The following is a 288,358-nucleotide window of genomic DNA, read 5'->3' on the forward strand; positions in this document are numbered from 1 at the left end:
TTTGAAGACTCTGCTGGCAGGGTTTCCCAAGGGCATCCACCTAGCCCTTCCCCAGGGGTGGAAGACATAGAATGCACTGACGCACAACCACTTATGTTTCCTGATGAGGACATGGGAATACAACCTCAGCACATCTCTGATGATGATGAAACACAGGTGCCAACTGCTGCGTCTTTCTGCAGTGTGCAGACCGAAAAGGAGGTCAGGGAGGAAGATTGGGTGGAAGACGATGCAGGGGACGATGAGGTCCTAGACCCCACATGGAATGAAGGTCGTGCCACTGACTTTCAGAGTTCGGCGGAAGAGGCAGTGGTGAGACCGAGCCAACAGCGTAGCAAAAGCGGGAGCAGGGTGCAAAAGCAGAGCAGCCGTTGCCAAAACAGTTCGCCTGCTACTTGCCACCATCACCAGGGACCGAGCACACCAAAGGCAGCTTCAAGGAGTTCCCTGGCATGGCACTTCTTCACACAATGTGCTGACGACAAGACCCGAGTGGTTTGCACTCTGTGCCATCAGAGCCTGAAGCGAGGCCTTAACGTTCTGAACCTTAGCACAACCTGCATGACCAGGCATCTACATGCGAGACACGGGCTGCAGTGGAGTAAGCACCTTCAAAACCAAGAAAGGGCTCAGGCCCCTCCTGCTCCCTATTCTGCTGCTGTCTCGGCCTCTTCCTCCGCCTCTGGAGGAACGTTGGCACCTGCCACCCAGCAAACAGAGGATGTGCCACCAACAACACCACCTTCGTCACCAAGCATCTCCACCATGTCACACGGAAGCGTTCAGCTCTCCATCTCACAAACCTATGAGAGAAAGCATAAATTCCCACCTAGCCACCCTCGATCCCTTGCCCTGAATGCCAGCATTTCTAAACTGCTGGCCTTTGAAATGCTGTCATTCAGGCTGGTGGAGACGGACAGTTTCAAACAGCTCATGTCGCTTGCTGTCCCACAGTACGTCGTTCCCAGCCGCCACTACTTCTCCAGGAGAGCCGTGCCCTCCCTGCACAACCAAGTATCGGATAAAATCAAGTGTGCACTGTGCAACGCCATCTGTGGCAAGGTCCACCTAACCACAGATACGTGGACCAGTAAGCACGGCCAGGGACGCTATATCTCCCTAACTGCACACTGGGTAAATGTAGTGGCGGCTGGGCCCCAGGCGGAGAGCTGTTTGGCGCACGTCCTTCTGCCGCCAAGGATCGCAGGGCATCATTCTTTGCCTCCTGTTGCCTCCTCTTCCTACTCGGCTTCCTCCTCCTCTTCTACCACCTTCTCATCCGGTCAGCGACAGACCTTCACCACCAACTTCAGCACAGCCAGGGGTAAATGTCAGCAGGCCATTCTGAAACTGATGTGTTTGGGGGACAGGCCCCACACCGCACAGGAGTTGTTGCGGGGTATAGAACAACAGACCGATGAGTGGTGTGCGATAATGGGCAAAATCTCGTTGCAGCTCTGGGACTAGCCGGTTTGACGCACATCCCTTGCCTGGCGCATGTGCTGAATTTGGTGGTGCAGAAATTCATTCACAACTACGCCGACATGTCTGAGCTGCTGCATAAAGTGTGGGAAGTCTGTGCGCGCTTCCGGCGTTCTCATCCTGCCGCCGCTCGGTTGTCTGCTCTACAGCGTAACTTCGGCCTTCCCGCTCACCGCCTCATATGCGACGTGCCCACCAGGTGGAACTCCACCTTGCACATGCTGGACAGACTGTGCGAGCAGCAGCAGGCCATAGTGGTGTTTCAGCTGCAGCACGCACGGGTGAGTCGCACTGCGGAACAGCACCACTTCACCACCAATGACTGGGCCTCCATGCGAGACCTGTGTGCCCTGTTGCGCTGTTTCGAGTACTCCACCAACATGGCCAGTGGCAATGACGCCGTTATCAGCGTTACAATACCACTTCTATGTCTCCTTGAGAAAACACTTAGGGCGATGATGGAAGAGGATGTGGCCCAGGACGAGGAGGAGGAAGAAGGGTCATCTCTAACACTTTCAGGCCAGTCTTTTGAAGTGGCTCATAAAGAGGATTTTTGCAACAGCAGAGGCCAGGTACAAACTTGGCCAGCCAGGGCCCACTACTGGAGGACGAGGAGGAGGAGGATGAGGAGGAGGATGGGGATGAAGCATGTTCACAGCGGGGTGGTATCCAACGCAGCTCGGGCCCATAACTGGTGCGTGGCTGGGGGGATACGGAGGACGCAGACGATACGCCTCCCACAGAGGACAGCTTGTCCTTACCTCTGGGCAGCCTGGCACACATCAGCGACTACATGCTGCAGTGCCTGCAGCAGAGTTGCCCACATTTTAACGTGTGCTGACTACTGGGTGGCCACCCTGCTGGATCCCCGTTACAAAGACAATGTGCCGTCCTTAATTCTCTCACTGGAGCATGATCGGAAGATGCGCGACTACAGGCGCACGCTGGTAGACGCGCTCCTGAGAGCATTCCCGACTGACGCCGGGGGACAAGTGGAAGCACAAGGCGAAGGCAGGGGAGGAGGAAGAGGTCGCCAACGCAGCTGTGTCAGCACCTCAGAAGGCAGGGTTAGCTTGGCGGACATGTGGAAAAGCTTTGTCACCTCGCCGCAACAACCGGCCCCAACTGCTGATATTGAACGTGTTAGCAGGAGGCAGCATTTGAACAACATGGTGGAACAGCACCTGTGCACACGACTACACGTACTGACTGATGGTTCTGCCCCATTCAACTTCTGGGTCTCCAAATTGTCCACATGGCCAGAGCTTGCCCTGTATGCCTTGGAGGTGCTGGCCTGCCCTGCAGCCAGTGTACTCTCTGAACGTGTATTTAGCACGGCAGGAGGCGTCATTACGGCGTCATTACAGACAGACGCAGCCGCCTGTCCACAGCCAACGTGGAGAAGCTCACGTTCATTAAAATGAACTAGGCTTGGATCCCACAAGACTTGTCTGTACCTTGTGCAGAATAGACATTTATACCACCATCAAACATACATTCTTGTACTCAAGTCAAGTGCAATGATTCTTTGTTTTATTTATTTTTTATTTGTCCCAATATTTTGGGGGCTACCTACCCCAATAAAAAAAAAACATTGTTGGCAACCTGTTCCTTCTCCATTGCTGCCTCCACCTACAACACCACATTCACCGCCTCCTCAACCTCCGACTCCATATCCACCTCCTTCTCTGAGTTGCAGGTTAATAATTAAAAAAATTTTGTTATTTTATTTCATTTTAAGTTATTTCCCTATCCACATTTGTTTGCAGAGCAGTTGCCATGCTCTTAAGCACATTTTATTGCCTTTTACATCCCTCTAGCCTTTTCAAGGACTATTTTAGAGCCATTTTAATTCAGAAAAGTGCCAATTTTAGTGGCCTAAATTGAAAAAATTCTTATTTTTTGGCATATACAAACCCCTGCTGTGCCTGGGTGACAGGGGCCTAAATCTCTCAAAATCCTCTGTTGTATTGCTGGGTGACATGAACCCCCTTTTGCCGTGAATGAACCCCTGCTCTGCATTGCTGACAGGGGCCTGAATCTCTCAAAATCCTCTGTTGTATTGCTGGGTGACATGAACCCCCTTTTGCCGTGAATGCACCCCTGCTGTGCCTGGGTGACTGGGGCCTAAATCTCTCAAAATCCTCTGTTGTATTACTGGGTGACATGAACCCCCTTTTGCCGTGAATGAACCCCTGCTCTGCATTGCTGACAGGGGCCTAAATCTCTCAAAATCCTCTGTTGTATTGCTGGGTGACATGAACCCCCTTTTTCCGTGAATGAACCCCTGCTCTGCATTGCTGACAGGGAACTAAATTTAGTTAAAACATCTGTTACTGATCGGAAGATGCGCGACGACAGAGTGGGCACAGTGGAAGCACAAGGTGAAGGCAGAGGAGGAGGAAGAGGTCGCCAACGCAGCGGGGGCACCACCAGCACCTGAGAAGGAAGGGTTAGCATGGCCCAAATGTGGAAAAGCTTTGTCACATTGGGTCTCCAAATTGTGCACATGGCCAGAGCTTGCCCTGTATGCCTTGGAGGTGCTGCCCTGCAGCCAGTGTATAGTGTGAACGTGTGTTTAGTACGGCAGAGAGCATTATCACAGGCCGCAGCCAAAGTGGACAAGCTTACGTTTATTAAAATTAACCAGGCATGGATCCCACAGGACTTGTCCGTACCTTGTGCAGAATAGACATTTATACCAGCCTCAACCATCCATTCTTGTACTCAAGAGCACTTATTCTTAGTTTTATTTTGTTATATGTCCCAATATTTTGGGGGATACCCCAATTTAAAAATAAAAAATAACACAAATCAGTGTTGGCTACCTATTCCTCCTTCACCGCCGATTCCACCTATACCGCCACGTCAACCTATATCGCCACATCCACCCATCCACCTCCTTCTCAACCTCCTACTCCTAGATCCAGATTGTTATTTTTAATTTTTCTGTATTTTATGTTATTTTAAGTCATTTCCCTATCCACATTTGTTTGCAGAACAGTTGGCATGCTCTTAAGCACATTTTGATGCCATTTGCAGCCCTTTAGCCCTTTCCAGGACTATTTTAGAGGCATTTTAGTGCCCAAAAGTTCGGGTCCCCATTGACTTCAATGGGGTTCAAGTTCGGGTCCCGAACCCGAACTTTATTTTTCAAGTTCGGACGTACCTGCCGAACCCGAACATCCAGGTGTACGCTCAACTCTAGTTAACCACCTTGTTGGGCGTGGTCACTAGGTGCTTCATCTTACCTGTGGCTAGAGGCCAGGAGTCAGTGGTACTCCAGCCATGGTGTGTGCTGGAGTTATGCTCCTGGTCTTCATATTTCATTTCCCAGATTGAGGGCCTCCTAGTGTGACATCGAGGTCTCCAGTGATGTCTTCCCTCCCTTACATGTGTTGTATCTTTGGTGTTGGGTTATGATTTGGTGTGTTGTAATTGAACCACAAGCCTGTATGCAGTGCCGCCTGGAGCTGCCATGCACCTTGCGGCATGGGGGTCCTAGCGGAGTCTGGTGTGCTGGATACCTGTGTGAGTTGCTGGAATGGTTTCCTGTTTGGTGTTAGGGCTCCAATACGTATTCACGGGTTCCAGTCGTTGTGGCAGCGGCAGGTAGGTGTGTTGTCTTGTTTTCTTACCTGCCGATTCTCTTGCTGCATATGGTCTTTTCCTTTCCCTGCTTCTAGGCCTTTTGAGACTCCTGTTCTTCCGTGTCCTGGAAGAACAGGGCGCCTCTCCTCAGCTCCTTTGTGAGGAATTCTCAGGGCGACTCAGGGCCTCAGGTACCATGGGTATGAGCCGTCCTACCATCCAGGTCCACTCATACGGCGAGGAGTTAGGGCTAGGTATAGGGATAAATTAGGAGGTGACCTGCTCCCTTATCCTTGTGTTCAAGCCTAGTTGCTTTCCTTATCCCCCAGTCACCGTATGGTGGGGGGTTTCCCCCACTCCCCACCGTGACACCTTCAGGCTCACAACACTGTATAAGAAGAGCCAGAGGCCACACCCAGCTCCACCAAGCACACTTCTTAACCCCAAACACACCAGGATGGGATGGGACACACAACTTAAAGGGGAAGTGTCAAAACATGCAAAACAACATGTTGCCACCAGCAACAAGCATGCACGTCAAAAGTGTCATGGTCCACTACACCAGACCATGACACAGCCGTGACACTCGCTCCCCTCAAAGCCCACCCCAAAAAATAACGGGGAATAATAAAAGAAAAGTGCAGATTCTGTGTCAGCACATCCCTCAAGACTAGGTCCCTGGCAGCCAGCCAACAAGCAGTAAGGAGAAACCATACTGAACATCGCGTCAATCTCAGACACAGTTAACACTCTGGGCGGCTATCATCAAGCATTCCCAACCAGCACACAGCCAGTACACCAAAGGAATGCTGCCAGCAACCAGCCCAAGAGCAAGGAACAACTGAGAATGGAACGAGGGGACACACCAACACAAGCAACGGTTCAACAACAATGGCAACACCTGTTACCCAGAACCGCGCCGTTAACAGTAACTCCCCTTTCACCCTCCCTCCGGAGGATAAGCATGTGCACCAGAAAATGGCAGGCGACACATGCTGAGCCCTCTTTCGAAGGCGCCAAGCGGAGAAGCTCAGTTGGACATACTGTCACGGTGGGGAGTGGGAGAAACCCCCACTGTATAATTTGAGCTGTTACTAAGCCAGAAAACAGGGATAGGGAGCAGGTCACCTCCTACAGCCGCCCTAATCCTGATCTCCTGACCGTATGAGCGCCCCCTAAAGGTGGGAGGGCTCATATTCGAACCTGGATCCTACTGACCCTAACGGTCCCTTGCATAGAGGTCAGGGATAGAAGACAACTGGTTCCTCAAGGAAACAGACAAACTGGAGTCTCCAGCGGCCTAGTAACAGAAGGGAAAAAATAGAATCAGCAGCAACTGAATGGCAGGTAAGCACCTGGAGAAACAACAGCACACCAGAACATCAATGCAAGGTGGCTCCAGGCAAGGCTGCAAATATCTTTTAGGTTCACCCCTCCGGGAAACCAATGGGACCCCATTTCGGAGGTAACAACAGACAGGGGAAAGTATCAATCATCCATGCAGATCACAACACCAAACCGACCTGACATGGAACACCAGACATGACATAAACAACTAAACCCCAACATAAACCACACCAAACAACATAACAGGTGAGGAGGGGAAGGAAGACAAAGGGAGACAAACGAAGTCCAACTAGGATGCCCTCAAACATCCAGAAAGGAGCAGAGCTCCTACACATATACAGGCAAACAACCAACTGACCTTCAGGCTCACAACACTGTATAAGAAGAGCCAGAGGCCACACCCAGCTCCACCAAGCACACATCTTAACCCAGAACACACCAGGATGGGAAGGGACACCCAACTTAAAGGGGAAGTGTCAAAACATGCAAAACAACATGTTGCCACCAGCAACAAGCATGCACGGCAAAAGTGTCATGGTCCACTACACTAGACCATGACACAGCCGTGAAAATAGCATTATAAATCATGATAATGCCATGCACTCCTGCAAGTCCAGAATGGAGCGTGATTCCTGCAATGGACTCGCTCATGTGTAACAGCCCTAACTCTTAAACAATCCACTACAAAATACCAAGAGAAAAATCATCTTCTTGTGCCTCACAAGTCCATTCACTCTATATTTAGGAGAAATATGTTTTTCAGTATGCTTTAGGATAGCCACTCTTTATCTATCTATCTATCTTTCTTGCTCTCAATATCAGTCCATTTCTGGGCTGGCACTCTCACAGTCCTCACTGATCAGTAGATGGTGAGCCATTAATGCCCTCAGTTGAGCTCAATTTATACATTTAGACAATGCATAAACATTTAATAAGCTTATGAACCTCTTCATTTCTTTTAATATTTTCTGTCTCCTTACTGTAAGATAAATCAGCAGTAGTCAGAGATCTTACAGTAATGCTTCAAAGCTAGCACAGGTGTAATACAAACAGTATAATGTGTGCATAACTCAAGTTATTTATTCCACAGGTATGGACACACATGATTAATGATAAAGGGATAGACATCAACTATAGATGGTTAATGTGAGAGAACATATATGGGCTCCTTGATTTATAATTGCTATTTACATACAACATATGGTGTGTCTGCCTCTGGCCTTGTCTCGCTGAAACTAGTTGTAATGTCACAGTAGCTTACCTGACATAAGCACCATTGTGATGTCACAGTACTGTAGGTAACCTTCAGTAAACACAAATATGACATCATGCCTGCTTACTGTACTAAAACACCTTTTTCCTGTGTGGAACCCACCTGTGAGGTCACAGCAGAGTATCTGTTTGAAACACACTTGTTGAGTCACTACTAGGGATGAGCGAACCCGAACTTTACAGGTTCGGGTTTGGTGTTCCGATGGTGCAGGAATTCCGTTAAGGATTCCGTTATAACAGAATTAATGGACAGAATTCAAAATGGAAGCCTTTAAGAGGCATTTCATTTAGCATTCCATCATAATAGAAGTCTATGGGCAGCATAGGACGGAAAACAAAGTCCTGCATAACGGAAAACCGACAGATCCGTTATGCTTGGCCACAAAGTTCTATTATGACGAATCAAAACAAAAACTTTTATTTTTTTCCATTACAGAATTCCTACATTGCCCGAGCACCGAACCTGAACCTGTAAAGTTTGGGTTCATTCATCCCTAGTCACTACAGTACACCTGAGGGAAAAATCATTGTGAAGTGACAGCAGCATAACTACTATCACAGTAGCTTACACAGGGGCAGACAGCAGCAAAAAAGTGTCTTGTGCAAGAACAGAATATGGTCTCCTTGATATCCAGCTGCTAATTTGATAACAGCTAGTGCAGCAAGACCCTGGAGAGCCGAGGCAAAGGATGGAAGTGCTAGTGGCCCTGATGAGATGTTGAGTCACGGTGCACTCCCACAGGGCCTTGTTCCCAGGGGATCAGTGAGGTAGAAAGGTGATTTAAAGATTCAGGCCGCTAGTAAAATATTAGAACATCCAGCAGTAGTTGGTACAAAGTGCAATTTCTGTCCCCAGATGATGAGGTACTGTATGGAGGCTGGAAAAGTGATGGTTTAATGTGCTGTCTTGCTGATGTCTCTCTCCGTTGAACTTCTGGCTAACAGCTATTAACCTGCACTTGTGGATAAAGGTGTCCACTGTGTAATGCAGGCTGTGATGTTATTTAGGTGATGGGTGTCTGAACTGTAGTCCCTCACCTGCAGCAGGGTCTGTAAACCCGTGGCTTGCTGCTTACTCTGCTGTCTATATCACGCTGTAGATTTTTAGGTTTACTGGTGTTATACAGTATCTCTGGAGTAGTTGTCTCACAGGAGAATTGGTTCTTTTGGCCCCCCTTTGAGTAGGAGCAATTGGACATGCCCGTTTCCTCCTCACGGTCCTGCCAAAAACTCCCTCTCCTGGCAGGAAGCAGGACCAGCCCACTTTTAAAAGGAGAAGAGAAGCAGGGTGGTTAATATAGTGTGACTTCTGATTATTTAAATTGGCTTAAAATGTCTGTTAGGCCGGGTTCACACGAACGTGTGTGACCCGTGCCTGTGAAGCGGCCCGCAAATAGCGGGCCGCAATGCTTGTTCGCCGGCCGTAGGTCAGCCGCATCGGATCGCGGACCCATTCACTTTAATGGGTCCGCGATCCGGCCGTTCCGCGAAAAGATAGGACTTGTTTTATCTTTTAGCGGAACGGAACAACGGGACGTAACCCCAGGAGGCACTCCGTAGTGCTTCCGAGGGGTCCCGTCCCGTGCGGCCGTTCCGCGATTCCGGATTAGCGGACCCATTGAAGTGAATGGGTCCGCATCCGTGATGCGGAATTCACACGGAACTGTGGCCGTGTATTGCGGCCCGCGATTTGCGGGCCGCAATTCGGCCAGGGGTCACGCACGTTCGTGTGAACTTAGCCTTAAATGAAGGAGTAACAATAGGATGGGTAATGTAAAATGAAGGACCTCAGTGATATCAGCAATAGCAAGAATGTGGGTGGCTGTAATTTAAGCAGTAGCAGAGTTGGGACGAGCCATCTGGCCAGTAGTAGCATACCAGTGTTTTTCCTCACTTCCGATAGGCAATGGATTATTATTGAGCAGAAAGTAGATGATATTGTAGACTGAATGGCAGCAAAGCAGTATAATGTTTGTTACCTCTGAGTCACTGTGCCTTTGAGCCAGGGTTCAGTGCATTTCTCCTGTTTACAGTGGCATAACTACCGGGGAAGCAGGGGCCCTGGCTGACAAGGGGCCCGGCAGCGTTTCATGTCAGTCAAGTTTTAATACAGTTTTTCAGGCCAGGCCCTTACAGTGCGGCGCCAGCGACATTGGGGGCCCTCCCCCCCTGCCAGACAGTGTGCATGAATCAAGCCGGTACAATCCAGTACTGTTATAATTAGGCCTACCCACCAAGTTACAGTACTGAGGAGGTAATGGCAGGCGGGAGAAACAGCGCGGCAGGAAAAAGAAGCAGCAAGGCCCTTGTCAGCGCATCCCAGGCTCTTTCAGCACAGCCCGTGACCTGTGTCTGCCCCCTTGACCCCTGTATGCGCCACCATGGCCCTTTCTGAGCCCCCCTGGTCTTTGTCTGCGCCCCTGGGCCCTGGCCCTTATCTGTACCCTGTCCCTGGCCCTAGTATGCGCCCCTGGCCCTTATCTGCGATACCTATAGCCGTCCATGGCCAGCAGTTCTGCCAGGTACTCACTGAGACATACTGTGTGGGGCTCAGGATTTCAGTCCCAATCAAGCTTCTATTCTAGTGTGAGGGACATTGGAGAGAAAGGCTAGAAAGAAGAATAATTGTGTAGAATAGTGAAAGGCAAAGAAAACTTTCAGTCAGAGAGTGACAAATGAGGAGCTTAGGCTGGGTGTGCTAGACAGCGCCTTCTTGCAGCAGTTCCTGCCTTATAACACAGCTACAGCCACTGCAGAACCTCAAAAACATTTCTTTTTTTTTTCCCATTTGAACAGAAATACTGCTCTCTCCAGTGTTGGGGAATGAGGCTAGTTTCACACTAGCGGCAGGGGACCCTGGCAGTCTGTTTTGGCGGGTGAACAGCCTATCGGATCCGTCCTGCCACTAGTTCATGTGTGCCCCTGGACTGCCGCTCCGTCCCCATTGACTATAATGGGGGCGTGGGGCGGAGTTCCGGCGGCGGCACGGCAGCGCATGGTGAGAGGCAGCCGGACTAAAAGTAACTTCATGCAGTACTTTAAGTCCGGCTGCCTCTCGCCGCACACTTCCTTGCCGCCGCCGGAACTCCGCCCCACCCCCATTATAGTCAATAGGGATGGAGTGAACTAGCGGCAGGACGGATCCGACAGGCTGTTCACCCGCCGGAACAGCCTGCCAGGGTCCCCTGCCGCTAATGTGAAAGTACCCTAAACTCAATTAAATTATGTAACACATGTTTTATAATCCAGAGGATAGAGTTTTAAATCTCAGTGAAAACATCTGATGTAATAGCCCACCATGATATATCACAGTCTGATAAAAGTTGCATGGAGGGTGAGGACTCCGATGATTGTGTGTCAGACAGGACCTGAGGGCCGGATCAGGATTCTGAGGAGGAGAAGGAGGAGAAGGAGGTAACATCAGAAGAGGGGGGTGGTGGCAGCAGCAACAATAAAGAGCAGAGGGGACATACCTCCAAAAGAACTGCCAGGGGCATATCTGCTTCGGGATCCGGTGATACCGCTGACACCGTGGGTGTATTAGGCCCAAAATGTGCCAGAGCTAAGCCAAGTTTGGCTGCCTCTAGCTTTGTACAAGTATCTCCTGTGGTACCTTGGAACCGAACCCGAGTTCTGTATCAAGGTTTTTTACTGTAAAAGTTAATTCCCAAAGTTATTACATGAAGTCTCGCAAGACTTCGCAAAGTAATAACTTCGGCTCATCAGAGCCAATACATTCTAATACTGTATGGAGCTCCTGCTCCGTACAGTATTAAAATGAGATTTTATGCGAATCGACTTTGAATGAAGCATCTGAAGTTGATTTGCTCATCCCTAATGATGATGATGACACTGGTCACAACATTCTACCGTCTCCTGGCACGCTGGCCAGAATGGCAACCTGTATGCTTGCTTGCTTACACACTGAAAGGCGTATCATTGACATCAAGCAGTCTGATGATTACTGGATAGCCATGCTTTTAGACCCTTGTATCAAAGCAAAATGGGGTAATATTTTACTCCCTCCGAAAGGGAGGCCAAATTACATTATTACTAGGAAACTGCTACCAGTGTGTCTGAAAGGGAGGTCCCTCTCTGCCCCCTGCAAAGTCATTCACCACCAGCAAGCAGAACTAGCAGCAGCAGTAACAGCAGCAGCTAGTTCAGTCTCCTCAACATGATGGAGCAGTTATTTCATGTGCTGTGCCAGGCTGAGGCAAATCAGCAAGCGGAAACCTCGTGGCTGAACACCCAGGTTCAGGCCTACCTAGACTCTGGTGCATACCCTGTTCCTTTACCCCATGGACTTTTGGGCGGGTAGACTAGAAAAGTGGCCTAAACTGGCCCAGTGTGCTCTTTCTTGTCCAGCCTCCAGTGTCATCTCAGAGATGGTTTTAAGCTCTGCTGGTGCCATGATGACACTTAAACGGACTAAGTTGTCCTCCGCCAGTGTCCAAAACATCACTTTTGTCAAAATCAAAAAATCCTGCATTTGGGAGTATTTTCACACTCCTCTTGCTGAGTTGAATGAATAGATCGATGTTGACGGTGCCCCATCTTGCCACTGTTGCTGTCTGCCTGCATGCTTACCATCATTTTCTGTATGGCTGCTGCAGCAGCCATCATGCCACTGGCACCATCCTGCCATTATTGTTGTCTGCCTGCTGCCAACATGTACCAATGCTGAAGCAGCTACCTCTCGCTGCTAATCCCCTACTGCCACCACTATTAAACTATGCATATTCCGCTACAACTACTACCCATAGACAGCCAATCTACTGCCTTTTATGTTCCATGCTATGTTGCTGCTCCCATATAAAAATTAAAACTAAAAGGGAGAATTTTTCCATGGTCATTCAGAACGAACTAATTTTTCTTCTGACAATTAACACTTGCGCACATCATATGGGCAGGCATTCTAACCCTGTCAGGTCCCCCAACAAGCCACCGTTTTTTTATTTGTTATACCATAATCTGTGTTTAAACACCATTTGCGGCAGATAAGGGACAATTTTTGGAAGCTTTGGAATAGGAAAAAGCATATCACATGCAATAGTGCTGTGTGTTTTTAAATACGCTTTTTGTAAATGCAATCAAACGTGCATTTACCCATAGCTAAGTATGTCAGTGTCACGCTGACATGATTTACTATTGCTGTCATTGCATTCAAAAGCTTAGGTACAGAGGAGGGGGAGAAAAAAAAGCAAAAATTCATTAAAAATTAATGAAAAGAGATACTGGTAACATATTTTTCTAAAAATTCCTAAAGAGTCCTAAGAGACTAGAGGATGTTATTTACTGTGGGGATTCGCTCTGGTAGTTAGGATTAGCGGATGCAGCACAGAGGCAAAGTACAAGTTCTTGGTTCAAAACATCAATGTTTATTCACACGTGAAAGCAAAACAAAAACACAAGTTTCTTGGTGATCGTTCTCACACATGAAAAGTTCATATACAAAACAGTCACCTTTTCTCCTGGGTGTTACTTCACACCATGTTGGAAGTTCTGCCTTGTCAAGTTCATATGCAGGTGTTAGGCGGCCTGTTCGCCCTCACAGGGGTCTGAGCCCTCCAGCCGGACTCAAGCCGCAGATCCCAACACAGCCCTCAGATCACAGCACACAGACCTCCTGAGCTCCACTGTCAGACGGAGGTAATCCTCTCCACCTGGCAGTGGTGGTTGTTTTTTATACCTGGCAAAACCCGGCCTGGAATATGGGGAGTGGTCACCCACCCACAGGGGAGCACCCAGGAATTTTGTCTAGGGGGGGTCCGAAAGGCAAAAAAATGTGGCATGTGTAGTGCGCTGTGCTAATTCAATTTTTTAAAGCCCCCTTTATATTTAAAAATGCAGGGAAGGGGTGTAGTGTGTTGCGCTGATTCTTTTACTTGGCGATTCTAAAAGCCCTGTAGGAAAATAACAATGCGGCCACATTTTTGGCCCCGCCCATTATTAAAATCCCCTCCTACATATAATAGGCCACTCCCAACAAACACTGTACAGCTGACATTCTATAGTTGCGGCCTGTCTCTACACATCATACGGAGAGAGGGGGAGGTCTGTCCTGGCTGCACTGCCTGCTTCACATTATACAATAGACAGCCGGCTACAGCCAGGAAGCTCCTCCGCTCTCCTCCCTCCCCAGATCCTGCTCAAGGCCTGTGGTTCCCCCCACCATCTGCCACCCGCTCGTGGCCTGCTGCCCCCCTTGACCGTCCTCACCCAGCTCTGAATCCTCCTTCTGCAAATGGCAGGGGGAGGAGCCGGAGCATCTCCTCTCCTACATAGCGCCACATACCTCTTACATCCAGTGATGTCACCTTTGTTGTAGACGCTCTCTTTCCTCATCTTCTCCATTCAGACCAGACGGCCATGATGATTTTTCAGCCATCTCCCATCTCTGTAGAGATTAACAAACAGACATTAGTTTCCCACATTTCCATCATCTTCACATCTTCTGAACACCCTTTCCTGCCATCCCCAATACTGTGCCCGCTGTGCCCCCAATACTATACTGCAGAAACAGTCCCCCTGGAAATACTACTACCACACAGATAGTGCCCCCTTCAACAATTATTGGCACACAGTGCGCTAAAAAAATAACTGCGCCTAGACACTAATAGTATAAAGATAATGTCCCCCAAAAATTATTGTGCTAAGCTGATACTGTGTCAGGGTGCCCCCCAAAGTAACAGGGCTCCCCAAAATAGAAATAATTCTCTGCCAGAGCACACTTAGTAGTAATAATGCCCCTATAGTGCCCATACTAGTAATCATGTTCCTCATAGCCCCCCAGTATTAGCAAAGCTCCGCATAATACCTCCTAGTAATAATAATTCTCCCTACAATATGACAGTACATGAAATACCCCCGCTTAGTGCCCGCTGTTGAGCTAATGTCCCCATAATGTATGCCAGTATAAAATACCCCTATATAGTGCCCCAGTAAATGCCCTCATAGTGCTCCTCTCCCCCTTCCCCATAGTGTCCCCCATAATATGCCAGTAAAAAATGCCCCTTCTAAGTGCCACCATATGCCCCAATAGTGCTCCTCTCCCCCATAGTGCCGCTCTCCCCTATAGTGCCTACCATAATGTGCCAGTAAAAAAATGCCCCCTTAGTGCCACCAGATGCCATAATGCCCCCATGTGCCAATAAGAAAAAAAGGCCCCTTTAGAACCCCCACTTCTCCATAGTGCCCCCAAATAATGCCCCTATAGTGCCACCAGATGCCCCATAGTGCCGTTCTCCCCTATAGTGCCCCCCATAATGTGTCAAAAAAAAGCCCCTTTAGAGCCCCCATAGTGCTCCTCTCCCCCATGGTGCCCCCCAAATAATGCCCCTATAGTGCCACCAGGTGCCCCCTAGTGCCGTTCTCCCCTATAGTGCCCCCCATAATGTGTAAAAAAAAAAAAAAAAGCCCCTTTAGAGCCCCCATAGTGCTCCTCTCCCCCATGGTGCCCCCCCCATGGTGCCCCCCCATAATGTGCCAGTAAGAAGTGCCACCCAAAAAAAAAGTACCACCAGATGCCCCATAGTGCCGTTCTCCCCTTTAGTGCCCCCATAGTGCCAGCTCCCCCCCTCCAAAAAAACAAAACAAAAAAAAATAAAAAAATAAAAGACACTGATACTTACCTCCATCAGCAGCGATGCGATGCAGGCTCTTCCGGCCTGTGTCCTGCTGTGTGCTGCCCGGCTCAGGCGGCGTGATGATGACGTCATCGCGCCGCCTGAGCCGGCCTCTGATAGGCTGCAGGCATTAGTGCCTGCGGCCTATCAGAAGAACAGGGGAGGGACACGCCTCTCCCTCCCCTGCCGCAGCACAGCACAGGCATCTGTATCGCTGTCCTAAGGACGGCGATACAGATGGATTAGATATGGAGTTGAGCACTTCCACAATGGAAGCGCTCATCTCCTAGTACTCCTAGTACTCCTACTGCCCCCCCGGCCCTCCCCACCACCGCCGCCGCCGCAATTATATCCAGGGCCGCGCCGCCTGTGGTGATCGGTGGTGCGGCCCTGAAGGATTAAAAAAATAATAATTTGGCTGGTTGTTCTAGGGGGGGTCCAGACCCGCTGGACCCCCCCTGTAGGAGCGCCACTGCCCACCCAGCACTTTGACTACTCCCAGTAAGAGCCATCCCGGATCAGCTATTATAGCCATACTAAGTATCAAGGTGTCAAACAGCAACTGCTGTTGACACATAAAAACCGGCTCTTATTCCACCGAGGCCAGGAACCTCGTGACACGTAACTATCATCCACGATGATTCCTTGTACCTTCTTACCCTTTGTTCAACCCTGAGGGTTTTAAAACTTATCTGTTTGGGGGACAAACCCCACACCGCGCAGGAGCTCTGGACGGGCCTTGAACAACAGACCAATGAGTGGTTTGTGCCAGTCAGCCTCAAGCCCGGCCTGGTGGTGAGCGATAATGGGCGAAATCTCGGAGCAGCTCTGGGACTAGCCGGTTTGACGCACATCCCTTGCCTGGCGCATGTGCTGAATTTGGTGGTGCAGAGATTCCTTAAAAATTATCCCGACATGTCAGAGCTGCTGCATAAAGTGCGGGTCGTCTGTGCGTGCTTTCGGCGTTCTCACCATGCTGCTGCTTGCCTGTCAGCGCTGCAGCATAACTTCGGCCTTCCCGCTCATCCACCTTGCACATGCTGGCCAGACTGTGCGAGCAGCAGCAGGCGATAGTGGAGTTTCAGCTGCAGCATGCACGGGTGAGTTGCTCGGCGGAACAGCACCACTTCACCACCAATGACTGGGCCTCCATGCGAGACCTGTGTTACTTGTTGCTCTGTTTCGAGTACTCCACCAACATGGCCAGTGCCGATAACGCCGTTCTCAGCGTTACTATCCCACTTCTATGCCTCCTTGAAAAAACACTCCTGGCGATGATGGAAGAGGATGTGGCACAGGAGGAGGAGGAGGAAGAGGGATCATTTCGTAGGGATTCCGGCCAGTCATTCCCAATTGGCTCCGAGGGTGGGTTCCTGCACCCACAAACCCAAGGTACACAATTGTCCAGCCAGGGCACAGTTCTGGAGGATGAGGAGGAGGAGATGGAGGAGAAGGAACCATGTTCACAGCAGGGTGGAACCCAGACCAGCTCATGGCCATCACTGGTGCGTGGAAGGGGGGATACAGAGGACACAGACGATACACCCCCCACAGAGGACAGCTTTTCATTGCCTCTGGGCAGCCTGGCACACATGAACGATTACATGCTGCAATGTCTCCGCAACGACCGCCGAGTTGCCCACATTCTAACTTGTGCTGATCACTGGGTGGCCACGCTGCTGGATCCCCGTTACAAGGACAACGTACCATCCTTAATTCCGTCACTGGAGCGTGATCGTAAAACGCACGAGTACAAGCGCCCGCTGGTAGACGCGCTGCTGGTGGCATTCCCACCTGACAGCGGGGGCACAGTGGAAGCACAAGGCAAAGGCAGAGGACATGGAAGAGGTCGCCAACGCAGCTGGGGCACTGCCAGCACCTCAGAAGGCAGGGTTAGCATGGCCGAAATGTGGAAAAGCTTTGTCAGCACACCACAACAACCAGCACCACCAGCAGATATGGAACGTCTTAGCAGGAGGCAACATTTCACCAGCATGGTGGAGCAGTATGTGTGCACACGCCTACACGTACTGAATGACGGGTCTGCCCCCTTCAACTTCTGGGTTTCCAAATTGGGCACGTGGCCTGAGCTTGCCCTTTACGCCTTGGAGGTGCTGGCCTGCCCTGCAGCCAGTGTATTATCTGAACGTGTGTTTAGCACGACAGGGGGCGTCATCACAGACAAGCGCAGCCGCCTGTCCACAGCCAATGTGGACAAGCTCACATTCATTAAAATGAACCAGGCATGGATCCCTCAGGACTTGTCCGTACCTTGTCCAGAATAGACATGTATACCGGCACTAACCAGCCATTGTTATACTGCAGCGCAATTGCTCATGTTTGTATTTTGGATATTTCACACTCTTTTGGAGTATACCTTAATTTTACAAAATTAAATTAAAACCAAAAACCTGTGTTGGCTATCTCGTCCTCCTCCACCGCTGCTTCCACCTACTCCGCTAAGTCCACCGCCTCCTCAAACTCCTACTCCATATGGAACTCCACCTCATAAATCAATTTTTTATTTTTTTTTGTACATGTTTTATTTTATATCATTTCACTTATTTGTCATTTACATTTTCTGGTGAAATTCACCAATTTTTGGGTGTATAGTACCACTGCTATACCTAGTAAGCCGGTAAAAAAAAAAATTATCATTAACATTTTCGGGTGAAATTCACCAATATTTGGGTGTATAGTACCACTGCTATACCTATTAGACCAGTAAAATAAATGTAAAAAATTATCTGTTACATTTTTGGGTGAAATTAACCAATTTTTGGGTGTATAGTACCACTGCTATACCTAGTAGGCCGGTTAAAAAAAAAAAAAAATTGTCATTTACATTTTTGGGTGAAATTAACCAATTTTTGGGTGTATAGTACCACTGCTATACCTAGTAGGCCGGTTAAAAAAAAAAAAATAATTGTCATTAGCATTTTCGGGTGAAATTCACCAATTTTTGGGTGTATAGTACCACTGCTATACCTAGTAGGCCGGTTAAAAAAAAAAATAAATTGTCATTAACATTTTCTGGTGAAATTAACCAATTTTTGGGTGTATAGTACCACTGTTATACCTTGTAGGCCGGTTAAAAAATAAAAATAAATTGTCATTTAGATTTTCGGGTGAAATTAAACAATTTTTGGGTGTGATGTACCACTGCTATACCTAGTAGGCCGGTTAAAAAAAAATAAAAAATTGTCATTTACATTTTCGGGTGAAATTAATTTTTTTTTTGTGTGTATAGTACCACTGCTATACCTAGTAGGCCGGTTAACAAAAAAAAAAAAAAATTGGCAGTTACATTTTCTGGTGAAATTCAGCAATTTTTTGGTGTGATGTACAACTGCTATACCGGTAAAAAAAAAAAAAAAAAAACTTTTGTCAGTTACATTTTATGGTCAAATTCACCAATTCTTGGGTGTAATATACCCCTCCTCTACCTAGTTGACAGCTTAATAAATTTCAAAAAAAATAATTTTACATTTTCGGGTGACAATAAACAATTGTTTTCTGTCATAGACCCCTGCTCTACCAAGTAGACAGGTTAATTAATTTCTGTAATTTTTCTGTTACATTCTTGGGTTGACATTATACTATTTTAGACGTGAATAAACCCCTGCTCTGCATAGGTGACAGGGAATAAAATTTATGAAATGCTTCTTTAATTGATGCGCCACCTCCTTTGATTCAATGCTTAAACTTAAACAAGTTGTACCACATTTAAGCTTCAATACTTTGTACCACATTTCCGCTATACTCTTTTGGCCAACATTTGCGCCTCAATAGCTTTTCCCACAATTCTGCTCGATCCCAATTTTTTTAAATAAATTTATCTCCCTTAAATTTGGTCTCTTTTTCTCACGCTCCCTCTCCGGCTTGGAACCCTGATTCCCCGCCACCCGTGATCACCATGGTAGGCGCATAAAAGAACATCGAAAGTTGATAGAGCAGATATCAAATTGGATCGTGAACATCACGGGGACGTGCGACAAGGGTCAGCCCCTGCAACTTCTGGGTCTCCAAATTGGGCACAAGGCCTGAGCTTGCCCTTTACCCCTTGGAGGTGCTGGTCTGCCCTGCAACTGGTGTATTGTCTAAACGTGTGTTTACCTCGACTGGAGGGGGTTATCACAGGTTATATTTCCCAATGTTTTGGGGTGTACCCTAATTTAAAGAAATAAAAATACATTTTAAACCAAAAAGCAGCGTAGGCTACCTTCTCCTCCTTCACCACCACTTCCACCTACACTGCCACATCCACCGCCTCCTCAACCTCCTACTCCATATGGACCTGGTCCTCCTAGATCAAGATTATTATTATTTTTTTTACGTATTTTATGTTATTTTAAGTCATTTCCCTATCCACATTTGTTTGCAGAGCACTTGCCAGGGCCGTTTGAAGGAATTTGGGGGCCCCAAGCAAAATAGACATGGAGGCCCCCCCCCCTCCACGCCCTCCCCACCTTACGCACGCAAAGCCTACAGGAACCACAGTATAGCCATACAGTTTAAGTTCACCCACACTTTATATAAATAAAAAAGGAGGTTTACAGTGCAAATACTGCTGTTGCATTTAATGTGCATGAAATTTGAACATTTTCAACAAATGTCCTACTTACTCTCCCCCTCCCTTTTTTTTTTTTTTTTTACTCCCTACCCTACCTTAGATAAGTTCCTAAGTTAATTCAGTCCTCCGGCTCCTTCCCTGGACCCTGTAGCGTGGCCGAGCTCCTCGCTCTCCACAGATCCCCCCTAAACAGTGCCATCCACAGATCCCCCCTAAACAGTGCCATCCACAGATCTCCCCCCTAAACAGTGCCATCCACAGATCCCCCCTAAACAGTGCCATCCACAGATCCCCCCTAAACAGTGCCATCCACAGATCCCTCCCTAAACAGTGCCATTCACAGATCCCCCCTCCCTAAACAGTGCTGTAACGGATCACCTTCTGTTAATGGACGCTTCCTAGCTTGCGCCGAGGACCACAAGCACCGCACTGGACACCACAACCACCGCAGACTCCACAACCGCCGTAGCTTAACTGGAGCCGCGCCGTCTTCCTTCCACCCTGAATGAACCTCCAGCATTCAGGACCGTGTGGGACAGATCTCTCCTCCAGGAGAGGGTATCAGGGACAAGAAGAAAGAGATTAAAGCTCCAGGGAATATGCAGAGCATAGCAGTCCCCAGCGTGACACAGCAATTCCCTCCAATAACGAGGGACGAGGCTCAGTTTTGAAGGGTTAGAAAAACATGAACACTTTATTGAGGGCTACCCGCCCGTATTTATGCAGGTCCCCATCTGGTGTACACGCCCCTAGGGGACCAGAAGGAGGACTGTGACACAGGACAGATACGTAGCACTCAGGGTATACAGACACAACACATCCCCACAATGCATCATGGTTTCCTCCTCTCTGCCCTGGAGACACCCGAAGAGCAATTCAATTGTCTCCCAGGACAAAGGGAAATCACCAATACACATGTGGGAACAACAGGACAGGAATTACCACCCAAACACACAATGTCACACCCTCCCAGCCAACACAGACATTTAACCTATTCCCAGATAGCTCAAGTCTGAGGGCATATCATTAGGGGAATGCCGCTCAGAGTACACAAATACAATAAAATTAGCTATCTGGGTGCCATTTTTTAATCCATACGGATGGGTCTGTCACAAATTCCAACCGCGTTCGGTCCTATTAACAGTCCAGACATGCGGCATAGTTCTGTTGCACAGTTCTTGAAGGGTAATATGTCCCGGGGCCATAGTCGTAGGGCAGGAGGCTAGCCATAAGTTTTCTACAATGCCCAGTGGCAAATGGCAGTTTGTCACACATCTCCCCTTTGGGGGGAAGACTAACCAGGCACCTGACCTTCTGTCGGTCAGTGCCTCCGTTAGTCGATCCACCAACCCACAGTAACCAAATGCCTGAGAAGCCCACCCACAACAAACAGGTACAAGGGTGACCCACCCACAAGAAACAGTTACTGCACCTGGGTATTTTGCTGTGAGGACTTGAGGGAGGGCAGAGGCCGACTGCACTCTACCCAGCTGCCAGCTCTTCTACTAGGGTGCTGAGACCATAGTCCGGCTCAGTAGCCAGAGGAACATGGGAGTCAGTAGGGGTTAACATCGCCTCTGTTAACCCTGAGGCCACGTTAGGAGTTAACTGGGGAGGGGAATTTGTACTTACCCCCTCCTCCTGTTGTCCTGGTGAGGGTAGTGGGGGATCTGGACAGGCTGTCCAGCATCCCGGTAGGTCAGGCGCAGAGACCACGGTCCCATCTGCGCCGTCTGGGCGATTGGTGTCTCCCCTTGTTAGGGTAAGCTGCCGCTGGGGAGAGAGGGTGCTGTGCTCCTCTCCCTGAAACACAGGCTGCCACTGGGGAGGAAGGACGACACCTTCAGCTCCCTGGGGTACACACTGCCGCTGGGGAGGAAGGAGGGCACCTTCAGCTCCCTGTAACACCCACTGCCGCTGGGGAGGAAGGACGACACCTTAAGCTCCCTGGGGTACACACTGCCGCTGGGGAGGAAGGAGGGCACCTTCAGCTCCCTGTAACACCCACTGCCGCTGGGGAGGAAGGACGACACCTTCAGCTCCCTGGGGTTCACGCTGCCGGTGGGGGGAAGGACGTCACCTTCGGTCCCCTGGGGTACACACTGCCGCTGGGGAGGAAGGACAACACCTTCAGCTCCCTGGGGTTCACGCTGCTGCTGGGGGGAAGGACGACACCTTCGGCCCCCTGGGGTACACACTGCCGCTGGGGGGGAAGGAGGGCACCTTCAGCTCACTGTAACACCCACTGCCGCTGGGGAGAAAGGACGACACCTTCAGCCCCCTGGGGTACACACTGCCGCTGGGGAGGAAGGACGACACCTTCAGCTCTCTGGGGTTCACACTGCCGCTGGGGGGAAAGGACGACACCTTCGGCCCCCTGGGGTACACACTGCCGCTGGGGAGGAGGGACGACACCTTCAGCTCTCTTGGGTTCACACTGCCGCTGGGGGGGAAGGACAACACCTTCGGCCCCCTGGGGTACACACTACCGCTGGGGGGGAAGGACAACACCTTCGGCCCCCTGTAACTCACGCTTTTGCTGGGGCGCAGGGACGGAATACTTCGCTATCTCTGCCCGATATTCTGCTTCCTTCTGCAGATACTCCGCCAGTTCTCTCCTCACTTCCGGTACAAGTTCCTCTGTTAGGTGGGGCCCGTAGATAGCCAACCGCCTCTTCAGTATAGCGTCAAACCGTACGTGACTATACCAATATTCCAGTTTTGCTTGGTGTTCCCAGGATGCTGCTTCTTGCACTAGGGAAGCCATCCCACTGCCTGCCACCAATGTAACGGATCACCTTCCATTAATGGACGCTTCCTAGCTTACACCGAGGACCACAAGCACCGCACTGGACACCACAACCACCGCAGACTCCACAACCGCCGTAGCTTAACTGGAGCCGCACCGTCTTCCTTCCACCCTGAATGAACCTCCAGCATTCAGGACCGTGTGGGACAGATCTCTCCTCCAGGAGAGGGTATCAGGGACAAGAAGAAAGAGATTAAAGCTCCAGGGAATATGCAGAGCATAACAGTCCCCAGCGTGACACAGCAATTCCCTCCAATAACGAGACGCGGCTTCGTTTTGAAGGGTTAGAAAAACATGAACACTTTATTGAGGGCTACCCGCCCGCATTTATGCAGGTCCCCATCTGGTGTACACGCCCCCAGGGGACCAGAAAGAGGACTGTGACACAGGACAGATACGTAGCACTCAGGGTATACAGACACAACACATCCCCACAATGCATCATGGTTTCCTCCTCTCTGCCCTGGAGACACCCGAAGAGCAATTCAATTATCTCCCAGGACAAAGGGAAATCCCCAATACACATGTGGGAACAACAGGACAGGAATTACCACCCAAACACACAATGTCACACCCTCCCAGCCAACACAGACATTTAACCTATTCCCAGATAGCTCAAGTCTGAGGGATATCATTAGGGGAATGCCGCTCAGAGTACACAAATACAATAAAATTAGCTATCTGGGTGCCATTTTTTAATTCATACGGATGGGTCTGTCACAAATTCCAACCGCGTTCGGTCCTATTAACAGTCCAGACATGCGGCATAGTTCTGTTGCACAGTTCTTGAAGGGTAATATGTCCCGGGGCCATAGTCGTAGGGCAGGAGGCTAGCCATAAGTTTTCTACAATGCCCAGTGGCAAATGGCAGTTTGTCACAAGTGCCATCCACAGATCTCCCTCCCCTAAACAGTACCATCCACAGATCTCCCCCCTAAACAGTGCCATCCACAGATCCCCCTCTAAACAGTGCCATCCACAGATCCCCCCTAAACAGTGCCATCCACAGTTCCCCCCTAAACAGTGCCATCCACAGATCCCCCATAAACAGTGCCATCCACAGATCCCCCCCTAAACAGTGCCATCCACAGACCCCCCCCTAAACAGTGCCATCCACAGATCCCCCCTAAACAGTGCCATCCACAGATCCCCCCTAAACAGTGCCATCCACAGATCTCCCCCCTAAACAGTGCCATCCACAGATCCCCCTAAACAGTGCCATCCACAGATCCCCCTAAACAGTGCCATCCACAGATCCCCCCTAAACAGTGCCATCCACAGATCCCCCCTAAACAGTGCCATCCACAGATCCCCCCTCCCCTAAACAGTGCCATGATGGCACTGTTTAGGGGAGGGGGGATCTGTGGATGGCACTGTTTAGGGGGGATCTGTGGATGGCACTGTTATGGCACTGTTTAGGGGAGGGGGGATCTGTGGATGGCACTGTTTAGGGGGGATCTGTGGATGGCACTGTTTAGGGGGGAGATCTGTGGATGGCACTGTTTAGGGGAGGGGGGATCTGTGGATGGCACTGTTTAGGGGGATCTGTGGATGGCACTGTTTAGGGGGGATCTGTGGATGGCACTGTTTAGGGGGGATCTGTGGATGGCACTGTTTAAGGGGAGATCTGTGGATGGCACTGTTTAGGGGGGAGATCTGTGGATGGCACTGTTTAGGGGAGGGGGGATCTGTGGATGGCACTGTAGGGGGATCTGTGGATGGCACTGTTTAGGGGGGATCTGTGGGTGGCACTGTTTAGGGGGGAGATCTGTGGATGGCACTGTTTAGGGGAGGGGGGATCTGTGGATGGCACTGTAGGGGTATCTGTGGATGGCACTGTTTAGGGGGGATCTGTGGATGGCACTGTTTAGGGGGGAGATCTGTGGATGGCACTGTTTAGGGGAGGGGGGATCTGTGTATGGCACTGTTTAGGGGGGATCTGTGGATGGCACTGTTTAGGGGGGAGATCTGTGGATGGCACTGTTTAGGGGAGGGGGGATCTGTGGATGGCACTGTAGGGGGATCTGTGGATGGCACTGTTTAGGGGGGATCTGTGGGTGGCACTGTTTAGGGGGGAGATCTGTGGATGGCACTGTTTAGGGGAGGGGGGATCTGTGGATGGCACTGTAGGTGGATCTGTGGATGGCACTGTTTAGGGGGGATCTGTGGATGGCACTGTTTAGGGGGGAGATCTGTGGATGGCACTGTTTAAGGGAGGGGGGATCTGTGGATGGCACTGTTTAGGGGAGGGGGGATCTGTGGATGGCACTGTAGGTTGATCTGTGGATGGCACTGCCATCCACAGATCCCCCTACAGTGCCATCCACAGATCCCCCTCCCCGACGCTCACAGCAGTATATTTATAAACTAATCAGTAACTACTTTAACTTTAATCATTGCTCATTGCTGAGCTCTTTACTTGGATTATTTGGATATCTTACTTTGTCTTAGCTCCGGTAATAGTAGGCAGTGCAGGGGGCGGCGCTCACTCACTGACGTCACGCGCCTGCGCCGCCTAGTGGGAGGAGCAGGCGTGTGACGTCAGTGAGTGAGCGCTGCCCCCCCCGGCACTGCCTACTATTACCGGAGCTAAGACAAAGTAAGATATCCAAATAATCCAAGTAAAGAGCTCAGCAATGAGCAATGATTAAAGTTAAAGTAGTTACTGATTAGTTTATAAATATACTGCTGTAAGCGGCGTGGCCCTGTATATTCTAACCCCCAGGCAAGCGTCTCTGTCACCATAGGAACGCCTGGGGGTTAGAATATACCATCGGATTTGAGTTTTTACGATCTCACTGAGCTCGTAAAACTCAGATCCGATGGTATATTCTAACCCCCAGGCAAGCGTTCCCGTCACCATGGGAACGCCTGGGGGTTAGAATATACCATTGGATCTTCTGAGTTACTCAGTGGCCTGGCTGGAAGTTGGCCCCGGGCCAGCTCGGGGCCCCAAGCAATTGCTTGTTTTGCCTGTCTGTTAGCGACGGGCCTGGCACTTGCCATGCTCTTAACCACATTTTGACGACATTTTTTAGCCCTCTAGCCCTTTCCATGACATTTTTACAGCCATTTTAGTGCTGAAAAGTTCGGGTCCCCATTGACTTCAATGGGGTTCGGGTTCAATTTCGGGTTCCGAACTCAAACTTTTTTCCGAAGTTCGGCCGAACCCGTCGAACCCGAACATCTAGGTGTCCGCTCAACTCTATATACAACAGTTTATCATCTCAGCTCCCTCAGTCCTTTGTAATCTCTTGTTACGTGATTATTTTAGGGCAGTATATTTGATTCATTAGTGTTTTATAAATGGTATGTTTCACTGGCAAATTAAAGGGAATGTGTCATCAGAAAATGAACCATTGTTTAATAAAATTTTTATGATAGCGTATTTTTAAAGAATTTTTTGTGATGTTTTTGTCATTTTCTATTTCATGATCTATATTTAAAAGGGTTTTCCAAGATTTTATAACTGTAGAGCTATCCTCTGGATAGGTCATCAGTATCTGATCGGTGGGGGTCCGATACCCCCATGATCAGCTGTTTGAGAAGGCACTGGCGTTTTTATGAGTGCTGCCGCTTTCTCTGTGTTTACCAAGCACAGTGCCGTACATTGTATAGCGGCTGTGCTTGGTATCAGGTTCAACCCATTCCCTTGAATGGGGCTGAGCTACGCCTAGGCCACGTGAATGATGAATGTGTCGTTTGTGGCGTAGGAAAAGCTGTGAGAAAGCGACAGAGCTCACAGGAGCGCCGGTGCATTCTTGGAACTTCTTGGTCTGTACAGATTACTTTTCAGAAGTTATTGTATCATCATCAGAGGCAAGATTACAATGACAAATTATCACCTACAGTATATATAGATAGCACAGTATCCACAATTCACAAAAGCTCATTTATTTGTTCTTTAAAAAGACTGCACAAGTCATAGAGCATACCTGAGAAAACTCTACCATAGAAGTTGAGTCCACTCCAGGCTATTGTGTCTATGGCCCATGGTGAGTGCTGTAAAGCATATCTCTAAATGATGTTAACCACAGCTCAGATAGTTCAGGAAATAAAATAAAAAATCTACAATCATAAAAAAATATATTAAAAAAGGATATGCGCCACTATCTGGATTTAACTGGCAGATAAACATGAACACATTCCCTTTTAGAAGACAATAACTTCTAAATGAATTAAAAATAGGAGATAAAACTGCTTTAGTTTCTTAGTAGTATATTGTATACTAATGCTGCATATACCTATATATGGCTCCTGCAGAGACTTTTATTGAATATACTACTAATATACTACTAAAGAACAATGCAGTTTCAGATCTCTTATTTTAATTAAGAAGAAAGGTCCAGTTTTATTCTTCTCAACTTGTCCAGGAATGAAGACAGACCATCAATGTATCATTAGTCAGTGATGTATAAATATGGTTTTATTCCTTTGTTTTCTCAGCTATGAATCACCAGTTGGAAGTTCCTTCTACTGGGAAGTTGATGGGGATCTTGGCTATTGGTGTCGGAACAGTGTTGGTCATCATACCAGAAAACTGGCCAGAGTATCTTGGTAGTGTGCAAATTCATCAAGAAGATGTCTTTGATGACACCAAGAGCAAGAGTAGCCATTTAACTTGGACAGCAAATTCTTGTTTTTTCTTCTACAGGATTGAACTTAAAGGTTAATGTGTATATATGTTAACAAATAAAAAGATGACATAACTTTTACTTTTTTACCTATGAATTTGAAATATACTATAAATACACATCTCTCTGCAAATAGCACAAAGAAGGAGGTGACCACACTCTACATACCATGAAAATTGTAAGAAAACAGCAGCACTCACTTGTCTCCAAGTCTTCATAATTTATTCACCAACACAATGCGACGTTTCGACCAGTATGGTCTTTCTCAAGCAACAGACAGTGTGAACATAGCCAGATACATACACCCTCCCAGAGAGTTACATGACCTAATTACATATGCTGATTACAAATCCAACATGTTAAGTACATACCGCCCACTTGTGCAATGCTATCTTCCAGATCCAAAAACACAAATCACCTAAAATATAGTGCAGGGCCGGTGCAAGGATTTTTGCCGCCCTAGGCAAGATAAAAATTGCCGCCCCCCCCCTTATCAGAAATCACATATGTTCCAGCCCTTTCTCAGCTTTTAAATTAAAAGAACTGCTATGCTTTCCTTACGGTTAATCCAGCTTCTTGTAGCTGTCTCTTTTTGCGGAACGGAATTGCGGACCCATACATTTCTATGGGGCCGCACGACGTGCGGCCCCGGATCCGCAATTCCGATCCTGAAAAAAATAGAACATGTCCTGTTCTTGTCCACAATAGTGGACAAGAATAGGCATAATCTCTTAGTGCCGGCAATGTGCGGTCTGCAAAATGCGGAACGCACATTGCCGCTGTCCGTGTTTTGTGGATCCGCAAAACACACACGGATGTGTGAATGGACCTTAAATGTGAGGTCAATTAGTTTCCAATGTAGTATTAATAACTAAACAATTACATAATAAACATATTGCATTGTCTACTTACCACCAGGACAATACGATGATCTGGTCTCTGGCTGCAGTCTGGCTCTGGGGACTTCCTTGTCGCTCTCTTCCCCCCCTCCCTCCCTTGTCACTCTCATTTCCTCCCCCCTCCCTTGTCACTCTCATTTCCTCCCCCTCCCTTGTCACTCTCATTTCCATTCCCCCCCCCTTGTCACTCTCATTTCCATCCCCCCCTTGTCACTCTCATTTCCATCCCCCCCTTGTCACTCTCATTTCCATCCCACCCTTGTCACTCTCATTTCCATCCCCCCCCTGTCACTCTCATTTCCATCCCCCCCTGTCACTCTCATTTCCATACCCCCTTGTCACTCTCATTTCCTCCCCCCCTTGTCACTCTCATTCCCCCCCCCTTGTCACTCTCATTTCCTCCCCCCCTTGTCACTCTGATTTCCATTCCCCCCTTGTTACTCTCATTTCCCCCCCTTGTCACTCTCATTTCCCTCCCCCCCTTGTCACTCTCATTTCCATCCCCCCCTTGTCACTCTTATTTCCTCCCCCCCCTTGTCACTCTCATTTCCTCCCCCCCTTGTCACTCTCATTTCCTCCCCCCCTTGTCACTCTCATTTCCATTCCCCCCCCCTTGTCACTCTCATTTCCATCCCCCCCTTAACACTCTCATTTCCATTCCCCCCCCTTGACACTCATTTCCTCCCCCCCTTGTCACTCTCATTTCCATTCCCCCCCCTTGTCACTCTCATTTCCGTTCCCCCCCCCTTGTCACTCTCATTTCCATTCCCCCCGTCACCTCTAGTGTAGCGTGGCCGAGCTCTGTTCGGTCCGCGGTACAGGAGCATTTGTTTCCTGTACCCGGCCGGACTGAAAGGAAGTGCACACTAAGTGAGCACTTCCTGTCAGTCCGGCCGGGTACAGGAAACAAAAGCTCCTGTACCGCGGACAGAACAGAGCTCGGCCACGCTACATTAACAGCACTGAGCAGACACAGCAGGCGCAGGCAGGATGCGCAGCACTGAGCCGGCGGCCGGAGATTCTTTAGAGGAGCGGCAAGCGCTCAGCCGCTCAGGAGGCGCAGCATGAGGGGCGCCGCCGGCCGAACTTATAACCAACTTTTTTATTTTTATTTTTACAACACACCGCAACGAGCGCCCCTTGCTAAATGGCGCCCCAGGCGACTGCCAAAGTCGCCTTACTGGTGGCGCCGGCCCTGATACAGTGCCTTCCATTATATAGCATTGAAATCTCTAACCAGTGCTTACTGTATATATCCCGGTGGAAACCTGATGGGCATATCTCTAGCGGGATCGTCCAGACTTTTTCTGTGTATACAAAAAACACACTTTTCCCGGCGTCCCCCTGCATGTAATGTGCAGGCGCGCTGGCCGTCCCTCCGCATGTAATGCGCAGGCGCGCCGGACCCATGTGGAGATTTAGTGTGGCGTTCCTCTGATCCCATTGCGCCTGCGTCACTAGCGCCATGGGAACCACATAAACAATCAATCCAGGCATTGCAAATTCAGTCGCTCCTGCACATGCCCAGTACCTCTGTCTGTGCTGTCGCTATGAATTTTAAAACGGCATCCACCTCAAATCAGCGAGAATTAATAGCAATATATAATCCATTGTGTAGTAATTGAATATCCATTTAACACTTGTGCATATCGTTATTAGAACTATCCGGCAAATATATACAGTACAGACCAAAAGTTTGGACACACCTTCTCATTCAAAGAGTTTTCTTTATTTTCATGACTATGAAAATTGTAGATTCACACTGAAGGCATCAAAACTATGAATTAACACATGTGGAATTATATACATAACAAACAAGTGTGAAACAACTGAAAATATGTCATATTCTAGGTTCTTCAAAGTAGCCACCTTTTGCTTTGATTACTGCTTTGCACACTCTTGGCATTCTCTTGATGAGCTTCAAGAGGTAGTCCTCTGAAATGGTTTTCCCATCACAGGTGTGCCCTGTCAGGTTTAATAAGTGGGATTTCTTGCCTTATAAATGGGTTTGGGACCATCAGTTGCGTTGAGGAGAAGTCAGGTGGATACACAGCTGATAGTCCTACTGAATAGACTGTTAGAATTTGTATTATGGCAAGTTAAGCTAAGTAAAGAAAAACGAGTGGCCATCATTACTTTAAGAAATAAAGGTCAGTCAGTCAGCCGAAAAATTGGGAAAACTTTGAAAGTAAGGGCTATTTGACCATGAAGGAGAGGGATGGGGTGCTGCGCCAGATGACCTGGCCTCCACAGTCACCGGACCTGAACCCAATCGAGATGGTTTGGGGTGAGCTGAACCGCAGAGTGAAGGCAAAAGGGCCAACAAGTGCTAAGCATCTCTGGGAACTCCTTCCAGACTGTTGGAAGACCATTTCAGGGGACTACCTTTTGAAGCTCATCAAGAGAATGCCAAGAGTGTGCAAAGCAGTAATCAAAGCAAAAGGTGGCTACTTTGAAGAACCTAGAATATGACATATTTTCAGTTCTTTCACACTTGTTTGTTATGTATATAATTCCACATGTGTTAATTCATAGTTTTGATGCCTTCATAGTCATGAAAATAAAGAAAACTCTTTGAATGAGAAGGTGTGTCCAAACTTTTGGTCTGTACTATATACTGTATATATATATCACCAGTATCCAGGTACCCAGTCTGAGGGGTTCCCATTATGGGCAAAACATTTTTTTAATTATACATATATCAGTAGTATGGTCTCCGTTATTCACCCAAAAATATAATATAATACCCCAATTATAAGGTGTATACCCCCTATAGTCCATATGTCATAAGTCTCCTCCATTCCTGGGCTCACTTCAAAGTTTTAATTTTTAGAGGTGAGTCGTACCCCTCCCATACCATGTGAGGATTGCCTCCCTCCCTTTAATCAACACACTAATATCCTATAGTGGGGCACGTCTCCCCATCCATGGGAAAAATACCCCCCTACATCATCCCACATTCAATCAGTGGGGGGCGTCTCCCCCTCCTTGTGAGAGAGACGCTCCTCCCACTTACATCTCTCAAATTTGACTTCCCCTATGGGGTCGAAGGGCAACCCGTTCCCGGGCTCTCCCCCTATCCTCAGCAGGGCCGTCCCATTCATACCAGCCCTGTAATCAACCCATGAACACCATCGACTATATAAGATTTATAGGAAGGCCACTATTTATAGGGCAAAAGTATATGATGATGTCACCAGAGGCCACACTAAGGGGAACAAAAGTTCCAAATTAATCTGTGCCACAAATGGGCTCCAACTGACTCTGGTCCCCCCGGATACTTAGATATCTAGCAAGGAATCAGACAGAAGTATTATGTATATAGTAGACTTTACACTTATTCTCTAAAGTAGCTACCACTCTGGATGAATAGTCCGAAAAAGGATCCCTTTCTCAGATCATGCCCCCAGGTTCCCTCACCTATAGAAGATAACACATATTAGTTTATCAAGCACAACCATTATACGGTTAGGTAAATAGCTTAGATAAAAACATATCCAATACTGGGACTAAGTATAAAAATCTTATACAATGAAGAAGTGGATAAGATTTTTATACTTAGTCCCAGTATTGGATATGTTTTTACTTAAGCTATGTACCAAACTGTATAATGGTTGTGCTTGATGAACTAATATGTGTTATCTTCTATAGGTAATTGCACCAATGATGGAACCTGGGGGCATGATCTGAGAAAGGGATCATTTTTCGGACTATTCATCCAGAGTGTTAGCTACTTCAGAGAATAAGTGTAAAGTCTACTATATACATGATACCTCTTGTCTGATTCCTTGCTAGATATCTAAGTATCCGGGGGGACCAGAGTCAGTTGGGGCCCATTTGTGGCACAGATTAATTTGGAATTTTTGTTCCCCTTAGTGTGGCCTCTGGTGACTTCATCATATACCGTATATACTCGAGTATAAGACGAGTTTTTTGGCACATATTTTTGTGCTCAAAAAGCCCCCTCGTCTTATACTCGAGTCTAGGTCTGTCTTAGCTCCGGTAATAGCAGGCAGTGCGGGGGGCGGCGCTCACTCACTGACGTCACGCGCCTGCGCCGCCTAGTGGGAGCAGGCGCGTGACGTCAGTGAGTGAGCGCCGCCCCCCGCACTGCATGCTATTACCAGAGCTAAGACAAAGTAAGATATCCAAATAATCCGAGTAAAGAGCTCAGCAATGAGCAATGATTAAAGTTAAAGTAGTTACTGATTCGTTTATAAATATACTGCTGTGAGCGTCGGGGAGGGGGATCTGTGGATGGCACTGTAGGGGGATCTGTGGATGGCAGTGCCATCCACAGATCCCCCTACAGTGCCATCCACAGATCCCCCCTCCCCTAAACAGTGCCATCATGGCACTGTTTAGGGGAGGGGGGATCTGTGGATGGCACTGTTTAGGGGGGATCTGTGGATGGCACTGTTTAGGGGGGATCTGTGGATGGCACTGTTTAGGGGGGAGATCTGTGGATGGCTCCCTGTATTTAATGCAGAGTGTGTGTGTATATAATGCACACACTCTGCATTAAATACAGGGAGTCAGAGTCAGACTCCCATCAATCTGAGTCACCCTCTTGCAGATGTGTGTATATAATGTAGAGTGTGTGCATTATATACACATACTCTCTGCATTATAGCTGCATTTCCCACCCTAGTCTTATACTCGAGTCAATAATTTTTCCCATTTTTTGGGGGTAAAATTAGGGGCCTCGGCTTATATTCGGGTCGGCTTATACTCGAGTATATACAGTACTTTAGCCCTATAAATAGTGTCCTTTCTGTTAATCATATATAGTCATGGGTTGATTACAGGGCTGGTATGAATGGGATGGCCCTGCTGAGGATAGGGTGAGAGCCTGTGAACGGGCTGCCCTTCTACCCCATAGGGGAAGTCCAATTTGAGAGATGTAAGTGGGAGGAGCGTCTCTCTCACAAGGAGGGGGAGACGCCCCCCACTGATTGAATGCGGGATGATGTAGGGGGGTATTTTTCCCATGGATGGGGAGACGTGCCGCCCTATAGGATATTAGTGTGTTGATTAAAGGGAGGGAGATGACCCTCACATGGTGAGCCCAGGAATGGATGAGACTTATGACTTATGGACTATAGGGGGTATACATCTTATAATTGGGGTATTATATTATATTTTTGGGTGAATAACGGAGACCATGCTACTCATATATGTATAATAAAAATAGTTATTTTGGCCACAATAAGCACCTCTCAGACTGGGTACCTGGATACCGATGATATATATATATATATTTGCTGGATAGTTCTAATAACGATATGCACAAGTGTTAAATGGATATTCAAATTACTACACAATGGATTATATATTATTATGAATTCTCGCTAATTTGAGGTGCATGCCGCTTTAAAATTCATAGCAACAGCACAGGTACTGGGCATGCGCAGGAGCGACTGAATTTGCAAAGCCTGGATTGATTGTTTATGTGGTTCCCATGGTGCCAGTGACGCAGGCGCAATGGGATCAGAGGAACGCCACACTAAATCTCCACATGGGTCTGGCGCGCCTGCGCATTACATGCTGAAGGACGCCCGGCGCGCCTGCACATTACACACAGGGGGACGTCGGGAAAAGCGTGTTTTTTGCATACACAGAAGAAGTCCGGATGATCCCGCTAGAGATATGCCCATCAGGTTTCCACCGGGATATATACAGTAAGCACTGGTTAGAGATTTCAGTGCTATATAATGGAAGGCACTGTATATTAGGTGATTTGTGTTTTTGGATCTGGATGATAGGATTGTACAAGTGGGCGGTATGTACTTAACATATTGGATTTGTAATCAGCATATGTAATTAGGTCATGTGACTCTGGGAGGGTGTATGTATCTGGCTATGTTCACACTGTCTGTTGCTTGAGAAAGACCATACTGGTCGAAATGTCGCATTGTGTTGGTGATTAAATTATGAAGACTTGAAGACAAGTGAAAGCTGCTGTTTTCTTACAAATTACATGCGATACAGGGGGAACTTCAGACTGGCGTACAACACTGCTGGCACCACCACTATAAAGAATTTTTTTTATTTTCTATTTTGCTGTGCTGCTACAAACCAATGTATTTTTTATTACACTCTACATACAGTACTAACTTATTTTTTACAATAGTCTGACAAACACTGGCATAAAGTAGGGGTAAAATAATCATACCTCCTAACTTTTAAAATGGCCAAGGAAGGGCATTATCAGCGTAGCAAATTTTTTCCCCTCTAACTCCACCCAATGCCTATCAATACACGCCTAATCCCACCCATGACTCTTGGTGTCCCACACAGTAGTTATGTTCTCTTAAAGCCCCCACAACGTAGCTATGTCCCCCTAATGTCCCCACACAATATTTATGCTACTTTAATGCATACCTTCCAACTTTTGAAAAGAAGGAAGCGGGACACTATGTGCGGTGTGCAAAGCGTGCCGTGGCAAATTTTTTCTGCACTAGGCCACTCCTCCAACTCTGCCCAAAATATAACTAAACACCTAATCCCACCCAGTCCCCTAAATGCCCCCACATAGTATTAATTCCCCTTTTATGCTACTTCATAGTAATTATGCCAGCATTGTGCCCCTTCACAGATTATGCCCAGATATATGCCCCCTCACAGTAGTTATGACAGATATGTGACCCCTCACAGTAGCGATGCCTTGATATGTGCCCCCTCAAAGTAGTGATGCTCAGATATGTGCCACCTCACAGTTATATGCCCAATTATGTGCCCTGATATATGTCCCCTCACAGTAATATGCCCAGTTGTGCCCCCTCACAGTAATATGCCCAGGATTGTTCCCCCTCGCAGTAATATGCCCAGGATTGTGCCCCTTCACATTAATATGGCCAGTTGTGCCCCCTCACAGCAATACGCCCAGCTGTGCCCCCTTACAGTAATATGCCCAGGATTGTTCCCCCTCACAGTAAAATGCCCAGGATTGTGCCTTCACAGAAAGTTAAAAAAAAAAGTTTCATACTCACCTCATTCCCCAGCAGCAGCTGGCTGCTATGGTCTGTGTAGGAGGAGAAGGAGCAGAGGCTGACTGCTGGCAGTGTGGAGTGCCAGCAGGGTGGAGGAATGATGGAGCAGGGAGCTGACTGCTCTCTGCTTCATCATTACAGGCAACTGTCTCTGCTGAAGCAGGGACAGCTGCCTGAGAGTAGGACATACCTCTCCCGTACTGGGACAGCCACTGAAAGTAGTTACGACCCCTTAGTGCCCCCACACAGTAGCTATGCCCCCCTTATTGGCTTCATACAGTAGATATACCCCCTCAGTGCCCTCATTCACAGTAGTTATGTCACCTTAGTGTCCATACACACAGGAGATATATCCCCTCGCACAGGAAAAATGTCCCTTAGTACCCCCACACGCATAGAAATGCCCTTGTACAGCAGCTAAACTTGTATTGTTATTAAAATAAAAAATAATACTTACTTAGCCTTATTCCCCCATTGAACAGAGAATGGTGGGATGCAGCAGCAGGTGGGATGAAGTGATATCATTGCACTTGCTGGGCTGAGTACAAAAGCACACAGGCTGGGACATGGACTTGATCATCATCTCCAGCCTGTGCTCGCTCTTAGGCTAGGACTACACGCAACATGTGTCGTGCGACATTAGTGTCACACCAATGTCGTGTGACATTTATTGTAATGACAGTCTATGGTGTCGCACTGCGACATGCTGCAACTGTGATAGTCGCAAAAAATTCATTAGATTTCTGTGTGACTGTCGTGTCACAGTCTCAATATGTCACATTTCCCAGTGTGACACTATAGACTACCATTATAATAAATGTCCTGCGACACATGTTGCAGTGTAGTTGTTCCCTTTTTGTCGTGCGACACATGTCGACATTTAGCCCTAGCCTACTGCAGCCCAGCAGGCGCAATGAGATCACCGCATGGCATCTACTGGGGATAGCACTGGCTGGGAGAGTGAAGTTCACCATTGCATTCAATTGACTCTGCTCCCTCAGGACATAACTCAACCATCCTGGTATCGCAGGACAGAAACTGAAATCTGGGATTATCCCACCAGATCAATGGTTAGGAGGAATAAAAATAATATCTGAACATCATTTACATAATTGTGAGTGACTTGTCCTTTGACAGCAGAGCCGGGATGAGGTATTTCGGCGTCCTAGGTGTAGCAGGCAAATTGTACCCCGCCCCCATCCAAATCAATTAAAAGTGACCCTACTTCCTAATGAAGATATTAAAACACATTTGAAAAAAAGCAGTCAAAGACAGATCCAGTGACTTACAGTAAATGTCTCCACGGATTTCAGTATTCCTTTTATTCTCCATTCGGCCCAGACCATCATGGACAGACGTCTTTGGTCAGGGGTGTAGCTCCCTCTAACACATAAGAAGACACAAGTGTTACTATATGGTAAATATAGTAGATTTCAGAACTCACACGGCAAATTTATACAGACCCCAGATCAGCCCCCAAATGTATGCAAGTCAATATAATTCTGCTGCTACTTCCAATACTGTGCCCGCTATGCTCCCCCATGCCCACAAACACTATACTGTCAGTGCCATACAGATAGTCCCCCGTAGTAATAGTGCTCCCAGACTGCACTCATTAGTAGGAGTGCCCACTATAGTGATAATACTAAGAGTGCCCCCATTAGTAGAAATGCCCTCCATAATGTGCCCAATCATAATAATGCCCCTACAGTATCTCAAGTAGTAATAATATAACCATACAGGGAGTGCAGAATTATTAGGCAAGTTGTATTTTTGAGGATTAATTTTATTATTGAACAACAACCATGTTCTCAATGAACCCAAAAAACTCATTAATATCAAAGCTGAATATTTTTGGAAGTAGTTTTTAGTTTGTTTTTAGTTTTAGCTATTTTAGGGGGATATCTGTGTGTGCAGGTGACTATTACTGTGCATAATTATTAGGCAACTTAACAAAAAACAAATATATACCCATTTCAATTATTTATTTTTACCAGTGAAACCAATATAACATCTCAACATTCACAAATATACATTTCTGACATTCAAAAACAAAACAAAAACAAATCAGTGACCAATATAGCCACCTTTCTTTGCAAGGACACTCAAAAGCCTGCCATCCATGGATTCTGTCAGTGTTTTGATCTGTTCACCATCAACATTGCGTGCAGCAGCAACCACAGCCTCCCAGACACTGTTCAGAGAGGTGTACTGTTTTCCCTCCTTGTAAATCTCACATTTGATGATGGACCACAGGTTCTCAATGGGGTTCAGATCAGGTGAACAAGGAGGCCATGTCATTAGATTTTCTTCTTTTATACCCTTTCTTGCCAGCCACGCTGTGGAGTACTTGGACGCGTGTGATGGAGCATTGTCCTGCATGAAAATCATGTTTTTCTTGAAGGATGCAGACTTCTTCCTGTACCACTGCTTGAAGAAGGTGTCTTCCAGAAACTGGCAGTAGGACTGGGAGTTGAGCTTGACTCCATCCTCAACCCGAAAAGGCCCCACAAGCTCATCTTTGATGATACCAGCCCAAACCAGTACTCCACCTCCACCTTGCTGGCGTCTGAGTCGGACTAGAGCTCTCTGCCCTTTACCAATCCAGCCACGGGCCCATCCATCTGGCCCATCAAGACTCACTCTCATTTCATCAGTCCATAAAACCTTAGAAAAATCAGTCTTGAGATATTTCTTGGCCCAGTCTTGACGTTTCAGCTTGTGTGTCTTGTTCAGTGGTGGTTGTCTTTCAGCCTTTCTTACCTTGGCCATGTCTCTGAGTATTGCACACCTTGTGCTTTTGGGCACTCCAGTGATGTTGCAGCTCTGAAATATGGCCAAACTGGTGGCAAGTGGCATCTTGGCAGCTGCACGCTTGACTTTTCTCAGTTCATGGGCAGTTATTTTGCGCCTTGGTTTTTCCACACGCTTCTTGCGACCCTGTTGATCATTTTGAATGAAACGCTTGATTGTTCGATGATCACGCTTCAGAAGCTTTGCAATTTTAAGAGTGCTGCATCCCTCTGCAAGATATCTCACTATTTTTGACTTCTCTGAGCCTGTCAAGTCCTTCTTTTGACCCATTTTGCCAAAGGAAAGGAAGTTGCCTAATAATTATGCACACCTAATATAGGGTGTTGATGTCATTAGACCACACCCCTTCTCATTACAGAGATGCACATCACCTAATATGCTTAATTGGTAGTAGGCTTTCGAGCCTATACAGCTTGGAGTAAGACAACATGCATAAAGAGGATGATGTGGTCAAAATACTAATTTGCCTAATAATTCTGCACGCAGTGTAGTGTCCCCAGTATATATAAAGCCCTTCCTGCTCCTCATCATCTATAACCCCCCCCCCCCCCCCCCCCCATAGTTCCAGTATAAAATGCTTCTCCACCCCCCATAGTGCCAGTATACAGTCAGGTCCATAAATATTGGGAAGTCGACTGAATTGTAAAATTTTTGGCTCTATACACCACCACAATGGATTTGAAATTAAACTAACAAGATGTGCTTTAACTGCAGACTGTCAGCTTTAATTTGAGGGTATTTACATCCAAATCAGGTGAACAGTGTAGGAATTACAACAGTTTGCATATGTGCCTCCCACTTGTTAGGGACCAAAAGTAATGGGACACTTGGCTTCTCAGCTGTTCCATGGCCAGGTGTGCGGCACCTGAGGGGTTAATTGTGCGGATCACAGCCCCCTGTAAGAGATCAGGTGCTGCCAGGCTGCAGGGGGCCGTTATGTCCACAGTTCTCAGTATATTCTAACTTGAAGCATCCCCATCACTATGGGAATGCCTCTGTGTTAGAATATACTGTTGGATCTGAGTTTTCACGATCTAACTCAAATCCAATGGTATATTCTAACATAGAGGCGTTCCCATGGTGATGGGGACGCTTCAAGTTAAAATATACCATCGGATTGGAGAAAACTCAGATCCGATGGTATATTAATATTACCCGAACACCAAACCCGAACCCAAACTTTTACTGAAATGTTCTGGTTCGGTCAACCCTATTCATGATCCTAAGCATACCACCTCATCATTGAAGCATGGTGGTGGTAGTGTCATGGCGTGGGCATGTATGGCTGCCAATGGAACTGGTTCTCTTGTATTTATTGATGATGTGACTGCTGACAAAAGCAGCAGGATGAATTCTGAAGTGTTTCGGGCAATATTATCTGCTCATATTCAGCCAAATGCTTCAGAACTCATTGGACGACGCTTCCCAGTGCAGATGGACAATGACCCAAAGCATACTGCAAAAGCAACCAAAGAGTTTTTTAAGGGAAAGAAGTGGAATGTTATGCAATGGCCAAGTCAATCACCTGACCTGAATCCGATTGAGCATGTATTTCACTTGCTGAAGACAAAACTGAAGGGAAAATGCCCCAAGAACAAGCAGGAACTGAAGACAGTTGCAGTAGATGCCGGGAAAAGCATCACTAGGGATGAAACCCAACGTCTGGTGATGTCTATGCGTTCCAGACTTCAGGCTGTAATTGACTGCAAAGGATTTGCAACCAAGTATGGAGCGAACCAAATTGTGCATTCAATGGGGGGAGCCATGATGTCATGGCACCTAACATTGATGATTGACAGGTTTATAAATATATATTACTTACCTGCTCTAGGAATGGGTTAACCCAGATGCTGTGGGTGCTCGTGTAGAATTGGAGGAATTTGATTGGAGATCTCGTCAACAGTCATTCAGAACCTATAAAAGAACAGAAATAACGTTATTGGCGCATTCACGTAAGTATCACCGCAAGATTCAGATCTGCTCTCTTCATCGCCATGGAGAATATTTAACCACCTCAGCCCCCAGTGCTTAAACACCCTGAAAGACCAGGCCACTTTTTACACTTCTGACCTACACTACTTTCACCATTTATTGCTCGGTCATGCAACTTACCACCCAAATGAATTTTACCTCCTTTTCTTCTCACTAATAGAGCTTTCATTTGGTGGTATTTTATTGCTGCTGACATTTTTACTTTTTTTGTTATTAATCGAAATTTAACGATTTTTTTGCAAAAAAAATGACATTTTTCACTTTCAGTTGTAAAATTTTGCAAAAAAAATGACATCCATATATAAATTTTGCTCTAAATTTATTGTTCTACATGTCTTTGATAAAAAAAAAATGTTTGGGTAAAAAAAAAATGGTTTGGGTAAAAGTTATAGCGTTTACAAACTATGGTACAAAAATGTGAATTTCCGCTTTTTGAAGCAGCTCTGACTTTCTGAGCACCTGTCATGTTTCCTGAGGTTCTACAATGCCCAGACAGTACAAACACCCCACAAATGACCCCATTTCGGAAAGTACACACCCTAAGGTATTCGCTGATGGGCATAGTGAGTTCATAGAACTTTTTATTTTTTGTCACAAGTTAGTGGAAAATTATGATTTTTTTTTTTTTTTTCTTTTCTTACAAAGTCTCATATTCCACTAACTTGTGACAAAAAATAAAAACTTCTATGAACTCACTATGCCCATCACGAAATACCTTGGGGTCTCTTCTTTCCAAAATGGGGTCACTTGTGGGGTGGTTATACTGCCCTGGCATTCTAGGGGCCCAAATGTGTGGTAAGGAGTTTGAAATCAAATTCTCTAAAAAATGACCTGTGAAATCCGAAAGGTGCTCTTTGGAATATGGGCCCCTTTGCCCACCTAGGCTGCAAAAAAGTGTCACACATCTGGTATCTCCGTACTCAGGAGAAGTTGGGGAATGTGTTTTGGGGTGTCATTTTACATATACCAATGCTGGGTGAGATAAATATCTTGGTCAAATGCCAACTTTGTATAAAAAAATGGGAAAAGTTGTCTTTTGCCAAGATATTTCTCTCACCCAGCATGGGTATATGTAAAATGACACCCCAAAACACACTCCCCAACTTCTCCTGAGTACGGAGATACCAGATGTGTGACAATTTTTTGCAGCCTAGGTGGGCAAAGGGGCCCATATTCCAAAGAGCACCTTTCGGATTTCACAGGTCATTTTTTACAGAATTTGATTTCAAACTCCTTACCACACATTTGGGCCCCTAGAATGCCAGGGCAGTATAACTACCCCACAAGTGACCCCATTTTGGAAAGAAGACACCCCAAGGTATTCCGTGAGGGGCATGGCAAGTTCCTAGAATTTTTTATTTTTTGTCACAAGTTAGTGGAAAATGATGATTTTTTTTTTATTTTTTCATACAAAGTCTCATATTCCACTAACTTGTGACAAAAAAATAAAAACTTCCATGAACTCACTATGCCCATCAGCGAATACCTTGGGGTCTCTTCTTTCCAAAATGGGGTCACTTGTGGGGTAGTTATACTGCCCTGGCATTCTAGGGGCCCAAATGTGTGGTAAGGAGTTTGAAATCAAATTCTCTAAAAAATGACCTGTGAAATCCGAAAGGTGCTCTTTGGAATATGGGCCCCTTTGCCCACCTAGGCTGCAAAAAAGTGTCACACATCTGGTATCTCCGTACTCAGGAGAAGTTGAGGAATGTGTTTTGGGGTGTCTTTTTACATATACCCATGCTGGGTGAGATAAATATCTTGGTCAAATGCCAACTTTGTATAAAAAAATGGGAAAAGTTGTCTTTTGCCAAGATATTTCTCTCACCCAGCATGGGTATATGTAAAATGACACCCCAAAACACATTCCCCAACTTCTCCTGAGTACAGAGATACCAGATGTGTGACACTTTTTTGCAGCCTAGGTGGGCAAAGGGGCCCATATTCCAAAGAGCACCTTTCGGATTTCACAGGTCATTTTTTACAGAATTTGATTTCAAACTCCTTACCACACATTTGGGCCCCTAGAATGCCAGGGCAGTATAACTACCCCACAAGTGACCCCATTTTGGAAAGAAGAGACCCCAAGGTATTCGCTGATGGGCATAGTGAGTTTATGGAAGTTTTTATTTTTTGTCACAAGTTAGTGGAATATGAGACTTTGTATGAAAAAAAAAAATCAGCATTTTCCACTAACTTGTGACAAAAAATAAAAAATTCTAGGAACTCGCCATGCCCCTCACGGAATACCTTGGGGTGTCTTCTTTCCAAAATGGGGTCACTTGTGGGGTAGTTATACTGCCCTGGCATTTTCCAGGGGCCCTAATGTGTGGTAAGTAGGTAAATGACCTGTGAAATCCTAAAGGTGCTCTTTGGAATATGGGCCCCTTTGCCCACCTAGGCTGCAAAAAAGTGTCACACATGTGGTATCGCCGTATTCAGGAGAAGTTGGGGAATGTGTTTTGGGGTGTCATTTTACATATACCCTTGCTGGGTGAGAGAAATATCTTGACAAAAGACAACTTTTCCCATTTTTTTATACAAAGTTGGCATTTGACCAAGATATTTCTCTCACCCAGCATGGGTATATGTAAAATGACACCCCAAAACACATTCCCCAACTTCTCCTGAGTACGGCGATACCAGATGTGTGACACTTTTTTGCAGCCTAGATGCGCAAAGGTGCCCAAATTCCTTTTAGGAGGGCATTTTTAGACATTTGGATACCAGACTTCTTCTCACGCTTTGGGGCCCCTAGAATGCCAGGGCAGTATAAATACCCGAAATGTGACCCCATTTTGGAAAGAAGACACCCCAAGGTATTCAATGAGGGGCATGGCGAGTTCATAGAAATTTTTTTTTTTTGGCACAAGTTAGCGGAAATTGATATTTTTAATTTTTTTCTCACAAAGTCTCCCGTTCCGCTAACTTGGGACAAAAATTTCAATCTTTCATGGACTCAATATGCCCCTCACGGAATACCTGGGGGTGTCTTCTTTCCGAAATGGGGTCACATGTGGGGTATTTATACTGCCCTGGCATTCTAGGGGCCCTAAAGCGTGAGAAGAAGTCTGGAATATAAATGTCTAAAAAATTTTACGCATTTGGATTCCGTGAGGGGCATGGTGAGTTCATGTGAGATTTTATTTTTTGACACAAGTTAGTGGAATATGAGACTTTGTAAGAAAAAAAAAAAATAATTCCGCTAACTTGGGCCAAAAAAATGTCTGAATGGAGCCTTACAGAGGGGTGATCAATGACAGGGGGGGTGATCAATGACAGGGGGGTGATCAATGACAGGGGGGTGATCAGGGAGTCTATATGGGGTGATAACCACAGTCATTGATCATGCCCCTGTAAGGCTTCATTCAGACGTCCGGATGCGTTTTGCGGATCCGATCCATCTATCAGTGCATCCGTAAAAATCATGCGGACATCTGAATGGAGCTCTACAGGGGGGTAATCAATGACAGGGGGGTGATCAGGGAGTCTATATGGGGTGATCACCACAGTCATTGATCATGCCCCTGTAAGGCTTCATTCAGACGTCCGGATGCGTTTTGCGGATCCGATCCATCTATCAGTGGATCCGTAAAAATCATGCGGACGTCTGAATGGAGCTTTACAGGGGGGTAATCAATGACAGGGGGGTGATCAGGGAGTCTATATGGGGTGATCACCACAGTCATTGATCACGCCCCTGTAAGGCTTCATTCAGACGTCCGGATGCGTTTTGCGGATCCGATCCATCTATCAGTGCATCCGTAAAAATCATGCGGACATCTGAATGGAGCTTTACAGGGGGTTGATCAATGACAGGGGTGTAATCAATGACAGGGGGGTGATCAGGGAGTCTATATGGGGTGATAACCACAGTCATTGATCATGCCCCTGTAAGGCTTCATTCAGACGTCCGTATGCGTTTTGCGGATCCGATCCATCTATCAGTGCATCCGTAAAAATCATGCGGACATCTGAATGGAGCTTTACAGGGGGGTGATCAATGACAGGGGTGTAATCAATAACAGGGGGGTGATCAGGGAGTCTATATGGGGTGATAACCACAGTCATTGATCATGCCCCTGTAAGGCTTCATTCAGACGTCCGTATGCGTTTTGCGGATCCGATCCATCTATCAGTGCATCCGTAAAAATCATGCGGACGTCTGAATGGAGCTTTACAGGGGGTTGATCAATGACAGGGGTGTAATCAATGACAGGGGGGTGATCAGGGAGTCTATATGGGGTGATCACCACAGTCATTGATCACGCCCCTGTAAGGCTTCATTCAGACGTCCGGATGCGTTTTGCGGATCCGATCCATCTATCAGTGCATCCGTAAAAATCATGCGGACATCTGAATGGAGCTTTACAGGGAAGTGATCAGGGAGTCTATATGGGGTGATCACCACAGTCATTGATCATGCCCCTGTAAGGCTTCATTCAGACGTCCGGATGCGTTTTGCGGATCCGATCCATCTATCAGTGCATCCGTAAAAATCATGCGGACATCTGAATGGAGCTCTACAGGGGGGTAATCAATGACAGGGGGGTGATCAGGGAGTCTATATGGGGTGATCACCACAGTCATTGATCATGCCCCTGTAAGGCTTCATTCAGACGTCCGTATGCGTTTTGCGGATCCGATCCATCTATCAGTGCATCCGTAAAAATCATGCGGACATCTGAATGGAGCTTTACAGGGGGGTGATCAATGACAGGGGTGTAATCAATAACAGGGGGGTGATCAGGGAGTCTATATGGGGTGATAACCACAGTCATTGATCATGCCCCTGTAAGGCTTCATTCAGACGTCCGTATGCGTTTTGCGGATCCGATCCATCTATCAGTGCATCCGTAAAAATCATGCGGACGTCTGAATGGAGCTTTACAGGGGGTTGATCAATGACAGGGGTGTAATCAATGACAGGGGGGTGATCAGGGAGTCTATATGGGGTGATCACCACAGTCATTGATCACGCCCCTGTAAGGCTTCATTCAGACGTCCGGATGCGTTTTGCGGATCCGATCCATCTATCAGTGCATCCGTAAAAATCATGCGGACATCTGAATGGAGCTTTACAGGGAAGTGATCAGGGAGTCTATATGGGGTGATCACCACAGTCATTGATCATGCCCCTGTAAGGCTTCATTCAGACGTCCGGATGCGTTTTGCGGATCCGATCCATCTATCAGTGGATCCGTAAAAATCATGCGGACGTCTGAATGGAGCTTTACAGGGGGGTGATCAATGACAGGGGGGTAATCAATGACAGGGGGGTGATCAGGGAGTCTATATGGGGTGATCACCACAGTCATTGATCACGCCCCTGTAAGGCTTCATTCAGACGTCCGGATGCGTTTTGCGGATCCGATCCATCTATCAGTGGATCCGTAAAAATCATGCGGACGTCTGAATGGAGCTTTACAGGGGGGTGATCAATGACAGGGGGGTGATCAATGACAGGGGGGTAATCAATGACAGGGGGGTGATCAGGGAGTCTATATGGGGTGATCAGGGGCTAATAAGGGGTTAATAAGTGACGGGGGGTGTAGTGTAGTGTAGTGGTGCTTGGTGCTACTTTACTGAGCTACCTGTGTCCTCTGGTGGTCGATCTAAACAAAGGGGACCACCAGAGGACCAGGTAGCAGGTATATTAGACGCTGTTATCAAAACAGAGTCTAATATACCTGTTAGGGGTTAAAAAAAACACATCTCCAGCCTGCCAGCGAACGATCGCCGCTGGCAGGCTGGAGATCAACTCTCTTACCTTCCGTTCCTGTGAGCGCGCGCGCCTGTGTGCGCGCGTTCACAGGAAATCTCGCGTCTCGCGAGAGGACGCGCCGGCGCGTCCAGGAGGAATAAATCAACCACCTCCAGGACGCGTCTGTGCGTACAGCGGTCCGGAGGTGGTTAAAACAACTTATCCTCAAAGCGGAGAATCATGGGGGAGAAGCCTGGCTTAGAAAATGCATCCGAGTTGACCCGGACCAGTAAGAAGAACATCTTACATACAATCGATGCTGCCTCCGTTACTGGCGCGCGCATGCGCAGTAACTCTGGGACAGTCTCTCCGGTCCGGAAGCGGCAGAGAAAAGATAAGAGGGCATATTCTCCGACTCAATATGCGCCTTCTTCAAGCAACAAGAAAATTCATCCTGCATCAACTTCTAATCGTGGGAGCAGAAATTACCAACGTTGCAATGTACAGCCAACGGTCGTCCATTAGCCATCTCCTGCACCAACTGCCGATCATCCTCCTGCACGATCTTCTTCTGGTGAGCCAACCTTAGTGAAAAATTTAAGTGACTGCAATCTGCAGGGCACTACTAAACAAGACATGTTTTCATTTAACAGCGATTCTTCTCAATTGAAGATTCAACTGTTTAATGAATTTCTACAATATTTATCTAAACATGAGGAAACACCTGCTAATGTTTCGTTGGATTCTTCTAACGTCAGTCAAGTTATTTCACATAATATTTTGACTGACGCTATTCCAAATATTCAGTTACCTTCTCATATGTTTAATTTATCTAATATTAACTCAGAGCCGACAGTTATTCCTGATCTTGAAAATAGCTCAGGAATAAAAGAAACATCTGTTAAGGAAGTTCTTGCTTTCCCCATTAGGGTTTCATTTACCCTTAAGTGTAAAGGAAAAAATATGGAGAAAAGAATATATTGAAATTTTTTCCTTATTGCCTTCTTCAAGCGAAAACTTAAAAAATGACACATTAAAGGACAAAAAATCTGATCTGGATGAAAAAAGAAAGCCATATCAAAAGTCTTTTTTAAACTGGCTGCAGGCCTTTGGCATATATGCAGCAGTTTTAGGGGAAAAATATCCTACCCTTTGTACCGGTCTGTTTTACCATGTTGACTCTATATTAGAAGCGTACAAGAATTTTGGCGGAATAGGCTGGTGTTCATATGACGAATCATTTCGTCAAAAACTTGCAGTTTATCCAAATCTTAGGCTACTTTCACACCTGCGTTCGGGTGTCCGCTCGTGAGCTCCGTTTGAAGGGGCTCACAAGCGGCCCCGAACGCAGCCGTCCAGCCCTAATGCATTCTCAGTGGAGGCGGATCCGCTGAGAATGCATCAGTCTGCCAGCGTTCAGCCTCCGCTCCGCTCAGCGAGCGGACACCTGAACGCTGCTTGCAGCGTTCGGGTGTCCGCCTGGCCGTGCGGAGGCGACCGGATCCGTCCAGACTTACAATGTAAGTCAATGGGGACGGGTCCGTTTGAAGATGACACTATATGGCTCAATCTTCAAATGGATCCGCCCCCATTGACTTTCAATGTAAAGTCTGGACGGATCCGTTCAGGCTACTTTCACACTTAGAAATTTTTCTAAGTTATAATGCAGACGGATCCGTTCTGAACGGATGCAAACGTCTGCATTATAGGAGCGGATCCGTCTGATGAAACATCAGACGGACCCGCTCCGAACGCTAGTGTGAAAGTAGCCTTAATTGGGGCAGCAAAGACAATATGTAAATGGCAACACAGATGCAAATACCGACATGAATGTTCTTTCTGTGCCGGATCACATTCAGCTAGTAAATGTTTTAAGAAACAGGGAATTCACTTCCCAAGTTCCAGTAAAGAATTTCAATCATTTAAGGAAGGTGTCTAAATTTTTGATTGATAGTTTTTCCAATGGTTTTTTCATACCTGAGTTTGTTGGTCCCGGTTGGATTATCGTTGAAAATGCTTTATCTGTAAAACAAAACATTGATATTAAGGAAAACAATTTATCTGAAATATCTGCAGGTAGAATAGCTGGTCCCTTTAATTCCCCTCCTTTTTTGAATTTCCGTACATCTCCTCTAGCACTAGTACCTAAAAAAGAACCAAATTCTTTTCGTCTGATTCACAATTTATCATACCCTAAATGCAGCTCTTTAAATGACGAGATAGATAAAAATAAAGCGAGTGTGAAATATTCGTCTTTTGACCAAGCCTTGTCATTTCTTCAAAAAGCGGATCGACATGCTCTTCTTGCCAAAGCTGACATTAAATCAGCATTCAGATTATTACCTATAAACCCCATAGGTTATAATTCCTTAGGTTTTTAATTCCTTGACAGATTCATTTATGATATGGCCCTTCCCATGGGATTCACTTTATCATGCTTTTATTTTTAAGGCATTTTTGACTTTTTCGCACTGGATAGTAGATATTCATTCAGGTAGCAGATTTATTTTGCACTACCTGGATGACTTTTTATGTATAGGTCGTAAAGATTCTGATGATTGTTTGAATCTTTTGAATAAATTCATTGGTATAGCTAATTATTTCAGCATTCCTTTAGCCTTAGATAAGACTGTTTATCCAACTACTAGTCTGAAGTTTCTGGGCATTTTTATAAACACAGTTACGATGGAATTTAGCATACCAATGGAAAAAATTCAACAAACAATTCAGCAGTTAAATTTCATATACAAAAAGGAAAAAATTACTCTTAAGCAACTCCAGTCACTTCTTGGTTCCTTGAATTTCATTTCCCATGTGATTCCCATGGGAAGGGTTTTTTCTAAAAGATTATATGCTGCCACATCAGGTAAGTCTGCGCCTAGCTCTCACATTCGTATCACAAAACAATTAAAGAATGATATTGCTGTTTGGTTGCAATTTTTGAGCGATTTTAATGGTCATACCATTTGGCAGGAAGATTTTGTCGGTTCAGACACCACATTGTCACTATATACTGATGCTTCTGGTGCCATCTAGTATGGAGCTTACTTCAACAACTTTTGGTCAGCAGAACGATGGCCCTTATTCTGGATTAATAATACCAAGTATTCAAAAAATTTAGTCTTTCTGGAACTATTCCCTGTTCTGGTTTCTTTGACGATCTGGTCTAATGAATTTCAGAATAAGAGAATACTTTTAAGATCAGACAACATGGGAGTAGTTTTTGCGATAAATTGTTTATCTTCCAAATCTCCATTGGTTTCTTCTTTACTGCGCAAGTTAGTATTACTATGCCTTAAATTTAATATTTGGATAAAAGCTAAATTTATCTCAGGGAAAGTTAATTATTTTGCTGATTATTTGTCCCGACAGCGCTTCAAGGAGTTCTTCTCGATGGCACCTCGAGTCTCCCGAACGGGAATTCCATGTCCTACTCAACTATGGGAAATAACGGACGACTAATTAATGAACTTATTTCAAGTTCAATAGCTAAGAATACATGGGCAGCTTATTCTGCCGCATGGCTTGAATGGAAGCTATACTGTGTATCTCAAAAAATTTCCCCATTTGAGTTCAATTCTGAGCATTTCATTGATTTTACTTTAAATCTTTGGAAGAAAGGTTTACAGGCCGAATCTATATCCAAAAAATTATCAGGCATTTCTTTTTTCTTTAAACTGAGAGGTTACAAATCCATTTTGGACAATTTTAGTCTTAAACAAATTATTAAAGGAATTAAAAGAAAGTCAGTTCCCAACGAAAAAACAAGACCTTTATCTGTTGATTTATTACAAAATGTTGTAGGTCAGTTAGTGTCGGTATGTTCTTCCGAGTATGAAGTACATTTATTTTCAACAGCATTCACAGTAGCTTTCTTCGCTGCTTTAAGGATAAGTGAGATTGCTTCTGACAATAAACACTCAAATCCTCCAATTTTGAAGTCTGACATAATAATAGGGAGTGGTTATTTGAATTTACATATTAAAAAATCCAAGACAGATCAACTTAGTAAGGGAACTTGGCTTTGCATGAATAGTTTTCCAGTAAAGTCAATTTGCCCTGTCAATAATATGATTAAATGGTTACAGTTAAGAAAACCTGATTCATGTGCTTTATTTAACCATCTTGATGGCTCCCATCTGTCTAAATACCAATTTCCACACATTCATTCAGAATAGGTGCAGCAACTTATGCTGCTCAAATAGGTTTAGACAGCTCTATTATCAAACGTATAGGTAGATGGAGGTCCAATTGTTATAACCATTACATTCGGCCTAACCTTCTTATTCATTAATTTCAGGATCAGCAAAAGTTGTATGGATTATTGGGGACGAATTGATTGATTTTGGCAAAGAGAAGATCTGCCTATAGACAATCTACGTTAAACTTAGTTTTTCCAAAGACTATTCCATAATCAGGCCTTAAAATTTCCAATATTTATGACAAAGTCAATTCCATGTTTTCAAAAATGTCTAAACTGGATTTAATTATCTTACACATTGGTACTTATGATTTGGGTAGAATTAAAACACACTTGTTAATTTATGAATTAAAAGAGTTGTTAAGTAAAATATGCCACTTACTAGATAATTCTGTCCTTGTATTCTCGGATATCATCCCCAAGTTTTCTTTGTCCAAATCCGAATTATCCTTTTTAGAAACAATCAGGAAAAGGATTAATAAAAAAAATGGAAATTTACTTGAAGGAGATAGGACATAGTTCTTAAAGACATGTTGAACTTGAGGGATTTGTTAGAGGACTTTACCATGCCAAACATGACCAGTTTTCTGATATAGGATGCGATATATTCATTTCTGATCTTCAGAACATGATAGATAACGGTTTTAAATAAAAGGCTTGTGATGGTTATTGGGCCACTTCGCTTGCGATTTGGCGATGTGGGGGTTAAGTCACTCTCCTGAGTGGACTTTGTGGTTTATTGTTATTGGTATAAATTATTTCTATAATTATATTTGTTATTAAAAGTTTGATGAATTAATCAGTAGATAATTCAATTGCTGGTTAAGTAATAAGCATTGCGGCCTTTAAATACCCAACCAATAAATAAAGTTATTTGGTTAATTCTACAATGTGTAATGATTTTATTTATCTATCGGGTTGATTAATGGGGCATATGACATCATGGAGCGAACCAAATTGTGTATTCAATGTGGGGAGCCATGATGTCATGGCACCTAACATTGATGCTTGACAGGTTTATAAATATATATTACAAACGAAAAATACAAATGTGATAGCACTCTACATCCAGCAATTTGCCTCCATGCTGGATGAGGCATTGGTGTACATTTTGGCCAAAACGTAGTAAGCCACTCACCACGTCAAGGTCGCCTCTATTTGAGTGGTCCCTAACTCTAGTTCCTACCTGTTCATGGGCCATGACAGCCACACAAAATCCAGGGAATGCAGGTCAGCGTGTACGCCAAGCACACTCTGCTTTTAACCCCGTCCGGTGCCATTACAGCTTTCATCGGATCCAGGGATGCAAGTACCAACATGCACGCTGAGCCCACCATATACTTCTCCTGGAGCCAAATGGCTACTGGTAGGTTCTATATAAGCAGACTCAGTTTTATACTGACTTTAAAACCAGCCTCCAGGACAGATTGACTGGTCAGGTGTGCAATGACTCCAAGGAGATCGCCACGCCTCCAATATATACTGCAAAGAAAAAAGGTGGGGAATTGGGTCAGCACAACCTGTATGTGGTGCACATCACTATGGCGAAATACATATACAAACGAAAAATACAAATGTGATAGCACTCTACATCCAGCAATTTGCCTCCATGCTGGATGAGGCATTGGTGTACATTTTGGCCAAAACGTAGTAAGCCACTCACCACGTCAAGGTCGCCTCTATTTGAGTGGTCCCTAACTCTAGTTCCTACCTGTTACTTACCTGCTCTAAGAATGGGTTAACCCAGATGCTGTGGGTGCTCGTGTAGAATTGGGGGAATTTGATTGGAGATCTCGTCAACAGTCATTCAGAACCTATAAAAGAACAGAAATAACGTTATTGGCGCATTCACGTAAGTATCACCGCAAGATCCCTCCCTCCCTTCCCTATATATTTTATTTAGTCACTTTGCTTATTGACGAGGGGTAAAGTCACTCTCCTGAGTGGACTTTGTGGTTTATTGTTATTGGTATAAATGATTTCTATAATTATATTTGTTATTAAAAGTTTGATGAATTAATCAGTAGATAATTCAATTGCTGGTTAAGTAATAAGCATCGCAGCCTTTAAATACCCAACCAATAAATATAGTATTTTGGTTAATTCTACAATGTGTAATGATTTTATTTATCTATCGGGTTGATTAATGGGGCATATGACATCATTAAAAAGTAAAAGTTTGATTTATGATTATTATTCTGTCCCATTACTTTTGGTTCCTTAACAAGTGGGAGGCACATATGCAAACTGATGAAATTCCTACACCGTTCACCTGATTTGGATGTAAATACCCTCTAATTAAAGCTGACAGTCTGCAGTTAAAGCACATCTTGTTTGTTTCATTTCAAATCCATTGTGGTGGTGTATAGAGCCAAAAATGTTAGAATTGTGTCAATGTCCCAATATTTATGGACTTGACTGTATATATAATGCTCCCATTGTCATGCCAGTAGATAATGACCCCGCTGTAAAGGCGGTAGATAATACCCTCCTCGTAGTATCAGTATATACTGTTAGGCCCATATATATTTGGACACCTTGAAACAAATTTTGTTGTTATTAGCTGTTTACTAAAACATATTCAAGATATAGTTATATAATGGACATGGACATAAAGTTCAGACTTTTAGCTTTCATTTGAGGGTATCCACATTAAAATTGGATGAAGGGTTTGGGGGTTTCAACTCCTTTACATGTGGCACCCTGTTTTTAAACGGACCAAAAGTAATCGGACAATTGATGTTGCTGTTTCATGGGCAAGTGTGGGCAATTCCTTCATTATTTCATTCTCAATTAAGCACATAAAAGGCCTGGAGTTGATTTGCCTGCATTTTGAAGATTTTGCTGAGCAGTAAACATGCGGTCAAAGGAGCTTTCCATGCAGGTGAAACAAGCTATACTTCATCTGCGAAAACAGAAAAAACTCATCCGAGAAATTGCTACACTATTAGGAGTGGCAAAATGCACTGGTGACCTCAACAATGCAAAAAGACCTGGATGTCCACGAAAGACAACAGTGGTGGATGATTGCAGAATAATTACCATGGTGAAGAGAAACCCCTTCACAACAGCCAACCAAGTGAACAACACTCTCCAGGATATAGGCATATCAATATCCATATCTACCATAGAGAGAAGACTGCATGAAAGTAAAAACAGAGGGTTCACTGCACAGTGCAAGCCACTCATAAGCCTCAAGAATAAGAAGGCTAGACTGGACTTTGCTAAAAAGAAAATCTTAAAAAATCAGCACACTTCTGGAAGAACATTCTTTGGACAGATGAAACCAAGATCAACCTCTACCAGAATGATGGAAAGAAAAAAGTATGGTGAAGGCATGGTACAGCTCATGATCCAAAGCATACCACGTCATCTGTAAAACACGGTTGAGGCAGTGTGATGGCTTGGGCATGCATGGCTGCCAGTGGCACTGGGTCCCTAGTGTTTATTGATGATGTGACAAAGGACAGAAGCAGCCGGATGAATTCTGGGGTTTTCAGAGACATACTGTGTGCTCAAATCCAGCCAAATTCAGCCAAACTGATTGGTCGGCGTTTCATAATCCAGATGGTCAATGACCCAAAACATAAAGCCAAAGCAACCCAGGAGTTTATTAAAGCAAAGAAGTGGAATATTCTTGAATGGCCAAGTCTGTCACCTGATCTGAACCCAATAGAGCATGCATTTCACTTGTTAAACTTCAGACAGAAAGGCCCACAAACAAACAGCAACTGAAAACTGCTGCAGTAAAGGCCTGGCTGAGGAAACACAGAGTCTGGTGATGTCCATGAGTTCAAGACTTCAGGCAGTCATTGCCAACATTAGAAATTAACATTTTATTTACAATTATTTAATTGGTCCTATTACTTTTGAGCCCCTAAAATGAAGGGATTGAGTTTAAAAAATGCTTTAGTTCCTCACATTTTTATGCAATCATTTTGTTCAACCCACTAAATTAGAGCTGAAAGTCTGAACTTCAACTGCATCTGAATAGTTTTGTTCAAAATCCATTGTGGTAATGTACAGAACAAAAATTAGAAAAATGTTGTCTCTGTCCAAATATATATGGACCTAACTGTAATGTTCCTCCTTTAATGCCAATATATAATGCTCCCCAGGCCCCCTGTAGTGCCAGTATATATAGTTCCATGAAATAGTATTCATGACCCTTGAACTTTTCCATGTTTTTTCATGTTACACCCACAAACTTACAGGGGTTCTGTACCTTTTTATTACTGATGATCTATCCCAGTGATGGCGAACCTATGGCACGGGTGCCAGAGGAGGCACTCAGTACCCTCTCTGTGGGCACCCGAACCCTAGAAGAAGTCCAAGGTGTAACACTATGCCTTAGACTTTCTGCCATTCATCAGCGCAGGGCATGCTATGAATGGCACAGACAGCTCACTGAATGTAGGCTATTATAGCTAAGTGTTAAAGTACATGAAAGATATGTTATATTAGTATTCAGGGTAAATGGCCATGTTGGCACTTCGCGATAAATAAGTGAGTTTTGGGTTGCAGTTTGGGCACTCGGTCTCTAAAAGCTTCACCATCACTGATCTATCCTCTGGATAGATCATCAACATTTGATAGGCAGGGTCTGATACCTGGGACCCCCACTGATCAGCTGTTTGAGAAGGCAGCAGTGCTGGCAGTAGTGCAGCGGCCTTCTTGCTGTTTCCCACAGACCAGTGACGTCACAATTACTATTACTGGTCTGGGCGTGGCTCAGCGCCATTGAAGAGAATGGATATTTATTTGATAACTTAACCTGCTTTACACTTCTGTACAACTTTATCCTTGGCCTTTCTGGTGTGTTCCTTGGCTTTCATAATGCTTGTTGATCATTAACGTTCACTAACAAACCTCTGAGAACTTCACAGGACAGCTGTAGTTACACTGGGAATAAATTACAAACAGATGGACTCTATTTACTAATTAGGTGACTTCTGAAGGCAATTGGTCACAATGGATTTGATTTAGGGGTATCAGAGTACAAGGGGCTGAATATAAATGCATACCACACTTTACAGATTTTTATTTGTTTAACATTTTGAAAAGAATGTATCATTTTCTTTTCACTTCACACATACTTGCTACTTTGTGTTGGTCTATCACATAAAGTCCCAATAAAATAAGTGTAAACCACTTACTTTTAACTTATAAATGACAGACCGCTGAAATCAACTCACCTGTCTCTACTTTATTCTGCCTTTAGCATAAGCAGAATAAAGTTGATGACAGGTTCCCTTTAAGTTTGTGGGTGTAACGTGAAAAAATATGGAAAAGTTCAAGGGGTATGATTACCTTTTCAAGGCACTGTATATAATGCCCCCTGTAGTGCCAGTAGATAATTCCCCCCTGTAGTTTCACTCCTAGTACCAGTATTTAATGCCTTAATGCCCCTTCTGTAGTGCCACTTAAATATAATGGTGCCCTGAGTAAATAACGACCCCCCCCCCCCCCCGCAGTGTTAGTTAAATACAGGTACATATAATGCTTCCATCCACCACCTCCTTAGTGCTCCCAGTAACACAGTAACAGTGACTTTTAGTATTTAAAAACACACACACACACACACTTATCTTACTCCTGTTCCCCCTCCACCATCTGCAATGCAGGCCACAGCCTGTCCCAATAAACTCACCGCTTCTGCGCCGGGTCTCCTGCACTGAAGTAATCACGCGAGACCCAGCGCAGGAGGTCACAGTGATCTTGCATCGTTACACTCAAATACGGCCATGATTGATCCCCCATTAACGGTAGCGAGGTGGCGCCCAAGACAGGTGCCTACCCTCACCTTCCTGTCGTCCTGGTCCTGCTTGGCAGGATCCCTAAAATATCCCAGACGCTTTTTATGTAATTCCATGTATTTAATACCATGCTAAAGTCCACTTTCATACAGTCAGTTGTTTGCAGTTTATTGAAAAAGTATTCATACCTCTTGGACTTTTCCAAAATTTTTTACTTTGTTCCCCCAAATTGAAATGTAGTTTATTGGGATTTTATGTGATAGACCAACACAAAGTAGCAAGTATGTGTGAAGTGAAAAGAAAATGATACCTGGTTTTCCCCAAAAAATTATGAATAAAAATCCTGCAAAACTGCAAATGATTTAAATAGATCTCCTGTAATAATCCTATTATAATCAAAATGGTCTCCTGTAATAATGTTATTAAAACCTTTCTTTTATATAAATACTGTAGTAAGGAATTTAACTATGTGTCTTAGTTTTATTTAGGACCTTTGTGTTATATGAACAAATCAAAAGTCTACATGATCTAGGTCAGTGATGGCAAACCTATTACAGACCGAGCGCCCAAACTGCAACCCAAAACCCACTTATTTATCGCAAAGTGCCAACACTGCAATTTAACCTGATTACCAATTTAGTATATCTTCCATGTACTTTATCATTTAGCTATAATAGCCTGCCTACCACTGATTTAGGTTCTACAGTGTGAATGATCTCAATGAGGGAGGAAAAAGAGAGGTGGAAGGTGGAAAAGAGAAGACAAAGACAAGACATACTGTATATCAAAATAACAGATCCTGAAAAAACAGATGCCAGTTAGTAAGCCTAAGGGTCCATTCACACGTCTGTAGAATGGGTCCGGATCCGTTCCGCAATGTTGCGTAACGGATCCGGATCCATTCATTTTCAATGGGGCCGGAAGAGATGCGGACAGCACACAGTGTGCTGTCTGCATCCGCATTTCCGGTGCGCGGTCCTGATCTTCCGGTCCGTGGCTCCCGAAAAAAATAGAACATGTCCTATTCTTGTCCGCAATAGCTGACAAGAATAGGCATTTCTATAGAGGATCCACAATACACAATGGACGTGTAAATAGACCCTAAAGGCACCAATACACATTAGTGTATTCAGGGCCGGCCTTAGGTGTTCAGGCGCCCTGTGCGAGCTAACCTTGTGGCGCCCCCCCCCTCCTTACACCTGGTCGCATAAATAAATACAGATAACACAGACAGTGATGGCTCTCTGATTTCTGAAAATGTAGCAGTGTTACCTGCAGTCCTATGTAAAACCACAGATAACACTAGTGCTGATAATGTGGAAGTGTTACCTTCGTCCTTAGTGTGCCTTCCTGTGTCTATCGCATGGACTCCCTGCTGGCGGCGCTGCCTCCTCTTCCTTCTTCCTCCGCACAGAACGTCCTGATGCAGCTGTGTCAAGACATAGGAACACTGTGGGCATGGTGATGGTGACACACAGGAAGAGACACACACACACACACACACATACATACAATAAATATGATCACATCACAGTTCCTGCTTGTCTGCTTTGGTAAAGCTGGGCATAGCTGGGCTATGCCAGGCTTTAGTAGAGTGGGCACAGGACAGTGCACACAGGGCACGATATGTATGCAAGCACAGCTGAGCGAGTGCAGGGCAAGGGCACCAATCATATCCCCCCCTCCTAAAGGTAACTGATGTGCTGGGGGAGAGGAATATGATTGGTGGCTATGTGCACACTCAACATCAGCAGCAAGGAGTTAAAGTCCAACCCTTAATGGCCCCCAAAATCCCTGGGGGGAGGGGGGTTGATGTAGTAGCAGGAAAGCACACTGTCCCCTGTCCTCTATGAGCCTCCCCCATTGCACACTTCTCCCACTCCATGGGCCAGTGGGCTGGCAGCAGCACATCCCCCCCCCCCAGTCACCATGGCACATTTCTCCCCTCCAGATGGGCACTGCAGCATCAACACATCTCTGTTTCCCTTCCCCCATGGCACATTTCTCCCCTCCAGATGGGCACTGCAGCATCAGCACATCTCTGTTCCCCCCCCCCCCATGGCACATCTCTGCCAGCCCCCATGGCACATCTCTGCCAGCCCCCATGGCACATGTCTGCCTGCCCCCATGGCACATCTCTGCCTGCCCCCCTGGCACATCTCTGCCTGCCCTCCTGGCACATCTCTGCCTGCCCCCCTGGCACATCTCTGCCTGCCCCCATGGCACATCTCTGCCAGCCCCCATGGCACATCTCTGCCAGCCCCCATGGCACATCTCTGCCAGCCCCCCTGGCACATCTCTGCCTGCCCCCCTGGCACATCTCTGCCTGCCCCCCTGGCACATCTCTCCAAATACCTACTTGTTCTTTTGCTGTGTAGACTGTAGTGCTGCCTCGTGGGCCTTCCTTGCTGTGGCTGCTGGCTGGAGCTCGGGCGCGCTCAGTCTTCTCTCTGGGGGCGGAGCTCAGTGTTAACGTCAAAAGGGAAGACGTGCCTGTGCGGCAGCTATGCTCCAGCAGCCACTGGTCTGCTCTCTTAAAGAGACAGGCAGGCCAGCCAGGCAGCAGAGCGGAGCTCAGAGCTGCTGCGGGCCCCGCCCCCTCCTCACTTCTTCAATTGTCCGGACCGTGCGCTTTGAGCGCTGTGTTAGTCGGCCGCCCGCAGTCGCAGATTAATCGTGAGTAGAGAGAGACTCCTTTAGACTTAGTTCACGGTGGGCTGTCGGCCGCCCGGCGCCCCTGTTGCTATGGCGCCCTGTGCGGCCGCACAGCCCGCACACCCCAAAGGCCGGCCCTGAGTGTATTGTCAGTCAAACCCACCGAGAACAGCAGGTTTGTATGGAGTTTTGTATGGAGATCACCCTGCTATCACCCAACAGTTCGTGTTGGGCGAGAGAATGATGGGGCAAAGTGAATGCTTTTGCCAGATCTTTTTGTTCTCCCACAAGATAAGACACCGCCAAATGTGTCTGGCAGTGGCTTTATTCTCTCTCCCCATTGAATACACTTAAATGTTTGGCAGAACCAAATGTAATCACTGAGCTCAAACAGATTTAATTTTTATTCAAATTTTATTTTATATTAGAATATAGACACACCAAGCTCACTTAAAACATTTATCATTGAATACATGGGGCTTAAAACATAACCTTTATTATGTAATAATAAAACTGGTCAAAATAGGACCACCATTAGATATATTCAAAATAAAAATTAGGGCCCACAACAATTACATATTAGACAATAAAAACAACACAATAGTATCAAAGTAAATCAAGGCCAATAAAAAAGAATGCAAATGAGAAGGGGGTAGTATCCCAGACTGTTGAGGCTGAAGTGAGGTGAACTCTCCCTAGTTTTCCCTAATTACCCCTAAATAAAAATGCGGATGTCCATGGCTACATATATGAAAAAAATCACAGAAAATAGATAATAATGCACTAACACAATAGATGTAAGCATTACATACGGACTAAGCCCTCACTCTGATATGATAATATCTGATAATATCTGATATCTACACATCTGTGCCCGCCTACCTGCGCCAATTTTGTCTAAGTCAGGCAGGTCCTACTCGAAACCTACCTGTGCCGTTGGGCATCTATGTTTAGGAGAGCAGACCCTGCACATATAGTGTGCTGCTCTTAGTTACCTCTGTGTGCATCAAGCAACTGATGAGCGGAGGAGCACTGGACTGGAACCTACTCCTAATGTACCCTAAAAACCCTTTGCCTCCATTTCCCGGTGGACTGGCAGATGCACAGACAGAGGAGGAGTGCAGCTGTTGGGAGCATGGAAAGGTCAGTATTCTCTCCTCCTCGGCAGCCCTGCCTCCCTTGTCCAGAAGCACTGCTGCCACCAATAAGTGCTGACTTCCACATATTTTCGACAGCACATTATTGGAAAATGGAATACATGATTTTTCTAAAACACTAGATAAGGGTACTTTCACACTAGTGGCAGGATGGATCCGACAGGCTGTTCACCCTGTTGGATCTGTCCTGCCGCTATTTCGCAGTGCCGCCGTGAGAGGCCGCCGGACTAAAAAGTTGGACATGCAGTACTTTTAGTCCGGCGGCCTTTCAACGTGCACTGCCGTGCTGCGCCGGAGCTTTGCCCCCGTCCCCATTATAGACAATGGGGACGGAGCGGTGGTCCGGCGGCACGGCGAAATAGCGGCAGGACGGATCCGACAGAGTGAACAGCCTGTCAGATCGATCCTGCCGCTAGTGTGAAAGTAAGATAAGAGGTCTATCCTGTCAATCAAAGAGGAGGGGAGTGTACTGAGCACAGGTTCGTAGCAGTAGCCGTGCTCCTAGCATTACAACCAGCCCCTCAGGGCTCAAAATGACCAATTTGCATAACAATAAAAGTAAAGACATCTTAGCAAAAAAAAAGGTATCAATTTAATTAGCATGAGCAACCCAATATGCCTGGTTTATTATGGTTGACCATGCTGACCTATATTCTTTAACAACTTAAGCCATGCAAGAAAATATGTCTTCTCATAGACTTCTTCTTCCCAAACAAGTCACTCTTTTTATCGAAAAACGACATTCTGCACAATCTAATTGTCCTCCTGTAATCAAGTAATATGAATTTCAATTTCAAGGAGGCAAACACATTTTCTTAGGCATCATGCAATGTATACTTGGCTGCATTATGTTAGCTTTAGACTACCTAAGAGGATTGCTTTACCATAAATCTGGGTGTTAGCATAATCTAGACGCACAAAAACATTTGGTTCCAAAGAGATTTGTAAGGATTAATGTAAATAAGGGACTGGAGGATTTATTCAATCTATTTTCTAAAACCTTAGCTCAATTACAATTATTTTAGATTATTTAGGGATTAGTTAGCATGTCCAGGTGACTGATAGGTCAATGTTGTCCCTGTGAAGAATAGGTGGTTATTGAGCTGCAAATGCCATAACTGGCATAGAGGTGCGACTCCTGGCATCGCCACCTATCAGCTGTTTGAAGGGGCTGAAGCACTCGTACAAGCATTGCAACCCTCTTCAATGTTTACCTGTATGTATTTTCTCTTGTAGTGTTGGTACAGTGTAATTACACCTGTTCATCCCATTCACCTGAATGGGATAGGAGGCTGTAATTACACTGCACTGCCACTACAATCTAGATCATGTGCAAGATCACACTGAAGAGGATGCAGCGCTCGCAAGAGCCCTGTGACCCCTAAAACAGCTGATTGGCAGGGATACGTATAGGAAAGCAAAGAGGACCAGCCACGAAGAAGTCACCAAACGCCTGTTTGCCTCTGTCAGGATTAGGAGATGTGGAATGGAATAAATGGCATAAGTCGAGTGTAGTTCAGAAAAGTACTGACATTTGGAGTATAAATACAGATCAGAATATAAAATTTGTATAAGTATACATATAAATATATATATATATATATATATATATATATATGTAACTTACTTTACCGGGGAGGTAGTCTATGGGATAAGCTCAAGCGGGGGTGTACATAGTAATCATGGGGCCCCATAGCAAAACTCAGAATTGCCCCCCCAAAAGGTTAAAATGGCAGAACTGGAGATAGTTCCCACCTGTCGGTTTAAGCAATGTATCAGCTATATAGCTGACACCAAAAGGTGATCACTGTGCTACACATCTACATAGCAGAGCAGGAAACGGTAAAAAAAAAAACGGTGTAAAGTAGAATTGGCTTAGTCAGATTCCTTCTTTCATTTTCCAAAGGAGCTCTCCAAAATAAAAGGTGGAATCTGATCGGTTGCTATGGGCAACTAAGCCAGTTCTACTTTACACCAGTTATAATATATATATAGAGAGAGAGAGAGAGAAAGAGAGAGAGATCTCATTCTTTCTCTCTCTATATATGAATCTATAAAAATATATAGAGAGGGTTCAGTCTCTGTCACTTATTGCCCTATTAGAAATACGCTATCCGTAATAGGGCAATGAGGGGCAAAATACTGAATTCCGGGAATTTCAATCATGTGTCTGTGAGTAGTAGGTTAGGAAGTATATGGAGACTGCTGTGTAGTCAGTAAGCAGTGAATATATACAGTATATATATATACATACATACACGGTATATAAACACACACCAGCACTCCTACTAACCCTGTCCCTGCTACACATATATGACACACCTAGCCTCAGCCAGCAGACACAGCAGTCACCTATGATTATTGTAGTGAGCTCGGTGTCTGCCGGGTCTGTACCGGCTCAGTTTGGTCCCTGGAAGAGTTAATCCCTACCTCTGCAGGTCACTGGTCAGGAGGAGGTCAGAGCAGGGAAGCTCTGCTGAAGTTGCCGGCCCCTCTCTGTAATGGAGCTCTGCTGCTGTATTGATGCTGGACGGAGTGAGGACTGGAGAACAGGTCAGGTCATGGCCCCGAAAATTCAGCTGGTCAATAAGCAGAGCAGGGAACACAGCATCTCCCTGCTTATTGACCAGCTCGGTATCTTGGGCAGATGGCAGCAGCTGCAGGGGCCAGGAGGAAGGGAGCAGTGGATTTAGGTTGTAAAGGGGGTGAGGCCATTTAGCCTGGCCAGGCCCTTCACATTCACGGGCCCCATAGCAAATGCCTAGTTTGCCTATATGGGCGGTATGCCAGTGAGCTCAAGACACCCATAGGCTCCACTCCCTCGCCTGGATCGCTTGTAGAATCTTAGGAAGAACTGCAGTCACCACGGATGGTACTTCTGGAAAATTCCCTTTATTGGTATCAAGGCTCAATGCGTTTCAAGGGTGTTACCACATACCCCCTTCTTCAGGAGCAATCAATATACATACAGAATATACAATAATAAAGTCATAGATGTATAAGGTGTGTTTTAATTGTGGGTCTTATATATACATGGGATATGTGTTCCCACTTAAATTGCACATGAGGAGGTGCAGGAATTACGTCACTTCCGGTTTTGGGTCATATGCATTAGGATATAAAAAAAATTCCTATTATACAGGCAGTGCGCCTGTCCCCTTTTTCGGCAGGGATGACAGGGTGGACCCCCACTGACATTTCCTGACTATAGGTCATCAATATCATGAAACTAAACAACCCCCTATAGCAGGCTAACAGTCGGCCAACAAAAGACAAGATTTGATGAACAATTTTCTTACATGGAAAGTTATCTAAAAGAAATAATAAGAACGGTTATTCTGAGGTTTAGGAGGAAGCAGGCATTACCCAAGGAGGGTTGAAGAAAAAGCAATAGGGATAGAATAAGGGATGTGTATCTGTGACTATCTGATTGGCAGTCTGACACCTCACACCTCTACTGATCAGCTAATCAAGAGTAGCTCCAGCACTGCAAGTAGGCACTAGAACTACACCGCTCCATCCATTGTGTAGTGGACAGAGCTGGTTACTGCAGCACTGTTCCCATTTACTTTAGCGGGAGTAGCACCGCAGTAATCACCTCTGTCCACTACACAATGGATGGAGCTGTGTAGTTCCTGTGCATACTTCTGGTGTCAGAGCTACTCCTGAACAGCTAATTAGTGGGTGTGCAGAGTGTCAGACTATCAATCAGATATTGATAGCCAGGACCTATTAGAAATGGAATGTTCAAGAGAAATGGGAGGCCCCCAAGCTAAATTTCGAGTGTCATAGCAAAGGGTCTGAATACTTAGAATCATGCAAAATGTTAGTTTTTCCTTTTTAATAGATTTTCCAAAATTTCTAAAATTCTGTATTTACTATATTATTATGGAATGTTGAGTGCAGATTAATGGGAGTCACACAGATCAGACTGGCAAGAACTGGACAGGCAAACAGAACAGCAGAAGCTGATACAGACACTCTGGCGTAGGACAGACTTGGCATATAGCTGGGCTTATTGGCCCAAAACACACGCAGTTGCACATGACCAGACAGAGGCATTAACCTCACAGCAAGCAAGAGGCTATTAACCCCGGCCATACTGAACAGGGAAGACATACAAACACAATGGAAACGATCACACTCACAAGAAACCAGCTCCAGGGCACATGGAGTAGTGTCTCCAGCGAATAGCCATACTATGACATAGCCTAAGGCCCCATATCACTCCGACAAGAAGCCAACGCTGGTATGCTTAGAACAATAGCACCTGGGAACACCATAGTAACAGAATTTAGATATATGAGGAAAAATATTTTTATTATTTTTTTGTATTTTGGCACAAGGCCGTAACATAACAAAAGAAGCAAAAAAGAAGTTAACAGGTCAGAAGATTTTCCAAATACACTGTGTGGATCCTAGTGATATGTCACCTCTTGGTGCACAGTTGTTTCCCCCATCATATTTTGTTGGTTTTCAACTGTAAAATTTGGGGGAGGAGGGATAATCCTATAGGGTTGTATTTCAGGGGCTGGCCTAAGCCCCTTAGTTCCAGTGAAGGGAAATCTTATTGCTTTATCATAACAAGACATTTTGGACAATTGTACGCTTCCAACTTTTTTGAAACATTTGAGGAATGTCCTTTTCTGTAGTATGACTATTCCCCAGTACACAAAGCAAGGTCCATAAAGGCATGATTGAGTGAGTTTGGTGTGAAAGAACATGACCAGCCTGCACAGAGACCTGCCATCACCCTATTTAACATCTTAGGTGTGAACTAGAATGGAGCTTGTGAGCCAGGCGTTCTCATCCAGCACCAGAGTCTGACTTTACAAATGCTTGATGGGTAAAAATTTTCACAGACATACTCCAAAATCTTGTACAAAGCCTTCCCAGAAGTATGGAAGCTGTTTTAGCTGCAAATGGAGGACCAGCTCCATACTAATTCCTATGGATTTAGAATGCTGATAATACTAATCTGTATAAAGTAATTAACATGGAAGAGTAGAGTATACTACTACAGATGGATCTGGATAGATTGGAGGCTTGGGCAGATAAGTTGCAGATGAGGTTTAACACTGATAAATGTAAGGTTATGTACATGGGAAGGAAAAATACATGTCACCAGTACATACTAAATGGAAAAACATTGTATACAGCTAACATGGAAAGGGACTTATGAATTTTAGTGGATGGTAAATTGTAGAAACCAAATTCAGGCAAGGCCAATAAGATCATGGGGTGCAACACAAAATACCACTTTACAATCTTTACACCACCTATGGAGTATGGTGTACAATTCTGGGCTCAAATGTACAAGAAAGACATACTAGAGCTGGAGAGGGTTCAGAGGTAGAGATGTCGCAAACGCGAATTTCCGCAAATGTTCGCAAACGGGCGAACCGCCATAGACTTCAATAGGCAGGCGAATTTTAAAACCCACAGGGACACTTTCTGGCCACAATAGTGATGGAAAAGTTGTTTCAAGGGGACTAACACCTGGACTGTGGCATGCCGAAGGGGGATCCAGGGCAAAACTCCCATGGAAAATTACGTAGTTGACGCAGAGTCGGGTTTTAATCCATAAAGGGCATAAATCGCCTAACATTCCTAAATTGTTTGGAATAACGTGCTTTAAAACATCCAGTGTGTGTATACGATCAGGTATGATGTTGTATCGATCAGGTAGTGTAAGGGTTACGCCCGCTTCACAGTGACAGACCAAACTATGACAGACCAAACTCCCCGTTTAACGCACCGCAAACAGTCCATTTGTACAACCGCAAACTCCCCATTTGCACAAGGTTGGATACCAAGCTAGCCATGTCCCGTTCCTTGTCCTCACTGACGTCATTGAAGGTCTCTTCCTCCACCCAGCCACGTACAACACCAAGGGTCCTCGAAAGGTGACAACAAGCCCCCTGGGACGCCTGCTGTGGTTGGTCTTCCACCTCCTCAAAGCCACCTTCCTCCTCTGACTCCTCTTCTTCAGACTCCTCTCTCTGCGTTGCCACAGGTCCAGCAATCGATGACGACAAGGCTGCTTATAGTGGTGATGGTGACCACAACTCTTCCTCTTCATGCTCATCTACGGCCTGATCCAGCACTCTTCGCAGGGCACGCTCCAGAAAAAATGCATACGGGATGAGGTCGATGATGTTGCCTTGGGTTTGACTGACCAGGTTTGTCACCTCCGCAAAAGGACGCATGAGCCTACAGCCATTGTGCATGAGCATTCAGTAACGCGGCCAAAAAATACCCAGCTTCGCAGAGGCTGTCCTCTTTTTTTTTTTATAAAAAAAATCTGTTCTTACCAGTTTTATCTCTTTTTAGTCCCCTATCAGGGGCCGGTGTGGTGTATGGAATAGATTTTAGGAACCGGTCCTCTTACTTCCAATTTGGGGCACTGCGCGTGCGCCGTGCATTGTACTGTTCTACCCGATATGAGTGGTATGTTAAGTAGTACTATTCCTATCAGTTTAATCCCTGTTACGTCCCCTATTAGGGGCCGGTGTATGGAATAGATTTTAGGAATCGGGAGATAGAAAAAGATGCTTGGTCGGTCCTCTTACTTCCAATTTGGGGCACTGCGCTTGCGCCGTGCAATGTACTGTGCTACCAGATATGAGTGGTATGTTAAGTAGTACTATTCCTATCAGTTTAATCCCTGTTACGTCCCCTATTAGGGGACGTGTATGGAATAGATTTTAGGAACCGGGAGATGGAAAAAGATGCTTGGTTGGTCCTTGTTACTTCCAATTTGGGGCACTGCGCGTGCGCCGTGCAATGTACTGTGGAATCCCAATATGAGTGGTATGTTAAGTAGCACTATTCCTATCAGTTTAATCCCTGTTACGTCCCCTATCAGGGGACGTGTATGGAATAGATTTTAGGAACCGGGAGATGGAAAAAGATGCTTGGTCGGTCCTCTTGCTTCCAATTTGGGGCACTGCGCGTGCGCCGTGCAATTTACTGTGCTACCAGATATGAGTGGTATGTTAAGTAGTACTATTCCTATCAGTTTAATCCTTGTTACGTGCCCTATCAAGGGCCGGTGTATGGAATAGATTTTAGGAACCGGGAGATGGAAAAAGATGTGTATGGAATAGAGTTTAGACAACCGCAAAGAGTTGTCAATAGTTGACACACTCATGACATAAATTTTATTCCTCTATGCGTCAATCTTGGTGTAGTGATGACTGTGCTCGTGCGCACGTTTGGGAGATTGCAGTCGATGGCGGTTTTTCAAAGCCTATGGTCGTGCTGAGGTAGTTCAGTGACAGTTAAGTGACCCAGAAAACAATGATTCTGCAGTGTGGGCCCATTGTTGGCCTAGTAGGCTTTAATGATCACCTTAGATGATCACAAAGAAAATTTATGTTTTTTCTATGCAAAATTATCCAGCCGATCGCTTTTGGTCTGTTCACAATGAAGCAACGACCTTATCATCTGGGGTATGCCAACATTGCCATTGCCAACACACTCATGGAGGTGATAGCTTCATTGTGATACGCAAGCCCCTTCACCACAACAAGGTAACGATCACAAAGGGGAATTTACACATGTATGTGCCTTTTTTTAAATTTGTTTTTGCAGCCACAGTGCAGCACCAGAGGCCAGAAAAATTAGGCATGTACACATGCCTGAAAAATTAGGTATTGTTGCAGCCGCTGCTGTAGCAGCGGCCGAAAAAATTGATGTTTTCCAGGCAGAAAGTGCCCTAAAACATTGCGGCTTGAACCCTAGTTGGTGGCGGAGAAGTCACGCAAGTCATCCGGCATGCAGAGATTAAATACAGCAGCGTGTGGACCATTTTATAGCCCAAGGCATCTCATCAGGCCTTTTTTAGTCAAATGCATCCCCCACTGTCAGTCCCTTCGGGATCCATGCCTCATTCATCTTAATAAAGGTGAGGTAATCTAGACTTTTTTGACCTAGCCGACTTCTCTTCTCAGTGACAATACCTCCTGCTGCGCTGAAGGTCCTTTCTGACAGGACACTTGAAGCGGGGCAGGCCAGAAGTTCTATCGCAAATTGGGATAGCTCAGGCCACAGGTCATGCCTGCACACCCAGTAGTCAAGCGGTTCATCGCTCCTCAGAGTGTCGATATCTGCAGTTAAGGCGAGGTAGTTCTCTGAGGATGGAGCCCGAAGGGCTGTGGCGATGCATAGGACTTAAAAAGCTCTGCATGTCCTCCATCAACAACACGTCTGTAAAGCGTACTGTCCTTGCCGGCGTGGTCGTGGTAGGAGGAGGATTACTTTCACCTCTTCCCCTGTTAGATTCCTGTTGTGCTGTGAAATCACCCTTATACGCTGTGTAAAGCATACTTTTTAACTTGTTTTGGAACTGCTGCATCCTTTCCGACTTCCGGTAATTCGGTAACATTTTTAGGCACTTTCTGCTTATACCGGGGGTCTAGTAGTGTGGACACCCAGTACAGGTCGTTCTCCTTCAGCCTTTTTATACGAGGGTCCCTCAACAGACATGACAGCATGAAAGACCCCATTTGCACAAGGTTGGATGCCGAGCTACTCATTTCCCATTCCTCGTCCTCACTGATCTCATTGAAGGTCTGTTTTTCCCCCCAGCCACGTACAACACCACGGGTACCAGATAGGTGACAACAAGCACCCTGGGATGCCTGCTGTGGTTGGTCTTCCTCCTCCTCACAGCCACATTCCTCCTCTGACTCCTCTTCCTCAGACTCCTCTTCCAGCATTGCCGCAGGTCCAGCAAGCGATGCTGATAAGGCTGTTTCTGGTGGTGATGGTGACCACAACTCTTCCTCTTCACGCTCATCTACGGCCTGATCCAGCACTCTTCGCAGGGCACGCTCCAGGAAGAAAACAAATGGGGTGATGTCGCTGATGGTGACTAGGTTTGTCACCTCCTCAAAAGGACGCATGAGCCTACAGGCATTGCGCATGAGCGTCCAGTAACGTGGCAAAAAATTCCCAGCTCTGCAGAGGCTTTCCTAGCACCCCGGTCATACAAATACTCGTTGACGGCTTTTCTTGTTGGAGCAGGCGGTCGAACATTAGGAGTGTTGAATTCCAACGTGTCGGGCTGTCGCAAATCAAGCGCCTCACTGGCATGTTGTTTCGCCGCTGAATATCTGAAAAGTGCGCCATGGCCGTGTAGGAACGCCTGAAATGGCCACACACCTTCCTGGCCTGCTTGAGGACGTCCTGTAAGCCTGGGTACTTAGACACAAAGCGTTGTACGATCAGATTACACACATGTGCCATGCACTGCACATGTGTCAACTTGCCCAAATTCAATGCCGCCAACAAATTGCTTCCGTTGTCACACACCACTTTGCCGATCTCCAGTTGGTGCGGAGTCAGCCACTGATCCACCTGTGCGTTCAGGGCGGACAGGAGTGCTGGTCCGGTGTGACTCTCTGCTTTCAGGCAAGTCAACCCCAAGACGGCGTGACACTGTCGTATCCGTGATGTGGAATAGCCCCTGGGGAGCTGGGGGGTGCAGTTGATGTGGAGCAAGACGCAGCAGCAGAAGAGGACTCAGCCGAGGAGGTTAGCAAAGAGGATGGAGTAGGAGGAGTAGAGGAGGTGGCAGCAGGCCTGCCTGCAAGTCATGGCAGTGTCACCAACTCCTCTGCAGAGCCACGCATTCCATGCTTGGCTGCCTTCAGCAGGTTTACCCAATGCGCAGTGTACGTGATATACCTGCCCTGACCGTGCTTTGCAGACCAGGTATCAGTGGTCAGATGGACCCTTGCCCCAACACTGTGTGCCAGACATGCCATTACTTCCTTTTGCACAATCGAGTACAGGTTGGGGATTGCCTTTTGTGCAAAGAAATTTCGGCCGGGTACCTTCCACTGCGGTGTCCCAATAGCTACAAATTTTTTGAAGGCCTCAGACTCCACCAGCTTGTATAGTAAAAGCTGGCGGGCTAAGAGTTTCGACAAGCCAGCTGTCAGACGCCGGGCAAGGGGGTGACTCTGTGACATTGGCTTCTTACGCTCAAACATTTCCTTGACAGACACCTGACTGTGGGCAGATGAGCAGGAAATGCTGAAGGTGAGAGGCAGAGTGGCGGATGTTTGAGAGGGGGCAAGGAGGACAGCAGTGGTTGATGTGGCTGAAGATGCTGGACCAGGAGGAGGATGGTGGCTTTGAGTTTGTGTGCTGCTTGTACTCATCATGTGTTGTTCCCATAGGCATTTGTGATTTGAGATCATGTGCCTTCGCAAAGCAGTTGTACCTAGGTGGGTGTTGGACTTCCCACGACTCAGTTTCTTTTGGCACAGGTTGCAAATGGCATCGCTGTTATCAGAGGCAGACACACAAAAAAAATGCCACACTGCTGAGCTTTGCAATGACGGCATTCTGGTGGGGGCAACAGCATGCGTTGATTGGCGTGCTGTCTGGCTGACCCCGGGTGCCGATACATGCTGTCTGACTGTGCCACTAGCTCCTTGCGACGACCTCCCCCTGCTTCCAACTCGTCTTCTCCTCCTCTCTGTCTCCCTATCAGAACTTTCCCCCTGTTCTTCTTCTCTTCGAGCGGGCACCCACGTGACATCCACGGACACATCGTCATCATCAACCGCTTCACTTGTATCTGACAACTCAGCAAAGGAAGCAGCAGCGGGTACAACATCATCATCATCACACCGTACGTCCATGTGTGTAACGCTGCCTGAAATATCCCTGTTATCTACATCCTCTGGCAATAATGGTTGCACATCACTCATTTCTTCCAACTGATGTGTAAATAACTCCTCTGACAGATCAAGTGAAGCAGCTGTGGTGCTAGTGTTGGTGGTGGCGGCAGGCGGGCGAGTGGTAGCTTGAGAGGTGCCCGAAGCTGAGCTGGAGGAGGATGGTGCGTCAAGGTTCCGAGCGGAAGCTGTAGAAGATTGGGTGTCCTGTGTAAGCCAGTCAACTATGTCGTCAGAACATTTCGAGTTCAGGGTACGTGGCCTCTGAACACTGGGCATTATTCTAGGGCCAAAGGAAATACAGCACCACGACCACGACGTCCCCTGCAGGGTGGCCTGCCTCTGGCTGTCATTTTTTTTTCGATTAGTTGTACTATGCGTGCAAGCTACTGTGACACCAGATATGAGTGGTGCAACTGGGCACTGGCAGTAGTGGGCACAGTACACGCTGTAAGCCTGACACATACGCTTGCAAGCAACTGCAATTATATTACAGTGAAAAAATTGTATGTTTTTTTTTAATGCAAGCTACTGTGACACCAGATATGAGTGGTGCAACTGGGCACTGGCAGTAGTTGGCACAGTACACGCTGTAGGCCTGACACACACGCTTGCAGGCAATTAACTGCAATTATATTACAGTAGAAATTTTTATTTATTTTTTAAATGCAAGCTACTGTGACACCAGATATGAGTGGTGACACTGGCAGTAGTGGGCACAGTACACGCTGTGGGTCTGAAACACACGCTGACAGGCAACTGCAATTAGATTACAGAGAAGAAAAAAAAAGCAGACTGATGAACTAGCCCTAAAAAGGGCTTTTTGGGGTGCTGTCAGGACGCTGTCCTTACTGCAGATCAGATGAGTTTTTGAGGACTGTAGTGGACACTGAATACACTAGCCTAGCTATCGATTTCCCTATTAAATCAGCAGCAGCTGCACTGTCCCTCCTCTCACTAACACTGCAGCTTCCGAATGAATCTAAGATGGATGCTGTCCTTGCTTTTTGATAGGAGGTGGGAGGGTCTGGGAGGGAGGGTATGCTGCTGATTGGCTGGAATGTGTCTGCTGACTGTGAGGTACAGGGTCAAAGTTTGCTCAATGATGACGTATAGGGGGCGGACTGAACATCGCATATGTTCGCCCGCCGAGGCGAACGCAAACAAGCGATGTTCGCCGGGAACTGTTCGCCAGCGAATAGTTCGGGACATCTCTATTCAGAGGAGGGCAACTAAAGTAATTACTGGAATGGGGCAACTACAGTACCCTGAAAGATTATCAAAATTAGGGTTATTCACTTTAGAAAAAAGACAACTGAGGGGAGATCTAATAACTATGTATAAATATATCAGGGGTCAGTACAGAGATCTATCCCATCAGCTATTTATCCCCAGGACTGTGACTGTGACGAGGGGACACCCTCTGCGTCTGGAGGAAAGGAGGTTTGTACATAAACATAGAAGAGGATTCTTTACAGTAAGAGCAGTGAGACTATGGAACTCTCTGCCTGAGGAGGTGGTGATGGTGAACTTGCAGTACCCAAGACCTGGTAGTATCCGCAAATGTTTGTAATGTATTGTAATGTAATATATTATTTTTTCCAGCAGTGGAGGTAATGGTTGGCAGGATCATGGATAACCACCCTGTTCCTCCCTTCTTAGTAGGAGTGGGCAAGTCCTACTTCCTGCCAGAAGGGGGAGTGTCAGTCTAGCTAGAGAGAGGAGAGGGAGAGTTCCTGTTCGGATAGTGGGGGAGTGAGGAAGAACATGCCGGAGCTCCCACTCCCAGGAGCCGTATCTTATTCCCCTGTGAGGGAAAATCAGGGACCAGATATTGTTCTCCTGTGAGAACAACGTAATACTGCCTCAAGAAAATGCTTGAGAGACAAGGCAGCAGAGTGATTAGCGAAATACAGCTTTACAGACACTGCTACAAGGTGAGGTGCAACAGCTCAAACACCACTACCTAAGTATACCATAGCTCGTTCAGACTAACATCAAGTCTGCATAACAGTGGACACCTATATCCACATGTGTAGCGTGCAGCGAGCCCATCCCCAGAAGCTCTACTAGTTCCAGGGTTAGGATGCTGAGCAGTGGTAGGCAAGATATTTCATCAGACAGGCAGATAATAGGTAACTGTGGTCTTATTAGATAAGGAGATTTATAAACAGCAAAAATCTGGAAATGTTAAGTGATATTACTACCTATCTATTGCTGCAACATGACCACAATCCCCAGTTCAAGAGGGAATTCATTAAACTGAGAAAATGTTCCACAAAAAAAAACTTTATTTTTGTGGAACAGTCTATCACCCTCATTTTTTATTCCCTCTCCAAACTACACAAAGGGAGTTTTCTCCCCCCTATGAGGCCATTTGTCTTTGCAAAGTCATTACATTGGTTGTCCAGCTACTAAACCTGCCTGGCTGCAGTGTAAAGATAGTTGTAAATGTGGGCATTCAAGGTGTATTTGTTGTAGCCATATGCAGGTCACACAAAATATCCAATCTATGGCCAAAAACTGCATTTTCAAAATAGCACAATATTTAAATTGCAACATGACGTATGCGCTATACCTGATAACACACACTTTATGTCAATTACAATATGGGAGCTGTACAATCAGGAAACATATCAGATTACACTGCGTTACAAAAATAGAACCGTCTCAGCAGCAACTCTACATTTTGCCACCGTTCATGATGGGGATATTCCATCGCTTCTTGTTCAGAGCCTTGAAAGGGTTAATGCCCCAGTAAAAGGAAGGGGGGGGGGGGGACCACAGAAGGAAACTATTGACTAGAGAATCCTTCTGAATGTTCCAGGTACTTGACATGATTCCATTTTACATAATTTGGTGGGTGATATGTGGGTCATATGTTTTTGTGTCTAATTTTTGTATTGTATTTTTGAAGGATAGTTGTTAATTTATGATATTTATTGCATATTTCTGCTTATTCAGTATTATTTAGTCAATTCTTTTCTATGTTACTGGTTTATGCACTTTCATTGGCTGTTTAGCATTATATACAGGTGAAACTCGAAAAATTAGAATATTGTGCAAAAGTTTATTTATTTCAGTAATGCAACTTAAAAGGAATTGCATTATTGCAACTTAAAATTAGAATATTGTGAAAAGGTTCAATATTCTAGGCTCAGTGTCAGACTCTAGTCAGCTAATTAATCCATACCCCCTGAGCAAAGGGCACCTGAGATTGTGACTTTGGGGTTTAATAAGCTGTAAGCCATAATCATCCAAATTATAACAAATAAAGGCTTGAAATATCTCGCTTTGCATGTAATGAGTCTATCTCATATGTTAGTTTCACCTTTTACTGTAAGTTGCATTACTGAAATAAATGAACTTTGCACGATATTCTAATTTTTCGAGTTTCACCTGTATGTACAATGCAGCATTATGTTAGGAGCAAGGATTTGAATTCAATCATCCGAAACGTGCAGACTCTGCTGGTTTTTCCTGTACAGGTTTTATCCCTTTTGCTAAATAGAATTCCCAAGTATTAAGGAAGCTGGATTCTTCAGCGTTTTCTTTGCCAAGTTCTGCTCTGTATATTACTGTTGACATCATCATGTTTCCATTAAGGCCCCAGAGGAACAGATGACGTACAGTCTGTGTTACACAGCATGTGTATGGAAATAATTTCTTTATATGGAATCTGAGGGAACATGACTATTTTATTTCTGTTGCATTCAGAAGGAATGGAGGGGGTGTGCTTGAGCAGGGACTGGCTTAACAATCACTCAGTGCCTGATGTGTCCCTCTTTCCATTCAATAAACGTTAGGAGATATACAATTTGCCAAAGACAAATATGAATATTTTCTCATTTCCATGATTTCTTTTATTGCATTTATTCAACACATCAAGCAATGCAGCAAGTATTTCCTCGTACCATGACAATAACATTTACCAAAGAATGTTGTGCAAAGCTATGCCAATAAAAGTGAAGAACATAGTTAAAAGCTATGGACATCCTTGGGGACAACTTTTATATTATTTCATTTTACTAATCATTTGGTCTTCATAAAAAAAATTATACAGCTAATAGTCCTTTAAATTGTGACTTCACCATAATCTGGCTTTGCGCTGCATACTAATTAATTAAAATGAAAAGAAAGAAGCGAAAGAGTTACAATAATTGCCCCTTAAAATCAATCTTTATTACATGATTACACTATTCAAGTTTGGTTCCGTATGTGTTACGTTTTGCCTGATTTTGTGTTGCCCAGCCCCCTTGTTGCATCTTGTCTCCACATTAATAGGGGGACTTTGTATTTTAATGTAATCCTGTAATTAAGATTGAGTTTAAGGCTGAATTATTGTAGCTCTGCCGCTTCTTTCTTTTCGCAGTCCCATCCGGATCAAAAGTCATGATGTTCTGGTGCCATTCACATTACCTCTGCAGCCAATGACTAGCCTCATGGTCATGTGTGCAAAAACAGCATGTAACCACAGAGGCTCAGCAGTCACGTACCATTCTTGTACACATGACCGCTGAGGCCAGACATTGGCTGCAGTGTTCATGTGAAGTCCCATTTCGGAGCATCATGACTTTCCATCTTGCTGGGACCACAAATGGCAGGGATGCGAGCTATAGCACGGAACTTTTTTTATTTTTTATTTACACCTCCCATTTCCAAACTTTTCATTTAGGCCCTACAACCCCTTTATAGGTGTTGGCTTTCTAGTGATATTTCTAAAATGCCATAAACTTCTGTCCTGGCAGAGAAAACTTTAAGGGGGAAATGTATCAAAGGCTGGTGCTATACACTGGTCTTTATTATGGCATCTGCCACCAGAAGATATGCTTAATTTATGATGAGGGATGCACCTCATCATAAGTTAGGTGCATCCATTGACAGTCTGTGCACCTAAACTAAAATCTACACCAGCCCATAGCTGGCGTAGATTTTTATAATCATTTACGCCATAAAACAGGCAGAAATTATAAATGTAGTAGATGCCTCCACCCACTCTCTCACCATGCCTAAAAGGGTAGCGTAGAAACACCGAGATTTAGGGGGTTTGCAACTTTTCTATGACCAAAAACCAGTGTAGGGGGAAAATACATTTCCCTCCAAAATCTCCTCATTCAGTTCTTCAGTTCCAGCGTTCCTGCTGCCCATGGATACAGTTTGAAAACACTGGATGGTGGTAGTTTCTGTATCTATAGCTCTGAAGATGGTGGCAGCCACGTGAGTTACCCTCATAATGACTTCCCTGGCTGTTCTCTCTTCTGTCTAAGCACTGCGCATGTGCTTAAAACATTCAGCAACTGCACAGAAGGGGGGGTAGCTGGGTGGGTAAATGAGATTAGAGTTTTCTGTGCCAAAACACAAAAGTTTATGGTGTTTTAGAAATGTCACGACAAAGTGGCCAACTCAATTAATGCTTTAAATCCTCAGCCAACAAGCTAGTCAAAATATTGCTTACTCAATGACGTCTCTGCCCTGTATGTGATCAGCCTATGGCCTATTTTATGAAGCAAAGTTATTTTAGACAGATTTTGCGGGATTTATACTGTACATTGGTGACTTTTTTAGCATAGGTTATCAATATCTCATCAGTGGGGTCTGACTCTTGGCAACCTCTCCAGTCAACTGTTAGAAGGCTCCATGGTGCTCAGGTGATGTCATGCCCATCAGTCACATTCAAGTAAATAGAACTGGGCTGCAATACCAAGCACAGCCACTATACAGTGTATGGAACTCTTTTCAGCCCTGTAGGGGAACGGCACAGATGTCCTAACCCCACCATTCAGATATTGATGACTGATAAGCCATTAATATGTAAGTCCTGGAAACCACTTTAACAAAACTATCCCTGATTTACTTGACTGAAACATTATACTGTATACCATATTAATAACAGTAAGCCAAGGTAATGTCTGTAAAAAAAAAAGGGGAATTTATATTTCCAAGAAAGCAACATGTTGGCATATCTGACAAATTCAACTACAGAATAAACTGTGTTAGGCTTCTTTCACACTAGCAGAATAGTTTCAGCAGGAAAAGTCTGCCTGAGCTCTCTGGATCCCACACTGCCAGATGTTATTACTGCCTGGCCGAACCCCGATATATTTCATGGACCCCATTAGGTCACCTGCACACTGTGCGGAATAGAAATGCCTCTGCTGAAGAATTGCAACATAGTATAGTACCAGCAAAGTGTATGAGATTACAAAAAACTCATGCTCACTTTGTGGATTGTTTCCATACAGAAATTGGCCTACAGTGCAGATTTCCCAATCCACAGCATTGTCAATTATGTTTGCGGTTTTAGCTTCAGATTTCAGACATGTTGCAGAAACACACATAAATCCGCATGAAAATCACCCCCATCACGTGCAGATGGCCTTACAGTCAATGGGGCTGGCTGGCATTGAGGTAACACCCGGCAATGCTGTTGCAGAGAGCTCCAGCCAGCAGGGTGTTCTCTAATGGAACTATGCCACAAGTGTGAACCTAGCATTTTACAAGAGTGAGGATCTTCTGAAATACAGTTTTGATACATATTACAGTCTCTACCTCTGAGGCATCTGCTGTTACGTTCTTGAATTTGTACATAGATTAATCATGTTCCAAGTAACGTCAGGCACTCAAAATATCAAGCATATTATATAATACTGACAGAAAATGTAAATTTCAGAAATAATCAGCTGTGTTTTTTGGAATTTACAAAAAATAAATATTCTGAGGACACTGCCTGCTCTTTTCATTTGTATTTTTTTTCATGTGTTTAAGGTAGCAGAATAGATGGCATCTTAGATATAGTGTAAGCAGGAAAATCAACAGAAAGGTCTTGTGATATATACACATATACTGTATGTAAGAGTTTTCTATTAATTCACAAATTTCATCAGAAAACACATATGTGCAGAAGAAACAGAACAAAATTGTAATTATCCAATCTCCTATGTAAGGAACAGAATAGGGATATGAAAATAAAAGACCATGGCAGTAGGTAAGTAACACAAGCCACAAGCTTTCAAAGATACTTGTCTACTTGTCTTCGTGTAAACAAAAACCTTTTGTTTGTGGGACAGAATTATTGAATTACAAATGTCATAGTAGAACCAGCATATATACCAGAATGGCAGATAATATGGCTGCTATGGGCCCTTTAAAAGAGTGAGCCCTGCCTCTTGGTCAGTTCCCCCTAGATACTTGGTGGAGTAAACCTGTAAAGCCTTCCCTTTCCAAATAAACGACATTTTTTGCAAACAAAGGAGTAAGAAATAGAGGTCATTGAAAGAGTATGCCAGGGAACATACACATCAGAACCTTTAGTTGTAGATGGCGAAACCCAGCACTATAATGATCTCTTTAGAGAGTGGAGAACCTCTCTCCACTATATGCCACTGCCAGGCCGGCATATGTTTTATATCCTGAGCTCACAAATTATAAACTGAAGTCTGTCTCCATGTCCATAAGTTACAGTCCATTAAGGCACTTGAGAAAAGTCAATAGAGAAAGTCTTGACATTGTGCACTGATAGACACTCTTCATAAAGATCAATGGGTTTTATATTGTAGACAACTATAAAAATAAGACCACCTTCTTCTGAAGACCATGTGAAAATAACATCTTGATTGTGCATTCATTCCTAATGATGTAGGTGACATGGTTCCTTAGTTTTCATAGCCTTCAGTGGATTATTGTCCTCCTGGTGGAACTGAACTGGTTTAGCAGTAGATGTAAGATGTTTACTGATATTTCTATTGTTACCATAGATTATTTTACACACTCAAACTATTAACACTAATGTAGAGCAGCGCTCAACGCATATAAAATATTTTCACACAGTTAAATATCATTCTCTATAGATCTCTAGCAGCAAATAGAAATATACAGGAACAAGGAAGGTGGATAGTGCTTGGAAAGGATCTCAGCATCTTGGTATGGATTCTTCTTTAGCCTGGTGGCATGCATTAAATATTATGTTTCAAATATCTTTACCCATATGTGTTTGGTGAAGTTTCTTGTAATATTGAAAAGTTTGTGATAAGCATTGCACATATTTAAGCTGTTCAAATTGTCTTTGGCCCCCCCATCACTTCAACTGATGCGACATTTTTCTTTTTTGCTCAGCTTTCTCCTCCTCTGCTCAAGACCTCTTTCTATGAGTTCATCTTCCTCTACAGCCCTGCAATAAATTATCACAAAAACCAAATGTCACACTGGTTGAAATATGAGAATGATGAGATTATATTTAAAGGCACAGATACATACTTTATCTCTTTGATATGTAGATCTCTCACCAGACCATCTCGTTGGTCTACAAGAGATACAAGCTCATCAAGTAAGAGCTTTTCCCTCCGCTTCTGAGCTTCACTTTTTATGCTCTCTGTATAAAAGATATTAAAAGAATGTACACCATCAGCTTCGTACAACAATGTAAGTAATACAGTACAGTAATGTATCAATGACTTGTTCAGATATGAACCCTTTCCATTTAAGATCTGGTAGAACATTCAATGATATAATGGAAAGCCCAAAAATGACTATTCAACCACACATACTATCATGTCTATCAGCTTATTATGCAAAACTCACTATATATGATTTTAGGATTTCAGATTCACAAAAAAAACAATGTTTCTCGCTTCGTGTGCGGTATAACTGTCAGCTGGGCGCCTTAAAGAAAACAAACATTTAAAGGGGTTTTTGATAGCTGTTGGTGACCTATCCCCATCGTTCAGCTATTTCAGGGCAGCCGCCGATGCTGTAAACTATATGGTGGACTATTTCTAGTCCAGAGTACTGCAGCATCAATTCACTTAAACGAGAGCAGAGTTGCACTAAGTCAGCACAGCCACCAACCGGTGGAGGGAACCTAGGTGCTTCTGGCTCAGCCTACTGTATAGTTTCCGATCTGAATCATCTAATCAGTGGGGGTGCAGGGTGTCGGAGGATAGGCCATCAATATCTAAGTACAGGGAAAACCTGTTAAAGGATTTATCACCTAGGTTTGTACTAATAAAACCAGATACTGTCACTTTTATTTTCTGATTTTATATTCTATTCCCTGTACACAATTATAGACAGTAATTGTAGAGTTATGTTTTACACTACTCACAAGGAAAGGTTATTTACTATTCTGAAATGCCTAAATTAGCGTAGCATGGGCGAGGAAGCAGTCTTAAAGAGAACCTGTCACCTGGACTTCACCTATCTAAATAATCATTCCAAAATCTTTAGTATGTCTCCCCAATCACAAATATCTTAGTTACATTTAAATCTGCCGCCTGTATAACTATTAAATCATCTTTTATTTATTTCCCGCCACATATGTAAATACGCCCAAAAGAGTCATATCTTACTACTAGCAGCCGCAAGGAGTCATATCTTTCTGGAGTCAAGTTCCTCTACTCCGCCTCAGAAACGCCCACAGTTCAGAAATCTCGGGCATGCGCAGTAATTACAAACCTGAAAACGAGGCTGCGTTTGTTTTGGAACGCAACGCCATTTACGTTGAACCCAGCATAAAAGTTGATCACAGTGAGGTAGGAACTCTCGCGCCGGATTTACTATGGCTGAGGAACAGGAATGTTGGGAACTTTCTAGGACGTTGTGGCGTGAGGGGGAGGATACAGAAAAGGAACGATATGATTGGTTACAGAAAAATTCAGGAGAGGGCATGCGCGAGACTTAGGAAGAAAGAACAAGAACTAATGCAGGTTATTTGCATAAGGGGGCGGGGAATAGGCACTGACGTGGCTGTGAAAACGAAAGTATTATTATAATGAGGATAAAGGCGGGAAAGCGTTCAGGGGGCGAAATATTGGGAACTAGGGGGGCTGTTACAATTATGGACTCATCAATTGAAAGAGTAAGAGAAGAAAAGTTTTAAGGTAACTTTACTTTTATATGTATAAACAGGGTGACAGGTTCCCTTTAAATTTAGAAGCAGTGCTGGATGTGCCGAAGTTATGGAGAGGACGGCTCCTCTTCATAACTTTAGCGGATCCTCCGCCAGGTATGGGCCTTTATTAAGACCGGCTTCTGAAAAGCCGGTCTTAATAAATGTTCCCCAATAGTTATTTTCTGACAATATTACTTTATAAAAGTGCCCATACACATTAAATAGCTGGCGGCCAGACACTTGTTCGGTGGACAGTTATCTCTTCTGACTCTCCCATGCACATACACAATCAGTTTGGCTGAGGATGTCTGTGCTTTCATTGGGAAGAGAAGAAAAATGGCAAGGGACCTGTGATGGCAGCTTATCTCCCTGTAGAAGAAAAGGGTAGGGCGCTGAAAGTCAATGCTCTGAATCCTTCTCTCCTCCAACATCACCTGTTTGGGGAGAGTCAGTAATGCCCTTTAGGAAATGCTTACTGTTGGACTTGTGGGGTACATTTACTATAGTGTCTGTGCCTGTTTTCAGGTGTAAAAAAGCTGTTTCAGACAGTCTTATTTCTGAATTTGCACCTGTTTAAGAAGCATTTGCACCTGTTTTGAGTTTTAAGACTAATTCAGATGGTTTAAAACTTTTAAAACTTTTTTTATGAACTATTTATGTAGGTGTGCCTGAATTTGTAGCATAAACAGTCTTAGGCCAAGTACACACACCAGTTATTTGGTCAGTTATTTCCATCAGTTTACTGCAAGTCAAAACCAGGAGAGGGTCAAAAACATGTGCAAATCGTTCCAGTATACCTTATCCTTGAGTAGGCTTCACTACTGGTTTTGGCTCATAATAAGGGCTTGTTCACGCGGCCGTTGTGTACATAGGACGGGTCAGCAATACACGGGCACCGGCCCATGTGCACTCCGCATCACGGATGCGGACCCATTCACTTAAATGGGACTGCAATCACGGAGATGCAGAACGGAAGCACGGATCATAACCCCACGGAAGCACTACGAAGTGCTTCCGTGGTGTTTCTGGCCGTGCCTCCGCACAGCAAAAAAATTAAAAATAGAACATGTTCTATGTTCTATTTTTTTGCGGTGCGGACAGATCACGGACCCATTCAAGATGAATGGGTCTGGATCTGTCCCAGCCGCCGCACAGACGTTGCCCATGCATTGCACGGAACGGCCGCACAACAGCCGTGTGAACAAGCCCTAACTGATAAAAATAACTGATTAAATAACTGGTGTGAAAATATTTCTACCCCACACCTGACCAGACTTATTTTCCCCTTCTGATTTCAGGGGGAACTTGCACAATTTTGAAAGAGATAGGGATGCGACTTTTTCCCATTCATTTGTGCAATTTTTTAATGCGCAAACCAGTGAGACAAGTATTAGTGAATATGAATCTGTCTTATAAAAACACAACCACTAGAGGTCAGACTTAAACCAAATACAATTAAGCAGATTTATTAAAGTATCTTAAATTAGAGAAAAATTAAAGACAGGCATTACAAATATGCTAGTCTTTTTTTACTGCAAAAAAAGGCGCGCTTAATAAATGTGGCCCTGTGTTCCTCAACTCCAGCCCTCAGGGACCACTTGCCGGTCATGATTTGAGAATATCTTAACTGGGTGGGAGTCCTTGGTCAGGTTTTTTGGGGGTACTATCTCTCCTTACAGTAGGGTTGCACCGGGTATGGAATTATTAATACCCAATCGATACTTTTTTACCGGTATCAATTCGATACCGGGATTTTCCTTTTACCGATACTAGGCGGCGCTACTGCGCAGCCTAGTATCACAGAACATGGCACGCACTGCTCTCAGCTCGCTCCATGTTCTCCTCAGCAGGACAGGGAAGAAGGAAGCCGTCTCTCCCTCCCCCCTGTGCTGCTGCTGCCACCAATGAGAGGATGGAGGGGAAGAGGAGGGGAGGGACTGGGGCAACTGCGCCACCAATGAAAATAACTAACGTTTAATACAGATACAGCAGGTGGGTGCTGGCGGCAAAATCACATAGCCGGCACCCGACCTCTATGACAGGGTGCTGCGATCAGTACCCTCTCATAGAGGTCAGGTGCTGGCTATGTGATTCTGCCGCCGGGACCCGCCTCCTCTATCTGTATTAAACGTTAGTTATTTTCATTGGTGGTATAGTGTGCCCCCCCTTAATTAAAAACATTGGTGGCAGTGACCACAGGGTCCCCTCCGCCCTCTTTATTGGGGGTGCATTGGTAGTTGTGATTAGAGCCCCAGCAGTGTAATCATGGGGCTCAGATCAGTTACCATGGCAGCCAGGACGCTACTGAAGCCCTGGCTGCCATGGTAATCTCCCTGCTGCTATGTGCACTATGCACAGAGCAGTAAGATCCTATTCACCCTAATAGATCTCTATTAGGGTGAATAGAACAAGGGATTAAAAGATCCCAGGTTCTAGCCCCTAAGGAGGGAAATAGTTATTAAATAAAATATTTAAAAAAACACCAAAATATTAAGTATAAATCACCCCTTTCTCAATTTTACATATGAAATATATAAACAACAAATAAATAAATAAACATATTACACATCGCCAAGTCCGAAAAGTCCAAACTATTAAAATATTTTAAAAAATCTCCAATGCGGTGAACTCCATAACAAAAACAAAAGAATAAAAACTGGGCGATTCGCCATTTTTTTGTCACTTTGTCCCCCCAAAAAATAGGATAGGACTGTTTAAATATGAGCCGGACGTTCCATAAAATGCGGAATGCACGTGGCTTTTTTGGTGTTTTATTTTTGTTGCGTGGTATTGATTGGTATCCAGTATCGCAATACTTTAATCAGCATGAGGAGACTTATAGGCCATACATGCTCCTATGGAAGTCTGGGAAGAGAGTATGCAAATGAGCTATAAACAAGCTCTGCCTCTAATGCCATCAGATGTAAGGCAGCTATCCTATAAGTCAATGTTCAACCATTTAAATAGGTTTTGAGACATGACTTGGATAATTAATAAGCTAGCACATAATCGGCAGACAGGGTGATTGCCCCTCATCAGTGCAGAGCAGAGAGTACTGGCTTAACTGGGTGAGAGGCCTGTCAGGATTTAGGGGGCACTATCTCTCCTTATAGAGAGTGCCTTAATCGGCGTAAGGAGACTTATAGGCCATACATGCTCCTCTGGAATTTTGGGAAGAGGGTATGCAAATGAACTTTTGGAAAATCTGCCTCTGATGCTACCAAATGTAAGGTAGCCATCCTATAAGTCAATCTTTGACCTTTTAAACAGGCCTTGAGACATGACTTGGATAATAAGTAAGTACTAGCTTAACTGGGTGAGAGGCCTAGGTTTGGATGAAGTGCTGGCTTACTTATTATCCAAGTGTTAAAGCTGTTGTCCAGTTTCATGATATTGATGACCTATCCTCAGAACTCCCGGCACCTCCACTGATCAGCTGTTTAAAGGGGCCGCATTGCTCATGCGAGTACCGTGTCCTCTTCAATGTTTACATTGTAGAGGGCAGCTACAGCTGTTTTCACTCATGTGGACTGCAGCTGTCACTTAAAAGAGTTTTCCAAGACTTTTATACTGATGGCTATCCTCTGGATAAGCCAATCAGCTGCTTGAGAAGGCAGCAGTGCTCGCAGTAGCGCCGCGGCCTTTTCAGCTCACCTAGCACAGCACTATACATTATACAGCGGCTGTGCTTAGTATTGCAGTTCAGCCCCATTCACTTCAATCGGGCTGAACTGTGCCTAGGCCATGTGATGAATGACGGTGACATCACATGGCCTTGGGTAAGCTGCGAGAGGGTCCTGGGTGTCAGCCCCTCACTGATCACATACTGATGACCTATCCAGAGGATGGGTCATCAGTGTAAAATTCTCAGAAAACTACTTTAATAGTTAAAATTAATCTTGTAACACTACAGATTCTAGGAGAAGCCTTAGCATAAAAGCTCAGGGAAGAGCAGCAAGGTACTAACTAGGATTAGTAAAAAGATAAGGATTCCATAATTCTTTCTTCAACACTGAGTACCGTAATTCCAAATTATTTCCTGTACTTGTTCTGGAAGGACATATGCAATTTACTAAAATAATTTTCTTCCATTTGTTTTAAGTCAGACTGTTCAGCTAATCAAGCAAGTATTGTTTTATCTATATTAGTGACTTATATAGCGCTAATATATTCTGCAGCGCTTTACAGACATTATAAGTGCTTGCTGTCTCCAGTGGGGCTCACAATCTAAGTTCCCTATCATTATGTCTTTTGAGTGTGGGAGGAAATCGGAGAACCCGGAGGAAACCCACGCAACACGGAGAGAACATGTAAATTATGTTGTGTCATATCTGTGATTTGTGTATTTGCTATGAAGTAAAAAGGGGGATGATTCCATAATTTTGTCAGGCAAAAAAAAGTCTATGGTGTACCAATATGCCTTAGACTTTTCCTGCCATTCATCAGCGGAGGGTGCTCTATGAACAGCACAGCCAGTGCACTGAATGCAGGCAGGCTATTATAGCTAAATTAAGTACATGGAATATATACTATATTGGACTGTAGTATTCAGGTTAAATTGCTGTGTTGTTATTGCATTTTGCAATAAATAAGTGTGTTTTGGGTTACAGATTGGGCACTCAGTCATTCACTGGTCTAGGCTAAGTTGGCTTACTTTTATTCCAAAAATGTTGGTGTATTTTATTTTGTGCATATTTTGTGCACAGAGTTGCATCTAAGCCACACCCACTTTCCTTCAATGTGACGTCCCTTTTCAACTAAGCCACACCTACTTTTTGGTCGAGGTGTAAAAAGGTCAGAAAAGTGTCTAAAACACTTAATAATAAGAAAATGTAAAAAACTTGCATATTTCCCATACTCACCATCTGTGCACAGCAATGCTCGCAGGTCTCTACTCAAGAGTTCAAAGCGCCTTTCTAGGTCCTGCTCCTCTGTCCTGAAACCAAAAAATCCAATCAGTATATATTTTCTATAGTGCATAATTTATTTATTTTACTCATTTATATAGCGCTACTATATTCCACAGCACTTTACAGATATTAGCATCATGCTTTCGCCAATGGGGCTCACAATGATAATAATTAGCTCTAGAATGTGTCATAAAGGGGTATGCCGCAATAATCATGTACCATGGCACTGCATGACTCTGGAGCTCACACTGAGAACAGGGGCCACTAGCCATAATTTTATGTTCTGGACTTTTTGCAGCCAGCATGCTCATAGCAGCATTAGTGCATTAGTACATAGTGTATTTTGAGTCCCATAGTAATGTGGTTGCCTGTTTTGCTTCCTATACTCACATCAACTGTAGTTCATCTTGTCTGCGGATTAATGCATTCTTTTTATTCACCAGTGTGAACCATTCCTGAATCAAAGCCTCCTCAGTGTCTTTGTCATTACCTGGGAAATGAACATTGGAAAGGTTACATTTTCAAAGAAAAAGAATGAAGATCTGCTGCCCCCTTTTGGTTTCCTGGAGGTTTAATAAGATCATATTTTCTTTGGGCCTAAATGTGAATTTCTGTTATTGCTGTGACTGATGATTTATGTTGTTCCTTTTGTTTATAACAGTATTTTATGCTAGCACAAAAATAACACACAATGTAAAGAAAATGCGGGTTATAATTCTATACCACTTTCCATTAGGCGTCGGAGGTCCTTCTCTACTATGGCTGCTCTTGAGTCAATTTCTTCCTGCTGATGTTCCAGGGCAGCAAGCTCAGAGGTGACATACTGGCTGGTGTCCTTAAGGACCTGAGAACAATACAATGCATCGCAGATTAGTACAGGTAGTTGGTGACGCATTCATGGCAGTACATACTGTACTTTTAACTTCTCATAGATAGCTAGAGATAACTGTGAAATTGACATGCTGGAAGTAATATATAGTGATGAGCGGCAGGGGCAATATAAAAATTTGTGATATTTCGTGAATATTTGGGCGAATATTCGCCATATATTCGCGAATTGGAGAATTCGTTATCTCCAGTCATTATTTTCTTGATTCGCAATCAACACTACTCCTAAAGTCAAAGATATTGCAGCCTTCTCATTGGCCCACAAGCTAGAAGCAGAGAGGGATCATGTGTACTGATTTAAAAAAAATCTTGAATATTCGAAATTGCGAATATATATCACTATATTCTAAATATTCGCGAATTCTGAAAGTGACGATATTCGCGATAAAAATTCACAATTCGAATATTCATGATCAACACTAGTAATATACTGTATTAGTCGGAACTTATGTAGTCTGTGAGGTCCGCCCTAAAATACTGCAGTATGCCCGTGGTATTCCTAATGTCAAATTGTATGTAGCCTTCTAGAATGACTGTTCCTGTGCTTCTAATGAAGAATATGGTATGATGTCTGCATGGTTGCCAACAGCCCTGTATTTGCAGGGACTTTCCCTAATTTTCAGACACAGTCTCAGGCCAAAAATGGGTGAGGCTTATGTAAGCAGTAGCCATAAATGGAGGGTCACAGAGGGTTTAGTGGTGCTCCCAGGGTTAGGGCTTAGATGCCCTGAATTGATCAACTCCTATGTTGGGAAAGTATGTACAGTAGAGTTTGCAGCTTTGTCAAAGTTCAACAAGAAATTTGATCTGTTAAACAGGGGCTGTACCCAACCGCGGGCCCCATTCTCTTTAATGGCAGGCGAACCTGAAAAACATTCAGGTCATATTTGCAGCCACCAAATACTAACTAGAAGTGCACAAATTGTCCCACAACATGGACAGTTGGCTGCAAGAATGATCTCATATCCAAAGTGACCAACACATATTCAAACCACCCTCTTCTTGCATGCATTGTAGGATTGGTACCGCAACTGTTTCTCTGTGGGTGGAAATTCCTCTGCCAGTGCCCGCAACAGCAGAATGCACCATCTCTCATAGCAAGGCCTGGAAATGCTGCATTCTGACAGCCCTCTGTGATGCTGGTAACATGTCCGCCATTTTGTGTTTCTACCGGGGGTCTAAGTATGTTGCCACCCAGTACTGGTCCTTGCCCTTTATGCTTTATATACGGGGGTCCCTCTTCAAACACTGGAGCATGAAGGCCCCCATTTGCACTAAATTAGAAGCCATGGAGCGCCCTGGCTACTGCTCATCGCCCAGGAGAATGTTGTCCTTGGTTTCCTCCCCCCATGCACGGACAACACCAGGGATCCCAGAAAAGTTGAAAGCTTGCTCCTCTTGCTCCTCTCCCCCGACCCCCCCCCCCCCCAGGCACCATCCTCCTCTTCAGACTCCTGTTGACTTGTCTCAGATGGAGTAGTCCCCCCTGGGAATTCATTCAGCATTGCGACTTCCTCATCTTCCTGCTCCTGCTCCTCGACGGCTTGCTCAATGACACGACTCAATGCACACTCCAGAAAGAAGGCGTAAGGTACGATGTCACTGATGGTGCTCTGGCTGCGACTGACCAGTTTGGTGATCTTATCAAATGGCCGCAGAAGTCTGCATGCATCGCGCATGAACATCCACTGGCGCGGTGAAAAAAAACAAGCTCTCCAGAACCTGTCCTGCTGCAGAGTTCGTACAGGTAGTCGTTAATGGTAAGTTTTTGCTGGAGCAGCCTATCAAGCATATACAAGGTGGAGTTCCAGCGTGTCGGGCAGTCACAAATCAAACATCTGACGGGCAGATGGTGTCGCCGCTGAACGTCAGCAAGGCAAGCCATGGCCGTGTAAGATCTTCTAAAATGGCCAGAGATTTTCCTGGCCTGCTGCAACAAATCGCTACACGACTAAGTTCAGGACGTGTGCCATGCATGGCACATGTGTCATTTTGCCCTGTTTCAGTGCGTTCAGCAGATTGGCACCGTTGTCACACACCACTTTTGTCAAATTGAGCGGGGTTAGCCACTGATTGGCCTGTGACTGCAGAGCTGAAAGGAGTAAAGGACCGGTGTGGCTCTTGGCTTCCAGGCACAACAGCCGCAGTACAGCATGGCAACGTCTCATCTGGAGCGTCGAATAGGTTCTGTGGAGCTGGGGTGGTGCAGCGGAAGAGGCGGTAGCAGTGGAAAAGGAGGAGTCAGCTGAAGAGGATATGGAGGATGGAGTAGGAGGAGGAGAAGAAGAGGCAGGCCTGCATGCAATCCGTGGCCGTAACACGAAATCCACATGGGTGCCACAGGTTACATGCTTGAGAGCCGTCTGAAGGTTCACCCAGTGGGCAGTAAAAGTTATGTACCTTCCCTGCCCGTGTTTGCTAGACCACGTGTCTGTGGTCAGATGTATCTTGGCACCGACACTGTGTGCGAGAGATACATTCACTTGCCGCTGAACATGGCCATATAGCTCTGGGATGCCCTTCTGGGAGAAATATTTCCTTTCGGGGACCTTCCATTGCGGTGTGCCAATGGCCACAAGTTTTCTAAAGGCCTCCGAGTCCACCAGTTTATATGGCAGTAGTTGGCGGGCTAGCAGTTCCGACAAGCCGGCGGTCAGCCTTTGGGCAAGAGGGTTATCCAGCATCATCAACTTTTTACATTCGAACATTTGGGCCACGGAAGCCTGCCTTTTGCCAGATGAACGCGACGACGGTACGGTGGAAGGTGGAGTGGGGGACAAATGGGAGGAGAGAGGAGTAGGAGAAGAGGCAGGACGTGGAGCGCTGGGAGTGTGGCTTTGTGGGTTTTGACGGTGTTGCTCCCACTGGGTTCGGTGATGGGAGGGCCAGATGCCTTCTTAAGGCGGTCGTCCCTAGGTGAGTGTTGGGCTTACCGCGACTTATGAGTTGACAGCACAGGCTGCAGATGGCAACACTACTGTCAGCAGCTGACACGTGAAAAAAAGCCCACACTGCGGAGCCATGTGCTGACATCCTGGGAGCGCCAAATGTGACCATGCATGATGGATGGCTCCCTCCAGATACATTTGCAGTCTGCTTACATCGGTAAGGTCTGGGAATGGATGGGGAAATAATTCCTCTGACTCGAGTGGAGGGGCTATGGTGGTGGTGGTGGTGTCTTTGGGGGTGCACACAGCAGAGAGTGAGGAGGGTGCAGATACAGAGGGTGAGGAGGGTTCAGAAGCGGAAGGCTGAGTGAGCCACTCAACCAACACTTTGACTTAATCGCACGCACCTTCTCCAACTTCCCACTTAGGCTCCGGCCTGGTGCACCTGCCCGACCCCTACCACCCCTGCGGAATGGCCTGCCTCTGCCTATCATTTTCAAAATGACCCTGTGACAAAGTCCCTACAGAAGAGCAGTATTTGTGAAAGCAGGTATATTGCAGGTCTCAATCAGTATTTTGTGGAAGCCAGTATATCAATCCACTCTATCAGTATTTTGTGGAAACATGTATATAGAACCCAATAATGAGTATTTGCTTGAAGCTGGCAAATCAAACCCCTTAATCAATATTTTGTGGAAGCTGGTGTATCACAGGCCTCAATCAATATTTGGTGGAAGCCGGTATATCAATACCCTGTATAAGTATTTTGTGGAAACAGGTATATAGGTATATAGAACCCAATAATGAGTATTTGATGGAAGCTGGTATATCAAACCCCTCAATCTATATTTAGTGGAAGCAGGTATATCGCACCCCTTAATCAGTTTTTTGGGGGGCAACAGGCGTATCACACTAGTTGCAATTAGTTATTCGAATAGCGTTTGTCCCTCTATCTAGCTGCGGTATCTCAGCAGAACCGCACACAACTGCTGCGCAATACAAATGCACTATAATATACTTTCTATGTTAGAAGGTGTATTATAGGTATATCACACCCCTGTATCAGTTTTTTTTGGGGGGGAAACAGGTATATCACACCAGTTGCAATTAGTTATTTGAATAGCATTTGTTTCTGGCTGATGTTGGAATAAGTAAATGTAGGAATAAATAAAACTGCTGCAGAATAAATCTCCCCGCATTCTCCCTGCAGTCTCTCTGCACTTTCGCTGCACTCTCCCTGTTCAATATTCGTCTATTAATCGTTTTTAGCAACACTGTCACTAGCACATGAGCACTTGCCCCATCTCTCCCTATGCTCAGCTCACAGGACATTGGAAGAGACTGCGCGGGATGAGGGTTTCATAGGGCTGTGACATCACAGGGGATGGCTATCTGTGGATTGGTTGGCTGCAAGGCATTATGGGTGATCACGTTCCCGGGTTTGTCCCCTCTACACTTAGGGTACTTTCACACTTGCGGCAGAGGATTCCGGCAGGCAGTTCCGTCGCCGGAACTGCCTGCCGGATCTGTCAAAAGGCATGTAAACTGATGGCATTTGTCAGACGGATCAGGATCCTGATCCGTCTGACAAATGCATTGAAATGCCGGACCCGTCTCTCCAGTGTTATCCGGAAAAACGGATCCGGCATCCACTATGCCGGATCCGTTTTGCTGGAACACTTGGGGCCGGATCCGGCATTAATGCATTTCAAAAAAAATCAGGAAAAAATGCAGAATCCAGCATTCCGGCAAGTGTTTCGGAATTTTGGACGGAGATAAAACCGCAGCATACTGCGGTATTATCTCCGTCCTGAATAGGCAAAAGGATTGAACTAAAGACATCCTGATGCATCCTGAACGGATTGCTCTCCATTCAGAATGCATTAGGATAAAACTGATCAGATCTTTTCCAGTATTGAGCCCCTAGGACGGAACTCTATGCCGGGGAAGAATAACACTAGTGTGAAAGTACCATTAGTTTCACTTCTTTGTAAAATGTGCAGCCACCATTTTAAGAAAACCAGATTTGTTACCATGAAGCGTGACAAAATTGCAAATCGAATGCTTTGCTCTGCACTAATGCACAGTATATGACATTCCATATGATGCAATATAGACTATTTTTTACAATACTGTAAATAAAATAAGTATAACTGGAACATAAGAAAATGAAGTTTTGTATTATTTTGCCTCCAGCATAACCAAAATTATGTAACCCAAATATTACATCAATTTCTAAAATTGAATAACACAATGTTTAAGAACTTGACTTCTTGACCACATACGGTATCACAACTAGAAAAGAAATGCGGTATTAAAAATCAGTGCCCCTGTCACCTGGATCAGCTAGATTTTAAACCAGGCCTACTGCCTGGAGGGTTGATCCTGCTGATTAAAATAATACTAGTCCTGTGAAAATCAGTTGTAGTGTTCCAGAGAAAAAGGAGTTTTATTCTTAATGCAAGCAAGGGCCTCAGTACACCGAGATGCTGTAAAGTTCTAATTTATAAGTTTTTTTCTTTGAAAATGCTGTAACCAATTTTCACAAGACATATAGCACTCTAATTAGCAGGGTCAACCTTGCCAGGTACTCTGTCAGCAGGGGCGGACTGGCCATAGACCCTACAGCGAAATTTACTAGTGGGCCAATGCCCAGCGGGCCACTCCACTTTATAGCCGCCAGCCGGAAACAAAACAGTCAGATGCACTTAGCATTAATTAATGCTGGGAGCATCAGGTACCTATGCAGGGCCGTCTTTACCGCAGGGCAAAAGGGGCAGCTGCCCCGGGCCCAGTTGCTCCTGGGGGGCCCAAGCAGCATTTTACTTGGATTTTACTTGGGCCCCCTATATTTTGTTGCCGCCGCCGCCCGCCGGCCATGTAACAGCACGGAGGCCATGTAACAGCACGGAGTCACTGTCCGGAGTGAGGAGGGGGCGGGGCCCGCGGCCGCTCTGCGCTCCGCTCTGCTGCCTGGCCTGCCTGTCTCTTTAACAGAGCAGACCAGTGGCTGCTGGAGCGTGATGCAGCTGCCGCACAGGCAGAAAGAGGAAGGAGGCGGATCCCCAGCCGGCAGCCACAGCCAAAGCCAAGCAACTAACAGAACTTACAGGTATTTGGGGGGGGCTCATATAGGACAGGGGGACAGTGTGTGCTTTCCTGCCTGCTACTACATCCCCCCCCCCCCCCCCAGGGATTGTGGGGGTCATTAAGGGTTGGACTTGCTGCTGATGTTGAGTGTGCCAGTGTGTGTGTGTGTCTGTCCCTCTGTGTGTGTGTGTGTCTGTCCCTTTGTGTGTGTGTGTGTGTGTCTGTCCCTTTGTGTGTGTGTGTGTGTGTCTGTCCCTTTGTGTGTGTGTGTGTCTGTCCCTTTGTGTGTGTGTGTGTGTGTGTCTGTCCCTTTGTGTGTGTGTGTGTCTGTCCCTTTGTGTGTGTGTGTGTGTGTCTGTCCCTTTGTGTGTGTGTGTGTCTGTCCCTTTGTGTGTGTGTGTGTGTCTGTCCCTTTGTGTGTGTGTGTGTCTGTCCCTTTGTGTGTGTGTGTGTCTGTCCCTTTGTGTGTGTGTGTGTGTGTCTGTCCCTTTGTGTGTGTGTGTGTCTGTCCCTTTGTGTGTGTGTGTGTCTGTCCCTTTGTGTGTGTGTGTGTCTGTCCCTTTGTGTGTGTGTGTGTCTGTCCCTGTGTGTGTGTGTGTCTGTCCCTGTGTGTGTGTGTGTCTGTCCCTTTGTGTGTGTGTGTGTCTGTCCCTTTGTGTGTGTGTGTGTGTGTCTGTCCCTTTGTGTGTGTGTGTGTGTGTGTCTGTCCCTTTGTGTGTGTGTGTGTGTCTGTCCCTTTGTGTGTGTGTGTGTGTCTGTCCCTTTGTGTGTGTGTGTGTCTGTCCCTTTGTGTGTGTGTGTGTCTGTCCCTTTGTGTGTGTGTGTGTCTGTCCCTTTGTGTGTGTGTGTGTCTGTCCCTTTGTGTGTGTGTGTGTCTGTCCCTTTGTGTGTGTGTGTGTCTGTCCCTTTGTGTGTGTGTGTGTCTGTCCCTTTGTGTGTGTCTGTCCCTTTGTGTGTGTCTGTGTCTGTCCCTTTGTGTGTGTCTGTCCGTGTGTGTGTGTCTGTCCCTTTGTGTGTGTCTGTCCGTGTGTGTGTGTCTGTCCCTTTGTGTGTGTGTGTGTGTGTCTGTCCCTGTGTGTGTGTGTGTCTGTCCCTGTGTGTGTGTGTGTCTGTCCCTGTGTGTGTGTGTGTCTGTCCCTGTGTGTGTGTGTGTGTCTGTCCCTTTGTGTGTGTGTGTGTGTGTCTGTCCCTGTGTGTGTGTGTGTCTGTCCCTTTGTGTGTGTGTGTGTGTGTGTGTGTCCCTTTGTGTGTGTGTGTGTGTCTGTCCCTGTGTGTGTGTGTGTGTGTGTGTGTCTGTCCCTTTGTGTGTGTGTGTGTGTGTCTGTCCCTTTGTGTGTGTGTGTGTGTGTGTGTCTGTCCCTTTGTGTGTGTGTGTGTCTGTCCCTTTGTGTGTGTGTGTGTGTGTGTGTGTCTGTCCCTTTGTGTGTGTGTGTGTGTGTCTGTCCCTGTGTGTGTGTGTGTGTCTGTCCCTGTGTGTGTGTGTGTCTGTCCCTGTGTGTGTGTCTCTCCCTGTGTGTATCACCATGCCCACAGTGTTCCTATCTCTTGACGCAGCTGCTTCAGAACGTTCTGTGCGGGGGAAGAGGAAGAAGATGGAAGAGGAGGCAGCGCCAGCATGGAGTCCGTGCGATAGACACAGGGAGGTACACTAAGGACGAAGGTAACACTTCCACATGATCTACACTAGTGTTATCTGTGGTTTTACATAGGACTGCAGGTAACACTACTACATTATTTAGCACTAGTGTTATCTGTGGTTTTACATAGGACTGCAGGTAACACTACCACAAGGTTAGCTCACACAGGGCGCCTGAACACCTAAGGCCGGCCCTGGCTGCGCACCCCAGCGCCAAGGGATGACATCACTGATGTAATATGCCTCTTATATGTGGAGAGCGGTGATGTCACAGATGTAATATATTACTTATAAGTGATATATTACATCAGTGACATCACCACTCTCCACACATAAGTAATATATTACATCAGTGACATCACTGCTGTCCACATATACCGGTAAGTAATACATTACATCAGTGACATCACCGCTCATCACATATATGTGGAGAGCGGTGATGTCACTGATGTAATATATCGCCTATATGTGGACAGCGGTGATGTCACTGATGTAATATAACATTATATGTGGAGAGCGGTGATGTCACTGATGTAAAATATCACTTATATGTGGAGAGCGGTGATGTCACTGATGTAATATAACATTATATGTGGAGAGTGTTCATGTCACTGATGCAATACAGCGCTCCAGATGGCGACCAAAATGGTCGCCAATGCGCCTTAAAATTTGCAGATGGCGACAAGACTTGTCATAGGCTACAGGCCTGAGGTCTATTTGGTAGTGAAATCCCAGCGCAGGCAGGCGTGATGATGTCATCACGCCCGCCTGTGCCAGGACGCGGTGAGGTTGCACCATCCCTCGCCGTACCAGCAGCTAGTGAGCGCCAGTGAAAGGAAACAGGTGAGTATAAGATTTTGGCTTTTTTTTTAAGGTGTGGGAAGGCGGGATCCAGGGGGCCCAAGTAAATTCTTGCCCAGGGTCCAATCAATATTAAAGACGGCCCTGTACCTATGCACCCAGTTGGCAGCAGCAGGTGCCTCCCTGAATCCAATTGTATTGGCCTCCCTCCAGTTGAATACCTCAGCTGGGTCGACAGTATTTTGTTCTGCACTGTGATATTGGTTCTGCTATGGCAGTATTTTGTGTTGCCCTGTGGTATTTGGTTCTGCTGGGGCGGTATTTTATGCTGCACTGTGGTGTTGCTGGCCCCACCTACTTGTCTTGTCTCTGCCTACATGTCTTGGCCTTGCCTACTTGTGTTGCTTGCCTTCTGTCAGTATGACCCCACCTACAACATGGGACCACTTCTAGTTTTTTTTACAGGGCCACTTTAAGTCCCCCTATCTGCCTGGTTTAATAGGGTTGATCCTACTGACGAGTGCTCATTAAGTACATGCAAAAGCAACAAAACAAGAAGAGGACTCGATCTTAGCCTGATATATCTATTTCTGGATTATGCTAGTATCTTGTGACTCAGCCATGACACTGGAATCTGCCTGCCAGGAGGACTTGCCAAGAAACTGATGTGAGTGATAAATAACCATGAAATAATATTAGTATAATGTTTTATAAATAAAAGAACATAACGATGATAACAGCAGTTTTTAAACATACCACAGTTTCTTCCTCTTTTACTGGTGTTTCCGGTGTTGGAACCACAGTGGAAGAAGAGGATGTGGAGGCAGAAGGATATGGTTCTGCAAAAAGACATTTACGGGATGAAAAACAAAAGGTTTAAACATGTGTATACAATGTGTATCACAACTACAACACTTGTAGATGGTGCAAAGCAGTATACATGTACAGTGTGGGGGTGGTGCAGAGTTGTATCAGCTGTTTAACCCCTCTAATTCTGTGGAAAATAGCGATCACAGCATTTAAGTGGTTAAGTGTCAACTCCCCCCCCCCCCCCCCCCCCCATTGGCATCCCTGCAATGTGATCATGAGGTGCTGATAAGTTTCCACTGCAGCCAGGTGCAGGGGCGTAGCTCTAGGGGGTGCAGAGGTAGCAGTCGCCTGGAGTACCAGGAGCCTGAGGGGCCCAAAGACCCTTGTGTCACATAAGACACTGGCATTATAGAAAGTGCATGCTGGTCAATTTACACCTCTGGCTGGAGGGAAGGGGTTAGGTCAAGAATTTGGCATGAGGGGGGGCCCTTTCAATGTTTGCCTCTGGCAGCAGGAAGGCTATGTGCTCCCCTGCCCCTTGCCAACAAGCACTAAGGGAATGGGGGCCCAAGCTGAACTCTTGCACCAGGGCCCATGAGCCTTTAGCTATGCCCCTGGCCAGGTGCCTAAGGAAGGTCCAGTATAGGGTCTACTAGGCTTCATGTCAGGCCTGATACACTGCAAAATAGGAGTAAAGCACTGTATTATATCAGTGATCATACTATCCCATGTCAAGTCCTTTCAAAGGAGTAAAAAAAAAAAGCTTTCCATTTTTAGGGATATAAAGAAGAAAAACTGGAATTGAAAACATTTGAAATGGGGAAAATATATTGAAAGGGATAAAGGATAACGGCTGGTCATTGGAATAGTTATTTTCATTCAGTATCTTTAGAAGGTGGCTTTGAAACTCATAGTTTGGTATAGGATTTCGTCTAGACGTAAGGGCTCAGCTCCTGGGTTTTTGGAGGCCATTTTGTAAGTGAACTTGAATATTTAAAGTTAAATAACCCAATATGTCCAAATGGTAAGATAAAAAGCAGATAATTTATGGGCAGACTAGATGTACTATGTGGTATTTTTCTGCCATCAATCTATGTCTCTATATTTCTTTTTTAAAGCATTTTTCCTTACAAAATGCTTTATTATGGGAAAAATGGAAATCCAAAGCTAAAAATGAAGAGTATGGCAGTGGATTTCCCTCTTTACAATGCAGAGGGTGAAATATGTGGTAAATCTGCAACATTTCCACACCAATATTCACAGCAAAATTCACAGTATTTGGTGAGGATTTTTGCCCCTGTGAATTACATCCAGATACAGATTTTCTGCAGTGCAAAGTCTGTAGTGGATCTGCTACCTGTGGCCTTACCCAAGGGTGTAAGTAATGTCCATGAAAGAAGTGTTTTTAATAAGAAACTAACACAACAAGGGAAGTTAGCTGCTGAATAAGATAAGGGGGATTGTCGGTGGTACTGCGGACAGATGACAGTCGAGAACTGGATAAAAATAACACTTTATTGGTGACAATTCAAAGTGTTTTGGGATTGGAGTGATGATCCATTTACTGCCAGATATACGCCAGTTTTCTAGCGTATATCCATCACAGATTGCGTGAAAGGTTATTTGCACCACAGTCTGCAACTTTTTCAAGCTCATGCTAGGTCTAAAAAAAGGGGATGTGGCGTGGCCGGGGAAGGGGGAGGGCCAGAAGGCCCATCTCACTTATGATTTTCTACGGCTGTTTTAGGCCTCATGCACACGACCGTTTTTTTTTTGCGATCCGCAAAAACGGGGTCCGTAGGTCTGTGATCCGTGTCCATTTTTTCTTCCGTGGGTCTTCCTTGATTTTTGGAGGATCCACGGACATGAAGGAAAAAGTCGTTTTGATGTCCGCCTGGCCGTGCGGAGCCAAACGGATCCATCCTGACTTACAATGCAAGTCAATGGGGACGGATCCGTTTGATGTTGACACAGTATGGTGCAATTGCAAACAGATCCGTTCCCCATTGACTTTCAATGTAAAGTCAGGAGTCCCTATTATACCATCGGATCAGAGTTTTCTCCAATCCAATGGTATATTTTAACTTGAAGCGTCCCCATCACCATGGGAACGCCTCTATGTTAAAATATACCATCGGATTTGAGTTATATCGTGAAAACTCATATCCGACAGTATATTCTAACACAGAGGCGTTCCCATAGTGATGGGGACGCTTCAAATTAGATTATACTAAGAACTTTGTACATGACTGCCCCCTGCTGCCTGGCAGCACCCGATCTCTTACAGGGGGCTGTGATCCGCACAATTAACCCCTCAGGTGCCGCACCTAAGGGGTTAATTGTGCGTATCATAGCCCCCTGTAAGAGATCGGGTGCTGCCAGGCAGCAGGGGGCAGTCATGTACAAAGTTCTTAGTATAATCTAACTTGAAGCGTCCCCATCACTATGGGAACGCCTCTGTGTTAGAATATACTGTCGGATATGAGTTTTCATGAAGTGAAAACTCAGCTCTGAAAAAGCTTTTATGCAGACGGATCTGCGGATTCGTCTGTGTGAAAGTAGCCTACAGAAATGGACCACGGATGCTGATGTCAATCTTGTGTGCATCCGTGTTTTTTCACGGACCCATTGACTTGAATGGGTCCGTGAACCGTTGTCCGTCAATAAAATAGGACAGGTCATATTTTTTTGACGGACAGGAAACACGGATCACGGCAGCGGATGAACAACGGTGCATTTTCCGAGTTTTCAACGACCCATTGAAAGTCAATGGGTCCGCAGAAAATCACGGAAAACTGAACAACGGACACGGATGCACACAACGGTCGTGTGCATGAGGCCTTACACGTAGAAAATGTTCTAAATCTACACCAGCAAGGAAGCTGGCCGTATATTTAGACTGGCGGTGGATGCGCCGAAGTTATGTAGAGGCCGGCGCCTCTACATAATTTCAGCAGATCCACCACCAGCGCAGAGGTTATTAAGTTTGGTGTCTAAAACGCCGGTCTTAATAAATGACTCCCTAAAGCTCTATATATGTGATGTATATTCTCTGTATTGCTCTTCTTTTTGTTCTAAAAGTTGACAGCATTTTTATAAGTCTACATAAAAGAAATTATAAAGAATCAGGCAGTGAAATGTATATGCTACTAACCACTGATAACTTGAGAAGAAGGCCGTGAACTTGTTTCCTGAATTTTTCCTGTGATATCTGTCTCCTGTAGAAGAGGGTATGACATAAAATGAGAATAAACACTATAAATTGGCCAATGAAAATAGTGTTGAAAAATAACAGACTATTAAGCTCACCTCATCTTGAGAAAGTGACTGTGATCGGATAAGAGAACGTCTTTTCTTCACAAGGTCAGCATCACGCAGGTGACCTAAACCTCCTCCCTTTCGTGGAGGAGCAACTGGAGTGGATGCTGAAGACTCCCCCTCATCCAGGTTCATTTCTAATAAACTCCCATTTACGCTTAGTCTCTTTTTAATGCGAGGTGGTGGAACCATCCCAGAATTATTCTGCTCTTTACCACCAGTGCTTGCCTTTTTTTGTTCCTCAGTATTCTCAATGTCCTGTTCCTGGGGAGCAGTTACCTTTGTGAGTTGTTTTTCAGGTTGAAATACAATTGTATTCTTTTCCTCAGTGGAGTATCTTTGGAAACTATCCACTGGGGAATATATTGGCACATCTTGTTGTGACCCATTTGTGGCTCTTTCTTTGTTCTTATGCTCAACAGAAGGATGCTCTTCTGCTCTCTGAGATAATTGATGCTCATCAAAGACTATGCTAGAGAATGTTTGTTTCATGGTCTTTTCACTAGTAGAAGAGTGTGGATCAATATGTTCCTCAGAGGCGGTGCTTGTTATGTTGTTTTTCAAGGACGTAGCATTTTGTTGCTTTGAAGTAGCGTTCAACGTCTCATGTATTTCAGAGACAGTGTCTGGTTTTTCCACATCATTAGGTGCCTGTGGAGGAGCAGCAGCCTGAGAGGAAGTAGGTAGATTATCAAGATGCGTATTGCTTGTAAAGTGAGATCGTATTTGGCAAATGTATGTAAGGATGATAAGTTTGTCTGGGACAGGGCGAAGCAACATGTCTGACGGGGAGAGAAGTGGTGGTATCCCAAGAGCAGCAAAACCATCATAGGCCTATAAGAAGGAGTATAAAATGAGACAAACACATTTTTACCTGCAAAATATAAATATTTTAAGCAAGAAGTGATGCAATTTACCTTTTTGTTATTTTCCTTTACATTTAATGGATCCAGAACTTCATAGTTACTGTAACAAAGCAAAATACATGTTAGAGAGACTGTTCACCATTAAATGCCCTTTATAGAACTTAGTCATAAACAGCTCAAACTCTTTGCAGTGGTATTTTTAACATGTGAAATGTAGCTTTTATTCCAATTCAACTTTGGGTAATAACTAATAACTTTACCCTAGCACACTCCAGAAACCTTTGAATGTCCACTGCCACTGTGTTCTTTGTAGTGGCACTGAACTTGATGAAAGATGGCACAAAGCCAATCGAAGAAATTCCATATTTTCAACTGCCTGTGGTCTCCTAATGCCAGTTATCATGATTAATATACTGTGCTCACTGTTATCCTGCATGTAGCTGCTGTTCACTTAGTTTCCCTTCACTATTTGTATCTGATTGTATGTACCTTGTTTGGGTTGCTGACCCTCTCGGTTTCCTGATTACATTAGTTTGACTCGTATTACCAGGTTGTACTTGCCAGAAAAACCATAAACTCTAATATTTACTCATAAAGAACTATTCTTATGAAGCACTTATGCAAGCTCTTCTTTTGTTAGACCTGCTACAGCATATCCTGAGATATCAAACTATAGCAATATATTGAATTTCAGCAGTAACGTTATAGGGATCCATTGTTCCTATGAAGAATGAACCCCTTAATAAAAATCGAATAATGTTCTTCGACCGTAACTTTTCTAGAGAAGGAGTTTTGCCATCTTACATGCTTTCAGGGTGGAAGTGATGAAGTATAGCGCAAAAGGCAAGACCATTCCTCCATGACGTGGTGAAATTATTTACACGCACACCTCGATACCCTGATGTTACTTCCTGGCACCAGCGCAGAAGGGAATCTGTGCTTGGTGCTTCCTGTAAAGACAAAATTAAATAAAAATTAATATACATGGTCCAAACACATGAATATGTATGAATGGATGAATGAGGCTTCAGATAACAAAAGCAGAAACTGTTCAGGACATATTATTAGTACCAAGGTACGAATAATATAGCAAGCTGTTTCATTCACAATCATTTTATATCATACAAAAGGACCCCAACACAAGACCAACAGCTTAGCATTTGCCAGTACAGCCACAGATAGCCCCATATCTACATGCAAGTTGTCAGTTTAAGGGTAATTGGAATATTTTGCAGGATTGCAGCAGGAGAGAAACATTCTACATGTCTGTCAGTAAGAAGCTACTGTGCACTACAGGTCTCCAATCTAGCATTAACTGGTGAGCAATATTTTATACATTAAACAACATCCCAGAGGAGTTACCTTCATTACAACCTAAATTACATCTCTAAAAAGAGCTCTCTAATAAGTGGCTGCTGCAGAAAGGGTATCAAGCATCAGTAAAGTAAGGGCAACAACAGAAAACACAAATAGAAGTCAGAAGTAGCTCTAAGGCTGGGTTCAGACCTGAGCGTCTTTGATATGCGCGTTTAACGCGCGTTTTTGACGCGCGTTTTTGACGAGCGTTTTTTGCAATAGTAAACGCGCGTTTGACGCGCGTTTGTGTGATTGGCTGCAATGTCCTATGGCCACAAACGCGCGTCAAAACGCCCCAAAGAAGCTCAAGTACTTGTTTGAGCGTAGGGCGTTTTACAGCGCGTTTTTCAGCGCTGTAAAATGCTCAAGTGAGAACCAGGGCCATAGGGAAGCATTGGTTTTCATGTGTTGAGCGTTTTACAGCGCGTTTGAACGCGCTGTAAAACGCTCAAGTGTGAACCCAGCCTAAAGGTCCTATCACACTGCACGATTTCAGGTCGGTTATGGGGAATACGAACACTGGTTACCGATAATCGAGCCGCCAATAAGCCGATGAACTTAGAGCAGGGTAACATGACACCAGCCGAACTCAGGCTGTGTCCAGGGCTGAATAGAAGCTGTGGAGCGAAATCCTCAGAAACAATATCACTTATACAAAGAGAGTGTCCCAGGCTGCAGCGGTAATCGGGGGAACAGCGGCGCACCGCAGCCGCTGTTACAATCAGAGTTAATGCAGCACATTGTAAGCACCAAAAAACCTATTGAGGCAGATTTACTAATCCTGTCTAAAATGTAGACAGCGGATGCTGAGACAGGCAGTCTAAAGAGGCACCAAACTTATGCTGTATGATAAGGTTCATGCATGGCTAGACACTTTTGTCTATTGGTTGGCTTACATTGTGCCAAAGATTTTCTGGTGGCATTTTGCCACATATTGTCACGTCTTAAGCTACACTCTTTTCCAGTATGCCATGCCACTTTCCAGCTATGCCATGCCACGTGTCAAACAAGGCGCAGTGGATTATTCTTTTTAGTGTATTGCTTCATGAACAGTTGACACAGCTTTATGTGCCAAAATGTGCCAAATTTGGGTGCATCTTATGCCAAAATCACATTATAAATATTGTCCAGTGTTGCTCTAAAACTGGGAGATAGTAGAAATAACAACTTTGTACAGATTTTAGTGGTCGAGAAATGATTAAATTGAGCTGTGTACACAAATCAGTCATATTTAGGAAAAGATCAATCAGCATAATTTTGCTGATCATGTAGTAGTGCAGAAGACAGCGGGAGCAACAAACAATGAATTGTGGAAGTATAGCAGCTATTAGAAAGATGCGCTTCATAATGCAAATAGGATGCAAAAAAGCTATATTCCTCACAAAAAATTCTGATGAAGACTGGTATTCTGTGTAATTTTTTTGATTCATCTATTGATCTAATAACAATATAACTGTTTGGTATATAGTGCACCAGTCCATTTTATGTATTATTTTATGCATCAACTGTACTTAAATCATGCACTCTAATTTATTCATGTAATAATTCATTTGGCTTCTGCCTCACAGGTTTTTTTTGCCTTCCTCTGGATCAACTTGCAGGATAACAGGCCGAACTGGATGGACAAATGTCTTTTTTCGGCACTATGTTACTATGTAATAAATTTTTAATTTACACTTGTCATGTGATGACATTATAGTGCTTTAATTAGCGCAATCATTTATTCATGAAATAAGATTAGGAGAGAACACGTTCTAAACTACGGTAATCCGGCCCCTTCCCACCGATGTGCACATACGCCGGATTCCCAGCTAAGGCGTCCCTATGGGAAGCCATAGAAAGTGCCATGCTCAGTGCCTTCTGACTGCTGAAATAGGACAAAGATGTGATGCTGGACATCTAGACACATGCACTGTGGGACTGGAACGATGGGGAGCATATAGGGAGAAGTTATATGTAAATAGGCAGCCAGTCCACTTATATTTAACCTCTGAGGAAGCTACTCTGCATTAAGGCTTGAGCGGTATGTCTGTATCCATTATATCATTATGGGTTGAATGGATGGTAGCTAGCTTTATATTTGTTGCACTTGCACTTTATATACAGTATGTACATTTGGCAAAATATTTACCATTGGGAGTGCACGCTTATTAGTGATTTATTGTGGATAATAACTAATTACCCATGTACTTCGGGGACTATTTGGGATCAATTGGAATTGTGAATCATGAACTAAGTTGATATTGACATTATGAACTGAGTATTCTCACTATGACTCCATTTTTTTTTGTGAAGAATATTTATTAGTATTATATTAGTACTGGTTATTGAACTGACAATGGGAAAATACCAATAGAATTAAGAAGATATAACAAGCTTTGAATATGCCTTGTGATAGCCATGTAAGTGATAAGGTAAATCACTGTGTAGTACACACAATGCTCCAGAAAGTTGAAGAAGAAGAAGAAGGATATGGTAGAAAGTATGGGGAGTGATGGACACCCTGCAGTTATATAATGGATATGTACAGAACAATGGGAGGGTCTGTGATCAGGTACCAGGAAATTTAGTTCTAAATAAAAGCAAATTCATCCAAACATCAAAAAATGTTATGTTAAATAAATTAATGATCTACTGTAATTCCTAATGGTTCTACAAGATGAACATCACTATTATGCTTTATTAAAGAGTAGTTGCAGACCACTGTTTTTGCTATTTAGACATCTGCTATTTAGGAAGAGCAACAACTGGTTAGCAATGCCAATGACAGGTTTTGTATAACTCCACAAACTGTAGGTCTTTCTGTGATGTTAACTGGAGATGAACCTCTGGAAGACAAAGCCTTCTCTTGTACCTCCCAGCCATGCAATTCTGAAAAAGGGTGAGGCATTTGAGTCCAATCTTTGGCCATCATGTCCATTCCTTAGTTTAATTAAAAAATTTACACAGCTGGTCGCTCAAAATGTAATGGGCTTAATAAAGGGTTTTGATGGAGCCAATATTTCATTGGTACAAAACAGTAAAGAAATGACAGGCACCGGTGAAGAAAACAGAAGGAAGGATGTTATCCTACACTCCAAAGAAAATTCAACTTGTTTATATATAGTGATAAATTATTCGGAGTACTGGATAAAACCTGTTCATTTTCAATCTGTGAACTCAACAGTAGCTGTGTAAACCTAGAAGACCAAGTAAGAGCACTGCACCATGAACCATCTCCCCCACAATTCCTCCATTATGTTATAACTGCAGAGTGCCATCACATGAATGTCTATTGCTCAGCATGTATCTCAATAGTATTCACCCCATAAAAAGTCATTCTCCTTCCTATTGTCACAGTATTAACCACATCTCATGCAGTGTCTCTTCCTCTTCTGGGTCACAGACTGTCACATACCTCCCCTACTTGCCCTGTGCTTTGGCTCAGTCTCTTCTTTTCTTTGCTCCTCTGTTGTCCAAGGGTTTGAGGAGGGGATACGGAAAATGTGCACTCTGACGTGTGAGCTTTGTTGTTCTCACCTCCTGATGAACTATAATCTAAAGAATAGTTTTGCCATGTCTCACTGGGGGTATGCTTTTGGTTTAAAGATTCTATGTCTTTTCTGGAAAGTTTATTTTCTTCCACCACTGTCTCTAGCACATTCTTGATGTCTTGATCTCCAGAGTCTGACTGTTTATGTCCTTCCACTTTTACTTCTGGTAAGAAATTATTTTCTTGCATGGCTGTTGTATTTGGGGGGTTGTTTACCCACATAAATTCATCAGAAACCGCTGACATTTTTATCACCTTTTCAGTTCTAAAAGGTTGTTTTGTTTGTGATAGAAGCTCTGGGAGGATTTCTTCTGACTCAGCATCCATGAATGTAATTTCTTCTGGCACAACTGCACTCTCCTCTATATCTTCTCTTTTCTTTGACTCCTTAATATCTGATTTTATTTTGCCTTCTGTAAGTGAGGCAGTTTGTGCATCATCCTCATGACTTATTTTTTCCACAGTTCTATTTTTGGCTTTGTTAAATTCCTGTACTTTGTGTGGCATAACACTTGAAGTCATGTCCTGAAAATACATTGCTATTCCGTCTCTCTTACCTTCGCCTGATACTGCCTTTAATCCTTCTCCCTCCATACCTAATGACAGTTCAGCGGTCTGATTCACGTTCTCATTGATCTTTGTTGTCTTTTCTACATTTTCTTTCAGTTCACTTTTTTCCATTTCTGAGTCCAGCACAGAGTTTATTACTTCTACTGTCTCTGTATTACTTATCCTGTTTTTGATAGTTAGTTTTGTGTTTTCCAGTTGTGTCTGTTGTTTGCTTCTATTCTCTGTGTCCTGTAGTGTTCCATCCTTCTCTACCACAGGCTTACTGTCCTCAGACCTATCTCTTTCATCTGCATTTCTCTCTTTACTTTCCTGCTGCTCATCTCTGTTTTTATCACTTACTGCATCATTTTTCTCAATTAAATTCAGTGCTTCATAGAGGCTGCCTCTTGAAAGCAAACCTTCTTCAGGTTCGTTTTGTACTCTATATTTTTCATCTATTTCCACTTCATTACTAGCTGTTTCCTTAGATAGCTCTTCATTTGCCCAGAACCATGTCTCTTCTCCTTCATGATCTTCACACTCTGGAGTTTCAGTTCTGATGGGCTTCATATTTAGGCTCCCATCTATCAAAAGATAAGTTTGCAAATCTTCTTGATCTACTTGAATTACCTCGTTTGCTTCCACTTCTGCTACACCCATAGGCTTCTCATTTTTTTCTGCAGCATCTACCAGCCTAATATTTGTCCAAATGTGGAAATCTGTCTCCTTCTTTTGATCTAATACTTGCTTAGCTAAGACTGTTTTCTCAATCTTGTCTATGCCAAGGTACACCTCTTCCATGTTTATGTTCTCATCTATCAAAAAGCAAGTATTCAAATCTTGATTGGGTACCTCTTTTGATCCATTTGCTTTCTCTACTAACCTCTCTGCTGTACAAATAACTGTATCAAGAACCATGTCTTTTGTATCTATACTCTCCTGATTTGTTGTTGTCTCCACAGCCAGACTATTATTTGTCCAAAGGCATGAATCACCCTCATTTTTTTCATCTAGTACTTGCTCAGCTATACCTATTTTCTCGATGTTGGTTGTTCCCAGGTACACCTCTTCTATATTTAGGCTCCTGTCTATCAAAAGACATGTATTAAAATCATCTTGATCAGCATCGTTTGACCCATTTGCTTCCTCTTCTAAAGTTTCTATTGTCCATATATCAGTACTATGAACTTCCTCTTTCTGATTCACATGCTCCTCGTTTCTTGCTTCTTGTACATCCAGCATGCTATTTGTCCAAGGGCATACATTATCTTTCATCTCTTGAGCCAGTACTTGCTTATTTATGTTTGTTTCCTCAATCTTGGTTGCCCCAAGGTACAACTCTTTCATATTAGGATTATCTTCTATCAAAAAGCAAGTATTAAATTTTTTTTGATCAAGTACTTCTGATCTATCCACTCTCTCGACTAATCTCTCTATTGTCCGTATACCTGTATTATGAACTTCATCTTCTTTTACCCTAGTCTCCTCATTTGTTTCTGCTTCCACAGACAACCTATTATTTGTCCAAATACACATATCATTCTCCTTCTCCTGATCTAATACTTGCTCAGATAAGTTTGTCTTCCCAATCTTGGTTGTCTCAATGTATACTTCTTCTATATTAAGATTCCTATCTATCAAAAGGCAAGTATTCAAATCGTCTTGATCAGGTATCTGTATGGATCTATCTACTTCCTCTTCTAATTTTTCTATTGCCCAAATTTTTGAATTCTGAATGTTGTCTTTTTGATCCAGTTTTGCATATGATGCATCCATGTCCATCCTATCATTTGTCCAAAGGAATGAATCTTTCTGAAAAGAATTGTTCTCCTTGTCTTGATCTAATACTTCTTGTTGTTCAGTCTTGGATGTTCCAAGGTAGACTTCCTTCATATTTAGACTACCATCTATCAAAAGGTAAGTATTTAATTCTTCTTGATCGACAATATATTTAGGTTCACCTGCTTCCTCTTCTAAACTCTTTATTGGACAAATTCCAGAACTATAATGCTCATCGTTTCTATTCATAGGCTCCTCATTTGTTACTACTACTGCATCCAGCCTGCTGTTTTTCCAAGGTAATAAATATTCCCCCTTCTCTTGATCCATAACATGCTCAGCCGCATCTGTTTTTTCAATCTCTGGTGTTCCGAGATATACATCTTCTATGTTAGCTAAATCTGTTGCTTTACCAATTCTCTCTCTTTCTGTGGGTATACTACTGTTTGTCAAAATACATTTCTCCAGTAAATTATCTTGACCCTGTGTCTCTTTAGGTCTGTCTTCTTCTTTGGAAAGATTAATTATTTCTACAGCCAAATTATCTTCTTGATTTGTTGAATTTCTGACTGTCAATGATTCTACGTCTGGCTGTCCAAAGGACTGAAGATATATCTCTTTAATGCTAATTAGATTTACTGATTCTTTTGTGCTATTGATGTTTTCAAGTAGTTGCTCATTTTCCATTTCGGCTCCAATTGTTTGCTTTTCAAGTCTAGCATTAGTCAACATATGCGTTTCACTAACCTTATTCTGATCAAATACCGTATCATCTGGATCCTGATACTTCTCTATTATATTCTCTTCCAATATATCTTGAAGTTGTTCAAATGTAACTCTGTCAACGTTATTTTCTTTAGATATTTCTGCCTCACTGCCTTGTTTTTCCTCAGTAATACATTCTGCTTGAATATCAATTTCTTCCTGCTCTAGCTTTTTAGAATTGACTGCCATATCATGTTGCTCCAATACCAGTACATACTGTGTTTTATTGGTAAAAGCGTTTTCCTTTGGAGTTTCTTCTACTCCACTATCTACCACACCTATAGTGTACTTCTCTGCTACCTGTTCAGAAAAAGTTTGTATACCTTCAGACTGAACCTCAGTTTGATACTCGGCTCTATGCATCATAGCCTCTACCTTATCTACCCCATTCTGATTGTCCCTACTTATTTCCCTTTGAATATCTTCTATTAAGCTTTGTGTAACAGAACTGCCCGTCTCCTTCCCTCTGTCACCTCTAGTCACTGTCATGTCCTGTAGATCTTTGTCTTTATCTGTCATTTGGTACAGTCTCTCATCTAGCTGTCTTGTATTTTCCTCTACCTTTTCAGGTTCACTCACTCTATTTTCACTTCTGTCCGTAGACTCTTTGATTCGTGTATCCTTTTCAGTGTCCTCTGCAGTCACAGCCTCATCTTGCCTTTTCTTATTTTTGTCTTGGACTTCATTGTTGTATTTTTGCGCTGGCATGTCTTGCATTGCATTCTCTGCTATAGTTACGGGGTGTTGTGTGCTCAGTTGTTCAGCAGAAGTATCTTGTGTATGCTCAGTCCGGGAGACGCTCTTTAATGAAATGACTTCTTTCTGAAACATGGGATTATCTGTGTGTTCTTGATTGTATATATCTTCATGTGTTTTTTCTACTCTAGTTTCTTTCATATCATTGTCTGTTGGTTCCTCTATGACTCTTGGGCCTTGCAGTCTTGCATCCGTAGCACAAGATGCATCTTCTGGAACTGTGTCTTTAATACATATTGGATCCTGCATTAGATGTTCTACCAACAGTATGTTTTCTGTTACGCTATCAGGTACACTAACTATAACTTCACTTGCTTTTACAGTTTTGCATGCTTTTTCTAAAATCACTGTCTCTTCAGCTCTACTTACAGTTTCTTGATCTCTCTGGGCTATTAAGTCTTGTGAGTCACTAATCTTACTTTCAACATCTGTTTTCTCTAATGCATCCTTTTTCTCTACATTGACTATGCTTTTTATTCCCTCTGCCTCCTGTATATTTATTGAAATCTCCTCTATGCCCTCTCTCTCAAACAATTTTTGTTTTTTGTTTAGCTCTTTTAGCTCTTGATTATCACTGGTATCCTGAGCTAAGTTATATATATTTTCTGTGATATTCTGAGACATCACATTTATATTACTATCTGTTCTTGGCAAACTTTCATCACCAGCACTTGCTGGTTCTGTTTGTGCACCTAGGTTGACTACTCTGTCTTTTCCTACAATATTTTCTACAAAAACATATTGTGCAGCCACTACATTATTTGCCTTTGGATAATTTTGCATGTCATCTATTGCTGTCACACTGTCAGCGGACTGGCTTGCTGTTTCTTGTACATTTGTTATTTCTACATCTTTTTCTGCAGACCTGACTATAATCTCAGGCATTTCAGGTATTTCATCTGGGCTATTGTCTGCATAAAGTGATTCCTCGGGAAAAGTTACATTTTTGCTAAAAGATGATATTGGTGGCATCTTTGTTTCTGGAAGATTATTCAATGTAGTTTCCTTATCCAAAAATGGAAGAGGTTCAGGAGGTTTTTCTACTGGTTTGTTTGCAACTTGCCCACTCTCAACTATATGGCCTGCTTTTGACCTCTTCGGTATACTTGGTATTTGAGGTATCTTGACCTCTGTTTCATCTCCTGTTATTATTACTGTGTGACCTATTTTCTTTATTGCTGCATCCTGATGAACAACTGGCCCCATATCTTGTAGACATCCCATTTTGTGCAATTTCTCCCTATACTCATCCCTAGGGGCTGACTCTGGCTGTTCCATGGCTCTGTCACTGAGAAGTGGCTTATTGTCAGGGGTGGCTTCTCGGATCTTCCATACCTCGTTATTCCTAAGGAAACATAAAAAAAAGTAACACTGGAATAAGCAGTAAAATATATATATTGTAATAAAAACATTTATTTAATATGTAGGTTTTACTTAGTAGTATAATTAGCAGTTTTACTATACATACTTAATATGCACATTTTCGAGAAATACCCACATACATGTCTAGAATAAATTACATGACATTACTTTACACTTCAAAAACAAGGAAAAACACATTAAGGCTACATTCACACGTCAGTATTTTTCTATAATCCGATTTTCTGTCCGTTTTTTGCGGATCCGTTGTTCCTGAAAATGTTCCCGTATGTCATCCGTTTTTTGCGGATCCGCAAAAAACGGAAATATGTATAAATTTCAATAAGGAAATAAAGTTGTTTGGATTTCTTTAAAAAAAAATAAAAAAATTTAATGTAATTTCCAGGAACGGATTCCGTATAAAACGGATGACATACGGAATGACATCCGTATGTCATCCGTTTTTTGCGGATCCATTGACTTTGTATTGTACCAGGATCCGATTTTTCAGGAAAAGAATAGGACATGTTTTATATTTAAACGGACATGCGGAACGGAACAACGGAAACGGACAGCACACATTGTGCTGTCCGTTTTTTTCCAGGACCTATTGAAAATGAATGGGTCCAGATCTGGTCCAAATCTGTTCCAGAAAAAACGGAACAGATCAGGAAAGAAAAAACGGACGTGTGAATGGACCCTAATGGGGTTTTTCGGGATTCTGATATTAATGGCCTAACCTCCAACATTAAAGTGTTAGAAAGGTGATGAGGCCATCATGCTGAAACTAACTTAGATTTTTGCAAATGACTGTATTTGTGGACTGTAAATATCTCTTTGAAGGTTTAACGCTACAAGATGAAAGATTGGATCACAATACTTTGAAAAGGTATGTCAACTGCAATACGATTCCAAGAGGTCTTCACATTAAAAGTGTTCAACATAATAGTGTAGAATATGATCTGTTCAATTACACTGAGAAATATATATTACATATGAGGAAAAACATTGGTTGAGATTAAACAAAAGATTTTCAATATGTTTACACATCTCTGGAGTCTGGAAAAATTCTCCTTATGGTTGGAGTTTTGTGAACTACATGAGAACACCAAAGGGAATATTTCTAAACTGAAGTTGTTTAGCCTAAGTTCATACTAAAACATAAGAACATACTGGTTGACATGTTAGCTTTACATCTTCAGAAATAGAGACTGCAGATTTAAATTATTTGGACACCTCCTCTGTAGTAAAAGAAGACGTACAGTATTGTGCAAAAGTATTAGGCAGGTGTGGAATAATGATTTCAAAAATAGAAGTGTTCATAATTTATTTCTATAATTAACAAAATGCAAAGTGAATGAACAAAAGAGAGATCTCAATATTTGGTGCGACAATCCTTTGCCATTAAAACAGCATCAATTCTTCAATTCAATTCTGCAAGTACACTTGCACCCCCTTTTTTCATGCATATTTGAGTGAAAACAAGGAAAAGGAAAAAGGAAACAGTGAAGCATGGTGAGAATCCTTGCAAGTTTGGGGCAGAATTTTAGTAAATGGAGTTGGGTATTTGGCCAGAATTAATAGGGTCCTCAATGCTGAGAAACACAGGCAGATACTTATCGATCATTAAATACCATCAGGTAGTCATCCCATTGGCTCCAAGTTTATTCTGTAGCACAACAAGGACCTCAAACATATAGCCAATGCCATAAGAACTGTCTTCAAGAACAAGGGGTCCTGGAAGTGATGATATGACCCCACAGAGCCCTGATCTCAACATCATCAAGTCTGAGATTACACGAAGAAGCAGAAAGATTTGAGCAAGCATATATCTGTTAGTTCTCGATGATGTTTGGAACAACCTTCTTGCTGTGTTCCTTCAAAAAACTGTGTGCAAGGAAGAATTTATGCTGTTTTGAAGACAAAGTTGGTCACACTAAATATTGATCTGATTTAGATTTCTCTTTTGCTCATTCACTTTTCATTTTGTTAATTGATAAAAAATTAACTATTAACACTTCTATTTTGAAAGCATTCTTACTTTGAAGTATTTTTTTTCACACTTGCCTAAAACATTTAAACAGCACTGTACACAAGGGTGTCAAATGGTCAAAAAAGCTCTCACAGAGGAATTTAATTGAATTCCTCTGAATGCAGATCTGAGCCTATCCTTATAGGAGTTACGGTCGGAAGGGATGACTTCAGAAGATGACAAAATTGATAATACTATATTTAAAATGACTAACCCTCACTTTTATTGTACACAGTCATGAGTAATTGATCTGGATACATTTAAAATCTAGGGAAGAGAGACTTTAAAATGTTGAACACTTGTATGAATGATACCACCTATGACTTGCCTAAGCATAAGAGAAATCCTACTAAGGTACCACCCTTGAGGAACTGAGAAATAAATAAAATGTAGTTAATAAAAAGTCTGACAAGGGAGTCAGTGGTCATTATGGATGCCCTGCTATACTCCAAACAGGTGCATGAAACCCTACAAGATTGCGCAATCTATAGGAGGTTGTCAAGGAATCTGAAAATTACTTGTAATATCTTCAAATATCTTCTGAGGTAAGTAATAGCTTTAGTTTACTTACATTAAATCAGATTGACCCACTTATGGTAAAGCATCCTGTGCTACCCATTTTTTATGGGTCACCAAAAATACACAGAGAGGTTTCCCTCCTCACTATAACTGACCACATTTTACAGCCTCTGCTATGTGGGGATGATTAGATGTGGCTTGTGCTAAATAAAGAAGTCTTCAGGATATTGCATTTGGTAATTACATACAAATCTAGATGGTTTAAACTTCATGATCTCTATTTTTATCAATCTATGAAATTACTGTTATGAATGGTTGCGGTAATCTGAGCTATTTATTATATGAGATTTTGTATACATGTCTTTTGTTCATTGAATTTCCCCGTGGATGACACTTTATGACATAAAGACCAAGGTGAACTGTATGATAAGTTCACTTTGTTTTCAAATTGCACCAGTTTATCTGCAATTTGTTTGAAATGCACAAAAACTAGGATTATGCGCAAATTGAATCTTATTGTTATGTTTTTAATACTCTGCAAAAAATTAAGATTGATTTTCCTTTGCTAGCACTTGACTACTGAAAAGCTTTTAAATTATCCTGAGGATAGGCCATCAATATCTTCTGCCACCCTCACAGATCTGCTGATTGAAGGGACCACTGCACTCCAGCAAGTTTTATGTTCTCTTTATTGTTTACCAGTCACAGCTGCATGCATTTTGTAGTGTGCTGTGCCCAGGCTCAGACTGGCCCACAGGGGTACACATGAATCCACCGGTGGGCCCCTGAGCAATGTGGGCCCCTATTCTCCCACCACTTGTGCAAGTGTCACATAACACAGTAGACTTACTACACTACATATATACAGTCCTGATTAAAAGTTTAAGACCACTTGAAAAATGGCAAAAAATCATATTTAGCATGGCTGGATCTTAACAAGGTTCCAAGTAGAGCTTCAACATGCAACAAGAAGAAATGGGAGTGAGACAAAACATTTTTTGAGCATTCAATTTAATGAAAACAACGAATAAACTGAAACAGGCTGGTTTCAGCTAATCAAAAGTTTAGAACCACACCTCCAAAAAAAACGGAGCCAATACCGGGAGAACGGAGCGGCGCCTAGGGATAATAGTAAGTGCAGGGAGATCCCTGGGTGCCGCTCTCCATGTCTGTATGCTTAGTTTACATTTTTTATTCTAGTGAAAGGTCCTCTTTAAGTTCCATTCAATTAAAGGGACTAACATGCCATACTAGGTACAGCCACTACAAAATATATAGAGCTTTGCCTGGTAAACAATTAAGGGGATGTGGGCACATTCAGTCAGCTGATATGTTGGGTCTCAGGGGTCTGATCCCCTAAATGGGCCTATTCCAAAGAACAGGCCATCAGTATCAAAGCACTACGAATTTCCTTTAAGGTCATAACAGCAGAAACAGATACAGTATGTGAGTGCTATTCCATTATTAAATACTAAAAAATACTGCACAATTTTTTTTTTTTTTAAGTAACACTGTCAAAGGTACATAGCTATTAATGTTCTATCCCCAGTCCCCTTTCAAAAAGACTTACTAAAAAAAAAAAAAAAGGATTCACATTTAACATTCTATTGCTAAAACTTGCTGGGGTCCAATAGTGGTGACTATTGTTAGTCCTTCCTCACCATAGTGAAGTACATCCATCAGCTGAACTTCACAGGACAATAAAGATCTGACTGTGTCTCCTACTAGAGGAAAATGCCTCTTTCTCCATCTATCAGCTTTTTTCCCCCATCCCCTTTTCTAAACTAGCATGCAGTCTGAATTCTCTTTAGGAGGCACTCTTTGAAAGAAATGCTATTGTTGGGCCTCATGGGAGCACTACTACTATGCTGTGGACTATGTGTATAGCATTTTTTTTATTGCAGTGTAGTGGGGCACTGGGGACAACAGTTGGCAAAGTATTGAAAATATCAGTAGGATATAAGAAAATTGGCTTATACCTATACTATTATTTTCCTTTATTGTTCTATATGGTTGTCATTGTGAGTGATAAGGAGCAGAATGTTTTCTCCATGTGCAATACATGAGAGACATGATAACAGCTAGTCTCCACCCACTAGCTTAGGAAACTGAGAATCAGTGATTGAGCCTGCAAAGGAAAGTTAAGAATACAGGATACAAGTCATATAATGGCCAAAAATAGTGCTGTTACTCATGTACAAACATTTAGTAGCAGATACTGAAAAGTAATTGGAAAGTACACTGTCTTTTCTTACTTATCAATTATCCGCCTATATGTCCTTCTAAAAGTTCCCAGCCACGGAAATAGAGTGAGTTGGACAGTCGCCCAATAGCCCTAGTTTTGTTGGATTGGGTGTATCTTAGTAGTTCATAGTAGTTGTTGATCGATAGTGTGTAAATATTATTGTTTTGTATTTCTGACTTGCTGGCTTTACTATAATTTTTTTTACTGACCTCTGCTCTTGGCTTGTGATTGCAGGGATACTTGTGGCTGTTTCCATGGATCTTGTAGGCTTCTGTTTCTCCCTTTCATTGTTATGGTGGCTATATTTGCCATCAGTTAAAGGTTTAATGCTTTCTTTTTTGGCTGTAATGAGAGAACTTTTGTCAGATTTAAGTTTCTTATTTATTCTTGGAAAAAATGGTGGGACAGGAGGAGGACTAGTAAGAGAAGGTCTTGAGGTATCACGAAGAGAAGAAGTAATCTCTGAAAGAGGAAAACACAGGTAGAAAGTAATGTAGAAATAAAGAATGAGATGTAGAAGTAAACTATGGTATTTTAAAGAAATGTACTTACTTGTAGAAAGAGATGCTTCATCTTCTTCCTCTGCAAGAGTACTAAGCTCCCGAACTGGCTCTATAAAACATGACAGTGAAAGAGTAGTTGACCAAAAATCACATGTGTAAAATACAACATAAGAAGACACAGAGGGAATATAGAGAGGCAATTTGTAGGACACAAGAAAACAAGTAGTGTGTTTACCTGACGACAAGTAGTCAGACAATATGTTTTTAAGATAACCTGAAGAGGAAAGTGAAGAAAGAATGTATAACAAAGAGTGGAGAGAAAGATGAAAAAATATAAAGGAGCCAAGGTTATGTTCAACAGATGTAAAACCAAATGTTGATATATGTAATAGCACCGCAGCAAAGGCAAATGTATGTTATATATAAAACTCTCACTAAAGATAAGAATATCCTGTGTCACGTTATGCTCTTCCCATGTATCACAGTGTATCGGAAGTATAGGTCCATTACAGGAAATACATATATGTGGGCAAACTGTGCAATTCATTGGCTCATATGAAATAGACCCTTAGTTGTTTTTTTATCTGAAATAGTTGGCAAAACACGCAAGATAAAAGTCAGTGGGATAGCTATAAGGTGTGCAGATATACAGTAGCAGTCTCTAGCTCTGATGCCTCCAGAAACCCTAAGTCACCTCTGTTACATTACATTGTTGGCAAGAAGGGGGATTGGGCATTTCGAATTTCAGGATGTCAGTGACTAGTTCCCTGTCTCTATTAAAATAAACATGCACATATGTTCATGGTAGAATTTAGAGAAATAGCTGTTCCCTACAGCTATCTCATGTGTATGGCCTGCTTAACACCAACATCTACTGACATCCAGCTTCAGAATGGACCACCAGAGTATCAGAGGATCCTCCAGTTGGCCCAAGCTCTGAGACAATAATTGATCATTAATAAACCATGGCCACTAATGTCTAGCAGTGTAAAGTTGACCTTAGAACTAATAATCAGATCACAGGTGGACAAACCACACAGCTGCACTGGGACCCAGTTTTAAAAAAAAAACACTTTAAAATCCACCATCTTATCAAGAACACAAATGCTTCCTAATGTCTACTTCATTGTGTTTCCTGCCCTTTGAATTCTATGTCCTCCTCTGAAACAGATATCCTATTGAATCTTATTGGTAAGTCCTGCGTGAGCAATGAACAATTACTTAAAAATGGAGCGACCCTGGGAAAACCCATCCATAAGTGCCCAGGGTTAAAGAAACTGTTGATCAGGTTGTGCTATGCTATTTCTGCAACTTAACTAGAAGTGAATGGGAGTTACAGAAACAGAGTAACACAGCAAGCTACTCGGTTTCGGTAACTCTGGAGACACTCTGTTTCTGTGACTCCCATTCACTTCTACGGGAGTCAGGGAAACTGCGTAGCACAGCAGTTCCCATGTGTCTGTCACAACAGCCTCCTCTGACCACAACTTACAATGGGCAGGTATTCCTGTCTCAGCCATGAATTAATGTAGAAACTCAGGTCTTTTCTACAAAAATGTTTGAAACCCAAAACACATAAAGCAAAGCTGATGGTTTTGATTTTAGTAGTCCAAAATGGATATATCTGTTATAACTTCATTCTTTCCACTTGTGTCACAAAGGGCTAAATATAAGACCTTATACATTGATGCTACTGAACCATGAAGAGGTTCTTTTTTTCTGATTATAAAATATTCAGGAAAACCTGAAATTAATTAACTGAATCCAGATGTTACCTCGATGCGCTGAACCAAGAGAATTGCGTTTCTGTCTTTGCAATTTGTCCTCTTCTTCCTCTTCATTGAAGTCATCAAGGTCTGCAATGTCTGATGGTTTCAGACTCAAGAGACTGGCAATACTCTGCATATCATCATCCCTGGTGTACAGTCAAAAAGACAATTATTCTATATCACAATTTGGCTAAACTCAACTTTGAATTCAAAGAAGCATCTGTCTTGTCTTCCTGTCTATCTAATCTATTCATCCATCAAGCATATCCCATATCTAACATAGCATTGTCAAACTGAAGCTTGCATCTCAGTCAGTACAGTTCTTAAGGGTTTCCATTGTATATCATTTATGATGTTTCAATTTGTTATGCTATAAATGTCTGATTAGTGAAGGTCCAACTGCTGGAATTATAAATAATTTTAATCCTCAATGTGTGTTTGGCACTCCCCATGAAACGGGTTATTCTATGATTAATGTCAAATATAAAAGTCAGACATCATAAAGTACATGACAATCTCTTTCTAACAAAGCGAGAACCAGTCCTGTACCTCACATGAATACAGAGATCTTCCCATTCATCATTCATTGCTCTGCTAGACTTATTTCAAGATGGCCACCCAGGAGGCGTGTCCTTTAGCAGCAGTTCTGTCCATATAAAGGGCCTTTTACATGGACCAATCATTGGGTCAATTATAGGAGATGAGTAATTGTAGAAATGCCTTTTCCCAATTATAGCCCTTTGTAACACCTGATGATTGAGCAAACACTTGTTCATCGGGTGAACTTATCTTTCGTCCATCACCCCAAATCATCAATTTTGGGCAGCAGATTGTGTTGTGTAAACACTGACAAAGAATACATCTGTATAGGGATTAGTGATCGCAGCAGCGAGTGATTATTGTTCCACATGCAGAGGAGATTATTACTGCATGTAAATGCAGCTCTCACCTCAATCAATTATTGTTAATACATAGGTCATTTGCGATAACTGCCTGTTACATTGTAAAAAAGGGACCACTACTGCCACAGCTTCTAACAATGGATATGGCTCTTGGCAGTTGAAGGATGGAACTGAGCATGTGTGTACACCTCAGTGATGTTACCAACGTGAAGCGGATAGACGCAAAAAAATCACCAGTAGATATTGCCTAAACATATATTCAGCGATTTCTTGGGCACAGTAGATTTGTTTTTGAGAAGCTAGGTGATCAATATGTGACAGCTCACACAGGAGTTACTACCTATCCAATATCAGCTCATAACTAGGGTAAATTTGCGTTCAGGACTAGTGATGAGCGGGAGGTGCCATATTCGATTTTGACAAAATTAGCGAATATTCGCTAGAATATTCGTCTCATATTCGTCGAAAATCGAATATTCGTCATTATTCTAGTTATCGCGATTAATATGCGATTTAAATAATCGCGTATTGCGATTTTAACTTAAGGCAACTTTCCTATTGGTTTGATATCTAGAATTAGCGAAGATGACGAATATGACGAATGTATTCGTCATATTCCTCAAAACGAAGATAACAAAATATTCTCCTTCTTCGTTTTAGCTCCATATTCGTCAACTTCGCTAATTCTAGCAATCAAATAGGGAAGTTGACTATAGAGACAGCTGTTTTTAATTCGCTATGCGATTATATTATTTTTTTTATTTTTTATAAATAGAATAATTATAATTATCAAGTATTATAATTATTCTATTTATTAAAAAAAGCAAAGTAATATAATCGCATATCGAATTAAACTTACCTGTCTCTATAGTCAACTTTCCTATTTGAAATGATTGCTAGAATTAGCGAAGTTGACGAATAGGTAGCTAAAACGAAGATGGAGAATACTTCGTTATGAGGAATATGACGAATACATTCGCCATATTCGCTAATTCTACCAAGCTAACCATAGTAAACAAGGTTGAAATCGCAATTCGATTATTATAACTTGAATTAATCGCATTGCGATTTCAACTTGGACCTGGTTTACTATGGTTGGCTTGGTAGAATTAGCGAATATGACGAATGTATTCGTCATATTCCTCAAAACGAAGATAACGAAGTATTCTCCATCTTCGTTTTTAGCTACCTATTCGTCAACTTCGCTAATTCTAGCAATCAAATAGGAAGGTTGACTATAGAGACAGCTGTGTTTAATTCGCTATGCAATTATATTACTTTGCTTTTTTTTTTTAATATAAATAGAATCATTATAATAATCAAGTATTTAACTATTCAATTATTTTTTTTAAAAAGCAGTAATATAATCGCATAGAGAATTGAACTTAGCTGTCTCTATGCAACTTTCCTATTTGATTGCTAGAATTAGCGAAGTTGACGAATATGGAGCTAAAATGAAGATGGAGAATACTTTGTTATCTTCGTTTTGAGGAATACGACGAATACATTCGTCATATTCGTCATCTTCGCTAATTCTAGATATCAAACCAATAGGAAAGTTGCCTTAAGTTAAAATCGCAATACGCAATTATTTAAATCGCATATTAATCGCGATAACTAGAATAATGACGAATATTCGATTTTGACGAATATGAGACGAATATTCTAGCGAATATTCGCCCATTTCGTCGAAATTGAATATGGCACCTCCCGCTCATCACTAGTCCTGAAAGTCAATTTACCCTAGTTATGAGCTGATATTGGATAGGTAGTAACTCCTGTGTGAGCTGTCACATATTGATCACCTAGCTTATCAAAAACAAATCTACTGTGCCCAAGAAATCGCTGAATATATGTTTAGGCAATTTCTACTGGTGATTTTTTTTTCTCCCATTGCGTCAATCCGCTTCACGTTTCCTTATTTCATCACTCACGTTGGTAACATCACTGAGGTGGACACATATTCGTCATCTTCGCTAATTCTACCAAGCCAACCATAGTAAACCAGGTCTAAGTTGAAATCGCAATGCAATTACTTCAAGTTATATTAATCGCATTGCGATTTCAACTTAGCACTGCTATATTCCATATTCGTTAACTTCGTTAATTCTAGCAAGCTGACCCATTAGAAACCCAGCTCTAAGTTGAAATCGCAATGCGATTACTTCAAGTTATATTAATCGCATTGCGATTTCAACTTAATTCTCACATCCGACAGTACATTCTAGTATGGAGGCGTTCCCATGGTGATGGGGACGCTCCATGAGCACGAAAGTCGGCAGAAGCGGCAACGGGCACTGGAGCAGCCAGGAAGCCAGGAATCCTCAGGTAAGAACTACTTTTGGGAAGTGGGAAAGAAAAAAAATATAACAATAAAAATAAAAAAATTAAAACGAATATTCGAAATAACGAATTTATAGCGCTATATACGAAATATTTGCGAATTAGCGAAGTGCCGATATTCTCTAAAAAAAAAACGCTATTCGAATATTCGCACTCAACACTATTCAGGACTGTAGGTAAGCTATGAAACAAACTCTACGCATGCTAAACGTTTTAGCTGTCATGCAGCTTTCCCAGATTCCAGTTCCCAGACATTATTACTGAAAAGGATTTATCACACTTTGGCAGAAGATGGCCACAAGTCAGTACTGTACATAACACTGCTTCTATCAGCCCCTGATTGTGGGACTTCTCGCCGGGTGATATCAGCTTAGTGCTATTACCGCTCTAATTTAAAGGTTACTGTCTGAATTACATTTATTTTAACTTTATTTCATGCATACAGTTTCATAAAATATTCATAAAGGGTCATCATATAAAATAATACTGTGTGTTTCATGTACTGAAAAGAAATCCCTATTGCACTGTAACTTTTTATTGCATTCTTTCTAAAGAATTTGCTTATTGTTTATATATACTGTCTATACTGTAGGTATATATTTCCCACTAGAGACACTATACATTAAAAAGTTCATGTTGGTAAAATAAAAGCCATATTGGTTTAGGTTTACTTCATTTCTCCAAGGTAGAAAGGAGAAAATGAAGGCAATAATTATATCACAGCAAATGAATTTCCTTAAACAATGTATCATCCTGCACTTCTGTTCTGTGCAATATTAATACCTAGGATTCTTAGTAATATTGCTGACATCTCTAACATTGGGCCACTTGGAAGAACATCATTTTATCATACAGTATAATTATTACTTTAATATCACGTTATTGTGGACAATTTCAATATACATAATATCATATAGCATCAATGTCCAAGGTCAGAGTTCCACAGGCGCACTCATTGGGTACAGTCATGGCATTACCACAACTCCCAGGTTTCCCAAGTTATTTGCGACCAGCATAAGGTGTCTTACAACAGTATTTCCCTTAGGGAACCACTGAAAGTCCCAGCAATGAGAACAGTTGTGACTTGCAGGTGACACTGTGTCATCATGGAGTCAAAACCTTAATTGTGAAAATGTAATCATTTTTCCCCATGAAAAGCTATTGCTTTTCCACATGTATTCTACTCACGTAGCTTTGCCTTCTCGCAATAAAGTGCAGGTAATACTGACGGTGAGGGTTGCAGACACAACTTTTACAGAACGTGGGGTGAGTGTGAGCCTCAGTTCTCGAGGAGCAGAATTAATGGCTGCAAATTTGCGTAGGTCAATAGGAGCCACAGCCAGAAGCTTTTTGTGTCCTCGAGATTCCTTAATGGAGAGAAAGATCATAAGTAAAACGGTAGACAAAGGACAAAGACAGAAGAAGTGGATACAATGAAACAGAAAAGTATTATTACATTTTTTAACTATTCACCTATTAAATATAATTTAGGAAATCTGGCAAAAATAATCGAATGTCTGAGGGGATGCTTACACAAAGACATAGCTGAGGTGCAGTTCCTACGGTATGCAGCAATATGTGTGGTCGTTAAAGGGAATTCAGTGTTATACCGGGCACAAAGCCTTGTAGGACTGGCCCAGATGTATGTAATTATACTTTTTACTTCATTCTGGTGAAAAAGTCATTTTAATCCATATTCAAATGAACAGTTCAGTGCACAGAGGGCAGACAGAAGCCACTCTGTGCTTCCTTGCTCCTCCTGTTGTCTCTGCCAGCACCTCCCTCTCCTTCTTGATTGGTAGAGCCAGGTGAGATGACTATGCAGGACCTGGTGATGTCACTTTTTCTCCAGAATGAAGCAACGCATCGGTAAAGGAAAGTTATCATTGCATTCAGCTGAGTTAGCCCTACAAGGCATTGCTCCTGGTTAAACAGAGAATTTCCTAGTGGCAGGTTCCCTTCAAAAGAGTTGTCTTACATCAATAAAAAATTGAACAGCTGGCTGGAAAGAACTTCACGTATACAAAAAAAATCACTCAACTTTCCAAAGTGCTGTAGTTTCTGGTCCTCACGGGGCTGGAAGTTATGACATTCTGTATAAACTCATGTGAATGTTGCTGGTCAGAGGTGATGTGTGTACGAATGGTACATGACTGCTGAGTCTCTGCCTGCATTGGATTATTTTGACTGGAGGCTACAGGAACAAACTCTCAGCTGTGTGAAGTATTTGGCTTTTATGGCTTTCCAGCCTCTGAATGTAAACAGTTGGACAGACTTACTAAGAATTTACAAGATTTAGACATGGTAAAAATAGGCTAGACCATGTGAAGGTTCACCAGCTTTATCAAAGTGTCTGATTGTGGATGAGAAGTTAGGTGTATCTTCAGATTGTCTAGTCTAAAGGCAGATTTACAAGGGGTAATTGTTGGCCGATTATCGGGGAGGAATGTTAGTACGAGTGCTCATTCCTGATGATCGGCTCTTGTAAGCGCTCGTTCAACAGTTGAAATCATTGTTTAGAGGAGACCTGAATCATGATTTCTGGGCAGTAGATCGTGCTGTGTCAACAGGGATCTGCTGCCAGAAACTGTATGCGGACAAGCGATTACAGTAGCCATCACTCATCACCATACAGTAGAGGGGATTGCTGCGTGTGAAGGCAGTTCTTACCTTCTCTGAGAAGCAGGCAATTATTAAAAAGGAACAGTTCTTTCCCGATAGCTGCCTGCTCAGTTAGCGCATGTAAATGAACCTTAAGAGTATACTTATGTGTTGTCCTGGAGCAAGGGTACTGTGGACTATGCGCGTTTATGGATATTTGGACCTACTGCTACTATGCAAAGCCATCAATTCACTACTTTATTGCACTTTGAAGGGTTAAATATTTTTTTTGGGGGGAGCCATGTCACATTTGAAGAGACACTAGAGTACTCCTACAGTAGAAATCCCCAAAAAGTGACCCCCATTTTGGAAACTGCACCTTTCAAGGACTCTTTCAAGGGGTGTAGTGAGCACTTTAACTCAACGATTATTTTATAGAATTAAAAAAATTCTAATCAAATGTCACTTCAGGCTCAGATTTTTCATTTTGACAAGGGGTAAAAGGAGAAAAATGCACCCCACAATTTGTTACACATTTTATCATGAATATCCCATATCACGCTCTCTCTTTGCGAAGACAGGACAGGACTGAGACTGGCCCATAGACTTCTATGGAGCCTGCCTCATTCAGCGAGTAGAGAAAGCACGATATGTGCGTGGTTTTCTCCCCATGTTCTAGAGATCAGTGGGGGTCTCAGTGCTCAGAACCCCACCAATCTAAACTTCTGATATGTCTCTATGACATATATCACAGTGACCCTTTATTTCTTCCATAGACTTCTTGCAACATCTGAAATGTGTGCTTTTTTGCCTAAAAGAAACACTGCAAAAACACCAGCCCAAAAAATGCATAAAAAAAACCTATAAAAAATGTCAAAAAACCTATGCGTGACATCAGCCTTAATATATCAATCATATGTAAATTAATAGGGCAGAGTGGAAAATTCCCTGAGGGTAAGTTCAGATCTTGCAGATGAGTTGCAGTTATTTCTACTCATTTATTCCAGAGTCATCCACTTCTCCAGATCGTTCACGTTATTGTCCTGTTCATCTGCAGAAATCATCCTGTTTTGTTGCGCAGACCTGATTGAGGCATTGAATGATTAATCACATATAAAGTGCCGAGTGCCTCTAAGTGGCCAGAGAGTAACACTTGAGATTAGGGTAAACGGATGCTCTACAGCTTGTATTACAACTGCTCCGCATACGAACATATTTGCACCTATACACAGTCACTGTGCTAGACCACAAAGAATGACATCAAGCAAATTCTTATGCCTCTTACATAATCCTCAGTAGGTAAGGGTACGACCAAACTGTGTGGCTGGGGTTGGTGATGTAGCGCATGGCCATGCAAGCCGCAGTGGTATTCAACTGAATTGGTAAAAAACAAGGGGCACATTTATTAAGACCAGCGTTTTAGACACCCCTGCGCTGGCAGTGGATCGGACCGGAGTTATGAACAGGCGCCGGCCTCTCCATAACTTCAGCTGATCCACCACCGCTTCTAAATATAAGATATATTCCTTGCTGTCTTTCATTTAGACCATTTTCTACACCTAAGACAGGCGTAGAAAATGGTAAATGAGAAGGCCTGCCGGCCCGTCCCCTTCCCCGCCCAACTCTTTTAGACCTGGCTTGAGACAGGGAAAAGTCGCATATTGCGGTGCAAAGGACTCATGGTGGGTCCGCAATATACGGGCACTGGCCGTGTGAACTCTGTGCTGTGAATGAAGACCCATTGACTTGAATGGGTCCGCAATTCACAAGATATGGCCAAAGATAGGACAGAGGCACAGATCGGAGGCCCACGGAAAAACTCTGAAGCACTTCCATGGACTTTTCGGGTCCGTGCTTCCTCACCGCAAAAGATAAGGCAAGTCCTATTTTTTGCCATATTTTGCGGATCGCGGACCCATTCAAGTCAATGGGTCTGCATCCACAGCATGGATTGCACGCGGCCAGTGTCTGTATCTTGTAGACCGCTATTTGTAGTCCACAGCATGGGTACAGAGCCTTTATGGTTTGAAAAAAATTCGGCGGTATTCAATATCAGACAAAAGATCTTTTGTTCAAAGAAATATTGTTTGTGAACGAAAGATCTTTTTTTGGAAGAAGGTTTCCAGAAAGATCTTTCATCCATCACCCGGTTTCATTGAATGTGTATAGGCAGTTTGGACAACTGTAATGGCCAGTATGAACTAAAATGTGTATGGCTGTGTCTGTGAGATGAACCTTCATCAGATAATTGTTTCACTGCTGTCCAACCATCAACAAACTTCTATCTAGTATGTATGTCCACATTAAAGGGGTTGTCTCACTTCAGCAACTGGCATTTATCATGTAGAGAACATTAATACAAGGCACTTACTAATGTATTGTTATTATCCATATTGCCTCCTTTGCTGGCTGGATTCATTTTTCCTTCACATTATACACTGCTAGTTTCTATGGTTATGACCACCCTCCAATCCATCAGTGGTGGTCGTACTTGCACACTATAAGAAAAAGCACTGGCCTCTCTGGTGACTGGGACCATGAAAGCTCACATAGGCTTGTGTGTTTTCCAACAGTGTGCAAGCACGACCACCACTGATGGATTGCAGGGTGGTCGTAACCATGGGAACGAGCAGTGTATAAAATGAAAAAAGAATCCAGCCAGCAAAGGAAGCAATATGGATAATAACAGTACATTAGTAAGTGGCTTTTATTAACTTTCTCTACATGATTAATTCCATTTGCTGAAGTGAGACAACCCCTTTAAGAAGCACTGTTCAAAACAGACGCCATAGCCATAAGCCTCAAACTTGCAGCCTAGTTATTAAATCAGAACCACCACCATTACAGCTCCCACCGGTTACACAGCTTCCTAGACCCCTGAATGCCAAGCCATGCAGCAGTTACAGGAGCAGTGCATGCAGCACTCCATGATTAAGCAGAATAGCTGTTGTCCAGCCTAGATGTGTAACTATTCCTTTAGGGATCTGTCATTTTTGCATATACTGACAGAATAAGAAGGGATTGAGAATGAGGACGTTTATACCCAAGCATTGCCCACTTATTAGCCACATTTACTTCTGGCACTATCTGATTTAGTTTTCCCTGGCAGCTTTTGATTGACAGGGCCAGGCAGTGGCAAAGCAGCAAGGGCCACACAAATGAATGGAGCTTGGGAGCAACAAGAGCAAAGGTGACGCCCTCATTGCACCAAATGCATAATTTGCATATTAAGAAAAACAGTCATAACTCAGGAACAGAGCCTCGTTCAACCACAATAAAAACAGCATTTTGATCAGGAGAACCACAGCTCTGTGTCTATTCAAACAGTGTGAGAGGGAGGTTTCTATGGGGCAAGGACTGTGTGAAAAACAGACAATATACTGTAAACATCCTGCAACTTTTTCTTACATGTAAAGATGATCAGTGAAAAATGATGTTCAAGATGCGGCCGGACTAGAGGTGGAGCCTTAGGGGGAGGCCGACATGACGGGGGGGTCGGGTTCAGGTGGACCCCTTTGTTTCGGTGGCCGCCCCTCCTCTCTTCCCCTTTCCACTTCGTTCCCCTCGGCCGGGAGTTGGTAGGGGGGAGGCTGGTGTTGGTGGGGGGGATCAGGGATTGGTTAGGTTGAATGTGGGGGTGGGGTTAAGGGGTTAAATAGGTGGCGTTTGGGGGAGAAAGGGGCCATTTTGGAGAGAACAATTGGGAAAGTGGACAGCGCAAGATGGAGCTGGAGGAAGCCATCGTGCGTTTGAGAGCAGAGGCGGAGGTGGGGGAACCAGCTGGGTCCAGGAGCAATTGCAGCAGTTGTTAGGGGTGCAGCTCAGGCTACCTTTGCCTCGGCCGCCGGAGCGCTTCAGCCCACATTCTCCCCCTCCCCCCGGGCTCAGCGCCGGAAACTGAGCCCTCCAGAGGACCCTCCACGCAAGTGATCGGCCAAGAAAACTCCTTCCCGTGGTCCCTGGCGTGGGAGGAATCAAGCAGACAGGCGGAGCCCGCGGGAAGGGGGGCCCCACAGCGCGGCCAGGCAATCGGGACTGCTGCCATCCAAGGGGAGCCGGGCAGCAGGCCTTCATCACCAGCATCAGGACGGCAGTCTAGTAGAAGCTCCGCCCCCTCTGAAGACCTCGTGGTGGAGAGCAGCCATAATGCTCCTGGCTGGAGTTCAGCCAGGGAGCAGAGTGCAGCACAGTCCTGGACGGCACAGGGGGCGTCAACGCTGAGGACCGGACCTCTGGATTCAGGACCTTCGGCTGATGGGGTCACAGCACCCAGGCAGCTAGGTGAGTGCGCATGGGGACCCTTAGCACAGTTGGGGGCAGGTAACGGGGGAGGAGAGGGATCCCAGAGGGATTTAGGTAGAGGCGTAGGGCAGTTGTTGGGGGGTTTAGGAGGTTTGTTAGCGGCGTGGAGTATGGGGGGGCGCATGCCCGTTACTGGCTTGGGGGTGGCGGGAGACCCAAGGGGGCTCAATCTGGCAAGAGGGTGTGACCAGGGGCCGGCTAGTTTGGGGGTATCAGTGCAGACGCAGGCAGTGGGAGCGGCGGAGGTCGATGCGGTACGGTTATATGACCGGGCAAAAGGGGAGGTATACGTGTGTTTCGAGGGCCCGCTGGGGGCCAATTTGAAACAGGATGTTAAGGACCGCATATGGAAAGGGGAGTATGTGGAACTATTTTCCCTGCTTCCGCTGGATAGATTTAATTTGGATAGGACACAGAAGAAGGAGGGAAAAAAGAAGGAGGAGGAAAAACTTAGATATCGTCTGATACCGAGAACTTTTCAGAACTGGCTACAGGCGTTTGCAATTCTGGCTAGCGTGATTGGGGAGAGGGCGCCGGAGAGCTGCTTGGCCCTGTTTTGCTATTTGGACGTGATTGGGGAGGCGTATCGGGTTTATGGTGGGGGGGTGGCATGCCTGCGATACGACGAGCAGTTCAGGCAACGGAAAGCAGTACACCCGGAAATAAGGTGGGACCACAAGGACATAGCCTTGTGGCTGAAGGTGACGGCGCCTGTACGGCCGGGGCAGTCATTTTGCGGGGAATTTGGGGGTGGGACTCAACCGTCAGGATCAGTTACATCAGCAAAGGGTTTGTGTTTTTCCTTCAATGACGGGAACTGCAGATTTTGAGGCAAGTGCAAATTTAAGCACGAGTGTTCCAGTTGCAGGGGATTCTATGGAGCGTCGCAGTGTTTCAAAGGCGGTAGGCAAAGAGGGGGGGGGATGGTAATTCCAAAGGGGGAGACGCCGGTCAATTTGGTAAGGATGGAGCCCTTTCTAAGTAGATATCCGAACAGAAAGGCGGCGGTTTTGTTACGGGAGGGTTTTTCCCAGGGTTTTCAAATTCCGTTTATACCAGGGGAGGCGGTTTTGTTGGAAAGGAACTTATGGTCAGCCAGGGAACATTGTGGTGGCGGAAAAACTAAGGAAGGAGGTATGGCTGGGCAGGATGGCGGGTCCGTTCGCTGTTCCGCCGTTTAAGAATTTGCGCGTGTCTCTGCTGGGGGTGGTTCCCAAAAAGGAGGCGAATAAGTTTTGGCTTATTCACCATCTGTCCTTCCCGAAGGGTTTGTCGGTCAATGATGGTATTGATCCGGCCCTGTGTTCGGTGGTATATACATCATTTGACACAGTGGTGGCATGGGTGAAGAAGTTGGGTAGGGGGGCGTTAATGGCAAAGAGAGACATTGAAGCAGCGTTTAGGTTACTGCCAGTACATCCGGACTGTTTACACTTGTTGGGCTGTTTTTGGGACGGGGTTTTTTTGTGGACCGTTGTTTGCCAATGGGGTGTTCGTTGTCATGTGCGTACTTCAAAGCGTTTAGTTCGCTTTTAGAGTGGGTGGTGGCTGATTCGGCAGGGTGCGATTCCATTATTCATTACCTAGACGATTTTCTGTGCATAGGCCCCCCGGAGTAAAATGTTTGCGCTTTGATGCTACATACGTTGTTTCAGGCGTTTGCGGCGTTCGGAATTCTGTTGGTGACGGAAAAGACGCTGGGTCCGGCGGTGGAGTTGAGCTTCCTGGGGATTGTCATCGACACGCAAATGATGGAATGTAGGCTGCCGCGGGACAAGTTGGAAGATTTGAAAGCGGAAGTGGGGAGGGCGGCTCGGTTGCGGAAAATTAAATTGCGGGAGTTGCAGTCCCTTTTGGGGGAGCTTAGCTGTGCATGCCGCAGCATGCCTATGGACAGGGTGTTTAGCAGACGGTTAGCTGGGGCAATGGCGGGCGTGACTTCACCACATCATTACATTCCTTTGGGGAGGGAGTTGCGAGCGGACTTGCAGGTGTGGAGTTCATTTTTAGAGCGGTACAACAGTCGCTCGCTGTTTATGGATGATGTGGTGAATGCATTTGATTGTGAATTGTTCGCGGTTGCTGGGGGGAGTGGGGGATTTGGGGCTTATTGGGGAGGCCAATGGTGTGCAGACAGTTGGCCGACAGGTTGGGCCGAGAAAGGCAGGTGTCACGGTCGGGGAGTGGGGGAAACCCCCCACCGTTCAGTGTCAAAGGGTAGTGGGGATCAGTAGTGATAAGGGAGCAGGTCACCTCCTACAACATCCCTAATCCTCTCCCTGACTCCTCACCGTATGAGCGGACCCCGATGGTAGGACGACTCATACTCAGGATACCTAAAGACCCTAAGTCGCCCTGGTAATCCCTTACCAAGGAGCAGGGAAGAGACGACCTGTTCATCCCAGTAATGGAGGAACAGGAGTCTCTATCTGAGGCCAGGCTGCAAGGAGAGGGGAACACATAAAGCTATGGAGATGGCAGGTAAGTGAAACCAGCAATATACTTACCTGCCACAGACACACTGACTGGCACCCGTGCTTAAGTGCTAGTGTCCACACCAACATCAAAGGACACAACACACACCACAAACCACACAGGGACCCAGGACACTCATAGCTGCAATAAATGTGAAACAGGGGAATGTCTAAAAAACATGCTGGACACCAAACACTACCAGACATGTAACACCAAAAATAGACATACCAACACCCTGATCAAAACTCACTCCATAAACAAAGGGACAGGAAGGAAAGGAGACACCGTGATAACATTGATGACCACAAGGGTGGCCCACCCTGGATAGATGGAAATACCAGACAAGGAGCTTAACTCCAGCACACACCAAGGCCGGAGTACAACTGCATTTTGACCTAAAGCCACAGGTATAAGAAGCACAAGTGACCACACCCAGCAAGGTAGATAACCCTTACATCACCAGACAGGGGAAAGAAGCCACTTAAAGGGGAAGTGCACACACAAGCAAAGAAAGCTAAACGTTGCCGCAGGCAACAACATGCATGGCAACCATGTCACGGCAATCACCCAGAAGGCCGAGACACTGCCACCGCATGCACAGACAGCAGCACGTTGCCGCGGGCAACCGCAAGTGTTGCAACAGTGTCACAGCACACACCATAGGCCGTGACAGCTGGTTGCAGAACCTGGCTTTGCTAGAACTTTTTCCCATTGTCTTGGCGGTTTTGTTGTGGGGGGAGGCTTTTCGGGATAAGAAGGTGCGGTTCCACTGTGACAACTTAGGGGTGGTGCAGGCGATAAATGGTCTATCGGCGTCATCGCCGTTGGTATTAAAGTTGCTTCAGTGATTGGTGTTAGAGTGTTTGGCACTGAATGCTTGGGTGATGGTGGTGCATGTACCAGGTGTGAATAACAAAATCGCTGACGCTCTTTCTCGTTCACAGTGGGATCGTTTCCGGCAGCTGGCCCCACAAGCGGAAGAGGTAGGGAAGGAGTATCCGAGTGGGCTGGAGGAACGATAGCAAGGCTCGTACAGGCGCCCAGTACGTGGGCAACATATCTAGCAGCATGGAAATGTTGGGAGGAGTGGTGTAGTAGTTTGGGAGGCGGGATTGAGGACAGGGAGGTGGCGTTATTGTCATTTTTGGGGCATTGCAAGGATGAAGGCTGGTCAATGGCGAAGATTAACCGGTACATGGCAAGGTTGGCATTTGGCTTTAAGTTGCGGAAGAGCTTTGAAGGGTTGGCGGCGGTTGGGGGTGCGGGTGGATGGTAGGCGTCTGGTATCTGGTTGAGTTGCTGTTAAAACTGGAGGAACAGTTACGGGGGGTTTGTAGTTCTGAAGGGGAGAGGAGGTTTTTTAAGTTAGCCTTCTCGTTGGTGTTTTTTGGGGCATTGCGGTTAGGGTAATTGGTTTGTCCGACGACCCGGCGGGTGGGAGGTTTGCTTAGATCGGACGTAGAGCTGTGTCAGGATCGGGTGGAATTTGTTATTCGGCGGTCGAAAACAGATGTGGAAGGGAGAGGGAAGAGAGTGTTGTTGTTCAGTGTACCGGGCAGCTCAATGTGCCCGGTTCGTTGTATGCAGGATTATGGGTCAGTGAAGTTGGAGAGTTGCCCGTTATTAGTGCATGAGGATGGCTCCTTTTTGTCCCGGTTCCAATTCACTGCCGTTTTTTATAGATGTCTGCTTAGGTTGGGTTTAAAAGGGGTGGGGTATTCCAGCCACTCATTTCGGATTGGAGCGGCCACCGAGGCGGCTCGGTGGGGTTTAGGGGATGAGGTAATAAAAAGGATAGGTCGTTGGGAGTCGGTCCGTTTTAGGTCATATGTCCGGGTCAATCGTTTGTAACTAAAAGGGGCTGTGGAGTGAGGTGTTGTGGGTATTGTAAGTTTAGAACGAGTTAGGTGAGGTTGTATGGTTTCGTTTGATTTCTTGTTTCAGGTGTGGAGTCTGACCTGGTATGGCTACTGGGGCATTCGTATGTTTTCTGGGGAGCAGTTCGGCCGGACGGCGAGCAACTTGGTTTGGTTTATGGCTAGGAATGGGGCAGTGGCGGTGAGACATAGAGAGCTGGAGAACGGAGTGGGTGCCTTCTGGAGGGCAGATGGCGTGCATCTAAATGGAGTAGGAATCGACATGTGAAGCTTGGCGCTGCAAGACGGCATTGAGATTGCGCTTGGTGTGTGGAGGGACGCGCAGTCTTGAGGGGTCAAGTCTGTGGGTCTGTGGCGGGGGGAGGTCCTTGAAGTCTGTGTTGTTGTATGGTAATGAGGATGGGAGGGCTCCGCGGTGGGGCTGGACTCCCAGTTTGGGCTGAAGTGTTGGGGGGCCATTCAGTGGTGCTTCCGAGCTGGTGGGAACGGCTGAGAGCAAGGTGGCACCCCAGCGGGGAAAATGTTGGGATTTTGGGGTTTCAAGGACCTCCCCTTTGCAAGGAATCAGTTATATATATATATATATATATATATATATATTGTTATATACTGTATATTGTGATATACTGTTATATATATCTTACTTGTTGTATTGTTTAATAAATGGCTGCTGAGGCCAATCAATTCCACCCTGGTGTCTGTGTGGTTCTTAAGGTGAAGGTCCGGAAGAGAAGGGTGGGGTAAGTGACTTGGGTCCAGGTGGGGAGTGTGGTTTAGTGTAGGAAGTGTTGATCGGGGGATTGGGGGTCGAGCAGGAGGTAACCCGTACCCCCGTCATGTGCATATAACTATTGAAATGAATGGGATGGTCGCAAAATAGATCCCATCCGGATGGAAAACTGTGAAATTCATCCACATGGGACAGATCTGTGTGACATGGGACTGATCTACATGAGGATTTGTCACAGATTTTGCTGCGGATCTGCCTCAGATTTTATCCGGTGCATTGCAAAGAGTGAAATGCGCAGGTATTAAGCATAACATAAATGTGCACAGCGTGTGAATGAGATCGCTTACAATCTGATCCACTTTGCTGCTGCTGAAATATCCACAGTATTTGAGTCATATGAGGAAGTTTCCTGTGAAAGATACTTTCTGCCGCTTCATATACGCTCACATTACACTGCTGAGTGCACTGCTCGCACTGTACAGCTGCTGCCGCTCAGGAAACGCTTCATAGACAAATGACTACCCTGCCCTGTAAAATGCACATTAACGTATCTGAATATTGTGGTTTGACATGAATCAAGCAGCAATTTCTCTTGCACACCATGCTTAATCTCACATGCTTCTGTCGTGGCTTTCTGCTCTGCCTCAGGCGGTATAATTATTAACTCTGCTCCTAGGCGTAATTACATTGCTGTACGTCCAGCTTACACAAGCAGAAGGGATTAGGGGGCATCACTAATGGCTGACAATGAAGACATGGAGACAGCGTAAAGCAGGAATTAATACACCAGGCGATGGGTCACACTTACCCCCTCAACTTGAAATGTCCATTCTTTCTCCTCAAAGTGATCAGAGTGTGGGTCCTGCAGAGAAGAATTGAATTCATAGGTTATTTGTCCATTTTATTTTATTTATATTTATAGAGGTTTTCTGGGATTTTGATATTGATGGTATATCCTCAGGAGAGACAGGGAGAGCAGCTGCATCCTCACAGTTTACCAAGCATAGCGCCGTGGATTCGATAGTGGCCATGCTTGGTATTGTGGCTCAGCCCCATTCAAGTGAATGGGACTGAGATGCCTAGGTCATGTGATCGATGAACCTGATGTCACTGGGCCTAAGCACTCATGGAGCGCTGCATCCTCAGCTGATCAATGGGGCCTGGAGTTGACCCCCACCAATCTGATATTGATGACCTATCCTGAAGCGTTTTAATGAAAAAACGCAAACTCCAGACATTTGGTGAAAGTCTATAAGAAATATGAAAAGTAGTGCACACACGTGTTTTATTCATGGTGGCATTTTTTTCAATTGTGGAGCATTTTGTGTGTGTTTGGCATCTTGTAAGATTGCAGCATAGTGTATTTTCAGGTCTGAATGGTGTTTGGAAAAAAAGCACATTTCACGCAAGTGATCAAAAAGTTGTATGTACCCCAATATGGTAAAAATAAAAACAGCTTGCCCTGCAAAAATATGCCCTAACAGAACTACGGTGTATAAAAAAGGTATGGGTGTCAGAAAATAGCAGCACAAAGAAAACGAATTTGTCAAAGTAAGTATTTAACATTTTTTATCTAGTAAAGGACAAGAAAAACTATATGAATTTGGTATCACTGTGGTGGTACAGATGGGCACAATAAAGGTAACATGTCAGCATTACCGCACAGTGAATGCAAAAACCCCAAAACAATGGTAGAATAGTGGTTTTTTTTCCAATTAACTTAAATTGAGCCACTAAAAAATATAACGTCCCACAAAATACAAGTCCTCAAACGGCTACATGAAAACACAGGTTGAAAAGCTACGGCTTATGAAGGTGGGGAGGGAAAATCAAAAACAAAATAAGGCCTCATGCACACAATCGTAGTTTTGGTCCACATCCTATCTGCTTTTTTTGCCGATCGGATGTGGACCCATTCTTTAGTATGCAGGACTTTAATAAAATAACGGATCTCAGGCGGAAATGGCTAAAACAGATGCCAAATGCGCATAACGGATGCTTAAAATACAGGATCCATTTTTTCCTTTATTTTTCGGTGATCTGAACCCTCAAACGTTCTTTCAGGATTAGAATTTGTGATGTGAACCCAGCCTAACATAAACTATTTACAAGTCCAAGGGGTTAAGACTGCTTTTATTCTTTTTTTTGTAAAGTGCTAGCTGTACACTGTTGTCATTATTCCTCATACATCAGGCTTACGTCTGTAATATGGCCTCATAACAGAAGCAATAGTGGTATGTCTGCTGGCTTATAATAGGTTCCCTTAGGCCTCTTTCACACTGGCATCACAAGTGAGGGCCGAATAGGATGCGGGTGCGTTGCGGGAAAATGCGCAATTTATCCGCGTGAGTGAAAAGCATTTTAATGCGTTTTGCACGCGCGTGAGAAAAATCGGCATGTTTGGTACCCAGACCCGAACCCGGACTTCTTCACAGAAGTTCGGGTTTGGGTTAGGTATTATGTAGATTTTAATATTTAATATTTTAATATTTTCCCTTATAACATGGTTATAAGGGAAAATAATAGCATTCTTAAGTAAATTAGAGATGGAGGGGTTAAAAATAAAAAAAAACTATTAAACTCACCTCATCCACTTGTTCGCGCAGCCCGGTTTGATGACCTGGGAGGAAAAGGACCTTTGGTGACGTCACTGCGCTCATCACATGGTCCATCACCATGGTGATGGACCATGTGATGAGCGCAGTGACGTCACTAAAGGTCCTTTTCCTCCCAGGTCATCAAAGAAGAATAAAAAAGGCGAGCCGGGCTGCGCGAACAAGTGGATGAGGTGAGTTTAATTTTATTTATATTTTTTTAACCCCTCCATCTCTAATTTACTTTCTGTATTAAGAATGCTATAATTTTCCTTCATAACCATGTTATAAGGGAAAATAATAAAGATCGTGTCCCCATCCCGATCGTCTCCTAGCAACCATGCGTGAAAATCGCACCACATCCGCACTTGCTTGCGGATGCTTGCGATTTTCACGCAGCCCCATTCACTTCTATGGGCCTGTGTTGCATAAAAAACGCACAATATAGAGCTTGCTGCGATTTTCACGCAACGCACAAGTGATGCGTGAAAATCCCTGCTCATGTGCACAGCCCCATAGAAATGAATGGGTCCGGATTCAGTGCTGGTGCAATGCGTTCACCTCACGCATTGCACTCGCACGGAATTCTCGCCTGTGTGAAAGAGGCCTTAGGGTCGTATCAAGTTCAGTTAGGGTTCATGCAAGAACAGTTCTGCAAGCTGTGGTATTTCTACTATCAAAACTGCTGGAAAGCTTGACACAGGTGTGAACACAGCCTTATCTGTAAACTAGTGATAGGATGGCTGCACATGGATTATGTACGTTTTTTCTGTAAAGATTTTGTATGGAAAAACCGCAGCGCAATACAGTACCAGCAAAGTGAATGAGATTTCACAAACCTCACGTACACTTCGCTTTTTTTCTTAAGTGCGGAAATTGACCTGTTCTGCGGATTTTAACATCTGCAGCATGTAAATTGTGTGTGTGATTCAGCACCTTCTGGGATTGTTTACATAAACAGAAAATCTGCACCAAAATCAGTACCAAAAAATGTATAAAAATACACCAAAAATGTTATACATAGTGTGGATTTCTGTGTGTTTATTTGTTTGGCGCGGATTTTGTGCAGATTTGATGCTGCACTGTGTGCCGCCACCCCTACATGGTCATTACATTTCTACACCAAGTTTCTAGCATCGATGTAGCTATAAGAATTATTTTACCTGAATTATTTTCACTGGCATGATTACTTACTCTATATAGTGTTGCTGTAATGTCCACATTTTCAGGAACAGCCCAGACGACCGATCCACGGAAAGGGTCCTTGATCCCCGGCTGCCAGCTATGGGCCTGGAGAAGACAGTATTAAAAAGGCGAATATCACAGAGGGACATATTCTGCTCCCTATAACTTTTTTGTACATTTGTATAGAGCTGTATTAGGGCTCATGCACACGACTGTATGTATTTTGAAGTCCGCAAAATACGGATGACGTCCATGTGACATTCGTATTGCATCCAGGTTTTTTTGTGGATCCATTGTAACAATGCCTATCCTTGTCCGCAAAAAAGGATAAGAATAGGACATATTCTATCTTTTTTGCGGGGTTACGGGAACAGACATACGGATGCAGACAGCATTTCTTGTGGACCCATTGAAATAAATGGGTCCGCATCCTATCCAGAAGAAAAACAGGACGGACATGGAAACAAAATACATTTGTGTGCATGAGCCCTTAGGGGTCATTTTGCAGGACAATTTTAACTTTTCATTGATACCATTTTAGGGTTTGTCTAACAATTAATCACTATTTCTTAATTTTTTTTTGTGGGAGGTGAAGCGACCCAAAAACTATGAATCGGCCATTTTGACTTTTTTTTATATTTCGCCATATGCTTTATAAAATAAATATTTTTATATTTTAATAGTACAGGAGTTTTTACACACGCGGCGACTCCCAAGATGTGTATTTTTTATTATTTATGTATTTTTATTTTCATTTTGGGGAAAGGGGGGTGATTAGAATTTTTACTTTTTTTTCTATTTCTAAAAATTGCAGTGAAAGTTTTGACTCAGAGGGGCTGAGTACAAATGCATGCCACACTTTCCAGATTTTTATTTAAAAAAATGTTTGAAAGCCACGTCGCATACGGTCATTGCCGCATGCGAAAACACCCTTACTACTTAAATATTAAAATATTTATTTGATACGACAAACGGCAAAACAGAAAAAAATGCCAAAATGGTCGATTAGTCGTTTTGGTCCCACCCAAAAATTTTATAAAAAGCGATCAAATGTCATACAAACCCCAAAATGGTATGAATGAAAAGTACAGAAGGCACTGTAATGTGCGGTAGCCTCTTGTCACTCAGGAGGCTAAGGGGAGCCGGGACAAACCTGGAAGCGCACGTTTTTTTGCCCATGTTTGACCACGGCACCTGAAGGGTTAAAAGTCTGCGATTGGCATTACCACCGGTCACAGACACTAGGCCCGTGTGTCTGCTGTTTAAAGCGGGCACCATCTTTAATGTCCTGGCCAGTGCAGTACATGTACAGCACTGGTCGAAAAGTTCTTTTACGTTCCTTTTTTGTCAGCGTTGCTGCTGGAAGATGCTCCTAATTTATGATGGGACGATGTTTTAAAAGTGCGCCTCCTCATAAATTAAGTGCACCTCTGGCAGTCTGTGCCCCTGGAATGAAAACTAGCATAACAGCATGGCAGTGTCCCAAACTATCTTGGACAAATCAGTAACTTCTTCAACCACAGACATTGAAACTACCAGTTCCCATACGTCGTGATATTTTCTCGGGAGCCAAACACTCTGATACAATCCCCTAAGGCCTCTTTCACACGGGCGTTGCGGGAAAAGGTGCGGGTGCGTTGCGGGAACACCCGCAATTTTTCCGTGCGAGTGCAAAACATTGTAATGCGTTTTGCACTCGCGTGAGAAAAATCGCGCATGTTCACAGAAGTTCATGTTTGGGTTAGGTGTTGTGTAGATGTTCTTATTTTCCCTTATAACATGGTTATAAGGGAAAATAATAGCATTCTGAATACAGAATGCTTAGTAGGGGATCAATTGAGGGTTAAAAAAAAATAAAAAAATTAACTCACCTTCTCCTCTTGTTCGCGTAGTTCCCGGTCTCTTCTTTACTTCTTTAATGATGAGCTGTGGGCTAAAGGACCTTTGGTGACGTCAGATCACATGCTCCAATCACATGGTCCATCACCGTGGTGATGGACCATGTGATTGGAGCATGTGATCTGACGTCACCACAGGTCCTAGCCGGTAGTTCATCATTAAAGAAGAGACCGGGAACTACGCGAACAAGAGGAGGTGAGTTAATTTTTTTATTTTTTTTAACCCTCAATTGATCACCTACTAAGCATTCTGTATTCAGAATGCTATTATTTTCCCTTATAACCATGTTATAAGGGAAAATAATACAGTGAATAGACTGTCACCTAGCAACCATGCGTGAAAATCGCACCGCATCCGCACTTGCTTGCGGATGCTTGCGATTTTCACGCAACCCCATTCACTTCTATGGGGCCTGCGTTGCGTGAAAAACGCAGAATATAGAGAATGCTGCGATTTTCACGCAACGCACAAGTGATGCGTGAAAATCACCGCTCATGTGAACAGCCCCATAGAAAAGAATGGGTCGATATTCAGTGCGGGTGCAATGCGTTCACCTCACGCATCGCATCCGCGCGGAATACTCGCCCGTGTGAAAGGGGCCTAAGTCCAGCTGCTCCCATCACCTGAAACAATGGCCCTTGGGGAACACCTCCTACTGTTCTTATTGGACTCCTTCCCAAATGCAGTTTAACTCCGGGTCAGTAATACGTTTTGCGGCCCACTCATCCTTGGTTTACACTTTTGCTATGATAGAGTTGAGAGCTAGAGCGGTGTGTGCAGGTTGACTTTCAACAGCAGTCATCTACTTCCAATCTCAGACTTTCTACAGGGTGGCGAGACATGACGTCAGCTTTTCCGTTGTTCTTTCCCAGCTGGCATCAATTTTCATAGTTGAACCGAACTGTCCGTGTGACCCACCTCTGCACCCGTGCCACCAGTTTAGCAGTGGATACGTACACCTATGGATTTCCAACTAGGTACTCAGCAAACCATTCTGTCATGGCCCATACATGGCCAGCAATTCAAGCCAGAAGGAACTATAGCTGACCAGGTTCTGTTCCAAAGGTTGTAATCTCCTACTGCCATAAGCAATAACTCTCTTCACTTCTTCTTGCTTCTGCACTAAGAAAGCACCAGTCCTTGAAGGCCGGCATCAGTGCTCAGTTACAAAGTTACAGTGTAGCCTTCAAAGGCCAACATTGGGACCAGTACCAGTCGCTCTTTTGGCTCCTGAAATTCTGCTTGCTTTCCATCTGTCCATTGCCTTACCACCTCTCACCAACTGAATGACTTCTGGTCCAAGGGAAGGCCAGTGAGCAACTGATGCAGTAAACTATGGCAAATCCCAAAAAATCACATTGTAGTATCCTACCAAGACAAGGATAAGCATCTGTAAGGCCCCTTTCACACAGGCGAGTTTTCCGCGTGGGTGCAATGCGTGAGGTGAACGCATTGCACCTGCACTGTATCTGGACCCATTCATTTCTATGGGGCTGTGCACATGAGCGGTGATTTTCACTCATCACTTGTGCGTTGCGTGAAAATCGCAGCATGCTCTATATTGTGCTGTTTTTTTCACGCAACGCAGGCCCCATAGAAGTGAATGGGGCTGCGTGAAAAGCGCAAGCATCCGCAAGCAAGTGCGGATGCGGTGCGATTTTCACGCATAGTTTCTAGGTGACGATCGGGATGGGGACCCGATCATTATTATTTTCCCTTATAACATGGTTATAAGGGAAAATAATAGCATTCTTAATACAGAATGCTAAGTAAATTAGGGATGGAGAGGTTAAAAAAAATACAAATTATTAAACTCACCTCATCCACTTGTTTGCGCAGCCCGACTTCTCTTCTGTCTTCTTCTTTGATGACCTGGGAGGAAAAGGACCTGTGGTGACCTTTGGTGATGGATCATGTGATGAGCGCAGTGACGTCACCAAATGTCCTTTTCCTCCCAGGTCATTAAAGAAGAAGAAAGAAGACGAGCCGTGCAGCGCGAACAAGTGGATGAGGTGAGTTTAATTTATTTTATTTTTTTAACCCCTCCATCCCTAATTTACTTGGCATTCTGTATTAAGAATGCTATTATTTTCCCTTATAACCATGTTATAAGGGAAAATATTAAAATCTACAGAATACCTAAGCCAAGTGAAGAAGTCTGGGTTTGGGTTTGGGTTTGGGTCTGGGTACCACGTTTAGTTTTTTCTCACTTGCGTGCAAAATGCATTGCACTCGTGCAGAAAAAACTGAAGAACGCAACACAATCGCATACAAAACTCACCCCACTTGTAGGCAAAATAGCACGATTTTCCCGCGACGCACCCGCATCCTATCTGGCCCTCACACGCGACGCCCGTGTGAAAGAGGCCTAACAGCCACTCCTCCACAGCTTTCACTTTGTCTGGGTCAGGGTCAACATCCCAAGCTGATACCACGTGCCACAGATACTTTATTATGCGCTGTCCCCCATGGCAATAAACAGATAGATTGGTACCGCACGCCGTTTATTATTGCATCCAGAAAACTGTTTTTCATGCAAAGTTACATTTTTTATTAAACACGTTTTTCAAACAAAGGGTATTTGTGCATGCTTCATCCAAGAATTATAGCGTTTGAAATTGCTAGTAAATTCATGAGCTATAATTCTTGGATGAAGCATAAGCAAATATTCTGTGTCTGAAATATGTGTAAAATAAAATATTTAACTCTGCACCGAAAACAGTATCATATGGTTCTGTGGCCGGATGCTGTCAAGCATGGCACTTTGTAGACTTCAACGTAAGCCTGAAGCACTGCGGTCGCACAAACAGGTTGCCCCGGTACTGAAAGTGTTTGGCAAAGGATCCAGAATACACAATAGTACCATCCAAGTACACCATAGTCTGGAAATATAAGTCTCCCAGACAGTGCTCCAGAGGCGCTAAACAGTAGTTGGAGCGTTCCCCAGGCCAAACGGCTTGAAGTCAAACAAACCCAAGGGAGTTAAGAAGGCCTTGCCAATAACCACCTGCCAAATCAAGCTTTGTATGGAGCTGTTATTGACTACTCCACCCGTGGCAACAGATATGCACCTCATAGCATACAGTGCACCATCTTTTCTCAGATCACGTGTCCATCTAACATCTTTGTTCAGTCTTAGAGAGGATCTGTCAGCACTCCTGACAGGTCTGCTTAATAAATAATTGTATAACATTGAATTAAAATTCTAAAGCATCTATTCTTATGGCTCAATCTTATGACAATCACTTATTATTCCTACTAGAAGTTTATGAATGAATTGCCAACTGGGTGTTAACAGTTGGGGGTGTGCCCCTGCATAGTGTGACACTGCCCAATCGGTGCTGCCAGTGTCAGATTGTGCAACTGGTAACACACAATTGGCATTTCATTCATATACTTCTAATAGGAATAATAGAGGAATGGCACAACATAGAGTCACAGAGACTCAATAATTCGGATTGCATGAGGAATAGTTACTAAAATAGAGGTTTAAAAACCTTAAAAATCTGTATGGACTGGTTCTATATAATAATTAGTCCCCAACCTTGCTTAGAATACACTTAAACGGTGCTGTCTGCCAAACGATTGCTCTGTATGCTCAACTTAAAGGGAGTCTGTCACCAACTTGTCATGTTTTACACTGCTTATATTGCGTTCTTGCACACACACACAATAATAACGGTACTTTCCTGTTTTGTAAAGTTGCAAAAACGAGGCTATAATGGTATACAAATGAGGACTTGCAAGTGCCCAGGGGCGGCGTTCTTGCTGTAAGTGCCCAGGCCCCTAGACGTTACACCTAAATCCTCCCTAGATGTTACATCATGCTGGCCAATTCCCGAGATCCCGGGCGTGCACACCCCAATAACCACATTGCCGCTGCGCGCTGCTGTCTCTTCCCACTCCACCTCTTCCATCTTTGCCAGTAGCTGGCGCATGCGCAGTGCTACAGATGAAGCCGATGCCACCAGTTGTCAGGGTAACTTAAAGCGGCCCTGGAATTAAAAATAAAAGTGGCCATCATGTTGTAGATGGGTCCAAACTCACAGAAGGTGGGGCAACAGAGGTAGGTGGGGCCAGCAGTGCAGAACAAAATTCCACCCCAACAGAACTGTGCTGCACAAAATACTGCTTCATCCAAACCAAATATGGTGGCGCACAAAATTCTGCCGCCAACGCTTCAGTATTAAATTATATAATTGTCCTGAGGGCTTCTACATTAATTAATGATGAGAGCATTGTACAGCTGGCGGCTGTTAGGAGGCCTTGGGTGGCCCCGTGGACATCAGCCCGCCAGGACATTTCCCTGTAGGGTCTATGGCCAATCCGCCCATGTCAGTGGTTATCAGAGATCGCATGCCCGGGCCTTGCGGTGAACTGTACACACACATCATGAAAGGGCTGGCCAGACATACACTGGGGAGGAGTTAGGTGCGTAAAGCCGAGGCACTTACAGCAAGAATGACGCCCCTGGGCACTTGCGAGCCCCCATATAGATACCATTATAACCTCGTTTCTGCAGCTTTACAGAATCAGACAAAACAAGAAAGGCACCATTATTATTGTGTGTGTGCAAGAATGCAATATAAACAACACATGAAAAGTTGGTGACAGACTCCCTTTAAGGATTAGTCTTATCAAAAAAGTGGGTATACTATGACAGACAGGGGTGTTTGCCAAAATGTGTATACTTGAAGGAAGCAGACTGGGTGTTTACCATGGGTTTCTGCTTACCCCCATAAATTCCTGGTTTATATTTAAATATAGTTAGACATTAAAGGGAATCTGTCACCAAGTCTTAGACTATTCAGTATTACATCAGTTCAGTATTTTATTTCCCTACTGCCCCTGTTGCCCCGTTGTCAGCGCTCAGAGCTGCACTGAAGTACACTGTCAGGACTGCTGTGCACACGAGTCCTCTCCATTATGTTAGCACAGCAGTCCTGACAGCGTACTTCAGTGCAGCTTTGCTCATTAACGGCAAAGTAATGAGGAGCTGTAGGAAAGTAAAAAATGTATCTGCAGTGCTATTTGTGTACTACTGCAGGTAATAGTCCAAGATCATGGTGACTGATTCCCTTTAATGGAAAATGCTGTAGAGGTATGTCACTGGTATGCATGGGAAGCATATGCGCTGTGTAATACGACAGACACCTGGCTGCAATGACTGGGATTAGAGATAGCTCTAACCCCAATAGCAACCGCAGCATCTAAGTGGTTAGACAGATGGATGGAGCTCTCCCTGTCCGTCGATCAGAGCCTGCATGGCAATATTGCGGGGCTCAGGTTGGTTGCTAGGACTGTGTGATAAGAAATGCCTGTGGCAAGTAAAAGTACGTTTTTTTTTTCACAGTACACATGATCCCTCCCTGCTTCTATCTTGTGGGCCAATGAGAAGGCTGCAAGAGCTTAGCAACTTCCCTAGCAACCAATAGGAAAGTTGCCTACCCTTTACTATATAAGAGAAACTCCCCACAGCCATTTTATCCTGTTTCATGCAGTTGTGAAAGAGAGAGGAGTGTGATCTTTGTGCTGTCTGAATTGCTGTGACTTCTCAAACCTCAGACAGTGCCTTGCAAAAGTGTTCACCCCCCTTGACTTTTTTCGTATTTTGGTGCCTCACAAACTGGAATTAACATGGATTGTTTGAGTATTTGCATCATTTTATTTACAGAACATGTCCACAACTTTGAAGATGTTTTTTTTTAATTTTTATTGTGGAGCAAACAACAAATAGGACAAAATAACAGAAAAAGTCAACGTGCATAACTATTCACCCCCCTAAAGTCAATACTTTGTAGAGCCACCTTTTGTGGCAATCAGCTCCAAGTCACTTTGGATAAGTCTCTATGAGCTTGCCACATCTTACCACTGGGATGTTTGCCCATTCCTCCTTGCAAAACTGCTCCAGCTCCTTCAGGTTGGATGGTTTGTGCTTGTGAACAGCAAGTCTGACCACAGATTTTCTATTGGATTGAGATCTGGGCTTTGACTAGGCCCAAAAGCCCAGATCTTTCCCCTAAAACCACTCAAGTGTTGCTTTAGCCGTGTGTTTGGGGTCATTGTCCTGCTGGAAGGTGAACCTCCGTCCTAGCCTAAAATCCTGCACAGAGTGGTACAGGTTTTGCTCAAGAATATCCCTGTATTTAGCACCATCCATCTTTCCCTCAACTTTGACCAGTTTCCCAGTCCCGGCTGCTGAAAAATATCCCCACAGCATGATGCTGCCACCACCATGTTTCATTGTGGGGATGGTGTTCTTTGGGTGATGTGATGTGATGTGTTGGGTTTGCGCCAGACATAGCGTTTTCTTTGATGGCCGAAAAGTTCAATTTTAGTCTCATCAGACCAGAGCACCTTCCTCCATACATTTTGGGAGTCTCCCACATGCCTTTACGCAAACTCACAACGTGCCTTTTTGTTTTTGCTGAAAGTAAAGGCTTTCTTCTGGCCACTCTGCCATAAAGACCAACTCTATGGAGCGTACGGATTATTTTCGTCCTATGTACAGATACTCCAGTCTCTGCTGTGGAACTCTGAAGCTCCTCCAGGGTTACCTTAGGTCTCTGTGCTGCCTCTCTGATTAATGTCCTCCCTGCCCGGTCCGTGAGTTTTGGTGGGCGGCCGTCTCTTGGCAGGTTTGCTGTTGTGCCATGTTCTTTCCATTTGGTTATGATAGATTTGATGGTGCTCCTGGGGATCATCAAAGATTTGGATATTTTTTTATAATGTAACCCTGGCTTGTACTTCTCCACAACATTTTCCCTTACTTGTTTGGAGAGTTCCTTGGTCTTCATGGCAGTGTTTGGTTAGTGATGCCTCTTGCTTAGGTGTTTCAGCCTCTGGGGCCTTTCAAAAAAAGTTTGTATATGTAATGACAGATCATGTGACACTTAGATTGCACACAGGTGGACATCATTTCACTAATTATGTGACTTCTAAAGGTAATTGGTTGCACCAGAGGTTTTTATGGGCTTCCTAACAAGGGGGTGAACACATATGCACATGCCAATTTTCTGTTTTCTATTTCTTAACAATAGTTTTATTTATATATTTTTCTCATTTCACTTCACCAACTTAGACTATTGTGTTCTGATCCATCACATAAAATTCAGATTAACAAAACATTGAACATGTGACAAAATACGAAAAAAGTCATGGTGGTTGAATACTTTTGCGAGGCAGTGTATATATAATCCAAATAGTGTTAGATAGTGTAGGTAAGTGAGTGAATAGTGTAGCTGATAGTTTCCAGTGTAGGGTGTTAGGAACATTATATAGTTAGCTCATATATATAATCCAGATATGTAGTAGTAGATAGTCATTGTAGGTTAGTGAGTGAATAGTGTAGCTGATGGTTTCCAATGTAGGGTGTTAGGTACATTAGTTAGGTAGCTGAAGTAGTGAATAGTCTAGCTGATAGGGTCCAGTGCAGGGTGTAGTGTAGGTAAGATAGAGATATCGTGTGTGAAAAAAAAAGTGTCAGCGTCCTTTGTCTGTGAAAAAAAAAAGTATTTTTCTGTGTTTTAGGGTTAGTGTTTTAGGGTTTCGTGTCGGTAGTTATTAGTGTCATCGTCTTTTGTCTGTGAAGAAAACAAAACAAAAAAAACCTCTTTTTCTGTGTTTTGGGGTTAGTGTTTTAGGGTTTCGTGTGAGTAGTGATTAGTGTCAGAGTCTTTTTTCTGTGAAAAAAAAATGTATTTTTCTGTGTTTTAGGGTTTCGTGTATATTTTATTTTACCTTTTTTGCCCCATTGTCCCCAACCCAATAAAGTTTGCCCAAATTCCCTCATATATTTTTTTGTATATAAAAACACATCATGAGTGCACGTGGGCGTGCCGGCAGCCGTGGTCATGGTAGGGGAGTTGGTTCCAGTCCTGGACCACTGCCAGCACGGGGCTGCTCCTCTACTTATGAAGGGCGGTCGCAGGTGGCAGGGGCGTCCGCCTCATCCATGATTGTTTTTGGGCCTGGCAGCTGCCCCATTTCTACTCAAGATGCAGAGGCAGTGGTGTCATTCGTGACACAAGCTAGTGGCACGGAGTCCTCTTCCCCGGCTCTGAGCACCAGCAGTTCTCCGCCTCCTGCAGGACCAGCCCCCAGCCCCCAAGAATTGACCCTGATGCTGTTTGACAGCGACAGTGAGATGAACATCGTGGGGGTGGTAATGCAGGAGAGTGAGCTAGAGCTTGGTCCGGATGCTCAGGACCTTTTGGAAGGGATAGAGGAGGGCAGTGCAGTTTCTAGGTAAAATTTCTCTCAGGGCGAGTGTCAAAAAAACTCCCCCCCCCCCCTCAAAACTGCTCGATGAAATAAGTGTCTCCCCATTGTAAAAAATGTGTCACCACATTGCACGGACGGTCACAGTGACGCACCCAGTGACCCACTGTCCCACAGACTCAGGCTCTCACTCACAGCAGGCTTCTTTCTCAGCACTGCTCCGGGCGGGCGGTAACAGGCAGGCAGTGCGGGCGGCGGTGCTCACCTCACTACTGTACGTCACGCGGCGCGTGACGTACAGTGAGTGAGCGCCGCCGCCCGCACTGCCTGCCTGTGGGGGGACATTATTTTTAATAAGGATCACTATGGACATTATTTAGAATGGAGGCTGCTGTGGGTGTCATTATAACTGTATAATGTCTGATAGGCCTAGTCCTGAGTTATATTACCCTGCCCTGTATAATAATGTACCCTGATACCCCTTAGTTATATTACCCCAGCGGAGTAATATAACTAAGGGGTATCAGGGATGGGTACATTATTATACAGGGCATGGGCAGGGCAATATAACTCAGCTCAGGACTAGGCCTATCAGACATTATAGTTATAATGTCACCCACAGCAGCCTTCATTCTAAATAATGTCCATAGTGATCCTTATTAAACTTAATGTCCCCCACAGTGACAGTGGCCCCAATTTTCATGTCTCCCACAGTGGCCCCCCCATTGTAATTAATGTCCCCCCATTGTAGTTAATGCCCCCCCCCCCCATTGTAATTAATGCCCCCCCCCCCCCCCAGACCATCACTCACCTAACAGCAGGCATCAGCACTGCTCAGGGGCTCAGGGCGGGCGGTAACAGGCAGGCAGTGCGGCGCTCACTCACTCACTGTACGTCACGCGCCTGCGCCGCCTAGTGGGAGGAGCAGGCGCGTGACGTCAGTAAGTGCCACCCGCACTGTCTGAAGAGTGAGAGGACTCGGGCCGGCACTCGGGCGCAGGTCAGGCGAGATGTCAGAGGGAGGGAGGCAGGGCGCACGGCGCACGGCAGAGAAACGACAAGAGGGCGCCCCTGCTGGCGCCCCCCTTCTGACAACGCCCCGGGCGGCCGCCCGTCCCGCCCGCCCCTAGAAACGGCACTGGAGGAGGGGATACCACCCATCAGTACCCCAGTGATATCCCTTCCAACTGGTGCGGGTGGTTTCAGCCACAGAACCCCTGCACCTAGTCAGACCCAGATGTCAGCGAGGGGACAGCGGAGCCAGGTCAGGGGCTCCACGTCTGCTGCTCCCCTCAGTCAACCACTGGTCGACCTTGGGTCTGACATTACAGGGGATGAAGAGGAGGGTGACTTAGAATGGGTGCCACCTCCCTTGTTAGGTGACAGCAGCATTTATGAGGAAGGTAAGCACCCGAGGCAAACGGTGCGGCAGGTCACCATGGAGCCCAGTGGCGTGTATATAGTGTGCGGCAGGAAAATGGATGCGCAATGTGCATGTGAGAGATATTTCTGTGCTGTCCATACATACATGCTACTGACATAGTGCTGTGATGTTACAACAATACTTAGTGCACCAATCAGTAATATCTACTTAGACCTAAGTGGCGATTTTCGCAATCACGAATATTTTTTAACACTCTATCTGCATATAAAGCGATTGGTCTGACATGCATCTGAATGCGAATTTTACATTGCGATTTTAGTAATGAAAAAAAAAAATGTAAACGAACATAGCAAATTCACAAATATATGACGAATATTCGCCCATATATTCGCAAAATTTAGCGAAATCGAATATTGACCCTGCAGCTCAACACTAATATTTAGGTCCCCTAAGGTACACAAGAAATTACAATAAACATTTTTATTTTTTTATGTTAAAAAAAATACAAATTCAAGCCACAACCTTTCTCAATTTTACATATAAAATAAAAGAATATAAAATAAACATAATTTAAATCAACTTGGTGTTGCTACAATCATACTGACCCACAGAATAAAGTTGCTATGTCATTTTTAGTGCACAGTGAACACTGTAAAAACTATTTCACCCCAAAGATATTTTTCTTCTTTTCCAGTTCAAGATATGGTAAATTAAATGGTACCCATAAAAATACAAATTGCCCAGAAAAAATGAAACCCTTATATGGACATGTGAATAGAAAATGTAAAAAGTTAGGGAATGTTTGGGTCCTTAAAGGGGTTGACCGGGTTCAGTACCCGGACATACCGATAATTTCACCCAGGCAGCCCCCCTGATGTTAGCATCAGAGAATTTCATGCTCCAAAGCACTCCCTTGCCCTGTGCTAGATCGCGCAGGGCAAGGGCTCTTTTATTTACAATAACACACTGCTGTGCGGAAGCGTCCACCCAGCAGTGTGTTCAGTGACGTCACCGACTCTGATGGGCCGGCTTTAGCACTGCCCTAGCTGTTTTACAGGCTAGGGCAGTGCTAAAAACTGCCAATCAGTGCTGGTGAGGTCACCGGGCTTCCTGGCAGCCATATGGAGAGCCCGGTACGTCACTGCAACTCCAGAAAATGCCTTTGCCCTGTGCGATTTAGCCCAGGGCAAAGGAGAGCATCGGAGCATGAACTGCTCCGATGCTGAAGTCAGGGGGGCTGCCGGGGTGAAAATGGGGGTATGTCCGGGTTCAGCATGAAAATCTATTTTTACTTATAGCTCTAACTCATCATTGCACCCCATACCCCTCCTCAGGCCGGACAACCATCACCTCGTGTCGAGTCAACAATGTCCAGTGTCTTGCAATGTCCACTCATCCAACAGAGAAAGAGAGAGAAATGAGGAATTTGGCAGCGCTGCCACTGGAGGGAGAATAAAGTTCTTCGAGCAGATATGGAAGTAGGAGGCTTAATTAGGACTATGGGGGACATTTGCTAGCGTATTTACGCCACTTAAATACTAGGAGAACTATATTAGAACTATAATGCAATGTGCTTTGATACTGTATTGGCAACTTCTTCCAAAAATACCAATACCGTATCAAAACCTGCTCCTTCTAGTTGTTATGAAGCCAACTTTAATATCCATCTGAGCCTTAGAATCTTCATTGGCACCAATGCTGGACATTTTTCCATTTGTTCCTACAGCAATGTCTACTGTCAGGGGAAACAGGGATTGAGGGTGTTGGTTTCAATATCCCCAACATCCTTTGTTGCTGCCAGTGGCACGTAGCAACAGCTTATTCCCTCTCATTAGAATAAACATGTAACCTTGGCCAAGACGAGTGTACGTGTTTATAGTTCAATGATTTCAACAAGAATAACAATGCAAAGGAGAACAAGTATCAAGGGGAAGCGCAACAAGGATACAGAGTATAAGGAACATACACCCCCTTCCCCCAAGGGGGAACTAAGATATGGTCAAATTAGTCAATTACCATAATGTAAAACATTGCTAGTAGAAAAAAGAAAGAGTACAGGTCATACATGGTAAATAACACATTATAGCATCAAATAAGTGAAAAGACAATATATGAAACAAAGCCCACTGAGGGGCAGCGTTCAATATGTATAAGAACCACCTAGGGAAAGAATCAAGGGATTGAGCTGAAGGAAATGTGTTGACATTTAGAGAGAGAAGACAGAGAATGTTTACTGGAAGATAGTGCGTCAATACCTTGGAGCAGACTCTTCTGTTCCTGCGAGTCCATACAATCACTATTTTGTCCGGTTGCCTGCAAGAAAAGTGAAAAACCCATTAGTGAATGCGCAGGTCTGAACGTAGACAAAGGCTGTAATTGCCTTTGCAGACTAATAAAAAACCAAGCATAGGCCATTAAATTAAACTTTAATTAAATCTGCCAATAGCGGAAACACTAAAGACACGCATACACCTTCAATGGCTGTCCGCTGAACAGCCTTCTCTCCCAACTCCGAAATATACATACAGGCGCAGTTTGGCCGTGCGTGTATGTATTTTCAATGAGGAGAGTCCTCTGGTGACAGATTATCTCCATGGACAACAAAAGATTAGGCGTGATATTTCATAGCGCTCAATTCTTTTCTTCCTTGACATCATCTGTTGAGGGAGAATCAGGAGCTCCAAAAATACGTTATACAGTCCGCCAATTCCACCGAAAATGGTGGGTTCAGCTTCCAGCACCAGGGTCCCTTCTCCTCTTCTTCCAGTCCCCGCTGGACCAGAAGTTTGACATTCCATGCACACGTCACCACTGAGGTTACCGATTGCCAGCAGCTGGAAGCAGTGGACATCATGTCACGGTGCTGGTCCAGCAGGGACTAGAAGCAAAGGAGAAGGGGGTTTGGCGCTGGTGACAGGTTCAAGAATAGACCAACATTACTGCTGTCTTCCAGAAGCATCTCCACACCTGTCTACAGGTTGTGTGTGGTATCGCAGCTCAGCCCCAATCATTTTACTCGAAACTCAAACCATGGACAAGTGTGTCACTGTTTTTAGAAGAAAGCAGCAATGTTTTTCCCTTAACATTTTCTTGCAAAAATAAGACAATTAGCCCTATATACTTGAAGAAAGGAAGGAAAAACACGATAACACAAACATTTTCTGGTGTAAAGTTTAATGAATCCAATGTAGATACATCCCAGGCACACTTCTGAATGATATTGGACAATATAACCTGGCTCATGCCGTTTCTGGCTTTGGTTTCAATCACGCTTTTACTTCAAGGTGACCGTCTTAGTGCTATCATGATGTGAACAGTATACTAATCATTAGCATTAAATATCACTTTCCTTTAAGAGGATGTAAACTCCTCAGAATAAAGAGATGTAAGGCTGCCAAGGTTGCACCAAGTTTAAAAATGTCATATTTTATACTCTGTAAATACTTTTCTTGAATGCTGAAGGACATTCACCCACCAATACATAGAGGACCAAGACTCTGTATACATACCGCTCATTAGCTGGGGTATAATTGAGCTGCAGAGGTAGGGAGGGGGCTGTCTTAAGCTGGCCATACATTTGAGATAATGATTGGCTGATCAGTCGTCCATGGGGTCGTTCTTATGAACAATACCACCAACTAAACTGCCTGACCAGGAAGTCCGTTTTTTATAAAAACAGACTCCCTGGTGCTTGAGCACAATGGCAAGTGATCGGCTGAATTCAGTTAATTTGCACGGCAGGTCAATTTCCGCACAGAGCTAATCTGCAAGGTGTACATGAGATTTGTCTAATCTCACACACTTTGATGGTCAGTGGCATAACTAGAAATGACTGAGGCCCACGGGCACCCCCAAGAAACCTCTTTGCCACCCCCTCCTCCTATGCAACTCCCACTCCTGTGGTTAGTCAAGATCTCTCTCTCAGACAAGGCCCGGCAGCCCCTCAGTCTGTTTTCTACAGTGTCACTGTATACAGACATCCCAACCTGCAAAAACTCATTTCAGGGAGGTGCACTTCTCATTTCAGGGAGGTTTTCTTTTTTTTTTCTTTCACAAACTTTTTATTACATTTTCCAAACATATGCAGTATCTGCACACTTTGCTCTATGGTGTGGAGGACTGGGCTCATTACCCTGCCCCAAATTATCATATTTATGTATATGATTAAAGCATCCAGGGGGTGTGAATTTAACACTGGGGTAAATAATATAATTAAAATGGAGGGTTAAATGTGTAAATGTATTAAAAAAAAAATACATCTCTCTCAATAGTTATATAGCTACTGAATGAGACAGAAGAAGGGATGCCTTTAACATATATATCTCCTTGAGAAGCCAATTTGACCCTATAGGGTTAATTCAACCTGTAATCTAAACTCTGTGTCATCTGTCACTTCTCTTATCTCTCTGCTCTGCTATCTGACTGAGATAAACCTTTCCGGGATATATTGTTTCACATGCGGGCGTCAGGGAGCCGCTATCTAATAGCGGGAGACTCCCTGAACCTCCGGGAGACTTGAGATCCCTGCTGTATATAATGTCATTGTATAACAATGTTCATAGGGCCCTGACAATAACATCTTTTAGTACTCATCCTGGGTGGGCCCCTTCTGAGTTCAGGCCCCAAAGCAGCTTCCCCTGCTTCCCCTATAGCCATGCCCCTGTTGCTGGTACTGTATTACGCTGAGGTGACATAATCCGCATTGTGCAGTACAGATTTGTAAGCAGAAAACCCACATGAAAATAGCACATAAACCCCCATTTATCATGGTTTTTATGCAGATTTTTTGTTCATTTTTTACAACCCCATTGAAGTTTATGGGGAAAACCATTCTACAGAAGGTGGGGAATCGCTCAACCAACTGGTAGTATCGCAGTCCTGGGAGTACAACAATCGTGTATAATTATGTATATATTTGTTATGTATTGTTTTATTGTTTATTTGGCAGCATGTTCCAGTTAAGCAAATGGATGACAAGAGTTAACAAGGAAAGAGCTTACCACTCTGTTCCTCCCCTCTTGGTAGGAGTGGGCTGGTCCTGCTTCCTGCCAGGAGCCAGAGTTCCTGTTGAGCTACAGTGTGGAGAGGAAGCACAGTATAGAGCTCCTGCTCCTGAGAATGCTCCTCCAAAGAGAATTGCAGAGCCAGCAGAGTAACCAGCTAAATCCAGCATTTGAAGTGTTGTACTGATTATATACAATTATTAACTATTAAAAAGCACCTTTAATTAATTACGTAGTGGTGTGACAACCGGTTAGCCTCATAATAGCCACGTGCCGCATGCTGAGTCCAGCGTGACACATAAATTTGATTTGAGTCCAGCATTTTTCCTATTCAGCACTGAAGCCACTCCCCTATTCACTTGTTCAGACACTCAAAATCCCGCAGGTGCGTGCTGATTAGTGTAATGATGCCCATTCAAACATCATAAAGTAAACTGCGCATGCGTCGGCTATATTTTGGTGCGGTCTAGCCTCACTTCCGGTAAACCAGTAGAAGCGGGAGTTATTTGGCGTGATGAAATAACAACTTGAAGCTTCTGGAAGGAAAATAACTGGCGCATGCGTGTTATATAAGAAAGAAGGCCGGGAGAGTGGCGTTACTGCACGCATGCACGGGATTTGAAATGAGTACTTCGGAGCCACAAGAAAAATAAAAAATAGACGGTAGATAATAAGATAAAGAAAAACGAGGCATGATTTGTGATGTCATTCGTTCATTGTAATAATTGGCGGGAAAATGAATAATAAGGAATGCAAAGGTACTATATGAATAATGTGAAAAAAGGGGGAGGAATATACTATTGAAATTAGTAATTATAATAATGGCTAGTTTGTTCATGGGGTGATAAACACATGACAGGTTCCCTTTAAGCTGGATTTGCATGGCCTGATGTTCGGGCCGATTATCGGGAACAAATGTTCCTACGAATGCTCATTCCCGATAATCTGTCCGTTTAAAGCAGGCATGCTCAACCTGCGGCCCTCTAGCTGTAGTAAAACTACAGCTCCCACAATGCCCTGCTGTAGGCTGATAGCTGTAGGTTGTTCGAGCATGCTGGGAGTTGTAGTTTTGCAGCAGCTGGAGGGCCGCAGGTTGGGCATACCTGGTCTAAAGCTACCACAGATCACCTGAGTGAAAGGCTGGATCATCGGGTGAAATGATCTGAGGTGCGGACATCTCAATCATCGTTCCCGGGCAGCAGATCTTTATAAACAGAACTCTGCAGCCGGCAAACCATGATTCTGTATCCATCGCTCATCCTCATACCGTGGAGGTGATCGCTGCATGCAATGCAGAGCTTCACCTCCACTTATTAACACTTCCTTCCTGACAGTCAGCTGCTCCTTACAGCATCTAAATGCACAATTTTCACAATGAAGACGCTGTGTTGATGTCCTCTTCATTGTTTACGCTGGTACATCTCTTTGTATTAGAGATGAGAAAATCTCTTCTAATGAATTCATCTTATTAGCAAGACAGCCCCCCACAGATGAAGAATAGCCCACCTGCCGTACGAGTGACACTGCCGGACATCCTGACACTATCTCCTACCTACGCCGCTGCCGAAACTCGAATTTACACTTCCAGGTAGCGACACGTGCACAGTTTAAGCTTCGGCATAGGCAGGAGACTGACTGGGCCGGACGTGATGTCCTGTCCTGTCAATCATACGGCAGGTGCGCGCTTCTTCACCTGAGAGGACAGCCCACCCACAGATGAAGCATCCTGGCAAATGAGACAAATCGGTTTGTTAGACTCCATTTGCTCATCTCTACTTTAGGGTCCATTCACACATCCGCAACTGTTTTGCAGTCCGCATTTTGTTCCGCATTCCGCATTTTGTGGACCGCACATGGCCGGCACTATAATAGAAATGCTTATTCTTGTCTGTGTCTGCGGACAAGAATAGGGCGTGTTCTATTTTTTTGAGGGGCTGCAGAACGGAAGTGCATCTTTTGCGGCCCCATTGAAAATGAATGGGTCCGCACCCGTTCCGCCAAATTGCGGCACGGATGCGGACCCATTTTGCGGACGTGCGAATGGACCCTTATTCTGTATACTGTACATTCATTTTAATGAGACTGTCACCAGTTTTACGCTGCCCTATCTGAGGGCAGAATACATTTGTGACCCAGACCCTGGTTCAGACGTAGCATCACATGATTTTTATTCCCAGTCCTTTTCTTAAAATTCCTACAAAGCAGGAACCAAGTGCCGGAGTCCACTCATATAGTGCAGCGTAAAACTGCTGACAGATTCCCTCTGTACAGATGAACGGCTGTGCCTGTCCACACATTGACAGTAGGCTCCTACACATTTCATGCAAGAACAGTTGTAGGAGATTTTTGTGATAAACCCTTTAATTGACATTCCAGATGTTTTGCCACATGCTGAATATCACTCAGTAAGAAAGCGCTTGTAACTGTGAAAGCTCAATATAAAATAAATATGAGCACATACCATTCACAAATCTAAAATAATAGCTTATCAGAAATGAGTCACGGGTGACACATTTCACTAATGCAGTCATTTCCTGTCAACAGGTCTTCAGAACAGCACAGACTGAAGTCTTCCAGAAATGGGAATGCCTAATAGCAGGGAATGGCTTGAAGTAGACTTAATCATAAAGCTACATCTTTTCACAGGGATATTATAGGTTTATAAGAAAGCTCAATATAGCCAAATATGTTACCTCGAACCCTATAATGAAAAGAACAGACGCGGGCCAACTTGCGAGATAAATCACTTTTTTTTCCCCCAGCCCAAAAATAATCAGTGTATTGAAGCCTTTAAAAGGGGCCTTTTGAAAGAACTAGGAAAAATAGATTCTCAACCTGTTCATTATAATTTAACCCATGAAGAATGGAAGGCGTTAAAATCGCTAGAGAAAAATGAACATATCGTGATCAAGCCGGCTGATAAGGGGGTAGTGATCCGCGATAAAACAAGACACGAGGACATCATGTATAAACCACTGCAGGATGAAACCACGTATAAGAGATTGAGGCAGGATCCTACCCTGGAATCTATTAAACAAATGGATACATTATTGAAGAAGGGTAAGGAAATGGATATTTTGAATGTAAAAGAGTTTGAATTTCTTCAGATTAAATACTCAGTTATGCCAGTGATCTACTATCTGCCCAAAGTTCATAAAAATGTTATGGATCCCCCCTAGGCCTATTGTATCTGACTAGCCGGCTAACTGAATATGTTGATTTTTTCCTGCCCGATACTGGCCACTGTAAATGTTGCATCTCTGTATACTGTTATCCCCACGACTAGTATCAATGGCCTGGGCGCGGCTATGCTCCATTCAAGTGAACAGAGCTTAGCCCCGCCCAGGCCAGTGATACTAGTCATGACGTCACTGGGCCTGCGGTAAACAGCGAGAAGGCCGTGGCACTACTGCCAGCGCCGCTGCCTTCTCAAACAGCTGATCGGCAGGGGTCCTGGGTGTCAGACGGCGTCGATCAGATGCTGATGACCTATCCAGAGGATAGATCATCAGTTTAAAAAAACTGCAGAACCCCTTTAAAGACTGTCTTGATAAAGATCAAGAAATGACAATTGAACAGGGGACATTTATATTAGAATGTTTAGAATTTGTTTATATCACAATTTTGTTTGGTTTGATGGTTGCTGGTACTTGCAGTGCACCGGGAGGCGATGGGGGCAAAATTCGCCCCTAGTTTCACCAACCTATTTAGGAGTTCATGGGAAGAGGAATTTATAAAACCAAGGTTAGGTAAAAGATAGAAAAAAAGAATTCATTATGTGGAAAAGATATATTGATGATTGCCTGCTGATTTGGAAAGGAGATTGTGAGGGACTAGAAGAATTTTAGTGTTATATCAATACGAACTAATAGAAATCGCGGTTTACAGGAAATGTGAGCCGCAAGTGTGTTGATTTTTTGAACCTTACCATTTTTGTTGATGAAGGGAGATTGAAAACAAAAACATATTTTAAACCTACGGACACAAATGCATATATTTCCACGACCAGTTGTCATTACAAACCCTGGATTAAGAATATCCCTAAGGGACAGTTTAAGACTACTTTCACACTCGCGTTTTGGGCGGATCCGTCATGGATCCGTTACGGATCCGTTACAATAATACAACGTTTGTATTATCCGTTTGTATTATCTGTAACATAGCCAAGACGGATCCGTCATGAACTCCATTGAAAGTCAATGGGGGACTGTTCCGTTTTCTATTGTGCCATATTGTGTCAGAGAAAACTGATCCGAACCCATTGACTTACATTGTGTGCCAGGACGGATCCGTTAGGCTCAGTTTCATCAAGCGGACAGCAAAACGCTGCAGGCAGCATTCTGGTGTCTGCCTCCAGAGCGGAATGGTGACTGAACGGAGGAAAACTGATACATTCTGAGCGGATCCTTTTCCATTCAGAATGGATTAGGGCAAAACTGATCCGTTTTGGACCGCTTGTGAGAGCCCTGAACGGATCTGACAACCGGAAAGCCAAAACGCCAGTGTGAAAGTAGCCTAAGAGAGTATATAGAAACTGCACTAATTTGCATGACTATGAGGAGCAGAGTAACATGATAAAAAACAGGTTTTTGGATAAAGGCTATAAGAAGAAAGAACTAGAGAGAGTTTCACAGAAGGTGGCTGAGGAAAGTGTTAATTTGGAACAGGTTAAGATGCAGCAAATGAATAGAAGGAAGAAAAAGACTTTCGCTTGAGTTTTATTACACAATTCAACAATAATGCATGGCAAATAAAGGAAGCTATGAGAAAGAATTGGTCTGCCCTTAAAAATGACCCCATATTAGGAGATATTATCCCCCAAATCCTACAGTTATTTTTAAAAAAGCACCTAATCTAAAGAATAAACTTGTACATAGTTTTATATCCACACAATCTGGTAAAACTAATAAACATCGTTTCACATTGAGCGTTTTTTGTTTACCAGTGCAAATAAACAGTGGTTTCTAGGAGCAACGGTACTACTCCTAAAATAACGGGGAAACTCTCGTGTGACCGTCTGGGTGTTGTCTGCATGCTGGAGTGTCCATGAGGCCTCCAGTATGAAGGACGGACTACTAGGAAACTAAAAGTCAGAATTCAAGAACATATAAGAAATGTAAAAAAAGGATTAGATACACACAGTGTCTCCGCAGATAAAAAAAATACATAACAGAAACCAAGAAGGTTTGAGGTTTATTGGACTTGAACAGGTCCATAATAACTGGAGAGGGGCGATCCATTGAATACTGTAGAATAAATAGAAAAGAAGAAGAATAGATCTATAAATTGGGGACTTTGTACCCTAATGGTTTGAATGTTGAATTTGATATAAAGGCCTGTCTGTATAATAGATACATAAAATATGGGTTTGCCATTGATATGCAGCACATTCAAGAATTGTGAATCTGTGACTGCAAATATAAACCTTTGGTAACAATATGGGGAAGTTGGTGTGACATTTTCTCACTTGCAATATAGATATCATAATGTGGGTTATTTTATGCAATGAAAAAAAGAAAATGGGGTCATGTATATTTTATGTGGGGTTATGTATATTTGGATATCTATTAGAAGGGGATAAGTGTAGCAAAATATAAAAAGTAAAGTCCATATTGACACTGGTGTGGTGAGCGATAAGTGGAGCTGAGATGACGAGTGGGGGAATGTAGGGGAATAATGGAGCAGAAGATGAATGGGTGTAATCAACCATATGACTAAAAGAGGAGGAGACAGAGGTATTTTCATGGATTTTAAAGTTGTCAGAAAAAATGTTTTTTAAATGCAGTATGTGTTTTTATGTATGTGAATATGTTTATATTGGAATTTTATAACTGATATGGGGAATGGGGAATTTTGCTATATTATAATTATGTGAATCGAGGTTGTGGTAAAGCCCACATTACCTTGAAAAAGAAGCAATCTAGATGAGTCGACAGGTGCCCCTGACGAAGCGGAGGCGAAACCCGCGCCGGGCGTTTGATGAGAGGACGTGCACATTTTATATCATTGTTGTGAGTAGAATAAATCCTTGTCTTTAAACTCAGTTGGCAGTACTTCACTATGTCGGGCTATTTCTTCTGTTCTCTAGGAGATTAGAGCATCGACTTTTGTGATAATCCATGCAGGATACTGAGGAATAACATCGCAAAGACACTCCTTTTTTTACTCCTAATATAAACTTATACCTATTCTGAGCAGCGCGGTTTTCTCTTTCTGTCTGCTTTTCACAGGGCAACTTACAGAACGTATCTTCATATGTCTCTCGTATTTTTAGAGGATAAGTACTAGTGTAGTTGTGCATCAATGGGGTCCAACTGCTGAGAACCTCACGATCATGAGAACAAGACCCTTCACCATTTTCTCAAGCCAGGTGCCGTGCTATAGAAAGTCACATTATATCCATGGTGCCTGGACGGCCATGACTGTGCAGGGAAAACTGCACAAAGGTCCTCCATGCCCCACTGAGAACCAAGGCCCCGTTAACCTAGCGATTAGTGGGGGCTTGAAAGTACAAGTTCAGCTTTGGAATGGTAAATAATGATAAAGGGTTGTCTGATCACAGATAATGAGGGTCATTTATTAAGGGACCTGTGACTTAGTCATAAATAATCTTTATTATTATTATGTCCACAGTTTGTCTGAGAAGGGGTTTGTCCTCAAAACTCATTACCTAATGGAAAAGAGCTTTAACGTATTTTAAGGGTCCTCAATGTCTGGTGCTTGTGTATAACCATTTTGGGGTTTTCACATACTCCACTATTATCCACGGGAGCTCATGAATATCAGGATCCGTCAGCATGTGCTGGAGATGTTCACCAAAACAGATGGGCCAGTTAAAGATGGTGACCCGGCCTTTTGCTAAGTTGTCTTTTGTCAAGGACAAATCTGTATTTCTCTCCCAGGTGAGGGAGAAGAAAATAGAAAAGAAGCGCACAATAGGGTAATATTGTTAAAACAACAGATATAAAATAGTGGGAATTTATCCACACTCACCTTGTAGGGTTGCGCTTAAATAGGCACAACTCTACTGTAAACTTAGTAGTAATGGAGTCTTCTTGCCAGGATTGCAGCCGCAGATTAGTTTGTTCTTTTTGGTAAGGTGTCCAATCCCCCAAAAAAGAAGTAAATTGTAATAGAAAAACGGAGAAAGAAGAGGTTTCTGCCTCGGCGCAAAATCACTGGAGTAGACGATCTTAATGCAAAAGTTATTCTTGATTTAATAGAAACAACGCGCTTCGGGGATTAAAAACTCCCCTTCATCAGGTTTCATAATGATACAATACAAAGACAGAAAGGTACATATTTATAGATACAGCATATAAAAAAAAAAAGCCAAAAAGATGCACCTGGGTGACGCCCCCTAAGGGGAGGGGCCACCCCCAGGTGTCATCCAAAGTGCAGCTGCAGTTACTGTACAAGCAAACAGTATTGTGGGTGTATGGAGATTCCTAAGGGGTAAGGGCTAAAACCGCTGGTGTATTTATAAAGATCGCTTTATTCATAGCTGGTTTGTTATTGAGACCAAACTCTCTGTCACGTGATCGCACATACAAGCGGTCACGTGACATAAGAGGCAGGAAGTAAAATCGGCCTCTGGTGTTTTCTATACCTCTCCCGTCACTAGGGAGAGAGAGGCTCACAGTGCCCGGTGCCTAGTATGTATATTGCGCTTCCGTGTTAGTTGTTAAGGGGCGGTCATTGTATTTGGTGACGTCAGGGGTCACATGATCGGTCCTTTTTCGTTGTTCTCTGATTGATTTGCCGATCCTATATTTGTCTCACAGTGATATTTGTCTTTGTTCATTTAGAGCTCTATTGGATTTGTAGCCCATGACACAATATATAGTATATATATAGATAAAACTCAATCAAGAAATAAAAAACAATAAAAATCAAGATAAAAATCAGGTAGAACATTCGATTAAAATTGTTCAGAGCAATCGAATAATATAGGAATAAATACATAAATACATAAATAAAGTGAATAGATAAAATGAAGTAAATAGATATTTTGCATAGTATCCCTGCTGGGCAAACCTCATCTATATCATTATAAGCAATGCAAATGATTATAGATAGCCTTGCAATGAATAGGCTGTCTGTCTAGATGAAAACGGAGATATAGTCAACTGGTGAATGAATGTTAATAATTATTTTTTATTTTTTGTATAATTTTTATATATTATAGACATTTTATAAGTTAATTTCAAAGGCCTCATTTAGCCCATAGGGATTCAGGCTATTAAGTTTAAATATCCAGTACATCTCACGACGTCTGAGATATTGGACATCTTTCTGGAGGTGAATTGGGATATACTCAATGGGTGTTACCGTGAACCCAACACTGGTACCATCGTGGTGTTCGGCCACATGTCTGGATAGGCTGTGCTTCATGAATTTTTTCTTAATATTTGAACGGTGCTTATTAAAACGGTTCCGTAGAGTTTGTATGGTGCGGCCCACATACTGCAGGTGACAGGGACACTCAAGGACATAAATTACATAGCTGGAGTTGCAAGTTAGATGGTGTTGTATTAGAAAGGACTCTCCAGTCGTGTGGCTATGGAAAGATGATCTTTGAAAAATATTATTGCAGCATAAACATCTACGGTGACCGCATTTAAAGCTACCGTTAGGGGCTCTAATGTCCATACCCTGTTCATTATTTGGATGTAGAGCTGGTCTTAGTTTGCTAGGTGCCAGAAGGTTTTTCAAAGTCTTCGCTCTTCTGTATGTGAAACGTGGGGTATCTGGAATAATCTGACTTAGTATAGGGTCTCTTTTCAGAATATACCAATATTTCCCCAAGGTTGCCTTTATGGCGGTATGTTTCTGGTTATAGGTTGTCACAAAATTGTAGCAGTAGGACTCGAGATCAGTTTTCTCCCCTCTTTTCTTAGTTGGAGCCAGACATTCTAATTGTGTTAGTGTTTTGGCTCTATCAATGGCACCCATTATGATGTTATTTGGGTACCCTTTTTGTCTAAACCTGGATGTGAGGATATTGCTTTGAGTGATGAAGTCTGTATCCAGTGTACAGTTGCGCCGAATGCGTTTAAACTGACTAAATGGAATATTTGCCTTCCATTTCCTGTAGTGTATACTGTCAAAACTGAGATAGCTGTTGCTATCTACCTTTTGGAAAAAAGTACGGGTTTTTATTTCATTATTTAGGACGAAAAACTCCAGATCTAGGAATTCAATCGTCTTCCTATTTGATGTACCTATAAACGAGATGCCCCAGTTGTTGGCATTGAGATGCCCCAGTTGGTGGCATTTTGCTAAGTTGTGACACCATAAAACTGGTAACAGATTCCTTTAAGGGTATGACCACACCGCAAGGTCGCAGGGCGTTCGGGACGTGGACATGCTGTGGTAGAACCAATTAGGCTCTAGCAGCCTCTTAATTAAATTAAGACCACAATGTATAGTCAGTCTGCATTGTTAATGGCTGCGCAGCACCTTCAACATCACAAGGCTATTAACAATACAGACCCGCTGAACAATTTAATTAGAGGCAGCTGTGACCCTTAAAACGTACCCTTAAGGGTCAAGGATAGCTTTGTCAGTATATAAAGAGAGCATCATCAGTGTGGATGAGGGGGCACATTTATTAAGACTGGCGTTTTAGACGTCTGTCTTAATAAGCCCCTGCACTGGCGGTGGATCCTCCGATATGTAGAGGCACCAGCCTCTAAATAACTATGGCAGATCCACTGCCACTTCTAAACGTAAGACAGCTTCCGAACTGTCTTAAATTTAGACCATTTTCTACACCTAAACCAGGGGTAGAAAATGGTAAATGACCTTTGCCACCCATGCCCCCTTTTTTTAGACCTGGTGTGAGTGGGGAAAAGTTTAAGATTGCAACGCAAAGGACCTTTTCAGCGCAATCTGTACCAGAAAGGTTCATAAATGAACCTTGAGATGCTTTCAGTGCGTTAATTTTCCACAGCACATGGATGAGATTTGTTAAAATGCCATCCACATGCTATATTACCACACAAATCCACAGCATTTACACCAAATGGGACGGACCACGCACAGTTATCAGCTGCAGAATTAGGTAACCCACGTCCTCTACATTCTACTGTACATTATACGTTTAACTGAAGAGGCCTCGAGAGTGAAATCTCAGATACGCAGTAAATATTCTTCACATGAAGTAGACAAATGTGAAAGTGCCGCAGGCGTAGTCACAGAACGCTCATCTGCAAGCTTAGACAGGTTACAACAGATTTCTATGTCACTAGGAAAGTTATATCTACGGTATAATAAATGCACTTGAGCTCTCAGTGCTATGATAATGATAATTCTTTTTATGTTGCAGTGATATTTATTGTATATTTTTCCAGCTAAAAACACCTGAAAATAATCTGAACCACAACATTCAAGTAAAATTTTTGAGCAGTACATACAAGGTCAGTATGGAGGCAAGAAGTAAAGAATAATATGATGCAATCCAGCAGCGGTGTCCATGCTTCCACACTATAGGAAAAAGCTCCAGCCTCTCTGGTGGCCAAGACTGTGCACATAGGCACCCATCCCAGCCACCTAGTACATGCGCTGCTGGATTGCAGGGTGGTCATAACCCCTGGAAATGAGGTGTGTATATAATGTGATGGAAAAATGGATCCACCCAGCAAAGGAGGCAATATGCACAATCACAATACATTAGTAAGTGCCTTGTAATAACTTTGTCTACATGATAAATGGCATTTGCCTAAGTTAGGAAACCCCTTTAAGGTCTGGAAGTGGCTATGGAGCCCAGATAACAGGTGTCTCGGTGGATTGGTTTGGGTGGAAAGTTTTTCAAACCATAGTAAATTCTCTTTTAGTAGTTATGGATAATTGATAAGGAGATACCAGAGCCTTCATCTGCATTCAATGTGGAGAGCTTTGTGAGAGCTGGTTGTGGGTCCTGGGGTGTGGGGTGTACCATAGTAGATATCTACTATTTTAGAGAGAGGAATATCTCATAAATGTTGATTAGAGAAGGGCAGTCTATGAATTGTGTCATTTGACATTCATATATATCTCTAAAAGTCATTGGAAGTGAGCGGTGGGGACTTAAAGGGGTTATCTCATCTTAGACAATGGGGGCAGATCGCTAGGATATGCCCCCATTGTCTGATAAGTGTGGGTCCCACCTTTGGGACCCGCACCTACAAGGAAAACGGAGCCGGGGAGAGTTGTGTCTGGAGGACCCCGGGTTTCCCGGGGTCCATCCACCACCAGGTGCAGCTCCCCGCCTCTCCCATTGAAGTGAATGGGAGCGCACCACGCATGCGCGGCCACTGCTCCTATTCATTTCTATGGGGCCGATGGAAATAGCCGAGCCGAGCCAGCGCTCGGCTATTTTCGGCGGCTCCATAGAAATGAATGGAGGGCGGCTGCGCATGCGCAGTGCGCCCTCCTCAAGTTTCTCCGCTCCGTTCTCCTTGTAGGTGTGGGTCCCAGGGGTGGGACCCGCACCTATCAGACAATGGGGGCATATCCTAGCGATATGCCTCCATTGTCTAAGATGGGTTAACACCTTTAAGGAGAATCTCAAGGTTTCCTATACATTTAGTACGGCTATAGTGATATCATTGGTAACTTTGGGTTGTTATTCTAGAATAGGAGGGCACGAAGAGGAATTGGTGAGAGGTCCTCTTCTATGGATCTCCAGAGTTTATCTTTTAGTCTAATCTAGTCTATGGTGTGTGAAATGTGAATTGTAGTAACGTCTCCAATCAGGAATACTCATGCCACCTAAAGATTTAGGGAGGGAAAGAATTTGACTATTAATTTGTGCTTTTTTGGTACCTCATAGATAGGTAAATGTAAGTTTCTGTAAAGAGTCATAGGATGAGCGTAGGCATGGCTTGCATTAGACATAGTACTTTTGGGAGAATTATTGATTTGATTAGGTTTTTCCTTCCTAACCATGAAAGTCTGGTAAGGGTTGAAGTATATAGGTCTTTCCAGGAGGTACTGAGCTTTATTCCTTAATAAGTTATGTGTGACTTGGGCCACAGAAATGGGATGTTTTAAGTGAGTGATTTTAAAGCCAATTGTTTCCAATTTATTGAGGTTTCTTTGACGTTGAAGAGCTCTCTAAACTCCTTAAAGGGGTTATCCGACTTAAATAAATCTATTCTAATTGCATTTATTGTAGACCAGTGAAAGATTCTTAAAATCACTTTCATCACCTATCTATCACTGTTTGGCCAGTTCAGTTAAGGGTCATGTTACACCTGACGTCAGTAAGCCTGCTCAGGCACTGACGTCTCGTTTACAAGCTTCTCCCTGCTTGAGGGAGTGTCCAGGCTCTGTAAACGAGACGTCAGAGTCTCTGGTGCCCTCCCCCCTCCCCCCTCCAGCTCTCCTCACACTGCCCGGCTCTGCTCTGCTGATGATGTCTCATTTACAGCCGTCTCCCTGCTTGAGGGAGTGTCCAGGCTCTGTAAACGAGACGTCAGAGCCTCTGGTGCCCTCCCCCCTCCAGCTCTTGTCACTGCCTCGGCTCTGCTATGCGATCGCTCATGTGCAGTACATACCAGAGCCGAGGTGATATCTTCTCTGGCAGCAGAGTATGTTTGTCCATACTGCATTCACTGGGGCTAGAGGTGGCAGTTTGTAAACGTTCCCCTCTGCATCTGGGGATCGTTATTACAGCCCTGGTCCCCCCCCCCCCCCCCCCCACACTACTACACATTGAACACCCCCTGGGAAATATAAATAAATTATTGGCCATCATTATTATGATCATCAACATCATTATTCAGCTATATAAAATCCTTATCTGCCACCAATATATGGATTTATCTAAGCAATATCCATATTGAATATATATTTGAATAATATAGATATTGCTTAGATACAGATAATGCTAATGATATTTTCACACTAGCGGCAGGACGTATCCGACAGGCTGTTCACCCTGTCGGATCCGCCCTGCCGCTATTTGCCCGTGCCGCTGGACGGATCCGTTATTGCAATTCATTTCTAGACGGATCCGCACCTGGATCCGTCTACAAATGCTGTCACTTGTCACACTGATCAGCGGATCCAGCAGGCACGCAGCTCCGACGACGGAGCTGCCGTGCGGATCCGGCGTTGCAAAACAACTGAAGGACGGATCCGCCCTTCCGGTCTGCGCATGCGCAGAACATGAAAACTGTGAAAAAGACTGACAGAGGGATCCGTCCATCCACATGACAAGCGGATAGACGGATCCGCCCTTCCGGTCTGCGCATGCGCAGAACATGAAAACTGTGAAAAAGACTGAAAGAGGGATCCGTCCATCGACATGACAAGCGGATAGACGGATCCGTTATTGCAATGCATTTCTAGACGGATCCGCACCTGGATCCGTCTACAAATGCTGTCACTTGTCACACTGATCGGCGCATCCAGCAGGCACGCAGCTCCGACGACGGAGCTGCCGTGCGGATCCGGCGTTGCAAAACAACTGAAGGACGGATCCGCCCTTCCGGTCTGCGCATGCGCAGAACATGAAAACTGTGAAAAAGACTGCAAGAGGGATCCGTCCATCGACATGGCAAGCGGATAGACGGATCCGTTATTGCAATGCATTTCTAGACGGATCCGCACCTGGATCCGTCTACAAATGCTGTCAGTTGTCACACTGATTGGCGGATCCGGCGGGCAGCTCCGACGATGGAACTGCCTGCCGGATCACACTAACGCTAGTGTGAAAGTACCATAAAAAGTCGAAAATCCAGGACTTTTAGTCAAGTGGCCGCTCGCTGTACACTGCCGTGCTGCGCCATAGCTCCACCACCGTCCCCTTTATAGTCAATGGGGACAGAGCGGCAGTCCAGCGGCATGGCAAAATAGCGGCTGGCCGGATCCGACAGGGTGAACAGCCTTTTGGATCGATCCTGCCTCTAGTGTGAAAGTTCACACATCCGCCAATGGGTCCGCATTTGTTCTGCAATTTTGCGGAACGGGTGCGGACCCATTCATTTTCTATGGTGACGGAATTTGGAATTAGTGCAAATACGTCCTCCTTGATATACTGTAATAACAGAAAGAAAATTTTTAGACTAGAAACAAAACCAAACATGAAAGAAATGTATGAAAAATAACATAACTTACACTGTACAGCTGCAATGTGACAGGAAGGTCTTCTGCCCTGTGTGTGTATTTTTTATTTTTTTTGCAAAGTGCAGAGCAGGGGGAGGGGAAGGTCAGGTTGTTCACGCCCAGAAATATTCATGAGGCAGAGCTCAGGCTTTGTTGGTACACGCCCCCTCACCTTGTACTTGAGCATGTAAACAAAGCAATGACAGAACCATGAAAAGGTGCAAATATGGGTTTTAACTTGATGAAATCAAGCTTAACCAAATTATATGTATATCCTGATGGATTTTAAGTGTTTTTTTTTTATTAACTCGGATAACCCCTTTAAATAGTGCTTGAAATCTCGGGAAAGCGGTTACAGGGTTTGAAAGTATTAAGAAAAGATCATCTGCAGATGGCTCTATAAGAAAGCCTTGAATGGATATGCCTTTAATCTGAGGGGATGTTCATCTTTATTGTAGAAGAGGTTGTACAAATATAACAAAAAGTGTTGGGGAGAGAGGGCAGCCCTGTCTGGTGACATTGAAAATACTGAAGGGAGGAGTGAGGGTGTTGTTTAGACAAAATCTAGCAGAGGGATATGTGTACACAGTAAATATAGCATCTATAAATGATGGAGGAATTTAGTAAGCGTCGAGCACTGATCTCTGCAACGCATTTCTAATCGGTCTCCCTCTCACCAAACTCTCCCCCATTCAGTCTGTCCTAAATGCTGCAGCCAGGCTCATCTATCCATCCAACCTCTACACTGACGCTACTAGTCTGTGCCAGTCACTTCACCGGTTGCCCATCCACCACAGAATACAGTTCAAACTTCTCACCCACAAAGTTCTCCACAGAGCTGCACCTCCATACATCTCCATCTACCAAACTACTCTCCACAGTGCTGCACCTCCATACCTCTCCATCTACCACCCTACTCTCCACAGAGCTGCACCTCCATACATCTCCATCTACCACCTTACTCGTGTTCTCCACAGTGCTGCACCTCCATACCTCTCCATCTACCACCCTACTCTCCACAGTGCTGCACCTCCATACATCTCCATCTACCACCCTACTCCTACTCTCCACAGTGCTGCACCTCCATACCTCTCCATCTACCACCCTACTCTCCACAGTGCTGCACCTCCATACCTCTCCATCTACCACCCTACTCTCCACAGTGCTGCACCTCCATACCTCTCCATCTACCACCCTACTCTCCACAGTGCTGCACCTCCATACCTCTCCATCTACCACCCTACTCTCCACAGTGCTGCACCTCCATACATCTCCATCTACCACCCTACTCGTGTTCTCCGTTCTGTTAGCGACCCAAGATTAATAACCTCCATAATTCGTACATCTCACTCCCATCTTCAAGACTTTTCTCGAGCTGCACCTACTCTCTGGAATACTCCGCCCCGGAATACTAGGTCAATCCACAACTTCTCCACCTTTAAACGTGCCTTAAAAACACATCTTTTCAGGCAGGCATACCAAGCTACCTAAACTGACTATTCCCTGAGTAAGCCTCCCCCCACCAACTCCTCTGGCCTGAACTCGATCCTCTAGTAGTCCCAAACCCGAAGCAGATCGTCCGGCACCACTACTGTCAGTTCAATAATGGCTCAAATCTTACTTATCACAATCAACTACCCTATGTGTCAGCCCCAATTCCTCATAGATTGTAAGCTCTTGCGAGCAGGGCCCTGACTCCTAGTGTTTCAGTTGCATATGAGCCAGTTAGTTTTGTTTCGTACCTGAACCCGATGAATTTGTAAAGGGCTGCGGAATATGGTGGCGCTATATAAATAAATTGTATTATTATTATCTCCTGTAGGTCCAGTCCACCCACTGAATATATGCAAACCTATTAGCTCAAAGAATGAAACTGATAATACCTACTGTAATAAAACCAGAATAAGTGGGATTTGTGGGCAATAGATAAAGAAAAGACAACACACCTACGGTGCTACACCTTATACAAATAACAACTTCCCCTGTCAAGCTTATTTAACCCCATAGTGACTGCCAATATGCTTTTTTTTTTTACTGCGGTCACTAAGGAGCCTTTTTACGGTTGCTCAGTCTAAGTGATGCACGGGTCTTACTTGAAGCTGACAGCGGGAGCTTGGGTCTCGCACTACAGCCGCGCTCCTGTTCTAACGGATCGGCACTTCTGCTGGTTAAGGCCTATTCACTTGACTAGGACGGAGCCATCACAGTGATGTGAGTAATTACACCTGCTCGCCACTGCAATATCAACAGCAAGCTCATGAGAGCGCTGCATTCTCTTCAAACAGTTGATAGGCCTCTAGGTGCTATGAGGGCGTTGCTGCAGCACCTAGAGGCTCCGTCTACTCGCCTTTTGGCACGCCCACGTAAGCTTGATTGACGTCCTTCTTCTCCGCATCGTCCTCCTAATCCTGCGCCTGCGCCGATTATGTCACAGTCCTCCCTGACAGCCGAGCATCCGTCACTCACTGCGCCTGCGCCGAATACTAAACGGGACGGTGCAGGAGTGGGATTATGAGGACAATGCGGAGAAGAAGGACGTCAATCAAGTGGACGTGGGCGTGCCAAAAGCCGAGTAGACGGAGCCTCTAGGTGCTGCAGCAACGCCCTAATAGCACCTAGAGGCTTCATTAGCATATTATAAAAGTCAGTTTTTGAAGAGAACGGCGGCAGGCAGGGAGTTATAAAGCATACCGTTATGTCAGTCAGCTACATAAAGATTTTTCCCATGACAGAAACACTTTAAGGCCCAAAACAGGCTGGTCACTAGAGGTTTAAGCCAAATTTATCAAGTGAAACCATTTACTAAGTTATTGAAGTCAGGAGTGGCTGTGCAACATTTGATAAATTTGCCCAAATTATGGCAACGCCGACTCCTACAAAACTAAATTAAAAAAATTCCCCTCATGATAAACCTCCACCCTGATCTCTCATTTAGGATTGTCTGCAAGGGGTTTATTGTACCATTCTTACCTGAACGCACCCCAAGCTGATCAACAAAATTAAGGCAAAGAACATCTATATTTATTTAGAAGGTTAAAAAGCAAGCCGCGTGAGAAAGAATGAAGTAAACTAGGTTTACACAATATCTGTATTACCACAATCCTATATCTCAGCATAATTCTCAGAAACCATAAGTGCCTAAGCAGAAGAATCATATTGCACAGCCCTGACATGTCCGGAGTTATGTACGGTATATGAGAAGACTTTCTATGGCAGTAGAGACTTTTCTTCTGTGATTTTCCAGTGAAGACTTCCACTGCAGTCTTAATTCCTCAGAGATGACTTTGTTAGATTAAAATTAGCTTTTCTAAATTTACCAGTCTCAGCTGATCCCGCGTAACACCGCTACTGTAAACCAGTTTCAAAGTTAATCTATGTTGTAATTACTCATTCCCCATATCTCCAGCATAAGAATTAGAATATCTTGTCTCTGCCAGGTCCCCCATATGAAATCATGCAGATGTTTAATATTCTGCAAAAAGTTTTTATTTAAAAGTGCATTTCAGTAGCACAATGTTAACTGTTCATACACATTAGATATCAAATGAACTAACTGGATTTGGCAGGAATGGCTGACCATCTAATACATATGGGCACAACCTCACCGCCTCCCAATCCGCAACCAGAGCAGATGTCAGGAGAGATGAAGATGAGGGCGCTGCATTTCCACTGCCTGATCAATATGGGGCCGTCAGGTGTCTTGCAGTGGCCTTCTCCCTTCCTCCAGCTGATGTGTATGATCAGCCTTATCTGTAACATGTCCCAACAGAACAAAATATCTGAATTGCCCCCCCAAGGTTGATTGGGAACATTAAGGCTACATTCACACTAGCGTTTTTTGCGGATCCGTCATGGATCTGCAAAAACGCTTCCGGTACAATAATACAACTGCATGCATCAGCCACGAAGCATCCGGTTGTATTATGTCTTCTATAGCCATGACGGATCCGTCTTGAACACCATTAAAAGTCAATGGGGACGGATCAATTTTCTCTGACACAATCTGGCACAATAGAAAACGGATCCGTTTGGCTCCGCTTTGTCAGACAAACACTAAAACGCTGCAGGCAGCATTCTGGTGTCCGCCTCCAGAACGGAATGGTGACTGATCAGAGGCAAACGGATGCATTCTGAGCGGATCCTTTTCCATTCAGAATGCATTAGCGCAAAACTGATCCGCTTTGGACCGCTTGTGAGAGCCCTGAACGGATCTCACAAGCGCAAAGCCAAAACGCCAGTGTGAAAGTAGCATAAGTGTCAGTGGACTTTGACAAAACTTTTGATACGTCATAGCAACATATCAAAGCTTTTGATTGTGCTGAGACCCCCACTGATTGCTCGATCGAGGAAAGAGATAGACTCACATAACGTGCTCTCTCTCCTTGCTGCTTGAGAGGTAATAGAGACGGCCCATAGACTGTCTACTGAGCCTGTCTCCTGCAGCGAGGAGAGAAGGGAAGCCATGTGAGCGGGTCTCTCTCATTCTAGCAATCAAAACTTTTGATATACCACTATGATATATGAAAGTTTTTTTTAAACTTTAGTGACACCTCAGGGGACAATACAGGGATCTATCTAATCATATTTTCCTACCCCAGCATGCAATCATCAGAAAAGGCAAAGCTTTCACCCTCAGCACAGAAGTTCGTTTTCCCTATTGTTCTATGACAGCACGCTAGAGTTAATTTAAAGGGAATACATGAGTAAGAACTGCATATAGGTAATGTCCTTATTGCCCCTCATTCCTGTGCTGAAAGCCCTCAGAGCTGCACTCAAATACACATGAGTCCTCTCCATTATGTTAGCACAGCAGTCCTGATTGTGTATTTCAGTCCAGGGTGCTGACAGGGGGTAACCTGGGGACCTTAGGAAAATGATTTGGGCTCCTCATGTATTACTGCAGATAATAGTCCAGAATCGTAGTGACAGATTCCCTTTAAGAAGGGAATGCTCTCATTATCCCCAGTTCTGTTTCTTCTTCTTTGGACAAAGAGCTTGGATTCTATTGGTAGACTGCAGGGACTCTGTCTGATGTATGAGGAACACAAGTGTTGCCTAAACTAGGAGCTGCCATTTTAGCCTGGATACCCCTCTCCAATCTTACTATTCAGACAGCATGCCCAGCCAGGATGGCACGGTGTTGGCGATCCCTCAGGTCTGTGCAGCTGCAGAGCACCATGGCTGCACACCTGGGGGGCCTCTCCGTAGAGCCTCATGTGTGGATGGGAATCTCTGCAGGCTGAGCCTGTATGTCCCATGGGCTGCAGCATTCTGACCTCCTCTTGTAGCACAAACTTGGCAACCAGAACAAATGTGGCATTACTTACAGTTTTAGACTGACTGGGAAGGAAGACCAGGGGGTCTACTGCAAAGGGTTATTGAGTTGTGATTTATTGTGCCTTATATGCTTAATAGAAATGTATAGGCAACCAAACGGTTAATAAATTGGTAGACTGTCTAGGTTGGACGTGGTCTGCCCACTGGTTAGTTAGTGAAGAGTCTAGTTTGACCAGAGCAAGAGAAAGCTCTGTGAGTGAAGGCTCCTGCAATGGAGGCCCAAGCTCAGAGAACCTTTGTTTCTGGGACTTTAGCTGCTAAGAAAGAAACTTCTTTACCAGAATACTCCTGAGAAAAGGAGATAAGAAGGTCCTGAACCTAACCGGCCATGCAACCTTCAGGCAGCGTGGTGTTCCTTTGCTTATAGCATAAGAGACATTAATGCAGCGGAAAGGATTATTGCCTTCGGCACTTTGAGAAGTTTGCAGAAGAAGTTAATAAGAACCTAACTGCATGCCTGAAGTTCTGTTGAGAGACTGCAAAGTATCCTTAGAAAGAGAGACAGGGCTACACCGCTACTGGGAGAAGCCTTCTTCATTGTGATATACTTTAGAACTGTACCTTTTACTGTCGTCTTGTACTATTGCTACCATCTTCAAGTCAGTAAAGAAAGATTTTATTTATTGCAACCTGCAGACTAGTCATTGATTTCATTATGCATCAGCTGACTCTCTGCATCTGTTCCCCTGCCAAACTGTTCATCATCAATGGCACCTCAACTACCACCAGGCAAGAGTCCCAATATCAGGGTGTGCCCCAAGGGAAAAAAAGGCTGTGCCCTCCAGTCACTGCGCAGCCTTCGGGAGTGCCAGAGTGAAGATTGCCACATGAACTGTGAGCACTATCACCACACACAGAGCCACCACTCTCATCCTCCACACACTGCCCTGATGAAAGTCAAGGCAGACAAAAAGTGGGAGGAAATACAGCAGTGCACATTTTAGCAGAGGGCTCTGCCAGCTTTATGGTGGCTTCCTTAACATGGGTGTCCACATCATTTTTTTTTAGCACTTCCACAGCTTTCCAGCTGACTCTGATCCAGCCCTGCATCTCTTTCTTCCCCTCGGAGTACAGCCAGTGGCATATTGTTGTAGCTGCAGTGTTGAAGTTCCATACACCTCTGCAGGCAATAACTGGCTTCAGTGGTCTTGGACTGTGCACAGCTGAGGCCAGTGATTGGCTGCAGCAGTATACAGAACATCACAGCTGCAGCTACAACAATACATCACTGGCTGCAGCCCAGGGAGAGGAAGGCGAAGCAGCGCCCCAGTGGACAACAAGGACAAACCCTTCAAGGAGGCTATTGCTCCAGTGGTGATACTGGAGAAGGTAGTCATCTGCAGCAACCCCTACTTTCTGAGATAGTAAATCTTCATGGAAACTAATTTGATTTACTTTTATGAAGAGATGAGTAAAGGTCTGAACAATGTGGTGGCTGTGGATGTAGTGTTTTTGAAATGTACAAAGGCATTTGACGCTGTTTCTCATAGTCGCCGTGGGTACAATTAAATTATATAGGTTTAGAAAGTATAATTTGTAATTGGATGGAAAACTGTCTCAAAGACCATATCCAGAGAGAGGTTGTAAATGATTCCTATTCTGAATGGTGTACCCCGAAGTTAGATGCTGGGGCCACTATTATTCATCTTATTTTTTAATGATATAGAAGATGGGATTAATAGCATTATTTTAAGATGGTCAGAAATGCTTACATTCCCTCTTACAAGAAGCCAAATCCTTTTGCATCTACAGTATGTACCGTCACTGTTCCACCTACTGTTGACCCCGTTACTGTGGCAGTACTGCCCACGTCGAGGGGCTGGACTGTTATGTGACTGTTTATTGTGAAAACACCAGTAATATGATTACTATCTGACATGCACTTTAATATGTTATGTGTGATATGCCATGTAATGTGGCTTATGCTGCAGTGACCTGCCAGTATGATCATTCAGTAAGGAATGCAATGTCTCGATGCTATCTGTAAGAAGTATATTGGGAGTGGTGATGTCACAGGGATAGTACATGTGTGAGCTGTACGTCCTCACACAGGATATCGATGGTCCTACAGGTACTGTATGCATCTGGGTACTCATAATCTGCATGCACTATATATCCTAGAGGGAGTAAATTTAGGAGATTTGATTGCTCTGATGGATCTGAGCGGGCTTGTAGAAAATAGACTAAGTAATAGCATGTTGGGTCAATCAGCTGCTCCTAAGGACAGTAGGGGAAAATTAATAATTACCCCCGACTCCAGTTTTCTGGCGTAGAAAAGTTGCAAACCTTGTCTTAGCGACTTTTTAATGTCATTGTGCCAATATTTAGGGGCACCACTTTCCTGGCATAAAAGAAGACTGAAATCCACTTTGGGTGCATGTACTGCAAGTAGATGTGCCTATTTTATGACAAAGCGTGCCCCTCTTCAGAAATTAGGCGCATCCTCCAGCAGCGCAGGGAATATAATAGACCGGTGTAAAATGCTGGTCTATGATAAATGCCCCCCATGAACTCTAAAGATAGGGATCAGTCCTGTCTAAATTACATAACTTGAGTGCGAAAAAGTGTTTCATCCAATAGCTAAAAGCTGCTGAAGAAAGTCTTTCCAACTACTGCTCAGGCCAATGATGGGCTGTAGCGGTGACGTGGAATATACAGCACGTCTTCACTACAGCCAGTCCTCATTCAAAACCAGTGCCGGCTGGGGTACCTAGCGCCACCAGTAAAATTCATTCGGGGGGCCCACTGCATAGATACATGGAAATATTACCTGCCCACACAGTGACAGACAGAAGCAAAACACTACAAGATGATTGATTATGGGGGTCCCTGCACTGACGTCGCGATGGAAGGTCCTGGGGTAAGAGGATACTGGCTGGCCTGCCTCTGTGCCTAGAAGTAATCTCAGTAATAATAAACTAAGTCGTTTGCTAAATAATCTAGCCAGTAATTATATAGGCTGGTTGAGGTTCTGTACACTGCAGTCTACTGTATGATGTGCCACTTGTGCAGGGAGTGGGCGGCTAGGGGCCCACCTTACTCAGGGGCCCACCTTCACCTGTTCCCCTGTGGGCCTTCTGGTCCTGTTTAGAACATTACTTGTTCCTAGAGAAGGGCCGTTCTGTGTTTACTGCGAAGTCTAATCTTACAAGTAAAGATTGTTGAATGATTTTAAAGGGATCTGAATATTTTATACTAGATTACACTACAAGGGTAAGCAAGTGACAGAGACATAACTTGAGGCTCCTGGACCTTCTGATTTGGCAGAGGGGCATTTAGGCCCAATTAGTCGCCTTGGCCCAAGTGTGACTGCTACCTCCGCCTACCCTATAGCATTGCATCTGTCCAGGGATGTATTCTTAGCAACTGACAAATGGCCACGGCCTCATAGAGGTTGTTTCCAGGATGAAAGGTTGAACCTGGTTGCCCTTTCTCCACGTTTTTCAGTTGACTAACTTTTAATGAGGCCTCTGTGCTTGTCATGTAGGCACTCCAGAGGTGTGCTTCGTACAAGTCCGAGGGAATAATGTGAGCTTGCCTAGCATTTCTAACTGGCTGAGAGGGTTAACTGAGGAATGTGCCTGCTATTTAGGCATCCTTTTTAAATGATCAAATACCCAATGTATTTATGTATGTTATAAATAACCCCCTGAATTATGATGGGTCTCAATAACAGACTCCCTTTAAAGAATGCTTAAAGGCAACCTGTCACCCCGATTTTGGACTAATATCTACAGTAAAACATGAGTAGTACTGAGAGGAGTCCAGATATTAATTTTTTTTTATTTTACTACTGCCCCCGATTCCACAGGGGCACTGAGATATACAGACAGGACTGCTGTGCTGTGTTAACATAGTGGAGAGGACTCAAGCACAGCAGTCCTGACAAAGCATTTCAATGCAGCTCTGAGCTCTGACAGGGGGTAACAGAGTGCCGTAGAAAAATAAATTGTGATCAGGACTCAATGGGGGTCATTTATGACCAGATATACGCCACTTTTGTGACGTATATCTGGCGCAGATTCTGTCGCAACTTATTCCCCGTTCACGCCAGGTCTAAAAAAGTGGGCGAGGAAGCTGTCTTACATTTAGAACTGGCACTGGATGCACCGAAGTTATGGAGAGGCCTGCGCCTCTTAATAAGTGTTCCCCTATATCTGGAGAACTACTCATGTATTACTGTAGATAATGGTCCAAAATCAGGGTGACAGATTCCCTTTAAATACTGTCATAATAACATAGCATAGCATGTATAATTAAAATTATCATATTTGAGACACGCAGTAAACTAATTCTTTTCTGTAAACTATAAGAAACCATTTTTAGCCTTTTCTCTATACATACAGTCAGGTCCATAAATATTGGGACATTGACACAATTCTAACATTTTTGGCTCTATACACCACCACAATGGATTTGAAATGAAACAAACAAGATGTACTTTAACTGCAGACTGTCAGCTTTAATTTGAGGGTATTTACATCCAAATCAGGGGAACGGTGTAGGAATTACAACAGTTTGCATATGTGCCTCCCACTTGTTAAGGGATCAAAAGTAATGGGACAGAATAATAATCATAAATCAAACTTTTACTTTTTAATACTTGGTTGCAAATCCTTTGCAGTCAATTACAGCCTGAAGTCTGGAACACATAGACATCACCAGACGCTGGGTTTCATACCTGGTGATGCTCTGCCAGGCCTCTACTGCAACTGTCTTCAGTTCCTGCTTGTTCTTGGGGCATTTTACCTTCAGTTTTGACTTCAGCAAGTGAAATGCATGCTCAATCGCATTCAGGTCAGGTGATTGACTTGGCCATTGCATAGCATTCCACTTCTTTCCCTTAAAAAACTCTTTGGTTGCTTTTGCAGTATGCTTTGGGTCATTGTCCATCTGCACTGTGAAGCGCCGTCCAATGAGTTCTGAAGCATTTGGCTGAATATGAGCAGATAACACTTCAGAATTTATCCTGCTGCTTTTGTCAGCAGTCACATCATCAATAAATACAAGAGAACCATTTTTATTGGCAGCCATACATGCCCACGCCATGACACTACCACCACCATGCTTCACTGATGAGGTGGTATGCTTAGGATCATGAGCAGTTCCTTTCCTTCTCCATACTCTTCTCTTCCCATCACTCTGGTACAAGTTGATCTTGGTCTCACCTGTCCATAGGATGTTATTACAGAACTGTGAAGGCTTTTTTAGATGTCATTTGGCAAACTCTAATCTAGCCTTCCTGTTTTTGAGGCTCACCAATGGTTTACATCTTGTGGTGAACCCTCTGTATTCACTCTGGTGGAGTCTTCTCTTGATTGCTGACTTTGACACACATACACCTACCGTATCTCCTGGAGAGTGTTCTTGATTTGGCCAACTGATGTAAAGGGTGTTTTCTTCACCAGGAAAGAATTTTTTGGTGATCCACCACAGTTGTTTTCTGTGGTCTTCTGTTTTTTTTTTTGGTGTTGCTGAGCTCACCGGAGCGTTCCTTCTTTCTAAGAATGTTCCAAACAGTTGTTTTGGCCACGCCTAATGTTTTTGTTATCTCTCTGATGGGTTTGTTTTGTTTTTTCAGCCTAATGATGGCTTTCTTCACTGATAGTGACAGCTCTTTGGATCTCATCTTGAGAGTTGACAGCAACAGATTCCAAATGCAAATAGCACACTTGAAATGAATTCTGGACCTTTTATCTTCTCATTGTAATTGGGATAATGAGGGAATAACACACACCTGGCCATGGAACAGCTGAGAAGCCAATTGTCCCATTACTTTTGATTCCTTAACAAGTTGGAGGCACATATGCAAACTGTTGTAATTCCTACACCGTTCACCTGATTTGGATGTAAATACCATCAATTTAAAGCTGACAGTCTGCAGTTAAAGCACATCTTGTTTGTTTCATTTCAAATCCATTGTAGTGGTGTATAGAGCCAAAAATGTTACAATTGTGTCGATGTCCCAATATTTATGGACCTGACTGTATGTATTGGCAAATAATAATTTAGTTGTTCCGAGCGTTAGCAGCAAGAATTTTTTTTTATCTTGCTTTCTATATATCATTCAGTAAGTGCTAACAGTGAACTCTACCCCTGTATTTATCTGCCTGATAAAAAATCTCACGCTATCGTATGTGATGATGAGAAAGTGCTGGCAATGTGTACTATCCACGACACCATTTTCATAGTTTCCAGTATTGTTCATACCCAGATTTATAGAACTATCCTGTAGTGTCAGATGAGTTTTTAGGACAGTATCATTTACTAGGCATCCAGCAGTGGAAGCAACTACAACATACAAGGAATTCTAAAACTGTTGATGCAAAGAAGCTTGAACTTTCCTTTATGTTTAGTATGGCAGCGTATTGTAGAGTACATTTTACAACATTACATTCAGCTGAACAATCGAGGTCCACACCACCATTATGATTATATTTAAATTGATCAATAATAGCAAAAAAGAGAGAGACCAAGAGCAGATCCTACTACATGTGTTGTGATCTGCTGTGTGTTTCTTCCCGACCGCTCAGATACCGTGGTCACATTTGACCACAGCATCTGAGGGGTTTAATCCACCACGGGTCTCTGCTGTTTGAAACAGCAGAATCCCAGCAGCTGTGGCGTCTGCTGCACGTACAAGTGGGCGCCATCTTTAAAGTGCTGATTTCTGCCATACATGTACGGTGGAGGTCTCGAAGGGGTTAAAATTGTGGTTTCTTATTCTTATGTCTTGGGCACTAGAGACTGAATGTGACCACTGCCTCTGCACCCCTATAGCTATGGCCTTGTGTGTCCAAACTCTTGTCTGACACAAGAAGATGGTGCTGGTCATGCCCTACTGTTCTACACCATAGAAAAGTTGCATATTTTGTCACAAGTGCCGTTTTGAGACACCTGTGCCACTTTTCCATGTTCTGGCACAAGGACAGCAGAAGATCAGACACATTTATAGAGATCTGTACATCTCAGCTTGTGCTGTTTTTACGAAGAAAAAATACCAGTCAAGTTTACAAGGGTAATAAGGTGGTTTAGTTTTACACATAGCCTGGGGGCATGGCTTCACACAGAGTGTGATTTAAAACCAATGGCTTGATTGAAATTTTACACCATTTAAAAAGTCAGTTCTATCCCTTAAATTGTCTCTAGCATGTGGTCTGCAGCCAGATGATAATAGCCAGTGTACTGATTCCCATTGACTATAATGGGATCCAACAAGGATCCGACCAGTCACGGCTAAATGCCAGATTTCTGCAGTAGAAAAAGATGTGCATGCAGGACTTTTTGTCCAGCCAAAAGCAGCATTTATGTCGGAAACCATCCAGATCCCCGTTGGATTCCATTATAGCCAATGGGGATCCAGCAGTGAACAGCAGTTATAAGGCAATGCCAGATACAGTGATATCCATATGTGAACATAGCCATGGGCCAATGTAATGCAGATACATTTAGAGGCTCGGAGGCAGATAACAATGGGTGGACTGAAGGACAGTGGACACTGGAGTCTTCTTTGAGAACAGAACAAAGCAGGACTGGAGGAGAGTCTAGCTGCTCCACTGCTAGATTCTCCACCTGTACTCCAACCGTGTTCTGTTCCCCAGCAAAGACACAATGGCGGGAGCAGGAGAAGTACAGCGCTTCATGGGCACATTATTTAAACATCTGAGTCTTTTGTGTTGATTGTAGTCGCAACTCATTAGGCTCCTCTGGATGTCCACATAGTGGCGTACGTACAGGGGTCGCAGTTGCGACCGGGCCCGACACTCCAGGGAGTGGACCCCCCCATCCCCGCAGGCTGCTGGCAGGGGCCCCGCTGTACTCACATGTAATGGAGCGCTCTGATGGGGCCTGGCATGAAGTACAGTCGCAATTTCCGGCCCCACCAGAGCGCTCCATGCCTCCATTACATGTATAATATGGGGGCGGAGGGTCAAGGAAGAGGGGGGGAGCGCGCACTCACTCACATGGCCAGGCAGTTCCATTTCCATAGTGAAGCAGGGAAACCTCTCTGCTCCCTGTTTCACTGATCTTCAGAGCTCAGGAGCTCCCCCTGCTGTGGTAGGAGAGCTGAAAGCCCGGGAATCTGCCTCCTGTCATCAGGGAAAAAGGTAAGTATGTTTTTTTTGTTTTTTTTCTAACGCTGCAGAGTCAGACTGGGGGCAGGGGGGGGGGGCGGGGTTTGAAGAGCACAACTAGAGTGAGGGGGCACAAAAATTGGCATCTCTACTGAGGGGCACCTAATCTGCCATAGCTAATTTGAGGGGGCACCTAATCTGGCATAACTACTGTAAGGGGGGCACATATGAAGGCATAACTATGAGGGGGCACATATGAAGGCATAACTACTGTGAGGGGGCACGTAATCTGGCATAACCACTCTGAGGGGGCACATATCTGGGCATATCTACTTTGAGGGGGCACATAACTGGGCATAAATACTGTGAAGGGGCACATAATCTGGCATTACTACTGTGAGGGGCACATAATCTGGCATTACTAGGTGAGGGGCACATAATCTGGCATTACTACTGTGAAGGGGCACATAATCTGCCATAACTACTGTGAGGGGCACATAATCTGGCATTACTAGGTGAGGGGCACATAATCTGCCATAGCTAATTTGAGGGGGAACCTAATCTGGCATAACTACTGTAAAGGGGGCAAATATGAAGGCATAACTATGAGGGGGCAAATATGAAGGCATAACTATGAGGGGGCACATATGAAGGCATAACTACTGTGAGGGGGCACGTAATCTGGCATAACCACTGTGAGGGGGCACATATCTGGGCATATCTACTTTGAGGGGCACATAATCTGGCATAACCACACTGAAGGGCCACATATCTGGGCATACATTGAGGGGTCACATAACTGGGCATAAATACTGTGAAGGGGCACATAATCTGCCATAACTACTGTGAGGGGCACATAATCTGGCATTACTAGGTGAGGGGCACATAATCTGCCATAACTACTGTGAAGGGGCACATAATCTGCCATAACTACTGTGAGGGGCACATAATCTGGCATTACTAGGTGAGGGGCACATAATCTGACATTACTACTGTGAGGGGACACATAATCTGGCATAACCACTCTGAGGGGGCACTTATCACGGCAACACTACTGTAAGGGGACACATATTTGGCATAACTACTATGAGGGGGCACATATCTGGGCATAACTACTGTGAGGGGCCACAAGGTGGGCATTAGTACTATGTGGTTGCACTTAGGGGAAATGTCCTAGATTACCCTGCTATAATTGGCATGGTTCAGTCTTACAGGCCAGCACAGGACGACGACGGGGAGGGGGCCCGATGGATCAGTTTCGCACCGGGGCTCCATGGATTGTGTGTACGCCACTGTGTCCACAGGTATTCCTCAGGTTGGTGGCTGGCAGCAGTCCATCAGTCACATCTAGCTGGCTGCTGCCAATCAGTGTGCCTCTACCGAACTCCTCCTATTCATTGTCCTGGTGGTGCTGCTAACTGCCTAAACTTTTCCCATCCAGCTTCCTGTAGGCACCAAAATTGTGCAACCTTAATAGTGAATGACACCCAGTGTCTCCTTTTTTTATGGAAAAAGCACCACTACTATCCACGGGCTGTGTCTGGTATTGCAAGTCAGCCCCAGTTCTTTTCTTAACTCATACACTCCTGTTCAACCGATTTGGTTGAAAGCTGTGAACTTCACCAATTTCTGCAGACATAGGAACAGGAAATATCTAGGTCAGGGATCCGCAACCTCTGGCACTTCAAGCTGTTCTGAAACTACAGCTCCCAGAATGCTCCACTCACTTCTATAGTAGTTAGAACAGCCGAATATGTTTGTGCAGTACCCCAGTACAGGGGGTGACTGCAAATGTTTGGTTTGCAAAGTTATTTAGTGTTTGCACTGTACATCAGCAGGTGAGGAGGTATCTTTGATATTAAAAATGGGGCTAACCACTCCATTCCTACGCTCTTAGTAGGGGTGGGCTGGTCCTGCTTCCTTCCTGGGGAAGTGGAGTACTAGCTAGGACTGCAAGGAGTGCTCCTGCTCCAAGGAACCACAGAACTAACTCATCTGTGATACCACTACTTCAAATAGTCTGAAAAGAAAAAACTACAGATATTATGCAAAGCTTTAGCATTACAGTCATCAGAGTGATCAGCAACCATAGCCATCCAAACTTTGCTGCAGGTGAGGGACTATGCCTCAGACATCCATCACCTTAGATCACATCCAGGCCAGGCTAACTGAAAAAGAATGCATTACACAATAGACAACTACAACCACAAGAGCCAACTTTCGACTGTTAGCCAGAGGTTCAGGAGAGAGACATTAGCAAAAGTTGCTAATATACAAGAGTTGCTAATATCTACCACTTTGACAGCCACCATATCTCTACATCTGGGGAGGGAAAATGCTCTGTATACAACTACTGCTGAGTCTACTACAACTTTAATTATGCACTTAGTAAAAATAGACCTTTATTCTTCTAGTCCTTACCTGATTTCTTACCCCATCTTTCCACTGCACTTATCCCCAGGGAGCAACAGCCTAACACCTCATCGGGGCTACTAACACTCGCATCCTCTGCACCGGATGCTCAGGGGCTAGCTGCATTTGCATGCTGGGAGTTGTAGGTTTACAGCAGCTGGAGTGCTGAAGGTTGCTGATCCCTGATCTAGGTACATCTTTTTCTGGACCTTTCCCTTCAATGTCATCATTACACAAATTCTGGTGCACAATTTGTTCTGCTTTCTTCTGTTGATATGCTTAGTAAACCCCTAATGACCACTGTTGTGAACCACTGTTGAATAGTGTGCCTTCTACACAATTCCCATTTATCCTCAATGCACTGTATTACATCCCCATACATGACAGTTATATAAAAAGCTAAACGGGAGACCTACAGCCAAATGTAGAGCAAAAGCACATTTTTAAAGGGAGTTTCCAAATATTTTAGGTGCCCACAGGAAAGATTGCAAAATGTTCCCTCCAATATACTTTGATATCACAGGTTTTGTCTCAGGTGGTAAGGGGTTAATGGTGATATTCCTGGAGCTTCAGGATGTTTTTTTTTTTATTCCCAGCTTCATAGCTGCTGCATAGACAAATGACATCAACTGTATTAACATTTGACTAGCAAATTCAGTATCACACCCACTTCAATATATTTATTTCAGTAAAAGTACTTGGCCTTGGTCCGTTATCCAGGATATAATCATCTGCAGCCCATGCATTGTGACATCATAATGGAATCTTATTACAATCATCTGCAGCCCATACATTGTGACATCATAATGGAGTCCTTGGTAATGTCATTCACTGTCCTTACATTGTGATATCTTAATGGAAGCCTAGGTACCATTATCTATTGACATACATTGTGACACCAAATGAAAAGCTGAATATCATCTATTGCTGCCCATACATTGTCATGGAATCTTGGATACCATCATCTTCTATTGTGACAGCATAATTGAATACCGGACACCATCACCTGCTGTCCATACATTGTGACATTATAATGGAATCCATGTACTATCACCTGCTGACCATATCTTGTGACATCATAATGGAATCCATGCACTATCACCTGCTGACCATATCTTGTGACATCATAATGAAATCCTGGATAACATGTTCTCCTGCACATAGATTGGGACATCGTAATGTAATCCTAGGTACCATTATCTACTGACATACATTGTGACACCATAATGAAAAGCTGGATATCGACTATTGCTGCCCATACATTGTCACATCATAATGAAATCTTGGATACCATCAACTTCTGCCAATATATTGTGACATCATAATGGAATACTAGATACCATCATCCGTTCCCCATACATTGTGACATCATCATGAAATTCATCACCTGCTGACCATACATTGTGCTACGTTAATGGAATCCTGGAAAACCATGATCCACTGCCAATCGACTCTAACATCATAATGGAATCCTAGATACCATTACCTGCTGATCATATATTGTGATATCATAATGGAATCCTGGATACCATCATCTGCTACCCATATACTGTGACATCAAAACGGAATCCAAGGTAACATCAACTGCATACCATACATTGTGACATCGTAATGGAATCCTGGATGATTTCATCAGCTGCCAATATATATCGTGACATCATAATGGTATTTTGGATACCTTCATTTGTCGACCACATATTGTGACTTCAAAATGTAATCCTGCATATCATCATCTTCTAGCATTTCATTTTGAAATCATAATGAAATCCTGGATACCATCATCTGGGTCCCATACATTGTGACATTATAATGGAATCCTTAATACAATAACCTGCAGCTCATAAATTGTGACATCATAATGGAATCTTGGATACCATCACCCACTGCCCATACATTGTGATATCATAATGGAATCCTGAAAACCATGATCCCCTGCCAATATTTTAAAAGACGCACATAGGAATACCGTTGTAATTAATTGAAATCTTGCGAAACTTCAGGCGACATGAAGTTTGGCTCCACGGAGCCAATACATTTTAATGTTGTACGGAAACAGCATTAACACCAAAGTTTTTAAATGAATCAACTTCGAATCTATATCAAAGCTCGATTAGCTCAAGCCTAGCCATCATAATAGAATCCTGGATACCATGATCCCCTGCCAATAGATTCTGACATCATAATGGTGTCTTAGATGTCATCATCCGCTCCCCATACATTGTGACATCACAATGGAATCTTAGATACCATCCTGCTGCCCATATACTGTGACATCAAAATGGAATCCTGGATATAAACACCTGCTGCCCATACATTGTGACATCATTTTAACGTTTCAGTTTTCGCCTCAGGCAGCTGAAAGGCTAGGTGCATCCCTGGTTGTCATTCATTAAAGATAGATAGATAGATAGATAGATAGATAGATAGATAATAGATTAATGGATTCATAGACAGATAGATAATAAATAGATAGATAGATAGATAGATAGATAGATATAGATAGGTATAGATAGGTATTTTCCTCCCAGCATGTGCTGCTGGGCTGATTTACAGCCAGGTGAGGTCAAATACCGGACCGGATTTTAAGTGCCGTTCCGCGTTTTGGCAGCACCTGGCTGTCCTTAAATAGGCAGCTGGGCTCAGAAGCCATGTCTCTGTGTTAGGATCTGGGAGCCTTGTGTCTGGATGAAGGCTTGTTACCTGTTTGGCGTGAAAACAGGTTGGTGCTGCTATGGTCAAGGACTCTTTGAGGCAGAATTGCTGCATGGTGTGAATTACCACCAACACCGCAAGGTGACTTTTTGTTTGTCTGCTTGTTTTGTCACTTGCCTAAAGTGTGAATAAAACACTGAACTGTTTGATCCCAAGAACTTGTTGTTGCCTCTATACTGCGTCCGCTAATCCTGTCTACCAGAACGAAACCCCACAATTGGTGGAGGATGTGTGCATGAGCAGTGAGGCTGGCGTGAACGCCGATTTTTTGGGTTTCTGCATTTTTCAGGCACGGTTGTATGTTGTACATTAAACCAGCTGTATTACAACCAGTGCCCCACAACAAAATGGAGGCTGTTGTGAAGGCCCTTATAGAGGCTAATCTGCAGCAGCGAGAGACAAACCTGCAGCAACGTGAGGCTAATAAGCAGCAGCAGGAGACTAACCAGTTGCTGCAACAACATGTGATGGCTTTGCAGACAGCAGGAGCAACCCTGAGCGTCCACGATGCCCGGAAAGCAGTCTGTGCCGCGATTCCTAAGATGACCCCCGCAGATGACACCGAAACCTACCTGGCGATGTACGAGAAAGTGGCCATCAGGGAAAAGCTACCCCGTGACCAGTGGGCTGAGGTCGTCGCTCCATTCCTGGCATCCGATTCGACTTGCCAGACGATCAAGCGGCCGACTACCAGAAAGTCAAGGGTGAGATTCTGGCAAGAGTGGGGGTGAATGTGTTGGTTCGGGCCCAGCGGGGGTCATCAGTGGGGGTTCAACCCGGCTGAGTCTGCAAGACCCCAGTATTATAACTTACTTCACCTCTTGCAGAAATAGCTACAGCATGACGTTCTGAATCCCACTGCTATGCTGGATCGTATGTTAGCCGATATGTTCTGGAGGGCTTTGCCATACCCTCTCCAGCACTGGATCGGTCAGGTGTCTCCTGGCAATGCCCTTGAGATGGTGGACCTGGTGGAATGCTATAAAGCTACCAGGAATCTAAAGGATGGATCTGTTGGGCTGTTGGGAGGGAAGTCGGCAAACCCCGGAAATCTCCACCCCAGACCCGGAGATTTGAGCCAATAAAACCCGGGATGTACCCATGGCAGACCTGGCTCCGATAGTCTGCTGGCGGTGTCAGGAGCCTGGCCATGTAAGGGCCGACTGTCCCCATCAGGTTGAGCCCATGGACACTAACTTTGGCTACCATTAGTTGCTATATGCCAGGAGGCTGTGTGCAACAGGTACCCCAGAGTCTCTAGATCATTTGTGCCAGGTGGAAGTGGGAGACACTCCAGCGGAGGCTCTGCTGGACTCACGGAGTCTGGTGACCCTAGTAAGGGCTACCCTCGTGCGGTCCCCTGAGTATACTGCCCAAAAAGTCGGGCTGATATGCATCCACGGAGACTTAAAAGACCACCCCACCGCGCTGGTGTCTCTAACTACGGTGGCCGGTAGATGGACCCACGAGGTGGCTGTCGCCACAAATCTAAATTATGAACTCATAATAGGGAGAGACTTCCCGGGCTTCCCGGCACTGTGGCCTGCTATGAGAGTGACTGTTACCCATGAGACAGGGGTAACCCTAGCAGAGTGGCCCAGCTGAGGGGGGAGACCAGAACCCTGGGAACCTGAGACCGAAGGGCCAGCGATATGGGGGACCGCCACTTTGGTGGAAGAGGGGGAGACAACCAGGCTAAGTGTGATGGTGGGAGACGTGGAGGACTTGCCGCCGGGTCCTGAATTGGTAGACCTCAATGTCTCCGGGGATAATTTTGGTACCGCCCAACATCTGGACCCAACCCTATACCGCGCCTGGGAAAATGTGTTAATAGTAGATGGTGAACCACAACAACCTGGGGCAGAGTCAGTGTTTCCCCGTTTTGTGGTTCATCAGGATATGTTGTATCGGGTAAGCCAACTACGGGATGAGCCTATCGAACAGTTTGTGTTCCCCAAGGCTTATCGCAAGCTTGTGTTAGATCTAGCCCACCAACACGTTCTCGGGGGACACCTGGGGCTGCAGAAAACTCAGGATCGTATTCTACAGCGGTTTTACTGGCCCAGCATATTCAAAGAAGTGGAAGAGTTTTGTAAGTCTTGCCCGACCTGCCAGATAACTAGCTCCCAGCAACATTTTCGTAGTCCTCTAGTACCTCTCCCGATTATCGAAGTACCATTTGACTGAATAGCTATGAACCTCATAGGCCCAGTACCAAAGTCCGCCAGAGGGCATCAACACATCTTAGTCATTCTAGACTACGCCACTTGGTACCCAGAGGCAATGCCACTGCGACATACCTCCGCCAAACTCATAGCTAAGGAATTAATTGAGGTTTTTTCCCGAGTAGGACTACCTAAAGAGGTTCTGACCGACCAAGGGACCCCTTTTATGTCCAAGGTGATGAGGGAACTCTGTAAGTTGCTGCACATAAAATAGCTACGGACGTCCGTTTACCATCTGCAAATGGGCGGTCTGGTAGAAAGGTTTAACCAAACATTAAAAAATATGTTGAAACGGGTGGTGGCTAAAGATGGGAAGGACTGGGACCTCCTTCTGCCCTATCTCATGTTCACAGTGCCAGAGGTACCCCAGGCCTGTACTGTGTTCTCACCCTTCGAACTGCTAAATGGCAGAAACCCTCGCGGTCTCTTGGACGTGCCAAAGAGGTGTGGGAACAACAACCCACTCCACATAAAAGTGTCATTGAGTACGTTACCCAGATGCAAGATCGGATAGAGACAGTGTTGCCTCTTGTTAGGGAGCATATGGAGTCAGCTCAGCGAGCCCAGAGTCGGGTATATAATCGGCAGGCTCGGGTCCGGATCTTTAACCCAGGTGATCGGGTTTTGGTTCTGGTGACGACCGTGGACAGTAAGTTCCTGGATAGGTGGCAGGGGCCCTATGAGGTACTCGAGAAAATTGGAGATGTAAACTACAAGGTATACCAGCCAGGGCAGCGAAAGCCGGAGCAGGTTTACCATGTGAATTTACTCAAACCGTGGAAAGATAAGGAAACCTGTACAGAAGACAGCCCGCGGCCAGGTTTTCTTGGAGAAGAGGTACCGGCCCCTCTGTCTGATGCAAAAGAGGCTGCCACAGTAAAAATTGCTGACAGCCTCTCCTCTAAACAGACTCCGGAGGACAAGGATTTCGTTAGTCAGAACACGGATGTGTTCTCGGACCTCCCTGGACTCACTTCCATAATCCAGCATGACATTGTCACTGAGCCTCAGGCAAAAGTCTGATTAAAACCATACTGGGTGCCCGAGGCTCGGCGACAAGCCATATCAGAGGAGGTGCAGCTAATGCCGCACTAGACGTTGCGGTTTTGTAACAACTTTCGAAAACTTAACGAGGTTTCCAAATTCGATGCGTATCCCATGCCCCAATTGGATGAGCTCATCGAGATGTTAGGACAAGGTGCACTTAACGGAGGCGGCCAAAAAGAAAACTGCCTTCATCATGCATGAGGTGCTGTATCAATATAAGGTCTTACCCTTTGGTCTGCATGGCGCCCCCACCACTTTTCAGCGACTAATGGACATCGTGCTTTGTCCACATCGTCGGTACGCTTCGGCTTACCTGGACGATATTGTCATCCACAGTACCGACTGGGAAAGTCACCAACCCAAAGTGCAGGCTGTAGTGGACTCCCTTCGGAAAGCTGGCCTAACCGCTAACCCAAAAAAAATGTGCGATAGGGTTAGAAGAGACTAAGTACCTGGGGTATGTCATTGGGCGCGGAGTCATCAAACCCCAAGTGAACAAAATAGAGGCGATACAGAATGGGCCCTGACCTGTCACCACTTGGCAAATAAAGTAATTCCTGGGAATGGTGGGCTATTACATGAAGTTTGTTCCCCACTTTACTACTCTAGCCGCGCCCTTGACAGGACTCTTGAAGGGACACAAGTAAATGATGGTTCGCTGGGATAATCGGGCGGAAGAGGCTTTCTCTGCTTTGAAGTTCGCCCTGTGCGGGTCCCCGGTTTTGGTGATGCCCGACATTAAAAGGGAGTTTATAGTACAGACAGATGCCTCCAAAGTATGCCTCGGTGCTGTACTGTCTAAGGAAGTCAACGGGGATGAGCATCCCGTTGTCTTCCTCAGCCGTAAGTTCACCCCAGCCGAGACCCGGTATAGTATAGTGGAGAGAGAGTGCCTGGCTATCAAGTGGGCACTAGAATCTCTCTGCTATAATTTATTTAAAGGGAACCTGTCACCATTTTTTTGTGTATAGAGCTGAAGACATAGGTTGCTAGATAGCTGCTAGCACATCCTCAATACCCAGTCCCCATAGCTCTGTGTGCTTTTATTGTGTAAAAAAAAACGATTTGATACATATGCAAATTAACCTGAGATGAGTCCTGTATGTGAGATGAGTCAGGGACAGAAGTCATCTCAGGTTAATTTGCATATGTATCAAATCGTTTTTTTTTACACAATGAAAGCACACAGAGCTATGGGGACTGGGTATTGCGGATGTGCTAGCGGCCATCTAGCAACCCATGTCCTCAGCTCTATACACAAAATCCCGGTGACAGGTTCCCTTTAAAGTGTGAATAAAACACTGAACTGTTTGTTCTAAAGAACTTGTTGTTGCCTCTATACCGAGTCCGCTAATCCTGTCTACCAGAGCGAAACCCCACAATAGATAGATAGATAAACTCTCTCTCTCTCTCTCTTTCTATAAATATATATATATATATATATATATATATAGAACTCAAATGCATCAGCATAGATCCAATATGATACAGCAGCATTAAACCCATGGACAGGTGCCTATGTACAGACATGTTGCTGTCTGTTGATGGGTCAGTAAAGCTCTGAAAGGAATGTTAAAATTCCGATAAATTCTCATCCTTTCAGTGCTCCTGCTGTTAAAGGGCAAGAGTATACAATATCAAGAACGCAGCATGGGGGAAAAAACAGAGTGCCAGAACCAGTTAACCAGAGGCAAAGATGAGAAAATCATCTACACCTATGCTGCAGAATCTGTATATACCAGTATACCTCCTTCTGTATTAACAATAACATATCATTCATTTTAGAGGTTTCTTATGGTGTGATTTATAGGAATTGGTACATATGTTTTTGGTGGTTTAGAAGTGTTTTGGGGGTCAGTGGCATTTTTTTTTTATTAAAATGCAGTATGCTCTATGCCATAAAAACCATTGAAGCACATGGCCTTTTAAAATGCTGACATTAGGGCAGATTTACTAATAGTGGTGCATTGTCTAAGAATAGGAATCAAAGTGTTAATATTAGACAAATTTACTATTCTGCCACATAGACCTTTGTAAATATGGAGTATTGTAAATCCTGGACCAGATTTACGCTTCAGTTCTGTCTGTGCACCAAAACAATGTGTCCATGCACCAAACAAAATCTTGCAAAAGTTTACACAACCTATGGGTTGCCATAGTTTCACCTAAAAAATGCACAACAATGTGGTGCATTTTTGGTGTACGGGAACACATTTAGATCACACCTGCTTCCCTCAGTGCCATGCCTCCGTGTCAGAAAAGCTGTAAAAAACTTACAAAAGTAAGTAAAACAGTTGGTAAATGTGATGCAAAGAATGCACATCAGTTTTTTGGCAAATCTGTAGTAAATCTGCCCCAACAGGAGAAAAAGACCCATGGTCCATCTAGCCCTTTCCTTATAGTATTTTTCTCTTACAATAGTGAGGAGCCACATTACCATAGGGCCATATTTACCATTATGCTATAAGGTTTATGGTCACTAGGACCTAAGCGTAACTATTGCAACCTCTCTGACATGCATGTCATCCCCTGAAGACGCAGAGTAAACGGCGAAACTTGTAGGGATGCAGGAATAGATTTTAGTTCAGGGATTAGAGGTAGGGACCCCATAGTGGGACAGTGTATACAGACAGACAAGGCAAATCAGCAGAGTCCGGTGACTCTAGAGGTGACCAGTTATCTTGTACTATACAAGTCGAATCTGAATACACAATACAAAATAAACAGGAGATAGAACCCGGATCCTGTTCTCCCTGAGGAATTTTAAACCATTTCCCAAGACTTTATGTATTTTAAGAGGAAATAATAAAGATATATTTTATAACCTACTAGTCAGAGAGGTTGCAATAGTTACGCTAAGGTCCTAGTGACCATAAACCTTATAGCATATTAAATAGAGCGTCGCAACCTCCTGAGGGATTCTGTGTGTGTCATATCAAATGAAAAAAAATATTTACCATTAAACACCTGAGGGTACGTACCTAGGGTGCCAGAAAATCGGGGGATAGATGTCCAATTAGTCACTCGAACCTCCCCGAACAGCCACCGGCTGGATATATAATAATCTGGCACTCTCAGCGTTAATACATTCTGGGAGAGCCAAGTACTTATGGACCTAGCCGGCTGCTGCAAATCCAACTATAACGCCTTCCTCAGGACGGCAATGCAGTTGAATACCGCGGCATGGCACAGGAGTCAATGGTTCTCTGCCCCACCGTTCACCTTAACCTTCGAAGCAGTAAATCCCAGTACAGGCGAGAGGTATGTTTTGCGGTATTCTCTTGTATGTTTGGTAAAGCTGGCTCGCTGCTGTGAGCCTCATCTCACCTCCTCAATCCCCGTCTCCATATCTTAGGGACAACTGGGGGAGGAGGAGAGAACATGGCAGCTGGTGCTGGCCACCACAGAGGGGAAGCTTCTGGGGAGGTATTTTGTGTTGCTGGGGTAGTATATTGTCCTACACTGCAGTATTTGGTTCTGGTCAGAACCAAATATCTAAGTGCTGCATGATATACTGCCCCAGTGGACCAAATACAGTGCTCTTGTTTAGCCTCTTTTTAACACCATTTCTGCCCTGATCCCTTTTTGAAACCCTTACATACTTAATCCCTTCACACAAAATTGTGTACATTCACATTACTCTGATCGTGTACAATCACCACAGGACCCTGTCTGTAACTGATCAGGGTCCTACTGCGCCCACAGAGATCAGACACATCTCCAATCCTGGATGTTTAACCCCCTACACGACAGGACCCCTAAAGGGTTTCTCAGAGTCACTGACATTCCCCTCCCCCTTCCCCTGCAATATGATCATGTGGTGCTATGGCAGCCACAGTCTTAACAAAGTCCTTCAGACTGCCATTCTGAAAGCCAGAGGTAGGGTCTAACAGGCTGCCTGTCAGTGTAACAATAAAAGATATAATACACCAGCAATAAGAGTGTCAGAGGTTCAAATCTCTTTAGTAGGAATAAAAATGTGTGTAAGATAAAATGTTTAAAAATACTTATGTCCAAAAATAAAACTAAACAGCAAAAAATAGTTGGTATTGTCACCTCAATAAAGGTGGAAACTTCAAAATCATGACATTGTTTGATAAAGACCATAAAAGATAAAAAAAGACAATGCCAGGATTTCTGTTTTTGTTCACCCCCCCCCCCCCTCCCGACAAAATAAAAAGTGATCAAAAATTTGTATGTACCCCAGATTTGTGCAAAAGAAAACATTAGCCTGCAAAGAACAAGCTCTCAAACTGTTCCATTGATGGGAAAATAAAAAAACAAGTTACTTTATTTTATAAAAAAATTTGTGGAGTCTAAAAATCGTATACATATTTGGTATTGCTGTTATTGTACTGACCAATAGAATAAAAGTAACTATTAGAGATCTTAATACGTTTAGGTGTCTGATCTGAGGTTTGAATGAGTGGGGTGGAATCGGTTCTGAATTGATTTAGGGGTCTGGTTATACAATTTACAAATACTCATAAACTTTTAATTTAAAGAGGACCTTTCATGGGTCCAGACATTATAAACTAAGTATCAGGATACGTAGGGGATAGTGCAGGGATCTAACTGCACTTACTATTTTTCCTGGGCGCCGCTCCATTGAATTCTCCCGCCTGGTATGCTAATTTTAGCATCAGAGCAATGAGGAGGAGACGGAGTCTTTCTCCGTGGGCGTCTCCTTCTCCCTGGCTGTAGCGTTGTCCAATCACAGTGGAGAGTGTCACAGCCAGGGAGAAGGTGAGTTTTTGTTTCTCCCTGGCTGTGACGCTCTCCGCTCCCAATGGACAGCGCTACAGCCAGGGAGAAGGAGACGCCCACGGAGAAAGACTCAGTCTCCTCCTCATTGTGCCGATGCTATTAATTAGCATACCAATCGGGAGAATACAACGGGGGCCACAGCGAGCGAACGGAGCGGCGCCCAGGAAAAATAGTAAGCGCAGTTAGATCCCTGCACTATGGCCTACGTATCCTGATACTTAGTTTATAATGTCTGGACCCATGAAAGGTCCTCTTTAAATAGTTCTATGAGGTTTGCAAAATGTTCACAAGATGACGTTAATACTGCTGCTTGAACCTTCACTTGCCTGGCCTTTGCTCAAACTAGGAGAGTATCCCTAGCCCATGTCATGGATTAAAGGGTATACAAAAAAAATGGCATGGGTACCAGAGTCATGTTCAGAGTCTTTTCAAACAAAGTTTTATTGTGAGTTGTATATGTATTCACTATGAACATACTGTGATTCTTATACATTAGATTTCAGTTTATTGAAGTGTTTTAGGGAGGACCTCTAGAAGTTCCACAGTTTAAAAATAAGACTCTGACATTTTAATCATCATCGATGCACATAGCCAAGTACAAAGAGCACTAGACGCCATGGAAAAACACATGGCCTCAATAGGGACAGTCTGGATGCAGAATGATTTATTTAGACAGCAATGAGATATGACAAGAGGGACTAAAATGAATTTGCACTTGTATTGGAGTATGCCAGTAAATATGAACCTGTATGTACTGCATATTTCTGCTTAAGATGAATGTAAGTTGGTAGAAAGTTGTATGGAGGTAATATAGAGGAAGTGTTCACCACTGCCACTGGCTAAATACACAGGTTATTTGGGTAGACGTATTGTCTAAAATGTACACAGTATAAACTTAAAGGGGTTCTCCGGACTATAGATATTGATGATCTATCCTCCTCATAAGTCATCAGAATCAGATGGGTGGGAGACGAAGACCTGGCACCCCATCGATCAGTTGATTCTGGCTTCTGTGACGCCAGAAGCTACGAGTGTATGGAGCCAGAAAGCTCAGCTTTATTAAAGCTCAGCTCCTATTCACTTGAACAGGAGGAGCTGAGCTGTGGACACTTGTCACAGCCACTACACGGTGTACGGAGGTGTCTGCCTCCAGCTCCATACCCTGTATAGTGTCCAGTGCTGCTGCTGACCAGTGGGGTGCCATGTCTCAGACCCTCCACTGATATTGATGACATATCTAGCAGATACGTTATCAATATCTGTAACTCAGAGAATCCCTTTAAGGTCATTGCAGTTTATTTTTAATATAGTATAGGACACAGATGTTAAACATTTTTGTAATATACTTTATAAGGGGAAGATGTTTCTTTTTACCAGAAAACAAGGGGTAAGAGTCTTCTTAGCAACCCTCTAAATGAGCATTGCTAAGGAGTGTCCATCTTCAGCATTCTACTGAGCACTGGAGATGATATGTGTACATAAAGAGGCTCCTGACTCTTAGCTCACCAGCCCACCCCTGCCTCCATAAATGTATCCCTAACTCACTTCCTCTGTCTCTGCGTTTCTTAGTTGCTGAACACAGAGAAGAGAGAGCAGAATGGGACTGCCAGCACTTAGACAGTAACATAGCACACCTACTGTCAGCAAGAACACTGCAGCATCGCTCCGCTTCCTATGGTCCAGGTGCCGCAGCTCCGAAGTTTCTGTAAGTCTGTCAGCACTTACTGCAGTTATTCCCATCTTGACCATGAAAGGCTGTGATGGGACAACTCCTTTAACTCATCATGATGCACAAATGATGCAGCCCCAGTTAAATAACAAAGTACTGCTACATTTGCATTACATAAAAGCTGCCTAGTCTGCCCTCACTAGATAAACCACTGTATCATTAATCAGACCCATATTGTATGCTGGTTCTGTATATTGAGCATGCCATAAAGCAATTCCACACTTGCAAGACTTGCATAACATCATAGTCCACACTGTTTAAATAGATGGGTTCAATCTATACATATAAACATCTATGTAAAAGGCTTATAAAAGGGATGTAAAAGAAGACACATGAAAGATGCTTGAAGGGATGGGAAGGAAATATAAACCGGGCCTATTCTACAGTGCTAAAAGTGGTGACATAAAGGATCGAATTATAATTATTTATTTAAAAGTGCAATTAATTCTACGACACTGTACATATGAAAAGGGTTTATATATACAGTAGGTATATATATATATATATACAGTACAGACCAAAAGTTTGGACACACCTTCTCATTCAAAGAGTTTTCTTTATTTTCATGACTATGAAGGTATCAAAACTATGAATTAACACATGTGGAATTATATACATAACAAACAAGTGTGAAACAACTGAAAATATGTCATATTCTAGGTTCTTCAAAGTAGCCACCTTTTGCTTTGATTACTGCTTTGCACACTCTTGGCATTCTCTTGATGAAAAACCAAAAAAGGGGGTCAGTCAGCACATACCAAACCGCAGAAGCACATTGCTATGGCAGGGAACAACATTGAAAGACAGAAACATGCAATGCGACAATTAACTGCAATATAGAGTACAAAATTGCATAATAATAACAAGTGCTACACTATAAGTGCGAGATACTTGGCAAATCGTTTTGTACAAAATTATTTGAGCCCGTCTGCCGAGCGTCAAGGCGATCTCTGTTAGACAGGTATCTACGCTCCCTGTATTGTATGGTAGCCGTCATGGCACCTACCAGGTAGAATTTAGCGTAGGAACCCGTCTAACAGAGATCGCCTTGACGCTCGGCAGACGGGCTCAAATAATTTTGTACAAAACGATTTGCCAAGTATCTCGCACTTATAGTGTAGCACTTGTTATTATTATGCAATTTTGTACTCTATATTGCAGTTAATTGTCGCATTGCATGTTTCTGTCTTTCAATGTTATTCTCTTGATGAGCTTCAAGAGGTAGTCCCCTGAAATGGTCTTCCAACAGTCTTGAAGGAGTTCCCAGAGATGCTTAGCACTTGTTGGCCCTTTTGCCTTCACTCTGCGGTCCAGCTCACCCCAAACCATCTCAATTGGGTTCAGGTCCGGTGACTGTGGAGGCCAGGTCATCTGGCGCAGCACCCCATCACTCTCCTTCATGGTCAAATAGCCCTTACTTTCAAAGTTTTCCCAATTTTTCGGCTGACTGACTGACCTTCATTTCTTAAAGTAATGATGGCCACTCGTTTTTCTTTACTTAGCTGCTTTTTTCTTGCCATAATACCAATTCTAACAGTCTATTCAGTAGGACTATCAGCTGTGTATCCACCTGACTTCTCCTCAACGCAACTGATGGTCCCAACCCCATTTATAAGGCAAGAAATCCCACTTATTAAACCTGACAGGGCACACCTGTGAAGTGAAAACCATTTCAGGGGACTACCTCTTGAAGCTCATCAAGAGAATGCCAAGAGTGTGCAAAGCAGTAATCAAAGCAAAAGGTGGCTACTTTGAAGAACCTAGAATATTACATATTTTGAGTTGTTTCACACTTGTTTGTTATGTATATAATTCCACATGTGTTAATTCATAGTTTTGATGCCTTCATAGTCATGAAAATAAAGAAAACTCTTTGAATAAGAAGGTGTGTCCAAACTTTTGGTCTGTACTGTATATATATATATATATATATATATATACACACAGTATATAAACAAAAATCAGGTATGATAACCTAAATGAGTGACAGACTGATGATACAGAGGGAGAGGGGAACCAGTCCACAAGGATTTACAGTCTACATGATAGGAGACAGAACCCTCTGGTAGACGTTGCCCATATGGCAGTTTTATGCCACCATGACTATTCAGGGTTTTAATGGGGAGACTGATTAGTTGAGGTCAGACTATTAAGAATGCATAGTCAATTTGCTGGAAATTTACTAGGCAATGGGAAGCCAGAGAAGGGACTGACAGAGGGGAGATGAAGAGGTGGTGGGGGGGGGAATTAAAGGAAAGCTGTCACCAGGTTTATGCTTTCTCCCTTTACTGGGGATAGGGAGAAAGCTGCCAATCAGTGGTGAGTGGTTCTGAGCTCAGCTGATAGCTCATGAATACAAGGACTCCCCTGCAGGAGCGTAGAATGTAAAGGACTCCAGCATTGGGCTTCTATGGGAGATAAAGTGTGATTTTATGATAATTACAGCAAGAGCACTGGTTAATGATACACAGATTGGATCAGGGATCCACTTTATGCTTCCCTCGGAATGGGCAACATAAACCTGATGAGAAATTCCTTTTTATTGAGTGAAGGGTGGTAAAGGTTTCAATTTGCAGTTAAAAAAACAAAACAAGGCAAAGGAATCAAATTATATCCCAAGGCAGTGGACTTGGGAGACTTGGGAAAGAGTGGAGCTATTAATTGTGACTAATAGTTTTGGTAAGAAGGTTGAGTGAGATGGGACTTGTCATGTCGGCAGCACCTGCCTGCCACTGTCCCGCTTCCCCAGATGGGCACAGGCCACCTGGACTCCACTTTCCCCAGTAGTACAGACCCACCAGCATCGGTTCTTGCCACTAGTATCCTGTGCTCCCTCCTCTCTGGCAGAACGACATTTGTGCTTGCTGGTAAGGCCTCTCCCTTCCACCCTTAGGACGTGCGTGCTCTCTCCAGCTGTTAAAGGGCCAGAGTGCACTCATGCCCTAATTTTCACTAGCCAATGTCTGGGAAATCAGGGGTACTAGTAAGTTCGGCAAACCTATTGCTCAAGCAGCCTGGCAAAGGTGCCTGAGCAATAGGTTGTCTAGCTTGCTAGTCCCTGGTAGGCGGGCTATTCAGTTTGTTGGGCCCTGTACTGACTGACTCTGATTCTCCTTTGACTGACCTGACCTGTGACTGACTACTGTATTGACCCTGAGCTCCCTGCCCTGACCTTTGGACCGTTTCAAAGAATCACACATACTCACATATTCTGCCTGCCCTGACCTCTGCCTATTACAGACAACAAGTTTTGCCTGCCCCTTCGGTGCTATGCACTGGTGTTCTTTGACCCCCGTGAGTCAGCAGCCAACCACACAGAGACGACTGCAGGACATAGTGGCCTAGTGAGTCCCCTGCAGTGAAGTTCAGATCCCTTTATAGGGGTTAAAGGGTGATAACCAGGGAGCTACCAGGATAACACCTTTAGGTTTTCCCCTACATCAAAACCGTTGGTTGGCACAGTGGTTCCACATCCACTGCCATAATAGATTAAAATGCAGAGATCAGTTTTCTCCATGTTACGTTCTAGAAATGTGGAGGAGAAGAAAGAAAGCACAGTTGATAGATGCACTGGAATTCAAGATAGCAGACAGGTAACATCAGTGCCAGAAATGTAGATTTTAGTGTCCTCAGCATAAAAGTTCTATGAAAAACCATTGGATTCTATGAGCTGTCCCAAGCAAAATGTATAGATGAAGACGGTAGGGGTTCCAGGACAGGGTTTTGAGAACACTAACAGAGAGAGGGCCAAATAAGAAGGTGCTATTTAAGTGAAGGACTATAAGGCAATTAGTGGGAAGGAGCCATTCCTTCCTGATAAATGCCTGCTCGTCAGTGGAGGAAAGAGCTGAATTTACACGCAGCAATCATCTTCACTGTATGGGGATAAGTGATGGCTTCTGCGATCCCTCTTCCTCATACAGATTCCTGTTTACAGAATTGATGATTTTGGTGTCTGCATGACAGATCATTTCACCCGATGAACAAGTATTTTGCTCGTTCATTGGGTGATCTGAGGCATCTTTACACGCACCAATTATCGGAACGAGTGTTTGTACTAACATTCATTCCCGATAATCATGCTGTATAAATCTGCCTTAACGGTAGTTTTGGGGCACATCTGCGAGCGATAGAATTATTCCGCTACTGACAATTGTCATTGCCTTCCCTAGTGAAGATCTGTAGGTTTGTAGAGAATGGAACTTTCCATGTGTTTTTCTCCTCAGAAGGAAGTTACAAGGAGAAGTTCTTCAGTCTTCCAAAAGGGCTTAAAAAAATTACAATTGTTAAAAGAGCGGAAGTCAGATCATGAATCATGGAATAAAGTTAAACAAAAAAGAAATATGATCGGGGAATGCTACAAACAGTAGTGTGCTGCAGAATGCAAGAGGCTCGGCAGACAGGGAGTCCTGCCTAAAAAACACAACTCACGCCAATTACAGATTTTTACTTGTGAAATGAGGTGAAATTGTCACGGCTGAGGATGGGGGAAATCCTCAGCCATGCGGTCACGGAAGATGTCCAGCCGCTACTCGCCAGGAACACAGAATCAGGGAGCAGGTCACCTCCTGTTGCGTCCCTAATGCTGACCCTGTCTCCTACCTGCATGGGCCGACCTTGATGGTAGGAGGACCCATGCGCAGGAACTTCGGATCCCTGACTTACCCTCCGACCGGTCCCTGGGCTAAGGAGCAGGGTAAGACAACCCACTCCTCCTAGGCACGTAGGAGCAGGAGTCTCACTGGCCAAGCAGCATGAAGAAGGGAGTACATAAACAGGACTATGGATAAGACAGGTGAACCTAACAGTTCCACACAAACCTGTCTCAGCCTTGCTGACTGGAACCCGTGCAAAGGAAAGGCTGTCCACACAGACAAATGTAAACAGCACACACATGAAGACACACAGGGACCAGGACATCCATAGCTGCACAAAACCAAAGACACAAGACATCAACAACACATCAAGGTATTAGAACTTATGACCGGAAGGGTGGCCCTTACAAGAAGATGGAAATCACAGGAAGCTGCAACAGCAAAGCATGACTGAAGCAACCTACTGAGCCATGCCAAAGTGAGAGGCTTTATAGGCCTAAGAGGCCACACCCAACGGTCAGACACACCCAGTGACATCACACACACTGGGAAGGGAGTTAACCCTTCCAGCACCACAGGAAAGGGAAAACACCAACTTAAAGGAACAGTGTCCAACACAACAAACACACTGTGGTTGTTGCCGCAGGCAACGACATGGGTGGTAACCGTGTCCTGGGAGTCAGCCCCAAAGGCCGGGACACTGCCACCACATGTACACATCACCAAACGTTGCCACGGACAACCACAGTGCAGGAAAGGTGTCCGTGCACACCACACACTACACAGAGTGCACACAGACAAACAACAGTGCATACATACACGCACAAACTCCAAAGGGACCGCACACATACCTGTTGTCCGCGGCAACTGCACCTGAGGCAAACAACATCAAGCCTCAAGCTGCGGTTGAAACAACAACCCAAACAGCGGGCAACTGTATGCGGCTCCCAAGGAGTCACGGCTAAAACCGTGGCCGTGACAGAAATATTCAGATAAGACTAAACATGAGGTACACAGAGGGAGATTTATCATTTAGTTTTCGACAGAAAAGTGATGTTAAAAAGTTGCAACTTTTTAAATGTGGATTTTTAAAAATAAGTCACAAGTGCCGTTTTTTTGTGTGTGGCAAGGGTCAGAAGGGGACATGGCCAGCCGTTGCATCAAATTTATCTTCTATTGTGTATCTTCTAATATGTATAAATATATCAGGGGTCAGTACAGAGATCTATCCCATCAGCTATTTATCCCCAGGACTGTGACTGTGACGAGGGGACATCCTCTGCGTCTGGAGGAAAGAAGGTTTGTACACAAACATAGAAGAGGATTCTTTACGGTAAGAGCAGTGAGACTATGGAACTCTCTGCCTGAGGAGGTGGTGATGGTGAGTACAATAAAGGAATTCAAGAGGGGCCTGGATGTGTTTCTAGAGCGTAATAATATTACAGGCTATAGCTACTAGAGAGGGGTCGTTTATCCAGGGAGTTATTCTGATTGCCTGATTGGAGTCGGGAAGGAATTTTTTATTCCCCTAAAGTGGAGAAAATTGGCTTCTACCTCACAGGGTTTTTTGCCTTCCTCTGGATCAACTTGCAGGATAACAGGCCGAACTGGATGGACAAATGTCTTTTTTCGGCCTTATGTACTATGTTACTATGTTACTATTACGCCAGTTTTCTAAAAGGAAATGAAGCCAGAAATCTACAGCAGAGCTGTCATAGATTTCTGTTTAGGTGTACGTACGGCAAGAGGATGCTCCTAATGTACGACAGCGCCTGTGCCACGTCATAGATTAGGCGCATCCTCGCAGTGCAGGAGATAACAAGACCTGCACTGATAAATCTCTCCACAGACTTCAAATGTACAAGCAAAGCTTGTGAACACATGAACAATGCATTTAGCTTTTCATTACCTTTTCCTATTATCTTGTACCATTAAACAGAGCCTCAGGGAGCCTTCATACGCTTTGATAAGATGTATGACTCAGAGATTTGTTCATTTGCTCAACTATATCTAAAGATCATGAAGGAAGCACACAACATGTATTTACATGTGGAAATGTTTCCATATTTGAGCTGAAATCAAAATTGTAGTCACAATGTTCATTTTGCCCTGTACTAAATAGTTTTTAAGTGACAACACCCTGTTTAGTTGCAAGACCAACATCACCTACACAGATCAATTTGTTGATCTACGATTAATATATTTGGTACCCCAAAGTTTTGCCCAAGTCTAAACGCTATATTGAAGTGTGTAAAGCTGCCCTTTCTTATTGCCAGATATCAGGTTACAGTTACTTAAAATAAGGTAAAATGTTAGAAAGACAATTCACTGCTTAACCACACAAGGCACACATCTATCTATCTATCTCTCTATCTATCTATCTATCTATCTATCTATCTATCTATCTATCACCCCGTCATCACGCTGGCCAGGCATGGTGACGTTATCAGCGATGAAGTCACTGTGCCCGGCCAGCGCGCTGACATGGTGACGTCACTCGTCAGAGCACGTGATATTTGGTGCATTTTCTTTAATCAAGATTACCGCGACTGCCTCTCTTCGATCAAGTGAATGAGGTGAGTATGTTTTGAGTTTTTTACCACCATTTCAGGAAAAATGTATTAGTTACCACAAAGCACTAAGAAATTCGGATTAGTGGTGAATCAATTTTTTTGTGAAATTTAAATCAAATTCCACTTCGTTAACTTCAATTCGCTCAACACTAGCTTACATGATGCTGAAACTGGAATTCCACCTTAATACTGTCACGCTCGTGTGTGAGAGGAAAACACCACACCGAGCATAGGAGGGAAAGGGGATACCAGAATAAGGCCTGGAAACTAGGGAAGGAAGATGGACACCTCCTAGAGAAAACCCTAACTCCAGTCCTGACAGTTTACCAGTATGAACAGGCCCCAAAGGTAGGCAAGTTCATACACCGGATACCTAGAATCCTATCTCACCCTATAGGAACCTAGAACTAATGTCAGGACTGAGTCTACCTGTTTCTCCAAAGGGAAGGACGAACAGGAGTCTCCCTCAGGCCTAATGACAAACAACAGTAAAATGCAACACACACATATATATAAACAAAATACAAAAGGGAAAGGAAACACCTATCTTGAATGAAGCTTTGGTAGCGCCAGGAACTCAGTCGAGAACCAAACACGAGCTAACCACAAGTCCAACAGAAGCTATAAACCGCAAAGCATAGTGGGAGGAACAGCAATAATTAGAGAAGGTTAAATGACCACAATAGCCACACCTGGGGAAAGAAGATGTGGCAAGCACCAGAAACAACACAGATGTAATTTGATCCAAAAGGAAAACATGTCAGATCAAATCACGTGTTGCCAGTCTTACAGATCTCCTGCCACCTGTTGCGGGAACGTCCGTATGTCTTGGTACGTCCGTGACAAATACACAGTATCTACAGACATTTTCAGTAAAGGAGTACACTCAACTCATTTCATTTAAATATTACCGACTGTCTCTAACAAATGTATAAAGAAGCATGCTTTCATGTGGGCCTCTGGAAGGCGTGTTTTGCTTAGGGTACTTTCACACTTGCGTTGTTGGATTCTGGCAGGCAGTTCCTCCGTCGACTGAACTGCCTGCCGGATCCGGAAATCCATAATCAAACGGATAGCATTTGTATACAGATCCGGATTCGTCTCACAAATGCTTTGCAATAACAGATCCGTCTCTCTGGTGTCATCCAGAAAAACGGATCCGGTATTTTTTCCCCCACATTTTTAAAGGTCTGCGCATCCGGTGTGGATCCGAAAATAATGCCGGCATTCTGGCAAGTGTTCCGGAATTTTGGATGGAGAAAATACCGCAGCATGCTGCAGTATTTTCTCTGGCCAAATACCGTAAGAGTGACTGAACTGAAGACATCCTGATGCATACTGAACGGATTGCTCTCCATTCAGAATGTATTAGGATAAAACTGATCAGTTTTTTTCCGGTATTGAGCCCCTGTGACGGAACTCGACACTGGAAAAGAATAACGCAAGTGTGAAAGTACCCTTAGGGAATATGTTGGATGGTCTAAGTTAAAAAGGACTGTCCTAGTGACAGATTTAGTTAGACCAAACAGCATTCGTTTGGATATTGTGGATTTGTCACAGATCTAATTCACGGATTTCACACAAGTGTGCAATAAATTACCGTGCCACACATGTGAATAGGGATTTCAAAATCCAAAGTGGATGAAAACAGTAAACGTTACCATTTTCTCAGCTGTACACATACAAGTTGAAATAACTTTATATACCAGGTTTACTACTGAGCACTTACAGTTCTCGTCTTTCTCTTTTTTGCATGCTTTATAGGGGTCATTTGTATTTAGATGTCGTTATTAGATACATTTGTATTTCTTGCCACATTTTATTACCATTAGGCTACACGCACACAACCGTATGTGTTTTGCGGTCCGTAAATTGCCATCCTTTTTTTTTTTGCGGATCCATTGTAACAATTCCTAAAACGGACAAGAATAGGACATGTTTTTTTTTTTTTTGCGGGGATACGGAACGGACATACTGATACGGACAGCACACGGTGTGCTGACTGCATTTTTTGCGGACCCATTGAAATAAATGGGTCCACATCCTATCCGCAAAAAAAACGGAACGGACACAGAAACAAACAACGTTCGTGTGCATGTAGCCTTATTATAATATTTCTAGTGTATGTTTTGCACGTTAAGAATTGGGCCTATGGAGCTTGCCCACATTTTGTTATACAGTATTGTAAGCTGGTCTAGCCATACTGGGGCAGGAGGTATAGTTTTATTAGTCTGACTAGTGTGACCTTATTAGGAGTCTGTGCTGTGTTAGGAGGGTGGGTTTGACAATATTGCTGGCCCCACTTTTCAAATGTTGCTCTCTTTTTATTACTACATTTACGGCTACAAACGGGCATTAAAAATGGACCAACTGTTAGTTTTTCATGGCCATTCTTCATCCATGTTTACATTCATTTTCTGGCAGTTTGTCAGTTTTTAATGGCTGCTTTGCATCCATTTTTCATGACCATTAAAAACCACCATGAAAAATGAATGAATTTCATTGTTGTTATTCTGGTCAGTGTTTGATATATGTATGTATGAGATAGAATCTATGACACGTTAACGTTTCAGGTGTTGTTTTGTATGCTGTTTGGGTTATTTATTTTACGGTGCCTGCTTTTTTGTATAAATATTTATGGAATTTGTTACAATGTCTACGTAGATCATTTTCTCACACATAATGAAAGTCATCTGTGTGATAATCTAAGGAAAGGAAACATTCTTCAGATAGATGTGATTTTGTGATAAAAGGCCTTAGAAGACAACAAATGCCAGAGTTAGCTTATTCTCACAGTTTAGAAATACCAGGCAATGGAACGTGCTACAAATAGATTTCAGCCTGACCGATGTCTGTGGCTAAATAAAAACGCACCGCAACTATTGAAGTGGATATGATCCTTGTAAAGATAAGAACTATGTTTTCCCTAATAGTTCATACAGAAAGTAAAAAATGTTTAAAAAAAATTGGTGTATTTAAAATTCAAAAAGAGCTGTGCATTGCATCAGTCACCGAGTCAAAAGGCCAGCAACCAAGCACAGGGCAGCCATTTTCTGGGTGTTGTCCCATGTAAAACCTCTGTAAGTGCCCCTTCCCTATATTCTGTAGTTATCCAAGCTACAAATAACCATAGCATGCATAAAGCACTGTGTCAAAATAATACAGCCATACATTGGTTAATTCACATTTCCAAACACTTTCCACCATATACCACACAATAATATACTGTAGAGTGCTACAAAATGCCTATGTGGATAACACCATACAGTGACCCAAACCCACCCCATTAAAGATGAGCTAATTTCCTGAATTTGCATTGGGTCAGATTCTAACAAATCAGAACATTTATTTAGGTCTGAATCAATTCTACCCAAATCACAACCTCTCCAACATATATTGGTGCAGTTCTTAGCACTGGTGCCTTGCAGTGATGGGGTCCTGGGTTTGAATCCAACCGAAGACAACATCTGCATGGAGTTTGTACGTTCTCCCAGTACTTGCGTGGGTTTCCTTCGGGTACCCTGGTTTCCTCCCACACTCCAAAGACACAGTGATGGGGACCTTAGATTGTGAGCCCCATTGGAGATGGCAAGCAGTAATAATATCTGTAAAGGACTGTGAAATATGTCAGCGCTATATAATTAAAGGGTTTCTATCACTTCGTTTCACCTATTTAGCTTTCAGACACTAGCGATCCGCTAGTGTCTGCTCTATCTAACCATCCTAATATAAGAGCTTATTGTCCTGCCGTTTAGCTAAAAAAATAACTTATATAGATATGCAAATGAGCCTCTAGGTGCTATGGGGGCGTGATTAGCACCTAGAGGCTCCGTCTACCTTAACAAACTGCCGCCGCCCAGCGCGTCCCTCCAGCCCGCCCATCTCCTCCGGAATGCGATTCTCCTCGTATTCGGCGCATGCGCAGTGAATGTCTGATCGCTTCCCTGCTCAGACATCTCCACTGCGCCTGCGCCTATGACGTCATAGTGCCCCGAGGAACAGGCGCAGTGGAGATGTCTGTGCAGGGAAGCGATCAGACATTCACTGCGCATGCGCCGAATACGAGGAGCATCGCATTCCGGAGGAGATGGGCGGGCTGGAGGGACGCGCTGGGCGGCGGCAGTTTGTTAAGGTAGACGGAGCCTCTAGGTGCTAATCACGCCCCCATAGCACCTAGAGGCTCATTTGCATATCTATATAAGTTATTTTTTTAGCTAAACGGCAGGACAATAAGCTCTTATATTAGGATGGTTAGATAAAGCAGACACTAGCGGATCGCTAGTGTCTGAAAGCTAAATAGGTGAAACAAAGTGATAGAAACCCTTTAAGTAAAACAAATAAATGGTTGACAGTGTTAATAAACAGCCTGTTTAAAATAGCAATGTGCCATCATATTTTTTTATGCTTTTTTTTAAATTAAAACACATTCCAAAAATTGTCCTTTATTGGGGAAAAAAAAACAGGCCCAGTTGGACGCCTCGCCTGGGGTTATGTGATCCTCTGTCTTCCCTGCCCTGTTTCGCTCACTAGTGTACTGAATTTTCAAAGTGAAATGACGGGCGTTGTTTTGTGCGATTTGCTTAGAATCTATTTGCTCATCTCTACACTCCGTACATGAAGTCTATACAATGTTTAACTTTAAGTTACAATAAAATAACAACTTTATAACAATTTCAATAGTTTTACAGCCATCAACAATCAATAAGGCTCTTATGGCTCAGTAACAGACCAGGGAAGGTGAGTTCTAAGCTAGCAAAAAGGCTGATGCAGTAATCCCATATCCAAGCATCAGGAATGAGCCAGGTCAAACAACTAGTGATTAGAGTTGAGCAAACACCTGGATGTTCGGGTTCGAGAAGTTCGGCCGAACTTCCCGGAAATGTTCGGGTTCGGGATCCGAACCCGAACCGAACTTCGTCCCGAACCCGAACCCCATTGAAGTCAATGGGGACCCAAACTTTTGGGCACTAAAAAGGCTGTAAAACAGCCCAGGAAAGAGCTAGAGGGCTGCAAAAGGCAGCAACATGTAGGTAAATCCCCTGCAAACAAATGTGGATAGGGAAATGAATTAAAATAAAAATTAAAAAAATAAAAATGACCCAATATCAATTGGACAGAGGTCCCATAGCAGAGAATCTGGCTTCACATCAGCAGAGAATCTGGCTTCACGTCAGCAGAGAATCAGTCTCTTCATGCCATAGCAAAGAATCTGGCTTCATGTCAGCAGAGAATCAGTCTCTTCATGCCATAGCAGAGAATCTGGCTTCACGTCACCCACCACTGGAACAGGCCACTGTCACACATTTAGGCCCAGGCACCCAGGCAGAGGAGAGAGGTCCCGTAACAGAGAATCTGGCCTTATGTCAGCGCAGAATCAGTCTTCATGTCATAGCAGAGAATCAGGCTTCACGTCACCCACCACTAGAACAGGCCACTGTCACACATTTAGGCCCAGGCACCCAGGCAGAGAAGAGAGGTCCCGTAACAGAGACTCTGGCCTTATGTCAGCGCAGAATCTGTCTTCATGTCATAGCAGAGAATCAGGCTTCACGTCACCCACCACTGGAACAGGCCACTGTCACACATTTAGGCCCAGGCACCCAGGCAGAGGAGAGAGGTCCCGTAACAGAGAATCTGGCCTTATGTCAGCGCAGAATCTGTCTTCATGTCATAGCAGAGAATCAGGGTTCACGTCACCCACCACTGGAACAGGCCACTGTCACACATTTAGGCCCAGGCACCCAGGCAGAGGAGAGAGGTCCCGTAACAAAGAATCTGGCCTTATGTCAGCGCAGAATCTGTCTTCATGTCATAGCAGAGAATCAGGCTTCACGTCACCCACCACTGGAACAGGCCACTGTCACACATTTAGGCCCAGGCACCCAGGCAGAGGAGAGAGGTCCCGTAACAGAGAATCTGGCCTTATGTCAGCGCAGAATCTGTCTTCATGTCATAGCAGAGAATCAGGCTTCACGTCACCCACCACTGGAACAGGCCACTGTCACACATTTAGGCCCAGGCACCCAGGCAGAGGAGAGAGGTCCCGTAACAGAGAATCTGGCCTTATGTCAGCGCAGAATCTGTCTTCATGTCATAGCAGAGAATCAGGCTTCATGTCACCCACCACTGGAACAGGCCACTGTCACACATTTAGGCCCAGGCACCCAGGCAGAGGAGAGAGGTCCCGTAACAGAGAATCTGGCCTTATGTCAGCGCAGAATCAGTCTTCATGTCATAGCAGAGAATCAGGCTTCACGTCACCCACCACTGGAACAGGCCACTGTCACACATTTAGGCCCAGGCACCCAGGCAGAGGAGAGAGGTCCCGTAACAGAGAATCTGGCCTTATGTCAGCGCAGAATCAGTCTTAATGTCATAGCAGAGAATCAGGCTTCACGTCACCCACCACTGGAACAGGCCACTGTCACACATTTAGGCCCAGGCACCCAGGCAGAGGAGAGAGGTCCCGTAACAGAGAATCTGGCCTTATGTCAGCGCAGAATCTGTCTTCATGTCATAGCAGAGAATCAGGCTTCACGTCACCCACCACTGGAACAGGCCACTGTCACACATTTAGGCCCAGGCACCCAGGCAGAGGAGAGAGGTCCCGTAACAGAGAATCTGGCCTTATGTCAGCACAGAATCTGTCTTCATGTCATAGCAGAGAATCAGGCTTCACGTCACCCACCACTGGAACAGGCCACTGTCACATATTTAGGCCCAGGCACCCAGGCAGAGGAGAGAGGTCCCGTAACAGAGAATCTGGCCTTATGTCAGCACAGAATCTGTCGTCATGTCATAGCAGAGAATCAGGGTTCACGTCACCCACCACTGGAACAGGCCACTGTCACATATTTAGGCCCAGGCACCCAGGAAGAGGAGAGAGGTCGTGTAACAGAGAATCTGGCTTCATGTCAGCACAGAATAAGTCTTCATGTCATAGCAGAGAATCAGGCTTCACGTCACCCACCACTGGAACAGGCCACTGTCACACATTTAGGCCCCGGCACCCAGACAGAGGAGAGGTTCATTCAACTTTGGGTTGCCCCGCAATATAATGGTAAAATGAAATTAAAAATAGTATTGAATGAGGAAGTGCCCTGGAGTAGAATAATATATTGTTAAGGGGAGGTAGTTAATATCTAATCTGCACAAGGGATGGACAGGTCCTGTGGGATCCATGCCTGGTTCATTTTTATGAACGTCAGCTTGTCCACATTGGCTGTAGACAGGCGGCTGCGTTTGTCTGTAATGACGCCCCCTGCCGTGCTGAATACACGTTCAGACAAAACGCTGGCCGCCGGGCAGGCCAGCACCTCCAAGGCATAAAAGGCTAGCTCTGGCCACGTGGACAATTTGGAGACCCAGAAGTTGAATGGGGATGAACCATCAGTCAGTACGTGGAGGGGTGTGCACAGGTACAGTTCCACCATGTTAGTGAAATGTTGCCTCCTGCTAACACGTTCCGTATCAGGTGGTGGTGCAGTTAGCTGTGGCGTGTTGACAAAACTTTTCCACATCTCTGCCATGCTAACCCTGCCCTCAGAGGAGCTGGCCGTGACACAGCTGCGTTGGCGACCTCTTGCTCCTCCTCTGCCTTCGCCTTGGGCTTCCACTGGTTCCCCTGTGACATTTGGGAATGCTCTCAGTAGCAATGTGCGCTTGTACTCGCGCATCTTCCTATCACGCTCCAGTGTAGGAAGTAAGGTGGGCACATTGTCCTTGTACCGGGGATCCAGCAGGGTGGCAACCCAGTAGTCCGCACACGTTGTGGGCAACTCTGCTGTCGTTGCGCAGGCACTGCAGCATGTAGTCGCTCATGTGTGCCAGGCTGCCCAGAGGTAAGGACAAGCTGTCCTCTGTGGGAGGCGTATCGTCATCATACTGTGTTTCCCCCCAGCCACGCACCAGTGATGGGCCCGAGCTGCTTTGGGTGCCACCCCGCTGTGAACATGCTTCATCCTCATCCTCCTCCACCTCCTTCTCATCCTCGTCCTCCTCATCCTCCAGTAGTGGGCCCTGTCTGGCCACATTTGTACCTGGCCTCTGGTGTTGCAAAAAACCTCCCTCTGAGTCACTTCGAAGAGACTGGCCTGAAAGTGCTAAAAATGACCCCTCTTCCTCCTCTTCCTCCTGGGCCACCTCCTCTTCCATCATCGCCCTAAGTGTTTTCTCAAGGAGACATAGAAGTGGTATTGTAACGCTGATAACGGCGTCATCGCCACTGGCCATGTTGGTGGAGTACTCGAAACAACGCAACAGGGCACACAGGTCTCGCATGGAGGCCCAGTCATTGGTGGTGAAGTGTGTCTGATCCGCAGTGCAACTGACCCGTGCGTGCTGCAGCTGAAACTCCACTATGGCCTGCTGCTGCTCGCACAGTCTGTCCAGCATATGCAAGGTGGAGTTCCACCTGGTGGGTACGTCGCATATGAGGCGGTGAGCGGGAAGGCCGAAGTTACGCTGTAGCGCAGACAGGCGAGCAGCGGCAGGGTGTGAACGCCGGAAGCGCGAACAGACGGCCCGCACTTTATGCAGCAGCTCTGACATGTCGGGGTAGTTGCGAATGAACTTCTGCACCACCAAATTCAGCACATGCGCCAGGCAAGGGATGTGCGTCAAACCGGCTAGTCCCAGAGCTGCAACGAGATTTTGCCCATTATCGCACAACACCAGGCCGGGCTTGAGGCTCACCGGCAGCAACCACTCGTCGGTCTGTTGTTCTATACCCCCCCACAACTCCTGTGTGGTGTGGGGCCTGTCCCCCAAACATATGAGTTTCAGAATGGCCTGCTGACGTTTACCCCGGGCTGTGCTGAAGTTGGTGGTGAAGGTGTGTGGCTGACTGGATGAGCAGGTGGAAGAAGAGGAGGAGGAAGCTGAGTAGGAGGAGGAGGAGACAGGAGGCAAAGAATGTTGCCCTGCGATCCTTGGCGGCAGAAGGACGTGCGCCAAACAGCTCTCCGCCTGGGGCCCAGCCGCCACTACATTTACCCAGTGTGCAGTTAGGGAGATATAGCGTCCCTGGCAGTGCTTACTGGTCCACGTATCTGTGGTTAGGTGGACCTTGCCACAGATGGCGTTGCGCAGTGCACACTTGATTTTATCGGACACTTGTTTGTGCAGGGAAGGCACGGCTCTCTTGGAGAAGTAGTGGCGGCTGGGAACAACATACTGTGGGACAGCAAGTGACATGAGCTGTTTGAAGCTGTGTGTGTCCACCAGCCTAAATGACAGCATTTCATAGGCCAATAGTTTAGAAATGCTGGCATTCAGGGCCAGGGATCGAGGGTGGCTAGGTGGGAATTTACGCTTTCTCTCAAATGTTTGTGAGATGGAGAGCTGAACGCTGCCGTGTGACATGGTTGAGATGCTTGGTGACGCAGGTGGTGGTGTTGGTGGTACATCCCATGTTTGCTGGGCGGCAGGTGCCAACGTTCCTCCAGAGGCAGAGGAAGAGGCCGAGGCGGCGGCAGCAGCAGCAGAAGAGGCCGAGGCGGCGGCAGCAGCAGCAGAAGAGGCCGAGGCGGCAGCAGCAGAAGAGGTAGCAGGGGGAGCCTGAGTGACTTGCTTGTTTTTAAGGTGTTTACTCCACTGCAGTTCATGCTTTGCATGCAGGTGCCTGGTCATGCAGGTTGTGCTAAGGTTCAGAACGTTAATGCCTCGCTTCAGGCTCTGATGGCACAGCGTGCAAACCACTTGGGTCTTGTCGTCAGCACATTGTTTGAAGAAGTGCCATGCCAGGGAACTCCTTGAAGCTGCCTTTGGGGTGCTCGGTCCCAGATGGCGGCGGTCAGTAGCAGGCGGAGTCTCTTGGCGGCGGGTGTTCTGATTTTGCCCACTGCTCCCTCTTTTGCTACGCTGTTGGCTCGGTCTCACCACTGCCTCTTCCTCCGAACTCTGAAAGTCAGTGGCACGACCTTCATTCCATGTGGGGTCTAGGACCTCATCGTCCCCTGCATCGTCTTCCACCCAGTCTTGATCCCTGACCTCCTGTTCAGTCTGCACACTGCAGAAAGACGCAGCAGTTGGCACCTGTGTTTCGTCATCATCAGAGACGTGCTGAGGTGGTATTCCCATGTCCTCATCATCAGGAAAAATAAGTGGTTGTGCGTTAATGCATTCTATTTCTTCCACCCCTGGGGAAGGGCTAGGTGGATGCCCTTGGGAAACCCTGGCAGCAGAGTCTTCAAACAGCATAAGAGACTGCTGCATAACTTGAGGCTCAGACAGTTTCCCTGATATGCATGGGGGTGATGTGACAGACCGATGGGCTTGGTTTTCATGCGCCATCTGTGCGCTTTCTGCAGAAGACTGGGTGGGAGATAATGTGAACGTGCTGGATCCACTGTCGGCCACCCAATTGACTAATGCCTGTACCTGGTCAGGCCTTACCATCCTTAGAACGGCATTGGGCCCCACCAAATATCGCTGTAAATTCTGCTGGCTACTGGGACCTGAGGTAGTTGGTTCACTAGGACGTGTGGCTGTGGCAGAACGGCCATGTCCTCTCCCAGCACCAGAGGGTCCACTAACACCACCACGACCATGTCCACGTCCGCGTCCCTTATTAGATGTTTTCCTCATTGTTCCCGTTCACCACAATTTTGAGAATGGCAAATTTGGGAATAGTTTTTCAACCCAGAACAAAAAGTGTGCTTTTACGGTCACTACAAATAACTTGACCAGCTAAAACAGTACAGATTTGGTTGAATAGAAATGTCAGGTCTATTTTTTAGGCGCTGGGTGACAGGCTCAGCCTGCACCAGATGTAGTATATGGCCAAAAAATAACCAGGCTGTTGATGGTTAAATGCACTTCAGTGACACAGGCTCAGCCTGCAGCTGATGTAGTATATGGCCAAAAAATAACCAGACTGTTGATGGTTAAATGCACTTCGGTGACACAGGCTCAGCCAGCAGCTGATGTAGGATATAGCACAAAATAACCACACTATTGATGGTTAAATACACTTGGTGGTAGCTTGTGCTGGCGCACCACAAGCCACAAAATGGCCGACGATCACCCCAGAAAAAAGTGATCTAAAAACGCTCTGGGCAGCCTCAAAAAAGTGAGCAAGTCGTTATTAGCACTTCAATGATCCAGAGCTGCAGATCGATCACAGAATGAAGTCTTTTGGAGGAGTTAATCTGCCTAATCTCGCCCTAACGTCGCAGCTGCAACCTCTCCCTATGCTTGAATCAGCAGAGTGACGTGCAGCGCTACGTGACCCAAGCTTATATAGAGGCTGAGTCACATGCTGCACTGGCCAATCACAGCCATGCCAATAGTAGGCAAGGCTGTGATGGCCTCTTGGGGCAAGTAGTATGACGCTTGTTGATTGGCTGCTTTGCAGCCTTTCAAAAAGCGCCAAGAAAGCGCCGAACACCGAACTCGAACCCGGACTTTTACGAAAATGTTCGGGTTCGGGTCCGTGTCACGGACACCCCAAAATTCGGTACGAACCCGAACTATACAGTTCGGGTTCGCTCATCCCTACTAGTGATCCTAAGGAAATAATGAGGGTGCTTCATCTTTTTTATTTGGCGTTGTATGAGCAGGACGGTGGCCCTGTACATCTGCACAATAAATATCTGCACAATAAATATCTGCACCTACACTGACATCTAAGCAATCTAATGCATCATGTGCTCCAATAACAGCAGAAGAAGTAGCCGGGGTCATTGGACGATGACAAACAATAAATGACCAGTCCAGGATAGATTTGTGAAGGAATTTATTAAGATAATGTTAACAAGATCTTTAAGGGGATTTAGTTGAGGTTGACAGAACAATGATGAATGGGGAGATAACTATTACTTCCAGTGAAGTGGCATTAAGTCATTAAGATGTTTAACAAGAGAGATAAAGAATAAAGATCCATTGCTGCCAATATCATTGATTAATCAAGATGTCAACTATATTAGCCAAATATTGGCAGACAGTTTGGCTGATTGTCAGAATGGCTGTGTTAGGAATAGGACGCAGCATAAGGCTGTGTTCACATCTGTAAACTCCAGTAGTCTGTTCCAGTGGAGGACCAGACTGCCGGAGACAACTGTATTTGGCATAGCCGGATACCACCGTGCACTGCCGGATCCCCATTCAATATATTAGTCATAGTATATAATATAGACAGATATAATAGTAATAGGTCCGGTGGGGATCCAGACGCTTTCTGGTATATATCCTGACAAAAATGCTGCGTTTAGTATTTTCTGACCGGCCAAAAGCCAGCATATATGCCAGACAGCAACCAGAACAGAGTGCCGAAGTTCACAACACAGATGTGAACGCAGCCTAAGGAGGGTCCTGGCGTCAATGGACTGGTTTGATACCCAGTTAGAAAGGTGTAGAGATAAAGAAGAAGTAGGAGTCCAGCAAGTTTTCTGGCTGATGCACAATAGGCGTTCAATAATGTCTGATGACTTTCACCATTCACAGTTTTTCCCAGGATGGAATTTGGGGGCCAGTTTATGAATTTTCTGAACCTGATTTATCATCAACCTAAACCCGAGTTGGTGATAGGAGGGGAGGTTTCTCCGTTATCTGAGTTATGAGAAGGAATGAGGCAGGGCTGTTTAATATATCTCAAAAGCTCTTGTCCCTATCTGGGGGAGTTTTGTCACTGAGTATTAGGCTGGGTTCACACCTGAGCGTATTCGATAAGTGCTGTTTACAGGCGTTTTTATCGGGCGTTTTTGAGGCGTATTTTGGGGCGTTTTTGTATTTTGGAAATGCGCGTCGTATGCGCGTTCTTGCTATTGACCACAGAGGTGTACAATGAAAAACAGGTGTTACGAGCGACAATACGCCCCAAAGAAGCTCCTGTACTTCTTGGGGCGTAGGGCGTTTTACAGAGTGTTCGTACGCGCTGTAAAACGCTTAGGTGAGAGCTATGCCCATAGGGAAACATTGGTTTTTGCCTGTTAAGCGTTTTACAGCGCGTAGGAACGCGCTGTAAAATGCTCAGGTGAGAACCTAGCCTAATGGACTCATTGTCCAGGAATTATAAGAATATATACAGACCTTGAGAAGCCACCCAAAACCCAGATAACAAACAGAAGAGACCCCAGGGAGTGGGCTGGGGGTGGGGTAGGAAAGAGATTGCTCTGATTACACTGATGTATCGTTGTAATGTCTTAATGGACTATCCCACAACAAATATTTGAAGTTTTGAAACCAGCACCTGGATCTGAATGCTTTAGTAACTGCATGCAATCAAACATTTAGTAACCAGTACGGGGCTGGTTCTAGATTTGTTAGAAAGAGATTGTCATGTCCTATATGATGTCTGATTTTCATTTTTTACATGGGAGAAAGAAAATGAAGAATAAAATGACAATAGTGTCCACCTTTAGCAGTCCGCCAGCCAACGTCTGCCACAGAGACTGGACCTGACCCTCCACATGCATGTCACTGGGCAGTACTGGATTCCATTCCTAGTGTCTTTCAGCATAACATACCTGGTGCTAGTTCACACTTTGATATTTGCTACATTTTTTGTATTCTACAATATGAATGGATCTGAGAATAAAAAAAAGGAAGACTCATAATCTTTCCATTGCTCTTCTACATCCTGTACACTTCACTCCTGCTGGCAAGAAATGTGTATGGTATATGGTATTTCAGTGTTCACCTGGAAGTGAATCTGAAATTACTCTACACATGTAATAGATTTCCCATATCATAGCGCCATACTAGGTCCAAATAATGCTATCATATAGTATCCATGAAATACCAACATGCGTGTCCAAATTATGTCACAATACAGTAATAATGCAATATTGCAAATAATACTCGTACAGTAACATCCACGCACATCCACGTCCCATACGGTAGGGTCAAATACAGTGTTCCTGTGTATTAATGCCAGCCATTCTGTTATAGTACTAGTTAAATTGCCTTCGAGGTACTGCCAGCTACAGTGCAATGTAATGTAGTACCTGCCACATTGTCATAATAGCAGCGGCCATAGAGCTGATTCTACAATCACTGTTCACCTCCACCTATTACTCCGTGGCCGGCAGCATGTAAAAGGCATCTCACTTGTAACTTTCCTCATGCACCAAGATTCATGCACCAAACTCTGAGGGCAGATGCCCAGATTAGATATTAACAGAGAACCCGCCACTCGAAAAGGCAATACTCAAATCAATATAAAATTAATGAAAGCAATCATAACCTGACATTTAGGTCTAAGCCTTCCTCGGATAATCGGATCCACCACAGGAATGGACTGAACTGCAAAAAACCAATATAGCGCTGAGGTCACATTCTCAGATGGCCGTGCCTATACTCCGTCCTGTAAAGCGGCAGTTGCTGGAGGGAAATTCTACAAAAGAATGCTCCCAACAGTGTCAATACAGAAATTATGGGGTGAATTTATCACTCCTCCATGCCAGCTTTATGGTGTAAAAAAGTTGGAAACCTTGTTTTTGTGACTTTTTGAATGCCATTGCACCTAAATCTAGGCACAAGTGGTGTTTCTACACTGCACTTGCCACTTTCCAAAAAGGGGGTGTAATGAAGGTGGGTAGGTGGGCCTGGCAAATGTAATCTTCTTTTACACCAGTTTTCCATGTGCCATAGATTTCAGTCTAGACGCATGGACTATCTAATTTATGACGAAGCGCAGGGTATGTCGCTGACTGCTGTAAAATGCACAAATGAAGCCAGAAATCCACAGTTGCTTTGAGCTGCGGTACATTTCTGTTTAGGTGTGTGGACTGCCGGAGGACGCGCCTAATTTATGACGAGGCCTGTTCATCATTTACAAAGTACAGTTTAATAAGATATCAATCTGCACACAAAAATCGCTGTATAACCAAAGATGCCATGCAATGGAAAATTCAATAAGCTTCTCAGTTATGTGACATTTATGAATCCAATTTCAGCCATTTTTAAGATATACCTGAACTAAATGGCGTAGGCCACCTGATGGGCAGAGTGTAAATACACATCGAGCAATAACATCAAATTTATCAGTGTTAGGCCTCATGCACACGACCGTGCCGTTTTTTGCGGTCCGCAAACCGCGGATCCGCAAAAAACAGAAGCCACCCGTGTGCCTTCCGCAATTTGCGGAACGGAACGGGCGGCCCATTGTAGACATGCCTATTCTTGTCCGCAAAACGGATAATAATAGGACATGCTATATTTTTTTTTGCAGGGCCTTGGAACGGAGCAACGGATGCGGACAGCACACAGAGTGCTGTCCGCATCTTTTGCGGCCCCATTGAAGTGGATGGGTCCGCATCCGAGCTGCCAAAACTGCGGCTAGGATGCGGACCATAACTACGGTCGTGTGCATGCCCTATTCCAACCTATCCTATTTCTTATAATTGTATTAAAAAGCTAGGTGTGGGATCCGGCCAGTTCTCCCTGGCTCTCTTGAAGTGATTGTTGAAACAGCAGCTGGTTTGGATAAGTGTAAAGAAGCAAAATGTCAACTGGGTCCCCACCTTTATTTAAAATGCTTCGACTTGAGGTGGGAGCTCCACCTTCAATTGTATCAGCAGCTTCGGGACACCGACAGAGGCAACTCCTATCGCAGAGCAGGGAGACATAGACTCTCTGCAATGCCATCCCATAGGCCGCAGACTACATGAGGCCTGCAGCCTAGAAGACTAAGGCCCCTTTCACACGGGCATCGCAGAAGAGGTCCGGATGTGTTGCGGGAAACCCGCACGAGTGCGCACGCAATTTCAGTCGGTTTTCTCTGCGATTGCATTGTTCAGTTTTTTCTGCGCGAGTGCAAAGCGTTTTAATGCGTTTTGCACGGGTGTGATAAAAAACTGAATGTTGGTACCCAGACCCGAACCCGGACTTCTTCACTGAAGTTCGGGTTTGGGTTTGGTGTTCTGTAGATTTTATTATTTTCCATTATAACATGGTGTGGTAATATGAACAGTGCTGGAAGGTGTGTTGTCCCACTTCAGGTACCTCAGATGGGTGAGACAGATAAAATCCAGAGAGTGGCAGTAGTCTCAGCAAAGCATAGTTTGCTGAGACATTTTTGTATACATTTTCTGGGCTAAGATTTTACTTGCACTGGTGGCTAGGCTTGGTAGAGGGAGTTGCCAGTCCACACCCTTCCAGTACGGGTTTTCCTTTCTACCTGAGGTGATAGCAGGTGAGGCCTGCTGTAATCAGGCTGGCATAAAGCGCCTCAGAGTAGGTCAGTCTGGGAACAGATACGCTGTGAGATACAGAGACCCAGAGCAGAGGCTCTGTGCGTGGTCTCAGCTTGCCAGGCTGAGACACCAGGGCATTGTGACAGCCCGAAGTTTGGGGAACGCTGTGACGCCAAAATTCAAGGGTCACAAGGCCGGAGTCGGGAGGACTGTTGGGCAACACTTCCCCATACAGGTACAGGACTGATTACAGCCGGAGAGGCTGGGGAACTACGGGCTGAGAAAAAGCCGCATATGGGTTCCGTGTGTGAACAGGGTTCTGTAGCTGAGTCAGGGCCACGTAACAGGTGTTGCGAGAGCCCAGCCGGGCAGGTATTTGTTTTGTTTTTATGTATGTGGGAACCTCATCACACCCAGTGATTATTAACTGGACTGTTCAGTGTATGAAAAATGTCCCAATAAATGCAATGTTTGGCCCCGAAATCTGCGGTGGACGACGATTCTTGTGAGAATGACCCCCCAAGTACAGCGATCCCTTACAATGGTTATAACGGAAAATAATAGCATTATTAATACAGAATGCTAAGTAAAATGACCATTGAGAGTTAAAAAATACAAAAAAAAAATTCTCACCTCATCCACGTGATCACGCAGCCATTATCGTCTTCTTTCTTCTTCTTGCAGGACTTGCAAAAGGACTGGCGCTGACGTCATCGCGCTCACCCCACATTGAGCGCGATGACGTCAGCGCAGGTCCTTTTGCAGGTCCTGCAAGAAGAAGAAAAAAGACGATAACGGCTGCGCGATCACGTGGATGAGGTGAGTAATTTTTTTTGTATTGTTTAACCCTCAATTGACATTTTACTAAGCATTCTGTATTAAATAATGCTATTATTTTCCATTATAACCATGTTATAATGGAAAATAAAGTAAATGAACTTTAATGGGGTCCTGGGGCTCATCCCTATTTATTCACATCGTCTCCTTAGCAACAATCCGTGAAAATCCCATTGCATCCCCACTTGCTTGCGGATGCAATGCCAGTTTCACGCAGCCCCATTCACTTCTATGGGGCCGTGAAAAACGCAGAATATAGAACATGCTGCGATTTTCACGCAACGCACAAGTGATGATTGAAAAACATCGCTCATGTACACAGACCCAATGAAATGAATGCGTCAGGATTCAGTGCGGGTGCAATGCGTTCATGTCACGCATTGCACCCATGGGGAAAACTCGCCCGTGTGAAAGGGGCCTAAGGAATAGCACTGAGGACATCACTGTACTGTTCCGTCTGTGCCTGACATTATCTGACCAAACTCTGGGCTCAGAATATAGCCCAATTCAGTAAGGGTGCGCCATTGTTTTTAGTTACTTTGTAAATGCTCTTATCCAATAACTATTACACATAGTAGCAGGGAATCGAGTGGAGGAGGCCTAAAACATACCTTGCGGGTATTTCCAGACAAGAATTTATATTATCCTACCGCCTTTCCATTCATCAAAAGGTATTTGCAAGCAGAATTTAAACCCTGAACATGTCCCTAAGTACATACAAGAGTGTTCCTAATAGTTATCAGATAACTTCTACTTTTCTCTAGTCATTTTCTTGTAAATGCAGTGCACGGTTGTGCTTAAACAAGGTCTTACTTACTACAAGCTTCTTAGAAAACCTGTGCACACAACAGATCCTTTGTTAAAACGGGGAACCATATTCATTAGACAAAGGGTCAAGTGACTGATAGAGGTGCATTAAATAAGTACACTAGCCTTAGCCTTAATTTCATTCTATACATGGTATTCATTTTATCCATGTATCTGTAACAAGAATCTAAATCCTGGCCCTTGAGAACAAACAAAGTCACTGCATATAATAAGACGTAATAGATAACAGATAGAGCAAAGGTGAAGGCTGTGGCTGGTAGACTTTCTTCACAAGGAGGTGTATACTGCCCATTCCCTGGCTCTAAGATCACAGCTGCTTCTTCATTTTTATGTACCCTGTTATGTTCTATATCCTGCAGCCCCAAAGAGTTAGTGCGCATGTGCGTATGTTGTTTCATCCAAAGTGGGAAACACAGGCCCCTGTTCTACTGATCCACAGGATAGGGGATACGTTGTTGTAATAGGACAACCTATGTGGCGAGTTCCAGAAGTTAGAGACAAATCATTGATTTCAATGGACACTGTGTAATGCTTAATTTGCCCTGTGGAGGCACTGCAGGAAAACTAAACACTTACTCCCAAGTTTCCACACAGATTGCAACTGATTTCTTGAGGGCTTGAACGGGGAACACTTTCTGATTATATTGTCAGGGGACTATTCTGACAAGTACAGATTTTCACAAAGTGGGCAACTTCCTTAATGATAAATACTATTAAAGTGACTAGGTCCTTTTTTAAATGTGGAATGCAACTGTTTATATTAGCTATTTATTTATAGCATTTCCTTTCTCAGTGAAACAAACTTTCTTGGTTTAATATCAAGCACTACATATCACTGAAGCTATTGCTGGCCTTTCTGTGCAACCTCTCACATAGGAGTAGTGTATCTCAGCTCTTGTTGTCTTTTTAGAATCTGGCTAGGTTCCAAGGAGACCCAGGTTCCACAAGACCCTAGATGGGAAACAGACCAGGAAATATCTGTATTTCCAGATTCTGACAAACTAAATACAGACTGTTTTAAGAAAGGCAGATATAGCATTATATCAGAATAGATACAGACAAGATGCTGCATTTGACAGGGAAATTGTTACAGACAATGGCTGTAAAACCACTGTACCAACCAATCAGTTTGACTTTGGGCTATACCTAAGGGCATTATCCTGGCGGTCCCCTGGGTTTCACCCTTTAACCCCTATACAGGGATCTGGACTTTACTGAAAGCCACTAGGCCACTACCTCTCAGGCACGGTTGGCTGTTGACCCACAGGAATCAGTGACACTGGTACATGGCAACAATGGGACAGGCAAAACACATAGTCAGGAAATAGGCAGAGGCCAGGGCTGGCAGAGTTTGTGGTAATCCGTGAACCAATCCAAAGGTCAGGGCAGCAGAACAGTAAAGTGAACAGACACAGGTAACAGTACAGACCAAAAGTTTGGACACACCTTCTCATTCAAAGAGTTTTCTTTATTTTCATGACTATGAAAATTGTAGATTCACACTAAAGGCATCAAAACTATGAATTGACACATGTGGAATTATATGCATAACAAACAAGTGTGAAACAACTGAAAATATGTCATATTCTAGGTTCTTCAAAGTAGCCACCTTTTGCTTTGATTACTGCTTTGCACACTCTTGGCATTCTCTTGATGAGCTTCAAGAGGTAGTCCCCTGAAATGGTTTTCACTTCACAGGTGTGCCCTGTCAGGTTTAATAAGTGGGATTTCTTGCCTTATAAATGGGGTTGGGACCATCAGTTGCGTTGAGGAGAAGTCAGGTGGATACACAGCTGATAGTCCTACTGAATAGACTGTTAGAATTTGTATTATGGCAAGAAAAAAGCAGCTAAGTAAAGAAAAACGAGTGGTCATCATTACTTTAAGAAATGAAGGTCAGTCAGTCAGCCGAAAAATTGGGAAAACTTTGAAAGTAAGGGCTATTTGACCATGAAGGAGAGTGATGGGGTGCTGCGCCAGATGACCTGGCGGCCTCCACAGTCATCGGACCTGAACCCAATCGAGATGGCTTGGGGTGAGCTGGACCGCAGAGTGAAGGCAAAAGGGCCAACAAGTGCTAAGCATCTCTGGGAACTCCTTCAAGACTGTTGGAAGACCATTTCAGGGGACTACCTCTTGAAGCTCATCAAGAGAATGCCAAGAGTGTGCAAAGCAGTAATCAAAGCAAAAGGTGGCTACTTTGAAGAACCTAGAATATGACATATTTTCAGTTGTTTCACACTTGTTTGTTATGTATATAATTCCACATGTGTTAATTCATAGTTTTGATGCCTTCATAGTCATGAAAATAAAGAAAACTCTTTGAATGAGAAGGTGTGTCCAAACTTTTGGTCTGTACTGTAAGGAACAATAACAACCACAATAACGAAACAGACAGACTGGATTATGTTTTTTCTATAGATTCTAGCAAGCTTAAGAGACATAGCAAGATCTGTAGAGACTGATTGCACAGGAGCAGCTGATTAGCAATAGGACTATGGTATGCAGCATCTCACACAGCAGTAGAGGATTAGTCCTAGCAGTGCTGCAGACAGAGGAACAATGAATACAAGCCCTAATTCACATACAGGAAGCCAGTGCATGTGTATACAAGGCAGAGACAGCCATCAACCATATAACAGAAATTACAGGGTTAATTTCTTGTTGTTAAGTGCAAGGTCCTGGTAACGAATATGCTAAAATTGATCCTACTACATGTACTTACAAAGATAAAAAAACAATCATCTGGCAATACACATAGATACAGCTAGAGCAGAGGAATAAAGCATGGTACCACATAGGCCAGTAGCCCCAGCAACACATAAGAAATAATTTCGCACCTTGAGCAGGAAAGAACTGGGAACTGCTTATATGTCTTAATCAACTGCAGTCACTTCCGATCATATAGTGAAACCAGTCACCTATGCAACAATATACTCCAAGGGGCAAAAAGGAGGGGTAATCAGCGGTGCTGACCCAAGAACATAGGGGGACAATTATTAAGACTGCCGTTTTCCACGTCGGTCTCAAGTCCCTCTGCGCTGCTGAAGGAAGTGCCAAATGTATGCAGAGGTGCAGGCCATTACATAAGTTTGGTGCTTCGTCTGTTAGGCTGTGCGGCAGGCTTAAAGGGGTTGTCTGGGTTCAGCGCTGAACCCGGACATACCTCCATTTTCACCCAGGCAGCCCCCCGATGCTCTCCTCTGCCCTGTGCTAAATCGCGCAGGGCAAAGGCATTTTCTGGAGTTCCGGTGACGTACCGGGCTCTCTATGGGGCTGGCAGGAACCCCGGTGACGTCAGCGGCACTGATGGGCGGGCTTTAGCCAGTAAAACGGCTAGGGCATCGCTAAAGCACGCCAATCAGAGCCGTTGACGTCACTGAACAAAATGCTGGGCGGAAGCTTCCGCACAGCAGTGTGTTATTGTAAACAAAAGAGCCCTTGCCCTGCGCGATCTAGCACAGGGCAAGGGAGCGCATCGGAGCATGAGAGGGCTGCCTGGGTGAAAATGGAAGTATGTCCGGGTTCAGCTCTGTACCCAGACAACCCCTTTAACTCTACGCCAGCCCTCTTGCTGGAATAGATTTAAGCCATTATCCATGCTAAAAACCGGCATGGAAAATAATAAATGAGGCATACCTGCTGGCCTGTCTGCTTCCCCAACCAGACAACACCCCCTATTCTCACCACTTTGGAAAAGTGGCGTGGGCAAGGTAAAGTCAGAGATTTTACTGCACAAATGGCGTGTGACAAAATTTGCGACCTATTTATACCACAAAAGTGGCGTAAATAGATTAGTAAATGTCTCCCATAGTCCCTCACATATAGCCCCAGAGACACATACTTTCTGACTGTTTCGGGTCACCAGTGCTGACTATATCTCCTCTTTACTCTTTGGAGTATACACGTAGAGCAGCACACTAAACAAGATCTCAACAGCATTGGTCATATAGCTGGATAATTATTTCACATTTTCACTAGTGACTGAAATCATTTGCCGATGCATTTTATGTCACATGCTTTGCAATATCAATCTAGTGATTACCCAATATCTGCTAAATTCTTGCAACGTTGCACAATAAATGGAAGTAGCAATCTGACATAGGAAATTATGGCACAAAAGTTGGTAGGTTTGAAGAAGTAAGATGCAAGATATACTGTAGAAGGCCCATTACCGTACATTATACGTGCTGAATTGGTAGAGCTGCAGTTAATAGGCCAAAAGCCTGAAGGTGGTGTACTATTAGGGTACAGCCACATGAGCAGGTTTCTTCTGCATGTAGTTTTGAAAGCCAAAATCAAGAGTGAATTCAAGAAAGAAGAGAAGCGGTATCTGTCCTTTATACATTTTCTCCTTTTATAATCCACTCCTGATTTTGGCTCCCAAAACTGCATGCAGAAACCTGATCATGTGGGTGTACCCTCAGGTCCCACGACAACACTTCCAACCTTAGGCTCTGGCCTTGTTCATATCTTTCATGTTCACAGACATGCATACATGGCTGCCAATATTTAAGCCATTATAGGATGCACACGAATACAAGGAGTGTATGTAACCCTGAGAGTTAGGAATGATTAGTGGTGGGGAATTAATCCCACTCAGGGTATGGTTCACACGTTCAGGTTTCTTGATGAAGTTTTTGAAGCCAAAATCGGGAGTAGATCATAGAGGAGAGAAAGTATAAAGGACAGATATGACTTCTTTTTTTTTTTTATTCACTCCTCATTTTAGCTTAAAAAATGGCATAAGGAAAGTTGAATGTGTGACCGAACCCTCATAATGGTTCTTGAAAGCTCCTCTGATTCTATTTCCTGGCCTTCAAAAACAGTTATTATTTATAGTGCATGCATGCATTTACCCTTTCTGCTTATGACTCCTGATTGTTGATGGTGAGGAAGGTGATTTATTATAATGTGTCCATGTTCTTCCTCCTCTATCCTTTCTACTATTCATAACGTTAGTGCCTAATATAAGATTAAAACTGTAAAGCACGGCAGCACTCCAAGCATGACTGACAGCACAAATGTTATTGTATGGTATGATCCACAACTGACGAAAAAACCTTGTTGCCACACCAGCCCCTACCAGAGTATCAATTTAAAAGGGCAATTTGGAAAGTGAAAGCAATCATCTCATTTGTTGCTATAAGCAGTGCCACCCTTTGCCGTTTCAACACGATCTACCAATTTCACTTACGATAAGCTGCATGTTGTAGAAACTCATTGCATGCTTGGCAGTGACTATGAGGGGTACAAGGGCTGAAGCCTCACCCCTGGCCTTGGTGCATAACTACGTGTAGGCCATGAAGAGAGGTAGTCAAAGCAAATATTCAGCTGCTTCTGTAAATCAGAAAAAAGGAACCACTGCTCTTAAGAAACCACAAGACAGAAACCTAACATAAAGGAAGCAAAGTGTACTTCTCCCTAGTTTCACCCTTTAAGATCCACCACCAAGTCTCCGAGCATCTTACAGACTCTGCTATAGTATATTACTTCTGGGATGCAGTCACGTTTAGGGAGCTGCCACATGTCCCCACATAGTGACAATCAGTGATATCATTTCAGGAGATCTAACAGAACCCATTTTATGGCGATTTATGAGGTACCCGGCTCAGAGCTGCATTTCATAATTTTGCAAAATGTAAAGGAAATTCTTAAATATTTCACACAGTTCAAAATCCCCAAAAAAGGACTGCATTCCTGATGGCAGTGTGACTGCAGCGGAGGCCATGCCAGAGCACGTTTGTTTTCAGCTTTCTCGGTGATTACTCACAGAGACCTAAGAAGGTGGCCACAAAATGGTCAGAGGACACAAAGGTCACCTAAACCTGTTCTCCTCCAGAATTTGGAGTAAATAAAGGACTTCGAATAGTTGGAAGATAAGATGGTCAGCAAATAAAGTTCAAAGTAATATGACAATCGTTTATATTTCCAGCCTGACATCTATCTGTAACTTTACTTGTCGGTCATATGTGTGTTGCATATTATTAAAGTGCTCCATTGTAAAGAGTGTGATGGCACAGCCTATAATTTACATAGAAGGTGCGTGTGTTGGTGCGATGACTGCTGTGTTGACAGAGAAGACAACAACAAGAGCAAATGTAGTAGTGCCCCCAGTGGGGAAATAATCACTGGGCGAGCATGACTAGCATACACAGCAGTCAACCTAGAGATACATGACCAGAGGTGGCCATTTTGCATTTAATTACATATAAGCGACTACACCGCCTTGTACTCTCTACTTTTTCATATCATTTTTATAGGATAAAGCTCTGCAGCCAGCCTCAGTAATATCATCATCCATCACTGGGGTTACCCTTCTACAACACCAAGTTACCATGTCCCATAAAAAAACATATCACAGCAATCCTCTTATACATCTGACTCCTACAACGGAGGCCCAAGAAAAGGTCAACAAAGTGACCCTCAACAAAAAGGAGCCTTATAAACGGAAACTTGGTAACACGTCTGTGTATGGTTAATCTAGTGATTCCGCATTACTGTGGCATTGTGCTGACATGTCGCTGTTACATCATAGACCAGGATGTTACGGATACAAATGGACACATATATTATAGAACACACCGGCTTGATAATGACTGTCCATTTTGACATTTCCATGAGAAACTAGAGCAGGGCACACGTTCACCTCACACAAAACAGGCTCAGGCGTATCATTGCTCCACACAACAGATATTTCATGCGCAGTATTTGTGAACCACAGGACTATGGCTTCTCAGATAATGTGTCAAAGTGCGGTCATCTCACCATTTCTGGGTGCACTCTAATATCAGTTCCTGGTAAGAGGCCACAAACTGGAAGCGGGATGCTCTCTTGCCAGTACGTTGAAGTCTCTTCCATACTGAAGTCATGGTTGTCTCTTTCAGTGACAGTCTCCGACACTCTCCAGCATGATTATGGGTGCAGAACACAAATGTTTCCTTGCTGTTGGTGACTCAGTTGAGCTCTCTTCTTGCCTCTCCCTTCCTGTTGCTTTCTCAGTCAGCCTCACAGTTCATGTGCTTGTAATTGAATACAGCATTTGTCTGCTGAACCTGTCCCCTTGTCCTGGCTCTTCTGAGTAGAGGAGCAGATCCTGGTGTCTGTGCTGAAACTTTACCTTACTTTTCAGGGTGTTTGCCTGTCAGAGACAGTACAGTCACTGTGCCTCCTTGTAATAGCCTCGCCTGTCAGTGACAGCCCCTTTCACTGTAGTAAAGCCTCTTTCAGTCTACCTCTGACAGCTTCCCCGTCTTTGCCTAATGGGTGATTCTAGACAGTCTCTTCGACCCCTGTGTCTCTCTGGTTAGAAGTTCCTCTCTGTCTCTTTCGCTCTGTGTGTCTTTATGTGTTTTTTTAGTCTCTTATCTCACCCCCCTGAGTTAGAGACAGCCTGTTCCCCTCAGCTAGGAGAAGTAAAACTTGAAGGAGGAGGGAGGGCAGAGGGAGTGTCTGGGACTGTATATATCTATCTGTATATACAGAACCGTCTGTGTCGCCTGCGCCAGTATCATAAATCAGCAGACCATTTCATACACATTGTTTCATTTGCTCCTCTGGATGGAAAATCATTAGAGGCAGGCACTGGGCGCAGTTAGATATTCAGCAGTCATTTCATGTGCTGTTTCCATATCTATCTAGCAGCATTTTCTCCTGGTGTAAATATATTGAAAAGCATTGCATCCGGGCTGAACCCCATATTTATGATGCCCATGCATTACATTAAGGGCCAGTTTACACCGAATTTTTGGGCGCTGATTTTGGAGCGTTTGTGTCTCAAAATCGACTCAAAAAAAGTCTCGGTTTCGGTTCCAAGTGGTACCGAATTTCTGATTCGCTCATCCCTTTTATATATATATATATATATATATATATATATAATTATCTTTTTATTTTTTAAACCCTGGATTAACCCCATAAGCACCTGAATGTAAGTCTCAGATGCCCTGAATCAGCGTTTGACGCGACATCTGAGGGGTTAAATGACAGGGGGCGACACAGTCGCCATTGCCCATGATTGCGCCCGCTCCAGACAATGAAAATCCATTCATGACGAAGTAATTTAGAACAGATAACAGGCCAAACTGGATGGACAAATGTCTTTTTTCGGCCTTATATACTATGTTACTATGAATCAAATTTCTTGACGATGTATGGCGAAGCTGCCAAGTCAAATTTTTCAAAATTTTGCTCATCACTAGTCATCAGTTCAAAAATCCTGCAAAACCCTTTTATTCCTGGGAGTTGTAATGGACATAATGGTTGTAAAATGGCTTAGGACATTGTATTAATAAGAGAATCTGGGACATTAATAGGACAAGTGAATCTGTCTCCAGGAAATTCACTATTATTCATAGTGTCTTGTAGTGCTAGCCCAGCGGAATGTAATGACACCTAACACTTAGTGATCCGGTGCATCAGTCTCTAGAAAAACTTTTAATACATTTTAGAAAACTATTAATCCTTATGCAAATGAATAGTTAAAGTGTAACTGCCGTTTCATTTTTTATTCCCTAATGGTATAGTACACCCTGCTGTATAAGTGCTTTTGTGATTTAAAATTTGATCATTTTCAGTTTTACCTGCTAATAACTCCCACAAATGCATGCTACTTTCCTATTCAGCAGCTCTCATCTCACAGCGTTGCCATGTGCAGTCCGTCTTCTCAGTATTATAACAAGAGACGGATGTGCTGAGCTCTGGGAGGACAGCCTGGAGCTATGCTAAGGGAGAAAGTGGAGGGGGGAGGGATGCTTTAGATGCTGATATCTTCTCAATGGTAGCAGCTAGAAATATGCAACTGGTCTTGTTTGAAAGCTGACAGTCCAGTCTTTCATACAAGAACATCTGAATGACAGTCCAAGCAACAGAGGTGAAATCACTGTTAGAAATAGAGTCGGGAATAATCGCGGGTAAAATCTGCTTTTACTTTAAGCTTCATTCACAGCATCCCAATTTCTATCATTGATATCTTCCCCTGTACTGAACAGATTTATGACATTCTGGTATTGTCTAAAAAGCGTGGAATCTCAGCCCATATTTTTAGCTGGTAACAAACCAGAGATATAATCAGCTAAATCAGCCCCTCCCCCTGACAGTCTGGAAGAGAATGAAGGACAGCTGGCTATTAAGAGGTTAAAAGAAATGCTTACTAATTTAATGCAATTGCAGGACTTGTCTCTGGTTAGCTGTATGTGAGGATACACACTGCTCTGATTGGTCCTGCTAGTTCATGTGAGGGGAGCATGGGCTTATGGGAAGTGAGGGAAATACAGGATGGCCTCAAGGAAGGGCAAAGATCATCACAGGAAGAGAAGCAGAGGCCATCTTAGGAAGATGCTGAAATAGAGGCACAGAGAAAAATGGCTGCTAAGGGCTGAATACAGACATCAGAAAGGTAAAATTAGCTGAAAAATGCAGCTTCATGAATATCTTCCCTTCAGCATCACATATGTTAGGAATTAGATTTTTGGTAGTGAAATGGCAGTTACACTTTAAGTGCACTGAGGGCAGAAACAAGCCACTCTGTGCACTCCTGTTCCCCCTCCTGCAAGTCTTTTCCTATCCGTCTTGATTGACACAACTAGGTTCCTGTATAGTCATCTCGCCTGGCCCTGTAAGTGAAGGAGAAGGAGCAGAGTGTCTTGGGCCTGTCCCATACTTCCCAACTTTTCAAAAGTCTAAGGAGGGACAACAGTAGTGACACGCTACAGCAAATCATTTTTACACAAAGCCACATCTCTAAGTCCACCCAAAGTCTTTACCCAATCCTCTTAGTGTCCCCCATACAGTTATTATTCCCCATTACTGCCTGCACACAGTAGTTATGTCCTCTTTGTGCCTGACACATTAGTTAGGCCCCCACACAGTAGCTATACCCCCTTAGTGCCCACAGACAGCAGTCAGGCCCCCTTTAGCACCCCTACACAGTAGTTATGCCCCCTTATTGCCTCCACACAGTAGTTATGGACCCATAGTGTCCCCACACAGTAGTTATGCCCTCTTTACAGTGTGTTAAGGCTACTTTCACACTTGCGTTCGGGGCTCCGCTTGTGAGTTCCGTTTGAAGGCTCTCACAAGCGGCCCCGAACGGATCCGTCTAGCCCTAATGCATTCTGAGTGGATGCGGATCCGCTCAGAATGCATCAGTTTGGCACCGTTTGTCCTCCGCTCCGCTCAGCAGGCGGACCCCTGAACGCAGGTTGCAGCGTTCGGGTGTCCGCCTGGCCGTGCGGAGGCAAACGGATCCGTCCAGACTTACAATGTAAGTCAATGGGGACGGATCCGTTTGAAGTTGACACAATTTGGCTCAGTTTTCAAACGGATCCGTCCCCCATTGACTTTCAATGTAAAGTCAAAACGGATCCGTTTGCATTATCATGAACATGGTAATGCAAACGGATCCGTTCTGAACGGATACAAGCGTTTGCATTATAGGTGCGGATCCGTCTGTGCAGATACCAGACGGATCTGCACCTAACGCAGGTGTGAAAGTAGCCTAACAAAGTTTTTTTTTTAACCACCTCCGGACCGCTGTACGCACAGACGCGTCCTGGAGGTGGTTGATTCATTCCGAGTGGATGCGCCGGCGCGTCCTCTCGCGAGACGCGAGATTTCCTGTGAACGCGCGCACACAGGCGCGCGCGTTCACAGGATCGGAAGGTAAGCGAGTGGATCTCCAGCCTGCCAGCGGCGATCGTTCGCTGGCAGGCTGGAGATGTGATTTTTTTTAACCCCTAACAGGTATAATAGACGCTGTTATGATAACAGCGTCTAATATACCTGCTACCTGGTCCTCTGGTGGTCCCATTTGTTTGGATCGACCACCAGAGGACACAGGCAGCTCAGTAATATGTTGCACCAAGCACCACTACACTACACCCCCCCCCTGTCACTTATTAACCCCTTATTCACCCTTGATCACCCTTGATCACCCCTGATCACCCTATATAGACTCCCTGATCACCCCCTCTGTCATTGATCACCCCCCTGTCATTGATAACCCCCTGTATGGCTCCATTCAGAGGTCCGTATGAATTTTACGGATCCACTGATAGATGGATCGGATCGGCAAAACACATACGGACGTCTGAATGGAGCCTTACAGGGGCGTGATCAATGACTGTGGTGATCACCCCATATAGACTCCCTCATCACCCCCCTGTCATTGATTACCCCCCTGTAAGATCCATTCAGATGTCCGCATGATTTTTACGGATCCACTGATAGATGGATCGGATCCGCAAAACGCATACGGACGTCTGAATAAAGCCTTACAGGGGCGTGATCAATGACTGTGGTGATCACCCCATATAGACTCCCTGATTACCCCCCTGTCATTGATCACACCCCTGTAAAGCTCCATTCAGACGTCCGCATGATTTTTACGGATCCACTGATAGATGGATCGGATCCGCAAAACGCATACGGACGTCTGAATAGAGCCTTACAGGGGCGTGATCAATGACTGTGGTGATCACCCCATATAGACTCCCTCATCACCCCCCTGTCATTGATTACCCCCCTGTCACTGATCACACCCCTGTAAAGCTCCATTGAGACGTTCGCATGATTTTTACGGATCCACTGATAGATGGATCGGATCCGCAAAACGCATACGGACGTCTGAATGGAGCATTACAGGGGCGTGATCAATGACTGTGGTGATCACCCCATATAGACTAGCTCATCACCCCCCTGTCATTGATTACCCCCCTGTCATTGATCACACCCCTGTAAAGCTCCATTCAGATGTCCGCATGATTTTTACGGATCCACTGATAGATGGATCGGATCCGCAAAACGCATACGGACGTCTGAATGGAGCCTTACAGTGGCGTGATCAATGACTGTGGTGATCACCCCATATAGACTCCCTCATCACCCCCCTGTCATTGATTACCCCCCTGTCATTGATCACACCCCTGTAAAGCTCCATTCAGATGTCGGCATGATTTTTACGGATCCACTGATAGATGGATCGGATCCGCAAAACGCATACGGACGTCTGAATGGAGCCTTACAGGGGCGTGATCAATGACTGTGGTGATCACCCCATATAGACTCCCTGATCACCCCCCTGTCATTGATTACCCCCCTGTCATTGATCACACCCCTGTAAAGCTCCATTCAGACGTCCGCATGATTTTTACGGATCCACTGATAGATGGATCGGATCCGCAAAACGCATACGGACGTCTAAATGGAGCCTTACAGGGGCGTGATCAATGACTGTGGTGATCACCCCATATAGACTACCTCATCACCCCCCTGTCATTGATTACCCCCCTGTCATTGATCACACCCCTGTAAAGCTCCATTCAGATGTCCGCATGATTTTTACGGATCCACTGATAGATGGATCGGATCCGCAAAACGCATATGGACGTCTGAATGGAGCCTTACAGGGGCGTGATCAATGACTGTGGTGATCACCCCATATAGACTCCCTCATCACCCCCCTGTCATTGATTACCCCCCTGTCATTGATCACACCCCTGTAAAGCTCCATTCAGATGTCCGCATGATTTTTACAGATCCACTGATAGATGGATCGGATCCGCAAAACACATACAGGCGTCTCCCTGGAGCCTTCCAGGGGGGGTGATCACCCCATATAGACTCTCTGATCACCCCCCCTGTCATTGATCACCCCCCCTGTCATTGATCACCCCCCCGTCATTGATCGCCCCCCTGTCAGGCTGCATTCAGATGTCCGTATGAGTTTTACGGATCCACGGATAGATGGATCGGATCCGCAAAACACATACGGACATCTGAATGCAGCCTTACAGGGGGGTGATCAATGACAGGGGGGTGATCACCCCATATAGACTCTCTGATCACCCCCCTGTCATTGATCACCCCCCTGTCATTGATCACCCCCCTGTAAGGCTCCATTCAGACATTTTTTTGGCCCAAGTTAGCGGAAATTATATATTTTTTTCTTACAAAGTCTCATATTCCACTAACTTGTGTCAAAAAATAAAATCTCACATGAACTCACCATACCCCTCACGGAATCCAAATGCGTAAAGTTTTTTAGACATTTATATTCCAGACTTCTTCTCACGCTTTAGGGCCCCTAGAATGCCAGGGCAGTATAAATACCCCACATGTGACCCCATTTCGGAAAAAAGACACCCCAAGGTATTCCGTGAGGGGCATATTGAGTCCATGAAAGATTGAAATTTTTGTCCCAAGTTAGCGGAAAGGGAGACTTTGTGAGAAAAAAAAAAAATATCAATTTCTGCTAACTTGTGCCAAAAAAAAATAATTCGATGAACTCGCCATGCCCCTCATTGAATACCTTGGGGTGTCTTCTTTCCAAAATGGAGTCACATGTGGGGTATTTATACTGCCCTGGCATTCTAGGGGTCCTAAAGCGTGAGAAGAAGTCTGGGATCCAAATATCTAAAAATGCCCTCATAAAATTAATGTGGGCCCCTTTGCGCATCTAGGCTGCAAAAAAGTGTCACACATGTGGTATAGCCGTATTCAGGAGAAGTTGTGCAATGTGTTTTGGGGTGTCATTTTACATATACCCATGCTGGGTGAGATAAATATCTTGGTCAAATGCCAACTTTGTATAAAAAAATGGGAAAAGTTGTCTTTTGCCGAGATATTTCTCTCACCCAGCATGGGTATATGTAAAAAGACACCCCAAAACACATTGCCCAACTTCTCCTGAGTACGGAGATACCACACGTGTGACACTTTTTTGCAGTCTAGGTGGGCAAAGGGGCCCACATTCCAAAGAGCACCTTTCGGATTTCACCGGTCATTTACCTACTTACCACACATTAGGGCCCCTGGAAAATGCCAGGGCAGTATAACTACCCCACAAGTGACCCCATTTTGGAAAGAAGACACCCCAAGGTATTCCGAGAGGGGCATGGCGAGTTCATAGAATTTTATATTTTTTGTCACAAGTTAGCGGAAAATGATGATTTTTTTTATTTTTATTTTTTTCCCTTACAAAGTCTCATATTCCACTAACTTGTGACAAAAAATAAAAACTTCCATGAACTCACTATGCCCATCACAGAATACCTTGGGGTGTCTTCTTTCCAAAATGGGGTAACTTGTGGGGTCGTTATACTGCCCTGGCATTCTAGGGGCCCAAATGTGTGGTAAGGAGTTTGAAATCAAATTCTGTAAAAAATGACCAGTGAAATCCGAAAGGTGCTCTTTGGAATATGGGCCCCTTTGCCCACCTAGGCTGCAAAAAAGTGTCACACATCTGGTATCTCCGTATTCAGGAGAAGTTGGGGAATGTGTTTTGGGGTGTCATTTTACATATACCCATGCTGGGTGAGAGAAATATCTTGGCAAAAGACAACTTTTCCCATTTTTTTTATACAAAGTTGGCATTTGACCAAGATATTTACTTTCAGTGTGGCTCCCATTTTGCATGAGCTGAATTCAAAGATCTGAAACATTTCCTACATACACACAAGACCCATTACTCTTAAATATTATTCACAAATCTGTCTAAATCTGTGTTAGGGTACTTTCACACTAGCGGCAGGACGGATCCGACAGGCTGTTCACCCTGTCGGATCTGTCCTGCTGCTATTTCGCCATGCCACCGGACCACCGCTCCGTCCCCATTGACTATAATGGGGACAGGGCAGAGCTCCGGTGCAGCACGGCAGTTATCGGTGAGAGGCCACCGGACTAAAAAGTCGGACATGCAGTCTTTTTAGTCCGGCAGCCTTTTGCCGTGCACTGCCGTGCTGCGCCAGAGATCCGCACCCGTCCCCATTACAGTCAATGGGGAAAGAGCGGCGGTCCAGCGGCACAGCGAAATAGCGGCAGGACAGATCCGACAGGGTGAACAGCCTGTCGGATGCATCCTGCCGTTAGTGGGAAAGTAGACTTAGTGAGCACTTCTCCTTTGCTGAGATAATCCATCCCACCTCACAGGTTTGGCAAATCAAGGTGCTGATTAGACAGCATGAATATTGCACAGGTGTGCCTTAGACTGCCCACAATAAAAGGTCACTCTGAAATGTGCACAGTTTTGCCTTACTGGGGGGGGGGGGGACATGGGTCAGAAAGCCAGTCAGTATCTGGTGTGGCCACCATTTGCCTCACGCAGTGCAACACATCTCCGTCGCATAGAGTTGATCAGGTTGCTGATTGTGGCCTGTGGAATGTTGGTCCACTCCTCTTCAATAGCTGTGCGAGGTTGCAGAATATTGGCAGGAACTGGAACACGCTGTCGTATACGCCAATCCAGAGCATCCCAAACATGCTCAATGGGTGACATGTCCGGTGAGTATGCTGGCCATGCAAGAACTGGGATGTTTTCAACTTCCAGAACACCTCTCCAATGTGCCAGACGCCATCAAATGTAAGCATTTGCCCACTCAAGTCGGTTACGACGACGAACTGCAGTCAGGTCCAGACCCCGATGAGGACGACGAGCATGCAGATGAGCTTCCCTGAGACGGTTTCTGACAGTTTGTGCAGAAATTCTTTGGTTATGCAAACCGATTGTTGCTGCAGCTGTCCGGGTGGCTGGTCTCAGACGATCATGCAGGTGAACATGCTGGATGTGGAGGTCCTGGGCTGACATGGCCAGTGGTAATTATATTTTCACTGCCAGGTCCTGTCAAAGTAGACAGTGAGCCACAGTTGCAAAGAAACCAGAGCCTCTAGGTGTAATGGCAACACCCCCGTTGCTCCTAAAGGCTCATTTGCATATATTAAAACACCATTTTTCTCAGCGATGCAGACACATATGGACATGGGACCAACACAGATGCCTTCAGCTGCCAAGCGCACATGTAACAGGTCAGCCAGTTTCATAGGTGACAGATGCGCTTTAAAGCAGTTTTCTCTGTGAAATGCAGCCCGCCCCACCTTCCTGACACCCTAGGCACATGCCCTCATGTGCCTTGTTGTAAATATGGCCCTGATGAGGAGCGAAGTTCATCTGGTCCAATTCCATATAATTGTTACTTAGAGAACTGCTAAAAAAGTAAATGCTGGCTATAACAGAAAGTTGTCAGTACACACATCTCTGCAGACCAACAGGTAGGCCAGAATGCTCATACTGACCCCTGTCCACCACTGAAAACATCTACAATGGGCATGTGAGCATCAGAACTAGACCATGGAGCAATGGAAAAAGATGGCCTAATGAATCACATTTTCTTTTACTTCATATTGAGGTGTTGTCCAAGTTATTTTTATTGATGAGCTATTCTAAATTCCATGCCTGCGCCGTCCCGTTTAGTATTCGGCGCAGGCGCAGTGAGTGAAGGATGCGCTCCTGCTGCCGGCTTCCTCATACTTAACAAATGAGTGAGACAATAATATTAGGGTAAGTATACAAACACGTAAAAAGGGTATATACTTAACCCTGCAAAATAAAAAGTGAAAGTGCCACACGTGTCACACCTCAATAGTGCAAAATAAGTGAAAAAAAAAAACAAGTGAAAGAAAGATGATACATCCTACCAGAATTTTGTCAACATTCAGTATGCATTATATTGTCCAAATAACAAGCATAACATGTGGGTAGACCAAGACAAGACATGTAGGGGCACAACAGGGACACAGCAGGAAGGAGAGGGGGGGAGGGGAGGGAGGAAGAAATGCAGTGTGCAAGCAACTAGGCCGTCAAGGGGGTAATAACGCCATTTGCTAGCCAATCCAAGAATCGGGAGGAGCTTCTAAAGTGTAACCAGGGTTCCCAAGTCTGAGTAAAAACAGACAATTGGTTACGAGACTCTGCTCCCAATTCTTCCATGCGAACCAGGGCGTCTATAGCAGACACCCAGGAAATTCTCTGTAGACTATCAGTAGACTTCCAATTACGGGGAATTATCTGTCTCATGGATTGCATGAAGCTTCGGAGGGCACCTCTCTTGACTTGTTGGATCCTTCCTGGATAAATAGATAATAACGCTATCAATGGGGAAGGTGATATATTCGACCGGTAAAGAGCATTCTACAAGGCGAAAACGTCCTGCCATAAAGGAAAGACTCCCGGGCAGTCCCACCAAATGTGCAGCATTGTCCCAATTGCTGTTAGGCATCGCCAGCAATTGTTAGGGACAAAGGGATAAAACCGATGTAACTTTACCGGTGTTCTATACCAGCGTGCAAGGATTTTGTTGTTCAATTCCTGGAGGCAACAAGATACAGTAGATTTGTGAGTAAATAGAAGAGATCTACCCCATTGTTCTGCAGTTATGGAAACTGCCAGTTCTTTCTCCCAATCAGGTGCGAATCCAGTTATACTTAACTGGTCCTTCAGTGAGCCGCCCCCGATTTCCCCAGCGCCCAACAGACCATATACCAGAGAAATAGTGTGACAAGGGCCAGAACGTGCCACACAAAGTTTTTCAAAAGCTGTTAGGGGAGCAGATAGTTGTGATCCAGGAGCCAGGGACCTAAGGAAATTGCAAAGTTAAAAATAGTGAAACCAGTGACCCGGAGAGTGTGGTAAAATGTGAGAGAGGTCATTAAGAGGAAGGAGGCCTGATTCATTGCAGAGATCCCGTATTTTAATCAGATTAGGGTGAGAAACAGTGAACGTTGAAAGTTTTTTGAGGGTCTTGGGGAAGTCAGGGTGGCTAGAAAGAGCCATTAGTGGACCAGGAGAGGTAACGAGTTTAATTTTTGAAACAAATTTACCCCACGATTTTGCTAATATTTGGAGGAGCGGGGAGTGTAGGTTTTGGGGAAGTTGTCTCTGAAAGGTGGAGGGGAGCCAAAAAATTCCCGTCGCTAGAAGTGGTTCCAGGGTAATGTCCACCTATAGCTTCGTATCTCGATTGTGAAAAAGGTTTAATACACAGCTTGCGATAGCAGCTCTATAATAAGAGAGGAAATTAGGTAGGCCTGCCCCACCCATGTTTTTTTAGTCGGGACAATGTATTATGGCTGATCTGTACCCTGGAACCACTCCAGATAAAGTGTGAGACCAATTTCCAAAGTTGAGCAAAAAATGTGTAGGGAATATCACAGGGGACAGTTTGAAACAGGTATAGGAGTTTGGGCAAAGTGCCCATTTTAAGGGAGTTGATTTTGCCAAACCAGGAAATTTGTAAGGGGGACCATTTCTGAAGATTTGTTTCAATAGATCTAAGCAGCGGTTTATAGTTTAGTTTAAAAAGGTGGGCAGGGTTTGCAGGGAGATATATTCCCAAGTGTTTGATGCAATTTGAAGCCAGCTCGAATGAAAATGTATCTTTGATATGGGAAACCTCTTGTTGGGGTAGGGAGATGTTTAGGATTTTCGATTTCTGGATATTCACTTTAAAATTACTAAGACGTCCAAATCTTTCAAATTCCCGAAGTACTGAAGGGAGCCCTAACCTCGGGTCGGAAAGAAAAATCAAAAGATCGTCCGCAAAAAGAGAGTTTGTGTTCAACATTCCCCACTTTTATGCCTTTAATTGTTGGATTATTCCAAAGGGCATTGGCTAGAGATTCCATCATTAGCATGTACAGGGAAGGCGTGTCCCATTCCTTATTTGAAATGAAGCCGATAGCGTACCGTTGACCTGCACTTGGGCTGAAGACGAGGAATATAGCGCCATGATACGGCTAATCATTTTAGACCCCAGTCCTAAACATTCTAAGGTTTGTGATAGGAAAAGCCAATTGACCCTATCAAAGGCCTTCTCTGCGTCCACTGAAAGGAGGCACAGAGGAGTACCGGAGCGTCTAGATCTAGCTATTATGCAAATTGATTTTAGGGTGTTGTCCTGTGCCTCCCGACCAGGTACAAACCCAACTTGTTCCCTGTGTATACACTTGGGAATGTGTGGGGAAAGTCTTAAAGCTAGTAGTTTGGCGTAAATTTTCAAGTGCATTGGGAGGGGTCTTTATCCGGTTTAGGGATGACAGTAATGTGGGCTTGCAGGGTTTGATATGGAAAAGGGGTATCCTGTGAGATGGAATTAAAGGCCTGAAGGATGATAGGGGACAATTCTTCACGCAGCAATTTGTAAAACGAGAAGTTAGACCGTCTGGTCCCGGACTCTTCCCATTCTGAAGGCCCGTTATGAAGCATTTGAGTTCCGAGGGGGAGAAGTCCTCCTCTAGGCTCAAGGTATCTTCGGCGGGAATACGTGCAGGACCAAACTGATGCAAATAACTACGTATATCCGTTAGATACGATTCTGAATCAGGGTCCTTCCCAGGATTGAGGTCATAAAGTTTCCCGTAATAAGCTTGGAATTCAGAGGTTATTTCATAAGGGGTGTGCACGATTCCCCCAGAAGAGGTATTTAAGGACAACACATGTGATTGGGGAAGACGAGGGTGTAAAGCTCTAGCTAGCCATTTCCCGCTTTTGTCGCCATATTCAAAAAAGCCATATTTGACTCGATCTCGGAGACAAAGTGTTTTTTTATCTAGGATCTGGAGTATCTTCTGGCGGATGGAGGATACGTCAGCTTTAAGCTGATCAGTAGAGGAGGCTTACTATCTAATTATGTGAGCAATAAGGAGAGTTTAAAAGCGCCTTCTTTCTTAAGTCTGGCCCCATGGGAGATAAAATCGCCTCTGAGTACGCATTTCAGCGCTTCCCATTTAACCGGAGGGGGGGGTAGAGTCCGATTGGTGGTGTAGGGTGAAGTCCGAGATGGCGGCTCGGTTGTCTGACATACAGGCCAAATCGTTCAGCAAATTGTCATTCAGTCTCCAAGTAAATGGACGGTGGGTTATAGACCGGAGGCTTAAAAACCCATAAACGGGAGAATGGTCAGACCAAAGGAGCCCATCCATCAAGCAACGTGGATCTGAGTCTAGTAAATTTTGTGAAATGAAAAGTTGGTCTAGCCTGCTGTTATGACACCCCGGGCATAAAAGGGGTTAAAACCGTTTAGGCGATCTTCCCCTTGCAGAGCTACAGGCACAGCTACTTACAGAACATCAAACTCCCGAACGGCACACAAGGGAATGCTCCAAACTCCGAACGGAACCTCACAAATAGCTGCTAGAAGACGAATAGGAAACGTACCCAAGCGGCTTACACTCCTAGCAATCAGTCTCTAACAGCATACAGTGAATCCCCCCAAGAACGAGACCAAGCTCTGTGTTGAGGGTAAAGCAGTGGACAGCCAGAGCTGTGTGTTTATTGTTCTTATACACATTCTTTTACACATTAGTACCACCCTCAGGGTTTTGTAAAACAACCAGTAAACACGTACAATACACTCAGACACTCCCACACAAAATCCTCTCCTCTGCCTGTGATACAATTACCTTACACAATGGGTTAATGTAATTATCACAGGCAGGAGAATACACAGTTTTACACAATGTCTTCTGTCCTGGAGACAATTGGGAAGTAATCCAATTTATCTCCAAGGGCAGAGGCAAAACTTCATTAGCCACATGGTAGCAAAAGACAATAAAAGACATAAGAATATTTAACTGTGCAGCTATTGCATAAAACATAGACATTTAACATATCCCCAGATAGCTCCGGTCTGAGTGCATATTATTAGGTGAATGGCACTCAGACTACATGAATACAGTTCAATTGCCATGGAGCCAAATTCTTTCACATAGTCTTTGTAGGGAAAAATCAAGCGTTTCAACATGGAACCATAGTCTAAAGGAAGCAGGCGGGCAACCAGGCTTCTCCAATGCAATGTGGCGAGATTGGTCTTGTCACACCTGCTATAACTGTTATGGGCCTGTGAATAGAAGCCCCTGACTCCTGGATTCAGCATCCGCCATAGGTCTACTAGGTGGAGGGCCGAGAGGTCTTTCTTAAGTCGAAGTTGGGACACTAAGGAAGTCGAGGACTTACCAGTAGTGATATCGCGAACATAAAATTTTCCGTTTGCGAACGCCGAACGCGAATTTCTGCAAATGTTCGCGAACGGGCGAACCGCCATAGACTTCAATAGGCAGGCAAATTTTAGAACCCACAGGGACTCTTTCTAGCCACAGTAGTGATGGAAAAGTTGTTTCAAGGGGACTAACACCTGGACTGTGGCATGCCGGAGGGGGATCCATGGCAAAACTCCCATGGAAAATTATGTAGTTGACGCAGAGTTGGATTTTAATCCATAAAGGGCATAAATCACCTAACAATCCAAATTTTTTTTGAACAACGTGGTTTAAAACATCCAGTGTGTGCATACGATCAGGTATGATGTTGTATCGATCAGGTAGTGTAAGGGTTACGCCCGCTTCACAGACATTGACAGACCAAACTCCCCTTTTAATGCACCGCAAACAACCGCAAACAGTCCATTTGCCCAACCGCAAACTCCCCATTTGTTCAAGGTTGGATACCAAGCTAGCCATGTCCCGTTGATGTCATTGAAGGTTTCTTCCTCCACCCAGCCACGTACAACACCAAGGGTCCCCGAAAGGTGAATTGAATTGATTTTTCGAACGGGGAGATGGTTAAAAAAATGCTGGCTCCCTCCCCTTTGTTTGAATCCACGGTCACTGCGTCTGTGCCGTGCAATTTACTGCCCCACCCGATATGAGTGGTATTTTCTGTAGTTCTCTCTTCTCATCAGTTTAATCCCTGTTACGTCCCCAATCTGGGGTCAATTTATTAAATAGATTTTTCGAACGGGGAGATGGTTAAAAAAAATGCAGGCTCCCTCCCCTTTGTTTGAATCCACGCCACGGTCACTGCATCTGCGCCGTGCAATTTACTGCCCCACCCGATATGAGTGGTATTTTCTGTAGTTCTCTCTTCTCATCAGTTTAATCCCTGTTACGTCCCCAATCTGGGGTCAATTTATTAAATAGATTTTTCGAACGGGGAGATGGTTAAAAAAATGCTGGCTCCCTCTCCTTTGTTTGAATCCACGCCATGGTCACTGCATCTGCGCCGTGCAATTTACTGCCCCACCCGATATGAGTGGTATTTTCTGTAGTTCTCTCTTCTCATCAGTTTAATCCCTGTTACGTCCCCAATCTGGGGTCCATTTATTAAATTGATTTTTCGAACGGGGAGATGGTTAAAAAAATGCTGGCTCCCTCCTCTTTGTTTGAATCCACGCCACGGTCACTGCGTCTGCGCCGTGCAATTTACTGTCACACCCGATATGAGTGCTATTTTCTGTAGTACTATTCTCATCAGTTTAATCTCTGTTACGTCCCATATCAGGGTGGGATTGCCTTTTGTGAAAAAATTTTTAGGCCGGGTACCTTCGACTGCCTTCACAGTGACAGACCAAACTCTGATACACCAAATTGAATTGATTTTAGGAACCGGGAGATGGAAAAAGCTGTTTAGTCGGTCCTCTTACTCCCAAGTTGTGGCACTGCGCGTGCACGGAGCAATGTGCTGTGACACCCTATATGAGTGGTGTCTTAACTAGTACTATTCCTATCAGTTTAATCCCTGTTACGTCCCCTATCCGGGGACGTGTGTCGAATTGATTAACCATTGTCGATTTAACGAACCATTACGACATCCTGGAATAATTTAGTTCTGAGCTTTGTACTTGCTTTGTATTGGAATTGATGGGGATTTTTTTAATTGTCTGCATTATTTCTAATAAACTATTAAGAGACTTTATTATGATTTTTTTATTTTATGTATTAAAAACCCACCCATACAACTTAAAAAAAATATATAAAAAAAATTATGTTTTTTCTATGAAAAATTATCCAGCCGATCGCTTTTGGTCTGATCATAATGAAGCAACGGCCTTATCATCTGGGGTATGGCAACATTGCCAACACACTCATAGAGGTTATGATCGCTTTATTGTGATATGCAAGCCCCTTCACCACAACAAGGTAACGATCACGAAGGGGAATTGACACTTGTATGTGCCTTTTTTTTTTTGTTTTGTTTTTGCAGCCACAGTGCAGCACCAGAGGCCAGAAAAATTAGGCATGTACACATGCCTGAAAAACAATGTTATTGTTGCAGCCGCTGTTGTAGCAGCGGCCGGAAAAATTTATGTTTTCAAGGCAGAAAGGTGACTAAAACATTGCGGCTTCAACCATAGTTGGTGGCAGAGAATTCACGAAAGTCATCCGGTATGCAGACATTAAATACAGCAGCGTGGGGACCATTTTGAGGCCAAGGCATGTCATCAGGCCCTTTGTTAGTCAAACGTATCCCCCACTGTCAGTCCCTTCGGGATCCATGCCTCATTCATCTTAATGAAGGTGAGGTAATCAACACTTTTTTGACCGAGGCGACTTCTTTTGTCAGTGACAATGCCTCCTGCTGCACTGAAGGTCGTTTCTGACAGGACACTTGAAGCGGGGCAGGCCAGAAGTTCTATCGCAAACTGGGATAGCTCAGGCCACAGGTCAAGCCTGCACACCCAGTAGTCAAGGGGTTCATCGCTCCTCAGAGTGTCGATATCTGCAGTTAAGGCGAGGTAGTCTGCTACCTGTCGGTCGAGTCGTTCTCTAAGGCTGGATCCCGAAGGGCTGTGGCGATGTGTAGGACTGAAAAAGCTCTGCATGTCCTCCATCAACAACACATCTGTAAAGCATCCTGTCCTTGCCGCCGTGGTCGTGGTAGGAGGAGGATTACTTTCACCTCTTCCCCTCTTAGATTCCCGTTGTGCTGTGACATCCCCCTTATAAGCTGTGTAAAGCATATTTTTTTGTTTTGTTTTGAACTGCTGCATCCTTTCTGACTTTCGGTAAGTTGGTAACATTTCCGCCACTTTCTGCTTATACCGGGGGTCTAGTAGCGTGGCCACCCAGTACAGGTCGTTCTCCTTCATCCTTTTTATACGAGGGTCCCTCAACAGACATGACAGCATGAAAGACCCCATTTGCACAAGGTTGGATGCCGAGCTACTCATTTCCCGTTCCTCGTCCTCACTGATGTCATTGACAGTCTGTTCTTCACCCCAGCCACGTACAACACCACGGGTCCCAGATAGGTGACAACAACGAGCACCCTGGTATGCCTGCTGTGGTTGGTCTTCCTCCTCCTCAAAGCCACATTCCTCCTCTGACTCCTCTTCCTCACACTCCTCTTCCAGCGTTGCCGCAGGTCCAGCAAGCGATGATGACAAGGCTGTTTCTGGTGGTGATGGTGACCACAACTCTTCCTCTTCACGCTTATCTACAGCCTGATCCAGCACTCTTCGCAGGGCACGCTCCAGGAAGAAAACAAATGGGATGAGGTCGCTGATGGTGCCTTCGGTGCGACTGACTAGGTTTGTCACCTTCTCAAAAGGACGCATGAGCCTACAGGCATTGCGCATGAGCGTCCAGTAACGTGGCAAAAAAATTCCCAGCTCCGCAGAGGCTGTCCTAGCACCCCGGTCATACAAATACTCGTTGACGGCTTTTTCTTGTTGGAGCAGGCGGTCGAACATTAGGAGTGTTGAATTCTAACGTGTCGGGCTGTCGCAAATCAAGCGCCTCACTGGCATGTTGTTTCGGCGCTGAATGTCTGAAAAGTGCACCATGGCCGTGTAGGAACGCCTGAAATGGCCACACACCTTCCTGGCCTGCTTGAGGACGTCCTGTAAGCCTGGGTACTTAGACACAAAGCGTTGTACGATGAGATTCAACACATGTGCCATGCACGGCACATGTGACAATATGCCCAAATTCAATGCCGCCAACAAATTGCTTCCATTGTCACACACCACTTTGCCGATCTCCAGTTGGTGCGGGGTCAGCCACTGATCCACCTGTATGTTCAGGGCAGACAGGAGTGCTGGTCCGGTGTGGCTCTCTGCTTTCAGGCAAGTCAACCCCAAGACAGCGTGACACTGTCGTATCCGGGATGTGGAATAGCCCCTGGGGAGCTGGGGGGATTCAGTTGATGTGCAGCCAGACGCCGCAGCAGAAGAGGACTCAGCCGAGGAGGTTATGGAAGAGGATTGAGTAGGAGGAGTAGAGGAGGTGGCAGTAGGCCTGCCTGCAAGTCGTGGCAGTGTCACCAACTCCGCTGCAGAGCCACGCATTCCATGCTTGTCAGGCGTCAGCAGGTTGACCCAATGCGCAGTGTAGGTGATATACCTTCCCTGACCGTGCTTTGAAGACGACCAGGTATCAGTGGTCAGATGGACCCTTGCCCCAACACTGTATGCCAGAGATGCCATGACTTCCTTTTCAATCACTGAGTAGAGGTTTGGGATTGCCTTTTTTGAAAAAAAAATTCGTCCGGGTACCTTCCACTGTGGTGTCCCAATAGTGACAAATTTTTTGAAGGCCTCAGACTCCACCAGCTGGTATGGTAAAAGCTGGCGGGCTAAGAGTTCCGTCAAGCCAGCTGTCAGACGCCAGGCAAGGGGGTGACTCTGGGACATTGGCTTCCTACGCTCAAACATTTCCTTTACAGACACCTGACTGTGGGCAGATGAGATGGAACTGCTGAAGGTGAGAGGCGGAGTGGCGGGTGGTTGAGAGGGGGCAAGGAGGACAGCAGTGGTTGACGTGGCTGAAGATGCTGGACCAGGAGGAGGATGGTGGCTTTGAGTTTGTGTGCTGCTTCTACTCGTCATCATGTGTTGATCCCATAGGCGTTTGTGATGTGCGATCATGTGCCTTCGCAAAGCAGTTGTACCTAGGTGGGTGTTGGATTTCCCACGACTCAGTTTCTTTTGGCACAGGTTGCCACACTGCTGAGCTTTGCAATGACGGCATTCTGGTGGTGGCAGCAGCATGTGTTGATTGGCGTGCTTTCTGGCTGACCCCGGCTGCCGATACATGCTGTCTGACTGTGCCACTAGCTCCTTGTGACGACCTCCCCCTGCTTCCAACTCGTCTCCTCCTTCTCTCTGTCTCCCCTTCTGAACTTTCCCCCTCTTCTTCTTCTCTTCGAGCAGGCACCCACGTGGCATCCACGGACACATCGTCATCATCAACCACTTCACTTGTATCTGACACCTCAGCAAAGGAAGCAGCAGCAGGTACAACATCATCATCATCATCATCATCATCATCACACTGTACGTCCATGTGTGTAATGCTGCCTGACTGAGACATATCCCTGTTATCTCCATCCTCTGGCAATAATGGTTGCGCATCACTAATTTCATCCAAATGATGTGTAAATAACTCCTCTGAGGGATCAAGTGAAGCGGCTGTGGTGGCTGTGGTGGTAGTGGTGGTGGTGGCGGCGGGCGGGAGAGTGGTAACTTGAGAGCAGGTGACCAAAGCTGAGCTGGAGGAGGATGGTGCATCAAGGTTCTTAGCGGAAGCTGTTGAAGATTGGGTGTCCTGTGTAAGCCAGTCAACAATTTTCTCAGAATTTTTTGGGTTCAGGGTACGTGGCCTCTGAACACTGGGCATTATTCCAGGGCCAGTGGAAATCACAGCACCACGAACACGACAGCCCCTGCGGCGTGGCCTGCCTCTGCCTGTCATTTTGTATTAGATAAGTGTTACTATGCGTGCAAGGTATTGTGCCACCCTATATAAGTGGTGGGCAGTGGGCACAGTACAGTCTGTGTGGGCTTGACACACTGGCTTGCAACTGTGATTATATCACAGAAAAATATTAAATATAATTTTTTTTTATCTGCGAGTTATTTGTGAGTGAATGACACCCTGTAACGGTATAAGTGGAGGTCTAGCCACTAGCCAGTGGCCACAATACAGTCTGTTTGGGCCTGACACACACGGGCTTGCAAATGGGATTAGATCACAGAAAAATATTAAATAGAATTTTTTTTTTATCTGCGAGGTATTTGTGAGTGAGTGACACTCTGTAACTCCTCCCCCTAGTTCGAACTCCCCCAGATGGAGTATTAAGTATTAGGCCACTTGGCCTTACCGACTCTATCCGGTATTTGGGTATTAGAATTGGCGCAGATCTGACTAGATATAACCTCTTAAATATAACCCCCATGATTAACAAGGTGAAGGAAAAGATCCGAACTTGGCAGAAGTTGCCTCTGTCACAGGCAGAAAGGATTGCACTAGTAAGGATGGTGGTCCAACCTATTGCCCTATACCCCTTGATAGCATGTCCTATATGGATTGATGATTCTTTTTTCGGGCTGCTGGATAGATTGCTGAATGAGCTAATCTGGGGGAGGGGAAGGGTTAGGATTAAGTAAAAATATCTTTGTCTCTCTGAGAGGGATGGGGGGCTCTCCCTTCCATTCCTGCAGGGATACTATATTGAAGCTCAGATAAGGTGGTGGGTGGGGCAGGGGGGGATCACCAGTCTGTGACGCTGCTGAATATCCTCTCAAGGGATTTTTTGGGGCCATATGGAGACATTTTCTCTATCCAGGAGACCGGGCATCCGGGAAAAAGAAAAAAACAGTGTTTAATCAGTGACACGTTAGATAAGGTTTGGAAACTAAAAAGATATTGGGTGTAAGCAGCCCCACACTTTTTACTCCTCTTTGGCACAATCACAATTTAAAAGAGTTTAGGTTAATTGAAGATTATAAGTATTGGAATTCACGTGGTATTAACCGTCTAAACCAAATAACACCTCACGGAAGTATTATCCCTCTTGATGATTTAATAAAGGGTATAAATGTCACTTTTCTAGATAGATATAGATATGCACAAATTAGACACGCATACACGAACACCCAGGATAAAGATTCTTTGATCACTAGGGCAAACTCCTTTTTAGATTATTGTTTCAAATTTAGGGATACACAACTCACTCTCTCACAAATATATTGTAGATTTCGGGACTGCTTAAGAGAAATAACAACATTTAAAAGCGAGGGAGGATGGGAAGCTGAATTAGGTAAAGTAAGCACTGTTGATTGGGATATAGTATATCAAAATATAAAAAAGGCATCGATATCCCAAAAATATAGATTGATCCAGTTCAGGATTGTACATCGCTTGTATTACCCCCCTGCCTTCCTCGCTAAAATATATAGGGAGAGAAGGGATACGTGTTGGAAATGTTCGGCCAAAAATGCTGGTCTAGGTCACCTGTTATGGGATTGCCCAGAAATAAACAGATTTTGGACTAGAATTTATGAAGATCTATACAGCAGACATAAGAAATAAATTGAATCGCTGTTTTACGCAGGCAATATTTTGTTTTTTTCACCCATACGGATTTAACGCCCTATCAGATTAGAATCTCTTTGGAGAGCTTCACAGTCGCAAAGGCCTTGATTCTTAAATATTGGGGCACAAAAAACAGCCCTACTTATTCCGAGTGGATGGCTCAGATAGATACTATTGATGCTTACAGAAGAATTGTAAGAAAGGCAGAGTAGTCCTGGAAGGGGAGGGTCTTTTGACGTTTTTCTTCGCTCCAAAGAGCTTGGCTATTTGTGGTATTTGGGGATGACCACGAGTAGCAATAGGATATTGTCGGATCCCGCTGCAGTGAATCAAGGGGTGGGGGGTGGGTATAACGGGGTCAAGTATGTGAATTGGTGTATGATTACCTGTATTTTTTTCTTATACTATATGTAATGGAATTCACATTTTTGGTTCAGAAAAATAAGTGAATTTTTTTCAAAAAAAAAAATAATTGAATTTTTATTTATCTGCGAGTTATTTGTGAGTGAATGACACCCTGTAACGGTATAAGTGGAGGTCTAGCCACTAGCCAGTGGCCACAATACAGTCTGTGTGGGCCTGACACACACCGGCTTGCAAATGGAATTAGATCACAGAAAAATATTAAATAGAATTTTTTTTATCTGCAAGGTATTTTCTGTCACACCCTGTATGAATGGTGTGCACACAGTACTGTCTGTGACTGAGCCTGCAGCCTCTCACACACGGGCAGGCAACTGCAATATATATATATATATAAAATTTTAAAAAAAAGCAGACTGATGTACCAGCCCTGAAAAGGGCTTTTTGGGGTGCTGTCAGGACGCTGTCCTTACAGCAGATCAGTCTGTGGACACAGAACACTGCCCTAGCTAACGCTTTCCCTATTGAATCAGCAGCAGTAGCACTGTCCCTCCTCTCACTGAGAATGCAGATTCCGAATGAATCTAAGGCTACTTTCACACTAGCGTTCGGGTGTCCGCTTGTGCGCACCGTTTGAAGGGGCTCACGAGCGGCCCCGAACGCATCCGTCTGGCCCCAATGCATTCTCAGTGGAGGCGGATCCACTGAGAATGCATCCGCCTGCCAGCGTTCAGCCTCCGCTCCGCTCAGTGAGCGGACACCTGAACGCTGCTTGCTTGGAATGTGTCTGCTGACTGTGAGGTACAGGGTCAAAGTTTACTCAATGATGATGTAAAGGGGGCGGACCGAACATCGCATATGTTCGCCCCCGCCGCGGCGAACGCGAACAAGCTATGTTTGCCGGGAACTATTCGCCGGCGAACTATTCGGGCCAGCTCTACTTACCAGTCGATGAGTCAATAGAGGGGTCCATCACCATGTTGAGGTCACTGCCCAGTATGAAAGAAGAGTCATCTGCAAAACGGGACAATCTTCTGAGGATTGCGGAACCAAAGAACACCTGTCCCTGATTGGGGAAATAAACATTAGCAATGGTATAAATAAACTGGTCAACTGATAGTTTAAGGAAAACATAGCGGCCTTTATGATCAATATCTGAGGATATGACCGTAGGGTGAAAGTTTTTGTGGAAATCAATAGATACCCCTCTCGCTTTTTTGGAAGGGTTGGGGCTATGGTACCACGTGGTGTAGAAGCCACGTTCACATTTAGGAACTGAGTTAGCTTTAAAATGTGTTTCCTGGATCATTGCTAGCATAACATGCTTCTGATGAAAGCGGTATAGGATCTGACTGCATTTTTCTGGCTTATTGAGACCCCTGGCATTATAAGTGCAAAAGGTAAAGTGAGACATCAGACTTGGCATGCAAGTAACCAACAATCAAGATAAAGGGTATGAAAAAAGGTAAGGACACGAAGGAGCAAGAGGGGTAGGGGAGACAAACAGCAGTAAGACAACAAGGAATTAAACTCTAACAAGGGTGAGCCTAGAACACTGGCTCAAGTGTAAACTAAGTAGTGACTATAGTCACAGCCGACACTGAGTGCCATGGTCCCTAAGTGAGGAAAGGAGAGGTCAAAGGTAGAACAGCAGCCCTACCACTCTCCGGTTGCATAAATGAAGAGAGGTATATAAAGAACAGAGCATATAAAACATAATCAGAAAAAGGTATGAGAAGGTAAAACAAAGTAGCACAAGTAGAGGCAGGTAAAAGTCTCAAGCATTTGGCTTCTGATGTCGTCTGGAGGACCTCTGGGATTTGAGTGTCACCGTCCGCCACTCCTCATGCTCCTGGGTGGGTTGCACAAGAAGAGGTCTTGGCCATTAAGGAAGCTCAACCGGAGGCAGGTTATACGCATCTAAGATCTTAGGAAGGTCCACAAGTGACTTGAAAACCGCCGTCTTCTAATCTTTATTTGCGATGAGCTGGAAGGGGAAGCCCCATCTGTAGACTATGGCATTGTCTCTGAGGACAGATAGGAGGGGTTTTAAGGCCTTTCGAAGCATCAGCGTGTGCCTCGCAAGATCTGGAAGAATAAGGATACCAGTTGAACCGGAGGAGAACCACTCCGCATTACGAGCAGCTCTAAGGACGGCTTCCTTTTCCTTATAAAAGTGAATACGGCATATAATGTTCCGAGGTTGAGTTGGGTCTGACAGCTTAGGACCCAGTGCACGGTGTATACGGTCAATTTTTAAGGGCTTGCTGGGGTCTGTATTCATTAGTTTGTGGAAGTATTCCTGAGCCCAGGATGCAAGATCTGGTGCAGCTATTGATTCAGGGACTCCCTTGATGCGGAGATTGTTCCTCCGGTTTCGAGGGTTTGAAGGACATGTTCCTGTAAGTTTTCCATCTCCTCCACTCTCACGCCCACATGCTTGATATCTTGGCGCAGGGCTGCCATGTTTTGTTTATGGAAAGCTTCAACTCTGCTGAGGAGTGCATCAACCTCAGCTTTGGTGGGAAGCGCTTTTAAGTTCAGTTTCCAGTCCCAATCGTCTGACTGGCTGGGTGAGACAGGCGATCTGCCTGTGCGAGTTGACAGGGCCTGAGAGCTGTGCTGGTGGGAAGAGGTGCCCGGTGAGGCCTCTGAACTGCTGGAGTGGAAGGGAGATAGCGTGGGTGCCGAGTGAGGACTCACCACTGCCGCGTAAGTAGTCGGTCACCCGCCGGTCCTGTTGCCTCCCTTAGTGCAGGGGCTAGATGCGTGCGCCTTTCCTCCAGTCTCAGGCGCAGAGTCCCCAAGCTCACACGCCGACTCCGCCATCTTAGGTCCCCTTGCTGGCTCAGAGGCCCAAAGAAGGGGGATATGTCTCACGGATCACGCTCTGACGGTGCGGGAGTGGTGGCGGGTGCCTACTTGCGTCCTATCTGGTAGGTTGTGCGCTCTGTCTGCGAAGCGATAGCCGGAGGTGTTCAGGAGCTCAGACAGCGTGCTGCTTACTCAGCCTTTGGCAAGCTCCGCCCCCTCTATAATATATATCTATAGGCACATATATACACCTAAATATACATGGCATATATACAGTACAGACCAAAAGTTTGGACACACCTTCTCATTCAAAGAGTTTTTTCTTTATTTTCATGACTTTGAAGGCATCAAAACTATGAATTAACACGTGGAAATAAATACATAACAAACAAGTGTGAAACTGAAAATATGTCATATTCTAGGTTCTTCAAAGTAGCCACCTTTTGCTTTGATTACTGCTTTGCACACTCTTGGCATTCTCTTGATGAGCTTCAAGAGGTAGTCCCCTGAAATGGTCTTCCAACAGTCTTGAAGGAGTTCCCAGAGATGCTTAGCACCCCAAACCATCTCGATTGGGTTCAGGTCCAGTGACTGTGGAGGCCAGGTCATCTGGCGCAGCACCCCATCACTCTCCTTCATGGTCAAATAGCCCTTACTTTCAAAGTTTTCCCAAATTTTCGGCTGACTGACTGACCTTCATTTCTTAAAGTAATGATGGCCACTCGTTTCTCTTTACTTAGAATTTGTATTATGGCAAGAAAAAAGCTGCTAACAGTCTATTCAGTAGGACTATAAGCTGTGTATCCACCTGACTTCTCCTCAATGTCACTGATGGTCCCAACCCCATTTATAAGGCAAGAAATCCCACTTATTAAACCTGACAGGGCACACCTGTGAAGTGAAAACCGTTTCAGGGGACTACCTCTTGAAGCTCATCAAGAGAATGCCAAGAGTGTGCAAAGCAGTAATCAAAGCAAAAGGTGGCTACTTTGAAGAACCTAGAATATGACATATTTTCAGTTGTTTCACACTTGTTTGTTATGTATATAATTCCACATGTGTTAATTCATAGTTTTGTTCACAAAGGACTTGGACTAACTTGAACTCTCACCCCCACAAATTAGACCAGGGTTCAAGTTAGTCCATTACGTTTGGTAATGGTATTTTATGGATTGTAGGTGTGCGCTATAGCTAAAATAGGTGAGCCCTATAGCTAAAATGACAATGAAAGGAGAAGTTATCATTATGGGAGATTTCAATCTTCCAGATATAAACTGGAAAACCAAAATAGCAAGTTCTACCAGGAGTACAGATATTCTAAATTCCCTACTGGGGTTATCTCTACAACAAGTGGTTGAGGAGCCAACCCGGAGGGAGGCCATTTTGGATTTGGTATTCACAAATGGGGATTCGGTATATGATGTCATTGTAGGCGAAACCTTGGGATCTAGTGATCACCAGTCAGTGTGGTTTAATATAAGAACTGTGAAAGAGTCCCACCACACAAAAACAAAAGTTTTAGATTTTAGAAAAACAGACTTTTCAAAAATGAAATTAGTCATAAATGAGTCCTTATCAGACTGGAACGGATTACATGGAGTCCAGGAGAAATGGGACTACTTAAAAGGTGCATTATTGAAGGCAACAGAAAATTGCATTAGACTTGTCAGTAAAAGCAAAAAAAGGAAGAGACCACTGTGGTACTCAGCAGAAGTGGCCCAAATCATTAAAAATAAAAAGCTAGCATTTTGTAATTATAAAAAAACCCAGAGCAATGAAGATAAGGAAATCTACAAGATTAGGCAGAGAGAGGCCAAGCAAGTTATAAGAACTTCTAAAGCGCAGGCAGAAGAAAAACTAGCTCAGTCTATGAAAAAAGGGGATAAGACATTCTTCAGATATATAAATGAAAAAAGGAAATTAAAACAAGGAATAACTAAATTAAAAACAAAGGACGGAAGGTATGTAGAAGAGAATAAAGGGCTAGCCGACTGCCTTAATGAATACTTCTGTTCAGTTTTTACAAAAGAAAAAGGAGAAGGACCTCCATTAGAAAGGATGACTAATAAATCATTTGATGCATGTATCTTTACAGAGGAAGATGTTCTAAGTTTGCTGTCTAAGGTGAAGACAAATAAGTCACAGGGGCCTGATGAGATACACCCAAAATTATTAAAAGAGCTTAGTGGTGAGCTGGCAAAACCGCTAACAGATTTATTTAACCAATCATTAGTAACAGGAGTCGTCCCGGAAGATTGGAAATTGGCAAATGTCGTGCCCATTCACAAGAAAGGTAGTAAGGAGGAATCGAGCAACTATAGACCAGTGAGTCTGACATCAATAGTAGGCAAATTAATGGAAACCCTATTAAAGGATAGGATTGTGGAACATCTAAAATCCCATGGATTGCAATATGAAAAACAACATGGGTTTACTTCAGGGAGATCATGTCAAACAAATCTTATAGATTTTTTTGACTGGGTGACTAAAATAATAGACGGTGGAGGTGCAGTAGACATCGCATATCTAGATTTTAGTAAGGCTTTTGACACTGTCCCACATAGAAGACTTATCAATAAACTGCAGTCATTGAGCATGGACTCCCATATTGTTGAGTGGATTAGGCAGTGGCTGAGTGACAGACAACAGAGGGTTGTAGTCAATGGAGAACATTCAAAACAAGGTCATGTTACCAGTGGGGTTCCACAGGGATCTGTACTGGGACCAATTTTGTTTAATATCTTCATAAGTGATATTGCAAAAGGCCTCGATGGCAAGGTGTGTCTTTTTGCTGATGACACAAAGATATGTAACAGGGTTGATGTTCCTGGAGGGAAACGCCAAATGGAAAAGGATTTAGGAAAACTAGAAGAATGGTCAGAACTCTGGCAACTGAAATTTAATGTGGATAAGTGCAAGATAATGCACCTGGGGCGTAAAAACCCAAGGGCAGAATATAGAATATTTGACACAGTCCTGACCTCAGTATCTGAGGAAAGGGATTTAGGAGTAATTATTTCAGAAGACTTAAAGGTGGGAAGACAATGTAATAGGGCAGCACGAAATGCCAGCAGAATGCTTGGATGTATAGGGAGAGGTATAAGCAGTAGAAAGAGTGAAGTGCTTATGCCGCTGTACAGAACACTGGTGAGACCTCACTTGGAGTATTGTGCGCAGTACTGGAGGCCATATCTCCAGAAGGATATAGATACTCTAGAGAGAGTTCAGAGAAGAGCTACTAAACTAGTACATGGATTGCAGGATAAAACTTACCAGGAAAGGTTAAAGGACCTTAACATGTATAGCTTGGAAGAAAGAAGAGACAGAGGGGATATGATAGAAACTTTTAAATACATAAAGGGAATCAACTCGGTAAAGGAGGAGAGCCTATTTAAAAGAAGAAACACTACCACAAGAGGACACAGTTTTAAATTAGAGGGGCAAAGGTTTAAAAGTAATATAAGGAAGTATTACTTTACTGAGAGAGTAGTGGATGCATGGAATAGCCTTCCTGCAGAAGTGGTAGCTGCAAATACAGTGAAGGGGTTTAAGCATGCATGGGATAGGCATATGGCTATCCTTCATATAAGATAGGGCCAGGGGCTATCCATAGTATTCAGATATATTGGGCAGACTAGATGGGCCAAATGGTTCTTATCTGCCGACACATTCTATGTTTCTATGTTTCTATAAAACCCTAAGAGCTCTCCCTGACTGCTATGCACATGCAAGGGTCTGTATGGTACACGATAGCATGCCCGCGTACCTAATACTGTGTGACACCTGAAAACCCTATAATAGTGAGGGGACACGACCACCGGCTCCCTGCACTTAATACGGACGGAGTCAGAGTCACCTAGAATCAAGCCAGCAAGGAAACACAATAAAGTAAATGACTTATCTGAACAAACAGCAGAAGCAGCCTCCAGCAGTGAACACCTCATCCAGGAAGTAGTATAAACCGCAAAGTGAGGCAGTATGGGAGGGATTATAAAGGAACACAATTAGTCTAAATAAGTGACACCTGTCAAAAGGAAAGGAGATGAGAAAGTGAAACCAAAACAAAGAACATCATACAAGAGGTAGAGAAGAATGTCTGCCAGATTTACTCACAGAACTGGCGGTGACAGTTTCCTTCTGCACGAGATTCTTCTTCCAGTTTCCACCTCTGACAGTCTGGTATATCTGATCAATTGCTCTGACCTTTAAGCCACATGCGTCACTATTATGTTTCAGCTAGAAGTTTCTGGGCAATGGTTTGAGGTGTGACGTGAATTCCTCATCCGCTGCTGAGGTGATATAACGCACATGTTCGCGTATTCTTCTCTTAAATTCTCTAGTGATCATGCCAATATACACTTTCCCACATGGGCACGTAGCGTCATAAATCACACCAATTGTGGAACAATCTATCTTATGGGTAATTTTGTAGGTTATTTGACCCCCAGCATTTTGAAAGGAGTCACATTTCATTACATTTGGACATGCGACACATCGTCCGCACGGGAAGCATCCCCACTTGGGGCCTCTTGAACCAAAGGCTTTCCCAAGTTTCTTACCTTTATGATGACTCCGGACTAGCATATCCCTCAGGCTCCTCGATCTCCTGTAAGTTACTGCTGGTTGTGAAGGTAAATGTTTTATTAGGCATCCATCAGACAGAAGAATCGGTCAATACTTCTTCAAGATTCCACATATTTGTTCAGATTTAGAATTAAAAGTAGTAATAAATCTGATCACTTCTGCTTGCTTCCTCGGTTTCTTCACATGTAGTAATCATCTCGATTGGCACGTATTGCTTGAATTTGGGCTCTTTTAATGATTTTTTTACCATAGCCCCTATTTGAAACCTAAGGGATAATTCCTCCGCTTGTCTTTTAAAGGTCTGTTCTTCAGAACAAATACGTCTAATGCGTAAAAACTGTCCCACAGGAATATTATTATTAAGATGTCGAGGATGGGCTGAGGTAGCATGCACTAGTGTATTTGTTGCTGTAGGCTTCCTAAATAAATCCATCTGGATATATCCATTTTTATCAACCGTCAGTTCAACATCAAGGAAATCTATCTTATTCTTACTTTGTAGGTAAGTTTGATGTTATATGAATTCCGATTCAATCCTCTGATGAATACCTCCAATTCTTCAACCGAACCCTGCCAAATCAAAAGAACATCATCAATATATCTAGTCCACAAATGGACCTTCTTAATATTTTTGGCAGGTTTGGCCATGAAAATCTGTCTCCCAATGGCCTAAGAAGAAATTAGCATAGGAGGGCGCAAAGGCCGCCCCCATGGCGGTCCCTTGTAATTGAAGGTAAAACGTTTCCTTGAAAACAAACAAATTGTGGGTTAAGGCTAGCTTAACCCACAAGCTTAATCTAGTGGCACTCCCCAAAAGTTCACAAGTCTTGGTGTCCAGATTGCTCATCGATAAAAATCTTGATACTGCCATAATTCAATTCTCATGTTTAATTGATGGATAAAAAGATTCAAACATCGCATGTTACGAGTAGCATATCAGATTGGACATGAATGCCATTAATCTTCCCCAATAGATCAGAGCTATCCCGTGTTTAGGAAGGCAGGGTTTCTACAAGGGGCTTCAAATAAAAATCAATAAACTGGCACAATGGTTCCATCATACTCCCTACCCCCGATACAATTGGCCTACCTTGGGGGCTGCTTATATTCTTATGTATTTTTGGGAGTAAGTATAGAGCCGGTATTGTAGGTTCATTTGTCACAAGGCCAGCCATCTCTTGCTCGTCTAAGATTCCATCTTCTTTTGCCTGCATCAGGATGCCCAACAATTCTTCCATAAATCTAGACAATGTATTAAAAGTTAATCTTTTATAACATATTGGATCCCTCAGTTGGCGAAAAACCTCCTTCTCATACATCTTAACTGGCCATACCACCACATTCCCACCTTTTATCAGAAGGTTTGAAGATCACATCCTTCATCTTTTGTAGCTGTTTTAACGCTACTCTCTGATCTGAGTTCAGGTTATCATTCCTAATGCCCCCTGGTATATTCATAATTTCTGCTGACACCAACCTAATAAATAAATCAATCTCAGGGTGTTGTGAAATTTGGTAGATTTAGGTAATAAGGAATGCGGGTACTTACCATCTGATTTGCAGTGTTGTTCGTCCTGGAGGCTCTCTGTGACGGTCACGTACACTACACACAGGGGGGAGGATAGTGACCACTGCGCTCCACACTCACCCCTGGCCCTGCCTACTTGCCTCGCAAGTCCTAATGACAGGGGACAACTAGACGGCAGTCCCTAACTTAGGATACAAATAACGGAATGTGAATGGACCGGGTCAGAACCAAGAGAGCTACGTAGTACAAAGGGTTAAGCAAAGAATGGTCAGGAGAAGCTGGGGTCAAATACCAGGAGAGTAGAGAAGTACCAGAGGAGTCCGCAAAGAGTAGTCAGGTGGGAGCCGAGGTCACAATACCAGGAGGGATGCGCAGTACAGGAGGAGCAGGCAAAGGATCGTCAGGGAGCAGGATCAGGTGAGTAATCAGTAGTCCAACAAATAGCCAGGAACCTAGAATTAACAGGCAAACTGTGGCCAGCAGGCTTCCTATATTTATAGTGGGATCTGAGGGTCATGTGACGTGGCCAGCGTCACATGACCGACAGACAGACAAGTCGAGCACCGAGTGATCAGCTCGGCGCTCAAGGCAGACCTAAGAGCAGGGAGCCTCCCAGCTAGCAAAGCCGCCCTGGGAACGAGGCCAAACACAGATCCTCGCTCCCGAAGCTAAGCAGCAGGTCTGCGGCCGATGGGAGACCGAGTACGCCTTTGGCGCCCCGTGATACTACCCCCCCTTTTACGAGGGGCCACCGGACCCAAGACTTCAGGCGATGGCCTTTCAGGGTGTTCTAAATGAAATTTTTGAACCAGTCTAGGAGCATAAACCTCCCTAGCAGGAACCCAAGATCTCTCTTCGGGGCCATACTCCTTCCAGTGAATCAGGTACTGTAAGGAATTACGCACTCTCCTGACATCCACTATCTTAGACACCACATACTCGACAGCATCATTAACAAGAACCGGCGGAGGCGAGGCTTTCAACGGTACAACAGGTTAAAAATATTTTTTAAGTAGAGATTTATTAAATACATTATGATTGTGGAACGACTCGGGCAGCTCCAACTTAAACGATACCGGATTAATCACCTCTGTGATCTTATACGGTCCAATAAAACGAGGAGCAAATTTTCTAGAAGCTACCTTGAGAGATAGATTCTTGGAGGACAACCATACTTTATCCCCAACCTGAAAGTTCACCCCCTTGGAACGTCTCCTATCGGCCTTGAGTTTTTGGGAACTTTGAGCCTTTTCTAGGTTCGATTGAACCCGGGCCCAAACTGTGCACATTTCGGAGGAGAGTTTATCCGCTTCAGGGTTAGAGGAGGAGACGGACGACCCAGAATGAAAACAGGGATGAAAACCATGGTTACAAAAGAAAGGGGAGACCCCAGCAGAAGAATTAACACGGTTATTCAAAGCAAATTCTGCCAACGGAAGGTATTTAACCCATAATTGCTCGTCATTAGCAACATATGACCTCAGGAATTGTTCCACAGACTGATTAAGGCGTTCAGTCTCCCCATTACTCTGAGGGTGGTAGGTGGAGGAAAAGGACAACGAAATCTGACATCTTTGACAGAAAGCCCTCCAAAATTTGGACACAAACTGCACACCCCTGTCAGATACAATACTTTCCGAGATACCATGTAACCGTACAATTTCTTTCACAAAAATAGACGCCAGGGTCTCGGCATTCTGGAGTTTAGACAGAGAAATGAAATGAACCATCTTGCTAAACCTATCGACCACTACCCAAACCACAGTCTTACCCTCCGCCGGCGGCAGGTCAGTAATAAAGTCCCTCGAGATATGGGACCAGGGTCTACTGGGAATGGGTAGGGGTCGTAGGTTACCAGTAGGGCAAGTCCTAGGTGTCTTAGACCTAACACAAACCTCACAGGTTGACACGTAGGACTTGACATCCCTAAATAGAGTGGGCCACCAATAAGATCTAGAAACCAGCTCTCTAGTGCCCTCAAAACTAGGATGTCCACAAAAGGCAGAATCATGACACTCACCCAACAGCTGGAGACGAAATTGTATGGGGACAAATAACTTATCTGTTGGGGTGGTTGCCGGTGCCAGATGTTGTTCAGCCTTAATGAGAGCCGAGATATCTTGGGTTAAGGCTGCTACGAAGATATTTGCTGGTAGGATGGATTCAGGCGGTGTCTCTGTAGGCTGAAAAGCATGAAAGCTCCGAGATAATGCATCAGCCTTCACGTTTTTACTTCCAGGCCTGAAAGTAATGGAGAATTCAAAACGGTAAAAAACAGTGCCCATCTAGCCTGACGGGGATTCAACCTCTTAGCAGATTCGAGAAACATAAGGTTATTATGTTACACAATGCCTTGCCCCCTCCAGAAAATGCCTCCACTCCTCAAATGCCCACTTAATGGCCAGCAACTCCCAATTCCCTATGTCGTAGTTTCTCTCGGTGGAAGAAAATTTTCTGGAAAAGAATGCACATGGTCTCAGGTTAGTTAGACTAGCAGGACCTTGTGAAAGGACTGCTCCTGCGCCGTCCTCAGACGCATCCACCTCCACAATAAAAGGTATCTCCTGATCTGGCTGGATCAGAATGGGAGCGCTACTGAATGCCTTTTTTAGTGTTTCAAACGAAGTAATGGCCTCAGTAGACCAGTTCTCCAAATCCGCCCCTTTCTTAGTAAGGTCGGTCAACGGTTTAGCAATTACTGAAAAATTCTTAATAAATTTACGGTAGTAATTGGCAAAACCTAAGAACCGTTGTAAGGCCTTTAAGGATGAAGGCCTTACCCATTCCTTAATAGCTAGTACCTTACCAGGATCCATCTTGAAGGCGTGAGGGGTCAGGACATGCTCTAGAAACTGTATCTCCTTTACACCAAAGACACATTTCTCTTGTTTAGCGGACAACTGATTTTCCCTCAACACCTCTAATACTTGTCTAACATGAGACACATGAGATTTGAAATCAGGAGAAAATATCAAAATGTCGTCAAGATAGACAATGACAAATTTACCTAAAAACTCTCTAAGAATATCATTCATAAAGTTTTGGAACACAGCTGGGGCATTGCTGAGTCCAAAAGGCATAACCTGATATTCAAAGTGTCCTGCCGAAGTATTGAACGCCGTCTTCCATTAGTCTCCCTCCTTGATTCGGATTAGATTATATGCCCCTTTCAGGTCAATCTTAGAAAACCAGGTTGCACCCAGAACCTGGTTAAATAAATCCGGAATCAATGGGAGAGAGTATCTATTCTGGATAGTGATCTTATTCAATTTCCGGTAATCGATACAAGGCCTAAGACCACCATTCTTCTTCTTAACAAAGAAAAACCCCGCTCCCATAGGAGAGACAGAAGGTCTAATGTGCCCCTTACCGAGGCTTTCCTTAATATAATCCTCCATGGCCTTGCGTTCGGGCTTAGAGAGATTATAAATACGCCCCTTAGGAAACCTGGCACCTTCTACTAACTCTATGGCGCAATCATAAGGTCTATGGGGTGGTAGAAAATCTGGGGTAGGTGATGAGAACACATCTGTCACGGATGGTGTACAGGGAACAATATGATACAAATAACAAACGATGACTAACTGGATCCACAACTAAGGAACAAAAGGGAGACCCCTGCAATCGACCTGCCGCTCTCCCTTATTGCTCAGCCTATGCGACCACTCTAAAGGTGAATGGGCGCATATCCACGTACCTCGGCTATCTTAACCTAAAGGCCCTACAATAGTGAGGGGACACGACCACCGGCTCCCAACACAGACACGGAGGGAGTCAGGGTCACCTGGATCCAGACAACAGAAAATCATAAATACAAAACAGCACTTATCTGAAGACGACTGTGAACTGAGTACTGGTAGTTGGGAGCTGGGAGCTGAAGACAGCATGCACACTCATTCCAGGAAGTAGTATCATCCACACCCAACTACCTTATGGGGGAGAATATAAAGGGAGGTAATGAGTCTGACTGCATGACAGCTGAGATAGCCTAACGAGGTGAGGAACAGAAACCAAAACAAAGAAACTCAAGGGGGAGGATCTGAACGGCTCCTGTCAGAGCTTCTCAGCTGTCTGCTTGTGACAGTACCCCTCCCTCTAGGAGTGGACTCCGGACACTCAGGGCCCACCTTCTCAGGATGGGACCTATGGAAAGCCCTGATGAGGCGAGAGGCCTTAATGTCCGTCACTGGGAGCCACATCCTCTCCTCAGGACCATAACCCTCCCAATGAACGAGGTACTGGAGGGAACCGCGGACAAGACGAGAATCCACAATCCTAGAGACCTGAAATTCAAGATTCCCATCAACCATAATCGGAGGAGGAGGCAAAGGTGAGGGTACAATAGGTTGAACATAAGGTTTCAATAAGGACTTATGGAAAACATTATGGATCTTCCAAGTCTGAGGAAGATCAAGACGGTAGGCAACAGGATTGATGACAGACAGGATCTTGTAAGGCCCAATAAACCTAGGACCCAACTTCCAGGAGGGAACCTTCAATTTGATATTCTTGGTAGACAGCCACACCAAATCACCAACATTCAGGTCCGGACCAGGCATACGTCTTTTATCTGCCACACGCTTATATCTCTCACTCATATTCTTTAGATTATCCTGAATATTTTGCCAAATAGATGACAAAGACGAGGAGAATCTGTCCTCATCAGGCAAACCAGAAGAGCCCTCTCCAGAGAAAGTCCCAAACTGCGGATGAAACCCATATGCACCAAAAAATGGTGACTTATCAGAGGACTCCTGACGACGGTTATTTAAAGCAAACTCAGCAAGGGACAAAAACGAACACCAATCCTCCTGATTCTCCGCCACAAAACAGCGCAGATATGTCTCCAGATTCTGATTGACACGCTCTGTCTGGCCATTCGACTGCGGATGGAAAGCAGAAGAGAATGACAAGCGAACCCCCAAGCGAGAACAGAAAGCCTTCCAGAATCTGGAAACAAACTGCGTGCCCCTATCAGAGACTATGTCAGAAGGAATCCCATGCAATTTGACAATGTGGTCAACAAATGCCTGCGCCAGCGTCTTAGCATTGGGCAAACCGGGAAAAGGGATAAAGTGCACCATTTTGCTAAAACGGTCCACCACCACCAGAATCACAGACTTCCCCGAGGAACGAGGCAAGTCCGTTATGAAGTCCATGGACAGATGTGTCCAAGGACGGGAAGGAATGGGCAAAGGAAGGAGAGGACCTGATGGCCGTGAGTGAGGGACCTTGGCACGAGCGCAAGTCTCGCAAGCTGCCACAAAACCCTCAACCGACTTACGAAGCGCAGGCCACCAGAATCTCCGAGCAATGAGATCCAGTGTGGCTCTTGTCCCCGGGTGCCCAGCAAGGACCGTATCATGGTGTTCTTTAAAAATCTTGTGTCTCAAAGCGAGAGGCACAAACAACCTCCCAGGAGGACAAAGATCAGGAGCTTCTGACTGGGCTGCCTGCACCTCTGCCTCCAATTCAGGAAAAAGAGCGGAGACCACCACACCTTCAGCTAAAATGGGACCCGGGTCTTCAAAATTCCCACCTCCCGGAAAACAACGTGACAGGGCATCTGCCTTCACATTCTTAACCCCAGGGCGGAACGTAACAACAAAATTAAACCTTGAAAAGAACAAAGACCATCTGGCCTGTCTCGGGTTCAGACGCTTGGCTGACTCCAAATAGGCCAGATTTTTATGGTCAGTAAACACGGTAATAGGGTGTCTGGCTCCCTCTAGCCAATGGCGCCATTCCTCAAAAGCCAACTTGATGGCCAACAATTCCCTATCTCCCACATCATAATTTCTCTCTGCGGAGGAGAGCTTCTTTGAGAAAAAGGCACACGGTTGCCATTTGGCAGGAGAGGAACCCTGAGACAAGACCGCCCCCACCCCTACCTCAGAAGCATCAACCTCAACTATGAAGGGTAAGGAAACATCAGGTTGTACTAGGATGGGAGCGGAAGCAAAACTCTCCTTGATATTAGAAAAGGCCTTACGCGCCTCTACCGACCAGGAAGAAAAGTCTACCCCCTTTTTGGTCATATCCGTGAGTGGTTTAACAACAGAGGAATAATTCAAAATAAATTTCCTGTAATAATTAGCAAAGCCCAAAAAACGCATCAGCGCCTTCTGATTCTCAGGAAGCTCCCACTCAAGCACAGCGCGAACCTTCTCGGGGTCCATGCGAAAACCAGAAGCGGAGACAAGAAACCCCAGAAATTGGACCTCCGGAACCGCAAACACACACTTTTCCAGTTTCGCGTATAATTTATTCTCCCGCAGGATGAGTAAGACCTGACATAAGTGTTCCTTATGAGTTTTGAAATCAGGAGAAAAAATCAAAATGTCATCCAAATACACTAATACAAATTTTCCCATTAAATGATAAAAAATGCTGTTGACAAAATGCTGAAAAACGGCTGGGGCATTCATCAAACCAAAAGGCATAACTAAATTCTCAAAATGGCCCTCAGGGGTATTGAAAGCCGTCTTCCATTCGTCTCCTTCTCTGACCCTAACCAGGTTGTATGCCCCTCTTAGGTCTAATTTGGAAAAGACTTTCGCCCCAACAACCTGGTTAAACAAATCTGGGATTAAAGGAAGCGGATACGGATCACGAATAGTGATACTGTTCAGCTCCCTGAAATCCAGACAAGGTCTTAAAGAACCATCTTTTTTCTTAACAAAGAAAAAACCAGCGGCAACAGGTGACTTTGAGGGTCGTATGTGTCCTCTTCTCAGACTCTCAGAGATATAAGCACGCATCGCGACCCTCTCAGGTTGGGAAAGATTGTATAAACGAGATTTAGGCAGCTTGGCACCCGGAATGAGATCAATAGGGCAATCATACTCCCTGTGCGGGGGCAAATCCTGAACTCCACTCTCAGAGAAAACATCCAAAAATTCAGAGAGGAAAGGTGGTACAGTTTTAGTAGAAACCTCAGAAATAGATGTTATGAGGCAATTCTCTCTGCAAAAGTCACTCCAACCATTTATTTGCCTCGCTGGCCAATCAATGGTGGGGTTATGTTTAGTGAGCCAGGGTAGCCCCAACACTAGAGGAGTAGGCAAACCGCCAAGGACGAAACATGACACATCCTCAACATGAGTATCATTCACAATTAAACGGATATTGTGAACTATGCCCTTTAATGATTTCTGAGAAAGTGGAGCTGAATCAATAGAAAAAACAGGAATATTTTTTCGCAAAGTGCATACCTGGAAACCATGAGTTATTGCAAATTGGTTATCAATGAGGTTGACAGCTGCTCCACTATCCACAAAAATCTCACAAAAAATGCTCTTGCTCTCTAGCGCCACCCTAGCAGGCAGGACAAAACGGGAACTACAAGCAAAAGACAATTCTTCAATTTCCGCCTCAACCCTGCCAATAGTAACAGACGGAATATTCTTAAAAGATTTCTTCCCTTTTGTCTCTTTATTACTCCCAGAAAACTGCCTGAATCTCCTAGAGGGACAAACATTTGCCAGATGATTTATACCTCCACAACAAAAGCAAACCCTGCCCTGCGGGCTGAATCCTCTATTGTCAGAGGCAATCAACCCCAGCTGCATGGGCTCCTGCTCAGAAGGGGCTGACAGCGACTGAGACCCCTGTGCACAGAATGACTCCGCTGCACTGTCCCGGGACTGAGCATGATAAGAAGGAGAAATCTCTCCTCTTTCTTTAAGACGCCTGTCAATCCGAACAGCCTGAGACATAGCAGAATTCAAGGAGGTAGGTCTTTCATGAAAGGCAAATGCATCTTTCAATCCCTCAGAAAGACCATAGCAAAATTGACTTCGGAGTGCAGCATCATTCCAACCCGTATCTGCTGCCCATCTCCGAAATTCTGAGCAGTATATCTCTGCGGATTGTTTACCCTGGCATAACAGACGTAGTCTAGACTCAGCCAGAGCAATACGATCCGGATCATCATATATCTGACCCAGGGCTAAAAAGAATTCATCCACTGAACGGAGGGGATGTGCCCTCTCCGGCAGCGAAAAGGCCCAGGACTGAGCATTACCCCTGAGCAGCGATATAATGATGCCCACCCTTCGTTCTTCATCACCGGAAGAATGGGGAAGAAGGCGAAAATGGAGTTTGCAAGCCTCTCTAAAACGTACAAAATTCTCACTACCCCCGGAAAACGTATCCGGGAGCGAAATCTTAGGCTCAGCACAAACTCCATGAACGCAAGCTAAACCGGTCACTTGAAACTGAGAAAAAGTCTTACGGAGATCAGCTACCTCCAAAGCAAGACCCTGAAAGCGTTCAGCCAAAAGTGAAACCGGATCCATGCTTGAGACGGTTTTGGTGGCTGATAATGTCACGGATGGTGTACAGGGAACAATATGATACAAATAACAAACGATGACTAACTGGATCCACAACTAAGGAACAAAAGGGAGACCCCTGCAATCGACCTGCCGCTCTCCCTTATTGCTCAGCCTATGCGACCACTCTAAAGGTGAATGGGCGCATATCCACGTACCTCGGCTATCTTAACCTAAAGGCCCTACAATAGTGAGGGGACACGACCACCGGCTCCCAACACAGACACGGAGGGAGTCAGGGTCACCTGGATCCAGACAACAGAAAATCATAAATACAAAACAGCACTTATCTGAAGACGACTGTGAACTGAGAACTGGTAGTTGGGAGCTGGGAGCTGAAGACAGCATGCACACTCATTCCAGGAAGTAGTATCAGCCACACCCAACTACCTTATGGGGGAGAATATAAAGGGAGGTAATGAGTCTGACTGCATGACAGCTGAGATAGCCTAACGAGGTGAGGAACAGAAACCAAAACAAAGAAACTCAAGGGGGAGGATCTGAACGGCTCCTGTCAGAGCTTCTCAGCTGTCTGCTTGTGACAACATCAGAATATTCCCTAATGACCGTGGGTAATATATCAGATTCTACTGAGACCCCAGCTTGTACCACAGACAAGCACGAGTCACACTTAGGTCCCATTTCACCAACTCCCCCCTGGACCAATCAATAGTGGGGTTATGTAATCGGAGCCAAGGCAACCCTAGTACCACCTCGACCGCTAAGTTCTCCAGAACTAAGAGGGAACATTTCTCAGAGTGGCACACCCCCACGGTTAAAGAAATCTCTGAGGTACATGACCTCACCATACCACCTACCAGGGGAGTGGCGTCAATAGCCATGACATGGATAGGTGTAGGAAGAGAAAAAATTGGAATACCCAGTCTAATGGCATACTTAGAGTCAATAAAGCTGACAGCAGAACCAGAGTCAATAAAGGCCTTACCCGGCCATTTATTAACCACCAGAGATATTGTTATAGGTACCAAAAGCTTACATTTCGTAAAATCAGGGTGTACCTGGTCTTTAGGTTGCCTTGCCTTGGGTGACTTAACGGAGAGGGCCTTCTTAGGACACTGGTTGATCCAATGGTCAGGATCTCCGCAGTAAAAACACACTCCACGTCTGCGGCGCGGATTCCCTTGAGTCATGCCGACCTGCATGGGTTCTTCGGTAGAGACCTCAGTGTTGTTTCTGGGATAGACCTCAGGCTGGACCACAATCTGAGAAGAGAACTGTCGTTCCTGTCGTCTCTCTCTAACCCGTCGGTCAAGTCGGACTACAAGGGTCATCATCTCCTCTAGAGTCTCAGGAAGCTGATAACTCACTAGGAGATCCTTTAAGTTATCAGACAGACCTGACCTGAACTGACTCTTAAGTGCTGGTTCATTCCATCCTGAGGGAACACACCACCTTCTGAATTGGGTGCAATACTCCTCCGCAGGTAGATCGCCCTGAACCAGAACCTTTAGAGCAGTCTCGGCTACCAGTGTCCTGTCTGGTTCATCATACAGGGTACCCAGGGCCTGAAAAAAAACCTCCACTGATGTTAAACAACTAGCGTCAGCAGGTAAAGAAAATGCCCAGTCCTGGGGATCACCCTGTAACCGGGAAATGACAATGCCCACGCGTTGACTCTCGGGGCCAGAGCAAACGGAAAAAAAGTTTACAATTTTCTTTAAAGGAAAGAAACTTCTTCCGTTCTCCAGAAAAGGGCTCAGGAAGCTTAATCTGGGGCTCTAAATGTGGACTGGAGGCCTGAGGGATGGAAGTAACTTGTCCTAGCTCAAAAGAACAGAGTTTCTTCCCTAGCTCCTGCACCATCTGCATCAGGTTAGAGACATGGTCAGTCAGGGTCACCAGAGGATTCATGATACAGTGGTTAGGTTACAACCTGTTAATCTGTGACGGTCACGTACACTACACACAGGGGGAGGATAGTGATCACTGCGCTCCACCCTCACCCCTGGCCCTGCCTACTTGCCTCACAAGTCCTAATGACAGGGGACAACTAGACGGCAGTCCCTAACTTAGGATACGTGCTGGGAAGACAGACAAGACAAATAACAGAATGTGAACGGACCGGGTCAGAACCAAGAGAGCTACGCAGTACAAAGGGTTAAGCAAAGAATGGTCAGGAGAAGCCGGGGTCAAATATCAGGAGAGTAGAGAAGTACCAGAGGAGTCCGCAAAGAGTAGTCAGGTGGGAGCCGAGGTCACAATACCAGGAGGGATGCGCAGTACAGGAGGAGCAAGCAAAGGATCGTTAGGGAACAGGATCAGATGAGTAATCAGTAGTCCAACAAATAGCCAGGAACCTAGAATTAACAGGCAAACTGTGGCCAGCAGGCTGCCTGTATTTATAGTGGGGTCTGAGGGTCATGTGACGTGGCCAGCGTCATATGACCGACAGACAGACAAGTCGATCACCGAGTGATCAGCTCGGCGATCAAGGCAGACCTAGGAGCTGGGAGCCTCCCAGCTAGCAAAGCCGCCCTGGGAACGACGCCAAACACAGATCCTCGCTCCCGAAGCTAAGCAGCAGGTCGGCGGCTGATGGGAGACCGAGTGCGCATTTGGCGCCCCGTGACACTCTCCAAAACTTCCACGGCCATTTGTTCCTGTGTCGAGTCCAAAGTGTCCCTTTCTTCCATTTCCTTATTAAAAATCTTTTTAAAACCAATTTCCTTCCGAATAAGTGTAGATCTTTTACTACGGTAAAATGATCCAATTTAGTACTGGGACAGAAACTCAACCCAAGACCTAGTACCTCAATTTGTTTTTTTGTCAATGTCACCTCAGATAGATTAATTACCTTTAAATTAGATGACCGTCCCTCTTCATGTTTTGAATCAGTTCTTTTCTTCTTCTGGTCCTGTGTATCAGAGTGAAAAGATCTCTTCCCTCTGCGGCGTATTGGGTACCTATCTTTATTACCATTACTGTTTAAATATTTGTTGGTACTTGTTGAAGAAACTGAAGTGATAGATCTAGATCTCTCTCTTATCTTTCTCGTATTATATCTGAAAGCAGACAACCTAATTATGCAGTTGCCTTAACAAACTGTCAAGCCATTTCTACCTTTATGTAACTTTGTGCCAAAACAAACATTTACACCTAAAACTTACATCCAAGCTTGAATTTTACACACAAAAACAATGTAAATATAATATCCCAACAACAGCATGTGATCTCCAAAATACTGAAACAGAGGCCAAGTAGTATTTGGCTGTCATACACAAATCTGTTATACGGTACATACAGTATATACCACACACCGCAAACAGCTGCTATGTCACTGAAATACATCCGTAAATCTAATGTGGAGACTTTCAGATGGGTGTGATATGGGTTCTTTATTGCTTGCCTATGATGTACACTATACTAGAACCTAGTGTGATTTATCAGAACTGGAAATACAGTGCTAGAACTCTGGTTCTGATAAACCATGGTGGTTCCAGGTGATGGGTACAAAGAATCACCTGTATTATACTTGCCTGATAAACTGGGTTTTTATGTAAAACTAATTGAAAACAATTGAAAATAATCATTGATGGTAAGTGAGTGAGTGAGCAAAAAGGCATTTTCTGACTGTAAAAAATCTTATTCTCTTTTCCATCTGTCAGTAATAGATAATTATGTCTAGCAATTTTTTTCATTATGGCTATTACAGTAGCGTGTAATGGGTATCGTTGAAAAAGTGGCCAGCATAATTTACACTAAAGATCAGGTATGCTGGACTGTGTAAAATGTAAACTTTATTGATGTTTGTAGTGTGCAAGTATTTAGATCTAGTGCAATTTACTTAACTCCCCGATCCAGATGCTGATAAATGTCTTGGTCATAATACCAGTAAATGGCCTAATTGGGGTATAGGGGGTGATTAGATGAGAGGGCTTTCATCTCTCATCTTCTCATTCCTTTTCTGGAAAAAAAGACTCCCTACATGTCAGAGAGAGAGTATTCTCCCTGATTGATATGGAGGGGAAAGTGATAACATGCACTGGAGCCGTGTTATTCCACCCCCCCCCCCCCCCTTAGTGTCATGTACAGTTATACAGGTAGAGAAGGATCTATACTTCTCCTCATCTCTCTACAACTTGTCAGCACTTCCCCCCTAGTTGGCCTCTCCTTCCTCACATTTGCTGAGACAATGGCCATCTAAAGGGGATGCTGGCTGCTTTCAGGGCCGTGGAGTCAGTAAGCCAAAGTTCTGACTACAACTCTGTGTCACGGATGATGTTGCAGATAGCTGGAACATATGAATAAACGTCCGACTGGCTTGATCCCAAACTAAAGAGCCCTATAAAACCCTAAAAGCTCTCCCTGACTGCTATGCCCATGCAAGGGTCTCAATGGTAGACGATTGCATGCCCACGTACCTAAGACTGTGTGACACCTGAAAACCCTATAATAGTGAGGGGACACGACCACTGGATCCCTGCACTTAATACGGATGGAGTCAGGGTCACCTAGAATCAAGCCAGCAAGGAAACACAATACATGAAAAGACTTATCTGAGCAAACAGCAGCAGCAGCCTCCAGCAGTGAACACTTCATCCAGGAAGTAGTATAAACCGCAAAGTGAGGCAGTATGGGAGGGAATATAAAGGGAGACGATTAATCTAAATAGGTGACACCTGGGAGAAGGAAAGGAGATGACAAAGTGAAACCAAAACAAAGAACGTCATGCAAGAGTTAGAGAAGGACGTCTGCCAGACCTTCTCACAGAACTGGCTTTGACAGTACCCCTCCTTCTATGGGTGGACTCCGGACACTCAGAGCCCACCTTCTCAGGATGAGACCTATGGAAAGCCCTGATGAGACGAGTAGCCTTAATGTCCGCCACTGGGATCCATATCCTCTCCTCAGGACCATAACCCTCCCAATGAACGAGGTACTGGAGAGAACCGCGGATAATGCGAGAATCCACAATCCTAGAGACCTGAAATTCAAGATTACCAACAACAATCGGAGGAGGAGGCAAAGAGGAGGGTACAGTGGGTTGGACATAAGGTTTTAATAGGGACTTCCAAGTCTGAGGAAGATCAAGACGGAAGGCAACGGGATTGATGATGGACAAGATCTTGTAAGGCCCAATAAACTTAGGACCCAACTTCCAGGAGGGAACCTTCAGTTTGATATTCTTTGTAGACAACCACACCAGATAACCCACATTTAGGTCCAGACCAGGCACACGTCTCTTATCCGCTACACGCTTATATCTCACTCATCCTCTTCAGATTACCCTGAATCTTTTGCCAAATAAATGACAAAGACGAGGAAAATCTCTCCTCATCAGGTAAACCAGAAGACCCCTCCCAGAGAATGTCCCAAACTGCAGATGAAACCCATATGCACCAAAAAATGGTGACTTATCAGAGGACTCCTGGCGACGGTTATTTAAAGCAAACTCAGCAAGGGACAAAAAAGAATACCAATCCTCCTGATTCTCCGCCACAAAACAGCGCAGATATGTCTCCAGATTCTGATTGACGCATTCGGCCTGACCATTCGACTGCGGGTGAAAAGCAGAAGAGAACGACTACCGAATCCCCAAGCGAGAACAGAAGGCCTTCCAGAATCTGGAAACAAATTGCGTGCCCCTATCAGAAACGATGTCTGAAGGAATGCCATGCAATTTAACAATGTGATCAACAAATGCTTGCGCCAACGTCTTAGCATTGGGTAACCCAGGAAAGGGAATGAAATGTGCCATTTTGCTAAAACGGTCCACTACCACCAGAATCACAGTCTTCCCCAAGGAACGAGGCAAGTCCGTAATGAAGTCCATGGACAGATGCGTCCAAGGACGGGAAGGAATGGGTAACGGGAGGAGAGAACCCGATGGCCGTGAATGAGGGACCTTGGCACGAGCGCAGGTCTAGCAGGCTGCCACAAAACCCTCAACCATCTTACAAAGAGCCGGCCACCAGAATCTCCGAGCAATGAGATCCACTGTGGCTCTACTCCCCGGGTGCCCAGCAAGGACAGTATCGTGGTGCTCCTTAAAAACCTTGTGTCGTAAAGTGAGAGGCATAAACAACCTCCCAGGAGGACAAAGATCAGGAGCCTCTGCCTGGGCTGCCTGAACCTCTGCCTCCAAATCAGGATAAAGAGCAGAGACGACCACCCCTTCAGCCAAAATGGGACCCGAGTCTTCAAAGTTCCCCCCTCCCGGAAAACAACGTGACAGGGCATCCGTCTTCACATTTTTAACCCCTGGGCGGAACATGACAACAAAATAAAACCTAGAAAAGACCATCTGGCCTGTCTCGGGTTCAGACGCTTGGCCGATTCCAAGTAGGCCAGATTCTTATGGTCGGTAAACACGGTAATAGGGTGTCTGGCTCCCTCTAACCAATGGCGCCATTCCTCAAAATCTAATTTGATAACCAACAACTCCCTATCTCCCACATCGTAATTTCTCTCTGCAGAGGAGAGTTTACTTGAGAAAAAGGTACACGGTCGCCATTTGGCAGGAGAGGGACCCTGAGATAAGACCGCACCCACCTTAGAAGCGTCCACCTCAACAATAAAAGGTAGAGAGACATCAGGTTGTACCAAAATGGGAACGGAAGCAAAACTCTCTTTGATACTAGAAAAGGCTTTAAGCGCATCTACCGCCCACGAGGAAAAATCTACCCCCTTTTTAGTCATATCAGTGAGTGGCCTAACAACAGAGGAATAATTCAAAATGAACTTTCTGTAATAATTGGCAAAACCCAAAAACCACATCAGCGCCTTCTGATTCTCAGAAAGCTCCCAATCAAGCACAGTGCGGACCTTCTCAGGGTCCATGCAAAAACCAGAAGCGGAGAGAAGAAAACCAAGAAATTGAATCTCCGGAACCGCAAACACACATTTTTCCAGTTTAGCGTACAATTTATTCTCCCGCAGAATCAGCAACACCTGACGTAGGTGGTCCCGATGAGTCTTGAAATCAGGAGAAAAAATCAAAATGTCATCTAGATACACCAGAACAAATTTCCCCATTAAATGATAGAAAATGCTGTTCACAAAATGTTGGAAGACGGCCGGAGCATTCATCAAACCAAAGGGCATAACCAAATTCTCGAAATGACCCTCAGGGGTATTGAAGGCCGTCTTCCATTCATCCCCTTCACTGACCCTGACTAGGATGTATGCCCTTCTTAAATCCAACTTAGAAAAAACTTTAGCCCCAACAATCTGGTTAAACAGGTCCGGGATCAGAGGAAGCGGATATGAGTCACGAATTGTGATACGGTTCAGCTCCCTGAAATCCAGACAAGGTTTTAAAGAACCATCTTTTTTCTTAACAAAAAAAAAAAAACAGCGGCAACAGGTGACTTCGAGGGTCGGATGTGTCCCTTTCTCAGGCTCTCAGAGATATAAGTACGCATAGCGACTCTTTCAGGTTGGGAGAGATTGTATAAACGTGATTTTGGCAGCTTGGCTCCTGGGATGAGATTAATAGGGCAGTCGTACTTCCGGTGAGGGGGCAACTCCTGAACACCACTCTCGGAAAACACATCCAAAAATTCAGAGAGAAAATATGGTACAGTCTTGGTAGAAACCTCTGAAAGAGACGCCGTGAGGCAATTCTCTCTGCAAAACTCACTCCAACCATTTATTTGCCTTGTTTGCCAATCAATGGTGGGGTTATGTTTAGTGAGCCAGGGTAGCCCCAACACTAGAGGAGTAGGTAATCCGCTTAGGACGAAACATGACATATCCTCAACATGAGCGTCACCCACAGTCAAACGGATATTGTGAACTATGCCCTTTAACGATCTTTGAGAAAGTGGAGCGGAATCGATTGCAAAAACAGGTATATCCTTTTTCAAAGTGCATACCTGGAAACCATGAGTTATTGCAAATTGATTATCAATGAGATTGACAGCTCCTCCACTATCTACAAAAATCTCACAAACAATGTTCTTGCTGTCTAGCGCCACCCTGGCAGGTAGGAGAAAACGGGAACTACAAGCAAATGGCAAACCTTCAATTTCCGCATCAACCTTGCCAATAGTAGCAAATGGAAAGTTTTTTCTTTTTTCTTTTTTTTTTACTACCCTCAGAAAACTCCATGAATCTCCTAGAGGGGCAAACATTAGCCAAATTATTTATACCCCCACAACAGAAACAAACCCTCCTCTGAGAGCTGAATCCTCTACTATCAGAGGCAAGCAAACCCAGCTGCATGGCCTCCTCCTCAGAGGGGATTGAGAGAGACTGAGACCCCTGCACACTGAATGAGACAGCCCCACTGTCCTTGGGCTGAATATGACAGGAAGGAGTAGCCTCCTCTCTCTCTCTAAGACGCCTGTCAATACGAACAGCTAGAGACATGGCAGATTCTAACGAGGCTGGTCTCTCATGAAAAGCAAATGCATCTTTCAATCTTTCCGAAAGACCATGGCAAAATTGACTTCGGAGTGCAGCATTATTCCAACCAGTATCAGCTGCCCATCTCCAAAATTCAGAACAATATATCTCTGCGGACTGTTTACCCTGGCATAAAAGACGCAGTTTAGATTCAGCCAGAGCAATACGATCCGGGTCATCATATATCTGCCCCAGGGCTACAAAAAATTCATCCACCGATCAGAGGGGCCGTGCCCCCACCGGCAGCGAAAAGGCCCAAGACTGAGCGTTATCCCTGAGCAGCGAGATGATGATCCCTACCCTCTGCTCCTCATCACCAGAGGAATGGGGAAGTAGGCGGAAATGGAGTTTGCAAGGCTCTCTAAAGCGAACAAAATTCTCACTACCTCCGGAGAACGTATCCGGAAGCGAGATCTTAGGCTCGGAACAAACTCCATGAACGCCAGCAGAACCGGTCACCTGAAACTGAGATACAGTTTTACGGAGATCTGCTAACTCTAGCAAAAGACCTTGCATGCGGTCAATTAAGGCTGAAACCGAATCCATGCTTAAGACGGTTACAGCAGTTTATAATGTCACGGATGATGTTGCAGATAGCTGGAACATATGAATAAACGTCCGACTGGCTTGATCCCAAACTAAGGAGCATATATATGTGAGCCCTATAAAACCCTAAGAGCTCTCCCTGACTGCTATGCCCATGCAAGGGTCTCAATGCAAGGGTCTCAATGGTAGACGATTGCATGCCCACATACCTAAGACTGTGTGACACCTGAAAACCCTATAATAGTGAGGGGACACGACCACCGTCTCCCTGCACTTAATACGGACGGAGTCAGGGTCACCTAGAATCAAGCCAGCAAGGAAACACAATACATGAAAAGACTTATCTGAGCCAACAGCAGCAGCAGCCTCCAGCAGTGAACACTTCATCCAGGAAGTAGTACAAACCGCAAAGTGAGGCAGTATGGGAGGGAATATAATGGGAGACGATTAATCTAAATAGGGGACACCTAGGAGAAGGAAAGGAGATGACAAAGTGAAACCAAAACAAAGAACGTCATGCAAGAGGTAGAGAAGGACGTCTGCCAGACCTTCTCACAGAAGTGGCGGTGACACTCTGGCTCTGACTCCAACGCCTTCATAAATGGCCAATAATTTTGTAAAAACAAATATACTGTAATAAAATGGTAACATTGGGCATTTTATTACTACCATGTAGGTAATCAGGCTACTTAGAAAGAGCTTAAGCTAATATTTAGGGCTCATTCAGACGACCATACATTTCTGCCGCATCCGTTCCACAACAGATAAGGGCCCATTCATTTCAATGGGGCCGAAAAAGATGCAGGCCCTGCAAAAAAAGATAGAATACGCCCTATTCTTGTCTGCAATTGCAGACAAGAATAGACATTTCTATTATAGGGCTGGCCATTATCCATGCAATTTGCGGACTGCAAAACAGATACGGTTGTATGAATGACCCTCTATTGGAATACAATTTCTGAAATTCCTGAAATTTTCTGTACATACATATGCAATGGAAAAAACTGTTATAAACTTAATAATTGTAAGAAAGAAATCTATGAACTTGTCCTCAGAAAAAGTTTAAAGGCAAATTGGCTTCTACCTCACAGTTTTTTTTTTTGCCTTCTTCTGGATCAACTTGCCGGATAACAGGCCGAACTGGATGGACAGATGTCTTTTTTCAGCCTTATAAACTATGTTACTACTGTATGTTACACTGGCCAATTTTGCAGGTGATTGTTATTGGTGACTGTAATGGGATCCGGCTGGTTTCTAGCATGTATGCCAGCTTTCAGCCGTACAATAAATGCTGCATGTAGTATTTTTTATCTGGTTGAAAGACGAAATACACGCCGGATACAGTGAATTCTGGCAGTCTGTTCCTCTGCCAGTGCATATGTGAACACGGCCGTACTTTACTATTGGAGGCTGGTGCCCTACTATTTTCTATTGAGGATAGCACGGTGTGTGAAAAATCAGGACTTCAGTAATCTGCAGTTTCCAATAGCAACCTGCAACGGAAAGGCATGCAATCTGTTCATGGAGTGAGGATTCTTTTTGCTGAGACAGAAAAGAGCTGTCAGCCCTGGGTGTTGACAAGCTATCTTAAGTGTAGCTCTCAGCCCACTGATATCTCTGCTTAATGACATGTAGAGACATGCTTCTTAAATGATCTGTAGATACAGTCAAACAAGTGGTCAAGCTGCTGAGTCATAAATTATATCCAAGAATATAAAGCCACTCTAAGGCTATTTCCACACCTCCGGTGTGATTTCTGGCAGAGAACAGCCTCCCGGAAATCACTGGATCCGACACTGCTGGATGCAAACAAAATGTCTGCTGGTCCCATCCGTATGCATTCCGGCAGACAAACAGAGAATCGGCGGGACACCGATGCATGCTGCGGTTTGTGTCCGATTCTCCGCTTGTCTGCCAGAACAGCCATGCTGGAGTTTCACACCAGAGGTGTGAAACTAATTAAAAATTGTGTTCATTGCCATTATGAGAGAGCTGAATAATCTGCTTTATAACCCCAATTCTAGAAAAGTAGGGACATTACGTAAAATGTAAATAGATGTCAACAAAAACAGAATTAAATGATTTCTCATAGATCCATATTTTATTCACAATAGATCATAGACCACATGTCATTTAACTCATTAAGAACCTGATGCCAGCAATGAGTTGGGCCATGGCCATGTCTATCATGTCTATGACTCTTCCACGACTGTGATAGTACCCAATTCAGAAATTGTGGCATCGATAGAGAGTACATCACACTACGTGGTGGTAACTGGAAAAGGATCTTGGCACAAAAAGAAGTGCGCTGGATCCATGAGTTAGACTGTATGACACCCAGGGGACTGAATGAGGATATGTCCTTTGCCCCTTTCCTCTAGTTAGATATCAGGTGCTTATACCGATTAATTTGAGTTCTCTTGGGGTGCCCCTGCGCATCCCAGGTCCTTTTGTTTTTAATCTCTTTTTCCCCTTGTCCCCTTGTTTTTAACCTGTTGCGTCCTCTTTATTTGCTTTTTAGTATTACCTGTGGCGCCTTTGGAGTGGTGGATTACATCAGTAGAGGTGTAGCTGTATACTTTTCTTTGAAACCTTTGTGCTCGATCTTTTGAAGTTGCTTCCGGACCTAACATTTTGACCTTTTTTTTTCCTTCTCTGCTTGCAATATTAACCCTATTTGGCTGTGTGATCATAAATTAACTTTTACACTTTATAATTCTTTTTTGGTTTACATATTTGTCTTGTATATGATTGCTTAAGAGATAGGCATACCCTTCCCTATCTCTTTTCCTCCACTCACTTGCTTCCACCTCACCGCACACCCTTTCACCTTTCTTCACACCCTATCCCCATGCCCTTGGTCTTCCCAACACTTTTTTTATGTAAATTTTGATACTGACCAAGATTCCTTGCACATATTTTTAACTTGTAATGTCATGTATTGTTGCATTTATAATGCTGAGTATTCTGGCTCATGTTCTTATGTTATATATAATTGCCTCTATATATGTGATTGCACGATTGCACTTTATGCTAATAGTGTCTCGATTTTGTGATTTAGCCCTTTAATTGCCATCGTTCTTGTACACTTTTATACAATTGATTGCACAACTGCACTTTATCTAATAGGGTCTCGATCATGTGATATAGCACTTCAATTGCAGTCATGTGTTATATCACATGAGCCATGACTGAATTGTTATCCTGTTGTTTTTTGCTTACAACTCTAACCTGTGGGAAACTCCGATTTGGACTCATACCTGTGTGGTCTTTGACCTATTGACTGGTTCTTTTTATGTACACCACCTCCACAGGTTCTGTGGGAGGCGCAGCCATGAGATTTTTTTGACGCTGCGGTCATGTGCTTGGTCGCGTGACTGCCGCGTCATACCTGTCCCGCCCCCGGCATTTCCCCTCCATGTTGTCAATTGGCTGTTAGTTCCTGGTAGAGGCGGTGGCCATGACGTACTTCTGACGCTGCAGTCATGTGCCTTGTCACGTGACCGCTACGTCAGATCTGCCCCGCCCCTGGTACCTCCTTGCGATCCCACTGATTGGCTGTCAGCACTCGAAGCTTCACATCCATTGGTGCAGGCGTCACCAGGTTTTTTAATCATTTTATTATACACCTGTGAGGGCATTATAATAGGGGAAGTCCTTCCTAATGTTCCACATCCCCGGAAGAAGCCAGGTTACTGGCGAAACGGCGTTGGGTAAGGAGGCGGCTGAGAGATCGACACACCATCCAGGGTATGAATATTTTTTTCTAACCACCAAGCTTTTGCCCTCATATTTGCCTCTGTTGCAGCTTTTGCCTGGGGCTTACAGCTTACAGCTTACAGGCGTCTTGGTGCTTTTCATTTGCATTATCCTTTTCCCTGTTTTTGGTGTGCTCACCTCTCGGCCCCCTCTTGGGTCCTTTTCCTCACCCTTGTGTTCCACTTTTGTGCTGCCTCTTGTTACTATGCATGTACTTATTATACATTGTCAATAAAGTTTTTTCGATTTTCACTTCGTGAAGATTGTGGTTCAATTTTTGGGTGATATGTCTATCATTGTGTAGCATCCCCTCTTCTTTTATCAACAGGCTGTAAATGTATGTGAAGTGAGGAGAAGAATTGCTAGAGTTTTGGGAAATGTTGTCCCATTCTTGTCTGATGTAGGATTCTAGCTGCTCAACAATCCTGGGTCTTTGCTGGATTTTTTGTTTCATGATGTTGCCCAAATGTTCTCTATTGGTGAAAAGTCTGGACTGCAGGCAGTCTGTTCAGTACCCCGACTCAGCTTTTGCGAAGCCATGAGTCGAGTGCATGAGTGCATGAGTGCATAGGAGTCGATGTTGTTATGGATGCAGTATATAGTTTAGCAATATCTTGCTGAAATTCACAAGGCCTTCCCTGAAAAAGACATATCAAGACTGCCGCAACCATCCGCCAGTCTTGATCTCCCTGCACAGGCATGAGATCCTTCTAATTTATTAAGAGGCAGAAGCCTCTTAACAAATCAGGCGCATCTCTGTCTTGCCGTGCACCAGAAACTAAAATCTATACCAGCTACAGGCTGGCGTAGACTTCAGCTATAACTTCTGCCACTTTCTGGCGAAATTTATAGTAAATGTGGCAGGGCGGCGTGAAGCCCCACTCACTTCCACTAAGCCCCACCCTCTTTTCGCGCCACTTTGGAAAAGTAATGGGAAGCCTAAAAAGTTGCAAATTATGGCACACATATGATGTGTGCCATTATGTGCAACTTTTTTTTACACCACAATAGTGGCGTAATTAGCTTAATAAACGTCCCTCATTGTCTGGATGGTCATATGTTGTTTTAAAGATGGTGGCGTTTCTGGATCATGTTGACATGTGGCTTCTTCTTTGCAGGACACAGTTTTAACTTTCATTGGTGGATTGCATGGTGAACTGTGCCCACAGACACTGTTTTCTGGAAGTATTGTTAAGCCCATGCCGTCATTTCCAGAACAGAATTATACCAGTGCTGCCTGTGGGCCCAGAGATTAGGAGCATCCAATATCAACCACTGGTCTTGTCCCTTGTACAAATGGATTTTTCCAGATTCTCTGAATCATTTGATAATATTATGTACTGTAGATATTCAAAGTCTTCACAATTTTACATTGAGGAACACTTTTTTGAAATTGTTCCTAAATTTTAAGATGCAGTTTTTCGTAGATTGGTGAGCCTCTGTCCAACTTTGCTTCTGAAAGACTCTATATTTCTAACATGCTTTTTTCATACCAGTCATAGGACTTAGTAGAAAATTGCTCTTCTAGCTGTTTTTTTTAGCACTACTTACTTTTCCAGCCTTTTGTTGCCCCTGTAACAACTTTTTGAGATGTGTTGCTGCCATCAAGTTCTAAATAGATCATTTTTCCATTAAATGGTAAGATGTCTCACTTTCAGCATCTGATATGTGTTTCATGTTCCATCAAGAATAAAATATGGAACTATGAGACTGGCAAATCATTGCGTTCTGTAGCATTTCATTGAGTAATATGGAATCTAACAAGTTTCTGCTTTATGTTGCCAGATAGCATAGCACAAGGTTTACTCCGGTCCTCGGGACCCACCTACCAGTCATGTTTTCAGGATTTCCTTAGTATTGAGCAGGTGATATAATTACTGTCCATGCATTAGGACTTACCACAGGTATTCATTCTGTGCGACATTCTCAAATCCTGACCGGTAGGTGGGTCCCGAGGACCGGAGTTGAGAAACCCTGGCATAGCACAATGCAGAGAAATATGGTAACAATATGGTATATTCCAGCGGCAACTATATTTCCAATTAACCCGTAGAGGACCCGCGCTGTGCGTCGCTGGTGGACGTGACTTAAGGACCAGCGCCATACATGTACGGTGGGCTGATCGGGCGGGTGCAGGGGCTGACAGCTGGGCCCTTGCTGCATATGCCGGCTTAGGTTAAAACACGTATTAACCCTTTGTATCCCGCGGTCAGCTTGCAGAGTGTTTGCGGAGGGTACAGGTTCCCTTTGCTTCCCCATCGGGTCCTTGTGTTGCCGTGACAGGGACCCAATGGCAGAGAAGCCAGCCCGATGCCTTCCATAGGCATCGGGGCTTGCCTTCTACGGAAGCCTGTGAGATCCAGCTCCTTAGGCTGGTTCTCACAGACAGGCTGTCAGCATAAAAGCTGACATGCAATGTATTACAATACAGGATGTATTGTAATGCATTGCAGAGGGGATCAAACCCCAGAAGCTGAAGTCCCAGAGTGGGACCAAAATAAAAAGTAAAAAAAAAGGTGTTTTTCATAATAAAAAAAAAAAAAGTTTCAAGTAAAAAAAAAAAATAAACTTTCCCCAAATAAAACACATAAAATTGTAAAAAAAAAAAAAAAAATTGAAAAAGAAAGAAAAACAGACATATTTGGTATCACTGCGTCCGGCTCTATAAAAGTATTGCATGATCCACCCCCTCACCTGAACGCCGTAGAAAAAATAAAATAAAAACTATGCTAAAATGCTTACATCACAAAAAGTGTAACACCAAGCGATCAGAAAGATGTATGCCCCCCAAAATAGTACCAATCAAACCGTCACCTCATCCCGCAAAAAATAAGCCCCTACATAAAAAACTATGGCTCTCAGAATATGGAGACACTAAAACATGATTTTTTTTTGTTTTTCGAAAATGCTGTTATTGTGTAAAACTTACTGTATTTTTCGCCCCATAAGACACACTTTTTTCCCCAAAAGTGGGGGGGAAATGCCCCTGCGTCTTATGGGCGAATACTAATGAGCGCTTCCATTATGGAAGCGCTAATTAGTAGCGGAGGACCGGGAAGTGGTGAAGGCTCTGTACTCTGTACTCACCGCTTCCTGGTCCTCGGCTGTCGGCTGTGAAGGCTGCGCACAGTGTAAGGGTGCGCTGTGACCTCACGCTGTGCGCGCCAGTTCACTGCACAGCAGACGAAGGAGGAAGACCGTGCGCGGGCGGTGAGGAGCGGCGGCGTCCAGGAGCAGGAGAGGTAAGTATTTTTTTTCATTTTAAGTTTTCTGTGGCATGGGGAATGCTAACAGGCAATGGGGGCTCATATGGGGGCTGATGACGGGCTCATATGGGGGCTGATGACGGGCACATATGGGGGCTGATAACGGGCACATATGGTGGCTGATGACAGGCACATACGGTGGCTGATGATAGGTAATGGGGTCTGATATGAGGCATATGGGGGCTGATAAGAGGCATATGGGGTCGGATATGAGGCAATGGGGGCTGATGAGAGGCATGGGGCTCTTATCTGAGGTCTGATTGGGGTCTGATCTGAGGTCTTACTGGGGTCTTATTTACATTGGGGGTCTGATAGGGGCTGTGAGATGAGGTCTGATTAACATTGGGGTTCTGACTGCTAGTCTGACCTGAGATCTAATGAAAAATATATTTTTCTTATTATTCTCCTTTAAAACCTAGGTGCGTCTTATGGGTCGGTGCGTCTTATGTAACGAAAAATACGTCAAATAAATAAAAAAAAGTATACCTATTAGGTATCACAAGACACCAAATGGTCAACTGACCAAAAATAATCCCTTTAGGGGTCCTAACCGATTGTATATGAATAAAACTACATCTTTATTTTATCATTTAAAAACTTACAAGTGTGAAAGATAGGAAAATCATGTGTAATTAAAACTATCAGAGAACTGTAGGACAGGGACACTACTGGTTGCTATTGGTAACTTCAGGGCTATCTGCGCATAGACTTTTTGTGTGTTTAAATAAACACTACTTTTACATTTAATTTATGTAATATTATTATTAGTGTTTATCTACCCTCCTAGGGTACCCTGATCTCCCCTGACGAAGCCACATCATTGGCGAAACATGTCGGTAGAGGTGGTGTCACGGTTTATTCTATTTTAGACAGAGGGCAGTGGAGGGATTTAAAATCTATGATAATAGGAAAAGTGTGAGGGCAATCCCGCAACTAGGAATGTATGTTTGGTGAACTCAAACATCAGTGTGCCTGTACTGTTGAACGGTGTAGGGAGTAAAGATACAAAGTATCAGTGCGTGTGAATTGTCAGCCACATTGTATTAAAGTGAGCAATGTGGATGAGTGAGCTTTAGCAGCGTGTATTCTGAACTCACAAGATAGCTGATAAGTGAATGTAGCTTACAGGAAGAGTGAAGCTAACTGATAGCAACAATGTGGTTACACTGATCAACATTGAGATTAAAGAGCAAAACCCTGATTATTCAATAGCACTGAAAGCATTTATTTCAGGCACAATATAGCCTATGTCTAGTGTATCCACCCCCACTTTATTATTATGCCAATAGATTTCACGAAGTGGAAGGGTAGATAAACACTAATAATAATAACATTACATAAATTAAATCTAAAAGTAGTGTTTATTTAAACACACAAAAAAGTCTATGCGCAGATATCCCTGCAGATAACCAATAGCAACCAGTAGTGTACCTGTCCTACAGTCCTCTGATAGTTTTAATTACACATGATTTTCCTATCTTTCACACTTGTAAGGTTTTAAATGCTAAAATAAAGATGCAGTTGTATTCATATACAGTAGGTTAGGACCCCTAAAGGAATTATTTTTGGTTAGTTGACCGTTTGGTGTCTTGTAATTACCAACCAGGGCCTTCAATAAGATTAAGCATATTAGGTATCGCCGCGTCCGTAACAACCTGCTGTATAAAAATCTCACATGACCTAACCCCTCAGATGAACACCATAAAAAAAAAAATTAAAATGTCAAAAAAGCAATTTTCACCTTACATCACAACAAGTGTAATACCAAGCGATCAAAAAGTCATACGCACCTCAAAATAGTACCAATCAAACTGTCATCTCATCCCACAAAAAATGAGACTCTACATAAGACAGTGGCCCAAAAAAAAAAAAAATGTCTTTCAGAATATGGAGACACAAAAAAATAATAAATAAAAAAAATGCTTTATTATGTAAAACTGAAACAAACAACCAAAAAAAGCAGTCATATTTGGTATTGTCACATCCATAACAACCTGCTCTATAACAATAGCATATGATCTCACTTGTCAGATAAACATTGTAAAAAACAAAAATAAAAACGGTTCCAAAACAGCTATTTTTTTGTTACCTTGCCTTACAACAAGCGTAATATAGAGCAAGCAAAAATCATATGTACCCTAAAATAGTACCAACAAAGCTGCCACCTTATCCTGTAGTTTTAAAAATGGGGTCACTTTTTTGGAGTTTCTACTCTAGAGGTGCATCAGGGGGTCTTCAAATGGGACATGGCAACTTAAAATTATCCCAGTGAAATCTGCCGTCCAAAAACCATATGGCATTCTTTTCCTTCTGCACCCTGCCGCGCCCCCTTACAGTGGTTTGCAATCACAAATGGGGTGTAAACTACAGAATCAGGTAATAAATATTGAGATTTTTTTTGGGCTGTTAACCCTTGCTTTGTTAACAGAAAAAAATGGATTAAAATAGAAAATCTGCCAAAAAAGTGAAATTCTGAAATTTCATCTACATTTTCCTTTAATTCTTGTGGAACACCTAAATGGTTAACAAAGTTTGTAAAAAATCAGCTTTGAATACCCTGAGGGGTGTAGTTTCTAAAATGGGGTCATTTATAGGTGGTTTCTACTATGTAAACCCCACAAAGTGACTTCATAACTGAACTGGTCCTTAATAAAGTGGGTTTTGGAAATTTTCAGAAAAATTTCAAGATTTGCTTCTAAACTTCTAAGCCTTCTAACATCGCCAAAAAATAAAAGGGCATTCAGAAAATGATCCAAACACAAAGTAGACATATGGGAAATGTAAAGTAATAACTATTATATGAGGTATCACTAGCAGAGAAATTGGAATTTGGAAAGTTGCGAATGTTTCAGATTTTTTGGTTAAATTGAGATTTAAAAAAATATATATATTGACTGAAACTTACCACTATCATGGAGTACAATGTATCACAAGAAAATAATCTCAGAATGGCTTGGATAAGTAAAAGCGTTCCAAAGATATTACCACATAAAGTGACACATGTCAAGACGGCCTGGTCCATAAGGTGAATTATGGCAGGGTCCTGAAAGGGTTAAACAAGTTCTATTTTGGCTTCATGGAAAAAACAGTTGCAATGTGCATCCATATCCAAACAACGGCCATTGGCTCATATGGCTGTAAGTGTTCAATGATTGACTATTTAAGATCCCAAACATGGTTTGAAAACCATAACATGATGCCTTACAAAAAGTGGATTTTAATTGGATATATAGCTGGTGCTGAAATATCCATATTGCTCTGGACACTGAATACCTGGCAATTGGCCCAGTGATTTTCATCTGTGCATCACACATGATAACCCCTCAGACCAGTACCCTCGGACAGCAATGGTGGTGAGCTGATATTTACTTTTTAATGTGTCTTGAAGAGCACAGTTGCTGAAGAGAGGGAGGGGTATGAAGGGGAACTGTCTGTCCCCGAAAAAAAAAATAATAATATCCAACTTGAAGTTCCACGTCCATTTCCATCAGTGAATTCGCGCCACTGCAGCATTTTTTCTTCTTGAAGAGCACAGTGGCCTACACTATTCTGCCCATCAGATGCCACACACAACCTAAATGCCAGTGTGAACAGAGCTCTATAACTGACATCACTGGCCAGTAAAAATATAGAAGGGGCATCTTAAACCACTTGGGTAAAATGTCAAACAACGTATCCACATAATGACACTTTTAAAATAACTTGCACTGTATTTCAGTCACAAATGTCCAAATTATTATTAGCAATGGACACATGTAAGGCAGGCATCTCAAGAGATGGCTTACAGAGCACTGCAGTGCACAATGGGTTAAGTGCTTCCACCCTCTGCCCTTCTATATCCCCCACCCCATGTTATCTTCCCTCAGCTGTCACACTGCTCCCTCTGTCATTGTCATTATGTATGAAAGGGGAACTGATAGGCATTGACAGCTGCAAGATATTCCTAGAGGTGACACTAATTTTGTCACTGTCACTCACCGCCAGTGCTCTATACAGCAAGCTTATAGGTCGGAGCTGACTAGCTCAGAGCCAGCAATGCGTCAGCGTTATGGTGCATATATTAATATATTCTGCAGGAGATAAAGATACTAGAGATCTGAGAGAAGATGCAAATCCTTCCTGTGCTACCTCCGAGTCTATTATATTGTCATATGAATTACTGTAATAGTGTAGCCGTGCCATCTAAAGAAAAAGAATCAGACAGAAGTCTATATGCTGAACAGATTTTTTTTTTTTCTCTAATACCTAATACCTGCAGTTCATCTGTCAGAAAGCCTTCAGATGTAAAATATTTGAAGGTATTCTAAGAGATGAGCTAAAAAAGTATATAGCGGCGAATAAACATATAGTAACGGCATGGATTAATGCAAAACAGGTTGTGCCTAATAAACATGCTGTGCAGAGGCAAGTGCAAATCTGGATGTTGGTCACTGGGCAGATGGGATATATCTGGATTTTGAAAATCATTTGATACAGTGCCACACAAGAGCCCTGTGCTGAAGCTACAAATGTAGGGATTAGGAGATAATATATGCACATGGGTGAAGAACTGGTTATGGGACAGAAAACAAAGGGTCATTGTAAATGACACATGCTCAAAATGGACTAAAGTCAGCAGTACCACAAGGATCTGTATTAGGTCAAATTATCAATAATGTGGATAGTAAATTATCAGTTTTTGTAGATAATGCAAAACTTGTAGGATAAAGCAAGGTGTAATAGAATTCCTTATCTTTTAAACAAGGAGGACACTGTTTAATTAGATAGCTCTGTGCCCTACATAGGGATTGATGCAAACTGTGCTGTCTCCTATGGATCCCTTCAGCTTCAGATTACACAGCCTGCAATGTCCCTGCAGTCTCCCTATGCTCTCCCTACAGTGTATAAATACTCTCCCAACACTGTCCCTGCAGTCTCCCGTATCCAATATTTCAAAATCAAAATCTTTTAGCAACACTGTCCCTAGTGCTTGCTACGTCTCTTCCTAAGCTCAGCTCACAGGGAAATGGGGGAGACCGTGCGGGATGAGGCATTTAAAGGGCTGTGAGGTCACAGGGGCTGGCTAGCTGTTGATTGGCTATCTGCACGGCATTATGGGTGATCTCTAGAGATGAGCGAATCAAAGTTGACAAAGCGGAATTCGATCTGAATTTCAGGAAAAATTTGATTCGCACAGAATTCGAATTTCCTCACGCTTCGTGGTAAAGAATATTATTTTTTCCCTAAAATGGCTGCTGCACATGTTAGGACATGGAGCAAAGAACTCTGGGAACGAGGGATCATCCACAATGTCATGCATGCAGCCAATCAGCAGCCAGCCAGCCCTGTGATGTCACAGCCCTATAAATAGCCCCAGCAATCTTGGATTCAGCCATTTTCCAATGTACTTAGTGCAGGGAGAGACGTCAGGAGGTGCTAGGGAGAGTGCTAGGAAAGACTTGAAAACTTTTATTTTGCTGCATAGAAGTTCAGCGAAAGGATAGGGAGGAATCATTCCACAGTATTGAAGCAGAACAGGGTTCAATAGGGGAGTGTACAGCCTGGGTAATAGGAGCAATCCTAGTACACCTTGCTGCAGTAACCGGGGATCCAAATTGCAATTATACTGCTGCTTTCAGGTTTGCAATAGATGATACCTCTGTAATTCCAGCAAACCATTCTCTTTATTGGGGTGCAAGTGCTGTGTCATACAGCCATTAACAGGGTGTATTACTAGGAAATATTTATACGTCTTATTAGCCCTTGTGCTGTGCAGTTATATGTTCTAAAGCCTTTTTTGGCGTATATTAGTGGAGAAAAAAAAGGGCTTGTTTGCCGTTCAGCGGTACAGTTACATGTTCTAAAGCATTTTTTGGCGTGTATTAGTGGCAAAAAGAAAGTATTATTTGGCCTTGTGTGGTGAAGTGAGAAAATTACAGCCCTTTTTGGCGTCTATTAGTGGCAAAAAAAAATATTTGCCATTCAGCAGTGCAGTTATATATTTTAAAACCTTTTTTGGCGTGTATTAGTGGCAAAAAAAAGTATTATTTGCCGTTGTGTGGTGAAGTGAGAAAATTACTGCCTTTTTTTGGGTGTATTAATTAGGCCGTGCACAGAGGAGGGACAAAGGCCTAAATGTTTCTGGCACAGGCACAGGTCACAGCAGAGTAAGGGGGCATGGCAGCAGGGGTCACTTTAAGAGGCCTGAGCTCCTGGTGTCATCTAGCGGTCGTGACCAGTAGTGATGGACGAACATCTGCAAGTTCGCGGCGGGTCCCATTCATTTTAATGGCAGGTGAACCTGAAAAACCTTCAGCTCATATTTGCAGCCAAGAAATAATTACTAGAAATGCACAAATAGTCCCACAACATGGACAGTGACATACCAGATGTATTATTCGAATTTGCAATCTCCATTAATTTTTGTTTCCAACGCAAAATATTGGCAATATAATTTTCGCGTACGCGCATGTGCAAATGCACTATACAGTACCCAAATGCACTATAAAGAAAGTATATTGGTATATAACACCCCGCTTCAATCTGTTTTTTTGGGGGACGACTGGTATATCACACCAGTAGAAATTATTTTTTCCAATAATGCTTGTCCCTCTTTATACCTGCAGTATCGCAGCAGAACCGCACACAACTGCCGCACAATATAAATGCACTATAATATACTTTCTAACATAGAAAGTATATTATAACATTGTACAAGGAAGGCAATCCATTAGAATATACATGAAGATAAAACATAACCTTTAATAATTTTATTATGAGGGTCCATTCACACGTCCGTAAGTGTTTTGCGGATCCGCAAAACACGGACACCGGCAATGTGCATTCCGCAATTTGTGGACCGCACAACGCCGGCACTATAATGGAAAATGCCTAATCTTGTCTGCAATTGCGGACAAGAATAGGACATGCTCTATTTTTTCCGGAAACGGAAGCACAGATGCGGAAGTGCGGATCCGCAAATGCGCATGTGGATCCGCAAATGCAGATGTAGATCCGCAAATGCGGACAGCACATTTCGGCCCCATTGAAAATGAATGGGTCTGCACCCGTTCCGCAAAATTGCGGAACAGATGCGGACCCATTTTGCGGACGTGTGAATGGAAAAGATATCCCTCAAAATGAAAATATATTAAATTATTAAAGTTAACCAAAAAGCATAGATGTGGTAGGCAATAAAAAGTGCTCGACGGCACTAAATCAGGTGCTCGGTGGCACCAAATCAGAATCCATATGTCCTACCACAATCCGGGGGGTTCCAGTGCACATCAATGAATCCAGGAGGGAAAGCAAAAAAACATCCATCCCTGGGGTAGATGATGATGTGGTATTGAAGGACAGGTTGGGCAAAGAACTGTCCCTGATATTGCCCTACAGGGGGGTGCTATTCTGGCCCTGATAGCCTAACCACAGACCACCCGCCCTGATAAGAGCGACCTCGTCCGGAACCTTACCCTATATAAAAATGGCCCTATTAAGCCCCTAGGTTCCTGACTTCCAGGTGATCACTATATAGATCTATGTGTTTTTGA

The 288,358-nt window shown here is 44.4% G+C and overlaps 1 protein-coding gene across 4 annotated transcripts; it reads right to left on the bottom strand.

Annotated features, from left to right (window-relative positions):
• Positions 1 to 74,245: 74,245 nt before the first annotated feature.
• Positions 74,246 to 226,733, bottom strand: EHBP1L1 (EH domain binding protein 1 like 1). Of its 4 annotated transcripts, none has more exons than XM_040410128.1 (21): positions 226,108 to 226,733; positions 149,225 to 149,282; positions 135,476 to 135,571; positions 132,496 to 132,549; positions 120,891 to 121,069; positions 116,464 to 116,603; positions 114,924 to 114,962; positions 114,738 to 114,797; positions 114,395 to 114,527; positions 104,047 to 109,375; positions 100,098 to 100,243; positions 99,345 to 99,393; positions 98,419 to 99,261; positions 98,264 to 98,327; positions 95,056 to 95,138; positions 85,720 to 85,840; positions 85,387 to 85,486; positions 84,949 to 85,022; positions 78,454 to 78,568; positions 76,455 to 78,367; positions 74,246 to 76,409 (listed from the first exon to the last, which is right to left on the bottom strand). In XM_040410128.1, the coding sequence occupies exons 1-20, from the start codon at positions 226,209 to 226,211 to the stop codon at positions 78,280 to 78,282; spliced, it is 7,875 nt and encodes a 2,624-aa protein (XP_040266062.1). In that variant the 5' UTR covers positions 226,212 to 226,733; the 3' UTR covers positions 74,246 to 76,409; positions 76,455 to 78,279. The 4 variants fall into 4 exon arrangements, with proteins under 4 accessions (XP_040266062.1, XP_040266060.1, XP_040266063.1 ...); XM_040410126.1 differs by having other exon boundaries at positions 114,395 to 114,647; XM_040410129.1 differs by lacking the exon at positions 114,924 to 114,962.
• Between the last annotated feature and the right edge of the window lie 61,625 nt (positions 226,734 to 288,358).

Source organism: Bufo bufo, chromosome 10 (assembly GCF_905171765.1).
Source record: "Bufo bufo chromosome 10, aBufBuf1.1, whole genome shotgun sequence".
Classification (NCBI taxonomy): Eukaryota; Metazoa; Chordata; class Amphibia; order Anura; family Bufonidae; genus Bufo; species Bufo bufo.

Excerpts from the sequence above, each read along its gene's own strand:
- EHBP1L1 (XM_040410126.1), bottom strand. The coding sequence starts at position 226,211 with ATGACTTCAGTATGGAAGAGACTTCAACGTACTGGCAAGAGAGCATCC. Across the intron at positions 99,262-99,344 it reads TAAAGGAAAATAACAAAAAG|GCCTATGATGGTTTTGCTGC; the intron begins GTAAATTGCATC and ends TCCTTCTTATAG. Across the intron at positions 85,487-85,719 it reads CCGACGCCTAATGGAAAGTG|GTAATGACAAAGACACTGAG; the intron begins GTATAGAATTAT and ends TTCATTTCCCAG.